The following is a 238,573-nucleotide window of genomic DNA, read 5'->3' on the forward strand; positions in this document are numbered from 1 at the left end:
TTCTCTGTCAACATTTTATACAGAATGTATGAGTGAAAATCTCAGGGAATTCCCCAGCATCTGAAATACTTATGGTGTAGTGTTATATGCGTTTTATTTAACATCATACACAAGAAAGAACAATACATGGTGTAAGAAGAGACTAATTTCATGAACTTGAACCTATGTTTAACAGCAATTATTTGGGACAGAGAAAGTCTGTGCATTGTGACATTAGGGATTCTGCTGTAGAGAGAAATATGGATCAGTTCAGACTAAAAGAGACCCCCAACTCTTTACAGAAATCATGGTACACAGACATAGACATGGGAAATGTTACAGTGGAGTTCATGTTGGACTAGGGCTGAAGCAAATATTATACCTTTCAACATTTAACAATCGCTGAGTGAAACAGCACCGTTGCAACCTACCTCAACTATGCTGTTGGCATACGGTGTAACAAACCTGAAGCCAGGAGTAGCAAGCTGCAGTGCAACACATCAAAAGTGCAGATTTGCTTACAATTTTACGTCAAGAGACACTTATCAATTCCAGTACTTGGTAAGAAAGCATGTAAACAGATGCGGCTGCTGAAAAGAGACTGTTGTAACCAAGCATCCTACCTGTAGGAGCTGATAGCACAACATCCAACAGTTTTTAAGGGACTAGGTAAGTTTCCAGGTGAACATCATAGACATATCAACCTAAAAGCAATCCCGGTCATACATGGCTGCAGAAAAATTCCATTAGTAATAGTGATGGGCAAGCTAAAGAGAACACTAATGATCTTAGGGATCTAAACAAAGCTGTTCTTCTGCAACATTTTTCTATTCCAACAACCAAAGATGTACTGTGTAAGCTTGCCGTAAAAGAAAAATTTCTTATATGAAAAGGATGGCTACCGGCAAGTCAAACGTGACACAGAATCCTCACTACTATGCACATTCAACACACCATGGGGAAGATACAAGTTTAAACGGCAAGTCTGCTATTGAAGTTTTCCAGCAGTACAACAATGAACTGTTCGGTGACATAGAAGGTGTACATATTGTAGCAGATGATATGATTTTTGCAGCTGCCACAGATCAAGAACATAATTGTTGCTGAAATTATGGAGAGAGCAAGAAAACATGAAATTCAATCTCGACAAGATCCATTACAAGGTGGACAAAGTATATTTCATGTGATAATGCCACACGGTGTGTGAGAGCAGATCATGGCAATATACAGCAGTGGTAAGCATGCCAATGCTCACAGTCATTCACTACAGCGTTTCATCACTCACAGCACCTCTCAGGCAACTGCTGAGAAAAGACCAGAACCGGAACATGGCACTGCAATGTCTGTTCTCAAAACGGCACTAACCAACACACTGGTTCTCAGGTACTATGACCCTGCTCATTATACAAACAGGCTCATGCTAAGATGGCTTAGGATCATGTCTGCTGCAAGAGAGGCAACCAATAGAATATGCATCCAGGGCTCTAACGGATACAGAAAAGAACTCTGCCCAGATTGAAAAGGAGCTACTGGCGATTGTCTTCTCGACCAAAATGCTCACAGCACACACTCGTCCAGCACACAGGTACAGATGACCTCAGTGACAATAGAGTTGTATTTGCGACAGTCTCAGTGAAAAAAATGCTAAAGCAGCTTACAGAAGCTACTGCAAGAGACAATATAGTCCACTTGCTTGTGAAAACACAAAAGTCAATTGATCAGTATTGGCTTGTTAGACACACTGTAGGTGTGCAAAATGGTGTAATACTGGTGTCAGACAGAATCCTGATTCCTAATCAGTGAGATCAGAGATGCTAAAGAGACTTCACATCTAACATCAAGGGATGCAACGCACATGCCAGAAGTTTAAGTATTGGCCTGGAATGACCAAACAAAGAACAAATGGTCGAGACGTGTTCAACATGCCAACAGTTCCAGCCCAAGAATCAGAAAGTGCCACTCATCTTTCATGAAATTCCAGAGCTCTCCTGGCTGAAAGTTGCAGCTGACATCTTTGAAATCAGAGGTCAGTCATTCCTCCTGATTGTCAATTTTATGTTACAGTTCCCAGAGGTGTTGAATATCACAGACAATGCAGTGATATACCATATATCCAGTGAAGTTCTCCTACCAGCTACTCCCAAAGGTTGGTCTCAGGAACTCCAACTCTGCAAAGGAAGCAAACGTGTTACTACAATGTAGGAGCAAAAGCCCTGCCAGAGTTACATGCAGGAAATACAATACACGTTGAAACTGACACAAGGGTGGCAGACAGGTCTCAGTGTTTCAAAACAAGATGAGTCAAGGTCATACAATGTTGTCAGTGCAGCAGAATAACAGCTTCATCGCAACAGGCATCGCAACCTGTGGGAAAACAATTCACAAAAACACAGAAACATTTGATCCTGCAGACACTCAATCACAGAACGCACTCTCGCATCCCGGAGACAATGAGGAGAGAGATCAATCTGGACTGGAGGTGCCAGAACAACTGTTCCATAAAGACAATATTACAACCATCAGAAGTGGTTGAATTGTGAAAGTTCCTGTGAGGTTTCAAGAGAACTGACTATAAATTTGCATATTTATTGAGGTTAAATGTGTTTAAGCAAATGTGAAAGAAAAGAACCGAAACTCAAAAACAACAAAATGGAGACACCAAACAGAGAGCAGAAAGACATGATGACAAGGATGCCGGGATAAATAGGGGAGACAATTAGACATGTAAGGAATCGGTGTGCAGAAGCAGGAAGGAATTGAGGCTAGGGCAGGGAAGACAGGTGAACACAAAACATAAACAAAAACACACAACACACTGCCAAAATGCCCCTTAATGATCCAGCAGAAAATTCTCCAAGCATGTACATGACACTGTGACTCTAATCCAGTCTCAGAGGGATATAAACAATTTTTTTATTTTGTTAGTCATATTTTTGTCAGATATTGGTAAGCAGATTCAAATTCAGGGGTCAAACAATTGAAAAGCAAAATCAATGCAGAAACAAGGATCACTCACTAAATTTAAAAACAGCTACTACTTACACAGTACTAAGTGTAACCATGGTGAACTGCAACAGAAGCTTGTCCATGCAACACAAGAAATTAATGGAATTAATTAGTGAAGTACAAGACAGATTAGAGTAATCAGTGAGTTAAGTGACCAGAGTTTGCCTTGGGAGGCTAGCTTGTAGGCCTCTGGTCGAGCTTGGCTAGGGAGGCTGGCCCATTGGTTTCTGGATCGAGCTTGGCTGGGGAGGATGACCCATTGGCTTCTGGCTCAAGCTTGGCTGGGGAGGCTGTCCCATTTTCTTCTGGCTCACGCATGTCTGGGGAGGCTGTCCCATTGGCTTCTGGCTCAAGCATGTCTGGGGAGGCTGGCCCATTGGCATCTGGCTCATGCATGTCTGGGGAGGCTGGCCCATTGGCTTCTGGCTCAAGCTTGGCTGGAGAGGCTGACCCATTGGCTTCTGGCTCACGCATGTCTGGGGAGGCTGACCCATTGGTTTCTGAATCGAGCTTGTCTGGGGAGGCTGACCCATTGGTTTCTGGATCGAAAGCTTGGCTGGGGACGCTGGCCCATAGGTTTCTGGCTCAAGCTTGGCTGGGGAGGCTGACCCATTGGGTTCTGGCTCAAGCTTGGCTGGGGAGGCTGGCCCATTGGTTTCTGCTTGAGCTTGGCTGGGGAGGCTGACCCATTGGTTTCTGGCTCAAGCTTGGTTGGGGAGGCTGACCCATTGGCTTCTGCTTGAGCTTGGCTGGGAAAGCTGACCCATTTGCCTTTGATTTGGGCTTTGCTGGAGCCTTTGTTCACTTTTTGTCTCCAGCCATCCCTTCCATGCCACAACCTATGTTCAATACTCTGGACTTGTACAACACACTAACTATTCCCTTCCCCGAAATATTTATAGGTAAAGCCTAGTAACATATTAGTTTTGCTATGATGTGCTTCTGTTGTTCCATAAATAGGCACAACTCTGCCATCAATTCCTGCTAAATTTTCAGGAACCATGTTACATACATTTTTAGGTCAGATATGTAAAGTTCTGGAGCATCCACAATGCCAATTAGACCCAGATGCAGGAATGTACAGAAAACATTAATGAATATATAAAAGCTATAACCAAAATGTAAACAGAATCATGAGACACAGGTCAATCTGACATGACATGACATTACATTACATTGCATTACATTACATTAAAACATGTAACGCATCCAACCGTGCCACATGAACATGCAATAGACTCACAAAACACAAAGACAACAGAACAGGCATATATAGGAAATCTAATTACGTTTAGATTGTACATCGCTTACCTGGAGCAGAGCTGGAAACAGGATGCACTATAGGAAGGCAGTGTGATGCTCTGAGCAATGGTCTGCTGATATACTTTGGGTCCTGGCATTCATGTAGAAGTTACTTTAATACATATCACCTCTTTAAATTTAAATTAATTTGACAAAGCGTTCAACTACTAATGTGGTAATTATATTTTGCAGAATGAAAGTTAGATGAATGCATGTAAAAAAGCATTATATTGTTTATTTTGTGGTAAAATTTAACCATGTGTAACCATGGTGAACTGCAACAGAAGCTTGTCCATGCAACACAAGAAATTAATGGAATTAATTAGTGAAGTACAAGACAGATTAGAGTAATCAGTGAGTTAAGTGACCAGAGTTTGCCTTGGGAGGCTAGCTTGTAGGCCTCTGGTCGAGCTTGGCTAGGGAGGCTGGCCCATTGGTTTCTGGATCGAGCTTGGCTGGGGAGGATGACCCATTGGCTTCTGGCTCAAGCTTGGCTGGGGAGGCTGTCCCATTTTCTTCTGGCTCACGCATGTCTGGGGAGGCTGTCCCATTGGCTTCTGGCTCAAGCATGTCTGGGGAGGCTGGCCCATTGGCATCTGGCTCACGCATGTCTGGGGAGGCTGGCCCATTGGCTTCTGGCTCAAGCTTGGCTGGAGAGGCTGACCCATTGGCTTCTGGCTCACGCATGTCTGGGGAGGCTGACTCATTGGTTTCTGGCTCAAGTTTGGCTGGGGAGGCTGACCCATTGGCTTCTGGCTCACGCATGTCTGGGGAGGATGACTCATTGGTTTCTGGCTCGAGCTTGTCTGGGGAGGCTGACCCATTGGTTTCTGAATCGAGCTTGTCTGGGGAGGCTGACCCATTGGTTTCTGGATCGAGCTTGTCTGGGGAGGCTGGCCCATTGGTTTCTGGCTCAAGCTTGGCTGGGGAGGCTGAACCATTGGTTTCTGGTTCAAGCTTGGCTGGGGAGGCTGAACCATTGGTTTCTGGTTCAAGCTTGGCTGGGGAGGCTGACCCATTGGTTTCTGGCTCAAGCTTGGCTGGGGAGGCTGGCCCATAGGTTTCTGGCTCAAGCTTGGCTGGGGAGGCTGACCCATTGGTTTCTGGCTCAAGCTTGGCTGGGGAGGCTGGCCCATTGGTTTCTGGATCGAGCTTGTCTGGGGAGGCTGGCCCATTGGTTTCTGGCTCAAGCTTGGCTGGGGAGGCTGAACCATTGGTTTCTGGTTCAAGCTTGGCTGGGGAGGCTGTCCCATTGGTTTCTGGTTCAAGCTTGGCTGGGGAGGCTGACCCATTGGTTTCTGGCTCAAGCTTGGCTGGGGACGCTGGCCCATAGGTTTCTGGCTCAAGCTTGGCTGGGGAGGCTGACCCATTGGTTTCTGGCTCAAGCTTGGCTGGGGAGGCTGGCCCATTGGTTTCTGCTTGAGCTTGGCTGGGGAGGCTGACCCATTGGTTTCTGGCTCAAGCTTGGTTGGAGAGGCTGACCCATTGGCTTCTGCTTGAGCTTGGCTGGGAAAGCTGACCCATTTGCCTTTGATTTGGGCTTTGCTGGAGCCTTTGTTCACTTTTTGTCTCCAGCCATCCCTTCCATGCCACAACCTATGTTCAATACTCTGGACTTGTACAACACACTAACTATTCCCTTCCCCGAAATATTTATAGGTAAAGCCTAGTAACATATTAGTTTTGCTATGATGTGCTTCTGTTGTTCCATAAATAGGCACAACTCTGCCATCAATTCCTGCTAAATTTTCAGGAACCATGTTACATACATTTTTAGGTCAGATATGTAAAGTTCTGGAGCATCCACAATGCCAATTAGACCCAGGTGCAGGAATGTACAGAAAACATTAATGAATATATAAAAGCTATAACCAAAATGTAAACAGAATCATGAGACACAGGTCAATCTGACATGACATGACATTACATTACATTGCATTACATTACATTAAAACATGTAACGCATCCAACCGTGCCACATGAACATGCAATAGACTCACAAAACACAAAGACAACAGAACAGGCATATATAGGAAATCTAATTACGTTTAGATTGTACATCGCTTACCTGGAGCAGAGCTGGAAACAGGATGCACTATAGGAAGGCAGTGTGATGCTCTGAGCAATGGTCTGCTGATATACTTTGGGTCCTGGCATTCATGTAGAAGTTACTTTAATACATATCACCTCTTTAAATTTAAATTAATTTGACAAAGCGTTCAACTACTAATGTGGTAATTATATTTTGCAGAATGAAAGTTAGATGAATGCATGTAAAAAAGCATTATATTGTTTATTTTGTGGTAAAATTTCAGATAAACACAGATAAATGCAGATGTGCATTCCCTCCATTATGTCATCATTACTTCACATGAGAAGGAAGCCACATGAGGGTGCTGTAATAAAGTTAATAATTCTGGTGAGAAGCGCTGAAATGCTAGAACCTAGGATCTGGCCATTTGCAGCATTTGTAACTTTAGTAAAAACATCATGGGAGACAAGTAGCTATATTATAATACTGGGCAGATGTAGACCTAAGAGCTCCCTGCTTACCTGCCCAATGCATTTAGAAATCAGACGAGCTATCAGGCACAGGGTTACGACTGTGATTCAGCTTACTTGGAATACGTATGCAGACAATAAGTCAAACTGTTTGCTAACAGAATTACAAATCATTTCCCAATATGGTTCACAGACAGGGAAAAGATGGAGGCTGTCGCCCAGAATTACAAATATATGTTTTTCATCTTCTGTCACGTTTATAGATCAGACTGCAGCACATCTGACCATCAGTCCATTCAATTAGTGCTCTCTCGGGCCAAACAGGCCACTGTTTCACCTGCTCTTCATGTTATTGGTATTCCCACTATGGCCGCTACCCAAAAAAACTGGCCTTTGTGTCTGTGGTGGCACTGCAAACCACACAACCTGAGTTTATGGATTTTGTGAGCGACTCCAGCGTAATGACACATTTATAGGGGTCAGACACATTCTTGTGAGTGTGTGTTGATGGATTGCCTCTGTGGGTCCATAAACTAGTCAAAAGTTGGTGTCTTGGTCTCTGATTGCCATAAAAAAAATTCTCTGAGTAGAATATAGTTTTGTTGCTAAGCACTTTTTGCAACTTGCCAAGTGAACTAATATAAGACATACAGTTCACTCTCAGAACAGCAAGGCCAATTCATTTGTTTCTGCTGCAGATTGAAGACATTTTGGGTTTGAGGTCAAAAGCTGAGATATGAGAAGCTTAGAATGTCCTGGTATTTATATGCAGAGGTGTTAAAAGCCAGAACATAGATCATTTTGTATTTGTAGGTCAAATATTGGAACATGTGTCTGATAGGTGTTTCTTGTTACCCAGGTGTGTCTTGTTAGATTAATTGTTTAAACAACAAATAGCACTGAACATTCAGTGCCTGTGTAGACTATCTGTGTGTGCTAAGCCAACATGAATACCAGAAAGCTGTCTATGAAACTGAGAAATGAGTGAAAATCAATCAAAGGCTTTGTACAAGTCCTGGCCATAGCCAATGCAGCCATTTTGGAATGTCTGAAAAAAAGAAAGCACTGGTGTTCTGAGAAACAGACACTGAACAGGTTGGCCAAGGAGAAAAACAGAAGCAGACGACATAAATGATTTGAATTGTGACAGAGCTGAGAGCTCTGAAAAAAAACAAATCAACAATCTCCACATGGGTGAAGCAATAACAATTCACTGTATGAAGTAAGACTCTGAGAGCTGTACTTCAAAATACAAATCACTCTTCATCACTAAGAATCAGAACACTAGTTTAGAAATCACAATGATATACAGAGATGAGCCACAACAGTCCTGAAACCATGATTAACCTCTATGCAAAGTCATGGAATAAAAGGCCAAACTGTAGAGAAAGAAAGGATCTACTGATGATCCAAAACATACAAGCTTATCTGTGATGGAGTTATTGTCTTGGCTAGGGCTTGCATGGCTGCTTCTGGAACAGGTTCACTAGTTTTTATTAATGATGTAACTCATGATGGTAGAAGCCGAATGAATTCTATGACGTCTACAGAAACATTCTGTCTGCCAGTTTACAGAGAAATGCATCCAGATCAGAAGAAATTTCATCATGCAGCAAGACAATGACCCAAAACCCACTGCCAACAAAACAAAGGATTTTATCATGGGAAAACAGTGGAAGGTTTTAGATGGGTCAAGTACATCATCTGACAGACTTTAAACCAATTGAGCAGGTTTTCACTTCTTGAATAAAAACACACAACAAAATGAAAGAAGGTGCAAAAAATGTCTGGAAAAACATCACAAAAGAAATATGCAGCAGTTTGATGATGTCATTGCAAGTAAGGGATATGCAGCCAAATATTAAATGTTATTGTACTTTTTATTGTCTTACCAGTTCCCATTACTTTTACTCACCTTAACATAATTTGGGTCTGATTATTGTGCTGAAATCCTGTACTATCTCCTCTCATAGCCATCTTTAGATCTTAAACCGAAATGTCTTTGGTGTAGGAACAGTGTTGTGTGTGGTAGCTTATTGGTTTAAGTGTTAGATTACTGATTGGAAGGTTGTGAGTTCAAATCACAGGTCCAACAAGCTGGCTTCCACTGCTGGGTCACTGCTTAGTTGTATAAATATGAGATAAAAACGTAAGCTGCTCTGTATGAGGGTGTCTGCCATATGCCATGAAGAGAATCAAAAGTTTTTATTGTCTGCATGCAAGAAAATTTTAAGAGCTTCTCCTGTCAATGTCAAGTAACAGATGCAATATTATCAAGAGTACAAAAAAGACAAAGTTTAAATAGATTGCAGATGGTTTGGAGTATAAGTACTACCTTGAGAAACACTGCAAGTAATTCTATAATTCATGCTTATTTCCTGAGCAAAATGAAATTGTCTCCATTAGTAAAGTGACAATTAAAAAAGACAATATGTGACAAGGATTAAGTGACCAGGATGTGGTATCGCATATCTGATATTTCACATCAGAGTATAGCACAAAGAAATAAATTGGCCCTGCCATTCCAATGGGTGCATTTCAAACTGTATGATACTCTACTAAACAGCATGTCAGTACACCAATAGTGTTGCTGCTGCATAAATTGCTCAATAGGCATCCTGCTTAGTCTGTAAAATGATTAGCCCTCTGTGTATTCTCTCTGAACTTGTATTGGTTACAATAGCTTTAGAAAAGTCACAAATGAAGGTTCTCTTGGGCTTTAATCCAATCTGTAAATATTTTAGAGTCAAATGATTTAAATAATTGTGAAGCAGTCAAATAACAGCTGTGGCCTACGGGTCGTACCGGCAACCCAGCTATACTGAATAAGGACACTTTAAAGTCTGTATATTCCTACCACACACACGGACAAACAGACACAAAACAGTTTGTATTGTAGGAAAACAACTGCACACTGTATAGTTCTGAATAAATTGTAAACATCCCATTATATTCTATTCATCCTCATTACAATCACCATATTACATTATACAGACTGTTACTCTATGATTATTATATTTTATTATATGTATCGTAATTGATTATATTCTATTGTTTTCTGTTGTTTATTGTTGAACACTAGGATGAGTAGGAATACCATTTCACTTCATTACATCACACGGATGTATTATGTATGTGACAAATAAAGCACCAGGAAGCTTGAAATCTTAGTAACATACGCATGTAGACATGGACATTTACTCTAATAATCCAGAAAATACTTTGAAATGGAAAACGTTTATCAGCTGCACAAATGATGTTGTTTTGGAAACTTTGTTTACTCTCTGCACTTATGTGTGTGTACAGTATACAGTATGTGCGTGCAACCATTTGGAACCAATCAGCAGACTATTAATAGCCACACGATAAGGACTGTAAAACTAGTGAAAGCCTTCAGCGTGAATTTCTATGTAGAATATTCACAAGTGACCTCGTTATATATGTTTTAGCTGTGTGTCAGTTACATCATCAGCTAAGAATCCTCATATAGTCCGTGATTATACTGCATCTCTTTGCTTATATGTCACAAACCAGGCCCTGGAGTGAAAACAAATAGTGTCTTAGTCTAGGTCAGCATGGCCTAAGCAGATGTAGACAGCCACTTGGCACAAAACTCCAAGATGCCTTTTCTCCTACACTGATTTCTCATATTCAGCCCACATTAAATGAATTTATTTCATTTCTGTTGACATGATTGAGCAAGATAAAATCCCTGATGATTTAAACCATCAAAATAGCTCATTTCTCACAAGATACCATCTGAGCTGAGTTTGTAGGGTACAGTGAATATTGGCCTCTAGTCATCAACTTAGATGACATGTGTCCATGTACAGTTAGTTACAGTATAAACAGAGAAAAATATATAAATAGATAAATAAAAGAAAAAAGAATATATATATATATGTATGTATATTGAGAACTGTATACAGTAGTCGGGTAGTTAATGAAATTTTAATATGTTTTTCTAAAGTTTTACTAAATTAAAAGTGAAAGTATGTTTTTTTTAGCCAAAATATGCTCAAGTATAAAATGTTTTAACAAGTAAATGTTTGAACTGATAGAATGAAGTTAATGCCATGTTTTCTTGTGAAAGGTAACATATTACATATCTGAAAGTTATGATTTTCTTTTAAAAGCATCCACATACTGTATGTGGTATTACAATGGCAGTAAACCTGCATAACAAATGGGGTCAGAATGTATAACTATTACTATAGTGCAATTATAGCCCAGAGATACATGATTTTTTCTTATATGAAAAAGTCCTACTGTACGCCTCACTGGACAGAGTGAGTTGTATGTGTTGGATCTCTCTCTCTCTCTCTCTCTCTCTCTCTCTCTCTCATTGTGTGTTGAGCTACACATGCTTCTCCTGAGATAGCAGTGATCATAACCACTTCTGCTCTTTAGACCTGTCTGAGCCATCCTTGGAGTATCATCACTAGAAGGCTGCTTACTAAGGATGATCCAACATGGACAGCCTGGAGATACATGAGATATATGCTGTGGATGGACTGCTTTGGACTGCAGATTTGCACTTAAGTCTTCATCAGCACACTGTTATTAACGTCAACAAGACAGACTTCATCTTGAAACTAAGATCAATTCTTTGGTTATGTAATTGCATTTTTCTGACCATATAGTACACAGTAATAAAAGATAAATTATTTATAATATCTATCCGGTCTCACCCGGACGGGGGGCTCTGTCTTGAGTCCGGTTCCCCTTGTTTTCCTTTTTTTCCCCTAATATCGTCTCAGGGAGTTTTTCCATGCCACAGTCACTGCTGAATTGCTCATTAGGAATATATTTATACATGTTATAAAGTTGTTCACTTTACACTTCTGTAGTATGTAAACAAGCTGTGATGGGTTGGGTCAGTGTTACTCATTGCGCGGCTCGCGAGCCTCCTGCGGCTCGCCAAGCTTTAATATGCGGCTCGCATGGCAGTAAATAATACGATGATATGATCATGTGGTTACATTTTTTTTCATTTAAATAACATTAAAAACAATCAGGGAAGCATAGAAAAACGAATATGCTCTATTACAAATAATAATATATATTTATATATATATATATATATTATTTGACTCGTCACTGACTCACTGCGTTCTGCGCAATAGCCAGTTTTTGGCGGCCTGCCAGAAGCTAGCTTGTGTTTCATGCTAGTTAACAACTTGTGTTTACTGTACACACGGACTTAAAAATAGATCGATTTCTTATCAAACAATCCCGCGCACAAAATGAACAGCAACAAAGCAATGTGACAGTGACAAAAGAGGTAACTGATGGGGAACATGCATCATCCGCAACTCGAGTAATTATTGTATTGCAATATTGTACATTGTATTTAAGCAGATAAGCTATTTAAGACTGAATAACTTGCCATACTTTGCGATGAAAGTTTCTCTCCTATTGACTTTGTCCTATCAGTGTGGATCTCATGGACAAAATAGTGAAGACCACTGGGTTGGGTGCTGTCCATTCTGTGGCCTCGCCTGATGTCTCTGGTGGTGTAAAAATATCCTCCAGTGATAGGAAGTCATGAGAAGGCTGCTCCTGAGATGGCACAGGAGTATAGAATTAGATAGAAATTCTCAATTGCAGTATAAATGGGACCACATAATAGTTTTACACAATGACTTAAGAATGTCACCTTTGAGTTAAACACATAATGACTCCTTCACATGAAACACGATTGCCTTGATTCATTCCCAAAGTAAAAAAAAAAAAAAAAAGTAAAAAAAAAAAAAAAAAAAGGTTTGATGAGCTTTAGTGACTGTCAGTTCAAACCCATGTTCTCTCTACGGTGTCAACACTGAGTCAAATTGTTTGAATCTGTTCGACTCGACTCACCAGCGGGAGCGCGCAACTCTTCCTGTCCCCATTCTCTCCAAGCGCACATCGCATCACATCACATCACATCATCGCCTCTGTCTTTTTTCTCTCTCTACCCACTTTTCAAATACAACTATAACAGTATATCTCACTCTTGCAACTCACACTTCTGTTTTTTTTGTTTTTTCCCCCTTTTATGATCCACTTTGGATGGAAAGGAGGATCTGGTAAAGAGCTGCTTTAACTGTGTAGTCCGCGCCGCAGTCATTAAGAATCGGATCCCTGTTCATTCGGTACAACCCGAAGACAAGCATACAGAATGAGGACATCGCTTTTCATCGTCGTTGTAATGATGTGGCAGTGTGATTGTTTGCGTTTTGTCTGTCCTGAGATATGCCGGTGCTCCATCAAGTCCATCAGCTGCACCAGCGCGACTGAAGCCACGGCGCAGAAGCAGCGCGGCGCGTTCAGCAGACTGTAAGTACAAAACCATGGTGAGAATATTATGAACACATACACATCCATCCTTAGTGCCATGAGCAATAGATCAGCTTGCTAATCGTTTCAAAATGAAGATAATACTTTAACTTGACCAGATCAAGTCTTAATACAAATCCAGATGTTGCCTTAAATATCTAGTGTTCTCAAGAGGCTTGAACAAACTTGGAAAAAAACAACAACTTTGCTGCATGCAACACTGCAATAAGAACCCATACATCTTTACATGTAACTTTACTTGGAAAAACATTTCATTATTTAAATGCAGCCTGGTGATGATCCATAACATATTTTATTAGATGCAATATACAAAACAAGGGAGGATGAGCTTCCTTTTGAGTCTCTTTTTGAGCTTCCTTTTGAGTCTTCTTCCTAATATTTTCCCAGGGAGTTTTTCTTTTTTCTTTCTTTTTTCTTTTTCTTTTTTTATACAGCTGCATTTTGCCCTCTGTGATCTTTGCTAAAAGCGATATACAAATAAAATAAAAGTGAACTGAATAAATAAATCAGGGGCTGAAACTAGCCCCTGACTTCTTCTCAAAAATCTCAGCTCATGTACTCATAAGCCTGCAAATTAAAATCTGAGCAATTCTAACATTTTCATTATTAACAGGATACAAGTATTTAAAAATATATATATATATCCGAGTATTAGATTCAGACATTCTCACAGTCAAATTAGACTGTCTCTCTGTAAAACTTTGTTGATATTTTTGGAATATAATCAGATTAAGGTAGTATTTTCTAGCATAGGATTACAGTAAAACAAATAAGAGATTTATAGACAGTTTTCACTAATATCAAACTCTGATTTTTTTTTATTCTGTTCCCAGATACTTTTGCTTCTTTTGAAAAAATGAATTCAGAAATCGGAAAAATTTGTGTTGTTAAAGAATAGGATGTACTGATACTGATGCATATTGTGCAAGTATTGGACTGTTATGCAACTACTTCTAATTTGGTGAGATTGCTACTTGTAAAAGCTCCCCAAGGGAAAATTTGCATTCTTGTTATACGATCCATGTGTTCACATCTACCATAAAAAAATTCATAAAATGACTTCTTATTTGAAAAGACAATTAACTGATTTATAATTATCAAGGTCAAAATAATTTCTCATTCCTAAGCTGTCCCATCTTTCATTTCATTCCCAGCTTATCCAAATGCCGAAGCATTCAAATGAAAGATATTTGCATCCTAGATGGTGAAAGAAAGAAAGAAAATGTTATGATATTTTAAAATATTATGTTTTAAAATAAAAGATCATCATCATTTTTTATTGAGTTACATAAAAAAATATGTGTATATGTGTGTGTGTGTGTGTGTGTGTGTGTGTGTGTGTGTGTGCATGTGCGTGTATAGTAAAATGATAGAAGGAACACAGTGAAACCTCATAGGCATTGAACAGTCCTTCATGCTAGTACAAGTCTTTCATGCTAGAGCTGTAAGAACACATTCATCCCACATAACACTTTTTCAAAGAGCTGTGTGTCATCTGGCTGTATCTCAGTTTCAATGCAAGCTATTTTGATAGGACATCTTCTTCACCGCTAAACAATAAGCGTGCTGCTGTGGCCAAAATATCAGCACATTATAGTGTCATACAAGATGGAGCTTGTGTTTCAGGCTGGAAAACTGGCATCTGTATTTTAACACTCGATTCCTTCAAAAAATTCCTTCAAAAAAATTATAATTTTGTTAGGCAGATCAATTAAAAAAAGTTCTTTATGCCGTTTGTTTAGCTCAGTAGAAATGCATAACACATGACTTAATTTTACACTTATCACAGCAGGTATTCCAATATATGCTCTTAAGAATGAGAAAGGATTTAAGAAATGAGAAGATAGATACTACAGTACAGATAGTACAGTATGTCTAAATAAATAGAATTATATATGCTGTGGATTATGTACATTGTGTGTACAAAAGTAATCAAGAAATATCCGGTGTATGTACAGAAAATATGCAATATAATAAATGGGGGTAAGAAATGAATGCACAGTTATATATGATTATACAAGTATATTACTATAATCACCAATACATATGATCAACACCAATCAGCCATAACTTTAAATCCACTGACAGGTTATTTGATTATCTCACTATAATGGCATCTGTCAAGAGGTGGGATATGTTATGCAGCAAGTGAACAGTCAGTTCTCAAAGTTGTGTTGGAAAAAGAAAAATGGGCAAGCACAAGCTGATAATCTGAGTGCCTTAAACAAGGGCCAAATTGTGGAGGCCATCGAACTGAGTCACAGAATTTCCATATGTGAGTGTACAGATAGAGAGAGAGAGAGAGAGAGAGAGAGAGAGAGAGAGAGAGAGAGATATCAGATCTCCATATAAAAAACAACTTGATAATGATAGATAGATAGATAGATAGATAGATAGATAGATAGATAGATAGATAGATAGATAGATAGATAGATAGATAGATAGATTCGTGCCATTTTGCAGCTACCATACAAAAATGCACCATTGGCCATACTGTGGTTTGAATTTTGTTTTACCCTTTTTTGTCATAGGAGTTTTGTTGATTCGCAGGTACGAGGATCTTTGCTGCAATTATGGCAATTAATTCAACAGACAGAGTTATGTTAATGTCAGTATCTAACATTTCTTGCTGTTAACTATCGTGTCAATTTGCCCTAATCTGAAATCCATTACCATCCTTCCACGTCTTCTTAAAGCGGCACATTTGTAGTTCTTGCTAGCTTTGACATTCTATTTCTAGCCACGCTCTTCTTGCAAAAAAGCTTTGTATGTGTTTCTTTATATATTGCTCGTAGTAAAGGGAGTCATGGACACGTGTAAAAAAGTATCTGGAGGAGAGAGGTCAAGTTGTTTTGCCAAAACTGAATCTATCTCTGGCTCGCCTCAGGATATAGCTTGTTAGTGATGTAAGAAAGGTAGTGCCTGGTGAGAGTGAGGAATGTGTGTGCTTCATGTCCTTGAAACCTTAAATCATCTTCTCTCTCTGATACACCCAAAACCTTGAGCCTTGATAAGAGTCAGTCAAGGGCATCAGACAAATCAATGACACATTTAAATGAGGACGACATGTAAAAATGAAGGAATTTAGCAGAGAGCTCTGATTTATTTCGTCGTCACTGACCACAACCTTAAAGTTTGCTCTATAGTGGCAGAAATATTGCATTTATACCATCAACATGTGCAAAATTGCTGCTTAATATGGTATTAAATATAGATTCATGGGGGTTGGCACCATGCTGTAGGGTATCGTGAGCTTGGACTGTACATCTGTATAGGGTTCCTCTGTGTTCTCCAGGTTCCTCATGTCTCCTAAAGGCATACTGGTAGGTAGAATGGCTCACTGACATTGAATATAGGTGTAAATGTGTTTGTGAATGTGTGTGAATGGTACTCTGTGATGAACTCCAGATTATTCAACTTCAGTATATAGAGAATGCAGGAATGATTTAAGGGAATATAAAGATACATCTGAGTGTACACATTAGTGTTGTGTGTGTATGCTAGTATTGAAGATCACATCTCCTTACATCAGAAAATAATGCAAGGTATGGTAGGATAAAATGGCAGCGTATCAGCACTGAATTATTTACTGTAGCGCAAATCAAAAAAGGGTTCTTTCTCTCAATCTGGCAAATGAACACTCTGCATAATCAATAAAAATGGGTGGGATTTTGCCTCTTTTGTGTTGACTTCCTCTGTCCTGTAAGACAGTGATAAAGCAGGTAGTGCTGAGGCCTCAGATCTAAGTTATTAGTAGAGTTTCATATGTTCTACTCCCCTCATTGTAGGTTTCGTCCTGGTTCTTGTTTCCACCGACATGTTTGTTATTGTGTTTCCAATGCAACTCTGTCACTTTCTTCTAGTGGTTGTGCAATCACTTATTTTAGTTATTTCTGCTTTCTCTTTAGTCTCCATCCTCCGTCATTTCACCTCTTGCCTCCTCTACACTCTATTTGTACTATGACCATCCAACAGATATTTCTACTTTATACAGTATCTTTATATTGTTAATTATAAAAAAAAGTTAAAAAAACACAAATTTTGTTATCCAGTTAAATAAATTCTCAGTTTAAATATTTATTTATCCCTATTGAGTATGAGTTTGTGGATATGTTGCGGTGGATATGTAGAGTTACTGTCCTCCTCTCTCTATTCACATACAGCACATGTAATACAATGCCATTTTTTGGATTCTTTTGGATTTTTTGAAAAATTAAGCTTAATACTATTTAAACAAGCAGACTGTTTAGAAGCAAGTGACATTTACAGCATTTAGGAGACAGTCTTATTTAGAGCAACTTTCATACATTGCAGTTGAGGGTTTAGGGCCTCGTTCAGGGACCTAGTGCTAGCTGTAGTGGGGTTGGGGATACAGTTCACTAAAGCTAAAATGAACACAAATGCATACCACCTTACCACCATGTTGCATTTGGACAAAAAGACAAAGACTTCATGAAGGGGAAGAATTGATTAGTTATAACTAAATCCATACACGTCATAGAAATATCCACAATCACTGAGCGGAAAGCGATTATAGCTGAGGGAGCTGAACTATCCATCATAGGGTCAATACGCCATTCATCACTTTGTCCAACAAAAAATGAAGTTTAGCATTAGACTAGATGTCCTCAAAGTTATCAGATAACATTAACAAGCCAGCTAGTTACAGTTTAAACTCCCAGGAAAATTCACATCCCAGTAAAAATTAAAAAGTCTAAAAAAATTAAACCAAGATAAATCAGGCCAGATCATTACCAAACTCTACTATAATTATGATTTCCATCAGCCATTGCACCTCACCTGATCATGACACTCTTGTCACATAACCTTTTGCACTTGATTGAAGTATGATCACTAGAGTAAAGTCACATCATATACAGCTCTCCTTGTCTAGCGTTTATTGTCATTGTTGTTTGTCACTGTACTTGTGTTTAGTTTGTTCACTGTAAATAATCTATATCTGCACTTGCATTCACCTTTGTGATCAATCCCTGACATGACCTTTTATGAAGAAGGTTCAAATAATTAAGGAAAGGCAGACATATAGCATAATGCTGCCACCCCCATGCTTCACTATGTGTATGATTTTCTCTCAGGGATATCCTCTCTTGTATTTATGTCAAATATATACATATATTTGACATAAATACAAGATATATATGTCATATTTCACCACATGGCTTTGGGAAAATAAAGATGAATGTTTGGGAGTATGTAGTGTTTGCCAGACTTACCAGGAGAAATGAACAGTAAATGAGAGCTCTTTAAGCGAGTATGTAGTAATACCTAAAGAGTTATCATTGTACCTAAGGACACCTACATTGCATGAAGAGGTGACTGATTATGACACACGTGAAAACTAATGTGGCACATCCTCATTACCAAGTTTCTTGCAACCAGGGGACAGAATATTGTATGTAAATAGTACAGAATGTTAACTCGGTAACCAGCTAGTTCAAGTAGATAAAATGAAGTGATTTTAGTCATGCCCTATACACTGGATATGCATGAAAGAGTTAACAGAGGCATTGATTTGCAACTTTTAATCAGCACAATGAGATTTATGTTCATTCTCTCTGTGACCTTGTGCCACAAATCTGTGCGTGAGTCATAAAACCCCATTTACATCAATACGCAGCTAATTTACATAAATCTCTATCCATCATGCCTACTCCGCGACTTCCGAATGAGCAATTCAGTTCTCCTTCTTTAAATGGGGGGATGAGTTATAAATGTAAATGATTCTTCCACTTTAGTTATCCTCTCTGGCCGAGCTGGATTGACACCATGACATTGATTTCTTAGTTCACCTTACAGATGTAACTAAAGCTCATCTTTTTATATGTACAATGTGTTAATCATTCTTAAGTCTAGTGATTTATAAACTATTGGTTATGTCCCCTAATTGGTTGTGAGAGAAGCTTCCATCTTGGTTCCTTGGTATGTCATTACCAAGTCCTGGTTTTCTGTGCTTAGACAGTATAATCTTTGCGAAACAAATCTTCTATATAGAACATTTGGAAAGCAATGAACTGATTTCACAATTCAAAGAACGTGAAGGTGAAATCAGTGCTATTAGTTGGAATGGAATTGTATCTATATGTAGATTTAGGTTTTAAATTTGTGAAATAATTAAACTGAAATTATAGAAACGTTTAAATAAGAGGGAGGAGTTTTGCTGTCTTATGGTATAAAATTTTCATAACACGTTTTCATACTGTGCTTTGGAGTTTTTTTTATAATAATAATTTTAAAATTAGCACTCAAAATCATATCTAAAGGCAATTTATTCAAGCCAATGTTCTTCGACAGTGGAAGGAATCCAGAGAACCCAGAGGAACCCCACATAAACATGGGAGAAGATGTGAAACTCCATACATGCAGTCACCCAATACTTAGGGTCGAACTCAGGAGCCTGGAGCTTTGAGGTGGACGTGCTTCCCATTGCACCACCACACAACCCACCCACACAACTCACACAAGCATCAACTAGCTGAAGTGTAGAGCTTCATTTATTAAGTATTTATTATAGGAGGCAAATTAATAGGAACATTTATTACCACTGAATAAAGTTTATTAGCCTCAAAAACATTAATGCATATGCTCAATTTTCTCATTAAAACATCACCTAGTTTAACTTATGACCAACTCGGAAGCTAACTACTGTTAGATGAATGTATTTTGTTTGTATTTTATAGTAGGAAACCAGGTGTAAAGGAACATTGTGATTAACATTCATATGTACAGCAAGCACAATAGTATTTCAATTTATGAAATCCAGAAATTCACCTCATAATGTTTAACATTCTCAGCAATGTGTCTTTTAACCTGTCTTTAGTTGCTATTGCAGATCATTAAATTCAAAACTATTATTTTTACAATTTTATTGCTCTTTTAACAATGTCACTAAGTAGCTTTACAGAAATCTGGATACAAAGATTCAGGAGAAACTATCTGAAGCGAGGGGATAAAAAACTTACAATAGAACTAAAAAGGACTCCATCCTCATCTGGGTGCCATTGTATAGTGTGATTCCAAATCATTCCTCTTCCCTAACTATACACTGTGATGTCGAGCAGTGCTAAGTGTGTTAAAAGAAACTTGAGTATGAGCATCATTAGAGTTTTGAATTAAAGTAAAAGTTTAATTAATAAAGTAAATTATAGGACAAATGATGTCAAACAATTAACCACAACCATGTTGTTATTTACAGACACAGAAAATTCACTAATCTAATTATCAGCTACTCACAGCAACAATTAATTACATAATTATTTCAGTAAATATGGAACACAGCCACTAAGACTGAACAGAATAGTGGTTATAAGCACTGTAACGGTGGATGGTACTACTTACCATACTTACATTTATGTTTCGAATCTGAGTGCAATTGTTCTTGGTGCCCAGGGCAGCATAGGTCTGGTTTCAGATTCTCTTTAACCGAGGTGCATTTGTAAAATTGGTCCAAAAATAAAATCTTACCTGAAGTTTAATTTACAGTCCATGTACAGGGGTTGGAAAATGACCAATACAGTGTTGGAGGATTTCTGCCTACCTACCTACCTATGTGCTGCTTGGTGGTCAGTTTTCTTTGAACCAGTAAGGATGAACCACATCCAGTAGAACAGAATTTCACTTTTTGCTCTCAGTAATAGAGTGGTTTAACACAACTAGCTTTCTGGAAGTGATTTTTATTATAATGTGACATGTTTACTGTAGATTATCTGCCAAACATCAACCAAAAAAAAAACAATTGACATGTTCTGTAGAATTATTTCAAAGAGATTCTGGTTGCTGTCATTATCTCAGGTGTTCTTGATAGTCCAGTAGTTAAGTGGTTGTAGATTGTATCCAAATCAAGTTACCTAAAAGGCTATCAGCAACACATGCTGTTGTGGAAATACCTTTTCAGCATTATACCATTTTATATTATTGCTAATATATTATTTTTATTGTTTCCTATAAGCATGCATTCTTAAAAGATAAATAGAAGTAGACCTCCTTCTGTATCAGTCTCACGAAGCAGACTCAAAGAAGTTGAATGCAAATGCAGAACATTATTAATACCAAAATATAAAAATAAATAACAGGATGGGAACATCAAATCAATCACAACAACAGAGATATGCAAACGTAGTGGGACAGTCCTAGCAATGATATGCAAAAGTTACTGGGAGAATAACAAACAAAACAAAAAAAAAAACAAAAAAAAAAAAAAAAAAAAAAAACAGTTATGCAAAAGTATTGGAACAGTCACAAAAACTGCATTATGCAACAGTATTGGGACATACGAACACAGTCATGGTGGATTATTCAAATCAGCTGGCAAAAACACTAGTCAAAAAGGCAAAGGTCTTCAGGGAAAATCGGACATATCAAATCTAATCAAGATCACAATTGGAATAACAAGCGGAGTCAAAAAAAACACTTACAAACAGAGGAACCAAGGGGCCTGAAAGAACGAGAGACAAATATACACAATGGGGAACAGTAGTCTGTGGTGTCCAGTGACGTAATGCGACATGATCAGTTGTTATAAGCTGTACAAATAATTGCAATATGTAAGTAGTTTAATATGCTTGTACACTGCAGTGTTGTATGAAGTATTGAAAGATCCCATTCTATTTTAATACTACAAGCTGACAAAGTATATAATTGAAACTGATCTAAGCTGATATTTATTATTCATAAAGACAAGTTGCACTCATATGGAATTATACATATGGACTCCTCATAAAGCTTGGACGCCAAGTGGGGTTATCATTCATTCACTAATTCATCTTCAGTAACAGCTGTATCCTGGTCAGGATCATGGTGGATCCACAGGCTTTCCCTAAAACACAGTGACAAACGTACATCTAATGGTTATTTAGTGTGATTCAGCCCAGAGGAAATCCATGCATAAATGGAGAGAACATTCATAGAATCCCACACAGATGAACAAATTTATTCAGTAATGTATGTGAGCTTATCTCCTAGATTCCATGAAAACAAAAATAGACATGTCAAACATGGTCTCACCCTGCTTTAAGATACTCCTAATTCCTCCCAAATACACTCTAAAGACATGTGTTGTTGTTAAGAGATGGCTGATTGGAACCTCTTAATTGTTTGTAGTGTATAAATTGGTTTATGAGTGTGTGACTGTGCCATGTGATGGACTGGTGCCCAGTCTAGGGTGTTTCCTGCCTTGACCCTGCATAGGATAAGCACTATATACAATAGACAAATGGATGGATGGACAGATGAATGTAGGTAAAATCAGAACTGAGGTAAAATTATGGTATTGCAGCTGTAGTAGGCTATGTATGTGGTTTGTGCTCTGTTGTAATACAATAAGCATTGAGTTCATGTGAAATAGTCACTCGAAACATGAGTGCTAGGGGGATGCTTTAAAGCAGTTCCAAAGGTTATTTCTTGTGTTTCAGCTCTTTATCAAACAGCATATAAACATCCACAGTGCTATCAGTGTTACTGAGACTGCAGACCTTGTCGGATTCGCTCTTATCAAGTTGGCTGATCCTTTGCTGACTCAGACTTCCTTGAGGGTAGTTTATAAAACACTGTGTGAAAGAAAGGAACTTGTTTAAACTGTTAATTGCTTTGACAGTGTTGTACAAGAAAGTGCATAAAAGGTAATGGAGGAAAAATGTGGGGAATAGACAGGACTGGCAGGTAACATCATAAAGAGTACAAAGTCACTTGAATACACAACTAATGCTGTAACATCACTACACAGTAATAAATAATTTGGTTGTCTTTTTTTTTACATCTGCATAAGTTAGCAGAAAACTAAAATAGAACTGTCATGTGTTGTGTTTGATTGCAAACCAGTGTTAGTTGATATGTGTTTAGTTTAGTGACACCACCAGTACCTCAGTAATTCATTCATTCATCTTCTACCGCTTATCTGAACTACCTCGGGTCACGGGGAGCCTGTGCCTATCTCAGGCGTCATTGGGCATCAAGGCAGGATACACCCTGGACGGAGTGCCAACCCATCGCAGGGCACACACACACTCATTCACTCACGCAATCACACACTACAGACAAATTTCCAGAGATGCCAATCAACCTACCATGCATGTCTTTGGACCAGGGGAGGAAACCCCAAGGCATGGGGAGAACATGCAAACTCCACACATACAAGGCAGAGGCGGGAATCGAACCCCCAACCCTGGAGGTGTGAGGCAAACGTGCTAACCACTAAGCCACCGTGTCCCCCTCAGTAATTCAGTTTAATTAAATTATAATTTTTTTTGTATTGATCTATTTAGACTGATTGAAAAATGTCTGATAATTCAATTTCCCATTCACTGATGGAATAGACAACCAGTGCTCAAAAAAAGAGCTGATTAATGCATTTAAGATAAGATAAAATAAGATATACCTGTCACGACGAGACAAAGGCAAGTGAGGATCCAAGTGCAGTTTAGACTTAATAAACCAAGACAAGAAACAGGCAGGCAGAACAGGGCAGATTACTGAGCACACAGGAAACGGGACCATCGACAGCAACATACAACAACGACCAACAACAGGGAAGTGAACAAACAGGGTAGATATAGCAAGCAGGAACCAATTACCAAACAGAGACAATCAGTGACTAACATGATACACCTGGGGGGGAGATAGAGTGCAATTAGTGTCCATAGTAACCAATGAGTGGGCGGAGCAAACAATTAACAGCACGGCAGACAGCAGACAGAAACAGGGCAAAACACAGACAGACTCATTACAATACCTTTATTTGTCCCACAATGGGGAAATTTCTCAAACATTTCTCAAACATTTACAAATATTTATTAACATGTACTTAAGGTGGATGTTATTCCTGCATGAATTCATAAGACTCATGTAGTAGTTATGGTTAGGTCTTCATTGGTTTGCCATAACGCATGATGAATGTTTAAATCTTCATGTTTAAGTGAAGATTAGTTCAAGTGCATTACTATTGTTAGGGATGTGATAGTCTAGTGGTTAAGGTGTTGGACTACTTAGAATGTCATGAGTTTGAATCCCAGGTCCCATTTCTGGGCCCTGGAGCAAGGCCCTTAACCTTCAATTGTATAAATTGTAATTAAATTTAAGTCACTTTGGATAAGAGTGTCTGCTAAATGTCAAAAATCTAAATGGATTGTATGTGTTGTGTTCCCTATTAAGTAAACAGTTATTACCACTGAATATAATTTTCTTTTAGTGTTCTGAACTATATCCACTTGAGGACAATTCCCAGTTTTAGCTTCGATGGACTGCGAGGTGTCAAAAGAATGTAAGTGTCATTTACTATTCATTAAACCAGTGTGGACGACTGTGAAGCATCTTGATTTTCAAAATGCTAGTGCTTCAAATTTGCTTACAGCATTAAAACTGAATGCCTGAATGACAGCTGTTCTGCTTTTCACAAAATGTCAGCTACTTAAAATGTTTCTGTCAGTATTGATTTAATGACCGCCAGAAACGAATTACACAACTGCTTATGCTGCCTTTTCTAGAATAAAATATGCAAATAATAGCAGTAGAGCATTCCCTGGGGTTGCCAGATATTTTAGTAGTGTTCAGACCACTGGCATTAAATACAAGCACTAGCTTTTAAGCCTGAAAATTGTCTTTGCTGTCAAATGTAATGTGATGTAGCATAAAAGAAACAGAAATTTGAAAAATTAAAAGTATAATAGTAGGTGAAGGAGACATATAAACACACAAGGAAAAGTGTAATTTCTGTGGTTTTGACAATGTCTGTTAAAAACCTGAGAAATGTAAATTTATTTACAGTAAAACTGGCTGAACATGATGTAAAAATACACTACCCTCCCCCCCTTTTTTTTTTTACTTTTTTATTATATATTGTACGATTTCAGAGAAATTGCTCAAAGTGTCACACTGGAAACCATAGAGACCCAGGCCTTCAACAACCTCTTCAACCTCTCAGAGATGTAAGTGTTCACATTATCAATTTGTCTGAAAAAAACTATCATCTAATACTTAACTACACATATAATACGAGGTAGCAGTATCATGATTTGTATATTGCTCACACTATTGGTAATTGTTAGCAATATCAGCATTTCTCTATTTTATGATGTTTAGTTTTCATTCCAATCATTTCCATTCTAAAAAGTACACTATCATCTTCTGATCATAATATACTGTTTATTTGTAGTCAGTAATGCTTAAAGATTATTGACTTTTGATGTAGCAGTAGTTTCATTTTTCTATACTTTAACACGCTGTTGTTCATGTTTCTCATTGAAACTTATTGCTGGACTTTCATCTATGATTGATTCACAGATCTATCCAAAATACCCGGAGTCTGGTCCATATCCAGCAGCGGGCCTTCAACAATCTGCCAAAACTGAGATACCTGTGAGTATCATGTTTTTAGTATATCCAAGGTCTGAAGTATGCATGATGCTTAGCATAGTGTATAGATGAAGGCAAAATGCAACGAATTATGCAGATACAAGTCAAGATCTTCAGGTGATGTTCACATCAAACATCAGAGTGAAAAAAGTGTGATCTTTGTGACAGTGCCATGGATGTTGATATAAGATCAGGATTTCAAAAACTGCTGATCTGCTGATAATTTCACACAAACCTCTAGAATTTACACACCGACAGATGATGACTAGAGAAAGACTATCCTGTTGCTGGAAGCCCATGTGATCATCTGCTGTTGAACACAACAAATAATACTATTAATGTCAATACTTGTTGGCTTGTCATATTCATCAGTGCAGCACTGGCTTGCTGGTTTCATTCATTCATTCATTCATTCATTCATTCATTCATTCATCTTCGGTAGCTGCTTTGTCCTGCTCAGGGTTGCATTTGATCAGGATTCTATCACTGTAAGACTGAAAATGAGGCAGAAACTATACTATACTATACTGGGATTTCAGTCCATCACTGGATATCATGAAAACACCTAGAGTCCATTTAAAGTCACCAATCCACCAACTGCAAGTTTCTGTACACCACAAGGTCATGTGAAATGCCAGACTGACTGTAACCAGTAACAGAATAAACTTGTCTGGAGCTGTAAATAGGGAATTACACAACCTGTTACACCACCATCCTGCCTGTCCTGAATATTTCCCTTTTTTTAACATAAATTTTAAAAAATAAATTTTAAAAAACCACCCACAATGTGGTGTTGACATCCATCGCATTCCTCCAAGCCGATCTCATGCTGTGAGTTCTACGGTATTATAGATATATTTCTTCTTCTTCTTCTTCTTCTTCTTATTATTATTATTATTATTATTATTATTATTTATTTATTTTTTTATTTTTATTTTTATTTTTATTTTTTTTAATTTATTTATTTATTTATTTTTCAATAGCAGCAATAACTAGGCAAAGATCAACAACTTCTAGGTGGTTTTGGGGAAAAGCTGTCAAGGAGCCATTAAAGAGGCAAAAGATTTGACTTTTATCGATGAATAAAGTACAAGTGTACTAATAGGATTTTTTATACATGTTCTTGGTAAAATCTAACTGAATAAGCCATGGGCCAGAAAGAGCTTATAAAGCAGCTACTGGATCTCAATGTTGAAAAATGTCAGTTGGAAAAAAAAGAATTCCGGGTCATTGAATACACCATGGAACACTGTAAAGTAAATCAACAAGTGGAGAAAATATGGCACAACAGTTACTTTATTCTATTCTTATTTAATGTACATTATTCCACACAAAATTGATGAAAATTCCAGGAGACAACTGGCCAGGGAGGCTGCCAAGAGGCCTACAGGAATATCAAAACAAATGCAGCAGTTTCTGTTAATTACTGGGTGCTGCCTTCATGTGCCAAAATCTTTTGAATTCTTCATATGTCTGGGCTACGGGAGAGGGAGGCAAGATGCAAGCATTTTTTAACCAAAAAAAGCATTCAAGCCTGACTAAAGTTAGCAAATAATACACCCAAAAACATGTGAAATAATGTGTTTAAGTTACTAATTAAACTTTATTTTTATTTTATTTATTATTTATTAACCTTGATTTATTATAGATTAATATTATAATTATTATATTATTATAAAAAGATTTTTGGCCATAATACCAAAAGATATGTTTGGCACAAAACACAGTATATCACCAAAAGAATAGCATCCCCACAGTGAAGCATGGTGGTGGCAGCATCATGCTTTGGGGCTGCTTTTCTTCATCAAGAACAGGTTTAGAAGTAATAATTATTAGCTCCAAATACTAGTACATTTTGGTATAAAACATTAAGGCTTCTGCGAAGACCTTTAAGATGAATAGAAATTTTATCTTTTAGCATACCAAAGGTCCAAAACATACCTATGAATCAACATAGGAATGGCTTCACCAATCAAATTTCATTGGTGTGACCTGAAGAGGGCTGTGCACATGAGCTGTTTGAATGCATTTGCAAGGAAGAATGTCAAGATCAGCCAAACCGATTGACTCTTACCCACAAACATTGAATGCTCTGAGAAAATATAATGGTCCTTAAACTGCACACGTGGACAAAATTGTTGGTACCCTTTGGTCAATGAAAGAAAAACTCACAATGGTCACAGAAAAAACTTTAATCTGACAAAAGTAATAATAAATAAAAATTCTATGAATGTTAACCAATGAAAGTCATGCTTCAACGGAAACCATGCTTCAACGGAATTATTTAAAATAATAAACTCATGGAACAGGCCTAGACAAAAATGATGGTACCCCTAACTTAATATTTTGTTGCACAACCTTTTGAGGCAATCACTGCAATCAGACGATTCCTGTAACTGTCAATGAGACTTCTGCACCTCTCAGCAGGTATTTTGGCTCACTCCTCATGAGCAAACTGCTCCAGTTGTTTCCGGTTTGAAGGGTGTCTTTTCCAGACGGCACGTTTCAGCTCCTTCCAAAGATGCTCAATAGGATTGAGGTCAGGGCTCATAGAAGGCCACTTTAGAATAGTCCAATGTTTTCCTCTTAGCCATTCTTGGGTGTTTTTAGCTGTGCTTTGGGTCATTGTCCTGTTGCAAGACCCATGACCTGCGACTGAGACCAAGCTTTCTGACACTGGCCAGCACATTTCACTCTAGAATCCCTTGATAGTCGTCAGATTTCATTGTATCCTGCACAGATTCAATACACCTTGTGCCAGATGCAGCAAAGCAGCCTTTTTTCCGTCTGTGAACATAGAGCTGATGTGCCTTGGCAAATGAAGTGGAAGCAGTATCATGATTTGTATATTGCTCACACTACTGGTAATTGTTAGCAATATCAGCATTTCTCTATTTTATGATGTTTAGTTTTCATTCCAATCATTTCCATTCTAAAAAGTACACTATCATCTTCTGATCATAATATACTGTTTATTTGTGCATGAAGCATGGAGCATGAAGTTCACCTTGGATCTCTTTAGAAGTCTTTCTGGGCTCTTTTGTTACCATTCGGATTATCCGTCTCTTTGATTTGTCATCAATTTTCCTCCTGTGGCCACGTCCAGGGAGGTTGGCTACAGTCCCATGGATCTTAAATTTCTGAATAATATGTGCAACTGTAGTCACAGGAACATCTACTGCTTGGAGATGGTCTTATAGCCTTTACCTTTATCATGCTTGTCTATAATTTTCTTTCTAATCTCCTGAGACAACTCTTTCCTTTGCTTCCTCTGGTCCATGTTGAGTGTGGTACACACCATGTCACCAGACAACACAGTAACTACCTGGAGCCCTATATATAGGCCCACTGACTGATTACAAGGTTGTAGACCCCTGTGATGCTAATTAGTGGACACACCTTGAATTAACATGTCCCTTTGGTCACATTATTTTCAGTCTTTTCTAGGGCTACCATCATTTTTGTCTAGGCCTGTTCCATGAGTTTATTTTTTAAAATAATTCCGTTGAAGCATGGTTGAAAAGCAATGTCTGACTTTCATTGGTTAACATTCATAGAATTTTTATTTATTATTACTTTTGTCAGATTAAAGTTTTTTCTGTGACCATTGTGAGTTTTTCTTTCATTGACCGAAGGGTACCAACAATTTTGTTGAGATTAAGATTTATTGAGTAATTTTTGTTATTAAGAACCAGGTTCTTGTACACTTTTATTTTTATTTTTTCTGTAAAATCATTTTTGTTTTTATTGTTTTTATCTTTAATATATAGGTTGCAATTGTACAATAAAGATGGAAAAAGTTTTTAACATGATTTATTAGCATTTCACATTTTTACATCACTAAAACCTGTCATTTTAACAGGAGTGAGTAGACTTTTTATCCACTGTACGTCTGGCACAAGTGAACAAGATCATCAACACTACTTACATAACATACAAAAAGGTCCCTACTGAACAAAAGCCATTATTATGAAGGACAAGGGTGGCTGTATGTTGAAGTTAAGCCTGTTATCTTAGCTTTGATAGCAAATTGTTTTTGGCGACACAATGCTGATTGCTTTTCCCTTTCACAGAAGCATCTCCAACACCGGGATAGTTACTTTTCCTGACCTGACCGCCATCACATCCCTTGAAGCTGATTTCATGCTGTGAGTTCTTCAGAGTCAAAAGAGTTTTGGGCTAAACAGGAGTGGCTAATTGAAATCACTAATTGGTAGTGAGATCCATATTGCAATGCATTTACGCAGTTTCCTTGTTTGAACCCATAATTAAAGTTGTAATTATTATTGTGGAATGAAGTGAAATGACTGATGGAGTTCAACATTAGCACACACTATTAATAAAATATATCCTGGGTTATGTCTTTGATATAGTTTTTAACAGGTTTTGTCTGCAGCAGAGAGAGAGAGAGAGTGAGAGAGAGAGAGAGAGAGAGAGAGAGACCTGATCACTCAGTCTTATATTGTATAGTCTAGGGTTTTACATTGTTATGAATGATCAAACACACAGAAGAATACAAACACTCAGTATAGTGAGTGTTTGTATTGAGTGATTACAGTTTTAAATGAGATTACAGTCTATGTTGTTTTCTTTTTAGAGATATCTGTGACAACCTCCACTTGCAGTCAATCCCATCAAATGCCTTTATTGGAATGACAACTGAAGACATAACAATGTAAGCTTATAGTTGTTCATTTGTGCCCTGGTTATTTAAGCCTTCAAGGTCATTTGTGTTTTTATGACACTTTACACCTTTACATAATTGTGCTCAGTGGCAAAGTCTAATAGGAAAAATAGGAAAGTGTAAGGATCTAAGGGACAAGGGACAAATTGTGATGGCTAGACAATTGAGTTAGAGTCTCCAAAACAGCAGGTCTTGTGGGGTATTCTCGGTATGCACTGGTTAATACCTGCCAAATGTATGTGGGACAACTCACAGTACTGCTGTAAAGTTAATTCTGGCTATAATAGAAAGATATTAGAATGTACAATGCATCACAGCTTGCTGCTTATGGAGCTGCATAGCTGCAGATCAGTCACAATGCTCATGCTGACCTCTGAACACCACTGGAATTATCTACAATTGGCATGTAATGCATCAGAGCTGGACCATGGAGCAGTGGAATAATGTGGCCTGGTCTAATGAATTACATGTTCTTTTACTCCATATGGATGTCTGGATGCATATGTATGGTCTGGTGCAATAGATGGCACCAGGATCACACTGGCCAGCAGATGCAGTGTCATACATGTGGATGTTATTCTGACACCTACCACCTACTTAAACAATGTTACAGACCAAGTCCACCCCTTCAAAGCAAGAAAAGTGGCATCTTTCAGCAGGATAATGCACTCTACCACACTGCTCAAATTGTTCAGGAATGATTTGAGGAACATGAAGTTCAAGGTGTTGACTTGGCCTCCAAATTCCTTAGTTCTCAATCTGACTGAGCATCTGTGGGATATGCTGGACAAACAGGCATCATCATAATATGCTTGTTGGGTTCAAACATAACAGAAATCCAAATCAAGTTTGATTAAAATATATATTGTACATATTGTATATTCCCTATTCATAGGAATCTGTATAACAATGGCTTCAGGGAAATACACAAACATGCCTTTAATGGGACACAAATAGATAAACTGTAAGTACTGACCAATTTTACACATTCACATTTACATTCACTCTCCCTGCAAAAATTAGATAAGCAGATTAGCATAAATAACCTAAAAGAACTTAAATATCTAAAATAACATTTTATGTTTGCTTCACAGAACCTTGAAAAACAACCGCAAGCTGCAAATAATCCACAGGGATGCTTTTATAGGAGCTTCTGGCCCAGCTGTATTGTAAGTCACATCCTGGAGAACTTGTCGTATCTAGATAAATAAATACTAGCTTCCTTCTGTGTTCTTTCTTTTGTTTGCTGTATTTATTCAGCGGTTGATTTCTACTGTATGTTAGAGACGTGTCCTCTACTGCTCTGGAGACGCTGCCATCTCATGGCCTGCAGTCCGTGTTGATGCTGGTAGCTCGCTCAGCGTTTTTGCTAAAGAGACTGCCTCCTCTAAACAGTTTGGAAAGCCTAAGAGAGGCTCATCTCACTTACCCGAGCCATTGCTGTGCTTTACTCAGCTGGGACACACACAGGTATCCAGGGTTGAGTCTCATAACCTAAATTATCAAGTAGAAATCTATTGACTACAAATACACAGTCGAATAATCATTCATTTTGAATTATTTTATTATAAATCAATTACACAGGATCATCAGCTAAGTAGCTCATAATCAAATATAGCCGAAGTGCACATAATCCTCTCTAGAAGTTTATAGTTACCTATATATTTATAGGTTTAAGTCTAGTTTTGTTCTCAAAAAAATCTTCATCTTCAATGATTTTGATCTTAGATGAAGATCTTTCTTAACCAGATGTTTTATTATGTGTCTACATCAACAGGGAGTCTCCATCTACAGCACAGAGAAATGGATCTTCATACTGCGAACCTCAGAGTCCATTAGATAAGTAAGGTTTATAAGACTGTTTAGTCGTAGCAATGCATTTCTGGGAGACATCAAAACTTTTAACCACATCATCATCCATGTGTCTTCAGCAATCAGGCCTTAATTGTACCATACTCAGTGTTATTATAGCAAATATATAGTAAACTCTATAGTAATATGTGTTTGAATAAGGATTATTCTGAACTACGCATACATAATGCAGTACTGACCATTGTTTTTCTCTTTATAACTCCATATTTAGGGGGTCTGAAAAAGAGGCTTTTTATCCTGACATGCTGGATCCACTATCTGAAGCCAGCTATAGCAACATGGATTTTGAGTACCCGGATTTCTGTCAAACCAAACCAGCCCTCCAGTGCAGCCCAGAGGCAGATGCCTTCAACCCCTGTGAGGATATTGCTGGGTTTGGGTTCCTCCGTGTGGCCATCTGGTTCATCAACATCCTGGCAATTGCTGGCAACCTAACTGTTCTTCTAGTGTTATTCGCCAGCCGCTGCAAACTCACGGTACCACGCTTCCTCATGTGTCACTTGGCCTTCGCTGACTTCTGCATTGGTGTGTACCTCCTCATGATTGCCATTGTGGATCTGCGGACGCGCGGCTACTATAGCCAGCATGCCATCGAATGGCAGACAGGAGTGGGCTGTAACATTGCTGGTTTCTTGTCTGTCTTTGGCGGAGAACTGTCCATCTACACACTGTCTACGATTACGATAGAACGTTGGTACACCATCACCCATGCCATGCAGCTGGAGCGCCGACTTGCTCTGCCCCATGCTGCTGCAATAATGGCTGCAGGCTGGCTGCTCTGCCTGGGCATGGCACTACTTCCAATTGTTGGCATAAGCAGTTACAGCAAAGTAAGCATGTGTCTGCCCATGGACATTGAAACACCTCTAGCACAGGCTTATGTCATTCTTCTGCTGCTTTTCAATGTTGGGGCTTTTCTGGTGATTTGTGGTTGCTACATGCGGATCTACATGGTTGTCCGCCACCCCGAAGTGCCCGGCCGTGCTGCCGATACCAAAATCGCCAAGCGCATGGCCGTGCTGATCTTCACTGATTTTCTTTGCATGGCGCCAATCTCTTTCTTTGCCATCTCAGCTGCCTTTAAGGTGCCTCTAATCACAGTCACCAACTCCAAGATCCTGCTGGTGCTCTTCTATCCGATCAACTCCTGTGCCAACCCGTTCCTCTATGCCATATTCACCAAGGCCTTCAGGAAAGATACCTGCATTCTGCTAAGCTCCATGGGCTGCTGTGAGAGCAAAGCCAACATGTACCGCATGAAGACCTACTGCTCCGAGAACACTGCAAAAATGACGAGCTCCTCAGTTGCCAAGGGCCCTCAAGCTGCTATGTGGTTGTCAGGCTTTCCTCATCAAAAGTGCCAGCTTCAAACAGACAGGTTACAGAAAGATAGCTGTGGAGAACATCTCACATAACATTCCCATTCCCAGAGAACATTCCCATCTCTGTGCAGTGTTGTATGGTGTATTATGTTAGCCGTGTCCCTTCAGAGTATTTGATTCTCACTCCGGTTGGAGAAGAGAGAGTCTATGAGAAGAAAATATATGACTGTTATTTTATCTAACATAAAAAGGGTTTTTTTTTTTTGTTCTGAAAAAGTGTGATTTGTCCCAGGAGAAACAACTTTGTTATTCTGAATTTATTCATACCCTTGGCAGAGAGGTAGACAAGAGAAACTGATAGTCTCAGACAGCCAGGATTGGTAAAGAAAAAGGAGAAAACTGATTTGTCCTCAATTTGTCCTTTCCATCCATTTTTACACTTTTTACCTGTGAAGTGATCATTGCCTACTTCTCTGTCATAAGTAGGAACATCACAGACTGGACTCCGAACACCCTGAATACATCCTTTCCTTCCATTGTTAATATGTTGTTTATAAGTCGGTTGTTAGTATTTTTGTCAGACATATTAGATTTGATATAATTTCTTGTTTTTTTTTTACTGTAAAGTTGCCCACATCTTCCAGCATCTCTCCTTATCTCTGATAGAACAACATAGTCTACATCATTGTCAAAGAGGTCAGAGGGAAATGACTGCTTGTTCCGCAGCTAACCTTGTTTTATAAACACTTGGGACAGCTTTACGATTCCAACATGGTGAGTGGAAAATGAACAGTTTCCTAGGAGAAAGAGAAAGAATACTGCGGACAATAAATGAACTCCGGATTTTCGAAAGAACAGATAGTCATACTTCAGTTGCTGAAAATTTGAGCTTGATCTGACCAAGTAATAACTACTCTTTAGTAGCAACTAAAACAGAAGTTGAGCTGATGCGTCTGGTAAGATGTTAAGTTATTTTTTACTTTTCTTAATACTTGTCTAAATGGATAAATATATCTTTGACATTTCTTTGCCTTGCTATTGTTGTTATTTTCTTAAAAAATAACTTCACAATGTAGTATTAAGAGCATTTACTGGGTGCCTAATAAGAGTCTACCAGCTTGACCATCTCAGTCTCAGTTTCCTCACAGCTGGTCAGACTGAGGTTTTTTTTTGCTTGTTTGTTTTTTCAAAAGATTTCACATTTCCTCTCATGTGACAGAGTATTGTAGCTGAGCAACAAACTAAATCAGTTCATTAAATTAACAGACTTTACACAATGCTGTTTTGAATAACTAACCTTCTGAAATTTAATGACAGTTTGAACACATCCACAAAGTCCTAGATATTTTCCTCTTGCCATCTTGTTCTAAAAATCAAGGTCAGTTTGAATGCAGTTAGTATTTGTAATGTTAGATGTTTTGGTTTCAGATTTTTTGGACACCTTGTGTAAATGTAGTTAACTGCATGTTCCTGAACACACTCCGTAATAGTACCTGTTTAAAATAACTAAAGTAAATGAATAAAGGACGTTAGGCTCCAACAGAAAAAGAAAAGAAAAACCCACAACACATGGTTGTTGACAAACTGACAGTTTTGTTGCTGTGTTCCAAAATCAAGGTCAGCTTGGTCTGGTCACTATTTTGCCTCAGTGCTACAATGCTAACTGCTTGATTGTATCATGCAGGACTCCAGTCTACATGCATCCTGGTTTCTCCATTGATTTATTCATGTCTTTTTGGGGTTTTTTTTTTAGATTAATTGCTGGTCTAAGGCTACCACAAACCGAAATGGGAGACAGAGTTAAACAGTCAACAGGGAAGGAGCTTTAAAAGCTTTTCTCAGTTTTTTCTTTCTCCTCATTGTGTTTGTTTTATGGCTGAGCTTCTGTCTGAACCACTGGAACACCGAGCTTGCTTCTTTTCTTTAGTACTTTATTATACGGAAGATAGCTTGTTCGTTTAAACACGATTAGAAAATACTGTGGACATTATTACACAACATTAAACACACCAAGAAGACAAGGATAAACTAATGACTCTGAAGGGTTTGCTATCTTGACTAGGTAGGATTTTTCCATTCAGAATAAAAATCATAATCCTTAACCATTAAAAATAAGCACTTGGGACTTTTTTTATTATTTATTTATTTATTTATTTATTTATTTATTTATTTATTTATTTTGTAAAGGTGAATTCATTTACATTTATTACAGGCAGTCTGTTTGTTACTGAGAAAAAACGTGTAGAGAATTGATGTGTCTAATGATGAAGCTAACGCGAGATGGCGCTGTAGAGCTGGAGTTAAAGCTCGTGCTCCTGCTGGATGAAGCTCATTCCACGTTTCATGTAAACATGTGTGAGAAAAAGCACGTCTGCTAAACGGGCTGCACTGTTTCACCCGAACTCAACTGAAGAACTGGATTTAATCTCTTGTGGAAAGGACATAACGATGGCTTCAGAAGTTTTAAAGTTGCTCGTCCTGGGATGTGTTTCGTGTTTGGTCACTTTGACCGTCGGTAAGTGATCCGGATTCAGTGCTCTGTTTACATTGTAACCTTTAATGACTCTAGGAGTGAAATAATCCGGTTAGAGAACTTAGTCTTAACAAAAGCTGTGATTTATAACTTCAATTTGACAACTTCATTTGCAAAGGAAAATAACTCAAAAATGTTCTATTTCTGACCAGAAACCATGAAGCTGATTAAATTAATCATAATCTATTAAACCACTAAAAAAAAATCTAATATACAAATGGTTGTCCTTTTGTTAATTGTATTATTAATTCATCCGAGTTTAAAGGATAAAATAAAGGTTTTCACAAAATAGAATACAGCCTTAAACTTTTAAATAAACTCTATCATTAACAGCCATTTATTATGTTTTGATTATGTTTGAATACAAAGTGTTGAACTGTGGGTAATTTTCAATGACAAGCTCAAAACTGAGCCTTTTCCACTTTTATCACTATAAACAGTTACATTAGAATTGAACCATTTTAGTCTTTCGTTGTTTATTTCATACATTTTCAAAAGTTATTGTGCTTCTAAGTTAGTTTAAAGAGCCATATTAGTGAAATAGTGGGGAAATTCTTGAAAAGTTCATCAGCTGAGTAGATATGATTTAATAAACTATAGATGTGAGTTTACATGTATTAAGAGCTTCCAGCCAACACAATGTGCTTCCTTTGATAACAGATCTTTCAGTTAGAGAGACAGTTTCCTTTGGCTACAGTTGAGTTGGATATTGAACTGAAAATCTGAACTTTTACTGCCTGGAGAAACTGTTATGCGCTCGAATGAAATAGTCAGAAACAACGGCATAAATGCTAGTTTAGTTTCAAACTTGAATGGAATTTGTATTCTAGTGATTATTTATTGATTTGTTATTATTTTATTTATTTATTATTATTATTATTATTAATTAATGTATTTTTTTATTATCATTTTAATTATTATTATTATTATTATTAGTAGTAGTAGTAGTAGTAGTAGTGCTCTTAGTACTATAGTGGTTACCACACCTGTATGTGCTCCTCATGCTTCAGGGGTTTACGCCAGGTACTCTTGTTTCCCCCAGTCGTTCTAGGCTGATTGGCATCTCTAAATTGTGAGTAGTATGTGTGAGCGTGTGTGTGAGATGGTGAACCCCTGGGTGAACCCCTGCCATGTGCTCTGGGATAGACTACAGGCCCCTGCATGCTCATGTAGGATAAATGCTACAAAAATGTATTATTATTATTATTATATTCATTCATTCATTCATTCATCTTCTACCGCTTATCCGAACTACCTCGGGTCACGGGGAGCCTGTGCCTATCTCAGGCGTCATTGGGCATCAAGGCAGGATACACCCTGGACGGAGTGCCAACCCATCGCAGGGCACACACACACACTCTCATTCACTCACGCAATCACACACTACGGACAATTTTCCAGAGATGCCAATCAACCTACCATGCATGTCTTTGGACCGGGGGAGGAAACCGGAGTACCCGGAGGAAACCCCCGAGGCACGGGGAGAACATGCAAACTCCACACACACAAGGTGGAGGCGGGAATCGAACCCCGACCCTGGAGGTGTGAGGCGAACGTGCTAACCACTAAGCCACCATGCCCACCCATTATTATATTATTATTATTAATTTTATTATTATGCACAGGACACTTCTTGAAGATTCTGTCAAAGTAATGTTCTTTTAATGGCAATTGTCTTTATCTTGCTTAAGCCTTTGAGGTCTTTAAAACTTGAATACAGGAACATGATGATGATCATTATTGTGAAGGTTGACCTGTTTTTTTTTTTTTTTGTAGAATATGTTAATGTGTATCAGCACATGTTTGTGAGATGTTAACAAAAATGTATACCAGATTACTTGTCTAAAGCTAGGTAAAAATAATTACTCTGAATTTGACATTAAAAACATAAGTACTACAGTTTTTTTTCCTCCAGCTGCTAGCCATTGATGAGTGACATTTTTTCTTGCGTCTTGTCACGTTGTTCAGGTGTAGCAGCTTCTGGAGGTGTGGAAACCTTGGTGGTGCCTGTCCGAGTTCCCAGTGTGCACTTGTCTCAGGAGGAGATCCAAAGACTCCGCTTCAAACCCACCGTGGGAACTATCCAGTGTTCGGAGGGTTCTGAGGTCACATTCAACTGCTCAATTGACCTCACCGACATGGGACAGGACCTGAGTATCCTGTGGTTCAAAGATGGCAGAGAGATATATGATGGCACACAGACCACTGTGTCCAGCCATGGAACAGTCATTCTGCTGTCTAAGATCAGGTTCGCAAACAAGAAATTTTATCATTTTTATATATTGAGAAATAGAACGAGCACCAGTCATAATATTGGTGACATATGTTCAGTGCTATGCTGTCAATGTAATTTTTTTCAAACAATTTCTCGCAGTATTAAGAGCGTTCAGAGAGCTGACACTGGAGAATACCAGTGTAGACTGAGCGTCAGTAACAAAGTGATCGAGTCAAATCCCATCATTGTTGAGGTTGCTGGTAAGGTCCTCTTTATTTTGTTTAGAAGTTTTTATCAGTTCTTCCAGGATTTTGTGATCGCAGAACTTAACATAAAATCGAGCAAATTCCAAAATGTTATGTTCTTTTTTGTTGTTGTTTTAGACTTTCTGTAGATTTTGGGCTAAAATGTGTCACTGGATATCACACATTCAGCTAATTCCCTCTTTTATTTACATAATTATAGAAAGTAATTACATCTGTGTTTTACTGCTTTAAAAGGAGAATGCTGTGCTTGAATTAAAAAAAAAAGTAGAAAAAGCCACCGCACAATCAGGGCAATAATTATAAAACCCCCCTGGAGCAACTGTTGGTGAATTTCCAAACAAATTCTGCTTGTTTCAATGCAGGTTTACCGACTTTTACCAAACAGCCAAGCGATGTAAACGTAACACGGAGCAGCTCTTTTACGTTGACCTGCGAAGCTGTGGGTCCCCCAAATCCTGTCACAATTATTTGGCTTCTCAAAGGCCAGAAATTAAACCAGACCAGTTCCTCTCCCAGCACCATAACTATCCAAGGTAAGCATTGTGCTCATAGATCCCAAACTTTGCTCTCACTGAATTTGTTCAAGCAATGAATATTACCTCATTTGGACCTTAATTGACAAATGTTGAAAAGATGATTCAGAATATTTCTTTTTAATGGATGCATGAATGGATGCAATGGGTTTTGAGAAATGAATATAGCAGTTTGGGAAAGTTATAAGTTCTTGCTCATAAGCCAGTATCAGCTATTGACAAAGCATTATGAGCTCCTGCTATTCTGGTTATTCATGGCTTTCATATTCCAGCATTTACCAAACCACTTAAAACATCAGGAAACACATGAGACCCTCAGCGTATTAAAGGGGAAATGAGGAGGTATAACCAGATTCCTCAGGGGTCCAAAAAATACAGAGAAAACCAGTGAGCCATACAGTACATCTGACCTGAATTCATGTCTTTAAAACAATGAAATAACAACGTCAGTATGTTGGGAGGTATTGAGGTATTTTCCTTTTGTATATAACCCTGGAGGTTTGGAAGGTGTCAATCAGATTGTATCATATACAACTGCCTGGCTCTATTCATCACTAAGGAATTCTTTCCTGTTTTTGACAAAAGAAGCACATTTGCTCTTCCGTAGTGTTTCAGTGTTTTCCGAGTTCTCGCATCGCTTTGACACATGCTGCGCTGTCTTGCTCAGACTCTTTTATAGATTTTTTATTGCTTTCTCCACCACAGCACAATAACACTGCAGGGGATTTAACCCTTTTTCAATCAGTGGAAACATGAATTCTCTGAACGCTTAAGTCTGATGTAAAATGAGCAAGGACATTGTTGGCTTTCAGTTCAAGACCTCTGTTTTTACCTCAGTTGAATAACCTTACACAGGGTTTTAGTAGTAGAAGACACTTTCAAATTTTTGATGCTTATGATCAAACATCACCATGGAGTGTGACATGATAAAGAAATTTTATGCTTTGATACAATGGGAAATTGTTAAAAGCACTATACAAATATACACCCCGTGCGGGGGCACGGTGGTTTAGTGGTTAGCACGTTTGCCTCACACCTCCAGGGTTGGGGGTTTGATTCCCACCTCCGCTTTTTTGTGTGTGGAGTTTGCATGTTCTCCCCGTGCCTCGGGGGTTTCCTCCGGGAACTCCAGTTTCCTCCCCCCATCCAAAGACATGCATGGTAGGTTGATTGGCATCTCTGGAAAAAATTGTCCGTAGTGTGTGATTGCGAGAGTGTGTGCCCTGGGTTGGCACTCCATCCAGGGTGTATCCTGCCTTGATGCCCGAAGACGCCTGAGATAGGCACAGGCTCCCAGTGACCCAAGGTAGTTCAGATAAGCGGTAGAAAATGAATGAATGAATGAAATTCAATGCTGAACTAGCACACAACCTAAACATGCGCAAATTCCATTTTCTGGAAGAAAAATAGAGTTAAAGCCATTTCTACTAAGCTGAAGGTAAACACTGTGGCCTTGGAGAGTTTTGCTGTAGAAGATCCCTAAGTTGGACTTTGATTTGTATAAAACGTCACTGAGCCACTGGCAGTGTGTTGGGTTTTGTGTAGGCACTAAAGCCACCAGTGAAATCTGATCCAGGTGGTGAAAATACCACACTGTAAACAAGGCATTATCTAGATTGAGAACAGGGTTTGAGTTTGCCACCTTTTTTTTCTTTTTAACACTGTAATTACTGCAGATTAGTCCACATTTATTATTTTATTTTATACAGAGTTTTGTCACCTGCTCTGGAAAGTGATTACACAACATGCTTTGATGAGATACTTTCCTGCAACTTTGTTAAAGTCACATTGCATTTACGTTGTTACATTTTGAGCTAATCTCGTTCAGCTCTGTTTAACAACAAAGCACTGATGGAGGAACAATAGAGACTGAGATGTTGTGAAAGTGGGACCTAAGAATTTAAAGGTCACATTTTTTGTGAGGGTGTTGAGAGACAAGGGGAAGATGGAAAACGGGGGAGGGGGCAGAGAGAGAGAGAGAGAGAGAGAGAGAGAGAGAGGAATGGGTGACGAGCCGTGTACGAGAGAAAAAGATTAGCCACACAAAAGAGCTCTTTGAGGCCTAGGCTACGGAAATGTTGGAGAGGATTGAGGTAATACGCAAATGTTAGTGGAATACGCTCAGAAAAAAGGAACAAAGTACTGAAGTAACAAGACCACGAGACCAAATTTCTGCATTCGATTAAAACCTATAAAGCATATATATATATATATATATATATATATATATATATATATATATATATATATATATATATATATATATTACACACACACACACACACACACACATATGTATGTATATATATATATATATATATATATATATATATATATATATATATATATATATATATATATAATGTGTGTGTGTGTGTGTGTGTAATATATATATATATATATATATATATATATATATATATATATATATATATATATATGAAAATTCACTCCTAAGTGTAATAGATTTTAAACTGCCTCAGATCAAAAGATTTTTCTTGAACATTGCAATAAACATTCAGTTTTTTACTACTGTGGGCTTCTTATGTAACACACACACATGCAGAATGCTGTCAGTGTGTCTTTTGAGTCCATGACATATGATTGTTTTCCCCATCATTGCTTACTCAGCAGTCTGTATGCTATGAGCAAAAAGTTGTTGTGTTTTTCCAAACCGCACTCTTTTCCCATATCCATGTCTCTGTTTTTCTAATTCTGTACTTTGGAAGCAGTAGAAGGCGCTGCATACAAATGTGTAGGGTCATATAAAGAGACTGTTGCAGTGTAGAAACACCACAGCCTGTAATTACAGTTCCTCAGATGGCAGGCAAACAGCTGTGAGATCTCTCTGCTGCTGTTACATATACAGTATCAAAACTCTGAACATTGTGGACAACTATGTGTCCAAAACATACGAGATACAGTACTTTATAAGCCACAGGCTAAAATAAGTCTGGGATGGACACGGTTGATATTGTGCCTCATATAAACAATCAAACAAACAGCTTCCTGGTAATGACAAGAGGGATTGCAATAGTAGGACCATTGTTTCAGATTTTCTGAGTGAGCACGACGGGAAAAAAGTGACAAATAAACAGAGACAAAAGGGATATTATGGCTGTGCTGTCGCTGGTTTTGGCAGAGTGGACGGTGTGGGGTTGCCGGGTAAGAAGGGGCTTTGAAAGCCTGGTACTGTTTTTCATGTTCAGAATGAGAATCGCCTACCATGTCAGTGTTTGTGAGTTTGCCCAATGGAAACAAAGCCACTGACCTTCATTATTGTCTGAAAGTGATATGAGGTTAAGTTAAGGGTTAATATGTTTTGGACTTATGAACGTATGAACATGTGAAAGAGGATCTTGAATTTTTCAGTGTAGACACTTTAAACTCCCCTACAAACAACTCCTAGTTCCACTTTCTGGAATTAGATTAATCAAAATAGATTTAATATTAAACATGATTCCACAATGATCTAATTCTGATTAATGTTATGATATAATTCCTCATGTCTATAGGTGTGGACTCGCCCACTCAGTACAGCTGTGAGGCTCACAACGCCAAAGGAGTCACGGTTTCCAGAGAGGCTCAGGTCAACATTAAAGGTAGAATTCGCTTGCTCTCAAACCAGATTCCAGTTTTCTAAATGATAATGTAGTACAATTCATGAAATCCTCATGATTGTCTTTTTTTTTTCCTTCAGACATTCCAGCCAAGGTGTCCAAAATTACGGTGGATAAGCGTGAAGCAAACAAACTCATCTTAAGCTGGACTCCTGGACATGATGGCTTTTCTCCTCTCAGTATCTGCCACATCACAGTAAATCATTTAAGTTGATAAGAGTTGAGCATGGGGGCACAGTGATTTAATGGTTAACACATTTAGTGGCCTCACACCCCCTGGGGTTGAGGATTTGATTTGCATTTCTGCCCTGTGTATGTGTAGAGTTTGCAAGATCTCCTCAAGTTACTTGGGTTTCCTCCGCCAGTTCAAATACATGTGATTTAGACTGATTGGGTTCTCTGAATTGTCTTTAATGTGAGAGTTTGTGTGCAATAGACTGTCCAATGTGACTGTCCTTTGCCTTCTGGGAGAGGCTGGCTGGGACAATGTGTAGGATATGTAGTAAAGAAAAGGATAGAGGAATTGTGCAGGGATAATAATAGCAATAGGAATCACAGTGTAGCTGTTTTTTAAAGGCCACTGGTGTCCACTGATCACTGGTGTCCACTGATCACTGGTGTCCACTGATCACTGGTGTCCACTGGGGTCCACTGATCACTGGGGTCCACTGATCACTGGGGTCCACTGATCACTGGTGTCCACTGGGGTCCACTGATCACTGGGGTCCACTGATCACTGGGGTCCACTGATCACTGGGGTCCACTGATCACTGGTGTCTACTGATCACTGGGGTCTACTGATCACTGGTATCCACTGATCACCAAAATGGGGCTTGTGGTAGCCTAGTGGTGAAGGTGTTGGGCTACCAATCAGAAGGTTGTAAGTTCGATCCCAGGTCCACCAAGCTGCCACTGTTGGCCCCTGAGCAAGGCCCTTAACCCTCAATTGCTTAGCAATTCGTCTACCAAATGCTGTAAATGTAAAATCAAAATAAGCTGAGCAAATAAATATTTTTAAAAATTTCTGAATGATGAATGATGCTTTGTCTCTGTTCTAGGTGAGAGAGCTGGACCGAAAGGGAAGCCCTACAAGGGTGAATAGTATGTCTGTCCCTCCATTTTCCTACGAGATCACTGACCTTAAAGCCATGACCTGGTATAACATGAGTGTGTCCTGCACAAATGAGATTGGCCCCTCGCCACCCAGCTCCTGGGTCCAGAGCAACACTACTGAAGGAGGTGTGTGTTCCGGTGGTATTTAAACATAGTTAACTTTCAATGTCACTTGAGTTAGGATTAAGTTGTTTAGACCAATGAAGGTTAGTAAGTTCTTTCCAGTTGATAGATACAGTATGTTTTTTGTTCCAGGGGAATAATCTAGATGGGCCAAGTACAATAGTCGTGTCTTTGCCTGAAATGCTTTAGAGTCAGTGCACTAACATTACGTTTAGCCTTGAGATTCTTTTTGTAGATGAAATATTCAGGATTTTGCATTTGCAGATTCTTGTAATGTACATCTGACTAGACTGCACTGGCTTTTCATTCATTTTAAATGTAATAACCGAACACATTTCTCTATTTAATAAACTGAACGGACACCTGCTTTTTATAAACAACAGCAACAATTCAATAGCTTCATTGACATTTAATAAGCAAATCTATTTGACTTAATGAAATTATGAAACTATGACTGCTTCATTAGTTATGCAGCTTCACTAACTGTGAAGTCACAGTGTATCAGCACTTGTGGGAGTAGGAGTGGGTTTGGAGAGGAAATATGCCTTTCCTTTAAGGCGTGTTCACATTATGTTTCCTGTGTATTCCTTAAGGAATGGCACAGCGATATTTTCAGATACTTCAAGAATGTTCTCTCATTTTGAAGTCATGTGGTGAAGGGGCACAAATACGATTATGAGCTGATTGTAGATATTTAGTAGTTTACATCACCACTCATCATCCTGTCAGCTCCGTGTTAGCTACATAGTGATTTTCAGCTTGGTTTCAGTTTCAGCACAATGAATGATCAGACTTATTCAATCTCTTCAGTCCCTTCAGTGGCCCCTCAGAATGTGACTGTTCATGTAAACGTGTCCATGCTGCTGGTACGATGGGAAGCTCCTCCTCCTGACAAGATAAACGGGATCCTACAAGGATATGATGTCCTTGTGGATGATGGGATATATGTCAATAAGGTTAGTTGTTTTCTCATCATTTATTTTCCAGTCATAAAATATCTGCTAAGGATTGGTGAACAATAACAAGCACTTCCTCCAAGACATTCAATTTAATTCAATTCAATTGATTTGTATAGTGCTTTTAACAGTGAACATTGTCTCAAAGCAGGTTTACAGAAATCTAGAAATCTTAATAACATAAAAACGATGAAGTTTAAATTCAATTCATGAATTGAAGGCATGAAAACATGAAGGTGAAGCCAGCTAACGGCATCTTTCAGAACTGTTGCTCTTGCTGCATCACAGGGCAGCGTAACAGCCATGCTTTTTTCTTTGGCACCTAGCCAAGGATGGCTGTGGCATCATCAGCATTCAAGCTTGTGATCTCCTGAAGAAAGGACAAATGCTTTTCTCTTTTCCCTTTTTTCCTCCAGGGGTTTGAAAATAGCAGTGATTTAAAGGGACAACTGCAATGAATTGTTAGGAAAACATTGACACCTCCCTTGCTGGGAACCATCCTCAGGGTTTCCTTTTTAGGGTAAAAAGGCAGAACTTAACAGCTTTGCTTCAGCTTAAGTGGAGCCTATTTTTGATGAGAAAAATAAAATGAAAGTTGAAAATATTCTAGATCTTAGGTTATGGATCTTTTTATGGCCAATATTAGCTTTCCCTGTATTTTTTTTTTACTTGGCTATAGAAAATCTTACAGCTCTGTGTTTCTGAGTGGATCAAAAGAAAGGATTTGGGATTGTGAGATGGCATCCTGATGATGCCGTCTGTGGATAATTGGTTGTCTGGGTGGGGAAGATGACATTACCTTCTCCCTTGTGGCACTGCGTGAGCAACAGATTGGAAAGATATGATGGCTTTATGTATCTCACAGGAAGCACGTGTTGGCCCTCACCCTTTTTACTGTTGTAAGAAAGGGGAACTTGTGAAGGTCTACAAATTGGAGCAAAACAACTTACTCAGTGGGATTTGATATGTGCGTTTTCTTCACATAAACTACAGAAGATTTTTGCAGCACAGTGGCTTGTATAGTGAATGAGTCATTGTGTATACTACAGACTACAGTATTTTGACTGAGTAATGATTCAATTGGAACAATTCATTGCAGTTGTCCCTTTAAATCACTGCTATTTTCAATATTGGGTTATTTAGAGCAATGACAGACCACAAATATCAATTTTATACTTTCCAAGCAAAATATTATTCTAAACAGGTAAATACCAAGTGGGGTGCATTCAATAGGTTTTTCACTTAGCACAGCTAAATCTGTCTGAACATTCAGCCTCATATTATACTTAATATAAAAAATGTATCTTGTCTCAGTGTTACGTTTAAATATATCCCTTACTAGCAAGTGAGAGGTATTGTGGTTGAAGGTAAAACTTCCTGAGAAAGAAATACTGAGAGACTCAAAAGGGAATCCATCCTTACCTGGTTCATAGTGTAAATATAAATAATTTTACATCTATAACTTTGTACTGTATGATCAAATTGTGCAATTGTAACCAGTAACCCGGAAATTTAGTCTAACTATAACGTAAAGTCTGTCTTGTTGAAATTATGTTGAACTGTTTATTGATGGAGACTTGAGTGCAAATCTGTCTATCAATTGCTGTCCAAATGCCATCTTCATGGTTTCTTAGCGGTAGCCATCCCATGTATCTCCAGGCTGGATATGTGGGATCAACCTCAGCAGCACCAAGTTGCTTATGATCTATCTGTATGTCTATCTATCTATCTAGCCTTTAGTTTATGTGTGTCATTTTCCCCACTCATCATATCCAAACTTCCTTATGGTTTTAAGGTGTCTGTGCCTGAGAATCAGCTTTGTTCTGAAACGCCCCTCTGCTAAAACTGTGAAGTTGTTTAGCTTTATAGTACCTGGACTATGACCTGCATCTTGGGCAGTTTGCTGTTTTCAAGAAAAGGGAAATATGTTTTGTGATTATGATAAGTAATTATCAGGAAAAAGGATTTTTAACCTTTAAGAATAGGGAACTAGAACTATTAAATGTTTGACAGTAATGGTCTAGATAGTTATAATAAATCATGTAATGTTTCTAATGATTTAATATTTCTAATATAAAGCTGAAGAAAACAACCAGAGCAAAGCTGCATATACTAATTTTGTATTTATTCTTTACAGTGCATGCCGTACATGTTCACCCTTATACATTTTCCTCTATAGTCTACAATGTTTTTGTGGATTTTTCTGCCAGTTTTTTTTTTGTGAGTGACTTTACAAAACAGTAAAGAACACCAGTCCTTCCTTTGGCAAGGAAGTGTGAAGGACAGTGTGAAAATGAAATTGTTTTTGTCTCTGGACCATGAGTCAGTCATCGACTGAATGGAATTTTATTGTGGAAGTGAAAAGCAAATTGCGCTGCTCTTTTCTGTAGAAGTGATTCACCAATATGACTGTCAGACAACAACCAGTTACTGGAAGTGTGGAAATGCTCTCTTAACACCTGTTACTGGCTGTTAGTTCAGCTGGAGTTTCATGATCATTACATGCATATTTAAAGACAAGCTGAGATACCGGTAATCATGACTATAATCACTTCTGTTTCTGGAGCTGACTGATCCATCCTGATGCCATACATCTCATCACTTGATCCCACATGTACAGCATGGAGATACATGTGGTGTCTGTGAATGGGTCCACTCAGAAACAATGAAGATGGCTTTTGACTGCAATTGCCATGCAATAGTTTAGCATAACTTTAATAAGATAGACTTTCTGGAACTTCCTGGTGACAAAATTGCACTTTTTGATCATATAGTACACGGTTCTAAAAGTGAAATGATTTCTAATCACTATCCAGTGTCTCTCAGATGAGGATGGATTCCCTTTTGAGTTTCTCCAGGTTTCTTCCTCATGTCAACTCAGGGAGTTTTTCCTCAGCACCGTCACCTCTGGCTTGCTCATCAGGGCTAAATATAAAATGCATAATTACTATCCTGTATTTATATATTTCTATGAAGCTGCTTTGTAACAATGTCCTCTGTTATCAGCACTATGAGAATAAAACTGAATTGTTTTAGAATTTTCATTCATCTAACTATTAGCCATAAGTGTAAGCAAGGATGCAGCTGTTTGGTAACAAGTGCACATTCTGATCTTCTCGTCAGCTGCGTTAGCTGTTGTGCTGTCATGCTTTTGGAACAGAACGAACAGACGCGATTGTGTCAAGCTGAGCTGTCGTTTTGTCACATGCCTGGCTGTTTTTCAGTGTGCTTTGAGAAATGGACTTTCTTCCTCTTTCCTTAACGTTGTTCTCTGTGTTCTCTGCATGATTCATCTTGTGACTCTTGTTGGGTCCTAAATCAGCAGAGTTCCTCTCTTATTTCACAGGTTTCACTGACTTTTTGACCCTCAAATGATTAACTTTCTCAACTTGTTACTTTCTGTTATTGTTCACTTTTGTTTTTGCTGCTGCGTGTGTGTAAGTTTTGTTTTGAACATTACATGCATGGAATTAAGTCCTTGTGATGTGCTGCTATTTCTATCTGCTCAGACTTTGGAGTGTTATCTAACTGTGAGCTCTTTATTTGTGGGTCTCAGATTCGCAGTATGTCTACAGAGGCAGCAGTGGCCATGCAGGAGTTTAACACTACATATACTGTGGAAGTGATGGCTTGCACTCAGGCTGGCTGTGGAGTTAAAAGCCCTCGTCAATGGTTCTTCGTGCCAGCGATTGGTGAGAATCTCACATGGAATGAGATTCCTGATTTCCTGCCATCTCATTCCATTTAAACACAAATAGTTAGAGTAGAGTTCCTATTTGACTGGAAAGAGTGGGTCCAACTTTGGTAAACTTATAACCCCTAGACAATCTTACACTTACTGTCCACTTTAATAGGAACACCCCTACACCTGCTCCTTTATTGAGTCACGATGCAGCTATACATCATTCTGAGAACAAGAGACGTGTGTGTGTCTGTGTGTGTGTCTGTGTGTGTGTGTGTGTGTGTGTGTGTCTGTGTGTGTGTGTCTGTGTGTGTGTGTGTGTGTCTGTGTGTGTGTCTGTGTGTGTGTGTCTGTGTGTGTGTGTCTGTGTGTGTGTGTCTGTGTGTGTGTGTGTGTGTGTGTGTGTGTGTGAGAGAGAGAGAGAAAATCCCAGATCAGCACTTTCTGAACTAAAGGCCTATTTCACAACAAAACAACCATGCCACAGTTAAAGTCACAGAGATCACACTGTTTCTTCATTCTGATGTTTGATGTGAACCTAATGTCTTGATGTGTATCCGTATGATTGTATAAGAATACACAACTATATAAATAAGCAAGTGTACAGTTTGTTCCTATTAAAGTGGACAGTAGGGGTAATCGGCAGCTGCTGATTTGTTTGTTTGTTTTTTGAGATTTTAGTGAAATAATGAAGTCCTCAATCATACAATAATGGCTTTCACATATATTTCAATATAAATCTTTGTCACATAAATTATAATTCATCTACAAATCAAGGATTGGCATAATGAGCAAATTCTATGCAAGTGCTCTAAAAAATCTATCATTTCAGTGGACATGGATATGAGTTTAATTTATGTGGAACCCAATTCTCTAAGCTATATGATCTTTCAATTGTGCACATATTAAGGTTATGAATGCTACATTTACCCTATATTTCATAGTTTATGAGCAATGAAAGCAAATATTATTGGTAATTCTGTTTTGTATTGCTTGTTTACATGTTATTCTATTTATATATGTGTTTATTATTTTTCTCCCAGATATGCCCCGGCCATCTTCCAGTCCAGACACACATGGTTCAGACTCTGTGTACATTGTGTTTGGGGTTGTTTGTGCCATCTGTCTTACGCTGTTTCTGATTTTTGGAGCTCTATGTCTGCGTAGCCGGATATTAGAGACTCGACTACAGTAAGTTTAGATACACATCATCTTAACTTCCTTAAAAGTATGCCGTTTAATACGTTCGCATGTTGCACATCAAACACATCTAAAATCGCTCCAACAGCTTAAGTGGCTGGTTATTAGTGAGGAGTCTGTGCTATGCTTGTTGTTATCTGTTTAAATCCTGATAGATGCCTTTTGTAGTCCCCTGGTGTGACTTTATGGAAATAGACATAACAACTGTATGCTTTTTTTTTAATTAAGCTTAAACCCATTGGCTGCTCCTGTGGTCGAAACATACTGTACAGGAGATCGTCCACTTCCAGAGCTTGTTTCCTCCTGAAGTTCCTCACTTGATATTTATTCAGTCAAAACAGTTAAAACAGGAGCTTTTTTTTTAGGTACATGGGGAATGGGGTGCCAAGCCGGGGAGGAAATATATTCTTTTGTGTGCTGAGGAGCTCCAGTGCCCCCAACTGTGTGTCAGGAACACAAAATAACAGCGCCATTCAGAAGCAGCCTTTATGGAACCTCTGACTCACACCACATTCCTATGGGAATGTCTTATGTCTAAATTCTTTTGCAGCCTGATTGATTGTACTTTACATGAAATGTCTTACTCTGGTGGCTATTATTTCATGGTTTCTAACTCTCCTGCTGTGTAATTGCTCTGTATGTCTCATATGTATGTGTTTGTCTCCCCCTCCAGGAGGTTGCTTGGAATTGGCGGGAAGCTTTCACCAATCGTGGAGTACAGACCTCAGAGGTCCTACAATCGATCGGCAATTGAAATGACACGTAGGTCAAACACTATAAGACTGCTTGTTGTGTTACCATTGTTACTACGGAAACCATTAGAAGAACCGCCAACTGGTGACGTCATAATACATCCACTAACGACTTGTTAGCTCCGATATAAAATTTGGAAAATATTGCAAACTTTATGGTTGGAGATTGTGTCTTGCTTATTCTAGTCATGAAGCTGTCAGTCAACATCAGACACACACATAAACACACACAGAATGCCGATGGGGTTCTGGATTTTTTATCATTCCATATAATTTCATGTAGTGTGATTCAGAGCCACAGCTGTGTTCTCTTTTGCACTTTGAATGAGGTCATATACAATCACACAGCAAAACAATGTTGTTGTTTTTTTCTATTCTGTTGCATTGAAATTTCAACGTTTGACCTTTTCCCATCTAGTCACGAGCTTAGGTGTCAGTGAAGAACTTCAGACCAAACTTCAAGACGTGATGATTTTGAGAAGTCTGCTCGTCATCGGAAAAGTTCTCGGAGAAGGTTAGAATCAGTTCAGCACTGATTTTAAGCAGAAAAATTGGATTGTGTTTTTTATGGATAGTGAACCACATTCCCATGTCAAGATGTTGCATATTGTTCAGGTTTATATCTGTTAACACTGCATTACTGACTCGTTTCTTTTCTCAGGGGAGTTTGGCTCAGTAATGGCGGGCCAGATAGACTGGCCTGATGGAACGAGAGAAAAAGTCGCAGTGAAGACGATGAAATGTAAGTCTAGTTTAACACTGATGCTAATTAGACAGGTCTGTATACTGTACATGTGTAGTTGACACAGTAGCACAGAGAGTAACCATGCCACCTCATGATCCAGGTTCGATCCAGAGCTCTGGATACTTTGTGTGAAGTTTACATGCGATTCCTAAGATTCTCAGATTCCTTTCACCTCACGAAAACACATTAGCATGAGAATTGGCTAAGATAAATTGCCCCTAGATATGAATGTGTGTCCATACACCCAGCCAGGGTAAATACCCTTCTTCACACCCAGGAACCAGGAATCTCTTGCAACTAGTATGAATGAGTGAGTGGGATATAATTTTGTCAGAACTAGTAAAAAACGTTTTTCTTTACCAAAAATACTATAGTGTATAAACCAGACCCCCTCTGTATAAAACATTATGAATTATTGTTTTTTTTATAATTTCAATCATATTTACATATTGTCCATTAATATGTACATTAGTCATTAGAAGAACATTCACATTCATTGTGTTAGTAATGCAAAGTGTTGCATTTCTTGAGGTTAAGCTCCAGCACATAGCAACTGGCTTTAAAAAAAGGATATAATGACCAAATAATTACGCAGTGCATTCAAAGAAGTGCATTTTTCATATTATTGTGGTAATCTTTAATCATGATGCACTGATTATTTATAGTCAGTATTTTGGTGTATATAGATACTTTCATTTACATCAGTTTTTGGTACCTAACTGGATCTACCATCTCCTTACAATATGACTATTGTCTTATTTTTGTGGTTCATTAAAAGTCAAAATGTTGAAGCAAAGTTTTGCTTTTTTTTTTTCTCCAGTGGATAATTTCTCACAGAGGGAGATAGAAGAGTTTCTGACCGAAGCCGCCTGCATGAAGGACTTTAAGCACCCTAATGTAATTCGACTACTGGGTAAGAGGCCAAGTTTTCAGTTCCATTATGACATTTGAAGAAATACTTCAGTGATAAACATTTTCTCTGACTGATGCTTACACATAATTACACTAACTGATTTCAGTCTTAGAGTTGAAGGTCAGGGATCTGTCTAGTTCTTCCACTCCACCTATGGCAAGTGGCATTATCATTCAGCAACAAAGTCTTTTTGTTTTTTTTTTCCGATCTATTCATACAGGTGTATGTTTAGATGTGGGTCCAGGCCACTTCCCCAGGCCGATGGTCATCCTCCCCTTCATGAGGTACGGAGACCTGCATAGCTTTCTTCTTCGCTCCCGGCTTGGACACGATCCATTGGTAAGCTACCTTTAGTGTCTATTTTGGATTTGTCTTTCCTTTTTTGCCATAAATACCAATATCCTTATTTAATTTTGATGGAGTCTGGTTGTAAAATTAGCTTTGGACTCTTGTATTGGACTCTTGTATTAGACCAGATTTGTACGTACATGTTGTGTTATATTTTTGTTGTTGGTTAATGAAGTTAAGGTTAAGTTTAGGTGACCGTGGACAGATATTAAGGAAAATGTATATGTGTGTGTGAGATATGTTTTGAATGCTGTGTCTATTCTAGTATCTCCCAACACCTACTCTCGTGAGGTTTATGATTGACATTGCTTCAGGAATGGAATACCTCAGCAGCAGAAATTTCCTGCACAGGGACCTTGCAGCACGGAACTGCATGTAAGTCATTTTTTGTTTGATTGATATAGGCTTTAAAAGATAAGGTACATAACTTGTAGTATGATATGATATGATATGATATATGATATGATATGATATGATATGATATGATATATTTTCCTCTCAATCAATCACAGTTAAATTCAACAGTAAAAATGAAGTGCTTGAGTTTGGCTGCTTGCTGAACACAGCTGGTTTAAATATATGCACTGGTTATTATAGCAGCAGATGGCTGTGCTGTGCAAAAGGGCAAGAAAGTAAATAAATCATTCTGCTTTAAATTGAGCTTTTTATAATAACTTTTAAATGAAGCCCAGTTCACTTTTAAACAGTTAAAGTCACAATGATTACACTTTAATGAGCATTAAGTGAAGCTATTGATCTGTGTGTGTTGCTGCCACATGATTGGGTGATCAGATAACCGTTAACAATTATAGAAAGGACATTATTATAATCACACAATTTCTCTCATGGTTTTTTCTTTAAATCGTCTCAGGGAGCTCATTTTTTATTATGAATTTATATATATGTAAAGCTGCTTTGTGATTGTATTCACTGTAAAAGCTCTATACAAATAAAATTGATGTGTATGAGTGTAATGAGAGTTCCTATTACAAAAAAGTGGACAGAAGGGAAAATAAATGGTATATAAATGGTACAATATCAAGTAAGGCAGTAAAGACAACATATAAAACACAATAACATAAGGACGTGTGTATGTCTTGCGAAGACAAAGCCGGGAATGTGGGAATGTATAACCCTTCTGTTAGCCATGCACCGAGTAATTAATAGTATGTCAGAAGTACTACCCTGTTCTTTAAGAGTTGTGTAACTGATCTTTGTTGGTCAAAAAAAAAGAAAACTTTGGAAATCTGCTGGATTTTTACCTGGCTAGGCTATCTGCTCTATGTCTTTCCAGGTTACGAGATGACATGACCGTGTGTGTGGCAGACTTTGGCCTCTCCAAAAAGATTTACAGTGGAGATTATTACAGACAGGGCAGGATAGCCAAGATGCCAGTCAAGTGGATTGCTGTGGAAAGTCTGGCAGACCGAGTGTTCACCGTGAAAAGTGACGTGGTAAGAAGAAGCTGATTGTTGACTCAGTTAGTGTGTCAGGACAGATAACACACTGACATTCGACCTTTGAGGATTTGGAGTGTAGAATACTGATACTGAGTAGCTTCATCACGTATATCATACATCACATTTATTACTTATTGCTGATCATTTCTGTGTTTCCTTTCAGTGGGCATTTGGTGTAACCATGTGGGAGATCGCAACTCGAGGCATGACTCCATACCCCGGGGTCCAGAACCATGAGATTTATGACTACCTTTTGGAAGGTCACAGGCTGAAGCAGCCAAATGACTGTTTGGATGAACTGTAAGTGTCTTTGATTTTTATATTTTCTCGCTGTTTTCCGGAGACGGTGCCAAGCTTTTTGGCCAAGATTCTCTGACGGCACCTTGGAGTCATGTCAGAAAGATCGTATTTACAAGTTAGCACATGAACGCCACCACAATGTCATTCTTACAATTGTTGATCAGAGGATCTGGGTTAAATCCCCAGCACTGTTGGGCCCTTGAGCAAGGCCCTTAAGCCTTACAGCACCAGGGGCACTGTATCATGACTGACCCTGTGTTCTGACTCCAAAGTTGGGATAAAAAAGAATTTCACTGTATTGTTATGTGAACTTTAGAAAAATAAAGGCTTCTAATTTTCTCTTACAAGTTGGGGAAAGTTTTTGGGGGATTTTCTTTGGAGTCCCATCTTTCCGAGTTGGCAGCGTGCCAGTAAACACGGTGGAACAAATGGATGTAGCATCTGTAGTTGACGCTTGTATTTGTTAATATTGAATATGAACTCGTCTCTGAATCTGATTATAGTTATGCATTTGCAGCAAGTTAGTGAAATACAAACATTATATATCAAATGGGGGGCACGGTGGCTTAGTGGTTAGCACGTTCGCCTCACACCTCCAGGGTCGGGGTTCGATTCCCGCCTCCACCTTGTGTGTGTGGAGTTTGCATGTTCTCCCCGTGCCTCGGGGGTTTCCTCCGGGTACTCCGGTTTCCTCCCCCGGTCCAAAGACATGCATGGTAGGTTGATTGGCATCTCTGGAAAATTGTCCCTAGTGTGTGAGTGAATGAGAGTGTGTGTGTGCCCTACGATGGGTTGGCACTCCGTCCAGGGTGTATCCTGCCTTGATGCCCGATGACGCCTGAGGCTCCCCGTGACCCGAGGAAGTTCGGATAAGCGGTAGAAGATGAACGAATGAATATATATCAAATATGATAGTGTATGATATGGAAAGTTTTCAGTGGCGTTTATAAATTAATTAAACACATAAACGAAGCAACACATGCCTGATGCACGTTTTTGGTCTTCATTTTGTAACAGAAGAAATAAAAAAACCTTGCTGTAAATACAAACTTCCCAGGAGGATTTGAACTCTGTAAATCTATTTGTAGTGTAGGAGAAGGCTTTATTTATATCTGGAGGAAACCCTTTCCACATCTTTGTTACTCAATTCATGCATTACATTTCCGTCCTTTGCATTTGTACACGTTTATATTATGTAAAGAACGAATTATGTTACCCATTACAGTACGTCAACACTTCCTGTAATTTTGCAGGTATAACATCATGTTAAGCTGTTGGTGTGCCGACCCTGTGGACCGGCCCGATTTTACCAGTGTGAAGCAGATGCTGATGAATCTGTCGGAGAAGCTTTCTGAAAAGAAGGACATCATTTACATCAACACCACGGCCTCCGAGGAGGAAGACGGAGAGCAGCTGGCACTGGACAGCCCCGTCCTTACCTCCTCACCGTCCTGCAGCCGCCAGATCGCAGACACGTCTGTAGTGACGGTAGACGTCCATGAGAGCTCGACTGCGGATGAGGACGACCGTTATGTTATCGTCGTCCCTTCAGAGGACGCTGGTGCATTGGGACAGAGCAGCACTGTGGATACTCCACTTTTAGCTGCAGCGAATTTGGAGCAGGACACCGCTGACTCCTCTGGAGACGGAACAGGACTACATCAGGCCTCTTGTGATACGACACATTTACTATGAAGTACAAACTACAAACTGAACAGTTTTAGTCCAAGAACATTTTCCTGTCTGATCTCCTCCACTACAAACTGATGTCTGATTATTGTTACTTAATTGGATGAATATATAGAAAGATCAAATCTAGAATGTGTGTAAAAAAGATGTTTCTGTCAGTATATATGGCCAGTTTAGTCATTTGTGTAAGTTGTTTTTGTATATTGTCACAAAGCTGCTTTACAGAAATCTGAGTCTAGCTAACGTTGAGTCGCACAAAAAAGAACCTTCAGGCTTTTTCCAAAGACTCGTACCTATTGCACAGAACAGGGATTTTAGCCTGTTATTTAAGGGTTTGGAGGATTTACTGCGATTTCCAACTCAAAAATAATACCTTAACTTCTTCTTCTTCTTCTTCTTCTTCTTCTTAGCAGAAATGTAAATACAATTAAATCTGTATATTCCTGCTGTTGAAAATATGATGTATATTGTAGAGGTTTTAAAATGATGTTGTATGTAACTATGTAAGCTATGTGTAACATGAGTGTCAGGAATTAATTGCGAATATAAATATTCTACTTGTAATTAAATTTATATTGGGACTGTGCTGGTCTGTTCGATGGGATGGCCTTTAAAGTGTGACACAAACTTCTGAATGCAACGTTTTATTAATTAATTAATTAATTAATTAATTATTAATTCAGGTTGGGGGGGCACGGTGGCTTAGTGGTTAGCACGTTCGCCTCACACCTCCAGGGTTGGGGGTTCGATTCCCGCCACCGCCTTGTGTATGTGGAGTTTGCATGTTCTCCCCGTGCCTCGGGGGTTTCCTCCGGGTACTCCGGTTTCCTCCCCTGGTCCAAAGACATGCATGGTAGGTTGATTGGCATCTCTGGAAAATTGTCCGTAGTGTGTGATTGCGTGTGTGTGTGTGTGTGTGTGTGTGTGTGTGTGTGTGTGTGTGTGCCCTGCGATGGGTTGGCACTCCGTCCAGGGTGTATCCTGCCTTGATGCCTGATGACGCCTGAGATAGGCACAGGCTCCCCGTGACCCGAGGTAGTTCGGATAAGCGGTAGAAAATGAGTGAGTGAGTAATTCAGGTTATTTAACAATAGATGATATGAGAACCCATCTCCTACTTGATGACACTGGAAAGTGGGATTATAAATCATTCCAGTGAAATCATTAAATTTACAGCATTTGGCAGACACTATTATCCAGAGCACCTTACATTTATCCAACTGAGCAGCTGAGGGTCGATGGCTTTGCTCAGGGGCCCAGTGGTGGCAGCACAGTGGTACTGGGATTCATAACCTTTTGATTAATAGTCCCAACACCTTAACCACTGAGTTACCACACCCGAATCTTCTACATGTGTAGAAAATGAAACAACAGTGAGTGTTGAAAGGAAACGAGTAAATATCCTAATGGCTTCCAGTAGCTTCCCATGTCAGCTTTACAACACTGATTCTTGCCTAGAAAACAGACCTGCAACCCTTTATCTCACACACTCTGCACTGCACCATGCTCCCTCTGATCGTATAGCCCTTTTCCACTGGTCCTACCATCTCTCAGGGTGCAAGGAATGTATGCATCAGGACTCTTCTCTGTCCTGGTACCTAGGTGGTGGAAGGAACTTCACCTAGATGTCTCTGACTGTTTTCAAACAACGTCTAAAGAGGTTTTAAACAGTAGATCGTAGAGTAGATCTCTGACCTAGAGATCAGAATGTATTCACAAACTCTGGAACGCCTTGGATAACAGCGTCTGCCAAATGCCAAGAATGTAAGTGTAAGTGGGTGAAAAGCTTGTTCTAAACCAGATGCAAGGGTGAGCCTTGTGAATAAACTGGAAGCCTCTGCAGCAGCAAAATATCAATTACTAGTGCAGAAGTATCAATGTCAACCATAATGGTCAGCATAACATGATAACAGATGATAACAGAGGGCATACTGGGATATAAAGCTTTTTACTACTCCAATGACAGCATCAAGACATCCCTGTTTACCCCAAACTCCCTATGTTCAACTTCTAAAAGATTTCCAAAATTGGCTAGGGTTTAGGGTAGGACTGGGTTTCCAAAAACCAAAGCATATACAGACTCCAAACTCAAGACTCTGAAAAAACCACACAGAATTCAAATTCCTTGAATTTTTTGTAGTGTATTTATCTTATAGTTTTTCTCCATCAGTTCATACATCCATTCTCTATACCACCTGGTACCTGGAGCCTGTGCCAGGAGACTTAAGGTACAAAGCAGCATACACTCCTGAGGCATGAAGAGAACCAGCAAATGCCACACATGGGCATGGGCAGGGCACCTGTCCCCAACTGGGTGAAACCAGAAAGTGAGATTTTAAGTAATTTGCCTTCTATAACTGTGTATAAAATGTGCAATCGCATACATTTTGGGACTACATTTGGCACAGGTTCACTATACTGGACTGTTTCCAGTCTTTTGCTGTTGTAGCCTATTTGCCTCAGTGTTTAGTGTGTTGTGTATTCTCAGATGATTTCGCACCACAATTATAAAGAGTAGCTGTTTGAGTCACCCTAGTATTCCTGTTACCTTGAACAGTCTGGATGTTTTCCTTCTTTGTTTTTTTTGCACCATTCTGTATAACCTCTAGAGTTATACCATGTGTAGAGCCATGTGTGAAAATCCCAAGACATCAGCAGTTACTCAATACACCACATCTGGCACTAGAAACCTTTACTCAGTCACTTTAATCACATTTCTCCTCCATTCTGATGTTTCAAAAACATTATCTGAAGTCAGTTACCACTTGAATGTCCGAACGTATAACTGCATGAATGAGCAGGTGCACAGATGGAGGCTGGAAGTAGATAAAGTTTTTCCACTCACTTTAGTCACTTCCTTCAAAATTCTCAAGCACTAGCACTGTTCCCATTTTACTACAACCAACCCAAGATAGTTCCATAAATTACAATTAAGTTGTAGTACAGAACATACATACTATATTAATTAGATTCAGTTTACTTATGCAATCTCAGAGAATTTAAGTGGTCCATTAAACTCTGGCTTGGGTTCAATTCCTGGGCAGGGAGCTAACTCTCAGTGCCAGATAATATGAGAGGGTTGCATCAGGAAGAGCATCTGGTATAAAACCTGTGCCAAAATCAAGTATGTGTATCGGACGATACACTGTGGCAACCCCAAACAGGGAACAGCCAAAGAACAGCAACAACAGAAAATGGCCGAATGATGGTGTCTTGTTCACAAGTGAGGGTTGAGTGAAGTTAGAGACTCATACATGCGGTGCAGCATTAGCAGTTATACGGACATTATTCAGGTTTGTCGTGGTGAAAGAATGAAAGATGGAGCTAGAACTGTACAACTCTCACCCATGGTCATAAGCTTTGAGTAGTGTCTGATAGACTCTTATAAAGACTGATAGATCTGCATGGACAGTCCGTGACTCATGGGATTGCAGTGGATGCGGCCGCCTGGAGACTGTCACGCCGTCTTTAAGCTACTGTTGCGCTGGTCAGCTTTGTGGTGGGGTCATCAGGGAAATTTGAAGATTTCGTCAGGAAGCAATTAGTGTTGTGTTTGTGGTGAACTCAGAAATTGTGCTGACCCGTTGTGCTGACCAGTTCCTCAGACGTTCTTGGTTGCTTAAATCCACTCCACTACAAACTCGTAGTAAGGACATTATTTACTGTCCATTATCACCCAAAAGGGTACAGTTTCCCTTCTGATCGTAATTCCTCTCAAATAGTACAAAAAGACCTATAAATAAAGAATCTTTATTTACATTTGAAGCAAACCGACGTAAAACATGGAACATGCATGACAAAAAAAAATGGACGCAATGCCCAAAATGAAACAAATCTAAAAAAGAAGAATCCAAAGATTCCACAGCAAGGTAAAAAAAAAAAAAAATCCAGAAGATAGAAAATCCTCAAGTTGTTAAAAAAAAAAATATTTTGCACAGAATCAGACTAACCTTGTGGCAAAAATAAATAAATAAATTTAAAAAAAATCACTCAATTGAAATGAATGCATTTTGTCATTGACGACAACAACACACAAGGAGGTTATGATACATTCTAACGGAACGCCTTTAAATCACAACAGTTGTCCTGTGGGAAGATTTCTGTATCTCTGCATGGCAAACTGTGCTTTTCTCTGGGGGGGGGGAAGGAAAATGTGCGATCCTACAAGACCAACTATTCTCAATCATCTGGTTATTTGTAGTGTTTTTAAGGCTTGTGATTAAAATGAGAAAGAAAGAAAAACCCTAAAATGCATTTCTAAAAAAGTGCACAGGGCAAAATGAGGATTATTAACTTCATATTGCTCTTTGATGCGAGATGCACATTTTGCTCGATGTTAAAGTAATCCAGCACGGTTGAGAAATTAACATCCAGACTGGAGTTCATACTTTTGTGTTTGATTTTCTGCATCACCCAGTCAACATCTGTATAATTACACATGAAGCAGAAGATTCTGTTCAACACAACTGTATTTTCAGAAGCAGGATGACTTGGACACCATGAATCTAAAAATAACATGACATATATAAGAAAATAATAAGTATATAAGTATAAAGGATGCCTGAACAGAATCATTGGTCCTTTAATTTCATGTCCTTTTAGGGGAAAAAAAAATAAATACTGGAAGAAAAAAACCCATTTGAACCCCATGTGTGAATGAGTACTTGTACTTCTGGGGGGGAAAAAAAAAATCAGTAATTTTTCACATTAGATATAAAAAGGCTTGAATACAGGCAGGACTGTTGAGGTGAGTCAGGATTCTCCTGTGATTAGAAACAGAATTCCTCTTCTCTTCAGATCCACTGCCAAACTCTTCACCTGTCAGTCTCTCGTCTGTCGGACGTCGTAGCGGTAGTGGGAGAAGCAGCGGTGCCGCCCATGTTATCTGAAGGAAGCCGTTCGTTTGTGCTCTCACTGCATTTTTGAAATCTCGTATTTTGTCGTCATGATTTCCTGCAAAGTGACCCAAAGTGAAAAGCAAGCTGATTTTCTGTGTTAAAAAAAAAAAAAAATAATAATTTGAAAGAATTTTTTGAAAGAATGCTCGATTTGACAAACCTCATCCGAGTCGAGAAGAACAGGCAGAGCACTGAAATACAAGAAACATTTAGTCATGTACGTCAGAGGATATGTTTACTGGGAACTTTACACTAAACCCAGCCTGATTAGACACACATTAGCCATGAAGTGTGAACATTGTCTTGATACAACAGCACCTGTCATCATCATCTTTCAGCTTTTCCCGTTTAGTGGTCACCACAGCAAATTATCTGTTTCCATCTAACTTTATCCTCGCCATCATCTACTCTCGCACCAATCACCTTCATGTCCTTATTTAACACATCCATGTATCTCCTCTTTGGCCTTCCTCTTTACCTCTTACCTGGCAGCTCCATCTCCAACATCCTTCTACCAATATAACCATCTCTCTCCTCTGTACATGTCCAAACCATCTCAATCTAGCCTCTCTGTGTACTGACAGCTCAGGTTGGCCGTTTTGGGGACAAGGTCACAGTGCCCATGCTGTCCATTAAATATTACTGCAGACTAAGTACCCCCTTATGGTGCAACAGTTTTCCCTAATGGCAGTGACCTCCTTTAGCCATAATGCAAAAATGGTTAAGGAGTGTCAGAGGTTCACGGTTGTTTGGTCTCCAAATACTGCAGATATCAATCAAGCAACTGTGGGATGTACTGGACAAATAAGTGTGACTAGTGGAGGCTTCACCTCACAACTTACAGGACACCAAGCTAAAGTCTTGGTGCCAGATACCACAGCACACCTTTAGAGGTCTTGTGGTGTCCTTGCCTCAGTCAGAGTCAGAGCTGTTTTGGTGACACGAGTCGGAGCTCTGAACTATGAGGCAGGTGGTATCGCTGAATAGTGTGAAAGCAGACCAAGACCAAGTAGCAACATAGAAGCATACTGAGAAGGGCAATGAATCTCAACACTTTCATTAATCCATTGTGTGATTAGAGGAATCTGGACACTTCAGAAGAGCTGGAACCTGCAAACTGGAATATGCATTACGGCGTTTTTGTTTCATGTCCCCTCGTATAAGGAGCCTGAGAGCGAACAAAGCGGTTTCCTTAATAAAAACACTTACACGTCTGTTATGGAGGAAGGAATGTTGTCTTCCACCCACTTCAAGTCTTCGTCCTGTGAAAAAAAAAGTCCCTATAGTCAGCTTTTGTTTCAAATTACAGTCCAAATTTAATGGCACCCTTGAAAAAGGTATTTGTGGTTTATTTTCGTTAAAAATTGTAATCTTACTTTTAATTGCATTTATTTGTGCAACCTCCCTTTGCCTACAATAACAGCACTGTTTCCTATAATACTTGAGGAGATCCAGAGAATACAAAGCAAGGAAAATAAAACAATTTCTCATTTTTGTGTGGTTCATTACTGAGTTCATTATGCCTCGTATCCTAGCAAAGGTATGCGGCTTTTAAAATATTTCATATAGAAACGAAGTTATTTATTCTGTTTTTATCCGTGTGTTGCCTAATCAGCCCCTTGCTGATGAATGCCCATGTTGATGAATTTGTTCTTTGTCACCTCACATTTAAACCCAAATGAAACAGGAAATCCTGGATGGCTGCATAAGACTTCCTTCATGCAGGTAAATAAAAAATAAAATCTACATATAAGAATTCAGGGGTGTCAGTAATTGTGACATGCAGCTTAAAATATTTCCCTTTATTTTCAGTGTGAAATTAAGATTTCTATCAGTGTTTGCGATGGGTGTTGTGATGACTGTATGTTTGACTTTGTCTCGGCCGATACTGACCACACTCGGAGCAAGGGGTTTCGTTGCTCCATTAGTCTCGGTTTTAGCGGCTCTTAGTTTTAAGCCGTCAGCTAGAAATAAAGCAAGACGCTGATAAGTCCACATAGCAGACAGAGTGGAAGAATATCATTATGCTCCTGTATATTTTTGTAGAGATTAATTGCTCACCAATATTTGCAGACACCAAGAACTCTTCAATCTCTTCATCGTCTGAATCATCAATTAAAGGTGTGAATGCATATCTATATTCGGGAGAGCGCACATAATAAAAGGAAAAGATTCACTTCTAATGTTTGCTTGCACTCAGAAAATATCAATAAATAATTTTTTTAGCATACAATTGTCTAGGCTTAATTGTTTAAATGAACTGTACACGGAAAATTACTTTAAAATTGTTTTATTTGTATTAATCAGACAACATAAAATGTCTATGTATTAATCAGGCAAGGTACAACATCTCTGATGAATACACAGACGTTGTACATTGTGTCCAATTAATACAGAAATGTCGTGCGTTGCGTCCGATTAATACACAGACATTGTACAGTACATTGTGTCCAATTAATATAGAAATGTCGTGAGTTGCGTCCGATTAATACAGAGACGTCGTACGTTGCGTCCGATTAATACAGAGACGTTGTACGTTGCGTCCGATTAATACAGAGACATCGTACGTTGCGTCCGATTAATACAGAGATGTTGTACATTGCGTCTGATTAATACAGAGACGTCGTACATCGCGTCCGATTGATACAAAGAAGTCGTACATCACGTCCAATTAATACAGAGACGTCGTACATCACGTCCGATTGATACAAAGAACTCGTACATTGCGTCCGATTAATACAGAGACGTCGTACATTGCGTCCGATTGATACAAAGTCGTACATCGCGTCCAATTAATACAGAGAAGTCGTACATCGCATCCGATTAATACAGAGACGTCGTACATTGCATCCGATTAATACAGAGACATCGTGCGTTGCGTCCGATTAATACAGAGAAGTCGTACATCGCGTCCGATTGATACAGAGACGTCGTACATCGCGTCCGCGTCCGATTAATACAGAGACGTCGTGCGTTGCGTCCGATTAATACAGATGTCGTGCGTTGCGTCCGATTAATACAGATGTCGTGCGTTGCGTCCTATTAATATAGAGACATCGTGCGTTGCGTCCGATTAATACAGAAACGTCGTACTTTGCGTCCGATTAATACAAAGACGTCGTACGTTGCGTTCGAATTAATACAGAGACGTCATACATTGCATCCGATTAATACAGAGACATCGTGCGTTGCGTCCGATTAATACAGAGAAGTCGTACATCGCGTCCGATTAATACAGAGAAGTCGTACGTTGCGTCCGATTAATACAGAGACGCTGTACGTTGCGTCCGATTAATACAGAGACGTTGTACGTCGCGTCCGATTAATACAGAGACGTCGTACATTGTGTCCGATTAATACAGAGACGTACAATGCGTTCCGGATTAATACAGAGACGTACATTGCGTCCGATTAATACAGAGACGTCGTACATTGCGTACGATTAATACAGAGATGTCGTACATCGCGGCCGATTAATACAGAGACGTCGTACATTGCGTCCGATTGTAACAGAGACGTCGTACGTTGCGTCTGATTAATAGAGACGTCGTGCGTTGCGTCCGATTAATACATAGACGTCGTACATTGTGTCCAATTAATACAGAAACGTCGTATGTTGCGTCCGATTAATACAGAGACGTCGTACGTTGCGTCTGATTAATACAGAGACGTCGTACGTTGCGTCTGATTAATACAGAGACGTCGTGCGTTGCGTCCGATTAATACAGACGTCGTGCGTTGCGTCCGATTAATACAGATGTCGTGCGTTGCGTCCTATTAATATAGAGACATCGTGCGTTGCGTCCGATTAATACAGAAACGTCGTACTTTGCGTCCGATTAATACAAAGACGTCGTACGTTGCGTTCGAATTAATACAGAGACGTCATACATTGCATCCGATTAATACAGAGACATCGTGCGTTGCGTCCGATTAATACAGAGAAGTCGTACATCGCGTCCGCGTCCGATTAATACAGAGACGTCGTACGTTGCGTCCGATTAATACAGAGACGCTGTACGTTGCGTCCGATTAATACAGAGACGTTGTACGTCGCGTCCGATTAATACAGAGACGTCGTACATTGTGTCCGATTAATACAGAGACGTACAATGCGTTCCGGATTAATACAGAGACGTACATTGCGTCCGATTAATACAGAGACGTCGTACATTGCGTCCGATTAATACAGAGACGTCGTACATTGCGTACGATTAATACAGAGATGTCGTACATCGCGGCCGATTAATACAGAGACGTCGTACATTGCGTCCGTTTGTAACAGAGACGTCGTATGTTGCGTCTGATTAATAGAGACGTCGTGCGTTGCGTCCGATTAATACATAGACGTCGTACATTGTGTCCAATTAATACAGAAACGTCGTATGTTGCGTCCGATTAATACAGAGACGTCGTACGTTGCGTCTGATTAATACAGAGACGTCGTACGTTGCGTCTGATTAATACAGAGACGTCGTGCGTTGCGTCTGATTAATACAGAGACGTCGTGCGTTGCGTCCGATTAATACAGACGTCGTGCGTTGCGTCCGATTAATAGACGTCGTGCGTTGCGTCTGATTAACAGACGTCGTGCGTTGCGTCCGATTAATACAGAGACGTTGTGCGTTGCGTCCGATTAATACAGAGACGTCGTACGTCGCGCCCGATTAACACAGAGACGTCGTACATTGCGTACGATTAATAGAGACGTCGTGCGTTGCGCCCGATTAATACAGAGACGTCGTACACTGCGTACGATTAATACAGAGACGTCGTACACTGCGTACGATTAATACAGAGACGTCGTACATCGCGCCCGATTAATACAGAGACGTCGTGCGTTGCGTCCGATTAATACAGACGTCGTGCGTTGCGTCCGATTAATACAGAGACGTCGTGCGTTGCGTCCGATTAATACAGAGACGTTGTGCGTTGCGTCCGATTAATACAGAGACGTCGTGCGTTGCGTCCGATTAATACAGAGACGTCGTGCGTTGCGTCCGATTAATACAGAGACGTCGTGCGTTGCGTCCGATTAATAGAGACTTCGTCCGTTGCGTCCGATTAATACAGAGACATCGTGCGTTGCGTCCGATTAATACAGAGACGTCGTGCGTTGCGTCCGATTAATACAGAGACGTCGTGCGTTGCGTCCGATTAATACAGAGACGTCGTGCGTTGCGTCCGATTAATACAGAGACGTCGTGCGTTGCGTCCGATTAATACAGAGACGTCGTGCGTTGCGTCCGATTAATACAGAGACGTCGTACACTGCGTACGATTAATACAGAGACGTCGTACACTGCGTACGATTAATACAGAGACGTCGTACATCGCGCCCGATTAATACAGAGACGTCGTGCGTTGCGTCCGATTAATACAGACGTCGTGCGTTGCGTCCGATTAATACAGAGACGTCGTGCGTTGCGTCCGATTAATACAGAGACGTTGTGCGTTGCGTCCGATTAATACAGAGACGTCGTGCGTTGCGTCCGATTAATACAGAGACGTCGTGCGTTGCGTCCGATTAATACAGAGACGTCGTGCGTTGCGTCCGATTAATAGAGACTTCGTCCGTTGCGTCCGATTAATACAGAGACATCGTGCGTTGCGTCCGATTAATACAGAGACGTCGTGCGTTGCGTCCGATTAATACAGAGACGTCGTGCGTTGCGTCCGATTAATACAGAGACGTCGTGCGTTGCGTCCGATTAATACAGAGACGTCGTGCGTTGCGTCCGATTAATACAGAGACGTCGTGCGTTGCGTCCGATTAATACAGAGACATCGTGCGTTGCGTCCGATTAATAGAGACTTCGTGCGTTGCGTCCGATTAATACAGAGATGTCGTACATTGTGTCTTATGATGTCTGTGTATTTATCAGGCACAACGTATGAAGTCTCTGTGTCAATTAGTCAATGTAATGAGACTCTGCAATCATTTATGTCAAATCTTGCCTTTGGTTATTTGCAGATGGTCTCCAGAGAAACATGATGACCAGCAGTATTATAGAGAACAGAAACCTCCAGAAGGCGTCATCTACCCAGAGCTCCATCCAGTCCTGTTGAGAACATCACCACAGGTGAAACATCTCATATCACTCTGTTTAGAGGGAAAGTAAGACAACTACAGTGCATCAAATACTCACAGCCTGGCAGTCTGCTAATCGGAATTTCTTTGTTGTCCACACCATGAAAATGACAGAGGCTAAAAATACGGCGAAATTAAATAGCATGTAATATAAACAAAACATCTTCAACAAATCAATCAACACTCTTCTGTAAACACAAAAAAACATCCAGAACCTATCCGTATCAGGAAATACATTCCAGTTTAACATTTCTTAAATTACTCACCGATTACAGCAAAGATGAGGGTATTGGTGAAGTGTCTATACAATGACAACTTCACCGGGTTTCTCCTGAGTTTTAGAGTCTTTATGGTTTGTGCGAGACTAACAAATATTTAAGAGGTCGTCAAGGAAATAATGAGGAGTGAGCACTGTCAGAGAAACTACAATTAAAAAAAAAAAGAGCTCTGCAAATAATATAAGAATCAGTAGAGTTGATTTACAGCACATGAAACTGAACCCCACCAGCATTCATTCATGTTAGCCGTAGTGAAACACACACATTAAACAGTTAGAAACGCTGAAATAAGCATGCAGAAATTGCACACGATGACAGAGGAGGCCCTTGTGTATGCATGGGCCAGACTAAAAGGATATCCACCAACAGAGAGAAGAGTCAAGCAGTGCCAGTGGAATGTTGGCCAGTAAGGCCAGGTCAGAATCTTTAGCCTGAGAAAAGGGGAAGACAGAGGAAAAGCAAAAGAAGACAGACAGAAAGAGCAAATTCAGGAAAAAGGGGAAAAAAATGAAACCAAACAAGCTTGATCAGGTAGATAATTCAGTCATTATGACAACACCATTATAACATTATAATTGCATTCAGTTATACATGAATACCTTCAGATCCTGATCAAGCAGTTTTAAGGAAGTAAACGTGATGGTCAGGCATTCGCAAACATTTGGGCATATGGTGCGTTTGTGAAAAATTTAATTAGCTTTAATTCTAAAAAATCTCATTTAAATTTGATACCATTTTTGTCTTCTGAGTCCAACTAAATCACTGAATTCAAATAGTGCTATTTGCAGCTACATTGTTCATTGTGTGCGTCTCAATCAGCTGCGGATATTAAAGATTAGGAAACTCTGATGGACTTTACTCTGATGGACTTTACTCTGACGGACTTTACTCTGACGGACTTTACTCTGACGGACTTTACTCTGACGGACTTTACTCTGACGGACTTTACTCTGACGGACTTTACTCTGACGGACTTTACTCTGACGGACTTTACTCTGACGGACTTTACTCTGACGGACTTTACTCTGATGGACTTTACTCTGATGGACTTTACTCTGATGGACTTTACTCTGATGGACTTTACTCTGATGGACTTTACTCTGATGGACTTTACTCTGACATGTACAACTCTCATTGTGCTAACCCTAATAGATGGGTAGAAATAGTATTTATTTCCAGGTCCACTGGTAACATTGACTGGAAAAGCAAAAGCTTTGGAAGGATATGAACCAAGTGGCGCAGGAGTCAAACACAGTCATTACAATGGCAGTGAGCAGAGATGGCACACTGTCCCGGCCCTTTCAGATCAACACATGTTACACTTACATGGTAGTAAAAGTATGTGTTAACAGTGTGTTAATAAAAGGAAAAATCCACCCCAAATTACTGGTAATGTGTGTCAAAGCCTAAAATTCTTGGGTTTACATTTTTTCGATTTAAAATTCTTTAAACAATGCTATTCGAGTACCTGCTGATGGGTGAATCAGTAAGGAATTAGCTCTCATTTTACCCCCGTGAACCTCATGAACCCATATACACAGTGACCTTTGAAGAAATGTCACATGCTGAAAGTGTGCGCTCTCAGACCCCTCATCTGAAAAATCGGCTTCCAAAGCTTCTACTTTCGTACGAATGCTGCCTTCAACACCAATATGTGTTCGTTTCAAAGATCTCTGTTTGTAACTGCATCGAATGGCTGTTTTAAACAGTCTCTAATTAAACCTGTCATCAGACATCAGAGTAACTGACAGTTGCTAACTTTTCATAATGGCAGTTCAGGACCAACTAACAAATGAACATCCTTATTGGTAAGTACAAGATAAATGAGTTAATATAAACATATATATTGTTTCAGGGTGGAGTTTTCCTTCACAGGATGACATGAATACACAAACACACACACACAAACACACACTCACACACAGTGTCGTTTGAAAGTTTGTCGACCCTTTAGTTATTTCTATATTTCTGCATAAATATGACCCAAAACATCATCAGAATTTCATACAAATCCTAAAAGCAGACAAAGTGAACCCAGTCAAACAAATCAGACAAATATATTATACTTTACAATTTGTTTTTATTCAGGAAAATGTCGGAATATTATATACATGTAAGTGGCGAAAGTACTTGAACATCTAGGATTAGTATCGAAGGTCAAATTAGAGCCCACGTGTTTCCAATCAATGGGATTATTTAAAGACGTGTGTTTGTGGAAGTGGATCATGACACAAACAAGGCAGGTTTCTAAGGACTTCAGAAAAAGAGTTCTTGTTGTTCATTGGGCTGAAAAAGTTTACAGAAATCATCTCTAAAGAGTTTGGACTTCACAAATGTATTGTCTTAAGACCATTGGTCAACCAACAAAAAAGCAAGACATGTAATAGTCTGTTGGGTCAGAAAGGAATTCAGTGTACATCTAACCAACTAAAGGCCTCTTTTACTTTGGCTTATGTTAATGTTCATGTGTCTGCCATCAGGAGAACACTGAACAAACTTGGTGTTCAGAGGCAAGGCAAGAAGAAAGCCACTACTCTCCAAAAAGAACATCGCTGCCCTTAAAGTTAACTAAAGATCACGTGGATAAGTCAGAAGACTATTGGGAAAAAAAAATTTGTGGAGGAATGAGAACAAAAAAAACTTTAAATGAGAAGCGATATTTCTAGAGAAAAGAAAATACTGAATTCCAGCATAATAACCATATGCATCTGTGAAACATGATGGTGGTAGTATCATGCTTTGGGCCTGTAATGCTGTAGCTGGGACAGGAAAGCTTTCCATCATTGATGGAACAATGCATTTAGAATTATACCAGTGAATTATATTGGAAAATGGCAGGACATTTTCTTTTTTATGAACTGAATCTCAAGCAAAAATGGACCATAAACAAATACAAGGACCACAACCTCCCAGGTCTGTCTACCAAATAATGATAAAAGAGGAACAAAGATAATGTTTTGGAGTGGCTAAGTCAAAGACTTGACCTTAATCCAAAAGAAATGTTGTGGAAGGACCTGAAGCAAGCGGTTCATGTGAGGACACCCACCCACAAATCCCAGTGTTGAAGCTTTTGCGTACTGACGAATGAGAGAAGATTCTTCCGAGCCGTTGTGCAGGACTGAGTAACAGTTACCTGAAACCTTACTTGCAGTTACTGCTACACAAGGGCTCACAACAGATACTGAAAACAAAGGTCCATATACTTTTGCCAGTCACAGATATGCAATGCTGGATTATTTTCCCCAATAATTGAATAAAGAAGTAAAATATTTTTGGCTTATTTGTTATATTGCGTTCACTTTGTTAAATCTGATCATATTTTGCTTCATATTTATGCAGAAATAAAGAAATTTCTAAACGATTCACAAACTGAAAAGTGACACTGTGTAGAAGAGAGACGTATGTATACAAACAAAAGCATTATGGGTAAAGTTGATTTACCCCAGTAATCCTCAAAATGCCCTCAATGGCAGCAAAGGCAAAGTAGAGGACTCCCAGCCCCACGACTCTGTGCATGACGGTCCCCAAGCGAGGCCTAGACAAATCATACCATCGTAAAACATTAACACAACATTTAATGGCCATTACCAGCCCTGATAACCATCAACACATAACAGATGTTATCTTCTACTCACTTGACTATTCCGTAGCCCAAACTGACGATGATGACCAAGAGTCGTGCTAGTGTTCTCTTCAGAGCGGACACGAGCTCGGCAAAAACCAGCAAGCCTTGAGCTGTGTAAAGAAGAGAGAACTGACACTTTAAAATGGACAGACAAAATTCACAGCTTTTTAATGTAGTTTTAGTTTTACTGTGTCTTTGGTCACTATTGTACTATTGTACTATTGTTATATACATATATTATTATATTACCATATTATATAAAGTATTATAAATAATTAATTATTTTTATTTTAGAGAAAATTATTCTCTAAAATAAGTGAACTGATCACAGTTCTCCGGTTTTATATATCAAGAAAAATAACTTGCTATGTGGCATCAAAAAAGTGCAAACATTAAGTAAAATAGTTTGTTTGAAGCGAGCCCCAGACCACTTGTTTAAGAGGACCAGAGGCTGGTTCTCTGAACTGCCCCATGGCTCTAGAACACCAGTGCAGAGAAAGTCTCCCCTGTGATATTGACAGTTGTCAAACTTTACCCCACTCCGCAAATATATATAGACATTATAAAGGAGAATTCCATCATGGATCTCCTTTCATGACATTTACACTGGAAACGTACGTTTCTTCTTGCTTATAATGCACACACTTTTTCTTTTCTCCATTCTGTTTTGCACTATATGTAACGCATGCTTTGTGTGTCCTGTGTAAATCATGTCGAAGGTTGCCGAAGGAGTCGCAGAGGAAGAATGTCACCTTATCGCATTGTGTAACTTTCCTGTACATATGATAAGCTCAAAACAGAGTAAAAAACGCAAAGTGTCTCCAAAATAAAAAAAGGAAGTGTGGAAATGACACATACTTTTACTAGATAAACAAGTTAGTATGCCTGCATTCTTTCTCATCATCATTTTACTGAAAGCACAAATACTCTGCAATAAAACACTACTACAGTTCTATAAGGAAGTCAGTCTTTTTAAAACCATATTTTTATGCTTAAGGGTTTTGTTTTTGTCACTTACTTGCTGAGCCAACAGCATTAGCGTTCTCATACTCGGCACAGAAGACTGCCATCTCGATCATGCCCAGGAAGATGACGCCAGCTATCCAGAACTGGATCCGCAGCAGGTCTTTCCAGTAGCAAGAAGCCCAGATGAACCAGAGTAGAGCGTACAAAATGTAGACAATGCACATCACCATGTAGAACTAAGGAGATGGAAAATAAACACCATGCAACATGTAAAATTTATATGGAGCATTACCATTTGTAAGATGATCAATGATTTAAAGGTGACTTATATAATAAACTATAAACACTCACGATCATAAGAGGCCATTCTGTGACTGAGATGTAACCATGATCTCCTTTCATTATCACAGTGACTGGAACAAAGTAAAAGATGTTCCAATTCTAACTAGTAGTTAAAATTCCAATATTTGTGTTTAAAGGAATCCTAAAGACTTGAAGAAATAATAAATATGCTGAGGCTTACAGGTTAAATTCCAGTCGACGTCCTTTTTATCAGTCTCGATCACTACCACAAGTAGATACGGTCCGTCTCTCCATGTCGTAGCAATGACGTGATCCTTTAGAGAGAAGGATGCAAGGTTGTTGATAAAAACAGATTTACACCCTTCTTTCTCACAGACATGAACTTTTTTGATTGGCATAAAGAAAGAGGAACTTTACCTTTATACCTGGTTTAACTTCAGCTTCTGCTGTAAGCCACCTGGTGTAATTGGCATCCTGGCAAGATGAAGACAAAACGTTAAGTTACTGTAACTATCACAATGAGTCAAACCTCCATGACACAGGCTTACATTAATAAAATCCTCTCGCTGTGGATCCACTGTTCTGGGCTCTGCTTGGGATTTCTGCAAAAAACACAAAAGCACATATTTAGAGAAAAGGAAAGCTGTTCTGACTACTGAAATGAAATAATAATACAAATAGTGCTACTAATCAAACAACAAGAGCTCTGACCAGTATGTATTTATGTGTGTACTAACACATGTAACACTTGCTGTGTTGGAGCAGCCAAAGGCAGTATGTTCTTAGTGTTCACAGTAAGTGTGAAATACCCAGATGGACTGCTGTTTGCATAGAACCAGTGAATACTGCACTAAACCTAATGGTGCTACCAGAACCAATAAAATGGCAGGAGGCAGCGTGACAGCACGTTATTGTGCAAGTGTATAGATATTAAATATTGTTCCTTGTGGTTAAACCATACTTGTTTAAACAACACCTGATAACATCATGAAGGTTTAAACAAGAAAAAGAAGTGTTGCGGTTAAAAAGAAACAAACAAAACAAAATCATAAGCAAACAAAAAACCCTTTTTGCAGTTATGGCGGCATTGCAGATCACATGACACATAGTATTGTCTGGATTCATACTACACACATACTAATCAATGTGTACTGTAGCAACAACCAAGCAGTAGATACTCAAGCGCAGTAGGTGCTGAACCGAATGCAGCAAAAGGTACTGAACCAAATGCAGCAAAAGGTGCTGAACCGAATGCAGCAAAAGGTACTGAACCAAATGCAGCAAAAGGTACTGAATCGAATGCAGTGGGTACTGAATCAAATGCAGTGAGTATTGTTACAGTACACAAAAGTTAGACACAGATTCTCTTCCTGCTTTTGCTCTACACTCAATGACCTCTATCAGCAGGGCTTTCAAAGAATGCTACTTCTCTGCCAAATAAAAAAATGAACGTAGTTTCATCAAGCAAATGACAACACAGACCTTCTCAGTGCCCATACCCTGAGCTCAAGAAAATAAAATGGTGCCTAATTAAGATATTACAAATTGCTGATTTAAAAGCTGAGGCCACGTTTAAGCTGTTATGAATTAAATGATACCAGTTTTACATACGTTTAGCATGGGGAAAAACTGGATCCCGTTGTTGCAGGTTAATTTTCCGTACTTGTGTTCGATGTACTCTCCTGGTGCAAGAGGATTGGGGTCTAGACATTCTCCTCTACTCAGTGGTGTCCTGTCATACATTTCCTGGTCAGAAAAACATAACGGAAACATGAAATCTCTGATTCACATGGAAGCAGTTTCTATCATGCAAACACCACTCACCTCTATGTTACTGAATTCATTGTGACACGGGTAGAACTTTAAATACCAGCTAATAGTAAATGACACCTCTGCGGGACAGTTAAAGGAAGAGACTGCAAAGGAGAAAACATTATATAAGTTACCTCCCATTGTGTGACAGTATGCTTACATACAAACAGTCAACAGTACAAAAAGCCACATCTTAAATGATGATATTATTTATCCTGAATTTAATGTTACTACCTTTTAACTGGATGTCAGTGGCTTTGTACATGGACTTTTTTAATAACAAAGGTCTTGACGTCTGCAAAAAATAAAATCCATATAGATCATTAATAACATTCATAATACCGCCGCAATGTGTTACAGTATAAAAACAAAAATATACAGCAATTAGATGTGAGGTATTGCATTTACATTTATCAGGCAAATGTACCTTGTGTACTTTCTAAGTTTACTAAGGGCTTTCACACTGGAAGCTTAATCCAAAACTGAGCAACTGTGAAAGCTGTCATGTGGACCAGGAAGCACGTATATTTACGTATAAACCTGTATAGTCTTTGCTCTGTAACTGTGCTGCGTACATGTGAACACAAGTGTTTAAGACAGCGGTCTCCAATCTTATCCACAAAGGGCCGGTGTGGGTGCAGGTTTTCATTCCAACCAAGCAGAAGCCACACCAGAGTCTACTACAAGCCAAGGACAACTGTAAGGTGTGGCTTCTGCTTGGTTGGAATGAAAACCTGCACCCACACCTGCCCTTTGTGGATAAGATTGGAGACCACTGGTTTAAGGCAATGATGACATAGATATTAATTTTGGTACATTAACGTGTACCATGAATGGCAGGTGAATGTTGTCCACATAATGCAGACGGATAATAGCATCAAAATACTAAAATAAATGTAAATATAAATGGGTAGTTACGTTGTGTCCTAGGGCATGCTTTTGATTATGTGCATGCAGGTTTGATAAACTCAAGGGATTCTGAACCCAGAACAAAGCTGCTGAAAACAAATGTGCTCGACAAACCACAACAAACATGCCCAGTGTGGAAAAAGCAGTAGTCAATGTTATACTATGAAGTCATGCTAACTTTAGTTACTACTCTTGCCTGAGTACCAAGCACCTAAAATAGTGACTGGAGTTAAGTAAATAATGTAAATAAATTGATTGGTCAAATCCAGTGGTCACAGAATTGTCTGGAAATGTGCTTCACTAGGAGCGCCACTAAAATTCATCTGCCTCACTGCCTTAATCAGTATCAGAATCAGAATCAGAATCAGGTTTATTAGTCAAGTGTGTTGACACACACAAGGAATTTGGTTCCAGCTGTTTGTGACTCTCAAAAGTACAGACATAAATAACACTATACCATACAAGATAATACAGACTATACAAGACAATGCAGATGTGATACAATAGACATTATGAGTATTAAATATGAATACAGAATACATGACTGATCAGTTATGTACATAAAGTGTGAGAAGTGCAAATAATATTGTGCAATATTATGCTTTTTGTACAATATGCAGCAGCAGTAGAGTGTGTAACGTACACGGATGATGTGATGAATGACAGTCCTGATAATGCAGTACTTATAGATATGAAGCAGTGAATATAATTATGGTGAGTTGATAATCAGGGCGATTGCCTGGGGAAAGAAACTGTTCCTGTGTCTGGCAGTTTTAGTAAGCAAAGCTCTGTAGCGCCTGCCAGAAGGGAGGAGCTGAAAGAGGTTGTGTCCAGGGTGCGAAGGGTCAGTAGTGATTTTTCCTGCCCGGGTTTCTGGTTCTTGTGTCGTACAGGTCCTATACAATATTGCCTTTCTTTGGGTTTGGCTATTTTAAAGTAAACTAAAAGACACCTGTTTTCACATTTATTCTTAAAGAATCGAGTAGCCAGCATTCTAGATCCTTCCAAACGTTTTCTTTCATGAACAGCGTTTATTTTATGATAAGCTCTGAGTTTAAATTTGTGAATCAGTTCCTTTTTTCATGCCCAAATTGTGGTTAAAACCAGTGCTCAGTTTCTTGCAGTGCTGCTGTCTGATACACAGCACCACACATTATGTGGAAATTGTTCATAGCAGAATAACATAGACGGCTTCCAAACAGCTGTTGTGACTTAAGTGCACCTTTATTGTCGGGTTACATTGATAACATATATTTTAATGCCAATAACGGTAGGTATTTTAAAGCCAAAAAAAAAAGGGCCAGCAGTTCATCCTTGTCCAACATTAATGCTATTAATTAATGCATTAATACACGTTACTGAGACGCAGCATCACCTTTCAAACAGCTATCAACTGTCTAGCTATCAGCTATCTAGTACTGCAATTAAATATTTAATAACAAACAAGCAAACGGAAACAAGTTAAGAGATACAAAATAAGCCCGAAGAATGAAAATAAATTCTGTCAAGATCCTTTATATAATTGTCAGATAGTGGGTAGGTTCATTCCTGAGTGTTAGCTAATGGATACTAACTAGTAGCATTAGCAAGAGCCCATCTGACAGATTAACAAAGCTTTATATTCAAATCATTATATTCACACACTGGGGCTGTATGTTTAGTGATGGTGTTCTCGCTGTTTCTAAATGGCACATTAGCTGTCTTTTTCTCCACGAAACTAAAGCTTGGGACATCCTGTTAGCCATGACACAATGCCACATCAGCTCGCTAGTTAGCAGACCAGATAATAAAGCTAAGCATATGTAAAGCTAGTTTGCAAAAAAAAGGTTGCATTTTCATAAATCACACACGCTTCTATAATGCGACAAACTGGATAAGTCACGTCGGATTTCATCTGAATGAAAACAAAAAGAAAGGAAAGCTATGAAACCCGACCGTTTGGTTACTTAGTAAGAGTCCCATTCACTGGCCTGGTTACTCGACTCGACTCACACCACACACACACACACACACTCCTGTGTCTACTTACATTGACAACTGTAATAGTCCAATATCCAGTCTCTGGAGCGGTAAAAACGCCATCGATAATTGACATAAATAAAATGCAGAACAGAAGAAAGGACCAAGGCCTCTTGTCCAAGGCAGTGTAGCTCATCGTCCACCAAAACAACAGTACCGGCCACAGCTAAGTGGCTGCTTGGGCATGCAGTGCAGTGCAGTGTGTTGTGTTGTGTTGTGTTGCGTTGCGTTGTGTTGTGTTGTGTTGCAGAGAGGCTGCGCCCACAGTGGCCAGTAGTGGTGTCCTGGTTTCACACACGATCAGTAATGTCATCTGCGTCGATTTGATGTTTATTTCATTACTGGATACTTTATGTATGTCACTTATATAAGTATCAGGAACTAAATTGTGATTAGTCCGTTTTTTTTTTGTCCTGCTAAGTGACAGCTGCTAAGGAATCCCACAAATAACAACAAATCATCAATATCCTAATAAGCTCTAATGATATATAATGTAATGGGTTAAGCTTTTTCCTTCACTGGCTATATGACGTTTGGGTCTATCATTTCACAATAAGGATGACTGCAAATGCTGCACACTTGATGACTTCAGAAGAGCACAGGCCACTTCAGTGACCACTCTCTGCTGAACATTGACGGATCCTAGGTGAGAACGTCAAGAGCACCAAATTCCCTGGTGCTCATCTGGCAGAGAACTTCACCTGGTCACTCAACACCAGCTCCATGAAAACCCAGCAGCATCTCTACTTCCTGCGAAGGCCCCCCATCCTGACCATGTTCTACAGAGGGACCATTGAGAGCATCCTGATCAGCTACTGTACATCACTGTCTGTTTCGGGAATTGCACCGTCTCAGAGAACAAGACCCTGGAGCGGATAGTGAGGACAGCTGAGAAACTCATTTTTAGTCACTCATCCCTCTTGCACGAACATTTACAGAACAATTGGCATCCAAAAAGCTGTTGGCTTTGGATCTGGGAAAAAGTACCATAGCATTCGGGCCCTCACAACCAGATTGTGCAACAGTTTTTTCCCTCAAGCCATCAGGCTTCTCAATACCAAGAACTGAACTGTTACCAAACAAATAAACATAAACATACACACACACACACACACACACACACACACACACACACACACACACACACACACTCACTCAGTCGCTGTTTTGCACATTCATTAAAATTGTTCTTTTGCACACCACATCTCATTATCTCAGTATCTCACCCAATTGTTGCTTTAACAGAAGTGTATATTTGTTTGCAAGAAACCTGTGTTTACAATCCTCTTATGTTTATGTTATGCACACTGGTCGACGCTATCTCGTGTTTTTGGCCCTGTAGTCTTTCGTCTTGCACTGTTTCCACTAGGCTGCACATGTTGCACTTTATGTAGCTAGGACAACTTACTTTCAGTCCTTAGCTCTGTGTTGTTTTATGTAGCTCTATGTTGTTATATGTACTGTAGAACCATAGTCCTGGAGGAACGTTGTGCAATTACACTATGTACTGCGTAAGCTATATATGGTTGAAATAAAAATGAAAGCTTCTTGCTTTGACTTGACTAGACATACCTTTCCAAAACCATGTGCAATTACTCTCCACATTTATGGGAATGTTTTCCACTACATTTTGGAGCGTAGCTGTTGAAATTTGACCATTCACAGTGCACAAGAGCATTAGTGAGGTCAGACACTATTGCTTGGCAAGAAAGCTTGGATCCCAATTTTTTATTTATTTATTTATTTTATTTTATTTATTTGAAAGGGACAATGCACATCAATCAACATTTTTTGTTTGATTGATCCCCTAGGTCTAAGGGGTTGAGGTCATTGAGATGAATGGAATGAGTTCTTCCATTCTAGCCTTGGAAAACCATGACTTTATGGTCTGCTATTTCTGCATACAGGCATTGATATGCTGAAAAATGTTTGGGCCTTTTAGTTACAGTTAAGGAAAATTTAATGCTATAGCATACAAAGACATTCTAAACCATGGTGTGGCAATTGTTGTGGCAACCATTTGAGGAATGACCATATATGGGTGTGATGATCAGGTCATTTCAGTCAGTGATACTTCATACATTGTATTATACTGTCGTCATTTCGAATATGATAATGGGCATATCATATGCTGGACTAATATAAGCAAAGATGGAGAACAATAAAGTAGTGGGGATTGTGGGGGAAGAAGAACTAGAAAAGCAATTACACAAACCACACAAATCTTGAAGCATTGAATGTCTTGGTTTTCAATTGTTACCTGAGTAAAATGTGCCAAACCTAAAAGGGAAAGGAAACCCTTCTTATAGTCATTTTGTAGTCACGCACATCAACTGTATGGACTGCACAGACCTTAAGCAAATACACACACTTCCAATATACATCTATCAATCTGTTTACATGCTGTTTTTGCACACTTTTTGCTCTTTTCACATGCTGTCTCTCATTTCAGTCGTTTGCTGTCATTTGCTGTTTTGCACAAACCTCATGTAACTGCTGCTATGACACTGTGCTCATTCTAGTATTTCTGCACACAATATTGTTGAACATACAGTATTTACACTGATTGGCACTGTTTCTGTTTATTGACTTTTGTGTATTTTCTTTTTTTTTTGTATTGTCCTGTAATTTTTGTCCTGTAAGTCTTTTGTCCTGCATTGTCTTGTCTGTCTTGTTTGTCTTGTCCTGCACTGTTTGCACCAGGTTGCACAGATGCACTTTATGTGGCTAAGACTTACTTACTAGTCCTTAGCTCTGTCTTTGTTTTCATGTAGCACCCTGGTCCTGGAGAAACATCTCATTTCACTGTGTACAACTCCTGAAATGAAAATAAAAGCTTATTGACATGACTTGACTTGACTTATCTTAGTGAGAAACAATCAGCAGATAATTAATGCTACTTAATTGCAGTCACTGTTTAGTTGCTACCCTAATCCATGCTTGGGAGTGGTTGTAAATGCAAAAAGACTGCAGGTGTTGAAAAAGTCAAGCAGGCGTTGCAGTTTTTATAACAGAGCATGCTGTATAGTACCTAGACTAGACTGTTCAAAGTTGGTAGACCAGACTCAAGTGAAACTCATCCTCATGTGGGTGGCACTGATAAGTAAATGATGTAAATAATGTCATTTCTACTTCAGTTTGTAGTTGAGTGGGATTAAGCAACCGAGAACTACTGAGGAAGTAACGAGTCAGCGTCATTTCTGAGTTCCCTGCTGAAGTCTTCAGTGATCGCTTCAATGATACAACATGTACTTGAGTAACTTCCATATGAGTTACTTTAAGATCCTTGTGTTGATTTCCAGTTAGCTTAATCATTTAAAGTTTGACTATACTTTGTACTGCAGAATATTTCTAGAGATAAAAGTGATCCTCAGAATTGGTACTTGCTCTTTCCCAGTGTTTCGCCTGATTATCATGTTAGCCACAAGGGGGCCTAATGGTACAACCAAAACAACAGGGGAAAACCCAGCTGTTATGAAGTCACATAACTATTCTGGTAATATTTCAGTTAATGTATTTATTTTAAAAATAATTATTTTATGCAACGCACAGGCAAAGTAATGTTTAAGGACATATGCAGCTCTGAGCTTCATCACTGGACATGAATCACCCAAACATAAACTCTTGCCTCCATGACCTTTGGTCCTGGCCATGTTTAGCCTGCTGTGTTCTTTAAATGGTGACCTTTTCACCCTTGCCATGCTTGGCAGACCTGCACTTTGTAGTTGGTGTAACTCACAGGTGTTGAAGAGTGTGTTATGAACTGAGACCTCTAGCAGCCCATTACTTGGTTTTCTTGCCATTGATGATTTATAGCCAGGTGCGAGAACCAAGCTGGTTTAAATCCTCTCTACGCTCAGTTAGGATAGTAGTTTGTTTTGATAATGTTTTCAACCAGCAGCGAGCGGTGACTGTAGACCTTGGTGGGGTGGGACGACATTAATAATGACATAGCATCAAGCAAAATTAACTCAGCTATCATGCTACAAGCTTCTCGCTGGTGAATTTTAGAAGTAAGGTGATAAGACAGGTGGGACTTGACCACACACAAACATAGGGTCTAGAAGCTACAGCATGTACATTTGTTCAAATTAATATCATAAACTAGAGTTTTAGCAAAAGTTCTAGCCGAACTACATATCAAAAACCACACACAAGAAGACTATTATTATTATTTTATATATATGGTTTTGCTCAGTGGTGGTTAATGTCTCATATGAAATTAGACATTCTGAGCTTTAAGAATTTTAATAAATTTTCATAATAAATATGTCTGTTTTTACCCAGCTTACTATTCCCCAAGTGCTTGTTCACAAGAGTCTAAAATTCAAAGGTGTTACCTTAAACCACTATAATTCTTTGTAAGGTTAACCAAAAAACTCACACTGAAAGCCAACAGTCTCTTGACTAATTTTTTATCAGACTTGCAGCAGTAAAATTAATAATCCATTCTGCCGGAGCCAGGGTACTGGTAGAAAGGCGAAAATGGCACTCAGTGTAAATGTTCATAGAGTCAACAGGCAGCAATTGTGCAAATCAAAGTAAAACTGGGTTATATCTGTCAAGGATTATTGGTCACCAAAAAAATTAAAGAGTTAAGGAATTAATATTTCCATAGGAGTTGTAAACACTGATTTTATGAAGATTGATATTTACGTTTTACGCTGATCTTAGACAAACTACCCCCATCAACAAGCTGCCACTTGTTTCATCTATTTGATCAAAAACATCAGCATCAGGCATATTTACGTCCTATATGTAGTAATCAATGTGCAAAATGAAGTCATGATGCAACCCATTACTTATTTCCCTTAAAGCCATGGCTCAGGGGAATTCTAATACATTTACTATTTCTCGAGAGACCCTGACCGTATGGAACACAAACCCTTGAACATAACATCTAAAAACATGTGCAGATCAAACAGAAAGTCTCAAATACGTCATTCCTAATAATTATGCAGCTGGGGTCTGAAGATTAGAGCTCTGTGCCATTTTGAGGCCTAGGCACTTGGTCCAAAAGTCCTTCTGGAAATGTGTGGTAACTTTGATCTGCTCGTAGTATTACACTACAGATGAGTGTGTGAGTGAGTGAATGGGACAGCAAGATGGTTTACTTTCCTTTTTTTTTTTTTCTTTTCCATACTTCTTAAAACATATCATTAACAAACATGGTGAAGTATATCCTTTCATTTTTCTGCCTGTTGCTGCTCCTGGTATTTGAAAAGAATATGCATGAAAGATGATTAATTTATTTAAAGATACCGAGCTTATTATGCATAGATACAGAAAGGTGGTTATGTATATACACTACATGTCCAGACACTTAACCACTTAATCAGGATTAGTGAAACAACAATTGAATAAAAGAATCATTTCATTCAAGATACATTTTCCAGTCACATGAGTGCTGTTTTTACTGAATAGCCTGCACACACTGAGCATTTTATTAGGAAGAGCTGAACGTTCACTGTACCATTCATGTATTCATCTAAGCAGCCAATTGTCATGTGTCAAATCATTAGGTACAGGCCGGCAGTTTGGGGTAATGTTCAACCATCAGAATGAGGGAAAAATCTGATCTCAGTGATTTTTACCAAGGCATGATGTTAGTGCCAGACAGACATATTTGAGTATTTCTATAACTGCTGATCTCCTGTGATTCTAACATACTGTAAAGCACTGTCTAGAGTTTACTCAAAATGGTGCAGTAAAGAAAAAACATCTAGTCAGTGGCAGTTCTGCGGATAGAATCTCCTTGTTGATAAGAGAGGTCAGAAGAGAATGATCATAGAGGTTTGAGAAGACAGAAGTGCTACAGTAACTCAGATAACCCCTTTGTACAATTGTGGTGAGTAGAAAAGCATCTTAACACACTGAACCTTGAGACAGATGTGCTACAACACAAGAAGATCATGTTGGACTTCTCTTCCGTCAGCCAAGAATTGATGAATCTGGATTGCTACTGAGGTTCACAGATGATAGAGTCAGAATGTGTTGCCCACAGCATGAATTCATGGAGCCAACCTGTCTGATGTTTTGGTACAGTGTCTTGGCACACTTTTGGGCCCATTAATGGATCTTTCCATGGCATCAATTTACCATGTTCACATAGCTGCTTCTAGCATGATAATACACCATGTCTTAAAGCAGGAGTCTCAGACTGGATTCATGAACATGACAATGAGTTCAGTGTTCTTCACTCACCGAATCTTAATCCAGTAGAACACCTTTGGGATGTGGTAGAATGGGAGAGTCACATCATGAAAGTGCACCTGAAAAATCTACAGAAATTGCCTGATGTAGTCATGTCAACATGGAGATGAATATCAAACATCTTGTGGAATCCATGCCATGAAGAACCGAAGCTGAGCCCAAAGGATGCCGTACACTGTAGTAGTATTGTGTTCCTAATAAAGTGCTCAGTAAGGACTGTCGAGTAACATACAGTACATAATTAAAATCAAGAAGGTTGACACTGGCCTGTTTATATGTTACTTCTTTTTATTAAAAAAAAAAAAAAAAAAGTCATGATCAAAGTTCCAAATTATTCTGAAGAAAACCTAAAAAAAATATAAAAATAACTGAAAATCTGATACACAGGTAACAGGTAAAAAAATTTGATAGCTGAGATTTTTTTTAGTTAGGCATTTTAAAGTTTTACTGCTTAGTTTTTAAAGCCAGTTGAAAGTACAGTGACAGGTTCTTATCTAAAAAGATGAATTGTTTTGGGTCATCACGTTTCAGTTTAGATAAAGAAATCCTCATACTAGCATCAATCCAGTTTAAAAACAGAACTGAAAGGTCAAAAGCTCGCCTGTAGAACTGCTTCCTCCTCATCAGAACTTATAAGGAGATATGATCACATGGACTCGGGCGAGGTGTTTGGCCTGGAAGGTTCGATCCAAGTACTCAGCCATTTCCATGTCCACGCTGAGCTCCTGTGGCCCGAGCAGTGGCTGGACAAGGATCAGCTCGCCGGTCTGCCGGTCTGATCGCTGCATGAGAAACATACCTCGAGCGTCTCCTCCCTCCACAATGCTGAAGCGCAGGCTATCGGGTCCTGGTCTGCCAGGAGCAGTCGCTGTGGCCATACGGAACAACGTAGCTGGGGTTGGGAGGTTTGAAGGCAGAGAAAGGTAATGATAAGAAACTGTTTTCGCACCCAGGTGACAGGTGCGGCTTGTCATGGAGCAGGGGTTCCTCTCACATTGACTGCAAAGAGATATAAGCACATAACTAATGATTAGAGTGCATAACTAATGATGAAAGTTAATGGAGGTTAATTAACATTTAAGTAGTATCTTAGTATCTTTAACCCTTTGCATGTTTTATACTATTATTTTGAACTGCTGACTTTAAAAATAATACTCCCACTTGTATCCAGAGCTCTCATATGTGATATCTAATGGAAATCTTAAATCTTAAAGTCTTAAATAATATTTACATGATTTCTAACATTTCTTTGCATTTGTTGCTGCATGCGAGCTGTTGATGACTCAAATCAAATCATCTGAACATATTCTTTATTTATTTGTGCTGAATATTCATTCATTCATTCATTTTCTACCGCTTATCCGAACTATTCTCGGGTCACGGGGAGCCTGTGCCAATCAACCTACCATGCATGTCTTTGGACCGGGGGAGGAAACCGGAGTACCTGGAGGAAAACCCCGAGGCACGGGGAGAACATGCAAACTCCACACACACAAGGCGGAGGCGGGAATCGAACCCCCAACCCTGGAGGTGTGAGACAAACGTGCTAACCACTAAGCCACCGTGCCCCCCACTGTGCTGAATATTGACTATTCTGTTTAAGATTTTGAACATATCCTATTTGCATTTCTTTCTTTGTATTATTTCTTTAATTTAAAAAAAAATAAAAATAAAAAAATAAATATTATATATATATATATATATATATATATATATATATATATATATATATATATATATATATATATATATATATATATATATATACACCATATACCATATTTTTTTTAATTTAATATTAAATCAAACAAAAAAAGGAATTTCAATGAGGTCTCAAAGTTTTTTGGACCCTACTGTAGCTCCTGTCGTGTTGTTGTTGATGCAGATGCCCATCCTGAAGTATTAGAAAGGTAAGAAGAACAATAAAAACAATGTGCGTTCTGGTCTGTCTGTCCATTTCAGTTAAGTGTGTATGCACTGACTCACAGAGGTGACGTCTTGACGTAGCTGATATTTCCGTGCAAGTGTGGGCACTCTGGATTTACACACCGGAAACCTCCTCCGGTGTTGACACAGGTGGTGCCACGGCTGCAGTTATGCTGTTGTGTAAGACACTCGTCCACATCTGGAGCGGCACAGGCATGTGAAGAGGAAGGAGAGAAAAAGAAAGAGAAAACCAGGGAGAAGAGTTTTGCATGAGGAAAGAATAAGAAGTAAGGTCATGTGGTAAGGAACAGGTTTAACAAAACATCCATGATGAACTGAGCTAGGTGAAGCTCTTTAAGCAGACACCATGTCAAACTCTTTCATTCTCACACGTCACCCTGCAGGAGCCCACAGTTTCACAATTCACAGCCCACAGTTTCACAATTCAGCTGGTTATTTCTGGATCACTGTAAATTCTAGATAAATCCTGGGTTTTCTTTATTCGTAATAGAGGTTTCACACTGGACCTTTTTTCTGAACATATAACTCTTCCTCTTTGCTCCTATTAATGCTACAGTAGCTGTAACATACTAACCCCACATTCTTACAGACTGTACACATTTAGCACCACAGCGATTGTCTAAAATACAAGTGTGCAATGTTCCTCTACCCAGGGCTAAAAGCGGGGTTTTTGTAATGATTATAACACAAGGTTACGTGTGAATAGCCTTTAAAGGTACTTTATAGGTAGACTGAATTCACCTCTGCAACAACAACCCGGTAAGCAAAAGGTTTATACCTGTGCTTGTGAATAAACAGATGGTATAATGCTGAACATTTTGAAGTTAGATAAATACTTCTAGTGCAATGTATCAGCAACAAGAATTTGCTCAAAGTGTTTTCTCCAACTGCATATATTCAGTAATCATGACAGTAAGGAGGCATTATAAGAGGACTTGAATCATGTACCTCTCACTTGTTCACTTGTACCTCTCACATGTTCAGGCAAAAAATGCAGAATGAGAGGACAGGAGTAATCCATCCATCCATCCATCGCTCTTTTTTACACAATGTGACAGGGACCCTGGTGTCTATCCCAGGGGACTTGGGGCACAATTTGGAGGACACCCTGGACGACAATAGGTGTAGGTTTAATTCCCACCTCTGCCCTGTGTGTGTGGACTTTGTATGTTCTTCCTGTGCTTTAAGGGTTTCCTCCAGGTGTTCCAGTTTGATTGGCCGCTCTAAATTTTTCATATTGTGTGTGTGTTATTGTGCCCTATGATGGGTTGGCACTTTACCCAGTGAGTCCCTGGAGATGGAGTCTAGGCTCCCTGTTACCCTGTGTATGATAAACAATTCATACAATAGATAGATGTATGGATGGATGAGCAACTGTAATTATTTTCATGAAATGCATAAAAAGCAAGGTTTAATTCAAATGCATGCTGGTATATTGCAGGTTCCTCACTAACACATTCTCAATGGCGATGAGGGAACTACATACAGTCTCTCTCTCTCTCTCTCTCTCTCTCTCTCTCTCTCTCTCTCTCTCTCTCTCTCTCTCTCTCTCTCTCTCTCTCTCTCTCTCTCTCTCTCTCTCTCTCTCTCTCTCTCTCTCTCTCTCTCTCTCTCTCTCTCTCTCTCTCTCTCTCTCTCTCTCTCTCTCTCTCTCTCTCTCTCTCTCTCTCTCTAAACCATAATGTGCGTGTCAGGGGTTTGCGAGTACATATTGGGAACGTGAGTCTCCTCTTTTGTTTTATTCATACATTTTACTAATTAACATTACAAATATTGCACTGACTTTTGTGTGCTTTTATTTTAGAACGTTACTGAGAGTTACAATCAAGACACACTTAAATGAAACAAAAGTGTACAGTAAATGTTATTGTAGACTTTTTCACTATTCTATCTAATTTCACTAGAGTTCTATTTTCCCCTATACATATCTAGGTTTACTAAACAAACTAGCATTCTGACCCAAATTTCATACATATTACTATACTTAAATAAAGAATTTTAACACTGACTGGTTTTGTTATCACTTTTAATCCCTCCCAGATGCACACAAAGTACACAGGCAAGATTGTGAACAGTTGCACCAAATACAAACCAGGCACCACTTCATGACAGCTGTATCACCCCACTCAAGTACAGATTATTTTTATGCCTCATTTAAAGCTTGATGTGAGCCCATAAAGACCCTTTTCACTTGTAAGATTAGAGAGCTAGTGAATTCTGGTGAATGACAGCAAGCATTGGTGACTGGAAGTGTGTCCAGTGCCATAACAAAGCTAAGAGAAGCTAAACTTGATGCAAATATGGAGCAAGTTGTACCAATTAACAATACTATTGAACACCGCTTCTCCTTCATAATAAACACTGCTGAATTTTATACACAAACACCATGTCTTACCCTCACAGCTCCTGCCGTTCGCAAGAAGCTTGTAGCCACTGGGGCAGGAGCAGCGGTACGAGCCTGGAATGTTCACGCACATGTGAGCACACAGTAATCCGCTGTCCGTTTTGTAAACCTCGCACTCGTTCACATCTACACAGAGACAGATGATAAAACGGTCAAAAGGTTTTCACCCTGAAGGCTGGAAAGTAAAGAGTAATTATAAGGTGAGAGATGGATGACAAAGAAACACACATACACACACACACAAACACACACACACACAGAGTTAAATGGGCCTTGAAAAGTGCATTTCCCATAAGGAAACAAAAGGAAAAATTCAACTGCAGTGAAAATGCGCAAACCATTACACATACTTTTGCCCACTTTGCTAGGCATGTACAAATTGTCTCAACAATGAAAACTGTATATTTTTACTGAATTCAACTAATTCTCTTTCTAATCCATGGGTGTTAACTGACATCCATGTGTTATAACTGTGCCTTTTATTAGCCTCAGCACAGTGATCTTGCCCTATAAAAAGAAACATTGTAGTGCTACAGGATGACAGACAATGGAATGAGGAGTCTTTCTGAGGACTGCAGAGATTTTTAAGGCTATGAATGATAACATTTACATTTATGGCATTTGGCAGACGCCCTTATCCAGAGCAAAGTACAACAGTGCTTTTAAGTCTCCATCAATGAATATATCAACACTGGTTCACTAGGTTAGTTACAGACTTAGAATACCATCAACCTAAAACTCTGTTCAGGGTGGGTTTTTCAAAGTGTCTTCACCCATAGTCTTCACCCACAGTTGTACGGACATCTAGGGGAAGTTCGTTCCACAATCTCGGTGCCAGAACAGAAAAGAGTCTTGCTGTATACCTACAGTGCTAGTAGCTCTGAGGGAGCGAGGTGTAGTGCATGGAGTGATAAGAGCTTTGAGGTAAGATAGAGCTGGAACATTTTTTGTGTTTTGAAACCAATAGAGGGAGCACAGCAGTGGGGTAATCCTTTGGTTCCTCGGACCTGGAACTGCACCTGACTGCCATCTAAGCACCTATTACTTGCTGTTAGTTCAGCTTGTTTCTTCTTACATGCAGATTTAAAGAGGAGCTGTTTCTGCTACTGTGGAGATACTAGTGATCCTAATCCCTTCTGCTCTCCAGATCTGCCTGATCCATCCTGATGCCTTACTGGTTGGATGTTGGAGTCTCTTTTCTTAGAGGCTGATCATGATTCACATTGACATCCAGGAGATACAGTTGTGTTCAAAATTATTCAACCCCCAATGCTGTAAATGGTTTTAGGGAATTTAGTGTACATTTGTAATTGTATTCAGAATGAAATCCTACAAGGACTTCTTAAAGAACCATATGCAACTAAAATGACATCAATTAGTTTTGTAATACAGTAGTAAATGTTTCTTTTGTGAATTCTTCATTGACATAATTATTCAACCCCTTAAAGACTACCACTCTGAAGAACAGAGGTTCAATGAAGTGTTTTCAATCAGGTATTGAAAACACCTGTGGATATCAGGGAGCAGCAATAAAGCCTAATAAGCACCAATTAGGCAGCTTTAAAATGACTGTGATACTCAGCTCCTTCTAGACATTTACTGGTGTGGTTACAAACATGGTGAGGTCAAGAGAATGGTCCAGGAAGACAAGAGAACAGGTGATTACTCTTCACAGGAAGGGCAATGGCTATAAGAAGATTGCAAAGATGTTAAACATACCAAGAGACACCATAGGAAGCATCATTCGCAAATTCAAGGCAAAGGGCACTGTTGAAACGCTACCTGGTCGTGGCAGAAAGAAGATGCTGACTTCGACTGCTGTGCGCTACCTGAAGCGTAGAGTGGAGAAAAGTCCCCGTGTGACTGCTGAGGAACTGAGAAAAGATTTGTCAGATGTGGGTACTGAAGTTTCTGCTCAGACAATACGGCGCACCCTGCGTAATGAAGGCCTCCATGCCAGAACTCCCAGGCGCACCCCCTTGCTGTCCCCAAAGAATAAGAAGAGTCGACTGCAGTATGCCAAAAGTCATGTGGACAAACCACAGAAGTTTTGGGATAGTGTTCTGTGGACTGATGAAACAAAATTAGAACTGTTTGGGCCCATGGATCAACGCTATGTTTGGAGGAGGAAGAACAAGGCCTATGAAGAAAAGAACACCTTGCCTACTGTGAAGCATGGCGGGGGGTCAATCATGCTTTGGGGCTGTTTTGCTTCTGCAGGTACTGGGAAGCTTCAGCGTGTGCAAGGTACCATGAATTCTCTTCAGTACCAGAAGATATTGGATGACAATGTGATGCAGTCCGTCACAAACCTGAGGCTTGGAAGACGTTGGACCTTTCAACAGGACAATGATCCCAAGCATACCTCCAAGTCCACTAGAGCATGGTTGCAGATTAAAGGCTGGAACATTTTGAAGTGGCCATCGCAGTCACCAGACTTAAATCCGATTGAGAACCTCTGGTGGGACTTAAAGAAAGCAGTTGCAGTGCGCAAGCCTAAGAATGTGACTGAACTGGAGGCTTTTGCCCATGATGAATGGGCGAAAATACCCGTAGATCGCTGCAAGACACTTGTTTCAAGCTATGCTTCACGTTTAAAAGCTGTTATAACTGTAAAAGGATGTTGTACTAAGTACTAAGATTGAATGTCACTTGGGGGTTGAATAAAACTGATAATGATGTGAGCTCAGAAAAGACATTTGTGGTTATTTCATTATAAATGTTATGTTATATTTGTCTGACCTACATGTGCCTCTTTGATTTAATTGTAAGCAGGATGACTGAATGATCATAATCAATGTCAAACCGACCAAAACAATCAATTTCAGTGGGGGTTGAATCATTTTGAACACAACTGTACATGAGATTGCTGTGGATGGTTCCATTTAGAAACCATGAAGATGGCTTTGGGCTGCAAGTCTCATGAACAGGTTTGCATTCAAATCTCCATCACTGAACAGTTAATAACTTCAGCAAGATAGATTTCATGTTAAAGCTAGAATGATTGGTGAAGAACTTTTTTTTCTCCTTGCTTATCTACAGCAGTCTCATTTGCAGCCAGATACAAGCTACAGTAGTTGTCTTTTTCTATCCTGATGATGCTCTTGCTCTTCTTGTTCTGTTGTTCATGATGACGTGTGCATTAGTACATTGCTCTGTACTTGTTATACTACTTACCTATGGCACTGTTTGCTTTTTATTTCTAAAGATGTATGCATTTTGCATGTCCCACGCTAATCCTGGAGGCTGTCAAGTTAAAATACTTGACAGCGAGTAAAAACCTGAGAGGAAAAGAGGAGAAGCGTACCCTGGCAGATGCTGCTGTGAGAGGTGCCGCTCATATGAAAGCCTGCGTCACAACTGCAGTGCTGAGCTTGGTCCACTTTAGTGCAGTGGGGTTTGCGGCTAAATTCCGGATCATTCACTACGCTCCACTCCGGAGGGGCTGAACGTGAGAGGTGAGGTGAGAGGAGATTAGGGATGATGCACTGGCTCGTACACACAGACAAATACATGCACACACATAGACACATGGAGACCTATATTAACACACAAAATCACAGACATGTAAGACGAAACAGGAGTACCCTAAAGAAACTCCAAAGCATGTGAACATGCACGCTTCATACACACAGGCAAATGTGTTAATCACTAAGATAAAGATAATAACATTGATCAAGGAAAATAGTGTAGACTAGGCAAAAAAACCTGTTTGAGTCTGCTGCTGACAGCGGCTCCCGCTCCAGTTGTGAGGACATGAACACTTGTACTGGTTGACCCCCTCAGTGCAAGTGCCACCATTCAAGCATGGGTTACTGGCACAATGACTAAAACCTGCTACTAATAAAAGACAAAAGCAGTGAGTTATCTCTCTCTCTCTCTCTCTCTTCCTCTCTCTCTCTCTCTCTCTCTCTCACACACACTCACACACACACACACACGCACACACACATTGCTCTGCCTTTGCATGCATTTGACTTGCTTGCTTATCTGTTACAGATTCAGAACCACATTCAGAGAGAGGAAGGAGAAAAGAGTAACCTAGACAGAGAGCTAGAGATAAAGACAGAAAGCGACACAGCTAAAGAAATCTTTAAAATAGATAACCCATCATTCACTGTTTAAGTAAATTCAAACGAAAAATTTGATTTAAACTCAAACAGTGAAGCCACACTAAAAATTTTGTATTATTGTTTGCCCAAAGTGATGAAAGAATGAAACACTGTTGATGCACCTTTCAGTTTGACTGCCATAGTGTTACACAGGAAGGCACAGCCAGTTTTTATGGAATGTGAAAAATGCTATCAAGCAAAGGAAAGTCTTAGGAAAATTCTTCCTGCAGTCATATGAAATATAAATACAATAAACTTGGAAGTATCAGTCCACCTGTCTGTGTTCGCCACATAACATTCTAATTCTAATGATATTTTGAAAGTCAACTCTTAATTTAATTTTATGTATACAGCACATTTAACAACAAACAACAGAAGTGACCAAAGTGCTTCACAATTAGGACTTTGGAGAATAGTAAAATTTTCCAATTTCTCAATAAAGTGAAAACATCCAGTGAGCGACAGTTTTGTAGACAGAAGAACCTTTTTGATAAGAGAAATCAACAAAGAATGACCAGTCTGCTTTGAGCTGACAGAAATGCTACAGTAACTCATAAGCATTCTGTACAGTTGTGGTGAGCAGAAAAGCATCTCAGAATGCTCAACTGGTCGAAACTTGAAGAGGACATGCTACAACACTAAAGGCAACATCAGGCTGCACTTCTGTCAGCCAAAAAAACAAAGCTGACGGACAAAATAGGCACAGACTCAAAACTGATATGAAAATATATATATAAAAAGATTTCTGATGAGGCTCACAGATTATAGGAATTTGGAAGCGAATAAATCCATGGAGTCAACCTGCCTTGTGTCAACAGTCCCGGCTAGTGGAGGTGGTGTGGTCAAATGGTGTGAGGAACTTTGCCGGTGGCAGCAGTGGGCAGGGGAAGGATTAGCCCATCCAAATTTGGGTATTGCCCATCCAATCAAAGTTTTATTTATTTATTTTTTTATCCAAAGTAATTAATATTTATAGTAAGTAATAAAGAAAATAATACAAAAAATACAAGAATGATTTCTAACATTTGATTTAATTAACAACCTACAGCCAATGGACCATGATATGTCTGCAGCAGCCCCACACAAAAGAAGCCCTGCACCCACAGCACAGAATACTTTTTCACCATTTGTCTCATGATAATTTTGGTTAGACACACTTTTTTTGAGGTTTGCCTACTTCTCTCAATTTGTGAATGCTATGTGCAGCAGCTAATGTATGCTCATAATTTTACCAACATTCAAATTAATTATGTTTATTTGACTATTGTTACAATTTGATTGGGTTGTGCGATATATTATTTTTAAGCCTTTAAAGCAATACTAGTGCTACCTGTGTCTTGGTTGCGAGCACATCAGAGGATATAGCTAATTCCAGTTTACCCTCCACAAGCACTGCTCATCCACAGTCCTCAATTAGTGTCCTAAAGCAGACCCATTTATCGGCTATTTCAGCCCCAGTCCAGGAGGTTAGCGATTTGAATAACAACCCATCCCAGCCAATATTTGCTAATTACTCAAAGTGTGCTTTTGGTAGTATATTCTGCTTATTTAATCATTCCAGGTATCACATAGATCCAACGCCACGTTACTTTGTTCTATGGAAGGCATACTTCTGTTTCCCATGTCGGACATATGCCACTATTGACGAGAAGGATGTTGTATTTACATTGCATGGTTTTAACAACTGGAAAGCGGCATGTGATGGGGGTTCAAGGGGTTTGTTGGAATGGGGGGGCACTACCATTGATCGCCCACCTATAATTTGTACCATCTCACTCTAATATAATTCGCTGAAACGGGTCCTGGTTGGGAATTTTGCCTTGGCACACTTTTGGGCAGATTATTGCATCCCTTATTAGCCACAATTTACCCATCTTCTAACAGCTGCTTCCAGCATGATAATGCACCATGTTTTAAAGCACAGTGTTCTTCAGTCACTGGCTCTGAATCCAGTAGAACACCTTTGGGATTTGGGAGAACAAGAGATTCAAAGCATGAAAATACACCTGAAAAATGCAATGCAGAAATTGTTATGCAGTCATGTCAATATGGACAAGAAACTTAATGGCATGAAAACTTTAAGCTGTTTTGAGAGCAAAAGGAGGTCCTATCCACTATTCGTTTAGTTTTCCTAATAAGATAGATAGATAGATAGATAGATAGATAGATAGATAGATAGATAGATAGATAGATACATAGATAGATATACAGACAGACAGACAGACAGACAGACAGACAGACAGACAGACAGACAGACAGGCAGATAAATAGATAGATAGATTCTTCTGTTGTGCTTTTCAGTAACAAGCATTAACAAATATAAAAACCGTCCAAGTTGTTCCTTATATAAGGACAAATCCTTTTTTGCCTGACCCCCAGAGGTTTTTGGTTGATTAGTTTTAAAATATTTTTTGATTTTTCTACCATATTGTACTGTCTTGCAAACTTTCAGAACTAGTGGGTTTATACGCTCTAGGCTCTTGTAACATTTGGAATGTCTGATACTGTTGCCAGCTGTAGCACTCAAGGAAGCCATCAATAGCATACTTCGAATACTTTCCTGCCATCAAACCTGGAGTCTGATTTAATGAAATGTGTGAGGGGATTTAAAGGGATATTTCACATAAAAATTTGAATGGGACTGAAAGCAGGTGGGGAGCACCACAGCATCAGAAATGAATCTTTCATTAAGATTTTTATGTCAATAATTATCATTTTTGAGTCAACTCTTCCATTTATCTCTACCCAGTGGGACTTTCTGGTGCACGGTACATGGGCAATGGGTTCTCTATAGTCTTGGCTGAAACTGGAGCTTTGGGGCCTGCTCTTTTTACAGTGACCCTGCCAACAACAGCTTTGGCATGTAAAAGAGAAAGACTCAGACAGGAATATGAGTGCAGGGTTGTTCTGTCTTCAGGACATTTAATGCCACAGTAATGAGCGCTTCATTCAGTTCAGCTAAGCAACTCAATCCACTGTAAAGAATGACTCTTTCTTCTCAGCCTCGGCTTTATCAGTGTGAGTCTTCTTTACTAGTTGTGGGATTCACAGTCATTGTTTAGAAAGGCTGGTTTCGGAATTCCACCGATGCAGTAAACGGACTATATCTGACTGAGGTGTTCTTGGTCCTGTTTCAAGCGAACACTTGTGCAGTTCAAGTGAAATGAAAATTCAACCCTGAATAGATCCAAGTGCAGGAAATGAAACAAACATACCATGCATTTTTCTTGTAAAGGTGAGCTGCTTAAAATGAGCTACAAGGCAGCCAAAAGTCACAACTGTAGAGCTGCAGAAATGTGATATGTTCTGACACTTTATCCAATATATACGAAAAGCAAAGATACTTAATGAATGAACGGACAAAAAGCAAAGATTCTATGTGCACAAATTTCTGTTTTAACTGAAGGTGTGTCCTACATACATATACACTGTTTAATGCCATTTTGTAGTAGAAAAAGTATGAGCAGTCCACTCACAATAAAAAGTGGCCAGACGACGAACTTTTTCAACAAAAAATGCAAAGTGTGGAATGTTGGACACTTCATGCGCTCAACACCCACAGCTTTGAGACAAAGCCAGTAACACTGGATGAGAAGAAAATTTCAAGATGGTTGACAACACTCCGTTGGACAAGATATCTTAGTTATTTTTCAACATTGTAAAAATTTTTCAACATTGTACAATTCCGTTAATGTTCCATTTTATTCAGAACATATGATCCCTCTTAAATTCATACACTATATGGTCGAGTACATTGTGCATAGTTTAAGTGCATAGTGTGTCTTGTGTCATTTGGGATGCCGTTGGTTTGATTTGAGTCTAGGCTCTGCACTGTCCTCTCATTGGTGTGTTTTCCTGTGTTTCCAGGTGTTCTCTATTTAGCTCTTAATTAGTCTGACTGCTTTCTATGTTTTGACTGATATCTGTGCTCTTGTTTATAATTAGGATTAATCTTGTTTGATGTTGCTGACCTGTGTTTTGATTGCGGCCGTGAACTTTGACTATGTTAGATTGGCTTGAATAAACAACAAGCTGATTTTGTTTCTTGAATCTTGCCTCAATTTAGCATGTTACAAAGACTTCAATTCTCAAAGGATCTCTGACAGAGCACGTTATTACAGCCACAACACAAGCTAGGACTTAACACGAGCGGCACAAGATATAAAGTACACAAAAACCTCACAAATATTGAATATACATATACATAACTCTCCAAAATATTTACGGACTAAGGTTTCTGTACAGATTAAACTGCACAAAGAATATTACAGGTTTAGAACTGTAAGTTAGACATGTGTGATGAGCAGTTGTGGTAGTTATGTATACAAATTGTCAATTAATAACAATTGGGAGATGACCTTATTCATAGCAATTTATATTTATCTCATTTATACAACTGAGCAGTTGAGGGTTATGGACCTTTCTTAGGGACCCTATGGTGGCTGCTTGGTGCTCCCTGGATTTGAGCTCATGACCTTCTGATCAGTAGGAAAACATCATAACCACATACATACATAACCACTGCAAATTCAGCAGTCAAGTCCGAATATTGTGTGTGATTCTGGTAATAATTTTTGCAGATAATTTCCAAAAATGTCCTAATATCATATAGAATGAGGTGATACGAGTACAGACCTTTACAAAGTGCACCGACTCCGCTCCAGCTGCCGTTTTCCTGGCACACTCGGGTTGCCGAGCCCACCAAATGATAACCTGAAGAACACATGAAGTGCACTTCATGTCCAGCAAGGTACTTGGAGCCAAACTTCTTTCCGTGTGTTGGAGCTGCTAGAGCAGGACAAATGGATGAGGCTATAAAGACAAGGGACAAAAAAGAAAGAAAAAGGAAAATGGGAATACAGGAATACAAGATCGGAAAAGATAATGATGTACTTCAGGATTTTCTTTATACCTGTTTTCTCTGTATTTTTAGGCGAAACTAAAAAGCTGTTCCCAGAGCTGCATATTTCTGCAGGGCTATTTACAAAAATAATCATTTGTAATAAACAATTTCGTAAACAATGATAATCAAATTATCATTATTCAGCAAAATTAAAAGAAAATGTTCTCAAAAAATCAAGTGGTTATTATAACAGCACTTCTTCAAGTATGTCCTTTTTGCTTACACACTGTCATTTCAAGTTGGTTCACTTGCTGCCTTAAAAACGGGAGTAAACTCAACCTGAAAATAAGTCCATAAGTAGTGAAGACAATGGATTAACTTTGTTTTATTTTTCTGTCTCCAAACTTTTTCATGAAAATTTGGAGCTATAGAAAAGAAACAAATTCGCATTCTGAGTTGGGGGCATGTCAGTAATTTAAACATTTAAACACCGTAAGGAAATAAATGATTTCATAAATATACAAAAGATTTTGAGCACTAAAAAATAGGATTACACTCCATTATGTATAGATGACTTCACATTTTCAATTTGTTAAACCTATACGCAAACTATCAAATCAATAGCATGCACATTAACACTGCATACATACGTGAAGATTGGTCTGCTTGTGGAAACTTGGACACAGAGTTCTGAAGGTTGGTAAGTTTGGATTTCATTATACGGAGACCTTCTGTAAACCGGATCTCCTGTCCCTTTAAAAATTTCTCCATCTGGCGAAGCACACCAATCACCCTCTGCTTGTCTATGCAGCCCTGAGATATTAACAACCACATAAATATTATCAAAAACAGATAATCCACAGGTTGCCCTTTGCGCTAAAGCCAATAACTTAATTAAAAGCATCCTGATGATATGGAGGCTGTGACAAAAACACCCTAAGTCCCAATAAAGTATTTTTCAGCTCTGTAACCTAAAACTCATATGACTGATTTCATCCAGATGTGAATGATTCCTATCTAAAATGGATCCTACAGATTAAAAGAAGAACGAGGGCAGGCTGACAGTGTCAGTGTCAGTGACAGCTTGCCCAATGTTTAGGTTTAACATAATGAGAGTGAAAATGTAAAGATGCCAATCAGCCTACAACACATGTCTTTGGTCTGGGGGAGAAAACTGGAGTACCCAGAGGAAACCCCCGGGAGAACATACAAACTTCACACACATGGCGAAGGCAGGAATCAAACCCCGGAAGTGTGAGGCAAACGTGCTAACCACTAAGCCTGTACTAATAATAACCTGACAAGTCCTGAGAGTGTCTGACATTATGTCAGTCCATCGCGGGGCTTAATCACAAACATATTCACACACTACAAACAATTTAGACATGAAAAACAGTCTGCAACACCTGTCCATGGACTGGGGGAGAGACTGGAAGGGAAGTACCCAGGGGAAACCCCTAACATGCAAACTCCATACATAGAGAATTAAACTCATAACCTCAGAGATTTGATCCTCCAACAGGAGGCAGGAAGAATTGTGGTGCAGCATTTATTATTTATTTATTATTTTTGACTGTTTATCAGAATATTAGTGGGAAAGTATTATAACAGTTTTAGAGTTCAATACAATTCGTTTTGTATAGCATGTTAACATCACAAAGCAGCTTTTTATAACTTGAGCAAGAAACCTTGAGAGGAAAAAGACTATCTATCTATCTATCTATCTATCTATCTATCTATCTATCTATCTATCTATCTATCTATCTATCTATCTATCTATCGACACATTGTTACCAGATGTAATTTAGTGTCATGATTCAGCCCAGACTTTTGGCCATGTGCTATTGTTGTTGTCACGTGTCTGCGCCGCCTTCGTCTGCTCCTCCCTGTTTCATCACCTGTTCCTAATGTTGTCATTATCTTTATTGTATTTAAGTGAGCCGCGTTGCTGAATGCAGCGCGGAATCATTAGTTTCATTATACCCGGTGTGGTGTCTAGTCCATGTTAAGTGTCGTCATCTGTTTTATTTCTGTTCTCGTCATGTTTTTGTACCTGTCTTCATCATTTATTAAACCCCTTTCATTCGAAGCTATCCTGCCTACGCGTCTGTCTCCATCCAGCCCCCGGTTGTGACATTTAGTTTAGTTAATTTATCTAGACTAACATGGACTGCTGAACTATTTAATAATACATTTTTAATAATAGATTCTGAAAACCAGATGATCAGTACATTTGACTGGTATATTTCTGTCATACAACTGAGTAATTGTTTTTTTATATTAAATAAAATGTTATTTGTACAAAATTTTGTAAACTTTAGCTAACAGCTTTCTTTATTTTTTTAACTAATTGTTTTCCTTTTTTATAGGTTTACTAGGTTTTAAGTATAATAGTACAGACTTTTTATTTACCACAGTGACCTAGTTCTGTGGAAGTTTTGGCTGAACCAGTTATTGATAGTTGTGATTAGTTAAAAAAAAATGAATGAGAATATTTATTTTTCACACATTTTTGACAGCTTAAGCTATTTCCTTGACATACAATATAAATATACACTGATAACCAATTAAATAAACTTGCTGTACCCAGATATCCATTCATTTGGGATAAACTTTTTATTTTTATCCTGTACTTTTATTTTATTATTTCTGCTGAGAGAATGTCCGTTGCTAAAATTGCAATACAAATAAAATTTAATTGAATATATACTTAAGTATCTTCATTTTAATGCTTTGAGAAAATGTCCCATTTTTAACTAAAAATGCTTTTGGCTGAAAGACAAATATTTCTTTACTCATTTAAACTACTGAAATTACTGTACAAGAATGTTTGTTATATACAAAAAATAAAAGTGTTAAAATGATTGTACAGTTTTTTTCATAAAAATTTGTGAATGTGTAAACCATACAGCATATTATAATAAACATCAAACACAATTAGCACTAGAGAAAAACATGTCTTCAGGCTCTTTTCAAGAAAGCATAATAAATTCCTTTTGGAACGTTAAATAAAAATATTCTCTGGCTGGTCAAGGCTTGCAAAGTCTATGTGTATATACACAAACACACACACACACACAACACTCACTCCAAACAACAAACTAATCTTTGTTCACAGAATTCAAGATGTCATATTTAATTCCAATACTAAGTTAGAACTGATACCAGTTTCCCCTTATAAAAAAAAACATGTCAGACCAAAATTTTGGCACAATTATACTGCAACAACAGACATATAGACTTGGAACACGATTACATTCTTCTAGATGACACTGGATAGTTAGATTCTAAGTCATTAAAGTATGCTTGGAGTACACAAGAAATGGACTGAAATGACACTAGCATATGAATAGATTGTAAATGTGACTTATGGGATCAGCACAGGAATGACTTTATAAATACATCAGTAGTTTAACTGAAAATCTACACTATCCAGGTGACATTATCCACTAAAGCAAATGTAAAATGTAAATATTTAGGGTATTCGTGTGGGACCATTCACAGCACCACAAGAGACAGGTTGCAATTACAGAAGCTCCAAGCAGAAGAAGAATCAGCATAAATGAGTCATGTCAGGAGGGTGAAAGGACCCACAGCTGTAGAGGCAGGAGCACCACAGCAGGAGTACAGAAGAAAGAGAGAGAGAGAGAGAGAGAGAGAGAGAGAGAGAGAGAGAGAGAGATAAAAAACCATCTTTGCCTGGATAAAATGTATATGTTATATATACACTATATTGCCAAAGGTTTTGGGACATCTGCCTTTACATGCACATGAAATTTAATGACATCCCATTTTTAATATGTAGGGTTTAATATGGAGTTGGCCCACCCTTTGCAGCTATAATAGCTTCAGCTCTTGTGGGAAGGCTTTCCTCAAGGTCTTGGAGTATGTTTATGGGAATTTTTGACCATTCCTCTAAAAGTGTATTTGTGAGGTCAGGCACTGATGTTGGCTCACAATCTCCACCCTAATTTATCTGAAAGGTGTTCTATTGTGTTGAGGTCAGGACTTTTACACCAGAAAGAACCGGGTGCTGGTTCAGAGCTAGTGCTGGTGCTGGTTCGAAGTTGGTTCCACTGTCGAGCCTTCTAAGAACCGGTTTGCCTTTCCATGGGCTAGAGAGCGATCACAGAGCCAAGTCCTATGTCACTGTATACAACGTTATACAGCAACGTTAGCGCAGCAGCGGCAAACACATTCACTTCATCATCAATGTCGGATGTTGCTTTACTGTTAATGCTCATAGCTTTGCGAACCTACACTGGCATCCAAATGTGGCGAATCCTGATTTAAAATGATTTGAAAATGGAGCCCCGCCCCCAGCCCCTGAAGCAAGTGGTTCTTAAGTCTAGACCAGCAATGTTGCTACTTAAGAACCACTTTTCCTGGTTCAGAGCCGGTGTCGAAAAAGAACGAACGGATTTTAAATTAAGGGGGCACGGTGGCTTAGTGGTTAGCACGTTCACCCCACACCTCAGGGTTGGGGGTTCGATTCCCGCCTACACCTTGTGTGTGTGGAGTTTGCATGTTCTCCCTGTGCCTCGGGGGTTTCCTCCGGGTACTCCGGTTTCCTCCCCTGGTCCAAAGACATGCATGGTAGGTTGATTGGCATCTCTGGAAAATTGTCCGTAGTGTGTGATTGCGTGAGTGAATGAGAGTGTGTGTGTGCCCTGCGATGGGTTGGCACTCCATCCAGGGTGTATCCTGCCTTGATGCCCGATGACGCCTGAGATAGGCACCCCTGTGACCTCTGAGACAGGCTACCCGTGACCTGAGATAGTTCGGATAAGCGGTAGAAAATGAATGAATGAATGAATGAATGAATGATTTTAAATTAGGCTCTGGCTCTGAAACAGCACTCAAACTGCCTTGGTGGAAAAGGGGCATCTTTGAAGGCCAGTCAAGTTTCTCCACAAAAAACTGGCTCATCCATGTCTTTATGGACCTTGTTTTGTGCACTGGTGTGCAGTCATGTTGGAACAGGAAGAAGCCATCTCCAAACTGTTCCCACAAGGTTGGGAGCATGAAATTGTCCAAAATGTCTTTGTTGAAATGGTATGCTGAAGGATTAAGAGTTCCTTTCACTGGAACTAAGGGGCCAAGGTCAACCCCTGAAAAAAGTTTCTATTGTTCCAAATTGCTTCCACTTTGTTATAATACAACTAACAGTTAACCATTGGAATATTTAGTAGTGAGGAAATTTCACTAATAGACTTAGACTAATAAATAGGCAAACTATCACAAATACCACGCTTGAATTCACTGAGCCCTGAGAGCGACCCATTCCTTCACAAATGTTTGTAGAAGTAGTCAGTGCTTGATTTTATGCACCTGAACTTTTGGCAATATAGTGTACATATTTAACAGATAAAATATATTCAATGCAATTCAATTCAATTTATTTTTTTTCTGCGCTATATATAATTGAATTGAATTGAATATATTTTATCTGTTAAATATAATTTTATCAATTTCCCATTTTCTCAAAGCAGCTTTACAGAAGTATGGAAACAGAAGAGAGAGAAAAAGAAATAAATATATAATAATAATAATAATAATAATAATAATAAGAAGAAGAAGAAGAAGAAGAAGAAGAAGAAGAAGAAGAAGAAGAAGAAGAAGAAGAAGAAAAATAAGGATAAAAATAAATAAATGAATATATACAATTAAAGTTTAAAATTTATTTAAAAAGATTAACTTAAAATTTAAAATACGATATATCTATCCCTATCCCTAATGAGCAAGCCGGAGGTGATGGCGGCAAGGAAAAACTCCCTGAGATGTTATGAGGAAGAAACCTTAAGAGGAACCAGGCTCAGAAGGGAACCCATCCTCATTGGGGTGACACTGTACAGTAAATAATGTAAATAATGTCCTTTTAAAATAATATATCTTTTTTAAAACATGGTTAGTACTGATTTTATTATATTTCTTACCTTTACAATGTAAGCGATTTTTTCTGAAAGCGTTTAAAGCGTAACCAATTTAACGCTTATTAGTTTTTAAAGGATGATTATCAGTATGGGTTGATACAAAAGGTCAGAGTATTAATATTGTTATTTGTATTTGTATGCATGTTTGCCTCATGCCACCTGGGTTGGGGATTCAATTCCCACCCCCACCCTATGTATGTGGAGTTCAGGGTATCACAAGTTCCTTTCTCTCACCTCTTTTTCTCTCTACCATTGATGGGTGATAGCTCAGCCAAAAGCTGTTGCGCAGATGTGTTCAGGAGAAAAAGTTGGTCTCTTGTATATATTTCATGGCAGGAAGACACAGAGGAAGGGAATGCATCGGCTTCATATTACAATGTTTCATTACCGTTATAAAAATAGAAAAGAGTGGCATTTACAGTCTGTGACCAACATTTGGAATTCTTGAAAATCTTGCAGGATTTTCACTTAGCCAAGGCAAATGCTGAAACGACTGGATTTTACACCCTTATAACCAGGATTTATATACAAAGAGAAAGTTTAGAAATTCTGAGTATACCGGCAACAGTTAGACAACTCCTTAGTTATAGTTTCATAACAAATGACTGAAAGACATGATGTGACTAATGTGCAGTGTGTGTGTATGCGAGAGAGGAAGAGAGAGAGAGAGAGAGATTATTTTCTATTTGGAATTAACAATTAAAATGGCTAATGGTTAAAAATACAATGTATATCTTTATCTAAAACACTTCATCTAATGATATTAGGTATGGTACTTGTCTTCTTTCCAAACAGGCTTTATATGCTTTACAAGCTATTACGTTCTTTAAAAAAAGGTGAATGAGGAATGTGTAATACTATTGAAATCTTTTCTCATAGGTAAATCTTAGACAAGCTTAGACACATCCTAAAAAAGCTCAACAGATGTACAAATCAAGAAACTCTAGACTCTCTAGACTGCTAGATTTAACACCCCCCATCTTAGATTTAAAGACTCTAGAATCACTGCCATCAAATTATAACTAGCTTACACTCTTTAAATAAAGGTACAACCCTTGAGATGTCTTGGCTGTTGCTCCGGTGATCTCATGAAGAATTTAGTTGAACCCCATGATAGTGGTTTTTAAAAAAAATCTTGGTGGCTTCACTTAAACGCTTTGAAGGTTTCAGATAGGATTCCTAAGGGAGGTGAAGAACCATTAGTTATCAAAAACACTCCTAAAGAACCTGCTAAGAAACCTTAAAAGTGATTAGACAACAGGTTCTAGCTGTTATAAAAAAAAGAGTTTTTGCAAACACTACAGTTTTTCAAGACTTCTAATAAAACACTTGTAGGGTTCATTGATATAAGGAACATTTAGACAAGATCAGTATCGTTATTTAACCATTTATAATTAATGGTTAAATATGATTCTGATTATCGACATACAACTTTGGTGATAAAAAAAGTGTGACTAAAGTATTTTTACACACACACACACACACACACGCACACAGAGGAAGCTGTTTCACTGACCTGCATCCCGTCATTACAGCTATGTAAAGCCAACAGTGACAGAAACAGAACAGCACGGTACTGATGCGAGAGACTCATATTCTCCCAAATCCACAGCCTGAGCTCTTGTCCCGGCTTAAGATGAAGGACTTCGGGTGTTTTCGAGTCCAAAGTGCCAAAGGACTGTAAATCCACAGCCTGAGCTCTTGTCGAGTCCAAAGTGCCAAAGGACTGTAAATCCACAGCCTCATACAGCGCTCGTGTTTTGTTTTTGCTTGTTTTCCAGCTGATGTGCAGATGTTCTTTTATCAAACGGAGGAACAGCAGCCACTCGCTTGCTCGGGGGCGATGGAGAGGCGACCTGCTGAAGTTTCAGCACCGTGCAGGACTTACTGGTCCTTTAACACACACACACACACACGCACGCACACACATACACACACGCACGCACGCACGCACACACATACACACACGCGCACGCACAGAGAGAGAGAGAGAGAGAGAGAGAGAGAGAGAGAGAGAGAGAGCGCCTTTAGCGCCACTTTTCCATAAAACCCTTGACAATTTCCATGATTTTCATTTAAAAATATTTGGGTGTTTGGATATATGCATCAAAATGAAATTAGACAGGTGCATAAATTTGGGCACCCTTGCCATTTTGTTGATTCGGATACCTGAAACTACTTAGCACTGATTAATTGGAACACAAGATTGGTTTGGTGGCTCATTAAGCCTTGAACTTCATAGACAGGTGCATGCAATCGCAAGTGGTTGTTCTCTTTGACCCTACTCTGAAGAGTGGCAACATGGAGGCCTCGAAACAAGTCTCAAATGACCTGAAAACAAAGATTGTTCAACATTATGGTTTAGGGGAAGGCTACAAAAAGTTATTGCAGAGATATAAGCTGTCAGTGTCCACTGTGAGGAACATAGTGAGGAAATGGAAGACCACAGGCACAGTTCTTTTTAAGGCCAGAAGTGGCAGGCCACGTAAAATATTGGAGAGGCAAAAGCGAAGGATGGTGAGAACGGTCAAAAACAGCCCACAGACCACCTCCAAAGACCTACAACATCAACTTGCCTCAGATGGTGTCACTGTGCATCGTTCAACAATTCAGCGCACTTTGCACAAGGTGAAGCTGTACGGGAGAGTGATGCGAGAGAAACCTTTTCTGCACACACGCCACAAACGGAGTTGCTTGAGGTATGCAAACGCACATTTGGACAAGCCAGCTTCATTTTGGAATAAGGTGCTGTGGAGTGATGAAACAAAGATTGAGTTATTTGGTCATAACAAGGGGCTTTATGCATGGTGGCAAAAGAACACAGCATTCCAAGAAAAACACTTGGTACCCACAGTAAAATTTGCTGGAGGTTCCATCATGCTGTGTGGCCAGTGCCAGTACTGGGAATCTGGTTAAAGTTGAGGGTCACATGGATTCCACTCAATATCAGCAGATTCTTGAGAATAATGTTGTGGAATCAGTCACAAAGTTGAAGTTACACTGGGGCTGGATATTTCAACAAGACAATGACCCAAAACACTACTCAAAATCTACTCGGGCATTTATGCAGAGGAACAAGTACAATGTTCTGGAATGGCCATCCCAGTCCCCAGACCTGAATACCATTGAACATCTGTGGGGTGATTTGAAGTGGGCTGTCCATGCTCAGCAACCATCAAACCTAACTGAACTGGAGATGTTTTGTAAGGAGGAATGGTCCACAATACATTCATCCAGAATCCAGACACTCATTACAGGTTATAGGAAGCGTCTAGAGGCTGTTATTTCTGATAAAAGGAGGCTCTACTAAATACTGATGTGAGGGTTTTTTTTTTTCCTGTTGGGGTGCCCAAATTTATGCACCTGTCTAATTTCATTTTGATGCATATTGTGCATTTTCTGTTAATCCAATAAACCTCATTTCACAACTGAAATATTAGTGTGTCCTTCAGTTATTTGAGATCAAAATGAAATTGCTGATCCAAACACCCAAATATTTATAAATTTAAAAAAAATCATGGAAATTGTCAGGGGTTCCTAAACCTTTGTATACGATTGTAGAGATGAGGTATAGATTCCTACATTAATACTGTGGAGAAGCTGTAAACATGCTGCTGCTCGAAATCTTAATGAATTTAATAATTTGTTACATATGATTTGTTCATAATAAAGTGATAAATCTGGGCTATAATTAGCGACCTTTTATTATAACAGACCAACTGCAGGTTTAAATGATTGGTCACTTGCATTTGTCCACATTGTGTGAAACGAGCGCCACCTAGTGCCGAAAAGTCAGTCACTGCTGATACAAGGACATGTCAAAAAACTACTTGCTACAGAACAATTTCAAGTCTAAAAATAAAACACGTTTTATAAAGCATGAAAACACGTCTGAAACAGGATAAGACGCAGATTCTATGCGCTCGGCTGCCTATCGATATCGACAGGTTTCTGTTCCAGGTATAAGCGCGTTTTTTTTTTTTGTGACAGCCTTGAAAACCAATAATATGAGTTAAAATGGTGACAATCTCCTGGGCGCCAGTATTCTGACCAATCAAACGAGTGTTCCGGATCCGCTGCAACAAGCCCGGATTCCGATTGGTTAAACCCCTACTAAATGGGCGGGACCTTTCTTCTTGTTCACCGTCTTCGCAGCCATTTTGCGAAAACTCTTAACGGGCGCCATGTCTGAAGGAGATACTGACTGCATCGAAAAAATCATAACAATCTCTGTTCCAACACTCCGCCTGCAGTATCGCACCAAGACAGCTGTCAGCCGACGGGACGTTTTTTAGCAAACCTGCGGTATCAAAGCTGTGTTTACAGCGTAAACATATCATCATTGACATGAGAGAGGATAATGTCTGTTAACCGTCTCAGTGTAGAGACGTGTATCCGTGAGTGTTCTCTTCAGACTAGCTAATACAATCCGTCATCATCTCTCACAACAAACCAACGTCTCCATGAGTGACTGAATCATCTCAGTCTTGTTGGGGAGAATCCGTTTGTAACCATCATGGCTTTTGTGAGCCTCTTCTCCTGTCCCCTAAACCCCGTCCTTGACAAAAACATGACAGACTCTGAGCTGGCAGGGGATGAAAGGTCGAGTAACGTTCTTATCTGCTTCTGTGCAGGATTTTTATTTCTACATTTTATTCAATGGCTGTTTTCATTTCACTCGAGTTTTCCAACGTTTTAGGGCATTGGCTTGATTTTCGTAGCTCGTTGCAAAACAGGCCTGGAAAAAAAAAGTCCATCTTTTGTTGCATGCACTTTCATTATTCTAGCACAACTGTCACTTTATCAAACCTAGTGTGTTCCCTCCCTGCTCGTCATTGCTTTCCCTTCATTTATAACGACTTTGTGCTGCCACTTAACCTCCAGAGCAGGAGCTGTTTAGTAAACTGCTCGTTACAGTGTGTTGCTACGAGCTGCTTCGAAGCTGTTTAAATATTTTGATGACGTACGGGAAGCCCCGCCCACTGACGTGCCTTGGCTCAGATTTGCCCCGCCTCCTTTTTTCTCTTTTTTATTTTTTTTTTCCAGGACCGCCCTCTCCTGCAGGAAAAAAGACTTGTAGGAGTTTTCTATATAAGGCAGACTAATGCTGTGCCTTTAATGATAATGATTTTAATGTGTAGATGATGATGAATGTGTATCATGTGTCTTAGAATAATCAGAGGAATGCTGGGCCTGTTTATGTTTTGTTCATTTATTTTATGAAGAATATGTAAGCACCAGAGGTGGGATGGAGTAAGTCACACACGTGCAAGTCTCAAGTCATCAATGTCAAAGTCAAGTCGAGTCTTTTTTTAATATTTGTCAAGCAAATCTCAAGTCTCAAATTTGTGACTTAAGTCTGACTCGAGTCAAGTCATATGACTCAAGTCTCCCATCTCTGGTAAACACCTGTTAATACAGGAGATTCTGAAGTAACTCTTTAGATGAGAGAAGCTTTCTGGATTTATGTTGCTAAAACCTTAGGCAATAACTAAGAATGGGAGAAATGATCTCTGAATAAATCACAGAGATTGGGGCATTGTTACCATGTATGTATAAAGGTTACACTGAATGATTTGTTTATACTATGAACACATAGTGTTGAAGTAAACTGCTCGCTTTCACTTTAGTAATGAGATAACCTTCTATTATAGTGCTTGTGGCCATGCAGGTTGTGCTTGATTACAGGTCTGTAGGTCCTACCTGTCCTAGGAACTCAATAACATGCCTGTAAGTCCCCAAGAAGCATTTCTTCTATTAGTTGCTTCTCTAAAATATCATTAAGTCCTGTTTTTTTTAAAACCCTGACACGACTTGGCTTTGATTTGGTTTTGGCAGGATATGATAGAAAATCCAGTTTCCTGCAGTGTCTCCATACTGAAGGAAAAATCACAACCACTCGTTCATCAGAAGATGTAATACAGTTCTTTTACTACCATGTCAATTTGGACTAGATATATGTGAGGTGGTCCTACACCTTAAACACTTTAAACAGTTGACAGCATTAATGGTCTAAAAAGACGCAAATAATAATAAAAAAAATTCTTCAGCAAAACTAAGTTAATTAGTGAATATTTCCTCGCTGGTGACATGACTGTTTGGGTGAGATTAAAATACATCAGGAATAATTGCATGATTATTCCTCCATAGAAAACTAAACCAGATTTAATAATAATTTGATCAAATTATTGGAAGCATGTTCTTAATGTTCTCCACAGTCTAAATCAGTTGCGATGATTTCCGTTAGTTTGTATATGCACCCAGTGCCGTCCCTCCCAACGTTGGCTCCCTTTGGCAACAGTGTTTAATGTGGTGTGCTTGCCATATCTCTAGAGGTCTCTTGGGGCACCATGTGTGTTTGTTTTTTTTCTTTTATATGAATTATTTAGCCAGTAATAATTCCATTATCTATTACATAATGCTATGTGTGTTGGATGTCATTCAACTAAAATTTGAGTGAGAGTGAAAGCTGGTGGTTCTGCTGGCATTCAGTACAACCACAATACACATCAACACCTCCCTTTGTTGTTAATGTCTTCGCTTTCCAGTTGTCACTGGAAATATCTTTACAAAGCCAAATAAATCTAAAATCTTGTTTCCTAAAAGCTAGAAATAAGAGTAAAAGAAATACTAGCATTTACTTGTACTTTGACACAGATTTTTTTTCTAATAATTTGTAATAATCCAGTTTTGTATAGATAAGACATTTCAAAATTGAGACTTGTGGCACAGACTGCAGACACAGATGCAAGACATATCCTTCTTTCTTTCCTGCTTTCTTTAGTCATGTTGTTTTGTTTCCTCCAAAATCTGGCCAGGGATGGGTAAAAAAAAAAAAAATCTGAATGTCAGTTGGTGGGAGCACGGTCAGTGTGGAACAACTTCAGTGGTCTGCACCTGAGACGAGTGGGGATGAGTCCTGACCTCATCCCCACTGAACACATTTGAACTGAACACCCCAGACCTCTACACTCAACATCATTGTCAGATCTCACTAATGCTCTTGTAGCTGAATGATCACATATCTCCCCTCCCAGCCATATACTAACATCTAGTGGAAAGCCTTCTCAGAGGAATAGAGCTTATTATTACTGTTAAGAGGGGACTAATGTTGGAAAGGGATGTTCAAAACGCATTTAGATCAGTTGTCCAAAAACCTTTGGCCATATAGTATGTGTTTTGGGATTGGAGGCTGCAAATTTTATTCTCTCTCTGATTTTGTTTGAGTCATGATACAGTATTTTCAAGTGCTGAGTTCAGTCTGCTGAAAAACATTGCTGGGTTTGCATCTGGGCCACAGTCTGCCAGATGACTTTCATTTTGGACACTCAGTTAAAGCTGAGCTATTTCCTCCAAGACACACGGCTTCCAGCACTGTCATGTTGACAATTTAAGAATGTGTTAGAAGATATTATGGTTTGTGATAATGCTTTAAAAGTTCTTGTGTTAAGTGGTACATTGCATTTTTGTTAATTTTGGAGCAGTTCTTATAATTTTATAGTGTTGTATTGGCACCCTAGTAGTTTGCTGGAATGTACATCCATGTGTATTATTTGTCTGACCCGGAATTTAATTTTTAAAGGGAGGACGGTGAATTGGAGGATGGAGAAATCGATGATGAGGGGATAGGGATTGAAGAAGAAAAGGAACCCAAGGCGGATCCCGAAGTTTTAGACAAAGAGAAGGAAAAAGTGCGTGAGAAAGATGACAAATCGCACCGGCACACTCATAAGAGACACAGGAAAATCAAAGAGAAACACAAGTCAAAAAGAAGGCGGAGGGAGAGGCAGAAGGTATATTCCTAACTTCTTCCTTTAAAATCACATTCTGTCTTTGTGAAAGTGTTGCTTCTGAAACTTTTCTGATTGCTTATTTTTTATTGCTGTGTCTCAGCACCACTCGCCATCTAGTGGCTCTAGTTCTGACAGTTACAATACCGATCACGAGCATCAAGACAGACACAAGATCAAAAAGAGCAAAATCTCTTACCGGGATTACGACGGTCGGTTTGCACAGGTAAATTTCAGTTTCACTCATAAGTCAGTTATTAGATTTAGAGATAAAAGGCAATTTCCGTCTTTGTCCCCTGTCTAATCACTCCGTTGTTGTACCTCTTGGTTTCTAGCGTGAACACGAACCTAGTGGAGGTCATGGAAAAGCACAGAGAACATCACAGTGCAAAAACAGTGAGAGTGAAGAGAAATATGACTATGACGAAGAGCAGGACGACTTCTGTGAGGAGCTTTCCAAATACAAACAAGCCAAAGAGATCAGCAAAGCAGTACCATCTAAAGAACAGGGGACAAAGTCCAGCACAAAAGGAGGGCAATGTATGTGAGAGATCAAATGTTCTGCTCATCTTTTGATTTCACTTTCAGTGTCTTATCTCTTTCACCGTTTTCACAGTTTAATTGTCTATTTTGTTTTGGTCTGTCTTATGAATGCCTTTAAGTTATACTGAATATCTAATAATAGTAAGCCAGGGTGATGGGACGTTATTGCTTTTTGTCCCATCGGTTTTATTTTCATTGGTTGCATTTTTTTTCTCACTCACCTGGTTTAGTTAGTGGCCCCCGGGGTCGAGGACGTGGTGGAGGAAGTTTAGGCAGGGGCCGTGGTGTGCTAAACAAGAACAAGAAACTGAAGGGCAAAAATTGGGGCCGTGGTCGGGGAAGAGGTGGAGAGCCAGGAGAATGTGGAGGAGGAGCTATAGGGGTGAGGCTCTCTAATGACGTTTTGTTAGCATTTTATATTCAGCAACTGTGTTTAAATACCATTCTTGATCCTCCAGGAAGGCCAAAGCCAGCAGTGTTTCCAGAAAAAACGTCCAATCATGAGTCAGGAGTTCATCAATCAGCACACGGTTGAGCACAACGGAAGAAACATCTGTAAATATTTCATTGAGGGCAGGTGCATTAAAGTAAGTCTTTTGCATTTTACATCTTTGTGATGTGCATGGCATGTTGTCTGACTTGGGTTTTATTTGGTACGGACTGTGATCTTGATCTTTGATCTTTCTTACAGGGGGATCAATGCAAGTTTGAACATGACAACGTAATCCCAGAGAAGAAGAAAGAACTTTGCAAGTTCTATGTCCAGGGATACTGCACTAAAGGAGAGAACTGCATCTATATGCACAATATCCTTAAAAACATCAAAAGAACTATTCATTTAGTGTAAATTGTTTTCAGGTTATTGAAATAAACGTCATAAAAAAGATGTGCCTTTTTTCTTTTTTCGTATTGAGCCTTTACACAGTATTTCACATGAATATCCCTGTAAGTTCTTCCACACTGGAGCAAAGTGCTACCAAGGAGACCACTGCAAATTCTCTCATGACCCTTTAACTGAGGTGACAAAAGAGTTATTAGACAAGGTACGAGCTTATGCGTTTGCACTGATTGTGCATCTGACTCTTTACTTAATCTTTAAAATGACTGATCGTTCACGTTACTCCTGTACTTTGTGTACTTTTACGTTTTCAGATTCTGAACACAGATGAGGATCATGCTAATGACGAAGAGCTGGAGCTGTTGGACCTGAGGAAGCAGGGCATTGTTCCTTTACCTAAGCCACCTCCTGGTGTAGGACTCTTACCAACACCTGGTTCAGGGAGTCCCCAAGATGGCAGCAAGAAGATCCCCTCTTTATTTGAAATCAAAGTCCAGCCAACTGTGGACCTGGCACAGAAAATTGCGCTAAGGTCCTTTTTATTTTCTATGTGATAAATTAGAATGATCTGTTGATCCCCAAGGTGGAGATCATTTTAAAACCTTGGAAACATGTTGTTGTTATTAATTATGTTTTTTTGTGATGGTTATTCAAATTTCAGGCCCAATTTCTACAATAGCACCTCTCCCCCATCTGGACAGTTTCAGGGTAGCGGAGGTTCTGCTCAGGAGGACATGGAGACTGGAAGTATGATGTCCCCTGGCCACAGTCATTCTATATTACCACCCCCAGGCTCTCCTGGATCCATGGGTGGTCCTGCTCTTCACTTCCCAGGGACAGGTGTTCCCCAGAGCCCTCCAATACAAGCACCACCACAGGGCTTTGGCCAAGGCCTTCCCATGCCACCCCCGGGACTGCAAGGTCAGCCCCCAGTCTTCCATCAGAATACAAATCCTCAGATGAACCAGCAGGGGGCACACTTCAAGTCCTTGGCTGGCGGACAGATGAACACACCTTTTCAAGCTATGAGTCGGATGCCTTCAGAGTTTTTCAAAAACTTGTTCAGTGTCCAGCCACTTGCTTTAGCAGGTAGGAATAAAACATGCTTTGCTTTTTACACACATTTCTCAATTTTTTTTAGAAAGTAATCATCTTTCAGCCATGAGTAACATGTGATTGATGCTGATGACTGTGCTCTTTTTGGCAAGGAAAACCAATAAAAAGCTAAAAATGTAATTTTAATTATAGGCTATTTTCTGGAAATTAATACTAAATTTAATATACACTTTTGTATTGTACGTCAGGAAAATTAGCAGCAAAATACTAAGTCTAATGATTGATCTAGGCTATAATAAACTAATAAATAAGGTAGTTAAACTCTTTACTAAGTGACCACTGAGTTTAACCCCTAAATATAACCAAATCCCAGATGTTCAATCAATTTAAAATTACATAAAGACGTACAGAGAAATAAGTTGTAAAAATTTCAACAAATCTAAAGATTTTTCCTGTAGTGTCATCACCTTTTTCTGACGGTTAGGAACACTGCTAGAAGCCTTAGAATGCACGGAAAGTTTAGGCATCTTGAGGGTTTTTAGAATTAAGTAAAAACCAAGGTAATAAGAACTAAAATACTTATCACACTTGTACGGTGCATGCTTGTTGAACTGAGATGCGGGAGGATGGACCGCGGCTTCACTCATACACTAGTACACAAAGCATCAGAACTAAAACCAATAAGATAAGATATACCTTTATTCATCCCACAGCAGCCATATATATATATATATATATATATATATATATATATATATAAAGAATGGAGACATAATACAATATAATATACAGTATGTACAAAACAAAATGTATAAAAAGATGTATATTGCACGTATTTCAAAATTTCTGTTATTGCACGTTTTTCAAAGATAAGATCAAATCAGCAACAAGGAAAGCTGGTAGCGTGAAGTAAAGATTTTTTGAAGGAATTGCTTAACTGATTTCTTGTATGTCTTTAACTTTCCCCCAAAAAAACAATCAAATTTTTATTAACAAAATTTTCTTAGCGATTTTACACTTAAAAACATGAAAACTTATAAATTATTTAAAAAATTAAACATAAACACTTCTGCAGGGTTTTTTGAGGAATTCGCAAATTTAGCTGATCTGTGAAAAAAATCGCAAATTCAAATTAATAAGGTTCAATGAAAATTTAGCGAATCTTTGAATGCACAATGTTTTACTGTATTGTAATAGTAACAATGATATTGTTACTATAGCAACCATAACAGTTTGGAAAGAGTATATTAATCTATACCTGTGATTTGCAGCTGGAGATACTGTCCATGCTTCTCTTTTATACAATAATGCTGCACAGACCAGACAGATTTGAGCATTTTAAAGAGCTGGTAAGGAAATTAAAAGGAAAAAGCTAATGATTGATGACTGAGTTCGGATGGTTCAGCTGAGAGAACCATTTCTGGTTGAACTGTTGCTTTAAAAGTCATATTCATCTTAAGACAATATATTTTCTTAAGAGAAGAGCCTCTTCCATGTTAACAATTGCATGTTAATTTCTTAGTGAGCATCATTCTATGCTAAGAACTTTCAGACGTACATATGTAATAGCTTGCTAATGTATAATCGCAATGCAGCTCCGGTCAAGCATATTTAGTTGTCATTTTCTATGTACTTTGTAGCAGAGGACAGTCTGCTACAGTATTGTTGCTTTGAACGAAAAATAACATTAAGAGGAACTGACCTGATTTGTCTCAGTAGCCACAGTATTTATTGAGCACATAATGCACTTTGATTCACACACTATTAAATGATACTGTGCATGAACCATTTACCAGTGTTTTGTAGTAATACTCAGAACATGGTTTAGCCCAAAGCTTTTTTATAAACTGATATACGATAGAATCAGTAGTGAGATGTTTTAACGAGATATGAAAACATTCTTCTGATTAATTTTCAGTTATACTTCCATTTTACAATTGTAATAAGGTGAGGCAAATAAGTGTTTTATACACTGCTGATTTTTCAAGTTTTTCCACTTACAAAGAATGGAGAGATCTGTCATTTTCATCGTCGGGACACCTCAACTGTGAGACAGAATCTAAAAAAAAGAAAATCCCATTATATGATATTATTGTATGAAATAAGTATGTCGTCGCTGTCGTGCGGAAACCTCGTATGTCCAAATTTGGTCAATTTCATATTTTTTCACATATTGATGCTATTGGTCAGTCCCCACGTGGGTCTGTTATTTTTACAAGTTATTAACCAATCTAAAGTCTTGAAAATAGCTTGAGCGCAAATCTCATAACTCCATTGGACACTTCAACTATCCACCTCTTCCTCATTCGCGGAGAGCTTCGCGGCATATTTCTCCTCAAGAAGAGTCGCAACGAATCAACACGTCTTCTGAGGTAAATGTCTTCAAAACACTGAGCTCAAAGAAAAAAAATCTTGACCCCCGCTAGTTCTGGTGCTCGTCTGAGGACAGGAATTTAGCGCAAGACAATCCACTGCAACGCGGACTAAACCCTGTGCACTGCAGATAAGGTACGGCATTTTAGTTTTGGAGATACGAGGATTCCGCCTGACAGCGACGATTTGATACAATATAAAAATATAATAAAAGATTTTATTGTATAAAAAATATAAGAATATTTGGTACAGAAACCTTTGTTTACAATTACAGACATCAGACATTTCCTGTAGTTCTTGACCAGGTTTGCATACACTGCAGCAGGGATTTTTGCCCCTACATACAAGTCTCCAGATCTTTCAGGTTTTTGGGCTGTCGCTGGGCAATGCAGAGTTTCAGCTCCCTCCATAGATTTTCTATTGGGTTCAGGTCTGGAGACTGCCTAGGCCACTCCAGGACCTTGAAATGCTTCTTACGGTGCCACTCTTTAATTGCCCTGGCTGTGTGTTTGGGGTCATTGTCATGCTGGAAAACCCAGCCATGACCCATCTTCAATGCTCTTACTGAGGGAAGGAGGTTGTTTCCCAAAATCCCGCGATACATGGCTCCATCCATCCTCCCCTCAATACTGTGCAGTCGTCCTGTGCACCCCAAAGCACAATGTTTCCATCCCCATGCTTCACCGTTGGGATGATGTTCTTGGGATTGTACTCCTCCTTCTTCTTCCTTCAAACACAGCGAGTGGTGTTTATACCAAAAGGTTCTATTTTGGTCTCATCTGACCAAATGACCTTCTCCCATGCCTCCTCTGGCTCATCCAGATGGTCTTTGGCAAACTTCAGTCGGGCCTGGACATGTGCTGGCTTTAGCATGTGGACCTTGTGCGCGCTGCAGGATTTTAATCCATGATGCTGTAGTGTGTTACTAATGGTAACGTTGAGACTGTGGTCCCAGCTCTTTCAGTTCATTGACCAGGGGTCTCATTTATAAAGCTCAGTTTTCGCGCAAAGGTTGTGATCTATAAAAAAACTAACTTGACGGGAGAATGTGCGCACCTTTAAGCAAACTTTGAGAAGTGCGTACGCACATTCTGGAGATAAAGGGAATTGGCGACACAGATGGTGAGGTCGTGAACTGAAGTTAGATTGTAGATAATAAATGTGAGAAGAACGATTATAAGAATTAATGACATTTAATTTTCACTCCATTTCATACGTTATATCCACATTATCATGAGGATTAAATCCAACAGTGTTATTTGTGCCAATTGTTTTAGGCTTTATACATCTAGTAAAATCCAAACGTAATTCAAAGTGTATTAAAAATAAAATAATAATAATAATAATCAGCGCTACTCCGTCCAGGGTGTATCCTGCCTTGATGCCCAATGACGCCTGAGGATAGGCACAGGCTCCCCGTGACCCGAGTAGTTCGGATAAGCGGTAGAGGATGAATGAATGAATGAATAATCAGCGCTGCCTTACAGTCACATTGTCCACAATGGGAGTGCAGGAGGAGATGGCGTGACTACATGTGATACAGAATAGCATGAAATACCCTTTTATTAGAGAACTGCAGAGCACAGTGTAAAAACAAAATATTTTCCTAAAGGTACATATATCATAAAATGTCAAAGTCTGCAAATACAGTCATGAAGCACAATTGCTACTCATCATCGGTCCTAACTATTACGGTGTTCATTACAAAACTGTCATGAAGAAGTATGTGTTCACTATAACATTTTCATCTTAAATTTTCGCCCACAAATTAATCCTGTGATTTTGTCAAGGTGTTAATGGTCAGTCTAATTGCTAGAAACATATAAATCCTCCGGTGACCCGGGTATGTAATGCTTCATGATGGCACTGTTGGAGGATTACACCAATGGCAGAATAAGGAGAGAACGAGATTTCAGGGACCATGATGATTTCCTGGCCCATTAGATTCCCTAGAGCTGTGCTCCTAGATCTATGTGCTGAATTGGGTCCAGTATTAAAGAGGGCAACACGCCGGAACCATGCCATCCCAGTCCAAATACAAGTCCTCACCACTCAGGTAAATTATTTATATATAAAAAAAAACTATAAGTAATCCTCAACTTTGTCTCTAAGACCTTTTTGTATATGAAATAATTCTATTGGAATCTATCATCTCACCCTATAGGTCTGGTATATCACAGCCGTCCCTGAGTGCCATAATATCTGTCGTTTTGAATGGTATACTTAATATGGGTAGTCGATACGTCAGGTTCCCCTACACTGTGCGAGAACAGGCCGAAATTAAAATGCAATTTGCAGCAATGTCTGGTTTCCCAAATGTAATCGGCGCAATTGACTGCGCTCATGTTGCTATAAGGGCACCATCTGAAAATGAATTTGCTTATGTTAATAGAAAGCATGTGCATTCTATTAATGTGCAAATCATATGTGACTCCAACATGACCCTCACAAACATTGTGCCACGCTGGCCTGGTTAAACATATGATTCCTTTATCTTGACACATAACAGTGTAGGGAACAGACTAAATGCAGGCGCAGTACGTGATGGCTGGCTTCTTGGTGAGTTTAACAATATTAAAAAGTAGAAACTGTAACAATTTTGTTTTTAATATAATTATAACCTGCAGGCGACAGTGGCTACCCCCCTGAGACGCTGGCTCCTCAACCCATTTTTAAACCCACAGAGCGCAGAGAAAATTCATTATAACGAGGTCCACTCTCGTGCCCGCGCAGTGATTTGCATTGACTATTTATGGTTAAAAATGGGCGTGTACAGGGCGGGATTTGAGGCTGGTTCACGTACGCACATCTGCGGGTGATCTGTGATTTATAAAGGGAACATTGCTTAGAGGAGTGTGTAAGCACGGTTTTATAAATCGGAATTTTTTTTGGCGTACGCCATTTTTGGCTTTTGGGCGTACGTAAACTTTTAGTAGGGATCCTATGCACAGTTTTTTAAATGAGACCCCAGGTCCTCCTGTGTAGTTCTATTCTGATCCCTCACCTTTCTCAGGATCATTGATCGAGATCTTGCATGGAGCCCCAATAGTGGAGAGATTGGAATCTGATTGACTGAGTGTGCAGGTGTCTATTATACAGGTAACCAGTTCAAACAGGTGCAATTAATACAGGTGATAAGTGGAGGACAGGAGGGCTTTTTAAAGACAAACTAACAGGTCTGTGAGAGCCAGAATTCTTCCTGGTCAAAAACATATTTCATGCAATGAAATTAAAATTAATTATTTAAAAATCATACAATGTGATTTTCTGGATTTTTTTTTAGATTCTCTCTCACAGTTGAGGTGTACCTATGATGAAAATTACAGATCTCTCCATTCGTTGTAAGTGGGAAAACTTGAAAAATCTGCAGTGTACAGGGTTTTTCCTGGGTCAAAATTGGTCTTTGGTGGTGGCTGACCGACATGGTCATCCACACACAGCAAAGAGTACCCTAGTACCCACATGATCCGCAAGCCCAATATTGACAATAAATGTTACATTTAAAGTAAATACTTTACAATGAAACGGTTTGTGATTTTTTTCTTATCCTATTTATTCATGAAAAAACGATCACTGTCAGGCTAGATAGTGAAAGAAAGCGATTACAACTTATTTTACATGTAAACATCATCGATACCAAAGTATATTTGAAATGTCAAAGGTATCACAATTTATTTACAAATATAACAGCCTTCAGATGAACATTTAACTCATCTCTTTTTAGTAACACTGTAGAACCTTTTTACAAGATCTCTGTAGTCGAGTTCATCCTGATGCGGGCCCATCCACAGCCATCTTGCAGCATACTTCTAAATGTTGGTCCTTTTTTCATTTTAGTAATAATCAGATCAATTAAAAAGTAGCATTAAAAACCTAGCGTTTAAAGGTGTAATAGTGTAATTTTTTACCATATAAAATTAGCAGCTAGCTAGCAACAGCTTGCTTTGTGCTTCATCTAGTTTCATCTAGATCTAGTTTCATCTCACTCCAGTCTAACTTTAAACTAAATGATTTTATAGGTAATTTACTACACATTGTCATACAGTAGGACTATACATACTGTGGATTATTAAGGCTAAATTTTCTAAAGATGGAGAGTGCCCACGCGGGGGTGGGGGGTGGGGGGTCACTGTGCTCGTTCTCTCTGTCAGTAGCCTGCTTCACTCACAAATCCCAATTACAGATCAAATAAGGCTTTGGCGGAACAAAAAATCGTTTTGGCGGCCGCCTAAAAAATTTCAATTTAGGAAAAACCCTGGTGATAAGTATCAAATACTTATTTGCCGCACTATAACATTTAAACTGTGCTTTAATCACAAGGGGCTAGTATAATTTTACTTCTGATTGAAAGAGTTTACTGAACCCCTCATTTACAGTGCTCCAAATGTTCTCGTGTTTCTAGAAGAAGGGAAAGGCAGTGGCGAGGGAGGCAGTGGCGAGTCCCATAGTGGCATGCAGGACATGTTGCCAGCTGTTCAGAAAGCTTTGCTTTTACACCTGAATCAAAATCAACAGGACTCTGACTCCCACAGAACTGATGGACAGGACTCCACACCAGTCAGCAGAGACAAAGGTCAGAAGTGAAATGTGCTGTGTGAATATAACTGTTTATTAACATATACAATCTGAGCATATATTTCATCTGTAAAAATGTATTCCTTGTTTCAGACGAAACCACAAATTGGTATTCTAGTGATGATGAGGATGGCAGCAGTGTAACAGCCATCTTAAACACTCTAAAAAAGCAGAATGAAATATTGCAGATGCAACAGTCCCAACAGTCTAAGCTTCAGCAGTCTGGAATGTTGGTCCCCTTGAATGACCCCAGGCTTCACAAGGAAAGGGCTCTGGCTGACCCTCGGCAGCACGGTCCAGACTGCAGGAGAGAACCGGAAACTGTAATTGACCCCAGATTAGCCAGAGATACCCACAAGGCTAAGCCTATAGAACCTATGAACTCGAAGGCAGTTCCACACCACCACCCACACACTAGCACCTCTGTAGCTCAGAAGCCTTCTGCCGTGGAAGAGGATGAGGAGGGCGAGCGAGAGCTGAGGGAACGAGCTGCCCTAATTCCACTTGATCCAAGTCCTGGAGCTATGCTGCGTGACCCTCGCTGCCAAGTTAAACAGTTTAGTCACATCCGTGTGGATATCCTCCTTCAGCGCCCAGCCTTCGCTCACAGTGTAGTGTGGGCACCTGAGGATCTCATTCCACTGCTAATTCCCAAACAGGAGCCCTCTATAAATCTTCCTCTGCCTCCTCTCATCGCAGATGCCCAGATGAACCGCAACCTCTCAACCTCTTCAGACCATCCATCCTCTGCGCCGACTACTCCAGATCCACGCCTGGCACGCCTCAGAGAAGATGTGGATGTGCAAAGCATCCCTCATGGCAGGACTCTGCAGCCTCGACTTAACCCTGAGAAACCAACAGATCCCCGAACTCATAAAGTTGGAGAGGCCAGGATAAATCGGCCTGGGAGCCTAGACTCAAAGCTGCCTGTCAAGAGAGAAAGTTCCTCTGGTGCAGGGGTTTCTGATCCAAGATTACAGCGAGCTGCGTCTCGTCATTCTGCCACTTCAGCTAGGTCTGATTCAGAGAAACTGCCCCCATATGCCCCTCGTTTGGCATCTTCCACAGGTAGCGGATTGGAAAGCCCTACCACACTGCTTGGGGGCATTAGCTTGTATGATCCACGTAACCACACCTTGCTTTTGCCAAAACAGGAACCAGAGGAACTCCTGAAAAATGCAGGCATCCTAAAGCAAACAGGTATATCGGAGACCCTTCCACTGCCACAGGTGCCTTCACCAGTGGTGACTGAAAAGAAGAGTGAAGACTCATCTGAAGTCTCAGAAAACCAGACCAACGGTTCTCAGCCGGGCCAGATCATGCCTATAGCGATGGCAGCTCCTTTTTGCTCCCCTGTGCGTGCAGCAGCACCCGCCATGCACAACCTTCCAATCCAGCAACTGGCGGCGCTCATACGACCAGCTTACGTAGACAGCCGACCGAGCAGGCCTACTGGACAGACTACTGGAGCCCAGGAGGAAGAGCCAGATGATGACAAAGAAGTGGAAAAAAAGGACAGGCCATTAAGGGATGTATTTAAAACCTTTGACCCCACAGCCTCACCATTCTGTCAGTAAACACTCCCTTATTGAGACCAGTCAGTCTCTGTTAGGAATTCACACACCACTGTATGCATGTCATATTTATTTATCTTTGATTTGTACATACACTTCACAAAGTCACATGACCAGCTAACATTACATAATGTCGTCAGTCATCAGAGTATACTAGCATCAAGAATCAGCATACTGACAAGTGTAAGTCTGTAAGCTTTACTCTGAATAAATGTGTTTGAAGATCTATACTTATTAATACAGACACTGTTTGAGGAGAAATGTGTGGTTAAAAATATTGTATAGTGGTACTTAAAGAATACCAGTTAAATATCTTAGATCTATGTATTATATAAAAGTGTACAATTGTGCTAAGCTTAATTATTTAAAAGTATATGTGATCACGTGGCTAATGTACTGTGACTAGATTACTTTTCAATCATTTGTGATAGTTTGTGCTGAAGATACATCTCTAGCAAGGAAAATGAAAGACCAAATTTCATCTAGAGAATACTTTTTTTTCTGTACGGTGGAGTTTATGAAATCTTGTAGCACTTTATTTTATGGACAACATTTCAATTAACGGTTTTATTGTTTTATGTGTTTTTCCATATATTTGTACTGAATTGTTTTGGTTACCTGTGTGAAAAAGGACACTGAAAGATTGTCCATCACATTACTTTTATAATGTCTTAAATAAATTGCAAATGCTGTGACTTTTCACATAGTTGTACACCACAATCTTTGCTTTTTTATCTAGGGTAGGTGTTTGTTTGTCACAGAAGCTTTATTTATATCTTTCAAGTACGCTGATGGGTGGTGCAAGGCTTGGTGTTGCATGCTGTTGAGAAGTCTTGCGGAGACCCAGGTCATCAGTCTCCGGGTTCAGCTGTTCTTGTGTCCGATGGATGAGGAGGTTCTTTTTCCACTGTATGCACAGGGAAGCTGCCTTTGCTGCATCAGAATTGGGCTCAGGTTGTCTCAGTCCCTTCGACATTGAAAAGAACATGGAAAGTCATTGCATTTAATTGTCTAAACCAAATTCATACTACAGAAAATGCAAAATAATGTCATGTTTTCAGTGTATTCAATTTTATACACCCAGGTTCCACTTTCCAACCTGTATACCTGCACATTAATCCAATCAGCCGATAATGTGGAAGCAAAAGCTTCACTTAATTTTCACTTCAGAATGGGAAAACAATGGGATGTCAGTAACTTTGTTGCATGGTTAGTGGTGCGAGATAGGCTCTTGAGTATTACAGAAACTGCTCATTTCCTGAATTTTCAGGAACAAAAGATCGTAGAGGTTACGCTAAATGGTGCTAAAAAAACACCCTTCGAAACCAAGAGCTTTCTTGTTGATGAGAAGGATCGAAGGAGAATGGCGAGACAGGTTTAAGCTGAAAGTAAGGCTATGATGTATCAACAAACGTTCACCAAAACAAGAAACCTGGTCATTTTCCAGGTGCCTAATTTGCATTCTTCAATTTCTTTTGTCTGACAAGAATGGAAATCAATTGACATTTCAGACCATTCTGTGTAACCTCTACGGACTGTTGCACATGAACATCCCAGGCGATCACTTTTTTGAAATACCCAAGCCAGCTCATCTAGAAACAACAGGCCGTCACAGTTAAAGTCTGTAGCAGGGAAATCCCCATTCTGGGACAGTTGAAATGAATGTTATCTGAAGCTTTTAAACTGTAAATCTATGTTTAAAAAAAGCAAATACAATAAAAGTGAGTTTGTGGAAACAAATTCAAATTTAGTTTATTTGTATAGCGCTTTTAACAATTCCCATTGTCTCAAAGCAGCTTTACAGAAGCATGGAAACAGAAGAAAGAGAAAAAAATATATAAATATATAATCAAATTCAAATCTGAAGACTGAAACATTGGGTTTGGTGGGCTATTAGCAATTATTAAATTGATTGATCCCCTTTATGCATTTGTTATCCTCCAGGCAAAAAGATTTTGGGCTAAAATATCTTTCCTGATACCACATATCGTCATGCACTTGTAAAGCATCCCTCTTTTTCATGGGTAAATATCTTCAGCTGTTTGACTAGATCTTTTTCTTATTTTTTTTTACATACTGGTGGGTGCCAATTATTTTGGAGTTGACTTTTGGAGTAAAAACCCAATTGTACTTATTTTAAGAGAATATTATTAGAGTACCTTACGTTGATATAATCTTACCTTTATGCATGCGGTTTCTGCAGCTCGAACCCCTTGGATAACTGTCTGAAGCAAATTCTGGGCATTTTTCACCAGGATTTCATCAGAGGACTTGCACGCAGGAGTCACTGCGTTAACACTGGAGAGACACCATGCACCCCTTGGGTCACATGATATATTGTCCTGTTTAATTAATGGTTAATATCTTGTAGAATGGTACAGTGTTGAAATGCAAGTGTAGTACGAAAGTACCTTAACCTGTATACAGCTGAGGCCAAAAATTTACTTTCACCTAGACAAAGGACATTCAGTCTTACACAACTTCATACGCATCATACTTTATGTGTGTTCAGTTAGGATGTTACAGCTTTTATTTTCTATTATCAGATGGGTCAAAAATGTACATACTTGGTATTTGGTGGTGTTACCTTGCAATTGCTTAATTTAAATGAAATAATTGTTGGAGCCTTCTACAAGTGTCTAACAATTTTTGCCCCTTTCTCCAGATAAAACTTGATTTAGTCAGGTTTGCAGGGTTGCTTGATTGGGCAAGGGCTTGTTCAGTGTGACTGCAGAGTGCAGGATGTTGGATCATTCTTCTGTTTTTAAATAATTGCTTTATTTCTTAGAATTTGTCAGTAATTAGTACTCTGATGGTGAATATCACAGTATTACAAGTTTGTATAATTAAGTAAAAGAGGAGTGAGAAATACATAGTTTTGATAGGGGACATTTTTGATACCTTAGGCAGAGATGCCCCAGCTAAGGTATTGTAGTTTTCACAGTTTTCACAGCGGTTGTTGCTTGTCCAACAGATTTTCAAACCAATTTAAGACTTTGGTACGTTTACTTTGGTCCTCCATCTCCTGTCATTGTTTTGGGGTTGAACCGAGTTTGTTTATTCCTAAGAGTTTATTTGTGACTCTTTAATAAATGATGCAGTGACATTGTGGTCCATTATTTTTTCTGTTTGCCTACAGTTGTTTGGTACTCCTATTCATGGTACCTTCAGATCTTTGAAAATTGCTTCTAAGTATTTTTTAGATTTTTCAATGGTTTATCAGGCAAAAAAATCACTGGCTCTAAAGGAAGGGCCTTAAATATTGCAGTCCCTATGATATCCCAGTTATGACAATTAGCTAGTCAGGAGCTTCTAATGTAGAGACATTTAACCTAGTGTATGTTCTATTGCCAGTAGAAATGTATTATGACTTGTGGAGTCAGTGTAGGTAATGATTTTGTGTTGATAAACCTCACCTGGAAATAATGGTGAGCTGGTTAGTAATGGTAACAATCCGCTCTGCTATGATGCACAGCTCCTTATTAGACTGTTGATCCAGGCAATGCTCAGCTATTACCTTCACAAAATGTGTGACAGTCTGGCAGCTCAAAACTAAATCTTTAGCTGAAGATACAAAGGCATCTTTACTCTGGAAATAAAATGAAAGTCATTGAATAAAAATGAAATATCAGTTTTTAATATTAGTACTAATTGCTATTACTAATTTAAGATTTTTTTTTTTTTTACCTGAATTGGTCCTTTCCTTTTTAAGTATTGTGTCATATCATAGATTTTATCAGCCATTTCTCTGGTCACCTTGACAATCTGATTTCCACGAACATCCCACCTTTCTGCTTCTTGTTTCAGGAAGAGTGAAGTGTAGGCCAGTGATGGATCCAGAGAGCTGAACACTGGCACTCTAACACTATTCTGTGATAACAGGTCCAATGTAATACATGAATGTTTAATGTCTACATGAATCTTGAAAATAGAGAATAAATCAATTTGTGATGTCACTCATAGCATTGTTGAATAATTTGTTACCATTATTGATTCTTGGTGGTTCATCGGAGGAATGTTTACAGGGTTTGCTTTTTTTTTTTCAACGATGACTTGACTAGGAGGTTTTGTGTTCTCTTTGATAGAGCTTTGTTTCATATTAGTCTGCAGAACTCCATTGTATGCTTTGCCCTGCAAACCAAGTTTGATCTGTTCTTTTATGATGGGAAAAATTCCATCTACTTTGTAAAGCTCTTCTACTAGGTAATGTGCTTTTGCTGACCAGCACTGTGTCTGAATGTCAATGCTTAAAGTCTCAGAAATAGTCCGCGTCTCCATCATTATCTTTGCCCTACTTACTATTTCTGACATCTGAAATGACAAATGGTCGCTAATAAATCTCAGATTGGACCTCTCTCTTGGGTCTCTCATAAAGTTTAAACATTCTTGGACAGATTCTGTTGCGCTTTTAACATTCATCAGCAAAACTTCAGCACTTGCATCAAACTGTGTGTGGATTTTGTCAGCTTCCTCTGAACATTTTTTTATACAAGCCAGAGAGACAATGTTTTGAATTGCTGTTACATACTCCTCATTAACTTTGCTCAGGATACCACAAAGGGATTTCATTTTTATCTGAAGCTGTCTCTGTAGAAGCTCTGTTCTTGCAAGTCTCAGGACACCTGACCTGGATAGAGTACCAAGGTCATCTGTGGCTTGTAAATAGGCCTCACTGAGCGCTTTCACATCATCTCGTTCTTTCAAGAGTTTGGTTTTACAGCTGTCTGTACAGTTTAATGAAGACAGCCTTGCCGCCTCTTGGATTCGAAGTGAGTTTTCAGACATTGCTGCAAACCATTTTTTGGGTGTCATCTGATGCTGGCTCAACTGTCCCCTTCCATGAATGGTACCTGTTCCCAAAATCCTATCCAGTGTGGTCAGCAGAACTTGTATGGATAATGCCCAGAGGATGCAAGGTCCATCATATTCTTCAGCATCAGACTGGCTTGCTTTGGAGACCAGGAGGTCTGCAAGATTCTTTGTATTAGTTTGGGCTTTTTGGAGCTTGCTTAATAGAAATGTTATGCTGTCATTACTCTCGCTGCTCCTCACTTTAATATCAGTTAATGTCACAAGTTCAACTGTGTCTGAACACAAACACATGACTTCCGTGAGCTCTTGGATACAGTTGTCCACCATGTTTGCTGTATGGCTATGTATCATTGCTTTGATGGCATGGTACCACATGCCAGTTACTGGCAGCAGAATATTGTGTGTGCTTTTAAGAAGGTCAGAAAACTGAACACTATGTTTATAGACAGTATCTATGATCTTGACTGAGCTCATGGCTGTTTCCTGTGCTGCCTGAACAAGCAATGGGGTCAGAGTAACTAGCTCAGACCGAAGCGTTTCCATTTCATGATTATTATTTTCCTCTACAATACAGGCAGCCTCCTTCATAGCCTGGGTATAACAAGTGGAAAATTCCATAATCCGTGTGCAAGCTATGTTTAAAGCTTCAACGTTTTTATCTTTACTCATGCTAATCACTTCATATAAGAGAGGCAACAAATCAGAACTGTGAGATATTTGGACAGACTTTGAGTCTATAAATAATGGCTTCTTTACCTTTCTGGTTTCAGGCTGATGCACTGTGGTAAGTTCAGGATTTTTCTTTTCTGGAAGTGTTGCTTTAAGCTCTACTTCCAAATCTTCCTTTTTATCTCTATTATCTAAAGTCTCTATTTTGGCCTGATCATTTGTTGTCTTCTTTGGCTCTTCAGAGTAAGGGACTGGTGGGGTAGTGGTCACCTGCCGAGCCCCTTCTCTCAGAGGACTAAGCAGGTCTGGGTGTTGTAGACCGTCTAAACCCTCAAGAAGAACATCAAAGTTCTTTATAGAGACCAGGATGCTGTTGGTCAACAAAGGGAATGCTTCCTCTTGAAAGTTGGTGTTAAATATCTCTGTTGCATGCCCTGTGACTTCAGCTAGAGATTTTTCAGCTTGCTTAATAAGTACTAGTAATCCATTACGGTATATGGGATCATCACTTTTATCTACACATCTTCTTACAGACTGAACTATCTGGCTCATTCGACCAATCAGAAGTCTTAAATGTTTGCTCAAAATGTGGTGGTTCTGGGATTTATGGGCCTCATGACACCTATCCAAATCGTGCTTCATTTCTAGAATAGAGAGGTGTATGAAATCCTTTACATTTATGACATTGTAGAATGCATTCAGCAGTTGTTCTGTTTCTTCCTCCCATTTCTGATGCAAACTGATCAGTTTATGTAAAGCCCCATGGTACAGTACAGAATCTCTCTCAAGCTCCAGCAAAAGTGGTAGGACTCCATCCTTTAATCTCATAAGGCAAGAAATGGAGTTTTCCACACCCTCAAGACTCTTTTCATCAGTAGCTAAAGCTGAGACAAAGCTGGCTACTTTAGCCATCCTATCTGCATGGGATATGAAAGTTTTAAATAAAGTTTGGATAGGATCCATGTTCAAGCCATCCTCTAGATCAGCTTCAAAGAAGTTATGTACAGTGTTTACCAGCTGCTCTAGAGGACTTGATTCTAAGACAAAGGTATCAATTACCTGATATAGAGTTGCTTTTACCACTGCCTCATCCAGCTCATGGATTTGTATCATTAAAGAGATACGCAACTTCTCCTGATGATCTTTTGGCTTCTGCTTATCTGTGCAATTTATATTTATCTGTCTCATCTGCTGTATCTCTGTCCACAGTTGCAGGATATGTTTACAGTTTGCAGTCACACAAGACCTAATTTCTCTCTGAAGGGAATTTGCGATATCCATGCTATGGAATACCAAATCTCGCAACACAACATCAAAATTACTGTCTTTATACCAGTTGAATGCTGGATCAGACAGAGATTTCAACAATCTGATCCGTCTCTCTGTATAATATCCAAATGAGCCTTTGGACCTGCATTGATAGTTACCCTTGAGCGCCATTATGATATCATTTATAGTGGAGTCCACTAGTTGGAGGATGTATTTTTTTGACGCTTGTGCCACCTCACTGGTTGGGTGTTTGATTGTTGTGTACATGGCAGTGTGAAGCATTGAGATACTTCTTCTCAATATTTCCACAGATGCTTTCACACAGTCTTGCTGCCTGTGATCACGCATGTCTTTAACTCTATTCATTACCAAGTTGTGAAGTGACAGTAATGCCTTGGAAAATGCTTGAAATGCTTTTAGTAATGATTGTATTTCTGTAGATTCTCCAACATATCTTAGGGAGTCCAGAAGCCAGTGAGCAGCTGAAGTAATTTTCCTTACAGTTGCCTCATCAGCCACTAAAAGAACCTACAGTACATCAATAAAAAGCAAGTTAGGTCTGATGTAAAAACAAAACAAAAAACAATGGTAAGTAACTAGACATGACCATATCCTATGCGTTCTAATTGCTTATTCTTCTCATTTTACCTTCACAACTCCTAGGAGCACATTCTGTGTGGCTTGAATAAGTTCGTCTCTGTGCTGTCTAACTTCTGGCTGTATGCTGAGCTTTTGAGTGGCAAGGAGAACATGCTGACCTGACATTATTAGCGGTTCCAAGAGTAGACCCATTTCCAGCCTCATGACATCATCATCTGACTCTGCCATCACTCTGTGGACAGGAAAACAGAGACACGATAATATTCCCTGTGTTTACACTGGAATAATGCTAAGAATAACAATAGTTAACATTACAAAAGTAGATCTTTTGCTACCTAGCTACTACATGTAGATGAAAATACACTGTATAACCAAGGGTGTTCTCTTCACCACAGTTTTCCTGCTTATTATTTTGAAAATGACCACATTGCATCATGGCTGTAATTAAATACAAATAACACTCGGTCTACATTTTTGGAAATTTGGCTTTTAGTATCTTTGGTATACTCAAAATTATTATTATTTTTTTAATCTCACAACAGCCTTAATAATTTGACATTGTTATAAAGGTATTGGAAACTTTTATTTGATACTCTGCTCCATACTGAAATGCATGGTTCATATAGTATTTAGTAGCTGAACATCCATACTGTGACTCTGTAAAGATGCTTGATTGGATTCAGATATGATAAATGGAGACACCATTGTACAAGGACACTGTACCAGTTGTCAGGTTTATGGAACTAGCTGGAGACAACTTCTGCTTTGTGACATGTTGCATTATCATGCTGGTACATTGCAGCCATAAAGAGATGCACATGGTCAACAGTCAAGAAACAGCAACAATCCTCAATTATAATTCATCTGAGGATAATGCAGATTATATTTGACTAATTACCACCACTGTCAGCTAGAACTCTTCACAAAACGTAAATTGGGTCAATATGGTCAAACTGTTGAGGCCAAATTCTGATCCATAGACAAATAGTATTTTAAATTTTAAGTTAATCGTTTTTAAATTAATTTTAAACTTTAATTGTATATATTCATTTATTTATTTTTGTACTTATTTTCTTATTATGTATTTATTTTCTTATTATGTATTTATTTCTTTTTCTCTCTCTTCTGTTTCTATACTTCTGTAAAGCTGCTTTGTGAGACAATGGGAAATTGTTAAAAGTGCTATAAAAGTAAATTGAATTGAATTGAATCCAACTACCTGCATGTAGCAGCAAATATTGATATTCTTTAAGTTTTTCCAATTTTCAGCTGACTAGTCTGGTTAAGCCTGTAAGAGCCTTACCGCAGTCTCAAATTCCTGTTCTTGGCTGGCAGAAGGGGAATCTTATATAGTCGTTTGCTGTTGTAGCCCATCTGCCTCAAAGGTTTGATGTGTTGTGTGTTCTGCTTACCATGATTGTAAAGATTGCTTATTGGAACCTTATTTTATTTAACCTTATTTTATTTAACCTTAGATATTTTCTTCCGACCTTTCTCAACAATAAGGTGTTTCCACCAGCAAACAAATCACTTACTGAATTGTTTTATTCTCATTTATGCAATGAGATTTCCTTCTTGCTGGCATAAATGAAATGGTATGGAGTTGTGATGATAATTGAAAATGAACTGAAGCTATTGACCTTTATCATAATTAGGGATGAGTGAGTATAGCATTATCTGTATCTGTATCCGTATCTGTTAACCATATGAATTGTCTGTATCTGTATCTGTACTCGGAGTGGGTGGGGCCTAACCCGGAAGTAGACCCGGTGGGGCCTAATCCGGAAGGCTTGTCTTGAAATGGGCGGGGCTTTAACCGGTAATAATTAATTTGTAATATTTATAACACTAGCTTACTACCTTTATGTTTTTATGAAATACAGCAAAAACGTGTCAGACACTCAGTGTCTGGTTACTGGTTAGAGACAGCTGAAGGTTTAAAAAAAAAAATCTCCGACAGGCAGAGACGCAATGTGAGTCGCATTCTACCAAGCAAGCACCACGTCTGAACGAACCCACGTTTACCAGAACTCTACTGGTTAGTAAGTACGTATTATTAACGTTACGACCCGAAGTAAAAAGCTGAAGAAACCCTAAACGTTAACGGAAAAGACCCGCGAACCCGAGTGACTGAGGGAGAGACAGAGAGCTGTTCTGTGTGTGACTGTGAGTGAGCAGAGCGAGACACAACAACACAATACATCTGTATGTGTGTAGGGGAGGGGCGCTGTGACTAGCCTATCACTGTAGGGGAGGGGCGCTGTGACTAGCCTATCACTGTAGGGGAGGGGCGCTGTGACTAGCCTATCACTGTAGGGGAGGGGCGCTGTGACTAGCCTATCACTGTAGGGGAGGGGCGCTGTGACTAGCCTATCACTGTAGGGGAGGGGCGCTGTGACTAGCCTATCACTGTAGGGGAGGGGCGCTGTGACTAGCCTATTACAGAACGCTGACACAATCAGCTACACAATGATGATTTTCATGTTCAACATGGCCAGTTAATTATTATATTAAATGAAATCTTTAACTGACCTTGATGCTACATCAGCCATGTTTCTGGAGGCTTTGGCTACAGCACGAGCTGAAGCCTCCAGCTGGATGAACTGTTCTGTCGTGTCATCAGCCTCAGACAGCAGCGTGAGGTAGCATATGTGTATGGTGATGGGGGCGACAACCTGCTCAATCAAACTGGTCTTTATCAAGCTGTCTTCTACTAGGGAGGCCATTACTTATAAGGAAAATATAATCTCAAATTAACAGCATATTAAAGCGTATTACTATAACACACATACACACACACACACACACACACACACACACGTGAATATGACATCATAAATTACATTGTGTGTTTGTATACTGAACATGTTTATTTCTTTTGGCCTGGTTACATTTAAAAGCCTTAAAAGCATTCCTAAGGTATTACAATTTAAAAACTGATGTCACAAACCTAGAAAATAGACTGAAACAATCTTGCTCTTAAAATCTGGGAAATTGTCCATAATAATAAAATCTACTGTAATTACCTGCTGTTGTAGAAGCTTCTTGTAACCACCAGCGACCCAGTAGCAACAAATTATTTATGTAGTTTTCTGTCTAAGCCCTGTGATTGGCTCTCTTGTGTCTAATAGCAACAAGTGTCATCTGAGTCAAACAATGACCTCAGTAATTACTTAGTAGATTAGGAGGCATTATGTAATTTAAGAGCAGTGGATATACAATAATAAAACTGCAGTTACATGTAGGTAACCAACATATGTAGTATTTGTAATAATAATAATAATAATAATAATAATAATAATAATAATAACAATAATAATAGCATGCCCAGGCCATGAACCAACACAGCCATAGGGTTCACTCTGGTATAGATATAAAGATACATTGCTCTCCAAGTTATCTATTTATTTTATTAATATACTTTTGCAAAGGATTAGACAAATACGGAAACCTATTTTTTTTTTACAGATATTTTAAAATTATATGTCTGAAAATGACAACATGCGCAAGAACCAGAAACAATGTCTACAGTATGTGCAATAACTATATGTAAATAAGCATATTGATTATAAGTGCATAAACACATACTTGTGCAAAAACTAATATATGTGGAAAGAGCAGGATGAGAGCATGTCTTTTGTTGCATGTTGATGTGTATATTGTGTATCAGATGCAAATGCATTTTAATTTTTAATGACAATAAACCTTAAAACCTTGTAGACGTTTTGTATTAAATTACAGTATATAGTAGTTATTTTCATTGATGTTCTGGAGTTATGCTTTATTATTAACATGAAAACAGAAGGCTTTGGCTTTAGGTTAAAAAGCATTTTTGAGAAAAATATCCAGTGCAACTTATACAGCACTAGATGGCAATATTGCTAGAGAAATCACACAGGAGTTCACACGAATGAGGACCACATCCAAAAAACATCCAATTGTGAACTTTAATTTTAAAATGGAAAAATTAACAGACAAATATACACAAAGTATTTCACTTTACTGCATTTACAAAAAAGAAAATCTGTGACAGTAGTTTATTCAAAAAAAAAGGTGATAATAGTAATACTGCTGAAACGCTCACAGTCAATATACAATACATAAATAGCTATTTAATGTCAAGTATTTCTCTCTCATATGCACATGCAAAAAAAATAAAAAAAAATAAAATAAAAAATAAAACATTGCCAGGTGCAGAGGAGAAATGTGTTTATGCCAGTGACAGAATGGATCATTTATATAACATACAAGCAATTTTCTTCAGTAAATCAACAAATGTGAAACATAAGCAGTAACTAGAAAATTTGCTGACTTTGGTATAAAAGTTTGGCGAATTATATATAAAAAAATCCAACGTCATCTCTATTTTTAAAAAACATTTATATTATTTGTAAAGGTATTTTTTCAGTTCAAACAAAAAGACAATACATATGACAATCTGTAGATTCAGTGTATGATAAAGATTATGGGTAAGAATTGAAAAAAAGGAGAAAATGATAGCTACAGTTTGCTCCCTAGTTTAGGTCCTCAACAGAAACCAGAACATGATGATGTAATTTAATAGGTTCTATATCCATTATGTTCTGTTTTACTGCTGCATTTTACAATTATGCGCAACTGGCTGATGAACTTGAATAAAAATAGTTTGGAAAGACGTGATTGCACACCTCTGCTTGGAGTGGGGCTTTGCTTTATAACTGATGTGCTCTGAGTTATGAGGGAGCTTTGCATTCCAATGTGTTGACATAAAACATTTCCCAAAAGCCCCAAAGAGTGAGCTTAGGCCCAGTCATGCAATGCAGCACATTTGGACTTTTCTTTAGGTGCAATATTTGACCAGAGGATAAGAAGAGTTTCACTGCAAAAGCAGTGAAAGCTTTACAAAAATAGTATAGCTTCGAAAGCAACAACGGAAAAAACAAAAACATCAACAACAACATTTTTTCCGCAAATTGGATGAATGTGAAATGAAAAGAAACAGAGGTACAACCCTCCATTTATTTTCAGGATGTTTCCAACATATGGTACTATTGTATGTTCTTCCTGGAACATTGATCTTTACATGAAGAGTATCAAACCTTCAGCATGTGTCGGGAATCAGTGCTTTCAAACATCAATACTAAAAATATATGTTTGAAGGCTAAAAATCTACAAGCCCTCTTGAAGCTCTCATTTATACACCATACATGAATACATGTAAAAAAATAGGTCTTTGCTCTTAAACAGCGCCCTGAGAGTTTTTATGATCTGCTAGTTTTGACGCAATATCCATATCCTTATGTGGAAGCCTTCGTTGCTTTCCTTCCGTCCCTGTGCTCCAACTGGCAGACGGCCGCCTCCATTGGGATCATATGGAATTCCACTATGAGTCATATCTGGTGAACCATGTCATCATGCCAAATATCCATTTCTCTACCTACAAAAAAAAGTGTCAAGGCCCCCGAAAAATTTGGAGAATATTCTTCTCTTCCACATATGGAAGACGATATGGATGGTGGGACTAAGGACATGGCTGTGGTGAAGGTAGCAGCTTAGTGGGTCATCTGAAACAACTCCAGGCTTTCATTCACTTTTCTGAACCCAATCCCAGCTCTCATCGCTGTCTTTCCTGTTCTTTTCTGCTTCTATTATCTCCCGGTAATGCCGCCTGAAAAATCCCATCTGACAGAAAAAAGAAATGAAATTCATGTCAGTATGTTATGAATGGTGACATTCTCCATAATAAGAGTAAATTTCTATCACACGGCTAAGACGAAGCCAATTAAAACATTTTACTTTACCAAGCAATGTGATGAGAAGGATACCATGAATAAAATACCTCTAATGCTCAAACCTCACTAAAGGTTAAAGGTTAAAGGTTTAATGCTAAACCTCACTAAAGCACTCAAATTGCTATAATCAATCTGCTTCTTTGTTACTTACTTTAATGCCTTGTGCTTTATATAACAATAAATTATATTTAAATGGTATTAATGATGACCAATTATCCATGATGGCTCATCCATAGCCATTGAACAACGGATAAGATTCCAAAAGTCCTCTTTAACAATGCCATACATTTTAAATATCTCATTTCAGTACCTCACTCAAAAAATGCTGATGCTTTACCTATGTTCACTTTTCTAGATGTTGTGATTAAAGCAGTCAAAAAGCAGTCGGAACTGCAATGAGCACAAGAGGTACCACTGAGGTACAAAGTATGCTTCCCTATGATCAGGAGGCACATTAGTTAGTCTAATTTACAGGGTTGCCAGATTGGGATAACTTATAACTGTTATAATGGTCATTTTTATTTTCTTCTGGGATGGAATTTTAGAAGAAACCTGGCATCCCTGGTTAGCACTGTATTCAACACAGTTGCACGAAGGTACATCAAAAGTACAAGGATACTACTGCTACACTGACCGTTAAAGATTGTGTTGTTATTGACTCCTTTTACCAGCACATTGGTGTACGGTTCTACCGCCGGGATGGAAAACTTATCATACATCAGAAACAAATGAACAATTTTATTGCTACAATTCAGGACATTGTTGGCTTTCAGAGTGAGACCTCTGTTGGATAAACTTACAGAGAATTTTAGTGGCTGTCGATAACACCACGTTTTAGATTTTATGGTCTGTCAGAGTAATATTTGACATTTTGTTTTTTAATAAGATCCCAAATTCATAGCTGCTTTTATACAGTGAGGTATAAAACTGAACTTACAAAAGCAGGTTAATACAAAAGATTCCATTTCCTGCTATCCCATTAAAGTTTATTACACATATGATGTCAGAATTAAATGTTTTTCAAAATCATGCTTACTCATGGTGCATTGGTTATGATTTCATTCATTCATTTTCTACCGCTTATCCGAACTATCTCGGGTCACGGGGAGCCTGTGCCTATCTCAGGCGTCATCGGGCATCAAGGCAGGATACACCCTGGATGGAGTGCCAACCCATCACAGGGCACACACACACTCTCATTCACTCACGCAATCACACACTACGGACAATTTTCCAGAGATGCCAATCAACCTACCACGCATGTCTTTGGACCGGGGGAGGGGTTATGATTGACGGTTTCTAAATAAATTAAATGCAACTATAATAATTATCTATAACCTGCTTTTTCTCCACAAAGGCCAGTGTTACTATAGCTTTTCTTGAACTCATACAAGCTGGATTTGGTGAACATGGTGTTTACAATCACAGGTGTTAATGAAGTAAAATTCCTGAAACACAAATAATATGCAGGCTACACCTTCCTCTGCAGCAGCAGCAGCAATACAAACTGCTTATTTATTCACTCAGAGTAACTAAAGAACATTAGCATTCACCAACATTCTCTCTGTGCCCTCCAGAATTATTTACACCTTCCTAAAAATGAGCCAAAATCATTAAGAATAAAAAATGCATTAAGTGATATTTTGACCTTTTGACATTTTTGTCCTCTCAAAATAATCACCCAGGAGTGGGCAAAGTACTGAAACTAATCTGTCAAACTCTTACTCATTTAAAAGTGAAAGTATCCAGCTCAAACACTGCACTGAATTAAAACTAAAACAATTTTTTAAATGCATACAAGTAAAAGGTAAATGTTTTTAATTGCTGAAATATGGTGTTTTTTAAAACATCTTTTTAAAAGTAACTATTAGTGATTTCTGTTTCGACACAATAACATTGTTTTTGCCTAGAAAATATGCTAACATATAAATATACCAAATTTAGCAAAAGTATTAGCAAATTAAGACTACAAGCATTCAATTTCTATACTACTCAATAAAGTATAAAAATTGCTAAATAATACTTAAATATTGTAACAATATACATTTTCTCAAGTATTTTCTACCATGGTTGACAATTGCCCTAGAGAGAGATATTTTCTAAAATTTAAAAAGTTGGGAGACACATTTGATCGTTTCCTTTATGGTGTATATTTTAAGCGCCTTTTCATTTCACTGGGGTTTAAATCTGGAGACATGGGAATCCAAGTCTGAACCTTCTGGCAAAGTCAACCAGGTTTTGTGCTGCAATAAAGTGATAATTAAAGTAATTGCTTGCAGTGCAATATCCAGTGGAAAATGTCCACTTTGACAAAGAATGTGTGTTCATTAGCATTTTGTCAGTCCCTTTAGCAACACAAAACTGTACAAGCAGTAGCTCTATGTAAAAGTATGTCTGTGCTTTAAAGATTCATGTTAAATATCTAGATTAGATAATGAATCATACTTGGTTAAATTACAATTCAATTCAATTTCATGTTTAAAATTAGGTTACTATAGGTCTCTAACATCTATCCTAATGAGCAAGCCACAGTGTCAAGGCAAAACTCCCAGAGATGATAAGAGGAAGAAACCTTGAGAGGAACCAGACTCAGATAATAATATAAATGTAAATAATGTCCTTTCTACAACAGTTTGTAGTTGAGTGGAATTAAGCAACCAAGAGCTCCTGAGGAACTAACAGGTCAGCATCATTTCTGAGTTCACCACAGACTTAACACTAATTCTTTCCTGCTGAAGTCTTCACATGATCGCTGATGAAGACCAGGCCATAAAGCCAACTGGCGCAACAGTAGCTCAAATCAGTTATTTGGAGTTTGTTTCACATTCTCACATAATGAGAAGTTACATTCATGCATAGGTATTTTCTTTGTCATGTTTTGTTCATCATGGTATGATTGGTCCTTGCTAACACTCAGTCGGTTGTTGCTGATGCACATTTGAAGAGGGTGATCGTGAGAACCATTATGAAGACCTGGGAAATAAAAAAAAAAAGACACAACCCTACAACCCTGTGCAAATGAGAACTGTGAGACAACAAGTGTGTTTTTGGTAGATGTCATTGATGCCTTGTCAAACATGTATACATTTTCAAGGGTAAATTTAGGACTTATTCGACAGATGGAGTGATAGACAGACATACAGTTTGTATCTTTACTGTATAACCAGGAAGACAAATAAATATCCCCCAATATACTATGAAGGTCAGTAACTGTCAGAGCAGTAAAAATGATGTTTCTCTTTGGGGGACTCAGTAGATTTGTCTTTGCTTTGTGTGCTATTTATTGATATAGACCTCCGTTCTCCTCAGGCATTTCCTGAATATCCTCTATGCTGGATATATGCTTCTCTTGTAAAAGGGGTTTGTTTTGGCAGATTCGGGGTGTTTGGGAGTGAGAGTGAAATGTATCCCTGTACCAACATTCCAACATTTTGTTGTGTTTTTCCTGGTGGAAAATGGAAGAAAATAAAAGTAAGAATTTGGAGGGAACAAGTTTGAAATGGGTTTCATTGCCATATATCTTTCGAGATGCTGTAAATTCATGGGAGAACTTGCTTTTGTCCTTCTCATGGTCGCGATGACAGGAAGGGATCTCTTAATTGGCCCCTTAGGCTGTTTTTCCAACAAAAGCTGCCCTTCACAAGACAAGTGTGTAAATGACAGTATACAGTATACTGTATTATACCTTTGGGGCATGTGATGCTTTCAAAAAAGGGAAGGAAAGGCTCTCACACTGTCTGTTAATGGCCTGGGACTGTAGAATTTCTGAAGGATGCCTTTAAATCATATTAAAGAGAAATGTGCAAGTACATAGCACGATTTAAGACATCGTTATTATAATATCGTGAAAGCATCCGAGCCCATAGAAATGACTCTTAGCTAATATAAGCTATATCTTTTGCACTGACAGAACAGTTTTCACAATGAAACTTGAATGAAGAGCTTTTGCTGCTGTCTGAAGTATGACAACGAATGTATGACCTGAAGGTTCACATTCTTCAATGACCTCTGTGAATTTTTTAAACAATCAAGCATTGTGAATGTACAGGGTATCAGGTCAGGAGGTAAAGGGCTAAGTAAGAAGCAAAACACCCGTGACTACGACTAAGCCTAGAGTCACAAGACTGTATGCTCTTAGTCAATCATTATGGTTTTTATAGGCTAAAACAATACCTTCCAGAGCAGCACAGCCAGCAGGAGGAAGATGAGGATCCCCACTAGCAGACTGATGGCAATGATCCAGCCCACCACATAACCCCTGGGCTCCTGACTGTGCAATGCCTCAAACACCAGCTGCAATGTAACAAAGCAAAATTAGATAAAAACATAGATTCTCACAATTATTTCTTTAACAGATAGGAACAAAAGACCATCACAACCCAATAGAGCCTTAATCTGAACCTTAACCTTTAAGAAGTATGAAGACAGGCACTGAAGTTGTAGCGAATTAAAAAGAAAAAAAAACAGCTGAAATATACTGAAACATACTAGTTGTTCATAAATTTCATAAATTTTGACATAAACCCTGTTCTATGTAATCTCTTCCTTTGTCATATTTTAGTACTGACTCTCAATATATGGTGTGTGACCTTAAAATGTGGAAGAATTTAACCTGAAGTGCAGTAACAAAAATAGAGTTTTAAATCCAAGCCTGAACCACAACACGGCTTGTCAAATTCCCACATCTAGAACGAGTACAAATCACTGTTGCCAGTGAACATTAATGGCGCATGACTTGGGAGAACTGGATACAACTGATTAAAAAACAGAAATCCCCATAGTTGGCAGTTCTGCACTATTCTAGGCAGAATTTCTTGGATGGATAGAACACACCTCCAGCTTCTTCCTAATTAACTTTCTACAAATTCCCATCTGTTCCATCTGTCTACTCTAGTGGTGATGTTTCTGCCCCATCACCTCCCAGTCTCTTCACTATTATTCAGCAAATCCTACCTAAGAGGCTTCAAGAGTCTTCTGGCATTCTGGCTATCTAGCACAAAGCAAACACTACCCAGATATCCAGCCAAAATTCCACATTCTTAACCACATTGTGCTCTAGTTGAGGGTGTGGCCTTCATTTCTGAAATGATTTGTATTAAATTTAACCAAACCAAGTACAGTATGCTATCTCTTGTGGGTTTTTAAAGTCACATTAACTTGTTTAAATATTTAATAAAAATGCAAATATAATGAGACACTAAAATAAAGCTAAGGTATAATTTGGTTTTTATAACAACTGGTTTTGCTGTAAAAGTGATGATCCACTCTCTTTAATGAAAAACAGCTGCCTTGGGACAGAGGGGCATGACCTCTCCTTACTTACAGCAGAGGAACATCAGCTGGACACAGGCCCATTATATTAGTACCATTCTAAATTACTTCATGTTTGGTAGTGGTGGTCAGGTCCCAGAAGTGGCTCAGCAACTCAATCGGCTGAGAGCCAGGACTCCACTTTACCTCCACTATCGCCATAATAATCACAAAGTTCTACTGGGATCGGCCATCAACCAGCAGAATTTTGGGAAATGAGGTCAGGATGGGTTTGCGGGGATAGGGGTTTCTTCACCTCAATCTTAATCTCATTGTGTTTAGAGCTTTAGAGAGTGATGGAATATCTGGCTCATGACTCATGAAATTTTCAGTATCAGCTTTCCCTTCAATGTCACCCAGAAAGCAATTTGTTAAGTGTGCAGTGTATAAATGAACCACCTTGACATAATGCTAACTATATTATTTTAAAAATAGAACTGATAATAGACTGCAACTCACTGAAATGTCCTCTGGTAGGCCATCGACCACCTCCATAGCCCGGCTGTCTATTTGGACATGACTTCGTGTCACAAACTGAATAACCGAGGAGCTGTCCTGCATTAAACACAAACCAGGACACATTAACTATGTGGATGAAAACAGAGCCAATCCACACTAATATAGAATTGACAAGGTGCTGATGAAGTATTTCATAAAAAAATATTAGTATTTTTGCAATTTTTTTGTTTTGTGAACATACTGATTATTATTGGTGAAGACCGATCTTACTTTCTTTAGTGGTTCAGTGTTCAGTAGCATTTGCACATCAATAATTGTAGCTTCGTCTTTAGCTTGGGATCTTAGCTTACAGGAAATAGTTAGACAGGCTCTTCCTGGCCTGTCACAGTCCTGTAGACAGAAGTCACCACATTATTATATCATACACACATACACAGAGTGTGTGTGGTACTATCTTGTATGCTGCATTAAAAGTAACATTGTCTTAAATGTATATGTAGTTTATGGATACTGTATATCATAACATAAACTCAACAGAATATTGAATTTCAGGAAGAGGAGAAGTTCATTCTTGGCTTACCAAGACCTTCCTGCCAGACTTGGTGAAGAACGCAAAGATGGTATGGAAAATACTCTCTTTGTCCTGGGGAATGATGCATGGTGTGGGGTTTCTGTGCCATGTACAGTTCCCTTTGCCTTCAGCTACCTGGAATACACCACAAAAGCCTTTCACACACTTACATAGGACTAAGAGTTATTTACCAAACAAGGGTTAAGATGAGAAAACGTACACAGGAATAGACATAGTGGATTCCTTGGAAAGATCTGAAACCTCATTGTGAACAACAATTTCAAGTGCAATCAGCCTTTCAGATCTTAATACTTCACACGTTTTAAATATAAATGTCTGCAACCTGTTTAAATAGTGCTTGAAGGTGGCAAGTTTAAATGATATGAAGCCTGAAGGTTTCTGGCTGTGAAAATGGCTTACGAGTGCACTATGATTAGCTGCATATATTGCAATCTCAGTGAAACAAGACTTTCTTTTGAGCTTTTTTCTTTCTGAAATGCCTTACAAGCAGCTGAAGGCCTGGGGCTAATGTGTGTTGGCTGCGTCGTTCAATAAATGTTGCATTAAAACATGTTACATTATTACAGCATAAATGTAGAATTAAGTATACTAAATGTATAATCCAAGTTTAACATACAGTACATCATTCCGTTCCAGTTTCAGAGCGGTTTTATGAAGACATTAGTTGTATCCTATGAATCCGAGATGTGCTGGGACAGTCATCCACATTCTACATGGATGAACTCTGACCTGCTGGGTGATTTAAGAGATAAAAGGATGGTCAATCAGTAGGAGTTCAGAGACTCCTCCTGAACAGGTTTCCTCATTTCAAGTGAGTTATTACTTAACCTCCACCTCACACTACTGTCCCCTGACAGGACGACCCAGCACCCCCCCAACCCCTCAACCCCCTGCCGCCTTTTTCACCTCTGTCCTCTCCGGCCAGAAAAGGAGCTTCCATCTGTGGAAATGTCTAATGGCTTCCCCATTGTTTTGCTCTCATGCCACCCACAGCTGTGTCATTTTACTCTGACATCCGTCAAATGATGGTTTTACAACCAGCCTCAACACTATAAGGCTGTCTTTAATGAACAGGAAAACATTTAAATAAAACACTGCTTCATCACATGCTAGTGTTTTTAAACACTTTTTCCCCATCAATTAAAATGTCTAAAATGACTAAAATTAAAGTGCCAAAAATGTTAATTAGATGCAATATTTTTACTTATTGTCCAAAAGTAATCCAAGATATATTAGATCCTCTCTGACTAATTCAAAACAGGTCACAATCACATACACTTTATAAATGCAATACTGCATTTCGTTGTCTTGTACTGTATGTGTAATGACAATAAAGTTGAATCTAATCTAAATCCTAATCAAATAAAAATAAATCTCTGAAACTGCATATACTCTATACACAGGTCCTCATTTATCAAGCTGGATGTGAACAGATTTATTTATGAAGCTACTATACAAGCGTTTGCAAAAGAAATATGTTGAAATTCCTGTAAATTCTGAAAAAAAAATTGCAAGCTTCAGCATAAGAAGACTAATGAATGTAAACCTTGACTGAAACACATCTGATTATTTGATTTTAATATATTTATAATATTGGTCTAGTTGAATTGTCATAAAAAAAAAAATCCTGTCATACCTGTGAAGAAGATAAGTGGCCATAAGAAGATAGGTTGCCAACCTGGTATGTCTCAACATACAATGAGCCATATACTTCCTGATTTTCTGCGTGCAATAAATCAGTTTGTTCCTGAATAAATCACATTCCTCCTTCAGCCCAAGATGAAAAGCCCAGTGAGAACGAAGTCACTACACATCAGCACCTCATCATACCCCAGTAAAGCAAAGGTTGCTTGGCAGTTAAATAGTAAGCTTTCTTTTAATCCTTTGAAATGAACACCTGAACCCATGTCTCTTAAAGTTGCTGTATTTTGATTTTCTAAGACTTTTCTAAGTTTAGGACTTTATCGTTTGACCTTTTCATGATGCTTCCTTCCTTATCTTCCTTACTTGTGAGGTATTGTATAACTCATACTCTTTCCCACACTAAGGCAGATCTGTGGCACTGTAAAGGAGTGAAAAAATACTTAATGCAGCCTTCCTACTGTAAAATCTCTCTGAACCTCCATTGAATAATCTCATATTGAACTGAACTGTGGGATAGAAAGACTACCCACCTTTTAACAGGCTGATCATGACATTCTAGTATAGCCCTGAATAGGGTCTTATTCAAAGTTATTTTTTTATTATTCCGTTTAAATTAAGAGCTCTTGTGAGATTTACTAGTATTATGTGGTATTACATGAGGTATTTGCTGTTTTATTAACTGAGAACGATGACTCTGCTAAACTGTTAGAAGACATCGCTAAAGCACTGGCAAAGCAGATCATGGTTTCTCAAATTAACTAAAATGTATATGTATATATATATACATAGCTAGTATATGACAAGTGACAATTGACGTGACATACAGCTAAGTATACTCAGAATTCGTTCTCTGCATTTAACCCATCCAAAGTGCGCACACACAGCAGTGAACACGCACACCGTGAACACACACCTGGAGCAGTACTATTTAATATAATGTATAAAGACAGTCTCCCATTTGTCCTCTTATCTAGGGATCGAATCCTGATGATGCCACAGCCATCCAAAGATGTCAATCACTGTCACTATCCAATCATAGGCATATGTGGGCTCATTCATGCAGAAGGGGGCAGATAGCTCTTTCCTCTGATTAGAGGAAAGACATGATAGTCTTCACCCTGCCTACCTGTTAGCAGTTGTGTGATAGGAGAGAGATGTTAGGAATTGGCAATGACAAAGTTAGGGAGAAAATCAGGGAAAAATAGAGCATGTAGTGAACTGAGGCTTTAAACACAAGTTATTAAACATTTAACTAAAGTAAATGATTGCCTGCCTATCTAACATATCAAGTCTGTTTGTTGACACATTCTGCATGAATGGGTTTTAATATTGACCTACAGTAACTTTCTGATAGTCGAATCAAACAATTAATCATAATAAGCGTGTGTGATTATTCAATAGTTGTGACAGAATTAATAGGTATTTAAGCTACACTGACAATCATCACATTGATTTAATTATAGACACAGGAGGGTGTTCATCTGAGTCTGATTTCACTTAGGGACTTGCTTATTAGAAGGTCTAATCAAGTGATGTGATGTTGATGAAAGAAATAATACATACAGAGTTTTTCAGTGCTGATACTGAGTGTATATAATGTATATGAAATCACAGAAATCACCATTCATAAATAGTGATTCACTTGTTCACTTGTAATACAACATTTGGGATTAATCTTTCCATTGAAGGTTAAACCAACACATTACAATCTAAAGGATGTACTCACTTGCGTGTCTAAGATGTGGAACATGTCTGCTCCATTTCCCACCAGTCTGTTAGGTATCCTTATGTCCACAGTGGAGCCCGGCAGTCTGCTTGGACCATTGTTTATCACCTAAAACAACAACATCAGGGAAATGGACACATGCAGAGGTCCAGCTTCAATTATTTGTATTTTAGATATCATCTTGATCGTCATGATAATGGTACTGTTTAAAAAAGACACACTAGAGAGCCTCTATTTATTTAAAACTTTTAGAGTATGCCAGAAAATCTACACTATAAGCTTTCCAGTTCCCTGACTATCTAATAAATAAATGGTACCTGAAAAGTAAAGTTGAGAGGCTGGAAGTTGCACTCCAAGTCCTCCAGCTGAACAAAGCGAGAAGGGTCAACAGAATTTCCATACACGAATGAGGAAGGATTAACCAGACTGTGGAGATACGAGTAGATATTGGGCACCTGTTTAGATCTCATATTGCAAGGTTGACCAATATTTTAAATGCGGTATTGATACAAAACATCACTGAAACATAAAACATAACAGAAAAAGTGTATTTTTGTGATTATATGGAAAGACAAAGAAAATAGGACATACATGGATGTTTTATCTATTTATATTTTATATAACATAAAGGTGCTGAAAATCTTCATATCTATAGGAATATTACTGTCTTTATAGTAAACTGAAGTCTGAGAAACAAAACCATTAGGAGCTGACGGACAATCTGCAGGAGAGAGTTGTTTATATTCACTTTTATGCCTTTGTTTAAAACAGGACTCTGGTGGAGTGGCTCAGACTTGTTTCATTCTGAAAACCCCTAGCATTACATCAAGCTGGGTAATAAAACCAGAACAGCTGCTAAGCCACTGCTCAGGTGCACAGGCTGTGTGCTGTTCACAATCATGCACAATAATTAACACTGAACATTTTTACTGTGCTAGAGGTTCAAATAAAGATCTAAAACTTGCCATAAAAGGAACATGATCACACATTAATATGCAAAATGTCTTATAAAAGATCTTATATAATTATGAAGAAAATAACAGCGGTATAGAGATATAGTTCAGTTTAGTCATGTAGTTGTGTGCTTAATATGAGTTGTGTTTAATGTGAGATGTGTATTAAATGAATTGTCTATGATGTGAGTTGTTTTTAATGTGAATTGTCTTTAATGTGAGCTTTGTTTGATGTGAATTGTATTTAATGTGAATTGTATTCAATGTGAATTGTATTCAATGTGAATTCTATTTAATGTGAATTGTGTTTAATGTGAGCTGTGTTTAATGTGAATTGTATTTAATGTGAATTGTATTCAATGTAAATTGTGTTTAATGTGAAATGTGTTTAATGTGAGCTGTATTTAATGTGAATTGTGTTTAATGTGAGCTGTGTTTAATGCGAATTGTATTTAATGTGAATTGTATTCAATGTAAATTGTGTTTAAAGTGAAATGTGTTTAATGTGAGCTGTATTTAATGTGAATTGTGTTTAATATGAATTGTATTTAATGTGAGCTATGTTTAATGTGAATTGTATTCAATGTGAATTGTGTTTAGTGTGAATTGTGTTTAACGTGAATTCTATTTAATGTGAGCTATGTTTAATGTAAATTGTATTTAATGTGAATTGTATTCAATGTGAATTGTGTTTAATGTGAATTGTCTTTAATGTGAATTGTGTTTGATGTGAATTGTATTTAGACCTGTGATGAAATGAACTTTTACCCAGTCACAGCTGTGTCCACTTCGTGCATCAGTGGGATAGACAGCTCCAACGTGTTATCATGTAATTTGTTCTCATGTTCTGGGTTGGCACTAAGTTACACAAACAAAATTCACAAGCGCAGTGGTTAACAGGAGAGTCAGTAACAAAGTACAACCACACAATAGCACTTACTGTAACTGGCTACATAGATGTTTTATACATTGTGTATTTTCAGTCTAACAGCCTGTGAAGTTTGACTAAATAACTTTCTGTACTTCAGTCTTCTTAAAAAAGCATTATTGGTACAATTCATTTGAGTTTTTTATTTTATTTACATCTTCATTCTGGTTTTAAAAATCATGATTTAGAATCCAGTCAGTTAAGTACAAATGTAAACATTAGAGCAGTCCCAAATATCTGAAAAATAAATATACAGCAACACTCACCTTCTGGCATGTACTAAAAACAGCAGTGTTTTATTTTCACCAGACAGATGACTTGTGTCAAAAAGTACAGACAAATGATACTAAAAGAGAAAGAAACACAGGCACATTTAAAAAATGACCAGGAGCACTGATCCTTGAAAAAATTTCTACTGATAGAACTATTACATTTAAAAACAAGCCGATATATTTTACAAAAGTATAAACCTTAGTCTGTGCTTTCATGAAAGGAAATCCCACACTGCATTTAAGGAAGTCCAGCTGAATCAGTTCACAGGAAATGCCTTTCTCTTCCTGCAGGAGAAATGAACATTAGGAAATACTAAAGTATTAAATTATTAAATAGTAAATTGACTCCAATTAGACAGCAAGTGACAGTGATAAAGAAAATCACAATGGCTGCCAGGGGTTAGTACCCAGAAAAAGAATAACCAGAGAAAAATTTATTGGCCATTTAAATTAGGGCGGACAGAGCCATAACACACACTGTGCACTCACACACACTCACACACACACACTCACACACAAACACACACACTCACACACAAAAACACACACTCACACACAAACACACACACTCACACACACACACGCACACACACGCACACTCTATCTCTCTCTAGCTCTGTGTCCTACAGTAGTATAGTCCATATCTAGCCTTGCATACAGCCTTATTGTTACCTGGTTTTTGTTTTTACTTCTGTATTTTGTTACACTAAATCTCTAAGTCTGTTTTATGTTATTTGTTGATCTCCTGACCAAGCTTCCTGGTTACTGTTTTGGCTTTTGTGTTCTGGCTTTATCAATAAAGTTTCCTTATTCTACATTTTCCTCCTTTTCTGCCACCTGAAATGATAAAAAATACAGTTCTGTACAATACACTTCACTATAGTACAAGACAATTCAAACTACTAGTGAGATTATGAATGGAACAAAAATAGCTTGTCAAGTTCCATTGTTTTGGTTGGTATGGTGATGTGAATGTGTCTCATTTGATCTACTACTAAAAAAAACAAAACAAAAAAACAGTAATACTGTAAGATTGAATTTAAAGTCTTATGAAGGACATGACATTTATTTTTAGAGAGAGAGAGAGAGAGAGAGAGAGAGGGAGAGTGAGGGAGAGAGAGAGAGAATGATATACAAAAATGGACAGTAAAAGTGACAGCATCCAGACAGTGTGGTTGGAAGCTTCTCCAAACACTGCGTAGCTTCTTTGGCTGGATTGTGTAAACAATAAGGCATTGACCCTTGCAGGGAATGAACGTTCGTGGTTCATGGACCTGGCCTTCTAAAGTCCATGCGTGGGAAGACTCTGACTCTGACAAGTGCACTGATAAAACAGACAAACTGGTGCTCATCAAATTTTGTGTAGAAGGAGAAGTGAAGGACGCAGAGCTGCGGAGCTGCATGTGAGTCACGGACCTTACGCACTTCCCCCTCTCTAAGTTTACAATGAGTTATTCTTAGAGTAGAGTGCACTTGGAAGAAAATATATCAATAAATAATCCGTGCAGATAACAGGGATGGGAGAGCTCAGAAATGTTTGTGAATCCTAGAACTTAAAATGAGTTTACTTTGCCTGTGTATATTTCAGTCACTTTGCATGTGGCTTGTTTTACTCACTTCATCCCAGTTTAGACAAAGTGTAGTCCTTGAGCTCTTAGTGTGGCCCAGGCTGGCAGAGTGTTATTTTTTCTTCACAAAGAGAATAAATATGTATCCCTCACATCCACGTGCACCAGAAATGACAGGGGATTCCTAAGACTTCTGGGGTGCCAGAATTTTCTCTGTTGCCTGACTGCACTGCTGCTTCACAAACAGCAAGTGCTCCCTCAGGCGATGGCAAAGGAAGTGAAGGAAGTGAAGACAGTTTGTTTACCCATCGTCCACCTGGCAGTCTGTGAGAAAGAACCGACATATGGACAGTCTCTCTGGACAAGAGGGAATGTTTGCTCTATGTTTTGAATGTTTTTTTTGTCTCACTTTCGCTGGCTTATGCTCTCAAAGCCTGTTTGTGCAGAGATGGTTTCGTGAAAATGACAAGACCCAGGAGACCCTCACTTTAGTCTCCACATCTCGTGGCACTCCCACATTTATTTTAATACAAGTAAATGTAAACTTACCAAGATTGCTAAAGGAAAAGTTCAAAAATCTAGCCATTTGATTATTTGTTCATTGTCCCTGAACCAGTATCTATCTAGAAATAAAGTCCACTGTGTGTCTACACATTACACAAACTCAAAACATTGTGATTCTGAAGGAATTTCTAAAACTCATTAGCTGGGCAGCTTAGCCCAGGAATACAGTTGTTCAAAAAAAAACATTAACAATGAAGTCTAAAGGAGTGTATGAGTTCACATTTGGTCCAGCAATGCGGGAAAGAGCACCATGGGAACTGCTCTGGCTTGACCTCTGCACTGCAAGGAATCATATCAACACCGCTAACTCTTTTCTGAGCTGGAGTATTTTAAAACACTGTGTACAATAATAGAAAAGCTACTACAGTGCTGATTCCTGTATGCATTGTTCTTTCCAGATGGGTCATGACCTGTACAACAATAAAAATCCTGGTTTTAATATATATATATTAGACAACTGTTCACCTGAACGTTCAATCTAATCAGACGATCATATAGCAGCAACACAATATAAAAAAATCAAAGAGATTAGATAAGTGTTTGTTTTTAGCTCTCAGGAAATCTGTAGTAACCCACATAAGCACACTTTACAACCATGGTGAGCAGAAAAGCACCTGATAACACAAAATACATGAAACCACTGGATCAGCTACAATAGCAGAAGGCCCCATATAAACAGTGCATAGTCATTAATATATAATGTATATAAAATAAATAATTTCGTATTTATTTTTAATGCTTTATATTAAGAGTCCCAGAACTATATTAATTCCCTAAACCTTTCTCATGGTACATTAATATAAACGTTTGTGGTATGTTCATGTTAACCAATTGGTGACGTCCATGCCAGTTAATTATTATTTAATGTGAAGCATGCAGTGATGTACAGAGGAGTCCAAAAAGTTGAGACCACACTGAAAATCTGAGAAAATTTGATCTGAAATGGATTATCAGGGTTTCTTTAGGATTTACACAAACGGGAGTAAAATATCACCATCAGTGCACACAATCATTTAAGCAAAAAGGTCACATACCAAATACTAAGAAAATCTGAAATGCATTTAAGTATTTTTAAGATTTCTTCTTTAGTTATTGCTTAAGTTATTGCTAAAAATAGCATTTGTAATAAAAACCTTTGTGTTAAATTTAAAAAAATGCTAAACAAAATCACATTTCAAAAATTTTCAGATGTTTTTTTTTTTATAACTCCTAAACTTATTTCTAAAGATGCTTGACAGGTGGAATAAATTTGAGCAAGCAAAACTGCAAGTTCTCAACTGCGATTACGCCTGTCAGACCCACATTTGTTTTCCTCTCTAAGAAAAATCCACACATTGTTCTAGTCTGAGTAAGTCCAGTGTGACGGATATCTCACAAGGCGCACATGTTCCTACAACAGAATGCCTTCTGATAACTTTGGTTTCAGTAAAACACATGGAACTGGAGGTCGGCTTAAAAGATGCTCCTGAACGCTGAGATATGATGATTAAAGGAGGCTAAAAGATATGATGCTAACCAGCTGCTTCAGCTCCCAGCAGTAAATCTATGGCACCTCCTGTTTCCTGTACTTCCTCTTTTACAGACCTGGCTATCTCTCTGTTGTTTTGCATTGCTAGAATATGCTACATATGTCTGTGGTTTAATGACTCACCCTCTGCAGAAAGTTTATGTAGTGAACCTCCCTGGAAAAATTAAAGTAGATGTTGGTGTCATAAGCGTCATCGCCAGAGTTGACGATGGTTATGTTGAGAGAGACGTTTTTCACTCCACCGAGAGCAAGATGGGGCCTGATGTGATGTCTGAGTGAACAAAAACATCACAGAAACTCATTAAGGATGGCTTAAAAGTGAGGATTTAAATCTTTGTGATGGTTAATCAATAGGAAGTATGCATGCAAAGCACAGCCTTAACATTGTCAATATGTTTCTGAGGTTCTTTAAGGTTGAGTTTGATGGAAATGAGTTTGATATGAATGATGAACAGGAGAAGTCACACACAAACACACAAACACACACACACACACACACACACACACACACACACCAGAGATTAAATATCTAAACAATGAATTGATTCTGAGGTAAGGTTAAGGAAACACTATTGCCTTTTTTTTCTACAAAAAGACCTAAATCATTACAAAGCAGACGCTGAAACCTCCTTAAAAGTTGGAAGCTGGACGACATCCAGTGCTAGTCGGAGCCAAGCATGTGTCAGAGCCCCAGTATACACACCCACACCAACTCAACCTTCATGACATCACAGTCCTAAAACAGACCAGCAAGCAGCCGCCAAGTACAACGAGAGCGTCAAGGAAGAGAACAGGATAACAGACGGACAATTTTACCCTGAAAGCAGCAGTTTGCCATGCAGCTTTAGGTCAGCAGCACAGTCATCGGACAGACAGTTCTTCTCAAACCAGGTCTGCAAACAGAAAAAGTACAGGATGTTTACACAACTCCTGAATGTCAATGTGATAAATTGTAAATCTCATACTAGAGGGTGCTATTGTGCAAGAATTCAGTTCAGACACTGCGCTTAGACACTTCATGGACATTTCTGTGATCAAGGGCGGCTCAATATTCACCTTCCAAAAGAGAATTCCAGTTCCAGTCCTCCAGAATAAAATAATATTTTTGTTGGAATAATTAAAAATTGAGCACCTTTTCCTTGAGGGTACTTATTATATATTAATAAAAACTGTTAATATTTAGAAAGGATAATAATTCCATCATAATTGATTCCTGATGTAGTGAAAGATTTTTATATTCATGGGTAAAACATATGGGATAAACAAAAATGTGACCTTTAAGATGATAAACTTTTACACAAATAAAGCCAACACTTAACAAAACATTCCACTCAAGTAAAGTCAACATCCTTAATGTCTTCGGAATTAAAATCTTAAATAACTAGTAAAAACGAAGGGGAGGAGTATACCATGAACTCTTTTGGATAATCAATACTATCTAACCTCATCCCTTGCTGCAATCTTGTCTCCTTTTCTCCATCGCAGTACAGGCGAGAGTGCAGCAAGCTCATTCTCACGACGTTCTTCCAGAACATGCTTTCCCAGGCTGTACGATGCCTCGAAAATGATGGCTGCAAACACGTCCTTCACTTCCTTCTGTGGAAACACAATAACACAGGTTTAAACGGTGCACATGTTCCTAATGGCACAAAACTCCACTGCATGAATCAATCAACGGTAATATCCTTTTAAACTCTAACAAATCATATCCTTTTTTTTTTTTTTCATTTCTCAAGGAAACTAACGTTTAAATTCATCACATACTTCAGCTTGGCTTAAAAAAGCAAAAGCACTGGCATGTGAAATATGTCCCATCAGCTGGCCATAATGTCCCCTCCCTCCCCTCAGCATCTTTTATCCTGCCAGTATAAGCTGGATCCAGAACAGTAAAGTTTCCTTTGGCACACAACCTGGAAACACTCAAATAAAATGCTGAATACAAGTAAAACCCCATGATAGTTAACGGATAGCAGTGAAACATGGATAAAGTAAGCCTTTAGTTCTTCCTTTTTCCTATGTCCATTAAACATCACTCAGCTCTTTGAAGATAGATGTTGGGTTTGGATTTTCGTCATTTCATTGTCTTTGGCCACACAAAGGAAACATAAGCAAATTGCCTGTTAGCAACTCAGTGCCTACCAACTTAATGTCTGATAATGCAAACTCTGCAAACCCGTTGTATAAACACATGTTCGGGTGCTGCTGTACCTCTAGCTCATTTCTCTCACATCCTCCATCTCTCTTTGCTCTTGTAATTTTATCTTTTGAGTTTCCTACAGCTACCCACCCTTCATTTCCTAAGCAGGGTTAAAAAAGAGCATATATTCTTTCCCAAGCTCCAGTTCACAATTGTGAATAAAACATTAAAAGTCTACCTTCATTTCACAAAAAGGTTAAATTCCAAGATGCCGATTTTTGCACAAACATAATCTTGACAATAATGTGCTTCCAAATTTGTGTGCATTTTGTGGAAGGCTCATTTATGGGTGTCATAATCTTGTATCCACAAACCATTGGCCATGTCATGTATCTGAAGAACCAAAGTAAATCTATAAAGTAAGAAGCCAAGTTTGACAAATGAATGCTCATCTAAAATAGTTAAAACCCAATAATCGTAGAGACAATGTAGCAGCAATGAAATTAACAAAAGTCATTTGGAGAGAACATAGGTTTATAGTTTAGGGAGATATATAGCCTCCTAGTTCCAGAAACAATTAAAACAGCATATATGGGCTTAGTGAACTGCCCGGCCAATGACCCCTGCCCTGGAGGCCGCTTAAGATCAAGACGTCAACATCCAGACGTCGGCACAGTGTTCTGGCAGTCTGCTGTTTCGCTGTTTCACTGTACCACATGAGAATAGGGATCCTTGGGTGGCCAATAAAATTGGCCACATACAAGCTTAAATTTGAAAAAATAAACATTCCAAAAACAGTCATCATAAGATAAGCTAAAAAGACATGAAGAATTCAAAGCCGTGTTTACGATTTTAACTTCCAATCTTTTATCTTTAGTCATACTTATGTGGACATTTCACATGGCCTTTGTAAAAATGCTGCGGAATAACATTAAAAATAACTTCATTTAATTCTCACAACAGTATAAAATAGGTAACAGTGGCACTCAATGTTTAGCAATTTATGAAAGTTCTGGAGTGTTAAAATTTTTTTAACATAATAGTTAGGTTTTATTGTTAAAGCCTAAAAACAAAGGCTTCTTTTATCACTAATTTTTTCGACAATGTTCGATGTCAAGTACAATGACTCTGACAGCAGTTATCACCTGATCAGCATGAGCTGAGTGTACAGATAAGGAGGTGAGAGGGTTTGACAGACAAAAAGCACTCAAGCATTGCTCTATTTAGCATGTTCTAAATTCCCAAATATTGTGGGAAATGTAGTAAACCATAAGCCATAGTGAAAAATACTTAAAAAATTAAATTCCTCCTATAAATTGTTCTTTTAAACCTCATGCTGTTGAACACAAGACCATTGCTGTCTGGATGATAAAAGAGCATGCAACGTCACCATAAATATATCATATGGTAGTTCACTAAGTTCTAATAGATCTAAAATATCATTTAATAACAAAATCTTTCTGGCCTTTGGTCCTTTAGCCATTGTTATACATTCAAATTACGCATATCAGAAAGAGGCCCCTGGGTGAGAGACACTTTTTTTCCCATGTCAGTCAGTATGGAGCATGTGGAAGAGGGCAGATAGTGCTTTCATCTCAGTGTGTTATGTTGTCCTGTGATATAGCACAAAGTGTAAACAATGTGTTTGAGTGGAAGCACATGTTTGCCCCAGATAGCTGGCAGCTGTTGTGGAATAGGGGCGCAAGTCAGGTGACTCGGGGCACAAGACAGGTGACACCCTGGACAACGTGCCATTCATACACTGCAGAAAAATCAGATCTGTGCAAATCTATGGACTGGAGAGGAAAACCAGATAACCTGGAGGAAACCCCTGAAGCATGGGAAGAACATGCAAACTCCACACACAGGGCAGAGGTGAGAATCAAATCCCGCACACTGGATTACACTCTAACCAATAAGCCAAAGTGCCTCCATGATGCAATTGTTGCACAAGATTGGTCTGGTATATTCAAGCTCAAGCAGGTTTCTAATATTTTTTCTGTTGGCAACTAATATTTTATTATTTCTTTATTTCTAATAAATTTATTATAAAATCTAGAAAAAAATATTTTGCAGATTTTAAAGACCTAATCTCATGTGAATTGAATGAACCTCTCTGTAAATCTCACACTACAGTTTTAGAAATTGACTGGCTGATAAATTATAAACAGAGAGCAAAAATAATCTATAACCCATTCAAGTTTGAACAACCAGTGCATTAAGAGAGGTTATTATGTAATGAAATGGCTCTGAGATTTATTCTATCACAGATTGCTTACCATAAACTATGAGCTAAGCTCTGCTTTGCTCTACTGAAAGTGTTAGTGTAACCAAAAAACAAATAGGACTTGCACAATTTCTTCCTTTATGCTGTCAGGGTGTTCCAGTAACCAAGGGAAGGAGTGTGGATGACATCGTCCAGGCACACCCTGATCATGCCTGGATATAAGGCTGTGTGCTCCTTGTTCTTTTGTCACAAAGCTAAAGCAAACCATGCACTCAATCTGTCTAAATGTACTTTGACAGAACAGTTGGATTGTATAGAAGAGAACTTCAGCGTGCAATTTCAGCTATCAGTTTACTCCTTGGTAATGCCATGAATCTGAGACTAGAAAATAACTGTAAGCACTTTTAGCTCTTTCCAGTGCTTCACACTAAGAATACTTTTAAAACATTTTACTATATACGTGCCAGGAATCTAAAGCAAAATATAACCAAATGCCATAAACTGTCCTACATGGAAACAAGCCAAGTGATCCAAGTGTTGCATCAGCATTATTTAAACACCTTGAATGCAACATCCGTGAATATCCCATCACTTTTAATACGTTTATGTGACAGCAAAACTCGATCTCTTCCTCCCTCAGAGAAGCCGGCGGAACTGGGAAACAACCGCAAGAAATGACTCCAAGAAACTGTGATGACAAAAACAGTCTATGTAGCCTAACTCCTAATAATAGTCATAAGTCATTCAGGCGTTGTAAATAAATTATTATGATAAAAAAAAAACTACATTAAACACATTAAGCACATTCCAAAACCAAACCAAGCTACACTATGTTGTAAAAACAAAACAAACCAAATGTTATCAATACAGACCTAGGATGGTTTTAATATCATGACAGTAATGCATTATCTCCAGCTCCTAATTCTGAGGCTACAGCCACAAATTCCAGTCCATCAGGTAATCCTATCTGTGTTTTGGTTTAAAGTGGGAGGGGAGAAGGCATGAACAGCACACTGGTGTAAATTGCTCTCCAAAATACCTAAGCACATCTGAAACTCATGATTAAACACAGATACTCATTCCATAGCCATTAGCCTGTATACAGAAATGTTTCATTTTCCAAACAAATCAAACTAAGAGCTATTCAAAAGCTGTGAGTTAAGCCAAGAAGAAGAGCTAACACTCCTACAGGCAGTAGTTGCAGGGCTGTAACGCATTTTAAGCACCAACTGAACAGCCATTATTTTTCCCATGGGAAAGGGTCACTCACAGCCCAGCAATGGATAAAAGCGTACAGGCCATGTGGAACACAAAGTTTTAGCATTAGGGAGGATGATCAAAATAATAGGCAGAAAACTCTTTCCATCTGTGGTGCTGTCATTTTTCCTTTTTTAACTCTACTACATTTTGTTCCTCTCGATTCTCATAGATTCTTACAGGGTCTTCACACAAGCACCACACATAGAGCAGGGATCCAAAAGTCTGAAAAAGACATTGATTTATTTTTTAAGCTAAAAATGAATAGTTTTAGGAATGTAACATTTCTACAACAAATAATAAAATGTGTTTACATTGTCACTATTCAATATTCAAGATGTTGCACAAATGTCTAGGTAATTATTTAAATTTTAAGCAAATGTGTGACTTTGACCCAGGTTTTCTGTGAGTCTTACGAAGCGCTGGATTTGCATTCAGACGACACACTGATAAATTTAATCTAAAATCGTCAGGTTCAATACAATACAACAATCGTCAGGTTCAATACAACCTTCTGGAGTCTGTGCCAGCTTGAGTGCACGTTGTTATTAACAAAAATTGAGGAATACCAAACATTAAGAAGTTCTGATATGTATGGAAAAATTTCTAAGTTCACATGTTGTTTTTTGAATATTTTATGATTTATAATGAAAGCTTTTGCTCTCCCGAACAGAACATGAGTCTTGCCTTCAACCAATACATTTTCTTTCATGAAACATTAGTTTATTATTATTATTATTATTATTATTATTATTATTATTATTATTATTATTATTATTATTCATTCATTCATTAATTTTCTACCGCTTATCCGAACTACCTCGGGTCACGGGGAGCCTGTGACTATCTCAGGCATCATCGGGCATCAAGGCAGGATACACCCTGGACGGAGTGCCAACCCATCGCAGGGCACACACACACACACACACACACACACACACACACTCTCATTCACACACTAGGGACAATTTTCCAGAGATGCCAATCAACCTACCATGCATGTCTTTGGACTGAGGGAGGAAACCAGAGTACCCGGAGGAAACCCCCGAGGCACGGGGAGAACATGCAAACTCCACACACACAAGGTGGAGGCAGGAATTGAACCCCGATCCTGGAGGTGTGAGGCGACCGTGCTAACCACTAAGCCACCGTGCCCCCCTATTATTATTATTATTATTATTATTATTATTATTATTATTATTATTATTATATAGCCATTTCATCATCTATACATGACATTAGACTTTGCTGACATCCATCTGATTAATTTACAAAACCAGACCTGTAAGCTTTTACCCATTTTTAAATTTATTTTTAATTAATCAATTAATATGTCATCAAATCTATCAGAGCTTTAACTGAATCCCATGTTGCTCAGAAATTTATTGTTAGACAACTTTACTGTGACAAAGTGCTGAAACTGGAGGCTCCTTCCATAAATGCAAAAGAAAATTCTCCTTTTAACCTTATCCAAGAATATACATTTTTAATATTTTTAGTTTATATGATATGTGGACCCTGTGTGTCCCTGTGAATAGAGTGTTAAAGTGAGAACATATAAAACTGTAAGTTGCTTAGAGCCATGTTGTTATAGAAAAGAACAACACCTTCTGATCAATTCTGAGAATTCAACACTGTGGTTTAATTCTCAACACTCAGACCACGGTGTTATCCCTAGTATAAACATCAAATAGATGCACTTATTGTAGCTAGAAACAAGAAGAATTTCTGATTGCAGGATAGTTGCTTTAACTAACCCTACTGTAAGCCTAATCCAAATGACATCCAGTTCCTTAAAATAATAGAAAAATAATACACATACACAATAACACAACCGGCCTTGATTTGTTTCCTGATTATTCTTGTATAGAACAAATGAAATCTCCACTTGCTCAGCCAGATCATATTTTTATTCAGAGTCTGCTCTGATTTCAGTGTTAATATTATTCTTTCTGTTTGGTTTAATAATGGTTTAGTAAGATGCATGCAATTGCTGGTCAGTAAACACATGTACTTTTTATACACAAGTTGAACAAATGTTCGTTGTTATGGTGATGAAAAAAAGTTCAGTGGAAACCGGGTCCAAGAAACACAAAGCTTCCACACATTTACCCGAACAAGCAAGATGACTCAAATCACTCAGTACACACTTTAATGTAATAAATGCCTTGATTGTTCATCATCAACCTCCTTTGATTAAAAAAGAATTCCAAAACACTATTGACTTGCATTATTGTGGTTTGCTTTATATACACATAGTTACAATTCCGGTAACGTTTCCTAATTACTGTTCTCCTTTATTTGGTTTTGCTCAAGTTCCTTTAATAATAAATACACCCCAGTTCTACATGCATAGTGAGCAGGTGGGTTCCCTCAAATAAATTTGCCAGATCACTAATATAATAGTCATTGTAATCCTCTGCTTCTCCAATCTTATACACTGATTCTGACTCAAACCCGTGATTATTAATTCTCTGCTCTTTGAGACAGACTCTAAACAGGAAAGACATGTTTGAGGAAGGGGGACCTGCAACCAGAAACAACACATTTGTGGAGGGGAATTGGAATCAGGTCTTTTTATGGAAGTAATCATGGACAGGGTTTAAAGACTGATGGAGGCTGTGGGTGCATGATGTCGTTAACCCTAACTAAGTTTTACCCTTTCAATATAAAAAGTGTAGACAGGAATCTTCGTTTCAGACGTCTGAATGTTCCACCAACTACAAAATTACACCTCCCTATTTCAGGTTGGAGGTTTAAATGTTTGGAATAAATGAGGAACACACTCGCTGGTCTCCAGCTGCTCTATAAGCTTGAGGGTTTTTTTCACAGCTCATTTTTCACTACAAGTCATTACTGTTAAAACTTTCCAACGTTTTAAAGCCTCAATCAGCAGAACATCCTCCAATCGTCTGTAAACATGAGCATGCTCTGTTCAAAATCATTGCCTTTACTTATGAAATACTTATTATGAAATACTACTTATGAAACAACTGTTGCATGAGGTGGGGTCTAAAAGGTACTGTGACAACAAGAAATGTCATACAGCTAAAGTACAATTCAATAAAGCCTTTCCTAAACTGTAAATAGAATTTATAAGAATTAATATGAGGAAATGTCAAAAAAATTCATTTATAAATATCATACAATAAAGCAGTAAGTATTTTTCATTTTAAATTTGTCACTATTTAAAAGCTGGACAAAAACATGGACATATAATCACTGCAAATGAATACATACTTTACTTATACCACTGCATCCAATGTAAAAAAAAAAACAAAAAAAAAAAAAACAAAAAAAAAAACCTGACTATTTATCTTTAATCTCAACTGGCTTTCACTGTACCCGTGGTGTGTTTATATTTGCTGTGACTAATTATAAAGAAAAATCTAAACCAAATTATAGCAAAACCAAATGTATAGTTAAATGAATCAGGGCTTCAAATGGCAGGGTTACTTTAATCATTTCTCCTTTTAATGTCCAGTCTAAAAATCCAAGTATTTAATAATAACAGCTGCTTTATATCTGTCATAGCATAAAATAAATAAATAAATGTTTGGTAAATTTCTGTCTGTTATGCTCAAATATCAGGTATCTGATGGCAATTAATATTAGGGTTAGAGCTACATTTAAGTTCATGATGACTTAGACTTGTTCCCAACATTAAGATTGATTTGTTAACATGGTTAACATCATGGTGTTAACATGTAGAACTATACAAAAATGTATGCTTGTGTTTCTATTCGTGTCTGCCAGACTCTCTCTGTGATCCTGTGTAGCCTGAACATAGTCATTTAATCTCCTGTGTGTGTGTGTGTGTGTGTGTGTGTGTGTGTGTGTGTGTGTGTGTGTGTGTGTGTGTGTGTGTGTGTGCGCGTGTGAATGTGTACATTTAATCCCTCAAGTCGGAAGTGAAGCCTGATACACCTTCAAGCACAGAGTTAAACTTCTAGGAAACTAGATATAATTATGCAACAAGCAGGTTGGAACCCAGGCAATCTCATGAAACTGGATGACTGTAAATTACAATAACAATCCAGCCTTCTGATTCTTACTGCTGATGACTGATTTGCATCTTAAGCTATAGCCATGATATTTCTGCTCTCAAAGTTCTCTGAACACTGGATTTGCAATACATTCTCCCATTCCATGTGGAGGTTGTTGGCGATGTCACTGACTATTGTTTTTGGGTTTTACTTCATAGCCCTCACAATATTTCTGTCATCATCTGCTGATTTTTTTCTTTGGCTGTTCTGTTTGATGTCTGGTTGTTAGTACGTCAGTGGATTCAATCTTTTTCAGGGCATTCCAATTTGTTGTATTGACTTTGCCCAATGCTGGTGCAGCCCAGGCTTTAATCACTGAACTGAATGACTGTATAATGGCAATAAAGAAACAAGCTGGAATATATAATCCAACATCATAAAGGACATAAATGAATGATCCACAGTGACAGAACATTTGTCTGGATGCACTACATGCACTCATTTTGGACTAGAGTGTTCCATGGTATTCACTATGGGTAGGGCTGTGCACATTTCAGTATTTTTTCCATCGTAGGATTCTATAAATAGTTGCTGGAGTGGCAAGCGTTCTTAATGGGAGACAGCTGGATATGATTACCTTCATGCTATGTAGATTCATTGTATCAGCTTTCCTGGCCTGGGGTAAATGAAACCTGTGGAATGGCATTGAGGGAATGGCAGTGTCAAGTGGAACTGAAACAGCGGCACAAAGCTGACTGGTGGCAGGCAGTCTAGCCCTCTTTCTTAATGAGCCAGAACCCTGTACAGCATCACAACACTGGTATGAGAGGTGTGTGTGTGTGTGTACTTTATGTCAGCCAATGCTGTGCAGTATGTCAGCATTAACTAGGCTGTATTCAATTCAAATGCTAATAACAAAAAGGTAATACAATCACAGATATAAATGAGCAAATTCATTATCCACATTCAGGTAAATTTGCATAATCTATGACACTAACTGAAGTTCAGTGTCAATGACTAAACAGGTTTCGTTCTGGCATAGCAACTACAATTTGCTTATCCTTATTGCGCAAATTAAAAAAAAAATACCCATTTGAGTTTGGATTTGTTGCAGAGCACATTTTATATCTAAATATATTTTCTTAATATATTTGTATTGTATATACAGACTGTATACAGCCCAGGAAGAAAAGAAGTCCAATTTCTTTTTTATTTTTATTTTTTGCTATGGACTGATTTGCTAGATCAGAATTAGGTTACTGTATATAATATAATTAACAGAAAAAATGAACAAATATAATAACAATTAATAGAAAGAGAATGCAATAGGAACATCAGCTACTTCATTGACTTTAAGTCATAAACATTATTACTCGGCTCTAGTTAAATTGTTAAATGCAAGCTAAAGAGCTATTGGTACATTCAGCAATTTTGGTGTAAAAATAGCCTTAGCATGAAGTATGTTATCACTCATTCATTCATTCATTCATTCATTCAGTAACTTCAGCTTTATCTTTATCAGGGCCATGGTGGACCTGAAGGGAGCCAAGCCCTGTAATTCTGGTCACAAGGCAGAAGAACACACACACACAGACACAGACACAGACACAGACACACACACACACACACACAGTGAGAACACCATATAAGAACAGGCAGAGAACAGACAGTAACCCAATCTGTGAGAACAGAGCTCAGGATCAGACCATGGACCCTAGATTTGTAAATCTATAAAATCTATAAAACCTCAAAAATCCAGAGAACTGCATGCTAAAGTTCTGCCTATAAGTTAGTACTCTGGTGTTCAACAGACTTATCAGGCATTTTCAATCAGTATAAACAAATGAATTATTTTATCAAATCTGATAGAAATTTGAATCAGGACACTGTTGGCTTTCTGTGTGAGAACTTTAGTCACTGAAGTTAACACCTATAGTACTATAAACAAGCCCTCAGGGCATCTCAGAGAGCAGAAATGGGTTTGATATCACCTTTTACTTTGAAGATAATACATTCATATGAACCGTTTCTGTGAATAGATTTCCCTAATAGGCTGGGTAAAAACAGTACTTATGAAAAACTTCTTATACAAATTCTTAAACCTCTGAGCGCCTAATTTCATATAAGCCACTGGGGGTGTGTGACATGACAAAGAAATTCAATGCACACCAAAAAACAGCTAGAAATGCAGATAAATCTGGTGTCACAGGCACAAAAACTACCCTGAAAATGTCAAAATGTTAAAAATGTCAAATGTCAACTATCCTGTCGGTTTAATAACTATTTTGTTTAAATCAGCAACATTTATACAGTATAAAGCCACACCAATGGCTCACCTTAAATTTCTTCAAAATACTGAAACATTTCCTTTTCCTGGTAAAGGAAGTCACTTTTCATGACAGGCTTGTAAAACAGGAAATGAAACTATCCTTTGCACATGTTGAAACAAACGGAGTTTTGCTTTCTAATCTATGGCTACTCGAGCAGTGTTTTCTGACATTCCCTGTACATTCCCTTTTTCTCAAAAAAACATCTGAAACTGAAGAAGGACTTGTTTATTAGCTGGTGGATCAAAATATCCTCAGACTCATAGTTACACTCACTCATACACGAATCCTCCCAAATACAAAAAAAAAATCAATATTCAATATCATTCAATTTTCCGTTCATGCGCAAGTGCTCAAAATATTAAGCTAAAAATAACCAAACAAGAAACATCTGGATAGCTGATATGCTATTCCATAGCCGCTGCCAACAGAAACATGTTCCGATGACCAGCATGAAACGGTTACATAACGCCTCAATAATTCTCAAGAATGAAAATTACAACTGGGCTTTTTAAGTCGTGATTTGTGAGAACGATGTCGTGTTAATGTTGTAGCTTTAAGGTTCTGCTGGCTGAACTGCTGGGCTAAGGGTAAAAACATCATTAGCCCATTAATTCTCTGTATATCAAAACAAAAGTAAGGTTCTCTTTAACAACATGCCAACAAGCTATATTACTGTAAATCCACGACTACTTCTGTAAGCTAGCATGAAATACATCTGCTGCCTTTGGTGTCTGCATTTACAAACAACACTATAATAAGAAATGTCAAGAGGAGTTTGTGAGAAGTGATCATTTCATAGCAGCTTATAAAAGATTAAAGAATGATATGCCTGAGAACACCATCATGATGCGTTATTGAATTTTAATTTCACTGAAAATAGAAGTGAAGACGTCTGTGAAGACGACGTTTACAAGCAATTTCTCTACAAGCCACAATCCATATTCTAGTTACGGTTATGTGCACACCCACTTTCCCCATCTGCTAATGCCATGGTGTATAGCGTAGCTTTCACATGCTCAGAAGCTAGAGCGAGTGTACCAAGCCTCAAAATCCCTCTTTCATCATCAGGAAGTCAACAAAGTGGTCCACATGCTACGATACAAACTCTATGAGGGTAGTGGAGGATTACTCATAGTAGTGTGATGCAGTGCTTTCAGTTAAAAAAACAAAAAACAGTTGGGGGTGTGTGTATGTCTGTACAATGCTCTCACTGAGGAGTCTGCAAAGCACCAGCTGGTTTCCATTAGCATTATTCAGCTAACAAAAAGGAGGGGGTTGTGCTCCATGTATGCAGAATGTAAGAGGGGATTCGTCAGGCAAACCTAAACCTTGAGCTGTTTGGTAAATGGAGCATCATGACAAGAGTTTAGATTCTTCTGAACTGCACAAACTTTAAAATATTCAACAGGAAGTCACAGCAAAGTAGGTGTGCTTTCCTGTCAGGAAGCTGATTATAGATAAAAGTACTTCTTTCTGTGTGTATCCTCTCCCTAAATGTTTAATATTTAGAAGCCCAGCATCATTTCTCCCTGTAACGTCCTGTCTAATCCACAGCATGCAGGAGACAACTCAACTGTCTAGACTTAACTCTAATTGTACAAAATAAAGACATGCATATTATTACAGACACAGAACCAGCAAATAAACACTATAATCTAAAGCCAACAAATAAGCAGGTCCAGGCTAAGCAGTCTAAGCAGTGCTAAGACACTTCATAACCACAGACACTTGTCTTAGACAAACTTCAAACACTGCTATGCTGCCAGTAAACACAGAGAAACCGGGGAAATAAATCTGCTTCTTGAAATGCAACTGTATGAAATACAAGTCATATACTGTTGTACAGAATGTGTTATGATGTTTCTAACACATTTACATAAATGGTGTATTGCTAAACACCTGGCTAAAGACAGATGTGAGGTCTTGCTATACGTATAGAATGCAGGATAAATCCCTTTAACTTTAGGTGAAGAGAGATGTGTTTATCTGGTCAGCTACATTACAGCTCACCCACAGAGATGCCAGCTCTGTACAACTAAGAATAAACTACAGTTAAGGGGACATAAATATTTACTTCCCCAGTGAAACAGTCACATGATTTTTATTATATATTTTATTTGTTTCATTTACATCTCTAGGAAACAAACACTTCAGCACACCACAGTGTGAAGAATAAAAAACTCTATGCGGAACACACACAGTCACAAACATGAGAGATCTGTAATCAACTTGACATATTAACATCAACATCAAAATGCTGTCTTCTTAAATAAAAAAATAAAAAAATATCCAAGACTATAAATAATACAACTTTTCCAATAAGCATAGCATTTGCAAACTGGTGGTGTCCACAGGGCAGTATCTCTGCCGGGGTGTTATTATTGCTTAATATAATAATAATGAAATGCTTAAAGGAACCTAGTGTACGAGATTAAATTTGTAGTAAATTCTGATTTCCAACGATAATTTCTGATCTTTCTGAAATATAAGCCAGAAATCTAAAGTAAAGCTGCTAAAATATTAGTAGATGGCTATTGTTGTCAACTATAAACAACAGACAACAGTTTCCAGATTTGTGAAAAACATCAACATCAATTTAGACAGACAGAAGATAGAAACCTTTCCATAAAGTTCCTGACTGTGTGGTTGAGGTGTTGGTATTTGTTGTCTAGTTTTTGTCGGTAGTTTTTTTTTTTTTTGTTACTGTGTTGTCCCGTATTTCTGGGTCAACAAAAACAAACAAAAAAACACCATACCTGATTCTATTTTAAATCTGATGACACAAGAACAAATGTGAATATTGGAGTACTTAAAAAAATACAAATGCAGATAATGGTAAATTGTCACAGATTGATTCCCATTATTCAGATTAGGTGTGTTGGGAGCGGAGATAAAGTTTGTATCACTCACTAGCCAGGGAAATTGCAAACTTGTGGCAAGTTCTACCCAGGAGCTCACAAAGAAAAAAAAACCTGAGTTACGTGTAAAACAGTGGTAGAGGTTATAGGCTTTGTTGAGAACTGCTTACTTAAGCTACTGCTCAGAGAATACCATGAGTACACTGAGGCTTCAAACAGTGAATTCACACCTGGCAGCTGATAATGTGTTGTTAGGAAAACTGTAAAATTTAGACTTGCATTAAAATGTCAGAAGCTAGTGTTGGACTTGTTTAAGTAGCACTGCATTCAGACTTCAAGCCACAAATGTGATGCATAAAATGATGCATAAATATACATGCAAACACTCACTCACTATTCCCAGGTTTAAACATCCAATCAGTTAAAAGCAGCACAATGCAAAAAAAAAAATTAATAAATAAAATACAGCGATCGGAGGAGAATGAACAGACTGTTTTTAGCTGTCAAAGGCATCTCATAATGCACAGTACATGAAACATTTAGGTTAATGAGTTACAACAGCAGAAAGCCACATCATGTTCCACTCCTGTCAGCCAAGAACAGGAATCTGAGGCTATCATAGGCACAGAATCACACAAAACTGATAAAAGACCAGGCAATTTTCTTAATCATCCATTGCAATATTTGGTGCATGCGTTTCTGCTCACAAGAAGAAACGCAAAAAACAGAAACTGTAAAAATTGATTATATTAGTTACTATATCTTTCCAGGCAGATATTTACATGTTTCATGTGAACATAAACTGATGCTCTTGACCTGTGTCTTCATAACTTATGGCATTGTACCGCTGCCACCTGATTGGCTGATTGGATAATTGCATAAATGAGCAGTGGAAAACTAGAAATAAAAAATAAAACGAAATAAAAGCTGAAATTTGAAACACTCTTCTTATACTTAGTTCTTGATCCCAATTCCAAATGTCATAATTCTATGGCAAAAACAACTGAATTGGAATTACTTTTCCAATAGTTTTCGAGGGTACTTTAAATGGTTAAAGGTATACTACATGCACTCGCTTTAGTGATAAGTGTGTTAAAGTTATAAAGGATACAAAGAAGTTCCTGATCAACCTTTTCTAAGTTAAAACGGGAAAAAACCTTAACATTAACATTTTTTAATTGCACAGTGAATTGAGGCCAGAATATAAAAGGTACTGACCTTCTCCTAATGGAAGTGTACCAAATACACCATGACACGTTTACGAAGCAATAAGCTACTTCAGGTACACTCACCACTGGGACACATACCATGTTAAAGAGAGCCGAGGTGCCTTTAAAATAGACCTACCCGTACATAGGCTGTATAGTGATGGCATTTCTGCTGGTTGGTTCTAAGGCTGAAGTTCTGACTCACAACACCAGTCTGCTCTCCACCTTGTGTGAAGTAAACCCGTGATGTCAGGCCCTTGTATCGCTTGTCTGCATCCGCTGTTAGATTGTACAGCAGCTCTGATGGGAAACACAAGTTACATACGTGCTGTGCTTTTATAAATACATAATACATAATTTTATACAAATAACATAGCATTTATGTGTAATGTAGGTTCTCAAAATTGTTTCCAAAATTCTATTTCAAATGTCTGTCCCACAATGTTAGCCATCAGAATATCACAGTGTATCATGGGACTGCAATCAGTAAAGCTGTTTTCATACATTTCCTTTTTGTAAAATGGCTGATACAGCAGAATTCACACATAAGCCTTTTTAGTGCCTGTCCTAACCAGTCGTTACTCAGGGTGTTACTCTACTGAAACTGGTTTGGATGGAGTCCACACTCACAGACTAATACACTCTCTCTGCTGGACCTGCACAAGGGTCTCTGCCTCTGCCGTCATACAGCTGTGATGGAGCCATGACCTCACTCAGACACCGGAAAGGGAGTATGTTAGAGTGTACTTATACAGAGAAGAGGTGAGCTAGCACTTTCCAGTACTAATGCCAAGCAGTGGAAACAGAAAAGCCCTTATTCTTTCCTCACCTGGGAACAACCCAAATACATAACACCCATTTTATATATCCTGCATCCCTCACATGGTTAGAACCTACTGTGTGAGTACTGATCACACCCACTGAGTGAACACCCAGTCACAGACCATTTCTCTACTGAATAGCTAACAGTACAAATATAGCTGTGTATGAACTAAGTCACTGAGGCTTACTAAAGACAGAACGATTTAGACATCTTATTACTAGATTAATAACATGACACATGTATATCAACAGTACACAAGCAACACACACACAGCACTATACTGACAGTTATTTGTACACAAGACTGTAAATCATGGTCATGGGAAAATTTAAATAATAAAATTTAAATAAAAAAGTTTAAGTAAAAAAGTAAAAAAGTTTAAAAAGTTAAATTTAAATAATAAAGACAACAATTTGCTAATTAGATGCTCTAAACCTCATAGTTTGTCCTTCAGAAGATTTCTCTAATTCAGCTGTTGGGTATTTCGTTGCCATGTTTTTTTTTTTTTTTAATAGTGACCTTAGATTTCATTCCAGTTACAACCCCAGAACATACATTTCATTGTAAAATACCATTGTAACATCAAACTCTCAAGTAGTGCAGATGGACTTGATATTGTTCCTTTCTTGAGTTGATATTGCACAATTAAAATAGTTTATGGATAAAATTTTAAAAGTTTATGGACAAAATCATTCATAACTTAGATATGCCTTTCCATCTCATGTGTCTAGTGCTCACACAGATGGCTGAACATCAGGTTAAGTCTAAATCCTAAAGTCTGGACTGAAAAAGAAGAGATTGGGTTGATGCATATAAATGTATAATATTAATTTTTTTTTTTCAAAAGGCAATTTTGTCAGTTGCTCTATGCACATTCACACAAGTTAATAAATAAAACAAGTAAGATCAAAGGTATAGAGATGTCTAAAAAAATAAATAAAACTAAACCATTATTTTAGAAGAGAATTTGCCTAAACAAATGTCACAAATACTCTAGCCAGTTTCCAGTGTACAGATCTAAGCTACTAAACAGATCAAAACTGAACTGAGGTAGTACTGTGAGAGTATTTCTGTGTTAATACACAGAATGTTGAACTCCACCCAGCAGCCAAACTGTTTTTTTATTACCCAATCCTAAAAGTGCAGCCTAATTATAATAACTTGTCCAAAAGTGCTCACTTTAAAATGGTTAATTAACGCTTTTCTCACCTATCTGTCCTGGCACAAGTTTCCCATTGAAGCTCATACAAAGAGTGACATTAAAGCAGTTGAGATGCTGTGGACCTTCATGACACTGAGGAACAGTGATGTTTATGGAGACCGGCAGAAAGATGGACACGTTCACAGTGATTACCGGTTTAGACCTATGCACACAGAGAAGCAAACACATTTTAAAAATGTGTATATATTTTATGGGGAAGTGTAAAGATGACAGGCTATTTTTTATGTGAATGTCTTTATTTTGGTTCAAGTGGTGGACTGCAAGTGCATTTCTCACCTTAATAACACCACACTGTCTGCCATGAATGCACCGATTGTCACATCTGCATCGAGGACAAAGTCATTATTTAGGCAGGTTACAGACATTTCTGAGTTTTCTTTTGTCTTGGAGTGTCCACATAGATCATATTTAAAAAATGCAGTATTCACAATACAGTATTCCAAGGTAGGCCTTTATACAAAACATGCCAGAGAGCACCATGGGAAATTAAGCCATGACAATATCCATTGCTCCATATAATTAATCTTATATAACTATAAATATTCATTTCAGTAAAGTAAAAACATGACCACAGAGGTACAGACATTGTTTGCATATTGTTGAAACTAGGTGTATCTAGTTGCATCTTTGTAAATGTTAAGGTTTTTATTTCAAATATTCATATTGCTGATGTTATATATCAATAAACTGAGACAAAATGTGATCATATAACCGAAAAACATCTGATTAGTCAAAAAATGCTTTTTTTCATTATTTGTTCTGGTTATGAATTCAATTTTAAATCTTTATTAATGTTTAGCAGAATTTGTCAAACCTGGATATCCGTTTCCATCCATGTCTACGTTGCCAGATATTGACTGGCCAAACATTTGGATGGATGGATTGATGCTTCGTCCAGACAATCTCTACAAAAACAGAAGAACATGTAGTACTTGTGCTAACATATGACTTGCAGTGACACCAGAGGTATGAGATGAGTTCTTTGTTATTTCTCATGAAAACTTCTAAAGGAAACGGTCATATTGCATGACTGTAAGTTTTTTCTTCTTATTGACTAAAAAAGTATCAGAATGTTGATGTGAATAGCAGGAGAACCATTAACAGATGCATGCTTTATTAACTTTTAAGTAGTGAAGTTTACCATTGAGTACTTGTTGACTATTCCTTTCGCATCACCATGGTAGATGTACACTGCACCCCCAAAGTCGTCCTCTTTGGGAGCTCCTATCGCCACATCTAAAAAAAAACATGCAGATGTAGGTGCAAAAAAGCAAAGGAAATGAACACTAAGAGGAAATGAATGTGTGCTTTTGAATGTGTGTGTGTGAGTGTGTGCAAGAGAGTTTACAGCTGTAAAACTTTGTTTGCTTTAAAGGCCACACTATTTTAAGTCATTTTAAGTCATTTTAAGTTCTGGAATAATAAATACTGTGCCTATGTTAATTCTCAATGACACTTCATCAGACATGAAGAACAGTCAATAATCCAAACAGATCATTTCAAATGATAGCAAACCTTTCAGAATAACAGTATTTATTAATAAATGCACACTGATTTAAAAAGCTGCAGAAAAACATATTAACCTCATCTGTTCAGGCTGACTTAAAGTGAAACTGTGATTAATTTGTGGTGGAGAGCCCTGCCTCTTGTATCAGCTCTGTGTATCAAGCAAATTCAGTAAAATGAAAAACACAGCTAACCAATGCTGCCAGAAAACAATGCCTTTTGTGCACTCAGCAAGTAAAAAATGAAATCAAGAAATGTGAAAAGCTTCATATCTGAACCACACTGTGTATTCTGTTTCCAAAAACAGTATCACTGAAAGACAGGAAGCCAGGAAACTAAAAGGCAAACATATAAGATATTGTGGTAAGATTTTGGGGTGAATAAGGCATATAATGAATATACCAAATATCTGTTCCTGATTAAGAATTGTTGTTATTTTTAACTGTATAATAAAAGTTCCGGCACAGTTGCCGTCTCGTGGCTCCAGGATCCCTGGTTCAACCCTGAGCTCAGGTTACTGTCTGGGCAGAACTTCTGTACATGTCAAACATCTCCCTGTGTTTTTATTGGTTTCCTGACACCTCCTAATACCTGCCAATAGGTAGGTTGACTATGTTAATTTGCTCCTTAGTTGTGAATAAAAAGATGAATGTTTATCAGTAAATGCATGTTCAATGCATGCTGCCTTGTGGTAAACTCACAGCCAGTGTCTCTGCGATAGACTCCGGCTTCACCGTGACCCTGACCAGGATAAAGTACTTACTGAGAATGAAGGGATGCATGATAGAATGAATGAAAGTTCTCAACTAACTCAAACTGCATTTATTGTCTATTAAGGATTTACAGCATAACTGCTTTCTCAAAAACATCATGAAATTCAGACTTACAATAGAGCAGCTTAAATGAATTCAGTGTGCACAATCTGACCTTGGTATCCGTCATCATCGATGTCCCCAATGGCACTGATACACTCTCCAAAATGAGCATTGTATGCATTGTCTCCATTCAAAACCACTGCATCCTCCATCACACCCTGCACATTAAGCACAATCCTCAGTGATCTTGAAGATCACATAAAGAAATAGATTACCTTGCACACAATTAGAAGAAAACATCTAAGAGTGCTTCAAAGGCAGCTTAATACTGTTTGGCAGAGCTTTCAAACATGAATATATTGTTTATAATAATGTCACCTTATGAGAGAATGAACTCACATTGCCCCTGCTGATGTAAACAGACACCTGGCCTTCATCTCGAACCTCACTGTACATTGGTGCTCCTACCAGCAGGTCTGAGAGTCCATCTGCGTTCAGGTCAACTGCACACAGTGAGGAGCCAAAGTATGAGCCCATCTGAAACCAAGCCAAGGCACAGAGCAACACAGCTCTGATTAGAATTTCATGTTTTAAGTGAAACTTCTCGATACATTCTTCATTAGACTGAACTACTGAAACACTGATTGGCTGATTAGATGACAGCATGAATGAATAGGTGTATAGCTGTTCCCAATAATATGCTTATTGAGTGTATTTTTCCTATATATTCAAAATGATTGTAGCACAACACAAACAGTTCTATTACCTTAAGATATACTGCATATTCAGGAAAAAAGTAAAAATTATACTCAGTTAACAATGGCAAAATTCAGGTAAATATGTACTCCAGAAGACATAAAAAGTACTTAAGTGTTAAAAAGTGATAAAACTGATATGATTGGATGCTACACTAAAATGACAGCATGCTAAAAATTCATTAAAAATTACAGATATTTAATTTCAGTAATAAAAAATATGTAATTCTGCAAAAATAAAATGTATAATAATGTAACACAATTATGCATGTAAAATTATGCATTTCCACCACTGTGCAATTTTACACACAAGACTGAATTTTTTTTTACATAATTGTTTCTCTGTATTTGAGCTTCAGACTACGCTTGTCATAAACACTGTGGTTCCTCAGTACAAATATTTAACTGACTGCTCGTGCAAACCTTTGTGCTAGCAAACACACATTTGGGTGCTTACATAAAATAAGATTTTAAGCAGAGTTATTAGTAGTCTATATTATACCAACCATTTTCCCTGAGGCTTGAAAGACCTTAACAAGAGAGACACCGTCGAGTCTGAAGACATAAACCTACCAGAAAGGAGGACATGAAAGTGTCAGACTTAACAATGACTGAAAAATGTTTTCAATGCAATGCTGGTTTGCTACAGAGTTAAAAGTACAGCCATGGAAAGGAAACAGATTCACATTACTTTTCCTCCACCACCATCCTGAGGTGCACCAGCAGCGATATCGATGGTAGTAGGTGAGGAGAAGTGACCAGCGGTGACTGCATAGCCTGAGTACAAAGCAAACACAAGCTTTACTTCAGTTCTTACAGATTCAAAGCATGCACGCTTCACATTTTCATGATAAAAAAAATGAATGCACACCCAGGTAACTGTATCTTTGAGAACTCAGCTGATCTTTGTTGAGATTGTATTGTGTATTGGAGGTGATATTGAACACTTTCACTGTTCCAGTCCAGTAGTATGATCCAGGTGCTCCCATGACCACCAGCTCCTGCAACATAAATAGAAAACACAAAATAATAAGAGTCTGGTTTTTGACAGAATTCAGTTTGATCATTTGGAACATTTTTTTCCTGACCGTATTCTGTCAGATACCTTTTGTTAGATATTTGTCTCCCTTAGGAGATTAGATGCACTAAAGTAAAGACTGGAAAAAGAACAGGCAATATTTTTTCCTCTCTTCAACTCTCCAGTCTGAGATGCCTCAGATTCCAGTTCTTGGCTCACCAGAGTGGAACCTGATGCAGTCTTTTACTGTTGTAGCCCATCCACTTCAAGTCTTGACATGTGTCCTGAGATGCTTTTTTGCTCACCATGGTTATAAAGAGTGTTTATTTGAGTTATCAGCCATTTATGAAATACTCAACCATCTTGCACCAACAACTATGTCACAGCCAAACTCAATGAGATTATATGTTTCCCTATTCACAATATCAACTCTGCTTCTAAGGCTTAATGAAAAAATGCTTTAAAAGCTAGACATATTTGAACTGATAATGTGTGGCAATGCTGAATATAAACCCAGCTATATTGAAAAAACAAATATATATACATAGTCATAATAAACACATATATTGAAAATATAGCTGCTATTGGAAAAAGTACTATGTCTCAGCCAAGAAGTGGGAATAAATTCAGCAAAGAATTGTATTTATCATGTAATGAATTCAGCTCACCCGTGGGAAAAAATAAAGCTACCAATAAAGCTAGCTTAATAAAGCTACCAATATTAGTATTTTTCCATGCACTGTGAAACAGAGTAATTAATGATGGGTTAATCCACTAATTAACCTTATGTAACCACCCATTCTGTTATCCCATAGCGCTGCTATTGGAACACAGCCAGCTTGTTGATATACACTAACGTCAGTAAGCATTAAGCAACTCAAACAAAGTCATGCTTTCCATTTAAATTTGGGTAAAAAAACAGCACAGGCCTATATTGTTGTTTCTTTTTCTTTCTTTAAAATGACTCATTTTACTTTTTTTGATAGTAAAATGAGAATTTTTTTTTTTGACTCATGAGAACACATGATGATTGTATGATAATTCTAGAAGTAACAAACATTTTAATACTTATACAAGCCACTTGGCAAAATATGGGACTGAGGATTTATTACCATTGTGTGCTGTATCTGGTACCAGATATGGTAACGCAAAGTTTTTTATGTTTGTTTGTCTGAGAAGAAAAAACAGACACAAATGGTGGCAAAAGCCATGGAGGTCACTCTTGCCAATCCAGCATCAGTATCCAAATGACTGAGTGATAGATTTCTTACATGTCAGCCATCTGGTTTAGATGCTTAAGGCTTGATGGTTAGTCAAGATGTTAGTACAAGGCCAACTGATGATAAGGTCCAACAAGGACACATCTGTGAAACACACAGACGCCAGACACTGAAAGAATGTGATAGTTCTGGGTTAAGACTTGCACACACTTCATATAATGTTATCTTAACAAGTGGAATATATTAATTTCAATTCAATTTTATTTGTATAATGCTTTTAGCAGTTGAACATTGTTTCAAAGCAGCTTTATAGAAATATAAAAATTCAGAATAAAAATGACAAAGCTTCTAATTAAATTTATATGTATCTGTAACGAGCAAGACCGAAAGTAAAGGTGGTAAGGAAAAACTCCCTGAGACAGCATGATCCAGACCCAAATGCATCCTTATCTGGGTCACACCAAAGAGTGTGATTATAAAAATGTCCTATATGTGGTGGAGTGGAAATGTGTAAAGTACTCTTTTGAGGTTTGGGGCAATTTTTAAATCGGCATAATTTCTGAATTCTTTAAAGATTTAACACTAATTCCTTCCTACATAAGCCATCAAATTTATCACATGACTATAGTCAAATTGATCGAGTATTTCCTATTATAACATTAAACTAAACAAAGATAAGTATTAAATCTATTTCTACACTTTTCTTTTACTAATTTTAAGCTTAAACATTTATTTCTTTATTTATTTTTATGAAATAATGGTTAAAATGAGCAAACTTATCTGCTCAAGACTAGCACAAGCTTACAATTAGTAAAAGTGTCTACATAATACTCATTTATTTGGTTTCCTTTAATCCTATAATAGGAAATACTAGATAGTAAGCTATATTCAAGATAGTTTAATTAGCTAACGCCATTTATTGCAGTTCAGTCTTCTGTGTGAATGCTTAAAACACACAAAAAGGATTAGAATGATTCAGAATCAAAACTGGGGCAAATTGAAAATCTATAGATTATTTATTAAACATTAAGAGAAATTAAATAAAATTACAATAAAAAAGGACAGTCTAGAAAAAAATCTTTAAATGACCTACAATAAACCAAAACAAGCTTAAACCTGACAGATTTTTGATGGACTGTTGATCATTTAATTGTATAAATTTGACCAGAAAATAAATATTACAAACATACTTATACAGTTGACATGCACTTATCTCAAATACAGACACAGTTATGTGAATAATTATTTGCCATGATTTACTGATTTTTTGCATATTTGTCACTTAAATGATTCAGATCATCAATCAAATTTTAATATTACAGAAAGGTAACCCGAGTAAATACAAAATGCAGTTTTTAAGAGAAAAAAAATCTGTCCAAACCTGCCTGGCCCTATGTGAAAAAGTAACTGCCCCTAAACCTAAAAACTGTTTGTGCCACACGTAGCGGCAACAAGTGCAAAAAGCATTTGTGATAACTGACAATGAGTCTTTGCCATCGCTAGGGAAGAATTCTGGCCCACTCTTCACTCTTTAATTCTGGTCCACTCTTCAGCCATATTGGAGAATTTTTGCCATAGTATCTTAATTAGATTTAGGTCCAGACTTTGACAAGGCCACACAAAAGCCTTAATTTTGTATATTGAGACATTCAGAGGTGGACTTCTGGTGTGTTTTGGGATCATTGCCCTGCTGCATAACCCAAGTGATTGAACTGAGGTCATGGCCAGACTTTCTCCTTCAAGATTTTATGGTAGAGCGCAGAATTCATGGTTCCATTAATTATGGCAAGTTGTCCAGGTCCTGAAGCTGCAAAACAGCCCCAGAATATCACACTACCACTCTTGGTATGATGTTCTTTTTATAAAATGCTGTGTTGGTTTTATGGCAGATGTAACGAAACACAAACCATCCAAAAAGTTCAACTTTTGTCTTTTCAGTCCAAAAATATTTGGATTCTTGGTCATAGATGCGTCACTGGATGACACTTGGGTAAGGCGGCCACTCCTGGGAAGGTTCACCACTGTTCCAAGTTTTCTCCATTTGTAGATAATAGCTCTCACCTTGCTTTGCTGGTGTCCCAAAGTCTTAGATATGGCTTCTTAATTACTTTGTTTTTTTATATGTTCTTAAATTTCTTTAGATTGTGGCATGTTGTGTTTCTTTTTAAGATCTTTGAGCATGATTCACTTTTTCAAACAGGTTCTATTTAAGTGATTTCTTGATTCAACAGGTTTGGCAGTAATCAGGTCTGGGTGTAGCATGTGGAATTTAACTCAGCTTTCCAAAAAAATGTGGTTAATCACAGTTCATTGATGATTAAGAAAGGGGGTTAAAAATTATTAATTATTTTGGACAGCTTTATTTGCTTTAATAAACTAAGTCATCATTTAAAAACTGCATTTTGTATTTTCTGTGGTTATCTTTGTCAAATATTAAAAATTTGTTTAATGATCTCAATCATTAAGTGTGATAAATATGCAAAAAAAATCAGGAAGAAAACAAATGATTTTTTCACAGCACTGCAGGGGTATTTACTGGGCTTATCTGAACAAATCCATTTCAGATTAGTTTAAAATAACAGAGAGAGCGCAGCTTTGATCCTATTTGGACTCATGATGACACTGATAAATTGTATACAGGGCATCACTTCTGTCAGATTCTGGTACCAATTCCAAAATTCCACTGGGCAGCAATTTCCTCCAACCCTGTATATCAAAAAGGCTTCTGGCTGCACTTTAAACAAAGAAGTGAAATATTCAGAATGCTTAAAAAGGGGCCCAAGAGGGAAACATCCCAATCTTGACTGTGCCTGAGGGTGAAAGTATTTCATCGGTTGATAAACACAGCTCATCAACACACAGTTAATAAAATACTCTATTAGTCATGGACAATAATTTGCTGTGAACTTTTACACATGAAAAATCAACAGAATGCACACAGCCAGAACATGCTAATGGGTCTAAGAAATAAATGTGATAAAACAAACAGCAGAAAACATTAAACGTTACAAGAAACATTACAAAATACACATTAGGGACACTTTAAACTTATGGTGTACTTGACATGCACTGCAACTGACCTCCATGAAAGCTCCTGCGATTCCTGCCTGGCATGAGCCATGTTCTTCCCCATACGTCTTCTTATGATCTGCAGAGAGAGAGATACAGAGAAAGCGTGATGGAGAGAGAGAGAGAGAAGGAAAAAAAATATCAGCAAACCTCAAAATGATTTTGCTCTGTGCCTAAGCCAGCAGTTACTGGAGTTCTTCCTGCATTCCATATGGAGCTAGTCAAAGGCTCAGGACCATCCAAGAGGAATCTGGGGGCTCAGAGGCAGACTCAAACAACCCAATAGCACTACAGTCAACAAAAACTCACACTTAGGGAGTATTGTCAGCGGGTGTGGAGTGTGTGTGTGTGTGTTTAATGCTGTGCTCTACAGTTACAGAAAATATTAGTTTTGGATCCCTGAAAAATATGCTGTACACACACTCCAATCCCCAGTGTGAAGGCTGATTGATCAAGGTAGAGCTGGAGTTGTGAAGAGAAACGGAAGGAAGAGAACGACTGCCTGAGTGACCCATCAGCCAAACAGCAAGGGATTTCTGCTTGTGGAAAAAAACACTTGCATGCCTTCTGACTCTTTTTGGGGGCTGAATCGCAAAATCTAAAATTCAGAGACCGTGGGCTTCTGGAATGTGAAAATGAAAAGCTCAGGAAAGGGAAATTATGTGTAATAGTACAATTACATCTGTTACAAGGTACAATACAACTAGGAAAATCTGCAGCTTAAATTTGTAACCATAATAATAATAATAATAATAATAATAATAATAATAATAATAATAATAATAATGCTTCACTGCCTTAGCTTATAAATTAAGCCACACTTTGAATATAACGTCAGACAAACAACAAACAACACATTTTGGTGAAGCTTATTATGGGATCATCATCTGCATCATGCAAAATGTCCATCAGCACTATCTAAATGTTTCCTCTACATCCATTGCTGCAAGTCAGAAACTGCACAAATAAATATAAAGAGCCTCTACACTCTCTGTGCCACATCTGGACAAAACCGTTCATAGTTATCTAACATTTTTCTGGAATGAAAATATGATATCAGACATCTGAGTGTCAGCATATCAGTAAACAAACAAAATGTTGAGCATAAAATATTTTGCATGTTACATGATGACGTTTTTGAAAAAACTGTATAATTCACTCTTCTATATACAATATTTTCCAGGTATTCCAAGAGATTGGTTCTGCATAAACACCCAAAAATGGAGAAACCAAAATTCCCCTGTGTGTTAAATAAAAAAAAACATCCAACATTCAAAATATAGTCATCCATAACATAATAATTTATGAGCTACAAAAAGCATATTTGTATATCCTGTTTTGTCAACACCAACACTAGTTTAGCCCCACCAATTGAATTTACTGCAAGATAAGCCATTAACATTTACAAAAGATTAGCCACACCCATTCACTTCACAGCAGGTTAGCACTATGCACTACAGCAAGATAGGCATGCTTATTCGCTTTACAGCGGGTAAGTCTGCACATTCTCTTTACAGCAAGATAATAATTCTCATTTACTTTACAGCAAAATAGCCATGTCCATTCCCTTTATAACAAGATAACCAGGTCCATTTACTTTACATCAAGATAGCCAGACCCATTACCTTTACATCAAGATAGCCACACCCATTTTCTTTACATCAAGATAGCCACACCCATTTACTTTACATGAAAATAGCCACACCCATTACCTTTACATCAAGATAGCCACACCCATTAACTTTACATCAAGATAGCCACACCCATTTACTTTACAAGAAAATAGCCACACCCATTCACTTTACATCAAGATAGCCACACACATTTACTTTACATGAAAATAGCCACACCCATTACCTTTACATCAAAAGAGCCACACACATTTACTTTACATGAAGATAGCCACACCCATTACCTTTACATCAAGATAGCCACACACATTTACTTTACATGAAGATAGCCACACCCATTACCTTTACATCAAGATAGCCACACACCATTCACTTTACATCAAGATAGCCAGACCCATTACCTTTACATCAAGATAGCCACACCCATTAACTTTACATCAAGATAGCCACACACATTTACTTTACATGAAGATAGCCACACCCATTACCTTTACATCAAGATAGCCACACCCATTAACTTTACATCAAGATAGCCACACCCATTACCTTTACATCAAGATAGCCACACCCATTACCTTTACATCAAGATAGCCACACACATTTACTTTACATCAAGATAGCCACACCCATTACCTTTACATCAAGAGCCACACACATTTACTTTACATGAAGATAGCCACACCCATTACCTTTACATCAAGAGCCACACACATTTATTTTACATGAAGATAGCCACACCCATTACCTTTACATCAAGATAGCCACACACCATTCACTTTACAGAAAGATAGCCACACACCATTCACTTTACATGAAGATAGCCAAACCCGCCTTGACTGTGACAAAGAAAGTGTACTGAACTTTGTATATATCTAGCAAAAAAATGTATACTATTATTATGGTTAACTCCTCAGATACCCTCAGTCAATATGTGGATAAGTCAAGCTGCCCCTCTTTTACCTTTTAAAAACTTATGATCTGCATTAAAGATCAGATGCTTTTTGGCAAATTTGGTCTTCTTTGTGGAACTTTCTGGAAGATGTCCAATGACTGATATATCCTTTTAATTTTTGGTCTATAAAATGAACCTATAATTTGATATGCCCTGTTGCATTATTATTATAATGTTTATTATTATTATTTCCTATTATTATATTGTTTTTGCACTTTGTATGTCTATGTATGAACATGAATATCCAAAGATTGTAAGATGATATGGCCTATGTGGCTGTATATGCTGCTATGAGATACCGGTACCACTGTGTTGTGTTATTAAAATAAATAAATAAATAAATAAATAAATAGCCACACCCATTCACTTTACATCAAGATAACCACACACATTCACTTTACATCAAGATAACCACACCCATTCACTTTACAAGATAGACACACCAATTCACTTTACAAGATAGCCACACCCATTACCTTTACATCAAGATAGCCACACCCATTACCTTTACATCAAGATAGCCACACCTATTTACTTTACAGAAAGATAGCCACACCCATTACCTTTACTGCAAGATAGACAAACCCATTCACTTTACAAGATAGACACACCCATTCACTTTACAGCAAGATAGCCACACCCATTCACTTTACAGAAAGATAGCCACACCCATTCACTTTACATCAAGATAACAACACACATTCACTTTACATCAAGATAACCACACACATTCATTTTACAGCAAGATAGCCACACCCATTACCTTTACAGCAAGATAGCCACACGCATTACCTTTACAGCAAGATAGCCACACCCATTCATTATACAGCAAGATAAACACACCCATTCATTTTACAGCAAGATAACCACACCCATTACCTTTACAGCAAGATAGCCACACCCATTACCTTTACAGTAAGATAGCCACACACATTTACTTTACAGGAAGACAGCCACATCCATTCACTTTACAGCAAAATAGCAACACCCATTACCTTTACAGCAAGATAGCCACACTCAAATGACCACTCATACTAAAATGACCACTCACACTCATATCACACTCAAGATAGCCACACTCAAACTTTACAGCAAAATAGCCACACACATTCAATTTACTGCAAGATAGCGACACCCTTACACTTTACAGCAAAGTAGCCATGCTTATTCACTTTACAGCAGGTTAGCCCCTCCCATTAACTTCACAGTAGGTTAGCCCCGTCCATTCATTTTTATAAAAGGTTAGCCCCTCTCATTCAATTTACAGCAAGATAACTCTGTCCATTCGCTTTAATATAAGCTTATTTACACCTATTTATTGTGCAGCAAGATAGCCCCACCCATTCAGGGGGAGAGGATGGAAAATCCTGTAATGTAAACATTTATTATAATTGTTTTTACATTAACATTTACAGCATGTGGCACACTTTGTTTTTGTACAGAAAGCATCACAAATTTGTTTGAAGTAGACTTTTCAGGGACATTTCGGAAAATTTTAGGAACAAAACATATGTTATAAATGAAATAAAATACCTTCATAACACGGAATGAGAGCCTGGGACCTGCCCTGTAATGTTGGTGAGATCACAGAACAATAGCCATGTGGTAGGATGTGCTCCGTTTCGTAATACACGTTTTTCCAGCGATGTGCACAGGCCTATGGATAAAACAAAGAAAAAGGATTTTTACATAAACATAAACAGTTTAAGGATCATCACATACCACACATTTTGACAAAGGACAGCAGAACAAATAGTCGCTAAAACATAATTAGATTAACTCAAGATGCAGTCCTGTCATTTGTTTCCCACCCATATTGTGACTTTCCTCCTGCATTATGGTTGTAAAATATTTCTTACAACACACATGCTCCACATGTTTGACAACTGAAAACTCATTCATATCACCAAAGCAACCATGACAAAACAGTGAAGCATTTCTTATTTTTGACACACCCTTTGCTGTTAGATTCCATCAGATTTTATGTCAGCTATCAGGAGTAGCCCTAAACCTATGTACATTAGAATAGCAGAATAATCCAAGGGCTAAACATGTACACTGTTGTAGCTTTTGTTTTTCGCCATATACAGCCAGAGCCTATTACACCCTGAGTAATATACTGTCAAGTTCAGTTCTTCCAGTTTGAGTTAGCAATTCTAGCAGTTATGCTATTGTTATTTAAGTCAGTATATCCTTTTGTTAAACCCATGCAAAGTGTACTATCATTTGTCTGGTCAAAAATAGTGTAACAGAAAAAAATAAAAATAAAAAATAAGTTCAACATCACAGTCATGGTGGTAGTTATGGAAAACAATCAAATAAATCCTTATATCTGACAAAAACCAAAAGCACAGCAAATATCTGTCTGGCCATGACTTATGGTTTCGGTTTGAAGTTTCAAAAGAATCAACATCCTCCTTACAATGTCTAATGTCTTACCAGTGACACAGAGTGAGTCTGTACAAGAGATAAGAGAGATGTAAGTAGTGGATGTTGGGGAAAATAATAAATAAATATTAAATATGAGATAAAGAAGAATCGGAAATGGCCAAAAAATGAAGTTCTCTCATTTGATCCAAGAGCATGTCCTTAACTCACCTCCCACAGCCCATCAACCATTTGACTTTAAAAAAAACTTCTCTCTCTTGTCTTCATTAACATTGTCTACTGGCAGTAAACACACTTTCTCTCATCTTGGGTTTCAAATAAACATTCTTCTTTAGTGTGAAATAGGGGGCTACAGAGCAGTTTTCCAAGCGCAGCAGGAATAGAAATACATTCATGTGGTAATTGCTGAGAATTCTCGAGACAACAGTGAGATCAGATTCTTGTTGAGAAGTTCAAGCACCCCCCACCCCATCCACCACCCTTTCTGCCCCTCTCTCACTCTCCTTATGGAGACTGTGGGTCTTTATACAGACCACTACAATCCAATGAAGTTATAGACAAACAGAAACACACACAGTTAGACAACTGTTGCATCAGAGAGCCATGTTGTTCAGCATGAGAGCCCTTCCAGTTTATTACACACAATGAACTTGTTAAAATTAAGTCTCTCAAAAATAAACTGCTGAAAATGAACAATGGGAACAGTGATGCCAGAATTAGAGGCTCAAATACCTAAAAAAAAAAAAAAACACACAGAAAAGTATAAGAGAAAGATATTTAAGATAACAGACAAGTTTAGCCAGCTAGCAATGCTACCAATATCATTCAAATGTTACTTGGATTTACCTCTAAAACATGTTGCAGTTTCTATGCTACTGTATCTTCTTTGCTAAAACAAATTAAGATATGTCTTTATTCCAAAATTTTGAATGACAAAATATTCAGAAAAATGCTACACAAGGTTTCATTGTTGTATCATTTCTGTAAATGTTTTCCTAGAATATCAGGCAGGCTACAGTACTGTGAACGATAAAACATTTAGTTTCATTTTGTTTGTTTAGTGCGTCTATCAATGGACAATGTCATAAAGTAGCTTTAGAGAAATGCATAAATTCCAGAGGTGATGGTGGTGGTGAGGAAAAACTTCCTCAGATGACATGAAGAAGAAACCTTGAAAGGAAACAGACTTAAAGGGAAACCTATCCACATATGGTTGACAGAAGAATGTGATTATAAAATCATTCCCTTTGTTAACTGTGTACTATACAGACTAAAACTGTAATTTTCTAACAAGGAACTTGTGAGCAACTCATGTATAAGTACGAGAATCAGAGTTATGAATTCATTAAAACTTTTAAAAGCATTGCTGGTGTAAAAACATGAATTTATTTATAGAATGTATTATAATTAATTGACATTCAGTGCTGTGTTCGGGGTAGAAAATGTCAAACATCAGGACAAACATTTTCTTCTGTGACTCAGCATGAAGACATACATAATAAATGTATTTAATTTTCATAATATAGAACATAAATGTGATCAGTATCAGTATATTATATTCTAAGTAGTGTGCCTAGTACTCTGCACAAGCAGGTTATATAACTGTATCTCTCAAAATATCTTTATACATATCTACAGCCTTCATTTTGTATCTTTAAAATAAATAATAGGTAACTACAGTGAATTAAGCCATAGACTTCATTTATTCTTTAATCTTACTGATTCATAATGGTACACACACAGCTCTGTTCACTAATGATTTGATAGTACTGTAGTATACACTTTAAGCATCTTTTGAAATCCGTTTCACAATGAACTTATGGCGCACTCTTCCACTTCTGTAATGTGAATGTTTATGCATTCCCCATTTCCTTCTTGGCTAAACTGGCAGCGTTAGAGGCAAACAAGCTCCACAAGAACATCTAATGTTACTATAATAATAAAAAGACTCCAATGAATCACATCATTATGAAAACAAGAGTCTGTCTTGTTCAAGGATGTAAGCTATCACAAATTAGACAAAAGTTACATAATACCAACAGTGTACTGGTGGAAGGAATGAGTGTAAGTCCTTGTTTTGCTGACAATATCAGAGCCAACATGGAGTCCTGCTGTCGTCATGCTTCAGCTCCTGCTGTGATTGGCCCAGAGGGGAGATTACCATGGAGATCTCTCAAATAACCATTACAAATGCAGAAACATGAAGTAGTGCACATAAAACCACTACAATATGACATTCTTTAGTTGCACATCATACTGTATAAATCACTACCCATTAGCAATTATCTGCTATATGACTGCTGATCATTTGATGAATTTTAATCCCATGTAATTTTATCACTACTATAATGTACACTGAAGTATATTCTGAAATGACTGCTGTCACACTTCCCCACTTTAACAACATAACTTAACACACACCAATTTCCTTAATTCATTATTATGCACTATATAACATCATCAGTGTCCCCTAAACCTCTGTCACTCAGCACAGCAGCAGAAGGTTGTAAAACGTCCTTCAGTGGCTCAGAGAGTGCTGCAATTAGCTCCCTTTAGACTTATCATCAAAGTGCACGGTTGGTACCCTGGAGCCCAGAGAGAGTCTCATGCTTTCATCACCCACTGCAGGGTGCTGTGTGTGAGACATAACAAGCCCTCTGCCCTTGAGTGGGACCACCAGAATGAGCCAAATCTAAACAAACCCAGTCAGCTGCCTATCTATTCTCATCACCTCTCTCTCATCAAGTGAGGGGAGAGAAAAAAAACAAAACTGTCTATTCTAAAACTGTCTATTCTCACTTTTCATCATGGGATAGTGCCCTATCTTTAAATAGCAAGTATAATAAGTATAAGTGAAAATCCTTTTTCTGATAACAAGAATAGACTTTAAAAAACGCAAAGTCAATGTAAGAGACATTGGCATGGTTACCATTGGACATAATTATGCTCATCTTCACACAGCAGCCTCATACATTTAGTCACTGTAAATAAGTACATAATCTGTATAATTATAGGCATCTTTCTTTTTTAAAGATTAAAAAATGTATCTTAAGTAATCAGTATAAAAACAAGTAACACGTAAAACATAAAAAACACATCTATCATCCATCATATTAAATTCTTAATATGATAAAGAGTTACAGCATAACTTGCAGTGTAGGCATTCGTAATGAGAGGACTGGCGTTCTTGTGTCACATCTTTTTTTGGCTGCTACTTCCAACCTTATACTAAATGTTGCTGAATTTAATGTCCCATAATTTAAATATGTGCTAGTAAAAGGTTGGGTTTAGTCTGGTTTAGTTAGTATTTTTTAATTGCTTTTCATGTAATATATTCACGGGTTATAAAAACCCTTTTACCCCAACAGCATTATAGCCCACATGTGCTGGGGTGTGAAACAATCATCTCTGTGGTGCTTTCTTGCCCTGCCTTAGTAAATATAATGCTTTGTTTATATATGTGTAAATGGTGCACTGGAGCAGTTTATGTGCAGGGAAGAAAATGTATGCCTTAATTTAACTACATAGAAGTTTAAAGTGTGCACTTATATTTAAAGTGATTTCTGCCATTTAAAAATACAAACTGATAAAGAACATTTTTGGAGCCATCATAAATCCCTTTTAGAATTTTTCCCAATAACATACCAGAACTCTTCCATTGGGTTTGTCTTGTCTCGCCAGACTGACCCCCATCCACTCATCATCCCGGTCACCTTGGCATGTCTTTCCACAAGACTCCCTTTGCTTGTTACCTGGAAAAAGAGATCAGACAACCAGAATCTAATGAATTTGGTGATTTGCTTCCCTCATATGTGCATCACTGCTTAATACATGCCATATAGGTTAGCCACATTAAATTGCCTCTATGTGTCAAATAGTGTGGGAATGTGTGTGCATGGTGCACAGTGATGGACTGACATTCCATTTGGGACGCTTGAATCAGACAGTGTACTAGGAGTGTAATGATGCAGCAAGATTCAAATTCCATACAATACTGTCATGTCTCAATACAACAAATTTTTGGCCTAGAAAAAATAAGCAACGCCTAAATATCAATATGCATTTATATTCATTCATTTTCTACCGCTTATCCGAACTACCTCGGGTCACGGGGAGCCTGTGCGATCTCAGGCATCATCGGGCATCAAGGCAGGATACACCCTGAACGGAGTGCCAACCCATCGCAGGGCACACACACACACACACTCTCATTCACTCACGCAATCACACACTACGGACAATTTTCCAGAGATGCCAATCAACCTACTATGCATGTCTTTGGACCGGGAGAGGAAACCGGAGTACCCGGAGGAAACCCCCGAGGCACGGGGAGAACATGCAAACTCCACACACACAAGGCGGAGGCGGGAATCGAACCCCCGACCCTGGAGGTGTGAGGCGAACGTGCTAACCACTAAGCCACCGTGCCCCCTATGCATTTATATATAAAAAATTAATCAAGAGAACAATTACAGTGGGTTGTGATTGAGTGTATAGGTTATAGAATATGCCCAATACTTCACTTGTACTGTCAGATGAAACTGACCGATTACATGACAGGGGATAGAAAAAAAAAAGATAGACTAAAGACAAAGAAATGTGGTATATAACAGGAAAGACAGTATGTTTTTCAAACAGTATGTAGAGGTAAAAGAGGTATGTAACTGACTCCATGCATTTCGCTTGTTTCTTTTCTTAAATATTTAGCATTTTCCATGATAGAATACAATTTCATTGTTAATATGAAAGGCCATTAATATAATACAAACCAACAAAAGAGGGTTCATGTTCAGAAAACGACAGGGTTTAAGCTTCCTAAATTATTTGAGTTATGTAAAAATAATGATGTCAGAACAGATGTTCTAAATAACTATAAAAAAAAAACATGCATAGAATGCCCACTTGAAACAAACTTGCTGACACGATATTTGGCTCTAATGTGGAAATAAAATAATCAGTTTTCAGATATCAGAGGCCTCAGTTTAAGTCAATAATCAGGGCACCGCCATTATTCACAAACCCATATGTGCCAATATTTCTGTTGAGCCACTGCAGCACCTCCTTTTTCTCTATGACCTAGGTGCAGATTGCAATCACACACTGAAGAGCAAAGGTGAAGGCTCGCAGAACTGCTGCTATTTGTTTTGGCACCCACTACTATTCTTCTCATAAACAGCTTGCCTGCATCAGCATGGAAGTCATCAGACTAATGTGGGTGAAATGCCTGACAGAACTCGGCCCAACACTTCTTTTGCACCGTATATTTAATGATGAACCCTGCACATAAAAAAGATAGGTTGGCAAGAAAGTTAGCAATAAATGAACAGATGAACTGTGGAGTTCAACTGTAGAACATGACAACATCAGGACTATTAAGCAAAATATCTGATAACTAACAGCAGCAACATGTCCAAAAAATACATCTGACTGCTCCTATCTAGAGCTAATGTCATGTGGTTGAGGCAAAACAAACCCCTTTAGTATGCCTTTAGTTGGATATTGGGCATTAGTTCAAATCAGAAGGAGTAAGGAATGATCAGTAAATCTCCAGCTTTGCTTTCCAACACAATCTCAATAACAGACGTGTTTGTTTTTGACGTGGGTCATGAGGATCTGCTCTTTGGGGTTTGAGCGTAGCTCAGAGAGAGGAGTTTGTGTCAGTATACAACCCAATAAGAACGGCTCAAACTGTGCAGGCTGTGTGTAAGGCATATCAGGGTCATAAAAAGGGGGGGTACGGGGCCGGAATGGGTGTCAGCCCACACGCTCTGCTTTGATCATCAGTAGCAGGTCAGTTAACTTGTAAAGCAAGCTCGATCAAAAAGCATTCACGTGAATCAAAGGACAACAGGCAAGTCAGATTCTGCTTTAAACGCCTGCTAAAACTTAGCAAGAATGACTTAAACCAGATTTGATCTACTTATTACATACAATATTTTTAAAGCATTTCACTGCAGTCAATAAAATAATCCTCACAAACAGAGATGTGCATATGTCATATGGGTTATTAATGATATAGATGTTGGGCCTCATTTATCCAACTGAATAGGAACAGGTTCATTCATGAATCATTTGTATTTACACAAAATATTTGCTATTCATGAAAATTCTTGTTTGTATGCTACTCATGCTCCTGAGAGTGTGTGTGTGTAGATTATAGCATAATACATAACTAATGTAAACCTCGGTTGTTCGGTTTCTGATGTATTAATAGTGATAAGATAAAGCTAAGTGATAAGTTTTGAAGCTTTTGTGAAACTCAGTCATTTTATATCAGTGAAATTATCTAAAAAAAAAAAGTAAATATCAATAGGATATCAAAGGAACAACAAAAATCTATAAATTAAGACTAATAAGAACAGTTAGTAAGAATGTTGTTGAATAGAAGGTGAACAGGCTCAGGCAGTGTATCAGATCTGTTGGGTCTTTAAACGCATTCAATAAGAGCCAGGACTAAGTGACCCATCTGGTATGTCTCTGTGCTGTAACTCCCTACAGTTCTGCAGACCATTTGCTTCCTTAAGAGACTTTTGTGTAAAAAAAATATAAAAAAAATATTTTAATAAATAAATAAGTGAATAAACAAATAAGTGAATAAATAAATAAGTGAATAAACAAATAAGTGAATAAATAAATAAGTGAATAAATAAATAGATAAATAATAATAATAATTATTATTATTATTATTATTATTATTATTATTATTATTATTATTATTATTATTTTAGCCTTCATGTCAATCCATTTTTACCTCACTTAATTCCTCACTATTTTCTGAAATTTGGTTCCAGTTTCAAGGAGCTCTAAAAAATAAATAAGAAAGGTGATTTAAAAAAAACAAAAAACTCATTAAACATAGAAATGAGTCAAAATAACTTTCACTTCTACCTCTGAGAAAGTTTTTTTTGGCTTGCGCTTATGATTTTAGCAATTTAATCTGTGCCTTTTATGGTGTTTAGTGGGTTTGAGTGCACTAGTGATGATATAGAGTGCATAGAATGATGTACAAAAAAATCTCATTCATGAAACTCTTGTACGGAATCCAAAAGAGTCAAGGTTGGATCAGTCTACTAAATGAATCAAATCAAGTCTGGCATGTTTTCATTGCTGATATAAAATTAGATACACCTATCAGCCATAACCACCTGCCTAATATAGTGTGGGTCCTGGACTCCACAAGACCTCTAAAGATGTGCTGTCGCATCTGGCACGAAAATGTTAGCAGCAGATCCTTTAAGTCCTGTAAGCTATGAGGTGAAGCCTCCATGGATCAGACTTGTTTGTCCAGTACATCCCACAGAAGCTTGATCAGATTAAAATCTGGGGAATTTGGAGACCAATTTAACACCTTGGACTCTTTGTTTCTTTGTAGGTGCTTTGTTCAGAGGACGGGGTGAACAGTCCCTTATGCAGAAAACTGTAATGCACATGTTCATTTCACCTTTCAGTTACAGCCAGCATTAACTTTTTCAGTAATTTATGATGTAGCTCTTCTGTGGGATCGGACTAGATAGGCTAATCTTCACTCCCCAGGAAATTCAATGAGCCTTGGGCACCCGTGACCATGTCGCTGGATCGCTGGTTGTCCTTCATTGAACAACTTTTGGTAGGTACTAAACACTGTATACCAGGAACACTGGCTGATTTGACCCATGTCACAGTTGTTCAGATCCTTACACATGCTTATACTGTATTAGTAACTAACAACATCTTTGAGAACTGACTGTTCACTTGCTGTCTAATATATCGCACCTTCTTACAGTTGCCACTGTAATGAGATAATCAACGTTATTCATGTCACCTCTCTGTCGCTGTAATGTTATCACTGATCAGTGTTCACTTCCAAATCTGTGCACCAGATTCACGTTTAAGTTTACTGAGCACTAGTACATAAGTCCTGTACTGTTCTAGCACACGCTGTCTGAGATGTAGAATGTAGTTTAGTCCGCTTCATTTTCATGCATTTAGCATGCATCTCTAGTTCTTGCTTGTTGTGTGTTTTCATGATCATAATCTTTGTTTCTATGTGTTTCACTCTGATAGACTTCTGCACTTCTGCTAATGACCTCTGCTAATATTTCCTGAAAACTTGTTACTGATGAAGTATATTCTAATTTTGATTATTAAACTATGCATTTTTCAGGTTCTTAAAGATGTAAACACACACACACACACACACACACACACACACACTATGTGTGGTGCAGTCTAGCACTTAGTATCTTTATATCTATAAATAACTGTATCATCAATGTAATATCAGCAGTATGTGTTACAGTGAAACTAAGAGTCATACTGTAACTGAAGAGGTCAAAAATCCATAGGTGCCAAAAGAAACTTCAAAAGAAACTTCAATTTCTTCAGTACCAGTTTGCAAAATTATGTGCAAATGATGGCCGCTTTCCTTTCTTTACAATTTCTTTAAGGCAATGCAGAAATCACAACATCACAAACAGGACTGTAGACACTGTAGTGGATTGGTTACTTATTCATTTAGTAGAAAGAGTTAGTTAATAAACTAAGCACAACATTATCTCTTACTATCTTACGCCTTATCATCCCAGACTTAGAAACCCATAAATACAATGACTAATAAATTCAGTGGTGCTGATACCACAGAATAGATAGCAATGAGTTTTTGTTAACCATGTAGTTATATAATCTGTTAGAAAGCAGTAGCCTGTGCAGGTTCAGCTGAGTATAATGTGAACACAGTATTCACATTCTGAGTCAACCAAAACAACTGTTTTTGGTTAAGTAAACCTCTATTAAAATTGAAAGGCGATAACAACCTGAGGTAACCCCATTTCTAATAACTAAAGAATTAATGAAAAACTTTAACTTCAGGATCTTTCTTCCAGCACATGCCTCAGCAAATGCTCTTTATTTTCCTAAATTAATGCCACGTGAAAAGTAAAGCTACCAAATAAAGATAAACAGAACAGTATGGTGTCATGAAAGAAGTTTTTAAAAATTCTAGATTGGGTACCTGTGAATTGAAACCTGTGATGCGGTAGCTCAGTGGCTAAGGTGTTGGACTACAGATTAGAAGGTTGTGAGTTCAATCCCTGGACATTCTATCTGTTCTGTTTTGATAAACAATGTGCTGAACACAGACACTCCGTGACAAGTTCTTCTTCCATAATTTAGATAATCCTTTTCTTAATAAACTCACTAAACTACCAGTGATCAGGTGAAGCATCATAAATATTACACCAACAATGAATATTACACCTTTCTAAAATAAACATGTACAGTTTCCTTGCTCAATCATGCAAGCAAGACTGGAGTATCTGATAAATAACTAATAGGAAAATGATGTTTATGGGCTATGATATTTACAGCTAAGTTTTAAATAGTGTATGAATCATATAAAACATCATGTTCATCATACTGTACACGCCATGTAGAACATGGTTCCAGGGTCCTAGGTTTGACCCTGAGCTCAAGTTACGGTCTATATAGAGATTACATATTGTTCTTCATGTGTCCATGTGGGTCTCTTCCCACCACCCAGAAACATGCCAGTAGGTGGACTGGCAAGATAAAATGGCCCAGGTGTGAGGGAGTGTGTGTGCATGGCACCCTGCAATGGACTGGCATCCCATCATATGGTGTATTCCTGTCTCATTCCTGAAATAGTCTCCAGATTCACCACGACAATGACATTGATTTACTAAGTTTGTGAGTAAGAGTGAGTTCTATTTAAATACATTCCAGAACTTTAAAATTTACAACTTTTCTTCCAGTAAAACTTCATGGTAATTGACACTACTTTCCCGTATTATTGGTGCTGTTTGTCAGAGGCACCCCTTGACCTCCAGGGTCTGAACCAACATAATTCATGTAAGTTCATGGCTGAAGGGAAAGCTTAGGCCCCAGGCCTGCTGGCAGGCACCATTTAATCTTGTGTGTTCCAGCGGTGACACATAGAGTAAGCAGGAGAGCGTACATTAAAACCACAGAAACCACTCACTCCCATCAGCCACAAGAAAGGAGCTTAAAGCACATGAAGAGATGTCTACAACTGAAAGAGTTGGCTCAACGTCTTGGAAAATATTAGCAAAACGTTCATCATTTCTAAGAAAATATTCCAGGACTTCAGCTTGATATAGTTCTTCTATGTCTCGATCTATAGCTGTTTAAACAGCCATTTAATGGAGAGTACAGTATAGGTAATGTAACTGAACACACATCATAAGTCATCAAAATGTAACGATTAGAATAAAAAAGTCAGTATAGAAAGCTTCTATTCTTTAGCCTATTCGTTAAAAGAAGAGCACTGCCAAAGCACCAGCAGGACTATAAACAGGTCCCTTTGATAAATATTTGCACCAGGAAAAGAATAACAGCATATTATCAGCACCAAAAATGAGCCCTGCCATAACAAGATGGCAGTGAAAACAACAGGAAGAGTTATGATCAGATTTTTACAAGAGTTACACTGAAGAACACCAAGCACATCAGTTCCCAAAGCCAAAACAATCTGTTACTGTTTATACAAAATTTATAATGCTGTAATTCAACAAAAAGCAGAACACAAATCATGGTTGCATGTCTCTTTCTGATGAATTGTAATTCTGGATCTACTTTTCAATTTGTATACATTTTGAGTCTGAGAACACCTTCTTAAAATTTAAACTCACCTCTGCCCAGGTCAATCTCTGTACAGCGGCGCTCTGGGTTGCTGTGTATACGGCACTTAAACACAGCTCCAGGAGAGTGAATAGAGTTACTGAAGGATGAATTTGCCCGTGGAGCCCCAACCAGAATCCTGTACACAAGAACATGAGCTATGACTTGTTTCAGTCTACTGACAACACGTGTGCAGTTAAACAGTAAGTGCACACACACACACACACACTCACACACCCATACACACATATATATATATATATATATATATATATATATATATATATATATATATATATATATATATATATATATATATATATATATATATAAATGGCAATTCACATGCAACAGCATGACAATTTTTGGTTTTTCTTATACACTGAAGACATATGGGATACATCTACATGCATTAAACAACACAGAACAAGACACTTTTAGCTTGAACATACAGATATTTAACAAAGTATTGGGTCAAAAGTATTGGAACGGGTGACTGACGGCTGTCACATTTGTCAAACCCAAAAGTGCACCACAGGCTTCCACTCATCTGGCCAATCTGAGTAGGCTTACCATTCATCTGTAAAGGATGGAAATGTAGAGAAGAAAAACAACTAATATGTCGTTTAGGAGAGATTTATGCTTATCGATCTTTTACATTTTCAGAACATTATAACCCTTGTTCTGACAGAGTCATTGTTTTACTGCTATGAGGGTCTATGAGTTTCAAAAGCAAGACTTTTAAACACTGAGTATTCTCACTGCTCACTTTATGAGACACTCAGCAACTCCTCAGCTTATCTTTGTTCATATATAGTGTGCTGTTAGACAGTTATTGTTCAGTCTCAATACAGCAGTAACTCTGAGGTGGTTACAATGATTGATGCTGTGTCTGACACATCATACCAGTGCCATACGCTATAACACTACGACCAGTTTCAGTAATAAGGCTATGCTGAGAATAGTCCACTGTCTAAAAATATTCTGGTCACTGTCCATTGATGAATAGGACAGATGCTGACAAACTGCACACAGGTCTACAGGCTGGACTACTGTATTTCTCAGTATTCTTGACTTCCTTAAACTGCCTTATCTCACTTGCTTGTGCAAAATGACACAAATCAGAAGTTATTTTAAAACTCTTATTTATACATACAAAGACTGGTCTTAATCTGACCTTCTCCGCCTTTACTCTCCTAGCCGATCACAAGATCTTGTAACTAACTTCTATCTATTCCCTGACAAAAAATAATCAAGTATGTGAGGTTTGTAAAGCTCCTCTTAAAACGTATTTTTATTCTTTGCCTCATGATGTTATAATGTGACATTATATGTCATGTACAACAAACAAAATTAGAAACAAAATTTGACTTGACAATCAACTGATATAAAAGCCCATACAAATTACCTAATAAAAATATATCTAATAAAGTTGTCAGCGCATGCATACAGTATATACTTAATATGTACATATACATATACAAAACTACAATTCACTTCAGCTTCCTCATTAGCAGGAAAAATAAATATTACTCATTAAGGTATAAAATACTTTCATAAAAAAAAATCAAGAAAAACTAATCATTGTAATAACAAATGCATATGTGATATAATGCAAAACCAGAGATCCAAGAGTGTTGACATCAACATTTTGCTTTTTAATCCCTGCAGTTCATAAATTCATTATGTGATTTGCAATTAACTCATGTTTCCTTTCTGGTCTGCATTTAAACTCTTTTTTGTTATGCCTTTAATAAATGGCAACCTCATCATCAATGCCGCATCATCAATGATTGTAACCATTTCGTATATAGGCTATTTTACAACTGTAGATGAAGACGTTATTCATACTTTTAAATCTCACTTTTAAATACAGGTTTACAGATGACTACATTTTGACTACAGATTGTTCAAATAGAGTTGACAGAGCCAACAAAAGTATTGTTGAAAACATTTGGTTTCAGCATCCTTAGAGGATAGTTTCTGGGAAAACTCTTTCCAGTTACATGTTATCTGTACTGTATGTATGTATGTATGTATGTATGTATGTATGTATGTATGTATGTATGTATATATGTGTGTGTGTATGTATATATGCATGAATGTATATGTATGTATGCATGTATGTAAGTATATATGTGTGTGTGTGTGTGTGTAAAAATGTAAGTATGTATATATGTATGTAGGAAAAAACTTGCTGGTTGAATAAAAGTAACTTTAAGTCAGAATTTGGGGTATGAATAATTTCGGGCAATATATATATATATATATGTATATATGTATGTAAGTATGTATGTAAGTATGTATGTAAGTATGTATGTATATATGTATGTAAGTATGTATGTAAGTATGTATGTATATATGTATGTAAGTATGTATGTAAGTATGTATGTATATATGTATGTAAGTATGTATGTAAGTATGTATGTATGTATGTAATCTTTCCCGACTTCACTTGACACTGATTGACCGTTATTACTAAACACATGCATTGGCCCGTTAGATCAGATCCAGTCCGCTTACCATCGTGTGTTATCATGGAAGTGCTCCAGAACCGAGTAGCCAAAAAACGTCGCATTTGGTCCACGGAAAACCAGGTGGTGTTCCAGATCAATGTTATAAGCGTAAATCAACGACAAGAACAAACACATGCAGAAAACATCCACCATCCCGCTTTTCCACGTTAGTAGTCCGGTCCTGCTGTAGTACATCCTCAACACTGCAGGGAAATGAACGGAGAAGCGACAAGAACCGAACGGAACGGATGAAATCTCGGTGGTCTCAGTGGTGGACTTTAGAAGCTACATGTAAACTAAGTTACTCTCAAAAGTTTGTTGCAGCGATTGTAAACCGCATTGAAATAAAAGATAAGCCTATCAGGAAGAAAAGTCCGAGTTAACAGATAGCGGTGGCGGGGCATTAGACTGATCATCTGCGTGTGATCGTGTTAAAGTCAACTGCTTGCTCCTGCTTTCTCCCGTTGTTCAAGTGCGCTCGCGCCAAAGACGCACGGAATTGCGCACGAGCATCACATTTCATTCACAGCTCCTGGAAGGCTTCAGCGTAAATACTCCTCAGTGCTGCCATCTAGCGGACACACACATACAAATACACATACATACACACACACCCACACACACACACATACACACACTGACATATACATACACACACACACACACACACACACACAAATACACACACATACATACTGTATACATAAACACACACATACACACACCCACACATACAAATACACACATACACACACATACAAATACACACACACACATACACACTTCTCTCTTCGACATATGTGCATAAAAAAATATTGAGGCACATACACAGGAATCTGCAGATCAGCCAATTGTCTGATTGTAGGGATGCACATACATATAGTGATTTAAATGTAAATACCCTTCAATTAAAGCTATTATTTGACTGTATCTTAAATCTAAAAAAAAACATTGAGATTATTTTACTCACAACATTTTTAAAGCCAGAGATCTGATTCTAAAATAAAATCTGCAAACCCTCACAAAACAGAATTAATGAATTAACATTTTAAATATTAAACAGAGTAATTAACATTTCCTTGTTCACTGGATCTTTTTATTCCTGAAGGAACATTTTTAAACCTTTTTTTTTTTTTAATTCTAGAGAGCACCGAAGTTACCTACAAGCACTCACACCAAGGGCAATTTAGCATGGCTAATCCACCTTCCTATGCCTTTGGAATAAACTAGAACAACTGAAGAATCCCATGCAAACACAGAAATACTTTGAAACTGAGAAGATCATTGGAGTCTCTCTTCCCTCTATCAAAGCCTTTTACATCACACGCTGCATAAGCAAGACCAACAGCATTGTGGTTGACCCCACACACCCTTCACACACACTCTTCATCCTCCTGCCATCTGGCAGACTCCTCAATAACTGAACTGTACTGTTCTGAGCACAACATACACACATACATCATCTGTATGGACTGCACAGACTAATAGCAAATACGCACACATCCAATATACATTCATAAACCTGTTTACATGCTGTTTTTGCACACTTTTTGCTCTTTGCACATGCTGTCTAACATTTAAGTCATGTTCTGTTTTGCACAATCCTTTACATTATCTCAGGGACCTGCTGCTATAACACAGTGTTCATTCTAGTATTACTGCACACAATATTGCTTGAACATACAGTATTTACACTGGTTGGCAGTTTCTGTTTATTGTCTTTTGTGTATTTTCTTTTTTTTTGTATTGTCTTGTAATTTTTTGTCCTGCATTGTCTTGTCTGTCTTGTTTGTCTTGTCCTGCACTGTTTGCACCAGGTTGCACAGTTGCACTTTATGTGGCTAAGACTTACTAACTAAGTCCTTAGCCCTGTCTTTGCTTTTATGTAGCACCCTGGTCCTGGAGAAACATTGTCTCATTTCACTGTGTACTGCAACAGCTATATATGGTTGAAATGATAATAAAAGCTTCTTGACTTGACTCTAAATAAACAGTAATCTGAGCTCAGGACCAAACCAGGGACCCTGAACCTGTGCTGCATCAATGCTTAAATTTTAATAACATCAAAATTGCAATTAGATGCAAGTTGATTACATACATTGAGATTAGGTTTTAGTCATTCATTTCAGGAGGCCAGTTGAAGAGGTTAATAATTAGAATTCAGTAATAAGCATGAGGACTTGAAAAAGTTGGGTTGTGATTTCTTCCAATGAAACAAAACTCAAAAAGACACTAACCCCAGGTTCCATGACCCCGTGTTGGAATCGAGGTGTATACATGGACCATAATTAGTTTGTAGGTGTAAGTTATGGAGATAGTAAGGTAAATGTAGAGGTATAGTCTAGTACACCTTTCCTCGAGTGCAGTAAATGGGAGGATGGGAAGTATAAATAGGCTCTGAATAGACTGAATTCAGTGGACCCTAGTGAACAAAAGTCGTTCATGACATGAGGCAAAGTGCGAGAGCCTGTTAGGCTCCATCATTCCCACTAGAAGAAGATAAGCACAAACTGTGTACCTTTAACCCCAGACTACCAGGACCAGTCAGCAGGTTCTCATAACTCCTGTTAGGTTTAGTGTATATACTGAATAATCCAGTCACATTCATTAGTGACTGAATAATAGGCTTGAGCCAAACAGCTAAAGCATACTAGGGAATTCATGGATTATATATGCGAATGAAATATTAAATAAATGCATTTAAAAGGTAAAATCACAATACTGGACAAACATACTGTAAAGAAAATTTTATTAGCTGTTTTAAAAGATAACAGTCACAATGTGCCCTATAGTACAGCTATATAGATTCTTCTTCCAGTGATTTACAATTTACAATATGTATTTTACTTCAGTCCCCAAAAATACAGTAGAAGTTTAAAAAGCGGAAGTAAACAAAGTCCTATGGGACTTTGAGTTTTAAGTGATATGCATATTTACATGTGCACAGAAGAGATGAGCATTACAGCATACCATATAGAGGGAAAAAAAGAAAAAAGAAAACAAACTGAACATACTGCAGGAAAAAAAAATCTTATTGCACAAAATTCATATAAAATGTAGATTTTTTTTTTTTAACAAGGACAAAATCCTACCGCTGGTCTAAAAAGAAGGAGTATTAAAAAAAAAAAAAAAATCAAAGTTCAAATTTTGTTGTAAAAACAAAATTAATGACAGTTCTCTGAATCTGGCACCTAGAAGTCAATTTTTTCACACCCCAAACATACATACACACATCTTGGTATACATTTCTTCTCTCACACAGAAATATAAAGTTCATTATATAAATATAAAGTTCAAGCGTTCATTAGGTAAGTTAATAGCTGTACTCTAGCCCCTCTGATCCATGGTCAATAGCAGCAGCAGCAGCAGCAGCAGCAGCAGCAGAATAGCTCTTTAACTCACATTGAATCCGCCCTTACCGAAGCCAAGGCTGTATCAAACACGAGAGAGAGAGAGAGAGAGAGAGAGAGAGAGATGGGGGGGTGTGTGTGTGACAGAAGCATAGTTATAGCTTATTGTAAATAACAGTTATAGCTTATAATAAATAACACGGTTATTATACTCAGTTATACACGGTTATAGTCTACTATAGTCTTTTAGACCTTGTGTTTATTCTTTACTCTGACTCTGTGATGACATCAAAAAAAACATAATGCCTATGACACTAAAAGACACCAGGAAATTCTTCCACCATACAGATGCAGTAAAAGCTGAGCTGTTGAAGCTCTATGTAGAGTAACTTATATATTGACAGAATGTTGCATGGTTAAAAACACCAAAAAGAGAAAAATGTTTTTTGTCTGAACATTTAATCTGAAAATAGAGCTAACCATCACTCGAGAATCCTCCCGCTCAAGAACTTTCTGTGCCTGGTCTGCTGGAAACTTCAGCATGGAAGTGATGACTTTGGCCATCGTCTGTAAACAAACAACCAGTGGAAATGCATCATCTTTGACGCGTGCTTTATTATTTCATTGCCAAAATGATAAGTCCTACAAAAACAAATCTTAAGGGGATACTTAGGTTAAAAAGGAATATTAGAACCATCACATATGTAAATATGTCTATTTTTCTCTGACAGATGTGATACAACACAAAACTTCCAGGTTTGGAATACTGGAAAAATCCTTCTGAAAACATATATTAGAGGTGGAATGCAAATTATTAAAAGACTACAAAACTACAACCGGGCTGATTACTTTCTTTTATCTGCTTTACAGCTATTGCAGGATAAAGGCATGCATTAATGCTGTTGACGGTAGAGGAAATTACTTCTTGAATCAGAACATCCTACTAACATACTTTGACTTTTGATGACAGGAAAAGAAACTCGTCTTTGTGTGGATTCTAAATAAAACTGCATATTGAAACATCTTTGGTGAATAACCAAATGCTTTCAGATCTCCTTTGTCGTTCTGTAGTCCAAAGTGTGGGCTGTAAAGAATCCTACATGCTGCAAGAATCATCTTTAAAACAGACAAACAAAAAAAAAAACTAAATTTGTTCTGCCACGCAATACTTTTTCCTCACATGTATTTTGAAATTTCATATAAGGGTAAACACTGTGCTCTTAGCTGGGAGGATCCAAGCATTGGCACTTTGCTACAAAAAACTGGGAGGTATGAAATGACGATCTTTTTCATTATTAGCGCAGGAAAATATTATGCAAAGTTTCCAGTAATTTTCTTAAAGTGAAGAAAAGGATTAGGGTGGAATGATGTGAATGAGTGCAGGATAAACTGTTTAGACCAGACTGAAGGATTAACACTACAGTTTCAACACAGAGTTAGTTTCCTAACCATACAGTTATTAAAGTAAAACCTCATGAGAAACTGTAAACCCTTCCACCTTCCCTTCTGTTTCTTCCCATCACTTGTCTGTGAACAATTAAAACCATGCACAGGCAAAAATGCTAATTATCTGTCACATGCTGTGCAATTAGATCCAGACACATCTGCCTGTGTCTGTGTGTGTGTGTTTGTGCACTTCGGCTTATAAATACGACACTAATTGGAACCAGGACTGCTGCTAAGCTTTGGCTGTTCTTTTAAACTGGTATGTTGTTCTCAACGTATGACGTGGCCTCGCCTGCCGTGTCGCCCTCCGGACATCCGTCCTCACAGGGAGGGCTGCTGTGATGTCATAAGGCTGCTGGTTATTATTAACCCAGAGGGTCCCTGCTGGGTTTAGGGCTCTGTCAACTAGCCATCAATTAGCTTAGGCTAAATGGACAAAATGTGTCAATTAAGACCTCACTATGATCACAGAATGGCTTTTATGGGAGATACAAACAAGAACATACATTTTATATATAGTACATAATATGGTGGATAGAAGTCACGAATAGATGTCACGAATATGCTGGTTTTCTATAAGAAATAATCTTAGTGAGATTTTTACCTTAGTTTCTCGGCCCATCATGTACTCAAACATGACCTTCCGCAGATACTCAAACTCAGTGGGCTCGGTGAAGGGATCAGCGTTGCAGAGTGAGGGTTCTGGAAAATCTAAAAAAAAATTTATATTCAATCATTAGTTCAGATTATCTATTATTACCAACTATCTCTCAACAGTTTTATCTAAAAACAGCTTCTAAAGGTCAGAGTTCACACCACATCTAGTATTCTCTATTTATCTCTCTATTTTTCCCCTCTGTATCCGTCTCAGTCTGTCTTGCCCTCCAGCTTCTTTCTCATAATTAGAACTGGGGCAGTCAGATGACAGGATTTTGGCATCTACAAACCTAATTCTGCATGGCCTATATTACTGTAGCACCAGTGATTAGTGCAATTGATGGCAAGAGGATACCAGTCACCATAGGAACAGATGGAAAAGGAGATCAATGCATGGGTTTGTTTAGACATCTCATTTACTTCTTATTATCTGAGATTATGCCTGAGCACTTAGCTTGTGCGCTGACATTTATAGACAGGAAATGATGGACAGGATATTCATAAATACTTTAGTATTGCTCAAATGGCACTCAAACACACGGCCTTTAGCATACTAATAATCAGTCAGTAAATCAGAAGGACTGGGCGTATTCCGGCCCTGCCAGAATAATTAGGCATGCAGTTTACGGTAACATTTTATAAAAGTACAAAAGTGACATTGTGACTAACATACAAAATGGTTTCTATTCATTTGAATTTGGGTGGTGACCGTGCATGCTTTGGAAAGTGAGAGATTAACAGCTAAAAACATTCTGGCCAAGAATGAACTTTTTAAATAAATTCTAGGCATTTTTTTTTTTTTTTAAATGACAAAACTATAGTTGAACAGATTCTGTATATTACGCTGGGGCTCAATATTTCTGTGTATTAGAAAATCCAAAACAAACAAAGAGAAAAGTCTGGCCAAATTCTCACTTAAACTTCATACTGGCTACTTCCTGACTTTCCATTCCATATAAACAGCTGTTGACTCTTGTACATATTGGAGCCATCGAGCAACAGTTAAGAAGGTACGAAGCAGGAAAACGCCTCTAGTCATTTGACTCAACACACTGCTTAATTGTGTGAACTAGTCTTATGACAATCCAAGGGCAATTTATGGTAGGATGATGAAGCCACTAGCTCTCTGGAATATCCATTAAATGGCGACTGATGACTCTCAGGCTCCTGGATGTGCCAAAAGAGACAAACTGATGAAGAGCAGAGGTGCCAAGACAACCAAAACAAGCCTTTGATCATGAAGCATAGATAAAGGAGAGAGTCATAAATAAACTGATCTGCCAAACTGACCCCGACTGAAGTCATGCTACAGCCACGCCGGGGCCTGCAGGCAGGAAAACCGGAGTCACTGATCTCTCATGTAACCTTCCTAACAGCACAGTTCATTCACCATCAACCAATAGCCTGGTTTGCTGCTGTCATCAAAATGAGCTTAAATCAATTTGTGGATGTAATCATCTATTGCAACGTTTATGATTTACATTGAACACAAAGAATTGCCTCCAAACAATAAGATGTAAGAAGTTGATTTTGCAAGAACTTTGGACACAAACGCTCTTTAAATACTATTTTAAAAAGTCGAATAGTTTTAATGTGATAATGTTTAATATTCCTAAAATCTGAATTTCTGTAAGACTTTGGGTGGAAATAATAATTTGTTTTGCTCAGTATATAATATCAACCCAATAAGCAAACATTTTCAACTATTTTCCCATGAAAATCGTGAGCAAGAATTATTTCAGCTTCCAGTTTTAAAAACCCTTTACATTATTTATTACAACTCTCTTAAATAACTGGCTTAGGTAAAATTAATAGAAATTAATCTTTTAAAAAAAATTAAAACAATTTTTCATAATGAATACTGTAAGAATAAAATAAAGTAATTTTATGACTAAAGTCCTTCAGAACTGGCTGATTGAAAATAGAATATTGTAATCCAGCTGTTTTAGATGGAAACAGATCACACAGTATTTGTAATTCTGGCATCAAAAAAAGCCCTTAGTCAAGGATAGCAAATATTTCAGATGGAAACTGAATCCTAGTCTTAAACAGCTTGTCTGTATTATAGTCAGGATTTTTTATTTTTTTTTAAGTGCAAGATCATTTAAATGTTAAAGGCAATGCAGGATTATTCACCTTTTCCCAGGTGAGACACCACAGAGTTTTTATAAGCCTTCCGTATCATGTCTTCCAGAGTATGGATCTAGGGGAAGAAAAAGTCAGAAGTGTCACAGAGTAGAACTGAAAAGTTATTTGTTCATTTCCTCATTAATTAACATTTTTCTGCAGGCGTAATATATTGAACAACGAGGAACACTGAGATACAAATACCAATGACTGCCGATCAAGGTTTGGCTATTTTTCAAAAGACATCTGAAACAGCTATGACAGTCAAATGTCATGATATTTAATAAGCAGTGTTAAAAATAGATAAGAGATTTTAAAATGGTTTTAATCCAATGTTTCACCCAAGTCAGGGGGTGTGAGGACTAACACATACTTTCAAGCAGTTCTTCAAATCTTTTAGAACTACTGCTCATGCTGCACCTAAGTAATATTAGTTCTTGTTCGCGAAAGTTCTAAACATCAATAGCAACAACAAAAAAAGCCTTAAACTAGACAGAATGGACAGACTGATGAGGATCTGAGGTGCCAAGCTAATTAAAACAAGCCTTTCATCATGGAGCATAGATAAAGAAGGGAGCGATAAATAAGCTGATCTGACAAACTGACCCCGACTGAAACCATGTAACAGCCACAGCGAGGCCTCCAGGAATTGAACTTTCTCACTTCACCTTTCGAACAACACAGTTTAATTCCAAACACATTATCTGATTTGCTGGTGTTTGTGGATTATATGACCAATTGCAAAGTTCATGATTTACAGTGAACACAACAAACAGGTTTTAAGGTGCTGGTTTCAGCCAATCGTGTGGCAGTAATGAAATGCGTAAAATCAAGCAGAATCAAGTCAAACGCTTCAATTTATTATCTAACATCAGAATGGGGAAAAGTCTGATCTCTTGGACTTTATCCATGCCATGATTGTTGGTACCAGCATGTTTAAATATTCATGAAATTGCTGACATAATGGGATTTTCAAACAAAACAATATCTGGAGTTTACACAGAATGGAAGCGAAAAACAAAAAACATCCGGTGAGCTAAGGTCTGCAGGCTGAAATCACAGAAGAATGTACAGAATGGTTTGAGCTGCCAGGATGTCTAGAGTAACTCAATCACTTTTTAATCTCCCTTTTTTGAAAGTGCAACAACAGCAGAAGAACACAGCGGGTTTCACTCCTGTCAGACAAGAGCAAGACTCTGATGCTATGATGAAGTAGAACAGGTAGTTTTTTCCTCTATACTGTCCAGTTTCAATAAACATGCACTTTGTGCATGATATTTGGCACAAAAGAAAAAGAAAATCAGCCCTAAAGCATATCCATGGTGCAGCATGGTGGTGGAAGCATCATGCATTAGGGCTGATTTTCTTTAGCATTTTTTCAAGGTGGAGGGAATCATGAATAGCTACAAATAATAGTGGCAACTATGCTATTATTTCTAAAAGAGTATAATTGTTGTAAATTGTAATTTTGCACGGGGGGTGGAAAAAAAATTCCGATATGATATATTTTGGTTTCTTTTTACAACACAAATCCCGACAATCTCAACAGGAATGTGGAAAAGTGCAAGTACAGCCCACAAAAACCCAGTTCAAGCACTTGTGTATTCCGTTGTGGTGCAAGAACCAGTGTGAGGGGTATCTTACTTTAATTATGAACTTTTACAGTAAAAGTAAACAGATGTGCTGAGTAATGAACCTGAGTTCATGGGGACTTCCAGTTTTGTTTTGCCAAAGGGGAATGGAGCCTGAGAACATGAGGTGGAAAATATGCTCTGAACACTTCTGGCTCTGTTCTTGGTCCAGACTTACCCTATCTTGGTATTCCTGCTCTTTTAGCCTGGCTTCACTTAGCAGGGTGGTCTTCTCAGCAAGATGAACCTAAAGGGGGTGAGAGAGTTAAGAGTGAAATGTGGAAATGATTAATCTGTCTTTAAGTACATTTCTGCCGAGTTGACTAATACACTACTCAGAGGATGGCAGTTATTAAAGAGTGAATGAATACACTTTTTATAGGATTCAACATTTAAAATGGGGGAAAAAATAACTAACCTGAAGTTCCTCAACACCCTAAAAGAGAAGGAAGCAAACAGAAGGTGAGATCCAATACACAAACAATACAGCAATCGCACTAACAAACATTACATGGAAACTATTGATATCGTTAGAACAATGTAGAAAAGTATTGTATGCAAGCAAATTTATTTTGTAAATACTGCATGTCAATTTTTTTGAGATATGGTTCTGTTAAAAATCTATTTATAACCATTAAACCCAGTAACACAATGATAACTATAAGATGTTGAAAACTTGGTCTATAAAGAATATAAAAGGAAAAACTTTAAAACTGGCTACAATTGTCCCTTCTAAAATACAAATCTTATAAAAAAGAAATAGATTCACTGATTGATTCTTGTCTTTGTAATGGAGAAAACCCTTCAAAAACACATACGAGCATGTACGAGTTTTATCCTGCCTGACTTTGGACCTCAAAATGTGCTCACAAGAGAATGAGGCTCCACATAAATCTACCTCCAAGCCACTCTCTGAGGGGTTAATTGAAAATGGATTTAGGGAATCATCATTCCTGGATAGTCCAAACTGTTGTAGAAACTCTATCCAAAAAGGTTTCTTTGGCAAGCAGCCATTTTCTTTCAGTAAGAATTCCGCCATAACAACAATTCTTAGGGATCTGTCCAAAGATGAGGGAACCAAATGGTACATTTTATGAGGAGGTAAACAGCACCATCTGGTAGTGGTCGTGGGAAAATCTTACACATACCTGAGGACCACTGAGACTCCTTTGCTGCAGATCCTCTAGCTCCTTCTGCACCTCCCACACTCGAGTGCCCATTTCATCTTCTCGACTCTACATAGACAACATATAATTCTACATACATATCTGTAGTTTTCACTCATTTAACATAAAATATGTTTACATGCTACATTTAATATACAGCAAACTACACTGGTCATGAATGAAACACTCAGCATAGTTAGGTGTGGATATAAAAATCCTCTAGGCATAAATCATATAAGCCACTCTGTGGGGAGCCAGTGGAGATTCTTGTAGGGGGTTATAGTTTCCTCATGCTTCTGATTACTTGCTGAAGTGTATGGCAGAGATTTTAAAAGGACTGACCACCACTCATATTACTGATGAACCAACATCTCTATGATACTAAATAATCACATGGCAAATTTGTGTTCTTCGTTGTCAGCTGATACTGAAATGCATTTCATTGCACCTGAAGAATTTGCTCATAACGTTGGATACTTCTTTTTAGGTCATCTTCTTTCTGAGAAATTGTCTTTTGAAGTTCATTAACTTCCTCTCGATGGAGCCCCATAAGTTCTGCTTCAACCATTTGTGCCTTTTCTGTATGGAGTTGACAGAGATGAGATAATTAAGCTTGTACAATCTTACACCAGCCATTCTATCTGCATTCTTAAATCCTCTTTCCAAAACAGACAAAGTAAAAACATATGGTATAAAACACAGGCCATTGTTACTGCTGGTTTATTTCCCCAAAAAGGTTCCAGGTACGGAAAAAAGCAAATAACATTGTTCTCTTACCAACTGCTTCTTTCACTGATGCTTCAAGCTCTTTATCCTTTAGCGCTACCTGGGTGTTAAACTCTCTCATCATCTGTTTAAGTGCAGAGTTGTGCTTCATTTCCAAATCTTCCAATTCAAGCCTGAAAAAAGATCAACAAAGGTTTAATGGACTATTGAAAATATTAAATGAACTATTTTATGTGTTTGTTTCTTACTTCAGCCTTTTCTCAGTCTCTTCTACCGTTTCTTTTTTCAGATATTCCAGGTCCTTTTCATGTTCCTTCCTTAGTGAGCGAAGGTCTTTCTGTAACCGAGTGTAATCTTTTTGGATCTTCTGTTTCTCATTTTCAAGTTCCACCAGTTTTCGCTGTAGATTGTTCTCTGAGCTTTTAGACCCATCAGTAAGACATTCTTCATTTGTTTGTCCTAGTCCCAGCTGCGAGTTCTGTTGGACTTTAAGCTGATCCTCCTTTTCCTCCAGTCTCTTACAGAGGTCTTGGAGCTTCATCTCATAGTCTTTCACCAAGAGAACCTTTTCAGTCTCCCAGGCTTGGTGTTTTATTTTAGAGTCCTGTTCTCCTGCATACTGTACAGGCACCAATTCTAAGAGATTGTTGGTTTTCTCCAAAGAGCATGTATCCATTTGCATAACATTAGCCTCTTTCTCTTTAATCTGGACCTCAAGACTCAAGCAAGTCTTCTGAAGTTCCTGAACCAGTACTATTTGTTCACATAGTTCTGCTTTAAGTTGGCTGATTTCAGCATGATATGTAGTGTTCTGTTCTTCAGATTCAGTAAGTTTGGCTTCCAGCTCTCTGATCCTTGAAAAGGCCTCTTCCTCTCTTTCATTTACTGTAGCGGCAGTCGCTACTGCTAATTCATCCTTGTTAATTTCCTTTAATGTTTGCAAAGGGTTCTCTTTTTCTAATTGTCCATCAGATAGTACTTGCTCCAGGTGCTTTTTGTGCTCTTCCATTAGATTATTAATGGCCTCCTCCATTTTCCTCCCATTCTCCTCTAAACTCTTCACCTGTTGTTCCTTCTCATTCTGGCTCTGCTTAATATCCTCCAGCTGTACCTGCAGATCTTTGATGGTATGCTCCTTCTGCTCAATCTGTAAAGTCAGCTGCTTTCGAATCAAGCTAATTTTTTGCTCAGCTTTCTTCTTCAGTTCAGCTACTTTGCTTGTACTCTCTTCTGCTGTTTTCAAAGCCTCCTCCTTTGACTTTAAGATTTCTGCTTTCTCCCTCTCAAAGACTCCTTGCTGGCTTTCCAGTTGTTGTTTGACATTTTGAAACTCTTTCTTTAAAGCCTGGAATTTTTCTTCTGTTTCACAGACAAGATCACTTTTATGAGAACACTGCTCCTTGGTTTGCTGGAGCTGTTGAACCAGTTCCATCTTTTCACTTTCACTTAAGTTACGATGGTGCTGCATCTCTGCCTCTAGCTGCTGCTGTTCTGTTGTCTGCAATTTGAGTTGTTCCTCTAGTTCACTTATCTTCTTTGTGCAGTTGTCCAACTTTAAAGTCAAGGCACTTACCTTCTGCTCTTTCTCACTCAGAACCTGGTCCATCTCTGACTTACTGATAGTCTGATTGTCAATACTGGCAGTGAGACTTTGTAGCTGCCCATCCTTCTCTGCTATCTGCTTCTCCATGTCCTCTATCTTGCATTGAAGAGATTTGACAGTGTTGTGGTTCTGAGCAAGCTTGGAGTCTGTTTTCTTTTTGAGTTCAGACAGTTTATTCCTGAGCGTATCGACTTGTTCGACAGCTAAGCCCTTTTCATTTTCCATACGTTCCACAGCCTCTTCCATCTGGCTTTTGAGGCTTTGTTTTTCTTCACTGTGCTGCTGATTCAGCAGAGATATGGCTTCCTCCTTCTCAGTTATGATATGTGATAACTGGTTCTTTAGGTCATCTATGATGCGCTCCAAATTACTTATACGCAAAATATTTTCTTTAAGGTTTTCAGATAGGCTTTTATTTTCTTCATCAAGTTTTTCTATATATAGAACTTTCTCAGAAAGTACCTGGGAATGATTGTTAGCATCATTTTGCAAAGACTCTTTCTCAATTGTTAAGGCTTTAAGATTCTCTGAATTTGCATTTAACTGAAGAGCCATTTGTTCAAGCGAGTTCTTAAGGCTCTGGCTCTCCTCTATGGCTTGCCTAAGCTCTTTCTTTAAAGAACAGATTGTGTCATTCTTTGTCAAAATGACATTTTTTAAATGGCACAATTTCCTCTGATTACATGTAACCCTATTTTGCAGCTCATTCACCTTCGTCTCGACTCTTTTGCACAGATGATCTGAGAAATCATTTAACATTGCCTGTGCACTGTGACACTGCTGCTCCAGCTCCTTACTAATGCCACAGATTTGTGTCAAAAACTCTGTTTCCTTATTTTGAAGCTCAGTAGTTTTCTCTTCAAGACTCCTCTGTAGGGTTTCATCCTCCTTACTTCTGGAAGCTTCAAGTATATTAAGCTTCTTGCATGCATCTTCTAGCTCTTCAGACAATGTCTGAAGTCTCTCTCTACTTGACTCCTCAGCCTTAGTGAACTGGTCCTGAAATAGGTTCCTTTCATTTAAAGCCTGGTTTAGGTGTTTCTCTACAGTCTCTACTTGTTTTTTGAGGACATCCTCTACTTCAGACAAGCTTTCGATTTTGACTGCAGCTTCTCGAAGCTCTGTATGTAGTTTCTGCACTGTGGTTTCCCTCATTGAAAGCTCTTCCCTAAGGTTCTTAACTTCTTGAACCATTTGGTCCTGCTCCTCTCTGTTGGTTGAAAGCTGTTGAGAGATATCTTCCAATTCCTGCACTTTTTCTTGCAAAGACAGGGCATGCTTCTCCTGCAGCTCCTCCTCCTGCTGGCTTAGCTTCTCCTGCCAAACACGCAGAAGCTCTTCTTGTTCAAGTCTATGTACCTCATGAATCTTTTCTAACTGCTCATTGTGATTTGCCTGTAAGTCAGATAAAGTGCTGCTGAGACCCTCTGAGTTTGCCTGTGCCATCTCAAGAATCTTATCTTTAACCTGTTGGTCTTTCTCTTGCAGTTCTTTGTCCTTCTTGGCTATCTCTGCTTTAGCGCTTTCTGCTTGTTCGTGAAGCTTTTTCTTCAACTTTTCCTGAATTTCTTTGGCTTTCTGCTTGAGTTTCTCCATTTTGGTCTCCTGGGATTTCAACTTGACATCCATTTCTTTTCTTAGACTCTCTACCTTTTTCTCATAAGAACCTCTCTCCTCATCTAACTGCTTTTTTAGCCGATTTTGCTCCTCTTGCATTTCTTGGTGTGACTGAGCATTTGCAGTCTCTTTTTCAGCCAGGTCATTCAAGGCTTGCTGTATCTTCTGCTGTAATTCATAATTTTCATTAGTCTTTTGTTGAAGACACTCTTCTTTTTGCTGATAGTCCATATGACCTTCTTCTTGAAGTCTTTCCAAGTTTTGCACTTGACTCTTTGACTGTTTTATTTCTTCTTTCAATGAATTACACTGAGCATCAGCCTCAGCAAGTGCCTCTTTCTCAGACTGTGCAACACACCGTAGGTCTTCTATTTCCTTTAACATTAACTCCACATCCTGTTTAGCCTTTGCAGCATTTTCCTGCAAGTTTCTTTCCCTTTCAGCATATTGCTCAAGCTCTTTATCCTTCTCCTCTAGCACCATTCTTAGCTGATTTAGCTCTTCTTTCAGAGTCTTCTCTAGTTCTTCTACTATCTTCTCATGTTGACGCTTTATGTCGTCAACCTCCATCTGAAATTTCAACTGCTCTTCCTTTAGTCTCACTTCAAACTCCACCTTAGTTGACTCATTAGCTGCATCGGATACGAGTTTCTCCTCTAGCTGCTCTTTACACTTCCGCATTTCACTTATCTCTGAGGACAGAGCCTCCAGTTCGGCCTGTTTGATATCCAGTTTCTCCAGCATTTTTTGGTTCATTTCCGTAATATGCTCTTGAAACTCTAGTTCTTTGTCTTTCATCATTGTGTCAATCTCAGACTTGTGTTTCTGCCCTAGCTCTTCAACAACAACAGAGTGCTGCTTGTTCAAAGCACCTGTCTGTTCTGCCAACAATTTCTCCAGCTCCTGCTGATGCCTTGCTTTTATGGCATCTATTTCACCTTCATATTTTTTCCTCTGTTCTTCTATCTCTGCTGACAACTGATCTGCCTGGGTAGCTTCTCCTTGTGACAACTTGGCCAGGGAACTCTCCAGTTCAAGAATTTTCTAAAAGAAAGAAACATTTCAAAAGAACAATATATTTAGCTGAAAACAGTGACCCTTGAAAACGATTAAAATAATCATACATTGACTATGTAGGCAGTAGCTAAAACGAAACAAATGATAAAAATAATAAATAATAATAATATAAATAATAAATAATATCCCACTACAGATAAAGCCTGCTGGAAGATGATTAGATAAACTCACAGTTCTTGCACTCTCCAGTTCTAGTTGCAGCTCCCTGGATTTGGCTTCTCCTTCAGCCTGCACAGCTGACTTCTGTAACACTGCTTCCTCCACAGCCAAAGAGGCCTGCTGCTCCTTCTCCTGTGCTGCTTTCAATAGCTCCTTACGACAATGTTCCTGAACAACAAACAACAATTCATCACACGCTTCATGTCTATACTATTATATTATAAATAGAATGAAGTCTTTAAAGTGAGTACAAACAATACAATGGACATACCACTTCCTCGTTTATCTTAATACTCGTTTGCTTGTCCTTGTTAGCCAGATCTTCTAAGTGCTGCTGCTCCATTTCCGCTATCCTGTCTTCTGTAGACTTCTGAAAACACACAGGGAAAGGGAAAAAAAAAGGAGAAAAAAAAAAGTTAAAGACTGGAAAAGGTCCAGATGATGTTTTTCCAATATTCTCTAAATCTTGAGTTCAGTTTTTTCACATTTCGTTGTTTGATGTAAACACTGAACATTATATGTAATGCATATATGCTGCTGCATCACCATGGATGGATGAATGAATGGATGGATACTTTATTGATCCCGGAGGAATCTCGAGATCAGCTAACCTCATGAATGTGCATGTGTACAGGTGTTCCAAAAGGAAAAAAGTGGATTGTAAGGATAATTTTCCATCCATTTGGGTAGCCCAATTTCATTTATTTGAGCATGTTATTTATACAAAATATGGATTTCTTTATTTGTTCATGATAGAAAATTGGCTGATCAAAGAAATATTCAGTTTAAGCTTTCATTTCAGTTAATTCTCTTAGATCATCTAACTAAATCTGGGTGAGAATAGCCAATAGCCCTTTAATATAATATAAACATATAAAAAATATTTCCATAGCTGTATTTTTTTATTCCCAGCAACTTCTGACAAATGCACCACCTTTTCTCCTCCTTATTTTCAAAGAATTATATCATAGCAAGCGAAGAAAAGTTTTATGCAGGTGTAAAAATTGTAAAGTAAGAATGCTTTCAATAAATGTTAATAGTTTATTTTTATCAGTTAACAAAATAGAAAGGAAACAGAAGAGAAATCCAAATCAAATCAATATTTGGTGTGACCACCCTTTGCCTGCAGGCACCGTTAGTAGATTTAAGCCTCTTACACAGCTGTTTATGGTTCAGTTAATGACTGTGTTTCAACTTCTATATATAATCATTAGCACATGCTTGGTATAAATGGTTAATCATACACCTGATTCTGGTGCTACAAAGTTTGTGCAAGTGTGTTTGTAGGCACACCAAATATTGATTTGATATTTTGATATTAATTATTTTTTCTTGCTTTGCATTTTGTAAATTGATAAAAAATATATTTTGAAAACATTTTACCTTTACAGCATTTCTTCACACCTGCCTAAAGCTTTTGCACAGTACAGTATTTTATATTTAATATATTTTAAATTGCTAAGATTTCATTTTTTGCAGTGTTAGATTAGATCTGCCTGCTTACATTTGTATGCAAGTTTACTATCACGACACCAGCATTAATTAGAGCATTAATTCTTCACGCATCAGAGAGGTAAATAGTGGTCTAGAAACAGGAGCATGTATTTTAGCACCTTCATGATGGTTATGACCTCCTGTTTGACCCTGGTGAGCTCCTGTTGTAGATTTCGCCTCTCCTCCTCACTAGCCTGCTCCACCTGCTTCACCTGCTCCTCCATGCTCGCCTGGAGCTGAATCCGAGCTTCTTCTGCTCTCTGAGCCATGGCCAGGGCACGTTCCAACTCCTCGAATGCTATGTGAAGACCATAAATTGTAAGCAATTACAATACTCTCACAAAAAAAAGATGGCAAGAGAGAGCGGGATAGAAAAAGCGTTTCAAGCTCTCACACCTGCTTTCTCTGCTTTCTCTCGCTGCTCCTGCTGTTCCTCTTTCTGAGCCACTACCTGCAGGATCCTGGTACGCAACTGTGCAATCTCCTCCTCCTTCATCTCCAGAGTCTCATGCATCTGCCGCTTGGTCTCTGCAATAACCATGCCCTAGAAAATCCGAAAGAAACAACAGCAACCATGGCTTTGGTCAGGCTTCTATGAACATTTGCATGTGCTTTTATCCATTCTTAATCGGAATAGTCATTAAACAGAATTCTCATGAGGTGAAAGGGGTGTGATTTTTTTTTTTTTTTTTTTAGAAAAAGTGATTCACTTCAGAATCTCTACACTGTTTAAAATCCTTTTTAATGTGAAGGTAAAGATCACTGTGTAGAGCAAAGTAAAATACTCCTGACAGCATATCAGACACATCATTGCAGTGAAAACAATGTGCTGACCACAGATATGCACAACAAGAATGACTCTGCGGTATTCCATTCATCATCACAATCTGAAACTCGTATCCTTTCTGACATGTTAATCTGAAAACAAGCATGCCAATCCCACACGATTATCGCTGTCCTTCAGAAAAGAGGTTGCAGTCTAATGCTCAGCCAAGGACTGAGTAGCGACCTTTTAAGCAATGTGAAAAAAATGTCACATTACTTCAGATCACACGAAGAAGTACTGAGAGCAGAAACGATTTTCCTTTCCTGACTTCATTATCCAAAAGAAAATCATTTTAATGTAGCATTGAAGTTTCATGTACTGTATATAAGGCCTGGTGTGTGTGGTGTGTTTTCCCAGTCACATGGCTCATGTGAACAGCTGTCTGACAGATGCACTGATGAGCTTACACGAGGCCTCAATCTGTCTGAAAACACCCGACTGTTACTCTTACCTTGTCTTGCTCCAGCTGCTCAATGAGATTCTTGGCATCCCTCAGCTGTGTTATCAGCTTGGTCTTCTCACTGGTGTGAAGGTCCTGAGAAAATGAAATGATAACTAAGTATTCTGAGGACTGTTTTTTTAATGCCTGAAGTCTTTTAGCATTAGTTAAAATTTCAACTTCAGTGAGAAAGAATGTGAGGAGTGTCAAACACATCAAACTATCGCCTGTACTAATGATCTAGTTCACCTACATATTAAAATAAGTGGTATTAACATCCCATTTTAGCAAATATTCACATCTTTTTAATGAACGGCACATTCTCAAATGTTCTCAGTGACCCAGGAATCCAAACAAAAGACCTACCACATGTGATGACCAAAAATTCTATTGAACTCAGTTAAAACAGAAGGCAAGCTCGAGAAGGGTAATTAATATTTAAAAAAGTTTCAACATAGAGGAGTTTATTTGGATGCACTGGAGATAAGCTTGGCATCTTTCATTTATGTAACCATCATGTGGCAATGAGCTATACCATAATTAATATGTTATAAACATGATGTTTACGTCACAAATTCACGGTATGTAATTTAACCGAAATATAAATATATTTCGATATATTCAAACCAATTGGAGTATTCAGTCAGATACAGCACCTAAAACACTAGCCACACTAACACCCCTACACTCCCCCTCGAACATTTCCCAGTCTTTGGATTTCTGAGTATGTGGTGTTTCAAGTTTATAGTTATCACATCTGCAAGGGTACCAATTATGAAGCGATGCGGGAAATATAGGCACTGGCACAAAACTGGCACTGCTAACAATATGGCATAGAGAATGAGGTGATGTTTCTCAAATTCAATGTTCCAAACAATACAGAATGGCATTTATATGGCATGATGTAATGCTGATGTAATTCACTTTCGACGCTTTATAGAGAAATGCTGACTTTTTAAAGTATAGCAGAGGTTACGTTTAAGCCGTTAATTAACTTTTTATTTCTGTGACGGCTGTCGCCCCATTAACTACGCTTTAATCATAGACCACCTTAAAAATATATATAAAATAGTAATAGTAATATTTACTATTAGTAGAGTAATACTAATAAAGTAATATTATGGCTTTGAATTGATAATTTCTCTCTAAATTATCAAATATATTTTTATAATGATTGTCATTGGACTCAAGATGATTATTTTCACACATAATAATAATAATAATAATAATAATAATAATAATAATAATAATAATAATAATAGTAATACATTTTATATTTATTATTATTTTTTCTTTTTATTATTATTAACAATAACTGTTCAAATAATGGTCCCTCTGGCTATGCTTTATGGACCCAAGGTAAAACTAGACTAAGAGGCTTGAACCAAAATATTCTGGCGGCCACAGAATGTTGTTATACACTGATTAATAATTATTGGAGTGCAAGTGATTCAGGATGGATTTTTGTAGTCAAGTGTAGTAATGCTTTTCTCTGTTTAAGTTCTTAATTTCATAACTTTTTCTGCTGTACAGTTCCATTAGAACACCAGGTAAATAAATGCAGACCTTTATCTTTTCCAGTTCTTGCAGTCTCTCCTGCAGCTGCTGCTGCAGGGCATCATTCTCACTGCTGAGCTGAGCACTGCGCTCTTTGCTGGTGTTAATCAGCTCCTTGCAGCGCTGCAGCAGTGTCTCTTGCCTCCGCACTCGCTTCTGCAAAACCTCCAAGTCAGCAGTGTTCCCTGGTTCACTACTGCCCCCTGCTGCACATCCACACACTTCTTTAGTCGTTTAGTCTGTCTGGGCTTTAAGTATGTACAAGTAAAAGTTTGTTGTATTCTCAATCACGTACATCATATGCATGCCCTGTATATATGGGATGATGCACAGAACAGCAGAAAATTCATACAAGCATAAGGCATGCACAAAGTACAATATTGTTTGAGAATAAAATGAATATAAAGCACAGTATTGGTAGCCACAGAGTGCACTAAATAACAAGATGACCATCAGCTTAAACAAGGTAGTGCAACTCAGCATAAATTACAGCGGTAGCACTGTATTGCACCTACATTGGTTTACTTGTACACCCTCCACTTGGGTTGTGCTTTGAGGGTCAGATGTCATCTCTATAGACTCATCTCTCTGAGTGTCACCTGCCTCAGCTGAAACCAAAGCCTCAGGACAACCATGCAGCCGTTTCTTCATAAGTGCAACCTAGTTCCAAAAAAAAAAAAAAAAAAAAAAAGAGTTCCATGTCAGCGTGTGCCAGCATACATTCTCACGCTAGCACGGACATATGCACAAACACATACTTGAGTCTGCAAGACGGTAATCATCTGGTCTTTTTCCTCTAAAGCTGCATCAAACTCTTCCTGCAGGTGCTTTTTGGCCTGCTGATCCATCTGCAGCTCCTGAGACAAACAGACACAGTGATGTGACACAGTACAGTCAATGGTTCAGTGGCATCGGAGGATTTGCTGCAACTAACTTTATAATAACCACAAAGACACATGACCTTCATCACGGAGTCATGAAAGACAAAGATTAGCAAGAACAAAATCCAGCCTTGTGCTTCTATTCAGCTAAAGATAAAAGATTTGTAGGAGGAAAATGACAGCGAGTTAGTGCGTGATCATACTTCTCTGAGTTCCCCTATTCTTCGTAGGGCTTTGTCTTGACTCTGAGTGAGAATAGCCTGTGTCAGAAAGAAGATAAACAGCTTTTAAGATTAACAAGACACAAAAGTGTATAGACCAAATGGTAATCAAAGTCAGATTCTAGTGTTTAATATATTTTGTAATCTTAATGTGAGAAGGTGTGCATGATTAAGTTCATTATATTTCACAAGGCAGACAAAATTTGTAAGAATTACATGTGTTTTCTCTTTATCCCTCTGCACGGTTCTGTAGGCTGTTACCAGCTGGTGGACAGAAGAGACACAATAAGAAATCTCACTGTGATACTTAACATACCCCTTCTGGTACCATAAAAATAATAGTAAGTTAAAATGATAGTGGCAGCTGTTCATCTATAGCCTTTGTAATAAAAACAATTGAACACACAAGACCCGTCTCCCCGCATATAAATACAACGGCAACATTATTAGCCTTGATATAACCCTTAATAATTAACAACTTAGATATTTTACAATCACAGTACCTCAGAGTATTTCCCTCTATAATTTGCAAGGCTCTTTTCCACCTTATGCAGCCGATATATGAGCTGTTCTTTGGACAGAACCTCTTCGTTTCCAGGAGCATCTTCAGCTTCGCTCTCAATGTCAGATGGAGGGTCGAAGGCAGGGACTCCCGGGGTCTCATTCTCCCCCAGAGGCGTGAGAGATTCCCGTGAAGCGCTACGGACCAGGCTGTCCCTGGAGCCAGAGCGGAAAAGCCCCTCGGCTCGTCCCGAAACCCGGAAGAGAGATTCAACTGAGGACACCCTCTGCTGCAGCTTCTGTGCCAGAGATTGTGACTCCTCTCTCTGAATGAGATAAAGGAGGCAGTGAGAGAGCTTGTACATTTGTATATAATCAAACAATTAAAAGGTCTTCAGCAAATAAAGGAAATCGCTATTACTTCATAACATAGATGTAAAATGCGTATTATTGTACATCTTTTTTTTTTTCTATGTTATCTATTACTGTCGTAAACACTTTATATGGCTTCTATGGTGAGCAAATTGTTGTGATACTTACCAAGGGAGAGACGGCTCCATCTCCATTCACACTTCCACTGGGAGTACTAACTGCTCCTTTAGTGATGTTCTGAACAGGACGCAAATGAAGAAATGGAAATCAGTGGAAACGAAGGTTTTACGACTAGGTTCGGTTAGTATACTCTTAATCCAGCTTGATGCACCCTGATTACTCGAGATGCAATATTAGTATTGCAATGAGCAATGCAAGGGCCTCTGGCTACTCCCACATGCAGTCTGAGTGCCAAGAAAGTGAGCACTGCATTAAAGACAATACACCAGTTAGAGTGGTCATGGGGTAACCACAGTGTCACAAAGCTGCCCCAATTAGACTCAGTCAGAACACTTGCAAAGGTTGAGCTGGGGGAGGGTGGGGGAAAAAGAAAAAAAACCCTCACACTCCTCTGTTCATTGCAAATGACCCTTGAACGGGTTGAGTCAGATTTATTATGCAAATCAGTGCTCGCTAGTGTGAGCCTTCACCTCATTCCACTCTATAACAGTATATTTAACCTAGACAAGGTATTTCACAAAGCAATCTCAAGCCTGGGAAAAAAAAACAACCTCTGTGAAGACAGGACACTGTTCCTCCCGCCCATTTAATACGTGCTGTGTAAAACATGTTATCCCCAAAGGTTTCGTGTAAATAAATCAGAACATTTTAAAACAGTACTCATGAGAGATCTCAGGTTTGAAGTAGGCATGGACAAGAACACAACTCTCAGCACATATTTAATGAGAAAGGACATTCACTCGGGAGACTTGCCTGTTCCCACAGCAAAGGCTGACATTTACATGTCTGGCTTAAATGTTGTTCAAAGTACATATTACACCAACATTCTTTCATAGGAGAAGTAACAAAAAAAGCCTCCAAATATCATTAGAATGATACTAATTTTCATATTATGTCTATCAAACAGTTTCAAACCAGGCATACTGTACACCTGAAGCTCCCGAAAGCAATCCCTAAAACAACCTGAGATGCATTACATCGATGTCACAGACTAAATTTACAAATGGCACAAATCCAAAGACTGTTTGTCTACTATAAAAGGGTGCCTGATCAAGAATTCAGTAAAAACTAAAGCCAGAGGAAGATGATTGCTGATATTTAGAAGGATAATATTAAATTTGACATTTTGATCCATTTTGTGTTATGGAAAAATGCACAATTCCATTTCTTTAAATATTTAATGAAAACAGGATTAAACCGTGTATTCCCACCGAGGTCTTCAACTGATGGCCATCAAAGGAATATAAATAAGACTAAAGTTAAATGGACTGTCCATTGCCCAGATGCGATATTCCAGGTGCGTTATGGACGAGTAATCACATTGCATCTGACCCCAAATTCCCACCAAACCATCTGTTTAATCGACACCACATGAGTTTTCTATGCACTACAGCCATGACTTCAGTTTAACGGTCAGAACTCAAATGTACAACTGTCGGGAATAATATGCCTGGGACCGATAACTAACAGCTGTAAAATGGTGAAAATGGTCATCCACAAAGCACTCAAATACCCCAGAACTAAACAGGAAATGACACAACAGTATGGTTTAATAAGAAATACTCACATGTCAGTACTAGTATACTGCATGGATGGCATTGATATGGCAGAAAAAAGCAAAGCTGAGCTGATATTTGGCTAAATTAGTAAAATTGTTAGATGTGTAAAACATGTGTTCATGACCGGGGTTGCCAGATTTGCAAAACCACATAAACAGTTTGCCTAAATAGAGCATTTAATTAGTTCCTAAAATGGTGCTGTATTTTTACACAGTCATCGATGAAAAATATATTTGAGAATGAATATAAAATAAGAAGCAAAAGACTTCACACAGAAGTATTGCTTGGATGTTAATGTTGTGCAGATCATACTGCGGTGCATATATAAATGAAGCTTTGAAAACATTTCAAAACTCTGGAAACAAAAGTTCTATGCAGCCTAATTAAGGTGGATTTATTTTTACAACTACTTCTATACCTAGCATTTGTTTTGGCTTGAACAAGTAAAACTGCTGATCAGTCAAAAGAGTCTCCTTAAGTATGACAATAACAAATGTATTATTTATTTCTTACTTTAAGTTCCTCAAGGACATTGACTGGCAACTGAAGAAGGTTCTTATGGGAGAACGGCCAATTACAAATATTCAGTCCCTTATTACTATAGAAGATATGTATAGGCACTATACTTGGGGTGAAAAAAAACTTAGCATAAAAGGATCCGCCATTCCCTGAGATATCAAACACAAACAATTAGGAAGGATAATATACTGTAAGTGGAAAGAGAACACAAGCAACTGTCAATTCATAAAAACACCACTACAAGGATTTAGATGCAAGAATTAAGGGTGAAATGCCTGAGTTATGCAAGAGAAAAGGAAATGGGAGGAAAATGACAGAAGGCTGCAAGCAGGTGATGACTGGAAGTACTGAAACATAATTTAGGTCAAACCTTCAAAGACATTGCATAGAAAGGCAGGTAGAAGCAGCAGGTTTACTGGGGTTTAGTTGGGGTTGTTGGGTGGGCAAGAGGAGGCGATGTGTGAGGATGAACTCACCGCACTAGGTACCTGGGCTGCTTTGGGTCGATTTGAATGGTCCAGAGCAAAGATAGTATATTCAGAGAGAAAAGCAGGCTCTGCTATCATCCCAGCCAGCAGCTGACCACCCCCACACACAAAAAATAAATCAGATAGTGAATTAATGATTGGGGCAGGCAGTGAAGTGGGGCATGGGAGACACAGAGCCATGACAAAACATCACCGTGAGTAAAAGCATGAAGATGAGAAATAAGGACAGAAGAAATAAGAGAGAGAGAAAAACGAAACTGTGAAACCCACATCTTCTCGATGTTTACATTGTTTGATGTCTCATTCATATAATCCAAATGGAAAATGCTTGTATTATGATCAACCCAACCGACCACTAGATGTTTAGTAAGCTTGTGCAATATAATGATTTTATCGTACCTACATATTAAACAAGAATAATATCAAATTTACTCTGATTATATTATTAGATAACTTCAGATAACCTTAGAGTACACTAGTACAAATTAGCACTTAGAATTACACTAAAAGTAAAAACCACAGATAAGCCAATCAATATTTGAATCTGCATTGTTTGAACCGCTGCCTTGTTTTTCCATAAATTCATCAAAAAGTCATCTCTTCTGAAATCCTCCTGCACTGTTACCTCTCTTAACTCGCTCATTCCTCTTTACACCCAATAGCCATAACATTAAAAAACCATAGACAGGTGAATTCAACATAGATTTTCTTGCCATTGTGGCAACAATCAAGGGGTGGGACATAATAGGCAGCAAGTGAACATTCAGTTGTTGAAGGAGCAAAGGTTGGCGGCAGGACAATTAGGATCTGAACGACTTCAAAAAGGGACGTTTGTATTGTGATGGATAGATGCCTGAGCATCAACAAAACAGCGAGTCTTGTGGGGTGTTGCCATTATGCATTTATTAGTACCTACCCAAAGTGGTAAGGACAACTGGTGAACCAATGAGATGGTCACAGGTACCCAAGGCTTGCCCATCTGGTACACACCCGGAAAAGAGCTACTGTAGCTCAAATGCCTGAAAAAGTTGCTGGCTAAGACAGAAAGTTGCCAGAACACACAGTGGATCAAAGCCTGATGTTTAAGGGTCTGCGTAGCTGTAGATCAGTCCAATTTTGTCCATTACTGAAAGCTGCTACAATAGGCTGCATCAGACATAGACCACAAAGCAATGAAAGAAGGCCTTCTATGGGGAAAACTTCAAGACTACAGAGACAGTCTGATGGACAAAGTTCTGCTTGAAATTTTTGGGTCCCGGCATTCTTTTGTTAATTTGACAAAATACTCCTCTTCGTGGCAATGGTATTCCGTAACGGTAGTGGTTCTTTCAGCAGAATAATGTGCCCGCACTGCAAAAATTGCTCAGGAACGGCTTGAGGAACATGCATGGTAAGGCAAAGGTATGGTCTCCAAACTCTATCACAATCTGATTAAGCCTTTGTGGGATGTTCTGGAAAAACAAGTCTTTTTCATAGAGGCCTCACCTCTCAACTTACAGGACTTAAAGGATCTCCTGCTAACATCTTGCCACCGCATACCTACAGAGGTCTTGTAGAGTCCATGCCTCAGTCACAGCCATTTTCCCCAAGGTGGATCTACACAATATTAGGCAGGTGGTTTTAATGTTATGGCTGAGTGGTTTGTCTCTTTCTCTCCCTCTCTCAGTCTGTCTCTGTGTGTATGTGTATGTACAACAAAGATTCCAGAAAGCGATAGTATGGCTCCCACAATGCCCTTAAAAGAGCCATGAAAGAGCCGTGAAAAAACAGGAACAACTGCCTAAATTCTTAGGAAAAAATGTGGTTAGTTCTCCAATGTTTGGAGCAAAATACCTGCTCCTTAAAAAGAATTCTGCAAAAGGTGATCACACTAAATATTGCTTAGATTTATATATATTTTTTTCTATTTACACAGTTTGTATGTTATTGTTTGACCCAGAGAAACAATTCAAATTCATACATTTAACAAGCAACCTCACTTCACAGTATTTTTTCTCATGGTCCTAAAACTTTTGCACAGGTTGTGAAAGTATTGGACCAGTTTAGTCTTTTTTGTTTTTGCCATACATTGAATGTGAGATGAAAGATCAGAATTTCAGCTTTTAATTCCTGATATTTGCATTTTTATGTGTTAAACAACAAGAACAACCAACAGGTCGGCCAATGAAAACAAGAATAGCTGTTGACAAAAACATTGTGTGGCCTGTGAAGAAAAACCCAACTCACTAACAACCTCGACAGGACAGCGGAGACTTAGAGCAGAAATTAATATGGTATATCACAAGATGGAAACCACTCAACAGTATTGTGTGGAAATCACAAAGAAATACACAAATGAGCCATATTACCAAAGTGATGGAAAAGCCAATATGTGGAGAATGAAAGTATCTGACCATGATCTAAAACATATAATCTCACTGGCCAAACATGGTACAGGTAGTGCCAAGGCTTGGGCTTACATGGCTACTTCTGGAACAGCTTCACTAATCATTATTAACAATGCTAGTATCAACTCATGATGCTAGCAGCAGAATTCATTCAGAAGTCTACAGAAACATTTTGTTTGCCAATGATCACTTCTTCAGGGGGAAAAAGTGGAAGGTTTTAGAATGGCCTCTTGATGAAGAGACTGAAGAAAGAAACCCTTCCAAAACAAACAACAGCTGAACCAGAAGCCTGGAAAAGCAACCCAAATGAATAATTCAACAGTTTGGTGATGCCATTGGGTCCCAGGCTTAATGCGGTTACTGCAAGGGAAATGCAACCAAATATTAAGTGGTATTTGCTTTAAAACGTTGTGTCCCAATACTCATAATTAAAAAACAATTGAGTGGTCTGCAACAAAATGTGACATGTTCTATATTGTTTAACACATATAGATCTAAATATCAATATATGTAAATAAAAGCTGATCATATAAATGTGTGTGTGTGTATTTTCTTTTCTCAAACAAAAATTAATTCAGCGTATAAAATAATTGGCCTTGGCTTTCCCAGATTTTAAAGGCAACTCTACATGCATGTAGGTTTGTATTGATGTATTTTTCTTCTATTTGCTTCAGTACAGCTGCAGAGTGCTAATGCACATCATTTATCTTTTAAATAGGTTTTTTTTTAGGTTACTGGCTTAATGATTAAATTGTTTATTGCAGTTATTTTAAATGCTAAACTGTAATCAGGCAAAAATCAATACTGCACAAGCTCAAGGTTAAAAATCTGTATGCATATTCAGTCTAAGAAATCATAGAGACATCAAAAAAGTAAACCTGCTGAGACGATAAAAATGCTGATTTGACATGATACTGAATTTTTTGGGAACCTTCAGAAGAAAAGAAAATACAGAAAGCTAAGAAAATGCAGTATAACTGAGACCTCAGGATACCAATACACCCTATATACAGTTACACAAATAGAGGGTTTATATTTTTATGGCAAATGCTGTCGGCTGAGGTAAGACTGCAGACTTTTCAGCATTTTGATATTAGATGTGATTTCTTTTAGGTGCCTGCTGGAATATGACAGGGTAACCCCACCTAACAGAGCATTAGGTTCCACCTCACCATCACTCTCACCACATGACAAAGACAAAAAATGACAATAATATCAGAACTTGTCTTCAGCATCATACAATATGGACTATATGGACTATAAGCTAGCATGTTATGACTTTAACCAAGATAAAAAAAATAAAAATAAAAAATCTAATATCTGTCGAATACAGGCACATCAATGTTGTTTCCAATATTCTTGATAAAGAGTCTTGAACAAATAGCAAAATAGTTAAGGCCACAGAGAGAAGTGCACACACTGTGTGCAACGGAAAATTCATAGCAAAAAAAAAACATTTTAAAGACCAGGCTGTAGGTTTGAATAAAACAGAGCAAAACATACTAGGTTTTGAGAGCAAAGAGTCACAGGAGTGACAGGATTGGGCTAGTACTACAGCCTGGAGGAGGGTAAACCTGCATGAACATTTAAGCAAAAAGCAGGTGTTAAGCAGGCATTAAGCAGGTGTTTATAGTGTAGAATGAGAAAATTGTCTCTGAAATTTCAAGTGCAATTATTATTAAATCTTGAATTATTTTTAAGGAAAATAAGTCAAAAAGATCCGCAATTCATTACCTCTCGGTCACGTGAGGAGGAAGGAGCATCCTGGTGCATTAATGGTGTTTTACCATGCTTCTCACTTGAACTCACCTAGGTAGGGACAATCATACAATCTGGCATAAACATTATATATACTGGATATATAATGCCAAACATGACGTATATACAAATGAGAGAAATGTACATATCTGTGTATCGGTACTGGGACCGAAAGCAGCCTGAAACAGTGAAATAGATTTATACTCATTATAAATATGGATATAAGGAGTCATTCAAATGAGTCTTTGGACCTTGCTTTTTAAAGTAAACTCCAAGGGTTTTCATATTGAGTAAACATCAAATAACTTGAAGAACAGGATTCATGACACGGTATGTGCGTTGTTCTGGTATAATCTCTAGGACGTGGCACTGACTGTATAAGATGTACATAAAAATCTTTTAAGAAAACATACATGTACTTTACCAAAACTGTAAATGTTTATATTTAGGCTAATCTCGCCTTGCAAGAACAACTGTGTTTTCAGTATTAAAAAAAACATAAATAGCAAACAAAACCAAAAGTATGTCATGTTGATTCACACCAGGTGAACTTATCAGTTGGTTTACAAACCCCATACATGTGCTTTTCTCTCCCAGTGAATGTCAGGATTGAATAAAATTTCTGAATGAATATGTGCACAGATTGTCAATGGACTAATCAATAGTTCATAAATAGCATTTGTCAAAATATCTGTAATGCTTCAGTCACATCAGCATCAAAACAGCGATTACACACTGTATATAGATTACAATTTAGGAAATCTGTATATATTATAGTTATATTATATATTTTAATTAGTATATATATATATATATATGTCCAAATTATATTAGTATGTCCAAATTAGATCATGTGGAAAGTTTCCCAGGCTGCCACATGTTACAGCCTAACAACTGTCATTAGGAGCAGTTTATCAAGCTATCATCAGTCTGTCATTAGATTGTTAGCCTGGTTTTCTTTTAACGTGAACACAAACTGAACTGACATTAAAAAAGGTGTGTTATAAGGAAGTAGAAATGTGCGTACAGAGGACTGATAGGCTGTTTTAACGCAGTCCTGCTCTCGAACTGGATAATAAGTTCGTAGTCAAGCAGCCTAGCGATAAAATCCGGAACCTGTCTGAATTATAGCTCTGCTGTGACAACAGACTTTAAAACACCTTTAAAAGTGCAGATACACACGATAGACTCAACAAAGCACGATTAGTTCCTTTAAATGTCATTTAACAAGCTTCAGGTCAAAACACAGCGTCCCTAGTAAACCTGACATTGCTAATATAATATATATATATATGACATAAGTAAACAAACAAACAAATAAATAAATAAAGTTTTTTCTGTAACTGACAAGACTCAGCATTGCTAAATATAATAAAAACAGTTCTGTGGTTGTGACACACGACAGGATAAAAATAAAGCTACTTTTATACCAGCTAGCAGTATAAACTTAGCTTAGCTCACTACTAACTAACTACTAGCTTAGCTCACTACTAAATAACTACTAGCTTAGCTCACTATTAACTAACTACTAGCATTACTGACTACTAACTCACTCCTAGCTCAGCTCACTACTAACTAACTACTAGCTTAGCTGACTACTAACACACTACCAACTCAGCTCACTACTGACTCACTACTAGCTTAGCTCACTACTGACCTGGGCCTGTTGTGGTGACAGGACGTTCCTCTGTGGTGACTGTTCTTCATTAATTTTCTGCTTCAGTTTCTTGAACATAACTGCCAACAGAAGGTGTAACTAAGCCGAGTTTTTATTTGTTATTAGAGTTTTGTCTGGATCTGCATCCAGCTTACAGTACCAGTGGCTCTGTTACGTCGCTTCTCATTTCGCAGGTAAGATGAACAAACTGCGCAGATGCCGACGTGGAGCAAGACAAGCAGCTACGGCACCTCGCGAGGCTCAAACATTAAAATGGCGAAATGGAAAGGGTTAGTGGTGAAAGGAATGAAGTGGCTTCTTAATGAATGAAAGGAATCATACGAATATTTATCTATATATAGCTACATGCACATAATACATGCACATAGATGATTTACAGAGATCTTCTGTCTATGTGGTGGAAAAAAAATCTTAACATTTCTTAATAAACAAGATATTTCTCAATCCTCTTAACAGAAAGTGGGGACACAGTGTTATTACAAACTTTGTTGTTTCTCATCCGACTGTTTATTTACCCAAAACATACATTTAATATTTACATTTGTAGCATTTAGTCCTTTATCCAGAGTGACTTACATTTTTATTTTAATTTATACAACAAGGGCCCAGCAGTGGCAGATTTGGTGGACCTGGGATTCAAACCCATGACCTTCTGATCAGTAATCCAACACCTTAATCACTTATCCTTGTTGCTGGATGAACAGTTTTACTTAATTTTCTGGAATGATGAAAAGTCAATACTTGCAATAGGATTGCTGGAAAGAAATAACATGACTTAACTGATTGAAGGTTGTGGACAGCATCAAAAAAAGCATGCATTGACATTTTTGACATTTTTATTATATTGTTTCATCATAGCTATAAAATTGTCAATACTAATATATTACACATTTATGGTGTACATATAATACATTGTATTAGTGTCAAAATATTTTTATAAATTATAAACAGATATTTTCTTCTTCTAATACATATAGCATTAATATACTGACAATGGTACAATTCTATTAAAACATAAGAAAATTCTAAGAAGCAATCTGTAAAAAAAAATCCTGTGTTGGTGCTCACAATTGAGGAACCCTGGTTCCTGCCTGTTCAGCCGGTTTGTTGCTGTATGTGCTTTTCCGTTACTCTAGATGTCACTATGATCTATCTGTGCAATCCTGGGCAACAAACAGTTTCTTTTGGCCTCTAATCAGGTACAAATGTATCTGCAAATTAAGTCAGTAGCATGTTTCAACACTATTTCTGTATTCAGGAGTTGTTTCAGCCATCATATAAATTTGATCATAGTCTTACTTAAATGAAGGCTCCTGGTTCAGGGAAGAGTTGTTTCTATTGGTCCAACTGATTCCTATTGATCCTATTGATGCAGCTGATGCTATTAATAAAAACCTTTGGCTGACTCACCACTGACTGTTGGTTTTATAGACATCACGCATCTGTCAGGTTGGAGGGTAGTGTCTGCTGTATAGATTTTTTTTGTTGAACTGCTGCTCAAACATAATAACAGAGTTGAAAGAAACATACACATGTACACATATATGAGCATACAGAAACCAATGAATGGCTAGGGTTGTTGTGATTGACAGGTGAGATAATAACACCATCCCTTCCACCCAGGGTAGGGCCAGATTTGTTTAGAATCTGAGCCAAAATACTGTTCTTCTGGTGAGAATTTTTCTGATAGAGAAAAGGAACATTGGTTTCTACATTTCAAATGGAAAATTTGTAACACTGAGTGCATTGTTTAAATAATTTCTCCCAAAGGGTGTCAATCACTGACATATATATTAAATATCATTCTCTGTAAATATGACAATAACCTTCCTGAAAAAGAATCTCCCATTAAGGTTTAAAAATGGCCTCTAAATAGCCTTTGTTCCAAAATATCCTTATCCACCCACACAGTATTCTCAGTCTTGGCATGAGACAGTCTTATGGAGAAAATTACCATTTTTTCCTCATTCAAACCCTGATTTGAATCTGCTCAAGGGTTTGAAACAGATTGTGGTTGTGAGATCAATTGGAAACAGCAACAAAGCAAAACAATAAATCATTTTTGCCAATAAAGTAGACAGAAAAATTGCTACAAATTTTACAACAAGACTAGTACTAGTACTTTGTCCAGACTATTTTTACTATCCTATATATATCTATATGCATAGTAAAAAGAAACTGTTTTCAATATAGCCTTTTATATCGAATAGATAACTCTTTGTTTGGCTTTAAACTATTAACCCGAACACTATCGTTCTAAAATTGTGTACCACCCACGTGTGTGTCTGTGATCGGGTTGCCTCGGCCAGTCCTGAGGATCAGATCCATGCAATATATCATCATTATCTGCATTGTATCCTGTCATGTCTCCGGTCAGTATTGACCCAGAACAGGAATGCTCTCAGTTCATCCAATCAGATTTGTCCAATTATTCTGCTAATTAAGACCAGATACAAAAAGGCTTTGTCAAATACAATTTTAAAAAAAAATATTCAAAAACTTTCAAAGATACATTGGTACATTTACATGGCCAAATCGATAAATATGATTCTCGACACATTCTGATTCTGGTTCCCAGCTATAGAGGAGCAAGCCTGTAGTTTGCTTTTCCATCCTCTTCTGTTGAATTTGTTCACTGTTCACTTTATTTACTCTCTGTCCAAAGGGTAGGAAAGTGAGCACAGATAAAACATTGTTGTGTCTGAGCAAAAAAGCATGTGCACATCCAAGTGAAGAAAACACACTAGCAGCCTACCAGGAAGCCTTAAGATTCACCATTAACCATACAGAAACACAAAACTTTACAACTATAATGTACATAATCAGATAATCAGATTCATACATTGTCAGATTGCTTAATTCTAGTTTTACTACTTAAAAATCATTGTGTCCTTTAAAACCACTATTAATAATCCGGAAATGTTTGTTTTTTCATGATTACATACTTTCATGAGATTTAAGTGTGCAACTGGTCAAAGTGCAAAAAACCACTACTGCAACTGTTTTGTGACATCTATTTAACAATATAGCGAGCTGAGACAACGAGACCATATGTCTACTTTTGCCAAAATAGATCCTATGAATATACAAATTAGAAATTCCCCAACCCTAGATGTGTCTTTCCATGTAAATTTGTTTCGTATGACCTACATTTGCATATTGGAACAGTTTATCTTGTCAAATGTTATGACGGAAAAACATTTGTGTTTGTATTCTGCTAGTGAGAGCACTTCTAGGAATGGTTGATAAAGGTTGTAATCATAATAATGCAGCCACATTACCTGTAAAATCTGGTTTCTTCAAACATTCACCAGGCCTTCTCATATCCATCAGGAAGCTGTATTCCATTTGTTATATGCCAGTTGACATCATTTCTAGCTGATATGTAAATCATTTTTACAGGAAACTAAGAGAACAATCCTTCAAATACCCCTTAGTTATTAAAAGCTTAAGTGCAGCATATATTTTACTGGTGATGTTTCACATAATTTTTTAAACAACACTTCCAAAACTGCATTCTGAGCCTCTAATGCCAAGCAATTCCAATGCCAAGCAAATCACCATCCAATTCAGTTACCAGCACTTTCATCTAATTCAGTCTAACACAAGTGGGTGAACTTTGTCTGCATCTGGCAACTTCTCATCTCAGTTCAAAACAGAAAGTACTTTAACCAGTCTCTCTCTCTCTCTGTGTGTGTGTGTGTGTGTGTGTGTGTGTGTGTGTGTGTGTGTGTGTGTGTGTGTGCGTGTGTGTGTGTTCGTTTGTGAGTGTGAGAGAGAAATAGTGAAAGAGAGAGAGAGAGAGAGAGAAAGAGAGAGAGAGAGAGAGAGAGAGAGAGACAGAGATTGTGCAACCTTGTGTATAACAGGATAAATAGCTTCTATATTCATCATGTTTGAACCACACTTTTCTTTTTGTTTGGAGTTCAGATAGTGGCTCCTTAAGTTCACATACAGGATGGGTAGAAAATGAAAAAAATGTATTTTACAAGTATGTTACATTAGTCTATAAAAATCTGAATTTTTCTACCTGAGTAATACATGTCATTCTGATGTGTGCCACACATCCTCATTGAAAAGCAATCCCAGATTAAGACCAGACAATGCTCTGAGGTGTTAACACTATCTCTCTCTCTCTCTCTCTCTCTCTCACACACACACACACACACACACTCAAAGTTTGTGGGATATTATAAAAATGTAGGCTAAACCTGTAGCTGTGAAAACAGGTCTATAAAACACAAACAAAAAATCAAAACAACACTAGCATTTTTACATTAATAGCATCATAAGCACTGGTTATGCTTTTAAAATCTCAGCATTTTTATTAGCGCTTAAAGAATAAAGTAAAGTTCTTAATTTTGAACACATTATTATCTCTTCTATAAATATTAAAACTAATAGCCCAAGTCTCTGAAACTACAGTAAGCCTATAATATTACATTATACATCTTGGCTGAATTGTATAGATGACACTGTGATTTTCTTCAGTATGTTTTCTTATTCCTCTTAAAATGAACTCATTGCAACTGCTTATACCTGACACATTTTTTACTTTAATAGTTTGAATTGTATATACTTGTGACCATTGCAGAAAAGCGCTCAGGATCAGTTAATCACTTACAGCGTGCCAAGCCTTAAAGTTCTTCTAGAACTACAGCATTTCAACGTGTTAGGTAACGCAAATATCACCTTTTAATGGCAACCTGTAATAATAATCAGCTATTGTTACAGCTAATATCAATCCAATTCCTAAATAAATGTCTTCATACATTCATTCTTTAGTCAGATTATAACCAAGTTGTGTCAGATTGAGATCTTTTTGCAACCAGATTGTCATTTCTTTTTCAAACACTACATGGGAACATAGAGAAACAGTTCACAAACTTTCTGACCCCAAATGGACATTATAAATATCTTATGACCTGAAGCTTTGAGCACCTTATATTTCTTTAAATTCCAGATTTATAATTCAGGACCACTGTGACATTTGTACATCTTATTACGTGTAAAAGTCTACAAAGAAATGTAAATGTAATGTCACATGTAAATAAAGGCTGTAAACCTTAATTTGGTTTATTTGGTGTTAAAACCCTTTGCTTTTTTAAAAAAATTTCATGGTTATGCATAAAGATTTTCCTGCTGGAACATTAGGGGGTGTTCTGGCAGTGTGACTTGTGCCATGTGGTTTTGTTTATGTTTTGTGTTCAAGTGTCTTCCCTGCCCTAGCCTTAAGTCCTTCCTTTTTGAGCACACCTGTTCCTTATGTGGCAGCATGGAATCCTTGCTGTTGGCTAGACCCTGCTCTTAGGAGATGCCATGCTGGGTAAGAGGTGAGCCCATGGTCTGTGAGGGAGAGGCCTTTTCCTACTACTTTTCCTACTATTGTTGTATTCTGGAGGAATATCTGTGGGTTTCCTGGGTCTAGGGATTTAAATTCTCAAGACAATATGAAGCCCAGCGTGTGAGTTTCTTCTGTTGCCATGAATTTGGGGATTGTGAGTGTTCAGCCATGGGTATGCCAAGATTATGGTGTTTAGTGAAGAGGAAATGACAAATAAAATCAACTCCTCAGTGTGTAATAGCATGGGCTTCAGCACCCCTATAAAGGAGCTCAGTACCCCTAAAACTTGGAGTAAGAAATGTTGTTATTCTAAAATTTTTGTTTGTCTTTTACAAGGTTAAATAATGTCCAACATACTCCGTAGTTTGTGGTGTAAAATGTATGTGTTAAGGATGAAAATGAAAACATTTTCTGACTATTTTAGTCCAGCGTGTCGCCGCCGCTGTGGAGTAGCACAGAACCTGGGTGACTCGTCCATAGTCATAAATGTTTATTAACTGCTAGAGCGTGAAACAAAAACAGCAGCGCGACAAATAAACTGCGTACCTGTGTAGCGCGTACGTGTGTCTCTGTTGTTAAAGTTTATCGATAATTTGATAGATGGCCATTTGTAAATAATTTACAGAAGATTAATTAAATTTTGTTGTCCAAGTACCTGTTACTTTGTTCAATGACAATAAAGTTGAATCTAATCTAACCAATCTGATGACTGTTGATACAAAAGGAGGCACATGGAGTTAACGGTCAGGAAAACCAGCTGCTGTAAGTGAAGAAGGTTTTGTGTTTGTTACAGGGGGCTGTCTGTGTGAACTCTCACAATTAAGCTGGTGTTCTGAAAAGGTCTAAAAAAAAAAAAAGAAAAAAATCTGGATTTTGGAGTTAGTTGAATCAATGTTAAAATGATAAAGTTATTTTTTAATAGACATATTTTTTGTTTTTGTGTGAAAGGAGGGTGGGTGGTGGCAGTGGGGCTCACTGGGTGCTCAGCACCCCTAAAGCTCTGACCCTAGAATCGCCCCTGTGTAATAGTACAAACTGGAGGGCCAAAGTGGTTGTTTGTTGAGTAATGTAGCCAGCACTTGGGTTGTTATCCACTGCTGTTACTCGCAAAGGAGAGGTTCTTAACTAACTGATGGTGGATTGGTTTGAGTTTGATAGCTGATTTGGAATCTTTGAGGGCTGAGATAGGGTGTACTTCATTAGACATAGACAAACTGGCAAAAGGAGACTTTCAGGACAAGAGATCAGGCTCACCTTAGTGGTCCTTGGTCCGGTCTTGTTAAGGCAGACAGCACAGCGATGTCTTGGTTGTCTACAATAGAAACATAGCTGGAGGTCTTTCCATAACGCAGGAAGGGCCACAGCCAGCTGGAGGGAGGTTGGCTACAGAGGTGGTTATTGAGTTGGATGACCAGATTCATGTTATGGGAGTCATGGTCTTATCTTTATATGCCATTTCTGCTTGCAAAGTCAGGTTAAATCTAGGGTTCAAAATAACAGGCAGAAAATAGCAATGAGAAACGATATGCTTGGTGTGCAGTGGCTTGGCAATATTTTGCACCATTTTTCAATCTCATACACACACACACTATCCTTGGTATTAATATTTTCATATGTTCATGTACACCTTAAGTAAATCTGGAGGATTATATAGTGATTTTATGCACAGATTTCATTGTTAGAGCAGTGAAAGGGATACAATTTTTTTAACAATTAATTTTTTGTTGACAAGGTACTGTTTTTAAATATAAAATGTACTGATTCAATAATGCAGAAATCATAAAATAAGCTTCTATTATTAGAGCATTTATGATTTTTGTTCATTTATGTTTACGGTCTGAAACAGGTGGCGGGTGGCCTAGTTTATTACCTGACTTTGCTTGCAATTAAAGATCCAGCTGCAAGGTGTGTGGCATTGTTTACATACTCATCTGCTCATCTTATGAACATATCGAGGATTGAATATGATAGTCAATAGATGACACATCAAAGTCGAGTGAAACAGCTGTTGTCTTTAAACAGCTGCATTAAACACACTGATGAGCAATATCTATTTTTAAAATTTTTCACTGCCACCATGAATGATGTTAACTGCAAACCTAAATCTAAAACTTAAATCTTATATTGACTAATATAGAAAACCTTTTTTATTTTGCAAGAGAAATAAGAAAATGTGTTAGGTGTTTGTACTCGATAATGGTTAGCTGAGGTAGTTGAGCAGGGAAATTTTATTGTGGAATACCTACATTATTGCTACATGACAGTACAGTGATAAAACAAAATGTAATTTTGGCTTGTTTGCATGTTACTCCCAGTAACATTTAAAAATAGTAACACACTGAATCCATTTGCAATTTGTAAAATATTTCATATAACTTTGTAAAATAAATTCATAAAACAAAAATAATCTAAATTCAATGCAATTTAAAAACACTTTAAAAAATAATTGGCTCTCCAAAAACATTTTTACATTGTTGTTCAACAGTTACAACAAGAAATCATTTATTTTTCCAAATAAGTCTTTCCGAATTGACAGCTTTTGATATGCTTCTGCCTAATCATAATATCTATCATACCTCATCAGTCACACCACTTAGCCTTGCATATTTGCCTTACATCCCAACAGTGACTTTTCAATTGCGCATTCTGCCAACTAACATTGGAGGCGACACTGCTGTTGACTCATATGAATTTGTGCAGTTGTGGGAATTGTGTGCTGAGCAGTGTACTCCAGGGGCTACATGCCAAATGTCCTCAATGTGGACAGAGAGCGGCTGACATTATGGCTAACCTGTGGAGAGATGGAATATCTGATGAGAATCTCCTGAAAGGTCTTGCCTAAAGAATAGCTGAGAGACATACAGTGTGTCTTGTTAACTAGCCATTACCAAGAAAATGATCAGATGTTACAATAGTCCAATAGGTAACAGTTTTGCTCAGAGTGTCAAATTATTATGGTGGCAATCTTCTTTTTTTTTGACAAAAACAAAACCCAAAAAGTGTTAAATTATAATAATAAATATAGTAAAAACTATCATCATTGTTGGAGAACGACTCTCACCCCCTGTATGAAACGATTTCATCTCTGAGCAGTTCCTTCAGTGACAGACTGTTACATTCTAAGAGTCTGAAGGAGTGATACAGATGGTCTTTTCTCTCTGCTGCTATTAGACTTTACAACCAAAGCTACTACCAGTCACCATAATTACACACTGGATTAGTGTTTAACTGCAATAATAACAACAAAGTATTTTTAAACAACACGCGCAATAACAGAAATTAAAAAAAAAAAAACAATATTACCTGTGTGCAATATGTCTGTTAGTGTAACTACTTACTCGTGGTCTCTTTTTTATTCTTTGTATTTATACATTGTGTTGTGTATATACTGCATATTATATTATGTCTTTATTTTTTTATATATTTGCATTTCTGTCTCTTTGCTGCTGTAACAGAGAAATTTCCCCAATGTGGGACAAATAAAGGTAAATCATCTTATCTTATCTTATCTTATCTTATCTTATCTTATCTTATCTTATCTTATCTTATCTTATCTTATCTTATCTTAAACGAGGCATTTTTCAGTTAGATCTGGATTTGTCACTTATATCTATTGCATAATTAAATTTTATTATTTTAGAATATGTAACTAGAGTTCAGCCTAAATGTTTATGCATTCATTTACGTTTAATAACTTCTTAATCCTGATCAGGGTTGCAGTGGATCTCAAAGTCTATCCCAGGAACACTGAGTATGAGGAAGGAATTATGGATGGCATGCCAGTCCATCGCAGGTCACCATACATGAACAAACAATCATATCTAGGGCTAATATTTCTTAGCCAATCCACTGACTGGCATATTCTTGGGAGATGTATGGAAACAAATTACTGTATGAGGCAGGCAGTGGTATAATTTGAGGTGCAACACTTCCAACTATGCCACCATGCCACCCTTAAATGTTAAATTTGATATTTATATAAATTTTATATTTAAATAAATCAGGTTGTTGGAAATCCCAGTATATAAGTATTTTATGTAACTGAATATTCAGTACCAGATAAGGTATGTGTTGCTATATTTTATAGTAAACATATAAGCAGTTTGTAGCTACTGAATTGCCTGGCACTACCATGTGAAGACAAATGACATTTCAACTGCTTTAATGTCCATCATCAAAAAGTTATTGGCGTATTAGTGGGGTGACTGCTGTTTTGCTTTGATGTCTCATCTCAATCAGGAATGATCAATAACACAGTTTTTATGCCCAAAGCCATCAGTATCATAGGTCATCCATCATATCGTATGTATATTTATAGCACTAGTGCATCCCTTATAATTGTCTAAAAAATTTGCAGTCCTCTCCACACAGATGTGGTTGTTCCTGCTTGCAAACTGGTGTTCAGTATGAAGGACACTAAACTCCGCTGGGGTCTAAACATAGTAAAACCTAGTTGCGATGAACATTACACCAGCTGCACACTGTTTAATACATCTAATGATAAATATTACAGCCTATATTCATTAATATATTCACAGCAGTTCTGTTTTTGTTACCACCAAAACAAACGTGAGATAACATCATCATGTACCAGCTCAATGTGGATGTTTGCAGAACAATTTAGAATGAATGGCTCTGGTTATCGTCAGAACAGATCTTGGTTAAAAATGGTTCCTAGGTTATTTGTATAGGTTTGGTTCAATATCTGTCAACATATAGATATTGTACTAAATGTAGGTCAGCTGTACTCATCCAGTCGTGTTATTATGCTTTAGGCTTCTATTGTGGCAGTGTTTCAGGCTTTTGTCTTCAGATTGCAAGGTTGTGAGCCAGGTCTTAGCACTGCACCAGGGATGCTGTACTGTACAGTACCTGACCTTACACTCTGAACCTCATTTTCTAACAAACTAGGATATGTGAAGGAAGAATGTAATTGTATTTTTTCCTGTACAAAGATCTGTAATTTTTCAAAAGAAAACTTTTTTCAGGGTTAGAACTCTTTTTTCAGAAATTCAGATGAAAACCATAGCTATATACAAGGTAATATGTCTTCTATTTTGTAATCATTATAATGAGAAGTTCAAATTATGATGAGAAAATTATGATGAGAAGAAAGTAGGTCTCACTTCAGCAAAACCAACATTGTTTCCCAACATATTCTATCAGCCTATTCCATTACCTACTATAAACAGCATAAAAGATATAAAGATGAAAAAGAAAGCATGACTTTTTCAATATGTTTTATTGTATATGGGTACCTTTTTGTTGCCATTATGTGCATAAATAGAAAAGTACAATAAACATTTAGAAATTTGCAAATGGCACCCACAAGGAGACAGTAAATCAGTGTTAAAGCACAATACAGGCAACATGGAGTATGGAAAGTTGTGAAAAAACATGACTGGAAAAACATTTCACACATCATATCAATTTGATGTATTAGATGTAACTAGACAGTAAACTTTAGGATGGTATTTGTGCTATATCTGAATTTAGATTCCAATTCATCACAATCATATACAGGGATAGAAGAGATGGAAAGACAGATAGGGCTAAACTGAATCTGTGTCTATTTTTACTTTAAGCCATATAATTGAAATATAATCAAATTAAAGTAGATAATATCAAATAAACAAAAAGACAAACACATAATAATGCTATGCAAAAGACAAACACATAATAATGCTATGCATTTGGCATAGCACGACTTACCAAATGAGAACGGATTTGGATTTTGCTGTTGGATTTGATCCTTTCCCAGCAGAATCCTATAACAGTATTGACATCAGCAGGTCTCATATGCTGTAAATGTCATACTGTCTCTTCCCTCAGGTCATCATTGTTAAATGTCAAATTGTTTAACCTCACAGTGTCAATCACATTAAAACGCAGTGTTTAATTCTGCTCTTTACATATCCACAAAAAGCCTATAAGCTAATATTCTAAACCTTGTTTTTGCAACTCAGACACCATAAATAGTATACACATTTAATATGTATGTGTAAAAGCAAACATTTGAACCTGTTTGCTTTTAATATTACTTTATAATAATAATAATAATAATAATAATAATAATAATAATAATAATAATAATAATAATAATAATAATTGTTTAATTAACATGAGCATCTATGAATCTGTAGATGTATATATGGAACTGCCATGGTTGCTAATTTCAGAAAAAATGGAAAATATTATTTTCCTTTTCTGTAGAAAGCAGATGAAAGTTGTGGTATTTTCAACCCATTGCAATCAATGGAGATAAATTTTGCAAAATGCAAAACACGTACAGGAAAAAAATATAAAATATCTGATCACATTACAGAGGATTACAGAGGAAAAATAAGACATAACTTCAAGCCATACATGCAATATTATTTCTTTAACTACATACACCGCAAATGTATTATTTTGCTACCTACAGTAAATGCATTTTCCATATACATTCCAAATGCCTTATGCATCATCAGGCTTCAGTAAATACCACAGGTAATACAAATCTTTTTTATGCACAGTGACATATGACTTTCCAGTTCTGCTGCTGTACCATTAAATCCTTACACATTTTTAATACATTAGAAAAATATAACTATAGGAGTTTATACAAGTGTATCTTATATGGCTTTAGCATAATAACATGCATGATACTACTTTATATCAAGCCTGAAGTTTAAACTACCTGAGGGTTTTGCTCTATAATTTTTCCTTTCTTGTAATATGCATCACACACTAATAAAGTACCTTTTTCTACTCAGGTGCAAGAAAAAATGGTTCCAATTCCTACCATGCCATGCTGCACATTTTCAAGACACCCCAAAGCTATTTACAGCATCGAGAAGATGCATGATTGATATGCTACTTTAAGTGAAATAGCTTCAACTGTTGCAGTGAGCTTACAGCTGAAGGGACTGTGTTACATGTACAGACCGTGTTACATACAGATTTAGCCATAGAGAAAGGGAGAGAGCAGATGAATAGTTAAAACAATGGACAGAAAATGTGGGATATTATTAGATCTTTTATAAGACAAATAGGGATCTCAATACTTGTGCTTAATGCCCCTTTGGATACAGAGAAGATCTGTTCCCATAATGCATGCCATGCATCACCCACCAATCTGAATAATCAACCTGCATGCATGCAACACAAAATTTCTGGATCTGTTCTTTCACTTTTTATTTAAACATTTTACCATTATTTGTCAAAAATTCTATATTTCCCAAAGCTCTATATCCTATAGAAAGCTAAAAAAAAAACTCAGATTTTTTTTCACTAATCCACCACTAATTTACTCTAAAAGATTGTCAGTGTCTGTCTCAGTTAAAAGGAAGAACCGCAGATTATATTGAGTAATCCATAGTAATTTTTAGATAAATAAAATCAGATTTGGATATATAGATGCATAGGTGTGATTCTTGGACTAAAAGGTGTCACTTCTCTAAAATCTCTGTTTAATATATTAATTTGTATATTGCTTGTCTCATAGATGGCCACATCATAAATGGGTGGTAAGTGTGAAAGTTGGAAGTCACTGTACAAAAAAGCAATACACCTTCAAAACATTTACACAGTTCAACTGCATATGGTTTACAAAAAAATTCCCAAACTGATATACAATCATAACTTCTCAGTTTATTTTGTTTATTTATTAAAAAAAAAAAAAAATCACATCTTGTTAATGCAAGCATGGAGAAGGTTTTTGTATCTTTGATTTCTAACTAGTTTCTCTTTAAAATATAAACTAACCTGGATTCTATTCTTAACTTACATTTCATATTACATTGTTATATTATTAGACAAATAATTTTAACAATCATCTTCAATGATGAAAAAACTTTCGTGAAACCTCTAGCACAAGACATCAGGATTCAGGATCCCAACCCACTGAAGACTATTTTAGTTATTTTTACTTTCAAACCGCATAAGATGGAAGGGTTAAGGACATTCGCTAGTCCACACTCTTCCACTAGTCCACACTCACAAACCATTGTTATTTTCATGGCATTATACAGAAATCGGAAAGGCCACAGTTTAGACTACTAAAGAACTGTACAGTTAGGATCAAAAGTTTAAGGTTAGACCTAGGCTAAAGATATTCAATCTCATTTTTTCACAACTCCACATATTTCATATCTCTTTTAACAAGCCAGTTAGGGTATATACTATGTTGACATCAGAAGTAATTATTAAAACAATCAATTAGAAGTAGATTTCAACTTTAATTTACTATGTCAGAATTCTAGTGGGTCAAAGGATTAAATACACCTTGATGATTGACTCATTAAATAATCAGGAACATACCAGTAAATTATATATAATAAAGCTTATGGTTGGCCATTTGTTATAATTAGGCATTTTTAAGTGGACACACATGGATGTAAAAGAACCTACCTTTAAGAAGCAACTAAGCCAAGTTGGCTTATTTTACAAATTTTGGCCCTCCATAAGATCTTTATGCTCTCCATAAGGTCTTTATGAGTAATTTCCAAGGTACCATGAGTATCTGCACGAAGATTGTATGACAATATAAGAATCCTGAGAGACTGTATGGTTTAGAAAGGAGGTAGAAATTAAATCACAGAAGTGAACTTTTGTCCAAAAGGTCCAACCACAAGACAATAAGAAAGGAGCTTCTAAAGAAGTTGAAGGAATCATGAACCAAATAGGTCAAAC

At 37.9% G+C, this 238,573-nt stretch overlaps 7 protein-coding genes across 17 annotated transcripts; 3 read left to right on the forward strand and 4 right to left on the reverse strand.

Moving 5' to 3' along the window:
• The first annotated feature begins 11,746 nt into the window (after positions 1-11,746).
• On the forward strand, positions 11,747-35,064 carry lhcgr (luteinizing hormone/choriogonadotropin receptor). The gene is made up of 12 exons (XM_060871943.1): positions 11,747-12,073; positions 12,852-13,107; positions 24,329-24,400; positions 24,990-25,064; positions 25,420-25,494; positions 29,565-29,639; positions 30,089-30,166; positions 31,071-31,139; positions 31,270-31,344; positions 31,460-31,645; positions 31,953-32,018; positions 32,259-35,064. The coding sequence occupies exons 2-12, from the start codon at positions 12,950-12,952 to the stop codon at positions 33,460-33,462; spliced, it is 2,133 nt and encodes a 710-aa protein (XP_060727926.1). The 5' UTR covers positions 11,747-12,073; positions 12,852-12,949; the 3' UTR covers positions 33,463-35,064.
• A 599-nt stretch (positions 35,065-35,663) lies between these two features.
• mertka (c-mer proto-oncogene tyrosine kinase a) lies at positions 35,664-56,403 on the forward strand. The gene is made up of 19 exons (XM_060871944.1): positions 35,664-35,884; positions 37,871-38,150; positions 38,277-38,377; positions 38,746-38,916; positions 42,432-42,518; positions 42,617-42,732; positions 43,595-43,775; positions 44,583-44,728; positions 48,285-48,420; positions 49,454-49,601; positions 50,284-50,372; positions 50,781-50,876; positions 51,024-51,104; positions 51,928-52,020; positions 52,241-52,359; positions 52,634-52,743; positions 53,663-53,822; positions 53,992-54,128; positions 55,382-56,403. Exons 1-19 carry the CDS (start codon positions 35,818-35,820, stop codon positions 55,821-55,823), a joined length of 2,760 nt encoding a protein of 919 aa, XP_060727927.1. The 5' UTR covers positions 35,664-35,817; the 3' UTR covers positions 55,824-56,403.
• Positions 56,404-59,602: 3,199 nt separating this feature from the next.
• tmem87b (transmembrane protein 87B) lies at positions 59,603-76,966 on the reverse strand. Of its 3 annotated transcripts, none has more exons than XM_060871945.1 (20): positions 76,729-76,966; positions 74,025-74,085; positions 73,803-73,894; positions 73,590-73,724; positions 72,527-72,580; positions 72,396-72,452; positions 72,199-72,292; positions 72,027-72,088; positions 71,728-71,911; positions 70,720-70,819; positions 70,526-70,619; positions 68,307-68,382; positions 67,073-67,177; positions 66,865-66,923; positions 66,674-66,777; positions 62,777-62,850; positions 62,609-62,679; positions 61,925-61,977; positions 60,876-60,906; positions 59,603-60,770 (listed from the first exon to the last, which is right to left on the reverse strand). In XM_060871945.1, the coding sequence occupies exons 1-20, from the start codon at positions 76,852-76,854 to the stop codon at positions 60,729-60,731; spliced, it is 1,674 nt and encodes a 557-aa protein (XP_060727928.1). In that variant the 5' UTR covers positions 76,855-76,966; the 3' UTR covers positions 59,603-60,728. The 3 variants fall into 3 exon arrangements, with proteins under 3 accessions (XP_060727928.1, XP_060727931.1, XP_060727929.1); XM_060871948.1 differs by lacking the exons at positions 68,307-68,382; positions 76,729-76,966 and adding exons at positions 67,440-67,515; positions 76,635-76,703; XM_060871946.1 differs by lacking the exon at positions 68,307-68,382 and adding an exon at positions 67,440-67,515 and having other exon boundaries at positions 59,604-60,770; positions 76,729-76,965.
• A 6,235-nt stretch (positions 76,967-83,201) lies between these two features.
• LOC132847048 (fibulin-7) lies at positions 83,202-104,079 on the reverse strand. Of its 4 annotated transcripts, none has more exons than XM_060871951.1 (9): positions 103,687-104,079; positions 103,224-103,349; positions 96,888-97,050; positions 96,030-96,206; positions 90,991-91,122; positions 90,590-90,727; positions 87,274-87,408; positions 84,918-85,056; positions 83,202-83,930 (listed from the first exon to the last, which is right to left on the reverse strand). In XM_060871951.1, exons 3-9 carry the CDS (start codon positions 97,006-97,008, stop codon positions 83,555-83,557), a joined length of 1,218 nt encoding a protein of 405 aa, XP_060727934.1. In that variant the 5' UTR covers positions 97,009-97,050; positions 103,224-103,349; positions 103,687-104,079; the 3' UTR covers positions 83,202-83,554. The 4 variants fall into 4 exon arrangements, with proteins under 4 accessions (XP_060727934.1, XP_060727935.1, XP_060727933.1 ...); XM_060871952.1 differs by having other exon boundaries at positions 103,202-103,349; XM_060871950.1 differs by lacking the exon at positions 103,224-103,349 and having other exon boundaries at positions 90,991-91,119.
• Positions 104,080-106,297: 2,218 nt separating this feature from the next.
• LOC132847049 (zinc finger CCCH domain-containing protein 6) lies at positions 106,298-121,625 on the forward strand. The gene is made up of 12 exons (XM_060871953.1): positions 106,298-106,772; positions 109,753-109,963; positions 110,064-110,186; positions 110,296-110,500; positions 110,734-110,885; positions 110,962-111,090; positions 111,195-111,309; positions 111,437-111,546; positions 111,656-111,873; positions 112,003-112,430; positions 119,173-119,343; positions 119,439-121,625. The coding sequence occupies exons 1-12, from the start codon at positions 106,687-106,689 to the stop codon at positions 120,920-120,922; spliced, it is 3,432 nt and encodes a 1,143-aa protein (XP_060727936.1). The 5' UTR covers positions 106,298-106,686; the 3' UTR covers positions 120,923-121,625.
• Positions 121,626-132,202: 10,577 nt separating this feature from the next.
• itga9 (integrin, alpha 9) lies at positions 132,203-194,633 on the reverse strand. Of its 3 annotated transcripts, none has more exons than XM_060871961.1 (28): positions 194,145-194,633; positions 191,633-191,760; positions 184,632-184,738; positions 180,132-180,255; positions 176,027-176,094; positions 171,580-171,709; positions 171,400-171,485; positions 171,215-171,277; positions 170,353-170,490; positions 170,066-170,171; positions 168,774-168,868; positions 168,447-168,537; positions 167,909-167,954; positions 167,620-167,774; positions 165,727-165,887; positions 151,028-151,180; positions 150,401-150,477; positions 149,708-149,855; positions 146,123-146,209; positions 145,919-145,998; positions 145,493-145,582; positions 144,089-144,197; positions 143,772-143,879; positions 140,390-140,515; positions 140,080-140,199; positions 139,810-139,905; positions 138,214-138,333; positions 132,203-133,930 (listed from the first exon to the last, which is right to left on the reverse strand). In XM_060871961.1, exons 1-28 carry the CDS (start codon positions 194,330-194,332, stop codon positions 133,832-133,834), a joined length of 3,099 nt encoding a protein of 1,032 aa, XP_060727944.1. In that variant the 5' UTR covers positions 194,333-194,633; the 3' UTR covers positions 132,203-133,831. The 3 variants fall into 3 exon arrangements, with proteins under 3 accessions (XP_060727944.1, XP_060727942.1, XP_060727945.1); XM_060871959.1 differs by having other exon boundaries at positions 170,332-170,490; XM_060871962.1 differs by lacking the exons at positions 176,027-176,094; positions 180,132-180,255; positions 184,632-184,738; positions 191,633-191,760; positions 194,145-194,633 and adding an exon at positions 171,814-172,033 and having other exon boundaries at positions 170,332-170,490.
• Positions 194,634-196,869: 2,236 nt separating this feature from the next.
• Positions 196,870-224,778, reverse strand: golga4 (golgin A4). Of its 4 annotated transcripts, none has more exons than XM_060871963.1 (24): positions 224,536-224,778; positions 222,855-222,929; positions 216,156-216,224; positions 215,618-215,941; positions 215,331-215,378; positions 215,097-215,153; positions 214,771-214,869; positions 214,528-214,672; positions 214,022-214,233; positions 212,468-212,551; positions 211,587-211,734; positions 211,310-211,488; positions 209,968-210,066; positions 209,709-209,864; positions 205,489-209,504; positions 205,292-205,413; positions 204,963-205,093; positions 204,497-204,583; positions 203,767-203,784; positions 203,527-203,595; positions 201,727-201,793; positions 199,538-199,644; positions 197,968-198,054; positions 196,870-197,567 (listed from the first exon to the last, which is right to left on the reverse strand). In XM_060871963.1, exons 1-24 carry the CDS (start codon positions 224,611-224,613, stop codon positions 197,553-197,555), a joined length of 6,492 nt encoding a protein of 2,163 aa, XP_060727946.1. In that variant the 5' UTR covers positions 224,614-224,778; the 3' UTR covers positions 196,870-197,552. The 4 variants fall into 4 exon arrangements, with proteins under 4 accessions (XP_060727946.1, XP_060727948.1, XP_060727947.1 ...); XM_060871965.1 differs by having other exon boundaries at positions 214,022-214,215; positions 224,536-224,777; XM_060871964.1 differs by having other exon boundaries at positions 214,022-214,218; positions 224,536-224,777.
• Positions 224,779-238,573: the final 13,795 nt, after the last annotated feature.

The sequence above is a fragment of the Tachysurus vachellii genome, chromosome 6, assembly GCF_030014155.1.
Source record: "Tachysurus vachellii isolate PV-2020 chromosome 6, HZAU_Pvac_v1, whole genome shotgun sequence".
In the NCBI taxonomy this organism is placed as follows: Eukaryota; Metazoa; Chordata; class Actinopteri; order Siluriformes; family Bagridae; genus Tachysurus; species Tachysurus vachellii.

Excerpts from the sequence above, each read along its gene's own strand:
- mertka (XM_060871944.1), top strand. The coding sequence starts at position 35,818 with ATGGCTTCAGAAGTTTTAAAGTTGCTCGTCCTGGGATGTGTTTCGTGT. Across the intron at positions 52,360-52,633 it reads GGCTTGGACACGATCCATTG|TATCTCCCAACACCTACTCT; the intron begins GTAAGCTACCTT and ends TGTCTATTCTAG. Across the intron at positions 54,129-55,381 it reads AATGACTGTTTGGATGAACT|GTATAACATCATGTTAAGCT; the intron begins GTAAGTGTCTTT and ends GTAATTTTGCAG.
- itga9 (XM_060871959.1), bottom strand. The coding sequence starts at position 194,332 with ATGTACTACAGCAGGACCGGACTACTAACGTGGAAAAGCGGGATGGTG. Across the intron at positions 184,739-191,632 it reads AGAGATTGACCTGGGCAGAG|GTAACAAGCAAAGGGAGTCT; the intron begins GTGAGTTTAAAT and ends CTCTTTTTCCAG. Across the intron at positions 168,538-168,773 it reads TAGTCAACAAGTACTCAATG|AGATTGTCTGGACGAAGCAT; the intron begins GTAAACTTCACT and ends CTGTTTTTGTAG.
- LOC132847049 (XM_060871953.1), top strand. The coding sequence starts at position 106,687 with ATGGCTTTTGTGAGCCTCTTCTCCTGTCCCCTAAACCCCGTCCTTGAC. Across the intron at positions 106,773-109,752 it reads GAGCTGGCAGGGGATGAAAG|GGAGGACGGTGAATTGGAGG; the intron begins GTCGAGTAACGT and ends TAATTTTTAAAG. Across the intron at positions 111,874-112,002 it reads GCACAGAAAATTGCGCTAAG|GCCCAATTTCTACAATAGCA; the intron begins GTCCTTTTTATT and ends TTCAAATTTCAG.
- golga4 (XM_060871963.1), bottom strand. The coding sequence starts at position 224,613 with ATGTTCAAGAAACTGAAGCAGAAAATTAATGAAGAACAGTCACCACAG. Across the intron at positions 215,942-216,155 it reads ATGGAGCCGTCTCTCCCTTG|AGAGAGGAGTCACAATCTCT; the intron begins GTAAGTATCACA and ends TATCTCATTCAG. Across the intron at positions 215,154-215,330 it reads GGGATAAAGAGAAAACACAT|GCTATTCTCACTCAGAGTCA; the intron begins GTAATTCTTACA and ends TTTCTGACACAG.
- lhcgr (XM_060871943.1), top strand. The coding sequence starts at position 12,950 with ATGAGGACATCGCTTTTCATCGTCGTTGTAATGATGTGGCAGTGTGAT. Across the intron at positions 25,495-29,564 it reads CTGCCAAAACTGAGATACCT|AAGCATCTCCAACACCGGGA; the intron begins GTGAGTATCATG and ends TCCCTTTCACAG. Across the intron at positions 31,646-31,952 it reads CTCAGCTGGGACACACACAG|GGAGTCTCCATCTACAGCAC; the intron begins GTATCCAGGGTT and ends CTACATCAACAG.
- LOC132847048 (XM_060871949.1), bottom strand. The coding sequence starts at position 103,764 with ATGAGTCTCTCGCATCAGTACCGTGCTGTTCTGTTTCTGTCACTGTTG. Across the intron at positions 96,207-96,887 it reads ACAAGCAGACCAATCTTCAC|CCTCATCCATTTGTCCTGCT; the intron begins GTATGTATGCAG and ends TTGTCTTTATAG. Across the intron at positions 91,123-96,029 it reads AGTCGGTGCACTTTGTAAAG|TAGCAGGTTTTAGTCATTGT; the intron begins GTCTGTACTCGT and ends GTCTTTTATTAG.
- tmem87b (XM_060871945.1), bottom strand. The coding sequence starts at position 76,854 with ATGAGCTACACTGCCTTGGACAAGAGGCCTTGGTCCTTTCTTCTGTTC. Across the intron at positions 73,895-74,024 it reads CACTGACATCCAGTTAAAAG|TCTCTTCCTTTAACTGTCCC; the intron begins GTAGTAACATTA and ends TCTCCTTTGCAG. Across the intron at positions 67,178-68,306 it reads CTGCGCCACTTGGTTCATAT|TTGTTAGTCTCGCACAAACC; the intron begins CCTTCCAAAGCT and ends CCTCTTAAATAT.